At 35.8% G+C, this 211,615-nt stretch overlaps 2 protein-coding genes across 8 annotated transcripts; both read right to left on the reverse strand.

Annotated features, from left to right (window-relative positions):
• Positions 1-8,532: 8,532 nt before the first annotated feature.
• Tctp (translationally controlled tumor protein) lies at positions 8,533-38,785 on the reverse strand. Its single transcript, XM_069838840.1, has 6 exons — positions 38,629-38,785; positions 38,244-38,314; positions 22,238-22,425; positions 21,868-21,983; positions 21,639-21,786; positions 8,533-9,133 (listed from the first exon to the last, which is right to left on the reverse strand). Exons 1-5 carry the CDS (start codon positions 38,654-38,656, stop codon positions 21,671-21,673), a joined length of 519 nt encoding a protein of 172 aa, XP_069694941.1. The 5' UTR covers positions 38,657-38,785; the 3' UTR covers positions 8,533-9,133; positions 21,639-21,670.
• A 14,467-nt stretch (positions 38,786-53,252) lies between these two features.
• mei-41 (meiotic 41) lies at positions 53,253-183,663 on the reverse strand. 7 transcript variants are annotated; one of them, XM_069838864.1, is made up of 41 exons: positions 183,582-183,654; positions 178,788-178,836; positions 174,628-174,836; positions 174,333-174,503; positions 171,758-171,927; positions 166,245-166,415; positions 164,701-164,920; positions 160,574-160,689; positions 151,000-152,080; positions 147,723-148,026; positions 147,117-147,641; positions 143,773-143,944; positions 140,420-140,665; positions 138,201-138,317; positions 136,386-136,514; positions 135,657-135,907; positions 131,084-131,305; positions 127,969-128,140; positions 123,860-123,986; positions 121,131-121,258; positions 118,376-118,539; positions 114,272-114,432; positions 109,444-109,791; positions 105,029-105,168; positions 103,797-103,913; positions 97,131-97,270; positions 94,454-94,729; positions 92,976-93,269; positions 91,036-91,258; positions 85,369-85,559; positions 82,293-82,504; positions 80,757-80,929; positions 79,207-79,347; positions 78,597-78,763; positions 75,943-76,066; positions 72,308-72,415; positions 70,465-70,606; positions 67,748-67,862; positions 65,208-65,361; positions 56,426-56,701; positions 53,253-53,869 (listed from the first exon to the last, which is right to left on the reverse strand). In XM_069838864.1, the coding sequence occupies exons 1-41, from the start codon at positions 183,637-183,639 to the stop codon at positions 53,693-53,695; spliced, it is 8,481 nt and encodes a 2,826-aa protein (XP_069694965.1). In that variant the 5' UTR covers positions 183,640-183,654; the 3' UTR covers positions 53,253-53,692. The 7 variants fall into 7 exon arrangements, 6 of the variants coding, with proteins under 6 accessions (XP_069694965.1, XP_069694955.1, XP_069694979.1 ...); XM_069838854.1 differs by having other exon boundaries at positions 164,701-164,926; XM_069838878.1 differs by lacking the exon at positions 183,582-183,654 and adding an exon at positions 183,386-183,574 and having other exon boundaries at positions 164,701-164,926.
• Between the last annotated feature and the right edge of the window lie 27,952 nt (positions 183,664-211,615).

Below are 211,615 nucleotides of genomic sequence, written 5' to 3' on the forward strand. Positions count from 1 at the left end.
AACTCCGAACGAAGAGGTCACAAATATGGAGCGACTTCTATACAACAGAGGCCATGCTGTCCGACGAGTGGAAGAGACCGTACTACGAACTCAGACACACCATCACACGCTTCGCAGTGCATGGTTTTCATTTCAAGATCTGCAACACGACAGGCTACCATGAGCCCAGTGCAGAGTGCGTGTGTAAATTGTGCGAAGGTGCCTGTGAAAGATACCACGCCCTCTCATGCAGACTAAGAATCGAATCACTAACGAGTTTCTGTAGTGAATAAGCATCCATGGAACGAACACACAAAATATGCATATTTTGCGCTTTTCTACCTATTATTATAAGTTCATTACCGACGGTCGTTCAATTTTCTTCAAACATGGTGGCGCAATGACCACTCTATATCTTTCTCTTTCTAACTCGTTGCTGAAACCATGTCGCCATGTTCGTTGTTTTCCAACTAAACATGTTTTTTCTATATTCTTTAGTTTCTAAGAAACAACAATTAAATATCGGACTTTAGTTGTTTTGCACTTATGGCTTAATTACTTTATTACGACATTTACTACTGTTAATGTAGGACTTTAGTTGTTTTCACTCATGGTTTAGCTTCTTTTTGACATGAGTGTTGGCAACAGATGAAGCAGCAGATGATTTACCTATTTGAACTGTGAAAAGAGCCAGCTCCGTGTGAACAACTACCATCACCGTAGGCAACACGGGAGCCAGGCAGTCAGCACGCAGGGCACCTATCAGCGCAGCCACCTTGGAATCCATCGCAGAAACTAGCACCGTCTGAACCAGGCTTTAGGTAGTAGATAAATACAGACAAATTGAATGTGATGGGTGTCATACATGATGTTATGTTTAATTATAATGTATAATTGCGAATATAGGAATATAAGTTGAATATAGTAAACATAACCTATAATTTCCATATTACATAACATACTATTGAAACTTATGTAGTACCTATACATAATTATGTAGGTTGTGTTGTAAAATTAGGTGTTTTATTTTATGTTTTATTATTATTGTGTTAAATTGTATTGTGTATTCTTATTGTATTGTGTATAAAATTGTATATGTGTTGTAAATTTTATTATGTATTGTAAATTTTATTGTGTATTGCTTATCATTTTAACTGTGTATTGTTAATATTGTATATACCACTGCCACCGGGTGCTTGCCCACTTGCAGTGTAAATAAATACATACATACATACATACATATATAGTAGCAGGGCATTGGAGACCACTAAAATTGGACAGAAAGGGGCAATTGGTACAGTAAACATAACATATAATTTCAACATATCTAAATATTCGTGCGGTGCAACTTAAAATTATTGAATCGTGCATAAATGAATGTACAAGAATTTCGCAATATTTAATCGAAATAAAGGCAGGTATCACACATAGGAACAATGTAATTTTCACACCAAAAATAATATTGCACCTTAACTCGCAAGGAATTATGTCTGAAGTGTCTCCTAATCAATGTTTTAAATTTTATTAATGCAATTACACTACATTTTAGAGAGCATGTTACTCTTTAAGCATTCCAATTAATCAACGAGTTAGAAAGAGAAGACTATAGAGTGGCCATGTTGTCCTGTACAGCGCTCTTTGCGGTGCCACCGCGAAACACGGCAGATCTGAGCTAAGCGCCCACCTTTGTAAAAATTCGTCTGCTTACAATGTTGTATAACGGAGGTAAGAAGTACAAGAAAAACGAAGAAAAAACATGCCTGTTGTGTGTGCTGCATATAACTGCAATGTCAAAAGGAAAAAGACAACTGATATATCATATTTCATGTAAATTTTATGAAGTTAAGTCCATAGTTTTGTTAATTAGCAGCATTTTTTTTCATGCATAAATGTGTAACAACGCCCGGCATAAACAAAATAAATGGTTCACTGGTAATGTACTTACACTAAATACGGATAAAACCAATACAATTCCGTTTCAGACCCAGTGAAAAACAAATAGCAATACAATATTAAAACTGTATTTCGACACCGGCATCCTTTATTTCTGCTCTTTCTGTCCTTACTGCTTATAGAAGAAGACGATGAGGTGTAGCTTATAAGAAGTAGGCCTATTTCGAAGACAAACGATTAATCAAATAAATAGTTCACGAAGAAAAAACATGCCTGTTGTGTGTGCTGCATATAACTGCAATGTCAAAAGGAAAAAGACAACTGATATATCATATTTCATGTAAATTTTATGAAGTTAAGTCCATAGTTTTGTTAATTAGCAGCATTTTTTTTCATGCATAAATGTGTAACAACGCCCGGCATAAACAAAATAAATGGTTCACTGGTAATGTACTTACACTAAATACGGATAAAACCAATACAATTCCGTTTCAGACCCAGTGAAAAACAAATAGCAATACAATATTAAAACTGTATTTCGACACCGGCATCCTTTATTTCTGCTCTTTCTGTCCTTACTGCTTATAGAAGAAGACGATGAGCTGTAGCTTATAAGAAGTAGGCCTATTTCGAAGACAAACGATTAATCAAATAAATAGTTCACTAGTAATAAAGTTAAACTAAATACGGATAAAACCGCTATAATTCCGTTTCAAACCTAGTAATAGCAATCAAATATTAAAATTGTATTTCGACACTCGCATCCAAAATAACGCAAAACTCTGGGGTAGGTCGTATTGTTGTTAGTATTTTGACTGGAAGGACATGAAAGAACATAATTGAGCACCCACGTGCAATAATGGGGTAAGTATGAATATATTTCGTAACTACTTACCCCATTATTGTACGTGGGTGCTCAGTTATACACTAATAATTATCTGTGGTGCCACAGCCCTTGAAAGGCTCAGACAGACAAGCCGGCTGTTGGCCTCACGTTCACATTTCGATAATAATTATACTTTACTGTAACAAAAAAACTGAAAGCGTGTTTTGTCATGTTTCACCCACGTTACAAGCTTGGAGGTAAAGGTTGTTTACTACAGATAGGGCCTACTTTCATTCTATACCTTATGGTATAGTAAATAGTTTTGCAACGTGTAGAGACTGGGAAAACAATTTAATAAAATCATCCGAATCATACTCGTTCATTTTATAGGCAATGTTGCAGGTCGCATTTAAAAGAACCTAGGAATATTAACATTTTCTTCGGTATATTTGCTAGGACTTCTTGTCATACTACATGAAAATTTTGCTTAGGTTAATCTTGTAAGCATTCCTTCTAGGAATAGCTCAAGTATTTTAAATTTAGCGTACATAAGTTTAAATTAAGTTCCTAGCACGTATTTGACGAAATACTAGGTTTTTCCACTTCAGTTTAACTGATTTATGCAAACGAAATTAAGACAGCTGACGATTCTAATGTCAGTTATCACCACGCCCACTTTGTTTTGGGCGCATAAGTTCATTACCGACGGTCGTTCAATTTTCTTCAAACATGGCGGCGCAATGACCACTCTATACTTTCTCTTTTTAACTCGTTGCAATTAATTTATATGGTTGAAAACGCCGTCCTTCGTGATCAGGTTAAGCGAGTCACATGGTCTGCCTTACGGCATGTATTACATCACGATGGCAGTGATACAGTCTATTGTTCCTAGTACCAACAGCGCTCCAAGCGGCTAGCAACTACCGCAAAAAAAAAAAAAAATCCCAAGTTTCGTGCTTGTATATAGTAGACTGTGGTCACATGGTTTGCCTTACGGCCTGTATTTGATCGCGATGGCAGTGACAGTCTATTGTTCCTAGTACAGCGTTCCAAGCGGCAATCAACTATCGCGAGAAATGCAAAAAATCATTCCAAGCTTCGCAACTGTATATATTAAACTGTGGTATACACTTCTGAGCATTTCTTTAAAACTAGAGTTTTTTTTTTTTTCCGCAAAACAGAAGCAACAAATATTAGATTTATCATCAGTACTTAGAAGAAAAAAAAGTGAAAATTGTAACTGCTCCCAGTGCATAATACATTCACAAAATATATACTTAGCATTTTACTTCGTATGATTAAGTCAGACACAATGTTCAGAAATCACTTACAAAAATACAGAATTAATCAGGAAAGATTTCTCTCTCTTTCACCCGCAAGTATCGACCAGAACCATTGAAGTATTCTTCGAAAAACACTTTCTTATTAGAGTGATTACTTAGGAATATTAAGCTAATTTTGTGTTTCTAAAGAAGTTAGAAAAATCCATTTTTTTCCGGGTTTTGAGCGATTTGGCCCACTGTGCATCGGTATCGTATAGAACTGAGAATGATGGGGGGGGGGGGACTGTAAATCTAAAATTAAATGTCAAAATTTTTGGGTTGGATAAGTTAAATGAAAATAAAAGCAGCTATTAAAACAATATGAACCTTTAAATCGACATTTAAAACTAATACGAATGCTGATATAAATATCAGGTGTTTCACACCACCCATACCAGACTTTTTTCTCGAAAACTATGTGATACTGATTGTTCATTAAACAATTTTGATCAACCGAAATCTATGTAAAGAATCCATTGGTGATAGTACTATTTCCCGTATCAAGCCGGAAGTAGAGGTACGTGTGGTCAACTTCGAAATTTTTTTCATACCATTTACATTGTTTTGTGAGTGAACAATAAAAGCTGTTTCTTTTTAAAAGTCGTTTCCAATGGTGCCTTCAATGACCCATGTTCTCATTTGAAACTTCGAAGTTGACCATAGGTACATCTACTTCCGGTTTGTCATGGGAAATGGTACTACCACAGTCTAGTATATATAGTCCATCGAGCTCTATACTAAAATGTTGAGATCACTGATAGTCTCGAAGCTCGATACGTAGTAAATATGCAAACAGTTGCTCACCACTAGGATCGTTAATATCGCCTCATTACAGGCAATGCAAAATAGCACCCTCAAAACTCAAGCTTCGTGACTGTATATAGTAGACTGTGGTACTACCACCAATCGATTCTTTACATAGGTTCATGTTATCAAAATTTTTTAAAGAAACAACCAGTATCATATAGTTTTCGAGAAAAAAAAGGCTGATACGAGTGGTCTGAAACACACGGTATAACAATTTATGAGAGAAAATCCTACCTTTCCATACTGTACTTTGCTTTAGAGATTCACCCATGGGTATTAGATGGTATTAGTGTTTTCACCACCTATAGGCGAGTATGTGGTCAAAAAACAGTCCCAATTATCTGCATGCCAGTACAAGCTTTGATAAATTTCCACGAAAAAGTCGTTTTCTGATTAATATTTCCTGACCTGCTGCAATGTGGTGAGACTGTTTTTTCATTCCATTTATTAATAAAGCTGATCTTTTGTTCCGTGCATGTGCAGAGACTACTTGGACATGTTAAATATTAGCATAAAAATTCACCAACAAAGGAATATCAAACGTATCTAAAGGATTATAAACAAAATATACGAACTATTGAAGGAAAGGCAACAAAATAATAAATACCAGCCTGAAGATCATAAAATCACACTTAAGCAAGCTTCGGGGATTAACAAACTGTTGCTCATGACATTAATCAAAGATTGATATGAAATATTTCCCACATTTATGTTCTGAAGGAAAAAAAAAGTATATGTTAAAACAATATTATAAACTATTAAATAATATTTACTCATTTGATTACCCCTACTTGAAGTACATAGGTCTACAAATGCATTTAACATTCGGCATGTTTTTTGGTCAGTAACTGCACACTTTCTTTCTTTTTGGTTTTTTAAGGACAATCGAGGACAATCACATGTTCCGATGATGGTATACTCAGGCCCTCAGTGTCTAGGGTGCAAAATTCGGAATGTCCGAGGTTCGAATCCTACAGTCGCTTGGTCAATTTAATCTGCAGTTTTAGTAGTTTCCTTAATCATAAAGTAATAGTAATCTACTTATGCTGGATTGGTTCCCTTTTCCACTACAAACGATGCAGATATTGTTTTGCAAGACTGGATATTGAAGTACTGCACACTCAAACTGGCCAGCTTAAAAACGTCTTCACTGCAGCCATGCTTACTGGGTTTGTGAACTGTTTGGTAGATGGCAGCAAACTGTCGTAGTCTTTCTCTGTAGCTGATGTTACGTAACACTGGCTTCTCTTGTTAAACCAGAAGTGGTCAAGAACATCCTTCCCCAGATTTTTACTTGAGAGGGCTGATCACTCAGTGGTTCCTGCATTGTTGGTGAAGATAAGATGCGACAACTCCGGAAAAATAACTGTGACAGATAATAGTGATGTTTGTGTTTGAGTGGTTCTTGGCAATTTCGAGTCTACTGAAAACAAAACACGCTCTAACCTGCGTTATTGCTATATGCGGGTGCATATATTCGCCCAAGAATGTTTACGAATAATTAAGTGAATCATTTGTGGAATAATATAGCTTCAGTATCAAAGTGTTGCCGATAATAATCCGAGTGGGATGAAAATTAATTAAATCCCAGTTATGTAGTCCAAGTTAATTTCCTAACTTGCAATTGTCTAAACTCTGGACCTGTCACATGACACATTTACGTAGATCAGTCACATATTGGAACCAATCACATCCACCACTACTGGCTGACAAGCACAAGGCCTTGACAACAGGAAGCTTGTTCTCTAGCTAAGTCATCAACTGAGAGAACTAATCCCTAATTTCCATCATACCCTCAGGGCACTTCTGTCCCTCCTCTACCTCACTATCATTATGTTCTAACACAGACCACATCTAGATTTTTATTGTACCTTGTGTATCAGGGTTTATTAAATTGTATTATATATTTTTTTATTTCCCGATTTTGAAGGATTTAAATGATTTGTTATTGTTTTATAATTATTAATTATTATTTAGTAGTGAAATCTCAATACAAGTTTCTAAATTACTAATTCCCACCATGGCATTCCTGTTTCCCCTAACCTGAGAATGTAACATTTTCTTGCTTTCAATAAACCAATATTTATTTCATAGTAGCCTTCATGCCATTCTTCATCTTGATGCAATAGTGATCACCATACGACAAGCCAAAGCAGCTCAAGCAACTATAATAAATCTAAATTCTGCTTAATAAAGTAAAAAAGGACTACAGCCAGTACTTACAAACACTGAAAAATTGTTCAATGAACATTCAAATTTAACCTTAAGTTTAAGAAAGTAAAAGCTACGCATTTCATATAGAAATTAGGTCACTAAAACTAAACTACAACAGTATATCTTAGCAGTAATGCGTCAGAGAGGACCTGCAAGATATATTCTTAGTTATTTATGGTGCCACAATTTTTTAATTCTTCTATGAATATGGAATATGTTCCCCTGGAAGGTATAAACACCAAATTTAGAAACTTCAACATAGATATTAAAGCTTAAGAAGAGAACTTGCTGCACTTCACTAATTACATAATGACTTAAGAGAGACCAGCATCATGACAAAGCGTAAAGGGTGGTGTGACTTTCATTACATGTCTTTATTCATCATTTTAACTATTAAACATTCTAAATATGAGAAAATCTACTGAATACAAAAGATATGAAGAGATCTACTCGTAATTTCTAATTTTATTTATACCACCACACTAGGTCTTGTATTAGATCTGCTTCAGAGGAAGGGTGGAAGTGATAATTATATATGTCACAGTTCAATGAATCTGAAGCCATCTGCACCTGCATAAATTAAGTAAACTGCCAGTAATGTTATAGCTGTTGATACAGGGTGAGTAATGTCCTAGTTCCGACCCAACATAGAAATAAACTGCTGTACAGCGGTGAATTAAAAATTAAATCTTGCTGCCACTTACAATACACACAGCTGACGTTCTACTCGCTTCTAAACGTTGACACAACAAATCAGTTTCGTTTCTCGGTTCACTAAACAACTTAACTAGTCATGGATTAATAGAAAACACTGAACTATAATGGCTATATTACACATGGAAATAACCAAATCAAACAATACTTCGTGTTGCAAAAATCTTGCAGCATAACTGGCTTTTTAGAGACAAATATTGCCAAAAACCATGGTGAATAAGAAACTAAACTAATTTTCCCTAGCATTGCCTTGATTTCCCCCTAACTTCATTTGCACGTTCAAACATATTTTACACCCCTGCCTTTGAGTGTCTAAAACACGGATCTATTGGTTGGAATCAGATTAATCGGTTCATCCTCCTGTTCATGTTTGGACTTTAGTGGTTGGTTACGTTTTCATGAGATATTCCTAACTACTTCCATTTGGTTTGTAATTCAGAAGCATAAGATTTTTTAAACCCAAGTCTATTACAATAATCGAAAAGTGTAATTCTTATTTGTTTTGTAACAATGTCTATATTCTTCTTTATTTAGGTATATCATGCTATCCATCTGAAGTGCAGACTGTTTTTTAATCCGATTCTATATTTATACGTATGGTGCAATTTGTAACTTCTGAAGAGCGTCTATTAACTTTCCTGCTTGATATATCTTGCTGTCAGTCTGAATTTTTAAATCATACGTAAGAAGTTTTTTCCTGTTATTGACAATAATGGTCACTACTCAATGCCAACATAGGCTGATATGATTTTTATGCTACAAAAATATGCAACATAATCTGTATGAAAATATTTCTTTTATTCAGTATATAAAAGGCCTTTATTTCAGCCTACCCGGTCACTTGAAACACAAACAATAATATTACTATATAGATAATGTCAAAAGTTATTTTTCAGCGACAATGCACCACTGCATGTTTTAACAATGTAACCCTTCAAATAAAATTTCTCACCTTAACCGTGTCATAGAAAATACATCTTGAAGTCAGAAACTGATGAATCTAGTGACAGAGGGAAGATCTGCAGAATTCAGATTGCTAATAGCAACGTCTGTTTCTCCAAAAGGAGTAAATCATACAAATTTTTTATTTCATGAGTAACGATAATCTGACGAGATTGCCAATACTCGCCCAAAGCAGTATTTATTGCGAAATCATGAATTATTAAGTTTCAAGCCACTTCAAGGCATTCAAATTATCTTCTCACCATCTTCCAGTATAAATAAATATACAAAGCACAGACGATGTCACAGTATTTACAAACAATTTTAAGTCTTTGGAAACCTTCACATTAAAAAAAATCGTGTTACTGGAGATGAAGTAAATGTGTGTCCTGATGCCTCCCAGATCGATTTCGGTATCTTCGAGTGTGTGTTCCACCTGTAACAAGAAAATGAGAGACACCTTGAAGTAACAACATAAAGGCAATGAAAGACAAGAATGTTCCATTGCATTCAAATTTTGGATTATAGAAATCTCCTTTATCCACAGTTTTAGTTATCCATGGTTAACCTTTGTGAAATTTTTTAAAAGTATTTTAACGCCAAGCATCTTAATATCCTAATATGAAGAGTTTTATAGAAAATCTAGATTTCAGTCGCACTCTGTATTCATAGATTGTGTTGTAAACCTATTCCCTGTCCTACACGTGCTGCAGTAGGATATTTGTAGGGTTTGCTATTATCAGCAGCAGATTTCAGAACGTATATGGTGGAATTACTAAATTATCATGTCTTACTTGAAATTCTTTTACGGCAAAAAACGACATAAGGAGAAAAATATTTAGTAGAAATAGAAAGTGTTTAAAGATTATAAATTAGGCTTGTTTCTATATCAATGGTGTAAGAGAGCTTATCCCACAAAACAAAACTTTTCCAGAAACAGCTATAATTAAATTTTAACAAATTATTATTAGTTACTTTATATGAAAGAATGTAAACATAATATTCTCAAAAACATATATTCACGTTTTGTAATTAAATTTTAACTATTTACACTAATAATTACAGCAAAAAAGTCACATTTAAATGATATTTTAATTTAATTAACAGTGTGTTTGAAAAATTCGTGGCCTGACACACAGAAGGCATTGAAAACATGTCATTAATGCCACCATTGTTAGCAGCCACTTTACATTAGTTCATGCATGAATATCATAATTTTCTGTTGACTACATTTTTTTGTAGTTTAATTTTGTAGAGTGCCAACGCATTGGCAAAAAGAAAAAGCAAATATCAGCTTCATGCTGTCATTAAATACAGGGTGGACCGCTCGAATGTACTTAACTGTATGTAACTGATAAACAGCTGAACATAGAAACCTACAATAACGTTTATATGTTTGTATGAATTCTACTCCTCTCGAAATATTACACCCTTCTTTCCTAACACCCTGCATGACTACACTATCAGATTACAATATGATCACAATCTAGAAGTGTGTAGTAAAAGTCAAAGGTGTCGCCTCTGGGAAAGTGTGCACAGAGAGTTCTCAAAAAGACAACAGATTTTGTTTTTTTCCCTCTCTTTTTTTTTATATTGGCCCTACGATGATAGTGGTTGGAACAAGTTACCTAGTTGAGGTTTTCCCGCGATTTTCCCTTAATTCATTTCGCCAACATTATCACCTTCATCTCATTTAGACGCTATATAACCATAGCAGTTGAAAAATCTTTGTAAAATTACCAATTAAAAAAAATCATCGGAAGCTTTGATGATTAATATGAGTAAACTCTGCTATATGTATCAGCATGGCGATTAGCTAAGCAAAACGCGGAAACACTGTGTGGTGTCGGCGAATCGTTTGGTATGATAGAAAATATTATAACACTTGATATGAAGAACACAATGAATTACCGCAAGTAACGCCTGGGAACTCGAGTTAACAATTATTTAACTTTGTTTTTATGATTAAAGCTATCGAATTAATTTGCACAAATTGAATAGAAGTTTTCAAGAGTCTTACATTAACCAAGTGCTTTCCTAATAATTCGCCACTGACCGCCTTAGAGATTACAATAAGGTGACGCAGGTCACAGCAGTTTATATTTCCCATCCTACTCTGCAGTCTCCTCTCCTAGTAAACAAACTATTTCAAATCAAGTGCCTCACGTAACCGAAAATTGTGCCCATGTCTGATTTATATGTTTTAAATACAGACTTTTTTTTTACGAGTTACAGTAATTTTATCTACCGACTTTGATGCATTTTATTCACTGCTTTATGGTGTCCCTACAACACAAATAATACACTAATTTTAGGCTCGAATATTCACTGAACTTGAAAACGAACTTTCTAATGAGGTAATCCTGACGACCCAGGATGTAAATGCGGCAGATTTAGACATCTCCCCCTCCGCACCAAAAGTGCCACTGTTTTGGTATTACTAGTTCATTGGGTGCCGGTTACAAGGGACTTTACTATAATTCTGATGTTGAGCCAAGTTTCTCCCTATCATGAGTTAAGAGGTGAAGTTACTCAAATTAGTTTCACTACAGTTTCCAAAGAAGCAATCACAGAACCAAGAATGTGAAATGTGACCTATCTATACGAGTCATCCTTAAGATCCTTGGCACAGAGATGTAAGAGAGAAAATAATGCCCTCCAGTTCGTCAAAATGAAATGATATCTTACAATTCATTTTTTTATTTTTATTTTTTCCAGATAAATCACTTCAAGAATATATATTTATTTATAAGTTTCTCAATCATATGATTCAGAAACTTTAAAATAAATTTATATTCCTAAAATGAAATGCCTTGATTGTATTTAAAAAAAATGTTATGTGCATCAATGAAACTCCATAGATATTTTTTTTAGAAGATAAATTTAACTACTAACTTTCTTTTTTCACTTTCCTTTCAGATGAGATTCTCGCACTGGGGAAGATATAAAATAATATATATTATTTTTTTTAAGTAACTGTAGAAGTAACTGTGAGCGTCAATTATTGGTATTTGAGAGGAAGGTTTTGAGAAAGATATTTGGGCCAATAGGGATAGAAACCTTCGGAGAATACGACATAATGATGAGTTACGGAGATTGTTTAAAGAACCTGATATTTCCCAATTTATGAAGCTTGGTCGATTAACACATTCACTGCAGGGCATTTAAGGGGAGTTGGTCATTATCACATGCAAAATAATGGTAAAAATAGCCTATCTTCTAGCAGTCATAAATATAATAGTCTACTATTTATCAGTGGTTTTTCATTTTTGTTAGCTATGTGTGTATACATATTAAGCTTTAAAATGAAAAAGAATGGTGACTCTAGAGTAAATCTGTATCCTTAAATTAATTTTTTAATTAAGCACAATTTTTTTTATAAATTCATTACATGTCTGTGATTAGGTACACTCTATTCACTTATTATAACACATACAGAATTGAAAATTTGACCACTTACTGCTAAGAGATACTAAAACATACCCTACTAAAATTATTCATATATCTGTAATATTATGGGCATAGGGCTTATAGTAATCATCACCGTCAATAAATTTTAAAAAATTGAAGATTAGTATAAGCCCTATGCCCATAATATTACAGATATTTTAATAATTTCAGTAGGGTATGTTTTAGTATCTATTAGCAGTAAGTGGCCAAAATTTTAATTCAATGTGTGCTATGATAAGTGAATAGAGTGTACCTAATCACAGGTATGTAGTGAATTTATATAAAACATATGTTTAAATTCAAAAATTAATTTAAGGGTAAGATTTACACTAGACTAACCATTCTTTTTTCATTTTAAAGTTTAATGTGTATACATATATCACTAAAAAAATGAAATAGCTGTGATAAATAGTATTACATTTTTGACTGCTTGAAGATAGGCTATTTTTACCATTACTTTGCATGCGATAACGTCCAATTCCCCTTAAAGGGCTAGCCTCTTACCCGAACCGGAGTTTTAAACATGACCTAAGTTTTGCAGTGGTGTTAAATCGACTATGGTCGACACTGGCAATTTTACACATTCATACCATACTGAGGGCATTATAAGTCGACTTTGGCCGTGAATGTGTTAAGATGGGCTGGCCATATACAAAGAATGCCTGATGATATACCATTCCAAAAAGAATACGAGTAGTAGAAAAGTGGGATAACAAAAAGGAAGATGAATTGACGGAGTGGAGATGCTAAAAGTCTGGGAATTCGAAACTGGTGGACCGCATCGATGGACAGACAAGGGTGGAGGAAGATTCTTGAGAAGACCGGGCCTCAGCCATGGAAGAAGTAGAAGTAACTGTGCATTGATAGCTTCTAACTCATTCACTTTTTGTATACAGTAACTGATTAAAAGAACTTACCCATCTCTGCTGAAAAGCCATCTTTCTGTCAATTCTCTGAATACTGAAATGTTGTATAATGAAATAAGGACTATACATATAGATAAACAAACTTTCCATGATTGGTAAAACTTACTAAAACAGCACAAAGGAAATTTCATTGCACACGACAGTTTTCACTAAATGAAACCAATTGTGTGTTAATTTTCATGCCATTAAAAACTGTTATGTCTTGTCTTACGACATGCCACTCAAATCATGCTTCTAGTAAGCACACTGACATGTTGGCTGACATGTTAATCTTGCATGTGTAGCGCCACACACCTACAAACTGATGCATGGTATTAGAACATGCCAAATCATTTCATTAACCTAAAACAGCAATACATTCCACAGTGGGTATCAATATACTGTAGTGTTAGAACAGTAGATGAGGTAGGGTTATTGCACAGGTGCACACATTACACTTTGTTATGCTTGGTGTATCGGGTTTCATCTTCCCTTTGTCACATAGTATAACATTAACATTAATTTTTGCTGTGTTTTTACTGTTTGATAATCTACAGCTTATCCACTTATATTACCAAAGCAATTGCTTACTTAAATCAGCTCACCATGAAAGTAAAAATGTAATTCTGTTCATTACTATGCAATATAAAGAGCCAATTGCTGTGGCCATCTGGATAGCATGATTGTTGTCTGTTCGATTTGACATGGGCAATGGAGATTTATCTTCCATCCACAGGAATGGGTAACTGTCCCTTGTCATGCGTTGTCTCCATGGTGGACCTGCACCATGCTGTGGATATATCTCTTGCTCTAAAGATATACCTGTCCTACATTGCATTTAATTGTAAATCAGCATCGAAGACAAAGAAAGCAGAATCAGAAGAAAACGTCAATTGTGTAGCAAAGTTTCAAGATTGTGTTATGAAGATGTGTGAGTATTGTTAATAATATTAGTATGTAGAATATAAAATTCAAATTTGCAGGCTAACTATCAGAAAATTAACCAGTTTTCGCTCTTAAAGAGAAAGTAGGAAACATTCTATTACTTTTACCCTAGAAACATAGCAGCAATTACATACAGGATGCAAGTAATGAAGATCACTTCTCAATCTACCAATTCGAATTTCGCAAATAAGCAGTGTGCTGTAAATTTAAGTATTTCAATTTTTATTGCCCCCCCTCCAGAGATCCGACTGGGGAGCTAGGTTACCTCACCTCTAGAATATTTCGACCTGAAGTTTATAACCATTAAGTGTCGATAGTTCTATCACTCTCAATTTGAATGGAGGGCCATACCTGTCTTTGGTCATTGGCTACAAGCTCACTGATCTTCCCCAATTTTGTCACTGTGAGACATTTTGTTACACCATGACAGGCCAGTGTAGTTATACGAAAAGAATATGTTGTTGTTTTCTAATGCCAGGTGTTTGACAAAGTCATTTGACCTCTTGCACTCCAATATTTTTCAAAGATATTATCATGGCCAGCCACTGAAGCACAGATTTTGAGGTGTTCCGAATCCATTTCTTGGTTTGAGTTGCACAATGGGCAGTTAGGGGACTGATATATTCCAATTCTATGCAGGTGTTTGGCCAAACAATCATGGCCTGTTGCCAATCTAAATGCAGCTACAGACGATTTTCGTGGTAAATCGGGAATTAACTGTGGATTTTGATGCAGAGAGTTCCATTTTTTCCCCTAGAGATTGTGTTATCAAATTTTGTTTGTTGAAGTCTAAGTATGTAGATTTAATAAATCTCTTCACAGAGTAATACGTAGATTTAGTAACAGGTCTGTAAGTAGCAGTGCTGCCCTTCTTTGCTAAAGCATCCACATTCTCGTTTCCCAGGATTCCACAATGGGATGGTATCCATTGGAATACAATTCTTTTATTGAGTGATATTAATTGAGAGAGCATTTTAGTTATTTCTGCTGATTGAGATGAAGGTGTGTGTTTAGAGACTATTGATAGAATAGCTGCTTTGAAGTCTGACAATATAACTGCATTTTTAAATTTATTGATGTGGCATAGAAGATTCCTGAGACTTTCACTTATCGCAATGATTTCTCCATCAAAACTTGTTGTTCCATACCCAAGAGATCTATAAAGTGAGAAGAGACAGCACATAACACCTGCACCGGCACCTTGTTCTCTGGAGATCAAGGATCCGTCACTGTATAAATGAAGCCAGTTTTGTGGAGGGTACCTAATATTAATTGTCTCTAATGACAATTGTTTTAGTATTTCAGTGTTTACTTCTGATTTTAGTATTTCTCCTGTTAAATTTAGATTATATTCTATATTTAATAGAGTTAAAGGGTTTGGTTTAATTTGTAGGTTTTCTTTTAAATTCGGGATATTGATTTTCTCTTTTAATTCTTGAACAATGGATATGAAACTTTTTTTGGGTTTTCAATCTACAGAGAGGACTGTATGAATGCCAATTGTTTCCTGGTAATCTAATAAGTTTTTCATATTGAATCAGTGCTTTTTCTTCTATTGTCATTTTGATGCTGTTAATATTAGTGAGGAATCTCATAGAATCTATTGGAGTTTTGATTCCACCAGTAATGAGTCTGAGAGCTTGGTTTTGAACATATTCTATGTCGTTTATGAAAGGTGAAGTAATTAAAATTTCTCCGCAGTATGTCAGCACTGGCTGTATAAACATTTTGTATGTAGTGTTCAAAGTATTCCTAGAGCATCCCCATTTCTTTCCTGCTAGTCTTTTTAGAAGGGAGAATCTTTTACGAGCTTTTTCAGAAATGAATTTCAAATGGTTGCTCCATGTTAACTTACTATCGAAAATAACTCCAAGATATTTGGATTCATAAGTCCTAGGAAGGTGTTGGCCATTGTATTGGATATTGAATTCTCTTTCTTTTTTACCAAGTGAAAATATTTGGTAGTTAGCAGGATCTAAGAAAAATAAGAGTTGATCAAGTGAAACCAAAAACAAAAAAGGAGAGCAGACTGACGGAAGTGGAAATTATGTCAGTTCCAGCTCGAGATCCCATAAAATAAATAATGAAAATAATGTCTTCAAACTGACTGAACTGGAACTCAGAATCCAATAGCTTATCCCACCAAGCTGAATTTAGGGACTTTCATTCCACAAATGAAGTCATTCATCTCAGTTAAGAATACAAAATTATTTTAACAAAGGAGAAGACGTTTTGGCTATCTTTATAAACGTTCAGGCAGCTTATGAGTCCTTTTGGAGATATAACTACTTCTTCATCATCATCCTTCATGCATTAGGAAATTGATCCTGTAGCAGCCACTGAAATTGATCCGTCCACCTTTTGGCTGGTCTTCCAATACCTCTTCTTCCCCGAGGTTTATAATATGGTATCCTGTCCTCCTGCATCCTTGAAATGTGAGACATCCATGTATTCCTATATTCTTCTATTTTGTTGTTTAATTCATATATATCTCAAGTTCTTCTCTTATTTCTTCGTTTCTTTTATGTTCTATTTTCCTGTAACCTGCTACGCTTCTCGAAAATTTCATCTCATTTGTTTGTAATCTAGAGCCATCTTTCTTTTTCATAACCCAAGTTTCGCTTCCATATAGTAAACTGGGCACTCTCATCACCTTATAAAATTTTAACAACATATCTTTTCTAGCTTTTGATTTCTTATTGTTCCATTTATGTAATTAAATTTTTATATTTTTTTCTTTTTGATCATAGTCTCCTTTATAAGATAAGGTAACGCCCAACAATTTAAATTTATTTACCTGTTTTACGATACTCTTTCCTATTACTATTTTAGATCTTACAGGAGATTTGCCACAAAATGCCATAGTTTTAGTCTTATGTACAGATATCTCAATATTATAGATCTTATTTATTTTCCATAACTCATGTACTGCTCTCTGTAGGTTATTTTCATTATTTGCTATTACTACCTGATCGTCAGTGAATAGCATCGTCTTTATGAAATTATCTTCATTAAAATTCTGTGTATACTTCTTTATTTTTATTTTCCATTTTCTTAATATTTCGTCCATATATATATATTGAATAGACATACTGCAGCCTTGTCTCAAACCCAAGTTAACTTCCTCTACTCTTATCTATGTATCACCAGCTATTTGTATTTTAGAATTATTATGTATGTTTCTAATCACTTCAACTGGATGCAATGGAATACCTCTATTATATAATATTCTCCATAATTCATTTCTATTTATTCTATCAAACGCCTTAATATAATCAATAAATGTTAAATGCTTTTCTCTATTAAATTCTTTATGTTTTTCTATTGTTGTAATACAAATATGTTATCTATACAGCTTCTTCCTTTCCGAAAGCCTGCTTGTTCTTCCATTATTATCGCTTCACTTATAGGTTTTAGCCTTTCTGTTATTATTTTGGAGTAAATTTTATACGCTGCATTTAGTAGAGATATTCCTCTATAGTTTTCGCATTTAGATTTGTCTCCTTTTCTGAATATTGGTTGTATAATTGTCATTTTCCATTCTTCAGGTATTTGTCTCTGGGAGCATGGGAGCCTTTGATTCCGAAGCTGGAACTAATATTTTGTCGCAATTTTGCTGTGGACAAGAGTCAGTTTGAATCCAATAACCACTTTTCACGCAAAATGTTAGCGATTTAGAGGGCATTCTGAAGCCAAATCATGATAGTTGTATGAAGAGTTACATTTGAAGAATGCATGGACACGTGAAACTCATATTTTCGTTAAGAGACAATTTGAAAATGAAGTCCTCAATTTTTAATTTACAGTCTTAGAAATTGGGTAAAACTGAGGTAGTTACATCCATGGATGTGACATTTTTGCAGCATTTTAAAATTTTAACAATAAATTCTTAACATTTAAAGCCCCAGTAACACAGCCATTTAAGAACAAATATTTTTCTATTTAGTGGTGATCTAGTTTTATATGTTTTGATCCTTCTTTGAAAAATATTGGAGTGCAAGAGGTCAAATGACTTTATTGTCAAACGCCTGGCATTAGAAAACAACAACATATTTTGATCCTTAATGTTTCCTTGCAAAGAGTAAGTTTCCCAAATCGGCCCTTAATTCTAGAATGACCTAAGTACTGATTGAGCCTGCCATAACTCGATTTAACGAAATGGTAATTTGCTAGCCACTCTTACACTAAACGGAGTAATTTAAGTATTAATCCAAGGTGCTTCTACTTACTATATTTTATAGGCTCACCTATCTATAATTTCTTTTTTTGAATCATATTTTATTGTTATTCCCTCAGGGAGGTGCGAGGGGGAGCTCGAACCCCCTTGTGGAAACCCCGCACCCCCTTCCAGATAATCTATAATGCGATCTTAGTATTTAATCATATGGGTATTGACTAATAATGATTAATTTAATGTATCTATTACGAGCGATTCCTTCAAAGTTTATTTATTTTATGCTTTGTTAAAGGAGTGTTATTTAAATTGAAATTGGTATAGATATCTCATTGACACCTAATCTTTTCTGAAGTTTGTTTGTCAATCTTTCAAAATAAATTATAAATATGTACATTGTTTATTATTTAAAATGTTTTGTTAAAAATTAGATGTTAATTCCTGCAGGTCTCTTCTAAGACCACTAAAGAATAAGGTGTAAATTCTAACAAACAACTGATAGGTTTGTTACAAAAGCGTATTATAAAGCGAGAGTAGTATCTTGCATTTTGCAGACTGTCGTTTTATTAATTTCTGTTTCAAACCTTCGGTATGTGCGCCAATCACAGTTCCGAGCTGACCAGTTCAGCACATTGTTGTGAAAATCGTAAACAGAGCATTCCCGATGGTGTTGAATTAATACATATCAAATTAGACTTTAGTCTCCTCTGCTTTTTAAGTGATAATAATCCATTCTCCTTTTACACAGCCATTTCATGTTTTTGTTCCTAAATAACCTAAATGATTGTAATAGGTCGATACCCACCCCGGAACAATTTTTCCCTTGAAATTATTCAAGTCTGTTTCACAGGGAGCTTTACCTGAAAGCCAAATTTGCAAAAAATTATTCAACCTAATAGACTTTTGTTATTCCACTGTGTCTTGGAACTTAACATTTGCAACGTTATGTTGTTTGGAGTAGCCAGACATAACCCAAACAGTAGGCAACCCCCTGATGATGGAACCTGCATATATAGTTCCGAACACCCAACATATACACTTGAACATATTCATTGTGAAAGCCTAAAAGAAAGGAACTTCTGTTGCAACAGATACACATCCACACAGAATTCCAAGAGCCATTAATGTTTCATTATCATCTGCATAGGAAGAGATTCTTTGGCTATTCAAAGAGATGGGCTGAAAATTAAGCCTTGAGACCAAAATAGGTCACTGAGCCTTATACAGGAGTGGAAGATGGCGAATTTAAGTCTGGTATTTAATGAATTAGATGCGGTGATAGTGAGATAGGCCTGAGGATTCGCCTAATAGCTTGGAGGAGGGGAGGGGAGACCTATGCGGAATTTGAAGTCCTGCTACACTAGTGGTCTGCATATTTATTAATTTTTTGTAACATATTCCTCTTTCTGACCAAACTCTGCAATTATACAAACCTGATTAATTGCAGACACATTACGTAAAGATTATGTGCCAGTTCCACAACAGCAAAAATAATGATAATGGTGCAGTAATTCTGTATCTGAGATCTCACATTGCAATTCCTGTTCAAGTACACTTAGCGGCAAAAAGAATGAGCCGCTGACAATTTCTAAGTTCCAGAGACAACATTGCGCATGCTCGTCTCGTCAACGCCGTAGTTCACCAGGTAACACATAATTAAACCTTTTAAATTTGCTGTATTTTGTTTAAAAGTCTAAAATATGTAATAAAATCGAATGGCGGGTTGATTCTAGACACGTCAGGGCCCTTGAAGAGTGAAATAATAATAAAATTGATAAATACAAAAGTCAACCGGAGCGAATACCACGTATTATGCCGAACCGATATTAACAGTCACTATAGCGTAAGTCATTATGGCATTGGTCTATTGAACAAGTTGATAGTAGTAGCCCAAGGTTCGAGTCTCCCCAAATCTTCTTTTTTTAATTACAAATTTGCCATCATATGTGTCTCGCAAAGCTATAATTATGTGGCGATATCTCTTAGAATATGCCCAAACTCTAATAAATAAAAACCTCCCTCTCTATTTCAAGCAATACTGCTATCTGTTAATACAACGTTCTGTCTCCTCATTACGCTTGAAGATGGCACAGAAACAATAACTCATTGCCCTGGTTCGCATAGGTTATTCTGCGTATGCTACTCTCTGACAGGACTTCGATTGGAGAAATGTCATTTTCTCTGACCAGATAATTGTCTCCAGTAGCATTCTGCATATGGTACTCTCCGACAGGACTTCGATTGGAGAAATGTCATTTTCTCAGATGAGGTAATTGTCTCCAATAGCAACGATAGTACTGCCCTAGTTTATTGTATGAATGGCCACCTATACGATGAATGCTTTGTGAGACGAATTAACAAGTCGGGTTGCGTGAGGGTCGCGAATTGGGGGTAGATGTCATACGATGGACAGGACTACTGGAATGCATCCATGGGCGGTTTACAGCAGAAGTCTACAAACACAAATATAATTATCCCTTCTGCCCGAAAACAATATCCAGAAGGAACACTTTTCTTCCAGCAGGATAATTATTCCGATACACACTGCCAACCGGATTTGAAGATGGTTTACGAGGAGGCGTGATGTCGACCCAGTCGACTGGCCTTCAAATTCACCAGATATGAATCCGATTCAAAATTTGTGGGCTGCAGTCAAATGGATCCTACACTCTAATTGGGCAGAACAACCACCCGTTCGGACACTGAGGAATTGTGGGACACAGTTCTAGATCCATGGGAGGAGATGGCCAAGAATTCAGACCTGTTCCATAATCTTGTGGACTCCATGCCGCGCAGAATGAGGGCAGTTGTTGACGCAGGTGGTTTGTGGACGAGATACTAGTCCCCACCACAGGCCTTTTTTTGTTAATATATTAATAAATTGTTTTTAACTTAATTATTTATTTGTGTTTGATATGTGTCCGGTTTTTTAGGATGTGAAACAAGTATTTTTGTTTATACAGGCCAGGTCTTGCCTATTAATAGCCCACAGGTGATGGGCAATAATATTTTTTACAAGGCAGGCATAACGAAGTTTGTTAACAAATGCCATTTGACATTTAAACTAATAAATTAAGTAAAAATTAAAATAGAAAATAATAATTTTACCGTACTGGGAGGTAAACCCACAACCTTTGGTACGGATGTCAGACTTCTTACCACTGGGCCACACACTGCTCGTAAGGTTTACTACATTATAGATGGACGACTTTCAATGAAGAGATACCACAGCAATGCCTTCAGTGGGTTACTTTTACACGAGTGAACCATGCGATGAGTCGGCCCATTCTTTTTGCCACTAAGTGTACATTCAAGTGTGTGACCATGGTCTGCATTTTAACATTTGAAATTAGTTCACTGCAAACTGATATTCTGCGAGATTCCCAAATACCAAACATATTTTTTAAACTACACTTCATATCATTCAGAAAGAAGACAAGCCACAAAACAATCTACAAACTACTTACATTAACCACCCAACCTGTAGTGCCAACTTCCCCTAAAATTTTTCTTCTTCTAGACCGTGTTTAAAAAACATTAAAACAGGAACACTGTCTCCATCAATATCTCTGTATTCTAGCATAGCAACCATTCCATCGATGTCCATGGATTCACCTGAAAACAAACCACAGTGCACTTCTACTAGCATATGAACATTCAGAAATTTACACACTTATGTCAAGAATATTAACGAACCTGTGTAGAACTGCAAGTCCTTAAACCGACCCAAAATGTCCTTCATAACTTTGTTAGTATTGTTCTTGAAAACGCTGACTTCATCTGGGTTCTTTTCTTCTAACTTCTGAACAAGTCTGCAAAGTAATGCCGACGAGAATTATTATTACTTAACTTGAATCTCAGGTTGAAGAATTTAAACTCAGTCAACAGTGATGGAATTCTAAATGTGATAAAGTACTGTCCTTTGAAATATGAAGTCTATATGCATCACATAAAAGAATTCTGCCTTGCTTGAAAATGGCTAGAGCCAAACTCACTGACCAGCTATTTGCAGTTTAATTCTGGAACTAAATTACAAACTTATAACAGAATTGAAAGATATACTTACTTTTTCATATATTCCTTTAGGTAAGCTGTGAAACTTTTCTTGTCTCCAAAAGCGTACGTTTCACTAAGCCTGTGGTTCAGCACTACGTCCACTCCAGACTCCACACTTTCATCAGTTCCCTCAGAAGCCTCCTCGGCAGATGGATTAAACCCTTCAATTTGAACATCTCCTTGCTTTCTTGTTATAAGCTGAAATACCACAAAAAAACTTAAATTAAACACTTTGAGAAACAGAAAATATTACATAATCCATATATGAACACTAATCTGGTCACTCCAAAAGTAATGTACTATATGAAATATCACCCATTTTAAAGCTTTGTTATCTGAACAATGTTTTGGTATACTCCGTAAAAACAGTATGTCGTTTAATTTCTTTCAGTCTCAGCAACTGTATGCTTTGGACAAATGACCACTTGCTTTACTATCTGATATACCTGGTCAGTCATCTTACGAATAACCACATGCAGAACTACTGCTATAATTGCATTGTCAACCTTGCACACTGAAGTATTGAACTTTCACATCACACTTGATTTAATTTGATGGAAATAATACTAAAATGATTCTATAATGCGTTACTGACTGTATACAACTTGTCCCTCTCTTACTGATGATCAGAATCATATTTCTATCTCTTGAGTAATAAACATACTGTTCTTCAAGTTCCCTCAACGAGTGTCAAAATGCATCTCATCAAGCCTGTCTGAATTGGTTTATATTTCGTCTCCAGATGTTCGTGCAGTTGAAGTACACATAGGCAGATATTGACACTCATCTGCACCTTACAACAATGGGACATTTTTTGGCAAGTGCGTGTGTTTACTATGCTTATGTCCATCTGCGCTACCCAAATATATAACGAATAGTATTGAATTCGCACATATATTCGTATTTTGCAGTTCAAACCCCTCTCCTCAGATATCGAATTTAATTTCTCACCCATTTCTGTTCTATTCCACCCTCACTTAGGAGATAAATTCGGACAAAATAATGCAACCTGAAAAACCTCAGTTATCAAATTTTGTCGAGATTAGACAACATAAGATTTTTCATCCCCTTCTACCACCTCTCAACCTTAGGAGATATTAAATTTGAAAACTTTCAAAAGATTTTTAATTCAAACTATAAAAAGTAACCTTCATTTTAAATTTAAAGTCTCTATAACAGCTAGTTCAAAAGACATTAGTCAATTTCGAGAACTTTCAATCCCCCCCTCCATTTTTCCCCTCTTCACTGCCTTCAGGAATTAAAAAAAAACCTGTAAAGTCTAACCCAATTCTAGAAAGGAGCCTTTATTTTAAATTTCAAGACTATGTTCATGGTCCAAAACATATACCAGTGAATTTTTATAATTTCTACCTCTCCTTTCACATGTCCTTACAGGCATGTATTGGGATTTCCCAGCCTCTGATCAGGTAAAAACCCCGATAGGACTGATATTTAACCTTGCGGTAAATTTTGGTGAAGTACAGAGGGCCTAATTAATCAAATTCACTCTCGTATCTTTTTCTTGCATTAGGGTCACTTCATCTTCATAGAACACTTTAAATATCTGAGGAAGTGACGTACTGTGACTCCTCTCTAAAATAAATATTATCTTCATGAACCATTAAAAGCAGCAACTGACACTGGATACTGTACTGGTCTAAGAATGAATATTGTCAATAAAATGCTAAAGTTACCCTATAAATACAATCATTGTTGTTCCAGAAAAGAGTTGGAAAATAGTAATAATTACTGGACTTTTTCAATCTGTTTAAGCCAGCCAATCATTATAGAAACAACTTTCACTGTATTATCTTCCAGTTTATCCTGAGATAAATGAATCTGCAGGAAATAACTGAAAAATAAAATGTTATAGCACGCATTGCTTCCAACATTATATGTAATCCAAATGTTGGTTATTAGAGCATGCATGTGGCTCAGGCAATAATCACGTTTTTGAACACACGAAACATCAAAACAATTCAGTCAGCCATGACATAAAAATTCCAGGAAACTCCCTTCCAACATAAAAAATTACATTTAGACAGAAAACTTAATTATACAACTATATGAGGGATATGCTGTATGCTTTTGAAACTTGGCACTGGAGACAGTCTCTTGATTAATTGTATAGGCCTACAAACATGACCCATGAAAGGACACACACGCACTAACACATTATTCCTGAAGGATTACAAAGACCATGTGTAGGTATGATCAAATATTTGTTGCCAAATAGAATTCTGGAACAAACTGCCTTCCTATTTCATCACAGTTGATGGCAATTTGTTCTTGGAATCACAACATGAACTTGAGCGAGTTCTTTGGGTTATGCTTGCAAGATCTAAATGACCTTCTTGCATGATGGTGTTTATTCAGGAGAAAAAATTAGCAACAATTTTATCTTCACAAGAAACATGTAAAATATGTGTGGTAAATTGAGGGGTTGGGTGCAAGAAAGGCACTTCTTTCAAATGCAAGTTCTGAGAAAATTGATGTTGAAAATTCAAACCGTAATGATGTTACCTGTGCACGCCTTAACATTTTGGTTACTCCTGACTTCTATAATCACAGTATTGAACTACAACTTGGTGATCATACGCATAACAGATCGGAGAACACAATTAAGCGTTTTACTCAAAAAGGGCACATCCTCTAAAATGCCTTTCTTGCACCCAGCCCCTCAATTATGAAATAAAGTCTAGATGTCCAGTAGACGTGATGTGTCTTCACAATACAGTTGGTATAAATCATAATACTGCTGCAAAAAATGTTTTTAGTACTAAAAATATAACAAAAGTTCACAATCATAATATGCTGTTAATGTCACTCAGTATAAGTTTCTGCAAAAAAACTATAGAGGTGCTTGTTATTTCTCAGCTGCTCGAGAGTTCGGACCAATTGCTGTATTGGAAGCTACTACATGCATTAAGTGAGGTATTCGCCAAGGAGTAGGCCATCACCATCACATTTGTCTAATCAGTCTCACCGCTTGCCCAATCAGAGTCCTCTGTGTGGTTTTCGGTGCTACATGTCACCCTTCGTGGTACATGCACACGTACAATTTTCAGGATTTATATTTATAATTTTATTGAACTCTATGGATCAAACAGTGCTGAATAATTAACTGAACGAATTTAGCAGAAATTCCTGATTTACAACATAACTCACCACCCACATTATCTGAACAGAAACCTCTTACATTTTGCTTTAAATAACTCCCAGCACATCCATTCAAATGCAATAACATCTGTTACATTAAGCTCCTGCTTCATCAGAACTATTAATATTGTGCCCAAGAAATACGACTAAACACCTTTTTGCAAGGTTCAATCTTAAAATATTTCAAATTTGGAAAATTATTGTCTTCATTAATAATAATTAATTCTAGTGCTGTCGATCGATCGAAATATTTAATCGATTAACTATCTGAATTTAATCAATCGATAGATTAATAGAGTTTTCGAGTTGAAAAAATGTTTTAATATACTGTAATACACAATTATTGTCAAATTTAACTTGTGTTCAATGATAAGCATAAGTATTAATTGTTGTATATATATATATATATATATATATATATATATATATATATATATATTGTATTGTTATATTACAAAGCAACCAACTATTTTAATTAATTACTAACATATTTATTATGAGGCTTATAATTTATTGTGTCAATTTCTCTGGGAATTTTTGAGGCAAACATAAATAAGAAAAAGTATGAAGACTCATAAAGTTAATACCGGTACTGCTTCATTTATGATTTTAAACATGTGAGTGCATTCACATGCTCCGAATTAAGTGCCACTCTATGCTTAGTAACAATGTCTCCTGCATCACTAAACACGTAAAAACTTTTTTTTTTGTCAAGTCCTTCTCCACGATCGTTCAATTTAAATCCAAATGTTTCACCGAGTTTACCTCTCAAATTCTCATATGACATAATGGAGTTTACACTTTTCACAGACCACAGAAAACAGATTTTTTTTTTTCTTTATCAAACTAAACACACAACCGTCATAAACAAACTCAGTACAGAAACTGCAAGCACCTGCAAAAGTACAGCAGTCGAAACAGAAGACTGGCACCTATTGTAATCCGAATTACCAGATTTTAGAAAAAGAAGATAGTTACAGTCTCACTTGCACACAGTGTAGACATGGTTATTTTATAAGGAATGAGAGGGACGAATCCCAGAAAAGTATGCATTTCATATGCTAGGAAGATGAGCTGACAACAAGGTGGAAGTTTTCTTGGAAAACCATAAAACTTAAAAGGGTTTCGCATTGTGTTTCAACTTTCAATAGAGGTAGACTAGGTCACTGTCCTCATATCTCCATCTCTTTCTGAAGTGTTTGTGCAAAGATTTTCGCTACGCTACCTGGTTTACAGTTAGAAAATAACAGCAGCTACTATTGTGCTTTTAAGTAAGCAATTTCCGAGAGAGAAATATTGTCGGAATTTTTAGTAAGAGTTTGTATTTTTTTTTTAATTTATTGAGTATGCCCCAACGAGTGTAACTCATATACATATGTTATACAATGTAATTGAAAAAGTCATGAAACTACAGTCTGTGAAAAACAAACAATAACACAAGAATTTATTAAAGAAAGCAAGCAAAATAAGAACAAATAATAAGATAACATAAGTTTTGGGCAGAAAGAAGAAAAAGTTTGAAATCATGAAATAAATAAATCAACTGAGAATTAAAATAAATAATCTTCCCAAAAACGTATTTTTAAACAATTCTTAAGACACCGGCAATCTGGTAATATTCTATATTCTAAAGGAAGTTGGTTAAAAGTTGTTGTTAAAAAATGGTTAAGTCCTTTCGTTCCATAAGTTACTGAGCTATGCTGAGAAAAAAATATATTGTCTTTCTGTCTTGTTAAATAAGTATGTATATCTTTATTAAACTGAAATATAATATAATATTACTATGTACTAAAATTGTTAATAAAAAATAGAAGCACCTCATTGGTAATTGATTCAACTGGTAGAACGAAAGAAAATTGACATAGATATTTAACGGAGTCAAATAATGAAAATCGAATAAATTTCTTAAAGCTCTATTTTGAATGATTTGTAAAGGTCTCAAAGCAGTTTTCTTATTATATCCCCAAATAAATGAAATATACATTAAGTGAGAATGGATAAAAGCATAATATACATTCAAGAGACAAGATATAGGCAAAGATCTTTTAAGCCTTTTCAAAATACCAGACATTGGAGCAATTTTCTCACAGACAGCCAAAATATGCTTATACCATGTTAAATGTTCATCAACAATCAAACCTAAAAATTTAACTGATGCAACTTTTTGTAATACAGAATCATTAAACTTTAATTCTTTCGGAATAATATAATAAAATGAAGGTTTAGTGAAAATCGTATACAGTTTTTTTTTTCAAATTCAAAGAAAGCCTATTTGCACTTAACCAGTTTTCAAGAGTAATAATGTCTGCCTCAAACTTTTCAAACAGTTCTTCAATGGAGTCAGTAATATAAAATACACTAGTGTCATCTGCAAAAAGAGTGGCAGTTCCATATAAATGAAGAAATTTTATAACATTGACATAAATTAGAAAGAGAAGAGGTCCCAAAATTGATCCTTGTGGCACACCGCATGATAATAAGAGGGTATCACTTTCCAAGTTATTCACTGAGACATACTGATACCGTTCACTTAAATAACTCTGAAACCACTGTAAAACAACACCTCTAATACCAATAGATTCCAGTTTACACAGCAAAATTGAATAATTAACTGTATCAAATGCTTTTCTAAGATCAATAAATAAACCTGCTGGAATTTTATTTTCGTCCAGAGCTTGTTCTATACAAGTAACCATGTCAGCAGCAGCATTTAAAGTAGGTGATGATTTCCTGAAAGCATATTGATGAGTATAGAAAAATTCTATTCTTGTCAAATAATTATATAGTCTTTTTCCATACATTTTCCCAAAATTTTACAAATAACAGGCAATATTGAAATAGGACGATAGTTTGTAGGATCATTACAATCACCATTTTTAAAGACAGGAACCACTTTAGCTATTTTTAAACCTCTAGGCACAGAACCTAATTGAAATGAGTAATTAATAAATTCAGAAAGTGCCAAGCATAAGGAAGATGTACATTTCTTCATAATACAACTTGTTAATCCATCTCTTGTTTTATTATTTGTATGCTTAAGGCTATTTATAACTTCATTAGGTAAAACTGGCTCCAGAAAAAACGAACCCTTTTCTGTATGAATGTTCTGCAGGTGTGAAGATTCCTTTTTTGGTATTAAGTTCGTTAAATTAGAACCTATATTCACAAAAAAAGTCATTAAAAGCTTGAGGTATTTTGGATGGTTAACAAAATAATAATTAATATCAACTACAACCAATTAATTTTAATCGACTCGATTATTCGATTAAATATTTTTGATCGATTAAATCCCACAACACTAATAATAATGAGATGTAACTATTTCGTTCATGAAACCTGTGGGTTTTAACAAGTTTGTGTGGTCTACTAAGAACAAGCTGAAATTCTTCTCACTCCTGAACCAGGTGATATGAATATTTACAGTAGTGGAATTAAAGAAGTTGGAAGATGAAACAAGAAGGATAAAACTACATAACTGCAATTTCGATTGTCAACTGTAATGGTACTGGAAGAGAGAGAGAGAGAGAGTTACAAGAAAACGGAAAAGAACAAAGTGAACTGAAATAGAAAAGAGAAAGTAGAGAAAAAGTTGTTGTTTTCTAATGCCAGGCGTTTGACAATAAAGTCATTTGACCTCTTGCACTCCAATATTTTTCAAAGATATTATCATAACCAGCCACTGAAGCACAGATTTTGAGGTGTTCCGAATCCATTTCTTCGTTTGAGTTGCACAATGGGCAGTTAGGGGACTGATATATTCCAATTCTATGCAGGTGTTTAGCCAAACAATCATGGCCTGTTGCCAATCTAAATGCAGCTACAGACGATTTTCGTGGTAAATCGGGAATTAACTGTGGATTATGATGCAGAGAGTTCCATTTTTTCCCTTGGGATTGAGTTATCAAATTTTGTTTGTTGAAGTCTAAGTATGTAGATTTAATAAATCTTTTCACATAGTAATACGTAGATTTAGTAACAGGTCTGTAAGTAGTAGTGCTGCCCTTCTTTGCTAAAGCATCCGCATTCTCGTTTCCCAGGATTCCACAATGGGATGGTATCCATTGGAATACAATTCTTTTATTGAGTGATATTAATTGACAGAGCATTTTAGTTATTTCTGCTGTTTGAGATGAAGGTGTGTGTTTAGAGACTATTGATAGAATAGCTGCTTTGGAGTCTGACAATATAACTGCATTCCTAAATTTATTGATGTGGCATAGAAGATTCCTGAGACATTCACTTATTGCAATGATTTCACCATCAAAACTTGTTGTTCCATATCCAAGTGATCTATAAAGTGAGAAGAGACAGCACGTAACACCTGCACCGGCACCTTGGTCTCTGGAGATCAAGGATCCGTCACTGTATAAATGAAGCCAGTTTTGTGGAGGGTACCTAATATTAATTGTCTCTAAAGACAATTGTTTCAGTATTTTAGTGTTTACTTCTGATTTCAGTATTTCTTCTGTTAAATTTAGATTATATTCTATATTTAACAGAGTTAAAGGGTTTGGTTTAATTTGTAAGTTTTCTTTTAAATTCGGGATATTGATTTTCTGTTTTAATTCTTGAACAATGGATATGAAACTTTTTCGAGTTTTCAATCTACAGAGTGATATAGAAGGAGAAAAGGGCATTTATGTTCAGACCTCGAGCCATGAGTGAATCTGTCTGAAGACTCAGTTTTTGAATAGTGACTTCAGAGATCCCTTTCTGAATACAAGATGAAGACCTAGAGGAAAATGTGAAGGTCAGAAGGGGGAGGGGGAGAATTCTTTAAAACGTCTGCAACTGGTCTAAATATTGATGGCAAGAAAAAGAAAAGAAAATCCAAGGAACAAGGTGATCCCAACCAGGGTTGGAATGATTTTTCCTGGCCCAAAAAAGTCCAATGGGTTTTTGACTTAGAGGGGTTTTTTTAGAAAAAAATATATGTAAAAAAGTATCCTAATAAAGCTGAAAGTGGTATAAATCTTCCTTTATTAACAATTTCAAACATTTTTATTACTCTATACCGTGCAAATCATTAAGTAGGCATATCCTATAACAGTATACTGGTACAAAATTTAATTTATTATTGTAAGCATTCATTAAAATGCCTGAAGTAATTATTATTTGTTTAATATTAAGTTGAACAATCCACCAAAAATTATTAGAATTTACAAAGTAGTAGCCAATGTAATAATTACATCATATTAATGGAATAAGAAATATTTCAAACAAGTTTGCAAAAAAGAAAAAATGTAATTTATTTTTATTTGACATATATAGCCAAAGCCAACACTTAATTTGAATATCGACATTGTCACTAACCACTAACAAGTCACCAATCCCATCACACAGATGCTTGTCACTGTAATATCGGTATATGCTGACGGGTGTCTAGGCTTTTTCTACACCCAGTCTGTTCCTCAATTTTATCCAGACAATTCCAATTAATGCCGAGAAAAGTCTTTCAATTGAAACAAATGGCTGGACATGTATATAATGCAGAGAAAAACAAGCAAAATCCATCGGCCTGTTTCTTTCCCTCTGTCACCTCGATCTTTTCAATTTTTTGGCCCACAATTTTCCATTTACTTGGTAAAATTCATGAGACTGCATTTTCTTGGAATAAGGTAGACGGATAGACCTACTTTGGGTTTGGGTAGGCTCATAAAATTTAAAAGTGTTAAACTTTTTTAAATATTATACACATTTTAAAACTAAAAATTGGTTTTTTCTAACATTTTTACATGGATAAATGTAAATAACGATAATTTTTTCTGAAATCCGAAAAACCCAAGTTGGCAGATAGGTTGTTGAAGAAAAAACCCAGGTTCTTGCCAACTCTACTCCATTGTGGAAGGAACTGAAAAATGTCAGTTCTAGGAGAAGTCTACATTGGATTTCAAAACATTCCACTGGAAAAAACAAACAGCAATGAGAAATCCTAGAGCAATTTTGAACAGATGTGGCTGTCATCACAAAGCCGGGGAATGTCCCAGACAATTTTGGAGTTCTGAAAGAACTGAAAATCAACAACAAGAAGTCTTCACAACTCACTACATTTTGGATTTTGTCTTCGTGGGAGGTCTAAAAAAGTGTTCGTGAGAGAACATGTCCTCCAGGCTGTACAAAACAGGCGAAATACCATTCAAATAGTACTTTCACGGAAACACGTAGGATTCAGATATTTTCTGAATGTGAGTGAGAGCCCAAATAAGTGGGTGAAAAAATATTCCGAATCACCCAATAGACCTAGTCCTTATTTCTATAAGGCAACATTTTCTAAAGCTGTCTGGAGAATGGCTTGATCACTCCCGGAGTCACCCAGCAAACAGCAAGTTGTGGTAGCAGATCTTGCAGATATTCACAACTTCCTTGGTTGCTAGATTTTTCTTCTGACCAGGATGCTATTTATAGTTCATACATGCCCAGGAATGAAAGATGTTACCATCTGGGAGAATGGTACAAAATAAAAAAAGTTCAAAACAATACTTGACCAGTTTCTAAAAGAGACCTTTCACATTTTCAAAGAGAAAAACCAGGATTTTAGAACTGGATAATCAAAATGTTTCAGCCTTTTCTGAATATTTTGCTACTAGAACTCCAGCTGACCTTTGTAAATGCAAAATTCATGAGAATTTCATTTTAGAACTAAATTCACTTTCGTCTAATTGTACATTTTCCAGCGAGTTCCGGAAAAATATATTGTGTGATGACAAACTGTACTCTCTCTCTTTGCTCGAACAGTTTGTGTGGTCTGAGTTCAAATGGAAAACTAATGTGTTGCCCAAGTCAACCAGAAAATACAGTGATTTGAAAAACATGGGAAAAAACAGTGAAGAGATGTTACAACTTCCCATTAAAGAAATCTGCACTGGTGAACTTTTTGAAGATTACTGCTGAGCTATCTGCAATGTTAATACAAAACTAATACAGCAAAAGTTTGAATTGGATAAAAATAATCTGATACATGCATACTTCAAGTGGACTTCGCAATGTCATTTAGCTGCAAGTATCAGAATGAAATTCAAAGTACTCTTTGGCCATGCACAAGCGTATGAGAGTCATTCTACACAAATTGCAACTTTTCACTTCATAATTTTCAGCTATAGAATTTGACTTTTTAAAAACAAATAATTTGTAGTTTATTTTTCTGAAAAAATAAATAAAATAAAATAAAAGACTTCTCACCTCCGTGACTACTCTCACATTTTTGTATAAAGGGAAGAAATATATTTAGTTCATTCAGTAACTTCAGTAACTTGTTGACACTAGAGGAACAATTCCTGGCTTCCTAGCAAAATTTTCGAAATCTCTTTACCTCCCAACATCTATTGCTATTATTTACCTTAATTATTGAACTTTTCAGGATTTTTCACTGTTGTAAACTTTGTCTTTAACGGAACACTGTATTTAACGCATTATACAAATTTATTATTATTGTCTACGGGCAATCTCAAAATTTGAGGAAGCAAAAATAAAATAAAATAAATGTGCAATATTTGATTAATAAGTGCATGGTGTCACCTCTTTTATTTGTGATTTTCACTAACGATTAGGCAAATTAAATTAAAGTGGAAGTTTTGTTCCTTTATATCTAGCTCAACTCTGCAAATACAATTGAATTTGTAATTCCCTAAAAAAAAATCGAACTGACCAATCATCTACTCTTGGGAAAGCTTCCTAATAGTCAATTGTTAATATCTTCCTGATTAGGTGAAGAGGAATGCTTCTTTAAGGCAATAAAGTAGATTCAACAATCAAAATTCTCAACAGTGTAAATGTAGAAAAATGTAATTTATAAAAGAAATATAGTTTCATTGTGTGTTGTGCTTCTATGGATACATTATTTTCGTTAAATTCTTAGAAACATAACCACACTAATAGCCAGTCACGTGAAATTTGTTTCATTTTCTCACCTCCGATAACTACTTCGTTAACTCAGTCTGCAGCCAGATGAGCTGTGAATGTCACAAAATGGGTGGCCAGACGAGACTCAGTTTCTGAGTTAAATGTAGCTACAAGACATGCCACACTAGCGAAATCTGCAGCAATCAGCAGTAATAGACTGAAATAACTCATTCATGCGTAGTGTAGTGGAAGCTACTGCATTGTGTCTCTTCTGAGATGGATTATCAAGCCAAAGTCCCTTTATGTTTGTTAGCAGCTTGAGGGTGAACATCGTAGAATTCGTCCAATCATTAGTGAAAGAACAGCTTATGGAAAATTTGTGCTCATTCATGAGAAACTGAAACTTTATCCAAACAAATGCTTTGAATTTTACTGAATGTCTTTGAACTCATTCAACTATCTATTGTGAATGATAACCTGATGAAACGAGATACTATTATGTAACATTGTATGGGAGTCGAAGAAAAACTTGCTGTTAAATTATAAACAATACTGATTTGGGAGGTCTGTTCTGCAAAAGAATTGTACTCTTTTCAACCAAACGAAATTACTGTTAACGGTTTGCTAGAACGCTTTTGTATACATTTATTATTGAAGAATTCTTTAGGTCGAAATTAAAAGAAGAAAAAAAGTACATACTTTCGAAGAAAGATATTTTGAAAAGAGTTAAAACATGGGGCAACTTAGTTCAGACTATACATAAGTGAAGCAATTATTTATTGGCGTCATATTGTTAGCAACAAATGTTATATTTGAGTCATTCCACGTCAAATCGCACAAAATTATGCAAATTTTGACCTTCATATTTCTGATTGCGTTTATATTTTTTTTTTATCAAACTCTATGGGTCTAATAAACCAACAAGTGTATTTTTGTCGTGTAGGCTTAGTGTATTTTTATTTCCTCCCAAGTCCACATGTTTTCAAAATATTGCATGTTAAAATTCGTTAAAAATGTCGCACAATGCAACATTTAAAGAGTCATACTTCTGAGGATGTTGATAAAATTTTTTTGAAGGAAAAAAAAAAAACATTTAAAAGCTTAAAGTACTGTCTTTTGTTAAATATTTATTAACTAATTTTAATATAATTATTACAAATAATTTTTTATGATTCAATTTTTAAAAGTTAGATATCAATGTGAAATAGCCATATTAAAAATATAAAAAAAATGCCTACTAGGTGCATTGAAGTATTCTTAATAATTCCAGAAAAAATCACAATAAGTCACTGCAAATAATATAACATAAGCATGACTATACAACAGTATGTAAGTACAATGTGTACATACCCAGGGTCACGTGCATGTTCACTGCACGGGTTTCCTCAGGCTGACAACAGGTGTCATTGAGACGTTGTGACGTGTTTTTAAACATCAAGCGGGCCGTGTCCATAGTTATAATATAATACTAATGGTCGTGTCTTCCATTCAAGGTGATTAAAACATAGTGCAAAATCAAACATTCTGGGGAAACTTGATTTGTACAAAAACGATTATGTTACATATTATAAATTATAACTCAGAGTCACCGTGAAGGAAATTGCAGGGTATGTAATACATCTCCCACGTCCATGGACGCTACGCCCCTGCTTCTGTATAACTACTTTCACTCGTAAGCTTATACTGCCACAGGTCAGAGTGATAGAATATAGAACCCTGGACTTCTAGGTAGGTATAAGCTAGAGAATTAGATTAAATAGGTTTAATTTAACAGAGTTAAAGAAAGTAACCTTCAATTTCAATATGAGTACTGAATTACATATGACAACATATGCTTACATTCTTATAGCCAGATTCGTAGCTAGAATATAGAACCCTCGTATAAGTTAGGGAATTAAATTAAATAGGCTTAATTTAACAGAGAAAAACAAAATCTACAGTTTCAGTACAAGTACTGAATTATGTATGAACACATATGCTTACATTAGATTATAACCAGATTCGTAACTGGGGATTGAAATCACTTCTATTGCCCTGAACCTGACTCCAACAAGAGATTGGCAGGAAACTTTCACCTCCAAATTTTGTCAATAATCGTGGAACTTGCTTTTAAATTTTCAGAGTGTTTTTTAAGTGGAGTGAACTGTTGTCTTGTGTTATCTATAGAACAGTCCTTTTCAAATTTAGTTGAAGTTTCTCTAGTTTTGTGATTCATTTACAATTTTTTGTTTTTCTGTTAAAAAGTTACGTATAATAAAGAGTATTTACAGTCATCTGTTTCAATTCCTCCCATAAGGGTAAAAGTCCCACACGTGAACAAAAGAATTCTACAGGCCAATCAGTTAATGTTTTCTTTAATGTGATTGCGTGAGATTACAGAGTTTTCCGAAATTCAGAAAAAAAAAACGCATAATCACAGCATTAGCAGATTGGCTGAATTTCCTATCAGAACTCAATAGTTTGTTATGTTAGGGCAATGCATGTGTCCTGCATATGACCAGGTTTCTTATATTTTCTAAGTACATGAAGAAGACATAACTTTTCATAGCTCAAAAATTCAGTCATTGTTGGCACTTTCTTTCTGGCACAAAACACTTAATTACAAAATTTATTTACTAATTATACGAAAATATGTAATTAAAAAATTAGTAGGCCTACTAATGTCTCTCGTAATCGTGGAATGCCCCTTTTCTATTGCCTTAAGGTAATACCTATTGTATTATTACAAGAAACAGCATGTTCCAATGTATAACCATTTCTTACCTGCAATATGTTATATGTAATCTCAGGGTAGGCCTAATGAATAATTAAATAATATACAAACTGTATTATCAATCAAATCCGTATTAATTTGACAGTTTATATTAAAAGAACAAAATATTTTAAATCAAAGTGTTTGAAAAAAAAAAACGGTTTTTTTTAATATCTCCTGAAAACTTAAATTTTGACATACAACCTGTTGCAGTATCAACAACGGTATGCAGACTGGAAGAGGAAGACGGAAAAGACGAAATATTGGGGAATGCCGAGTTTGTAGTGAAGGACCTGCCTTTGGGCAGAAAAGTAGAACTTAAAGATATTTTATGGACATTGTCATGACAGGTAACATAATTAGGCATATCGAATTCGTAACTATAGGCCGAATTACCTTTCAGATTTTCTTAAAAAAAAAAAAAAAAAAAAAGGTCTGGTTTTCAGATAACAGTTTCAAGCCTTACTGGAATAATCTCTAAAATGGGTTAATTGTATGAGAGCACATTAGAACAGCTTTAGGCTTTTCTATAGCACGAGAGACAAACTTCCAACTTGAATCTTTCTAAGTTCTCTGGTGTGGGAATCTATGACAGGTTAGGTTAGATTACATTAGTTTAAGCTTTTTTTTTGTATGCTTTACATATACTAAGTGAAGTGAAATGTGCATTTCGCGTTCATTTTGAAGTGTTCTGCATCTTCATTTCACGTGTTAAAAGGTAATCAATCACCTTCATGTTATCTACACCGATCAATTCTTTCCAATTTTTACCCACTTTCTAATATGTTTTCAAGTCAACTGACGTCCTAATTAGGCCTATACGAATTCTTCATATTCCAAACTACCTTCTCTCTGAAAATTAGCTAGATCATTTTCCCACTTTTTTTTGTCAAAATATCTTCAGTATCGCGTGCTATATAAAATCCCAGCTTTAAAATTAAATCGCTAGAACAAAGTGAAATAAAAACCTGAAATTACTTAGGGTTAAAAGAGCGCTAAGGTAGTTCCCTTCCCACTTCGCTTATGCATCTTTAAGTATCTTACCTCTCATACCAACGTAACTTTGGTGACAATATGAAAGTTTCACGCTAGTGTACACTCATATAATGCCTTGCATATACGAATGTGACAGTTTAGGTTATGTTAGGCTTTTGTTATGCCTTGTAAATACGAATCTCTGCAGAATTTTCAAAGCTTGATGATTTTTGTTTGCTCCAAGTTTAGTGTAATAGTTTAATATAGGCCTATGTATCGTCTCCTAGCTAATTACCTAGTGATGTCAGTACCAGCTAGTGTAATGGCCGACATGGAAACGAAATTACAATTGAGAAACTTTGTGTCTATTTCATTATTTATTGTGCTTCACTATATTCCAGTTATTATTGAATGTAGCCTATAAGTTTTGAGTTCTTCATATTATATCGCATCGTGTTTTTTTTATGTCCCTACGTTCCTTCCCTTCATTAGAAACCACAACTGTTGCACCTCCATTATCACGTAACTTACCTCTTTCACACTAATTTACTACATTTCGGAAAGATTCCCTTTCCTTGAAATATTTCCCTACAAAATCCTTAACTTTTGAAATCAATCTCCGCAAGAAATCCCTTACAAATACCTACATATAGGTAGTCTTGATTATTCAATGAGGACGGCGAGGCCACATATATCTATATATAAATCCCTTATAAATTCAACCATTTTCATTTACAGAACCATCGGAACTACTTCAACGCTAGTTTCCCCTAGTTTTTCACTAAAATATACGAAATAATGACAATTTTTTCTACAACATTGAACCATTCACCTCCTAAAATGTTTAAAACTCAATCTCATCCAAATTTCATCACAGGCTAATATTACAGCAAGTTTAGAAACTCGAATATTCAAAACATTGGCCGTTTAATTAAATATGTTACCACAGCTACATAAAAAAGAACCTTCAACAATATTCCCCCCCCCCCCACCGAAGGATAAACTAGTAAATAAGTACCGTAAAGTGGGGTGACTTTGAACAGTAATTTAGCGCCTTTCTAAATTAAATGCTGTACCCAATTGCGAAAAAACTGTTTAAGTTTTCAATACACTAGTTCAATTTCATGATAGGATACAGTATTTAATTTAGAAAGAAGCTAAATTACCGTTCAAAGTCACCTCGGCGTTCAAAATCACCCCACTTTTCGGTAACATAAAATTTTCTGCTGACATGTGATTAACTACAATTAAACCTATGGCTCTCGGAGTGAATATTTCATATTTTCCTTACCTTTCCATATACTTCGTATAGAACTTCGTCAACAAGTTTCATTTTATATGAATCTGAGAACATCTCATCTCCTGTAAAATATAAAGGAAGATAAAATTGCAAACCATACATGCACTGCCACAAACAAAACACGCTAAACCCAACACTTATTACTGAATATTTGTCGTACATTTCGAAAACCAAAAGAAACACAAACATATCATTTTTCAGTTACATTCAAATAAATTATAGTCCAACACAAAACAGGATAGGAACAAAATTCATACAAGACACAAATGACACACATGAAAAATTTTCAAGTACTTTGACATAAGAAATGTCAGTAAACAAAAAAACTACAAAAATAGCATAAACCGATTTATATGCAATAGATGTAAACAATTACCTGTAAAAATATCCTTATAAATCCTCATTGTGGAAGATGATCAAAGATTTTACAACACTATCAGTGCACAGTACGGCCGTCACACTGCCCTACGCACCGGAAAAGACCTTCTTCATGAAAGATATTGCTCAAGCGCATATCAAACTTCCTGTTTAGATGATTGCATACGTCAGGTATTCCACTGCCTCCTAGACGCTCAGGTCCTCGTCATCAGAGAGAATAAGTCAATTTGGAACCGACGATCTAGAAAGAGGCTATAGAGTGGTCAACTTGGCTAGTGCAGCGCTCTGGGTGGTGCCAAGACAAAATACCACAGCTATTTAGTAATACCACAGTCTACTACATACAGTCACAAGTCTACTATATACAGTCGCGAAGCTCAATATGTAGTAAAATTGCAAATATGGGTAGTTGCCCACCACTAGGATCGCTACTCTCGCCTCATTATCGTAGATCTCTCTCCTAGCAGACGACAAAATATGTTATACTTTCGTTGTCGTGTTCTTTTGGAAAAATTAACACCTTCCTTCCATTATTGAAATATTAAACGCATAAAGTTAATTTATTATTTTAATGAAGTATATTAAATTCCACCATAAACTCGAAGATACCCGCAAGAAATAAGTAATATAATTTTTGTTTGTGCAAAACGAACTGAATTTTTCTATAATAGCTTCACTCATTCAAGATTATAGCGATAATTAACTATGAAACCAATAAATATGAATTTGCATTTCCCTTTACAACAATAATAATGGAAATATGAATTAATGGAGTAACTTACTCGTACCGGTACTTGTAGTGTAGGCTTACGTAGTTAACAAAGTGGGATGAGGTTAAGCAATAATAATCACACCAGAATTGGAAATAAAACGTGATCAATAAATTTTATTGTAACAGACTTTTTCTACATCTCTAGTAAAGCAACAAATAAAAATAACAACAAAATTAACAGCTATAATTAAAAACATATCCTTGAAAAAATAGGCCTAAGCAATAATAATCCCACCAGAATTGAAAATAAAACGTGATCAAAAATTTCATTAAAACAAACTTAATTTTTCTACGTCTTTAGTAAAATAACACATAAAAATAATAACAAAATTAATAGCTACAATTAAAAATATATCCTCTGAGAAAAAAAAGTAGACCTAACCTTTATTTCTCTAGAAATTTAGCAACCTAAGTGACAGAACTTTAACCGGTATCTAATGTCCTTTCGGTTAGACTGAAACATTTCACTGTGAAATTTAAGGATATAATGTATTCTAACAGTCACAAAGAACTTCAAAATTAAGAGTTTGTTTCTGCACAGCATTCTTGTGGAAACCCAGGAACCTTTCTGAATCTTTCGGAAATCGGACAAAGGATAACTCTGGCCTCTTTCTCTTACTGTTGCTACAATTTATAGCACTAAAAACGTCTCCTCCTTGTCCCATATTATTATTCCAATTATTATATTTTAGCCATTAACATTTTCATTACAATCAATAACGAACATTTCACGAGCATCAATATGAAATACGCAACGAGCTAGCACTCGATACAAATACGCACAGTCCAAAGTCGACCATGGACAGTCTATTGTTTCTAGTTGCTAACCGCTTGGAGCGCTTTATCACGAGATTTGCAAAAAAACACCTCAAGCTTCTCGACTGTATATAGTAGACTGTGATACAGTCACGAAGCTTGGGGTGATTTTTTGCAAATCTCGCGATAGTTGCTAGCCGCTTGGAGCGCTGTGAGTACTAGGAACAATGGACTGTGCCACAGCCATCGTGTTCTAATACAGGCCGTAAGGCAGACCATGTAACTCGCTTAACCCGATCACGAAGGGCGATGTTTCAACCATATAAATTAGTTGGGATGCATAAACAGTAACATATGTTTCTCTAGAATGTAGTGTAATTCCATTAATAAAATTTAAAACAAAGATTATGAGACACTTCAGACATAATTCACTTGCGAGTTAAGATGTAATATTATTTATGGTGTGAAAATTACTTTGTTCGTATTTGTAATACCTGCCTTTATTTCGATTAAATATTACGAAATTCTTGTACATTCATTTATGCACGATTCAATAATGTTCAATTGCACCGCACGGATTTTAGATACGTTGAAATTATAGGTTAAGTTTACTGTACCAGTTGCCCCTTTCTGTCTAAATTTAGTGATCTCCAATGCCTTGCCATTCTTATGAAAATTATAGGTTATGTTTACTATATTTAACTTATATTCCTAAATTTGTAATCATGCATTATAATTAAGCATAATGTCATGTATGATACCCGTCACATTCAATTTGTCTGTATTTTAATATTACAATTGAGTACTGAATTATTGTATTTATCTACTACTTAAGAGACGAAGTAACACAATTGTACGTACACTAATTTCATAAGAGTGGTATGGTAAATGTTTTGTCTAAAATTAAGGAAGCTAGATGTGCTAAATTGAAATCACAATATAAATTCTTTTTTATTAAACCTCAAAACAGCTTCCATTCTAAACTTGAAATGTTGACGCGAACAGATTATGTTAAGATGTAAAATTCTCTTCACATTAACATAATACAGTTTTGTACTTATTTCTGCAACATATTATCACAGTCTAGTATATACAGTCACGAAGCTTAATACTTACTAAATATGCAAATATAAACAGTTGAAATATGCATCCATAGATAGTTGCTCACCACCAGGATCGCTACTATCGCCTCATCACAGACACTTTCCCTAGCAGACCATAAAATGTATTGTACTTTCGATATCATGTTGTTTTGAAAAAATTAACACCTTCCTTCCACTATTGAAATATGAAAAATCATAAGGCTTATATATTATTTTCATAAAATATATATTATATTCTATAAACTCACCTTCCTGGCTCTTTCGGAAGAAGGATAACTCTAACCTATTTTTCTTACAATTTATAGTACTACAGACGTCTCCTTGTCCGATATTATTATTCAAATTATTGTATTTTAGCCATTTACATTTATTACAACCGATAACGAAGATTTCACAGTTTACATAGCTTTTCATAAAAATGCGAAATACGGCACAGTCAATACGTTTTCGATCTAGACCAGACCTTAATGTTTGTTCGGGGTTTCTATTTCAGTGTATGTAGCTCAGTGAAATATTATATTATAACTTTATTGCTTATCATTGCTAAGCTTTATTTAGTGTAATGTGTCCATAAGTTCCGTTTACTTCGTGTTGCATAACATGTTGCAGAAATAATTACAAAACTGTGTTATTTTAATGTGAAGAGAATTTTACATGCTAACATAATCTGTTCGCGTCAACATTTCAAGTTTAAAATGGAAGCTATTTTGAGGTTTAATAAAAAATAATTTATATTTAGCACATCTACATTCCTTAATTTTAGACAAAACATTTACCATACCACTCCTATGAAATTAGTGTACGTACAATTGTGTTACTTCGTCTCTTAAGTACCTAGTAGATAAATACAATAATTCAGTACCGGTACTCAATTGTAGTATTAAAATACAGACAAATTGAATGTCCGGGTTATCATACATGACATTGTGCTTAATTATAATGTATGATTACGAATTTAGGAATATAAGTTAAATATAGTAAACATAACCTATAATTTTCATATGAATGGCAAGGCATTGGAGATCTCTAAATTTAGACAGAAAGGGGCAACTGATACAGTAAACATAACCTATAATTTCAACATATCTAAATATCCGTGCGGTGCAAATGAAAATTATTAAATCGTGCATAAATGAATGTACAAGAATTTTGCAATATTTAATCGAAATAAAGGCAGGTATTACACATACGAACAACGTCATTTTCACACCATAAATAATATTACATCTTAACTCGCAATTAAATTATGTCTGAAGTGTCTCATAATCATTGTTTTAAATTTTATTAATGGAATTACACTACATTTTAGAAAAACATATGTTACTGTTTATGAATTCCAACTAAAGCCCGGTTCAGACGGTGCGTGTTTCTGTGATGGATTCCAAGGTGGCTGCGCGGATGGGTCCAAGCCCCTACAGTCTCGGCTGCGCGAAACGAGGAAACCGGGGCAAATTGAACGCTGCGCTTGCCGCCATATTGTTGGAGAGCAGACAAATAATAGCAGTGCGTAAATCACGCAATTTAACGCTGTGATGATCTAAAATTGACATATTATGGCCATTTTCGACGTTTAACGTAAAATTAGGACGAAATAAACATATTCAAAGTTTCATTGATATGTGTTAGAACATTAAAGAAAAGAAAATATGTATGCAGCAATTTATAGAAAACATACTGATACATCCATAAATAGGCCTACACAATACACATTATAAATTGTATAATTTTACGATAATCAGCAAATTGTTAGGTTTCAGAGAATCTAAAATTATATTAACATATTAACTCTTAGATCACAGGACATAAATATATGCACCTTGATTACACAAGTTCTTGTTATAATCAAATTCCTAAGTGAAACAAATATGCGATAATCAGTATAGACTTGTTGTTAAGTTTTAGAGAATCAAAAATAAATTATATTACCGGTACTTTTAGACCACAGGACATAGGTAATCTGGCAAAATGTAATATGCGAAGATAGCCAAATTATATTGAATTCATTCTTCAATTAATTAAGGGAATGCTATCAATTATAAAAAGTATCGGTACCTAATACATTGCAAACAATAGGTAACGTGAAGACCTAAAAACTAAACAATCACTTTATGCAAGATAAAAAAAAACAACATACTTTTTATGTGTGGATTTTTTACATATTGTATTTTTATTTTAAATAAATAAAATAGATATCTTATCATTGCTTGCGGAGTGATGGTACATAATTTTTATGCACATATGCAATATCAATAAGATGCCATTCCTTGCTTTTGTTAATAAAATATATCCGGCAAAATGTAAAAGAGTTATTTATAGGTGAACTCTGAATCATAAATTCATAAAGGAGGCTTAGCTATTATAGCTATTTATTTATTTATTATCTGTATATTTATTTATCCATATATGGATCTTGAATGAAAGTTTATTATCTTGCAGATAAATTCATTTACATAATAAAAACAAAAAGTTATCTTTCCACTAATGTTTTAACATCTGATGTGTAAGTCTAAATAATTCACTCAGTGGGATTTCTCTACAGTCTGATATACCTGTACTAACAATTAAGTATTCTTTATTGTCGTAAACTACTGATTGATTTTTAATGATATCGATATTGTAACAACAGAGATAATATTATATCGTACCTTTTGCAAATAGCTTGGAAAATTAAACAGGGATGGTATTATCGCCGCGCTCTCATGGTTAACATTCGGCAGGTCTTTGAGCGGCCTCATGCGTTCGGCAGGTCTTTGAAATTTAATTGTATTATTGTTTTCAATTTCTTGTGTCGCCACTCCAATCACTCGCCTCAATTTCAATAATGCAACGAATAAGCTGCTTCAATTATTATTAAATGACACTTACTTGTCTAAGCCACGTAGACTAAACCCGAGGTTGCAATGTCTTGTGCTGAGGACGAACATTAAGGTATGTGATTAAAAATTATTATTAAAGAGTTATTATTAAGAGTTAAGAAAGCCAACGTACTCGTATATGAAATAATAATAATAATAATAATAATAATAATAATAATAATAATAGCCATTTAACAATATAACTGGTGCTTATTCTTATCGAGAAAGTAGACTTGACAACGTGACGCTTAGAGTGAAACCTACAGAGCAACAATCGGTCGGCAAAATTATTTTTTTAAACCACACCGCACGTTATTGTATGATGCGACATGTTAAGCATGAGTCCGCGGCGATAATATATCATCTTTCAAAATTATATTGCCATTACTTTCACACTATTCACTAAAAACACCCGAGACAAAACAAAGGACAAGTATGACAATCGTGTTTACCGCTCTATTTCTACCAGTAGCATGGCGGCGTAAACATGCGCAGACTGGTTTCAATTTTGGACAGCACACCAGCGCTCTGTGTGAGTCTAGTATACTATAATAACGTCTTTGGATGGGTCGCCTGCGTGGTCACTCACCGTTAATAATGCGCTCTAGTGGCTCCGTGGATGGCTAGCTTGCTGGATTTCGAGGGTAGGTTCCTTGCTATTTTTCCTGCGTGCTTCTGTGCTGGTTCAGTGTTACCAAAATAGTTGTTCTCCAACTAAATCTTTTTTTTTATGTATTTCTTAGTTTCTAAGGATAGAATAATCAAATATAGAACTTCAGTTGTTTTAAACTTCTTGTTTAATTGCTTTGTTGCAACATTTACTATTGTTAATGTAGAATTTTAGTTGTTTTCCACTTCTGGTTAGTTTCTTATTTATCATGAGTGTTATCTAGACTGTTCTGGACCTTGGGAGCGAGAAAACAACAGTGTGGATTAACCTCGGGAAGGTTGCAGAAGCTACTATTTTAAGGGAAGAGGATGGTATTTTTGATGAAAAATTACTAAATTAAAAAAATATATATATTCTTTAAAATACTCTGTGATATGTGTGGATCGCCATTTTTAAACTTCCTGCATTATGACTTTTTAAATCACTCGCCCACTTTTATTGTTGTTTCCGGTAAATTAAATTTTCAAAAAATTGTTTTTTTTTTTTCTTTAAAATACTCTTTGATATGTGTGGAATACATTGCATAACATTTTGTGGGTATTTGTGCCCTTATCGGATGTTGAGACGTCATTTTTAAACTTCCTGCGCTATGGATGTTTAAACCACACGCCCGCTTTTATTGGTTTCCAGTAACTTAATTTTTTTGCTACATTGCCAGGCAAAATGAATATAATTATTTATGAACTATTAAAGATACATGCATGATATTTAGAACACACATTCTTTAGATTATTAGGAAACTTTTCTCTGTAACAGAATTTTGTTAATTGATTTCATTTTAAAAATACGTGCGTTTGTTTGCAAGAAAGGAAATCAGATAATTGTTATTAAATTTTAATTGTTTATTTTACCAACGTAGGGACTAATATCAAAATTCTGTTACAGACAGTTTATAGAACATACTTTTGCAAATACATTGCAAAAACTGTTTGAATCTATCTTTAAAAACGGTTTAGATATATCGGTTTTAGTACAATCCTGCATTGGGTTATTTTTTTATATTTTTATTTGGTTGAGTTGCCACAGCTATGAGCTCTCTACATACAAAAAATTAATAATTTACACCAAATAGGAAAAAAGTTTTGAAAAATACCATCCTCTCCCCTTAAGAGAGCAAGTCGAAATTTTTTATTATGAATTCCTACGGTTGGACCAGAGATCAAGTCAGAACTTTAATTGAGGCGTACAGAGAAGAGACATGTTTATATGCTATACAAACAGCATTGTTAAGACATCTTGGCCCGTATTTCTACGCAGTAACCATTTTCGGCTCCACATTCTACTCTTTTTAATTTGATCCAATTCCTCAGCGTTCAAAGCTAGCAAAACAGCAAACGCTGCTGAACGTCTTCTTCGTACAGCTTCCATATTTGATGTTTACAAATCGTACCGCGCCAGCATCTCCAACTTCCAAACTGGGATCCAGCCAAAGAGTTTGTAATACTTCAAACTCTTTGGATGCAGCATGCAAGGCAGCTCGCTCCGTGTGAACGAAAACCATCACCGCAGCCACCACGGAACCCAGCACCGTAGCCACCACGGCACCCAGCCTGCTAGCCACCTTGGAATCCATCACGGAAACACGCACCGTCTGAACCAGGCTTAATTTATGTCGTTGAAACGCCGCCCTTCGTGATCGGGTTAAGCGAGTTACATGGTCTGCCTTACGGCCTGTATTAGATCACGATGGCTGTGGCACAGGCTATTGTTCCTAGTACTCACAGCGCTCCAAGCGGCTAGCAACTATCGCGAGATTTGCAAAAAATCACCCCAAGCTTTGTGGCTGTATATAATAGATTGTGATATTTATTATGCAACAAGAAGTAAACGGAACTTATGGACACATTACACTAAAGCCTGGTTCTCTTTATTTGTCTACGGTTCGGACGGTGCTAGTTTCTGTGATGGCTGCCTTGCGTGCTCACTTGCTGGCTCCCGTGTTGCCTACGGTGATTGTAGTTGTTCACATGGAGCTGGCTCTTTTCACAGTTCAAATTGGAAAATCATCTGCTGTTTCATCTGTTGCGTCAAAAAGAAACTAAACAGTGAGTGGAAAACAACTAAAGTCCTACATTAACAGTTGTAAATGTCGCAATAAAGTAATTATGCCATAAGTGCAAAACAGTTAAATTCCGACATTTATAGTTGTTTCTTAGAAACTAAACAATATAGAAAAAAAAAACAGGTTTAGTTGGAAAACAACGAATATGGCGACATGGTTTCAATGGTGATATTATATGATCATCTTTGGATCCAGCCTGCAAACCATCACGAAAACTAGCAAGGGAAGCCCGGTTCAGACGGTGTGTGTTTCTGTGATGGATTCCAAGGTGGCTGCACGGATGGGTCGCCTGCGTGGTCACTCACCGGAAGTAATGCGCTCTGGTGGCTCCGTGGATGGCTAGCTTGCTGGATTTCGAGGGTAGGTTCCTTGCTATTTTTGGTGATGGTTTGCAGGCTGGAAACCTAAGATGATCATATAATATCACCACTGAAACCATGTCGCCATGTTCGTTGTTTTCCAACTAAACATGTTTTTTCTATATTCTTTAGTTTCTAAGAAACAACAATTAAATATCGGACTTTAGCTGTTTTGCACTTATGGCTTAATTACTTTATTACGACATTTACTACTATTAATGTAGGACTTTAGTTGTTTTCCACTCACGATTTAGTTTCTTTCTGACCATGAGTGTTGGCAACATGATTTTCCAATTTGAACTGTGAAAAGAGCCAGCTCCATGTGAACAACTACCATCACCGTAGGCAACACGGGAACCAGCCAGTCAGCACGCAGGCGAGCCATCCGCGCAGCCACCTTGGAATCCATCACAGAAACACGCACCGTCTGAACCTACCCTCGAAATCCAGCAAGCTAGTCATCAAAGGACCCACCAGAGCGCATTACTTCCGGCAAGTGAGCACGCAGGCTACCCATCAGCGGAGCCACCTTGGAATCCATCACAGAAACACGCACCGTCTGAACCGGGCTTAAATAAAGCTTAGCAATGATACGCATGTGAAATGTTCGTTATCGGTTGTAATGACTGTAAATGACTAAAATAAAATAATTTGAATAATAATATCGGACAAGGAGACGTTTGTAGTACTATAAATTGTAAGAAAGATAGGTTACAGTTATCCTTCTTCCGAAAGATCCAGGAAGGTGAGTTTACAGAAGATAATATATATTTTATGAAAATAATATATAAACCTTATGTATTTCATATTTCAATACTGGAAGGAAGGTGTTAATTTTTCTAAGAGAACACGATATCGAAAGTACAATACATTTTATCGTCTGCTAGGGAAAGTGTCTGTGATGAGGCGATAGTAGCGATCCTGGTGGTGAGCAACTATCTATGTTTGCATATTTTGTAAGTATTGAGCTTCGTGACTGTATATATATTAGAACTACGCCACAGTACTGGGTCAATCGGCATAGCTCAGTGATTTGAGCACCCAGTGCGTAGAACTGGGGGTCCTGGGTTCGATCCTCGGTGTTGGAGCGAATTTTTGTCCATTATAGCTTCAAATACTTGGGGTGTACTATAAACAGTAACATGAGCTGCTGCCAGACAATGAAAAGGAGAATAGCAATGGCCAAGGAAGCTTTTAATAGAAAAATAAGCATTTTCTGCGGACCTCTGGAAAAAGAACGAAGGAAGAGACTAGTGAAGTGCTTTGAATGGAGTGTGGCTTTGTATGGGGCAGAAACATGGACATTATGACGAAGCGAATAGAAGCATTTGAAATGTGGATATGGAGAAGAATGGAACGTGTGAAGTGGGCAGACAGAATAAGAAATGAAGCTGTGTTGGAAAGATTTGGTGAAGAAAGAATGATGCTGAAACTGATCAGGAAGAGGAAAAGGAATTGGTTGGGTCACTGGCTGAGAAGAAACTGCCTACTAAAGGATGCACTGGAAGTAATGATGAACGGGAGAAGAGTTTGGGGGCAGAAGAAGATATCAGATCATAGACAACATTAAGATACTTGGACCATATGAGGAAACGAAGAGGAAGGCAGAAAATAGAAAAGATTGGAGAAAACTGGATTTGCAGTGAAAGACCGACCTGCCCTTGGGCAGAACACTAAATGAATGAATGAATAACAAAATCATATATGGAAAAGAATATTAATGAAAATGTGCTAGGACCATAGCCAGTAACTATGAATGATAAAACTAGACCCTCCGTAATCCTACTCTGGAAAGGAAAAGAAGGTTGCGGTCTTTCAAAATTGATATAGACAGGACAAAGTGTGTTTGCCTGGGATCAGGGACAATGTTTCAAATTCTGGGACAATCTTGCTGAAAGTGACAATGTTAGTGGAGATCTAATTACACACCTCTAGAAAGTCTGTAGTACAGTATTGAGAGATTAGGCATTCTGTGTGGTGGAAGTTATGGTCGTTCTTACATGACCAATAGAGGGCACGTTACATGCAAAAATTACGATAGCAGATGCTTCTGACTATGGTCTGTTTAGAACCTAGAGTTGTCGTGAAGGCAGGTGCTGTATTAGTGTATACTAATACGTAGAGTTTACATCGTGTATTTCATGGTTCGACTGAGCCAGAATTGTGGCATTGCTGCAAAGTGGCCATACACATGAAAAGATAGTGCACATGGTTGGGGTTATGCAAAGCGCAGTTTTGAAAATTTGGAAAACTAACGATAGGCAGAGTAGAGGTCGCACTATATTAGACCGTCTATTGCTCGATATTTGAGGGCATCTGGTGTCTGTGTATGCATGCAATCTTAAGAAATCGTCTTCATAGTGGCCAAGTAAGGTCACACAATGTGTTCCACTCAATCATCAACATCAAGTGGGAGAAAAAGACGAGTCATTCAACATCTGAACTGAGATTGAGAAAATGGCGTAATGTGATGTTTGCAGATGAAAACAAGGATAAACAACGTCAAAGAGTGTGGAGATGCAAAGGACTGTAAGTCCATGCATTTGGATGTGGTTATGTAATGTTTAGGGATGGAATAACTCATAAAAGTTGCCCACATGGAATGGAACCTTCTGCCTGAAGAATACTGATCACAAACATGCCACAATGCCAATGCAGGTCATGCGCGGCACTATCGAGCAATGACAAAGAAATAAACCTTTACCAGCCACAGACACCAATAATTTAACTTTTTTCTTTATTGTTTATTAGTTTGTGATATTGAAAAAACAAATTCTTGGTTTGAAAAACTTCACATTTTCAAGTTATATGTCTGTATGATAAAATATACTCAGTAACTCATAAATTCATTCCTTTCTTATATATATATATATATATATATATATATACACACACATATATTCCTAACTTTTTGTCAGGTGTGTGTATATAGGGTAAGGATGGGGCAAACGGACAGTCTAAGCAAATTTTTCGAAATAACACGACAACATTTCACATTTCAACCTTCTTTTCAACTTGCTAATATCTTAAAATCTTTATTCGAATTAATGCTGACACTAACACTTCTTAAAAAAAATTATTCTATTCAGGAAAATTTAAACAATTGTATGATCATCATATGTCCGTTTGCCCCTATAGTGCGGGGCAAATGGACACTTTCTTGGGGCAAACGGACACTTCATTGTTTAATCACTCTCATCACTGTAGCAACTCTCACAAACGAAGTACGGATCATTTCCATTTTCCACACACACAACATGGAACCAGGAGGCACAATTGAGACATTTCACCCAGTTTTCGCCTTGCTTATATAGCTTTTTACACACTTTGCACATGTCATCACTGTCCTTAGCACGCGCATCAGATTTCGTTTTCTTTGTGTTCCTAGCTGCTGCCTTGGCCTTTTTGTTCTTGAGTTCGGCGATGAATGATGGATTTGTCAAAATTTGAGATTCTCCCACTTTACGTTTTCTTTGTCCAATTCCTGAAGTTGATGGAATTGGGCTAAGTTCCTCAAGACTTCTTCCGTTTGGAATTTCTTCTCTCGGCTGTGTCACAGTGCTCTCTCTTAACTCCTCCGCTTCATTATTTCGTGGTGATGAAGTATGGCCTACTGTTTGCACTTCTGGATTCTCTGCATTTGGAAGTGGGGAATTTGTGACTTCGTGAACAGCTGCAGGAACAAATACATGGTCAGGCAAGCGATCCGGGTTGAATGGATGAATTCCGCAAGCGTCGAAGCCATGTACAGCATTCCCGACTGTGGCTGCCCGATTCCATGCTTCGGCAAAAATAGCTCCAAATGCCACTTTGTTGATCCCTTTGCCGGGATTTCTTCTTACGTAGCTTCTGCAGCTATCATTGTAGAATGTCTTCAGAGGACCAAAGAGAGCAACATCAAGCGGTTGTAGTCTGTGGGTACTGTGTGGAGGCAAACACAGCATATGTACATTGTTGACGACAGCCTTCTCTAGAGTAGGGGGATCTGAGCAGTGAGAGCCATGTCCATCCAGAATTAGTATTACAGGTCCAAGAGGCTTCACATTAATAAAATGATCCAAGAACTGGGAAAACTGTTCCCATTTCATATACCCGCTCTCTGAGAGGACAATTTTTGTTCCGGATGGCATTCCTAATTCAAAGTTGTCATTATATCTCTGTCCTTTCATGACCACGAAAGGAGGAACATACTGTCCTGTCGCAGAAACACATGCCATCACACTAACTGTTTCTCCCTTTTCACAGTTAGTCTGGCTAACCACGTCTCTTTTCCCACGCATGGATATAACCTTCCTTGGTTTGTAAATCAACTGTAGACCCGTCTCGTCGCAGTTGTAAATATGTGAAGGTTTGTTCCATAGGCTCAGTTCATCCATCAGTTTTGACAAATTGCTGTAAAATACAGCGATTTTGTCTTTGGTCATCCCTTTGGCTCGAGAGTACGACAGACCTTCAGCAACGCGTAAACTAAGATTTTGGTGACGACTGAGAAACCCTCTAATCCAGTCTTTTCCCGCAGCTTGAAGATCGTTGTTGAAATTGTGCTTTATTCCATTGGAAAATGCATATCTGTAAGCAAGGCTACGTAGTTCCTTGTACGTTAACCCGTACCCAATGGTGTCGAGTTTGAGAAGGTGTTCTACAAACTGCAATTCAGTCTCTTTTGTAAATGTTGTGTGCTGTCCGAATTTTGGAATGTTTTCATTGCTTATGACCCTCATCCTTAGAGTATTTCGGGGAACTGAAAATGTTTTAGCCGCCGTGGATAGAGGCATTCCATCGACTTTAAACGCCCTCATCGCTAGTTGCATATTTTCTTCACTCCAAGAGCATCTGTCTGTTGTTCTTACACGATCTCGTACCATTCTGTAATTAAAATATAATCCAAAAATAAGCAATAACGATTAAAATTTATTTAATTAATTAGATATTTAAGGAGGTTTATATGAGTACAGTAGCGGATACACGTTTCACAAAAAAAAATTACAGATCTAAATAAACATTCTAATTGGCTTCATATTGAAAGTTCAGATTTTTAAATACCGGTATGTATTTAAAAAATTGCAATACGTCTGCTCTAGAAAATTGCTAATTTTTCATTCAAATTTAACCACTGAGGTCCATCGTCTATATTATGATCTCAGCTTTAAGTAAAAAAAAATAGTAATTGGCTTGCGTTTACTCAGTTTAGGTGTAATCTTGTTTTTTTTTTTGTGATTATCTTACATGAATTTTTTTAAAGAAAAATTCTATTCCAGAAACATATTCACAGTTACTACATATATTATATATCAAATTAAAGATAAACTCATGTAGAATAAGCTTGCAAAATTTGAATAAAATCCATTTAGAAACAGTAAAGTTATTAATTGCATAAGGGCTTCAAATAAAAAAAATAGAACGTGTCCGTGTGCCCCCACTGGCAGATGTCCGTCTGCCCCCAAGTGCACGGTTTGCTTTTAGTGTATGAAAAATCCAACAGATGGAAGAAGTATGTTGTTCCGGTAATCTAGCTGGCAGAGGAGGCTCTGAACTACCGCCATCTCATGCCACAACGTCCGGGACTCTATAGAAATCTCAACAATCCTTAATTCCTAAAAATGTTTTTGTATAAAACCCACTTCTGAACAAAATATATTTCTTACCTGTTCAAGTTTTTAAGCAAGATGATGACCTAAAATGGCGATTTCCAGCAGAATCTTTACACACACGTTTAAACACGTCTCACTGCAACAGCTTGACTCACAGGAAGTGGTATTGCCAACTTCAACAATATTAAAGCGCTAATTTTCTTACCGAGTGTCCGTTTGCCCCCATGTCCGTTTGCCCCATCCTTACCCTATATATATGCAGTTTAAAAGGAGTTTTCGATATGAGCTCACTAACAATTCCTTTGTAAGTATCATCCAGAAACTGAGGGCAGAAAGCAACATTTTCTTAATTATTAACATTATACATAGATATGTTACTGTCATAATGCAGGACATGAGTTGGGGTCTGAAGTTAGACACACTTTCTGATTAATATTTCGAAACAATCCAAGTCTTTATGTTATTGTCAACGATATACTGGTTTGTTTGTAATTTATTTTCTTGAACAGACATGTACAAGACATACAGAAATGAAATCATTAAATTTGTACCCAAATAAATAAATGAAACATTCATTTCCATCACTGAACACAAAAGACAAGTTCGTAATCAAACAACACAAGATATATGAATTAAACTACAAATTTTGGGATGTAACTAGATATTAATGAGATACAAATAAACATACAATGAAAGTGAGATCATGTTCATTTTTATATTATAATATCCTTCGTTATTATCGCTCAGTGTCTACCTTACACAAATTGTACTTTCATTAATGCAGTAAGCTCATAATTAAACACGAACAGGTTGTTGTACTTATTTTTTTGTATCTTAAACACAAATACATTTTTATTTATGGATATGCAGAATTCTCCGTCTTGCGTCAAGCACTCACAGGAAGGGGCCCCAGCCTATGTACATCTCACACAGGTTGTCAACATTAGATGCCTCCAGAATCAGGTTATTGGCCTGTCCCTCCACAGACAGGGCCAGGGACGAGCACTGCTTCATTTTCATGCGCACCATGCCTTGCAGACGTTTCTCAATATCTTCGAGATTTTTCACTGCCTACAGAAAACAGTTCAGATTAGCAAACAATTAAGATTAATACCTTAAAGTGAGGGGGAAGCTATTGAAAGAATATTATGCAGGTGATCCAAACAGCTATAGTGAAATTTATTAATTATGCCAATACACAAAAATATACACATTATATGGATGGTTAGTTGGTTAGGTTAGGATGGCTGAATAGTAAATCCCAGTGCTCTTCCTATACAATCCCTGGATTCTTCCACTGAGCTGGAGTACCTGCAATGCGGAACCATAGTCCTTTCTAGTCATGGCCCATATAATAAAACATGCTTTATTTGCAGTAACCCCTAACAATTCTCCATTTTTGTAGTCTACAGTTCCTTTTACTTGAATTTCATCTACTTGAAGATTCACAATTTTTCCACTCTCTGAAAGCTGCCTAACATGCTTCAAGAAATATGTATTCCCAGTTTCTGAAGAAGGGGATACTTGAAACGAGGAAGACTGTTTTCTTAAATATCAAGGGTGCGGTAGTGACAAGATGTTCAGTCTAATGCAGTGGCGGTGCGTCCTAGACATTCAATGGTTAGAGAACCCCCAGGAAAAACAATTTAATTGTTTAAATAAATTTATTTATAATTTACACTATCATTCTTTGTTTCTTGCTCATCTTTAATCAGTTTACTTGCGGCTCTGATGTATGTCGTGGTTTGTCACAGAGATCGAATACCTACATGCTTACGAGGTTAAGCTTCTCCTCTGCACCTTGCCAGCCACTTCTGGACTTGCAATGCTAAAGGGAAACATATGCATGTGTTGGTAAATAGCAGACATGCTATAGTGAAAGTGCAAGAATGGTTGTTCTTGGTGTTTTATCTTAACCCTTTGCAGCATAGTGGTTGTTCAGAAGAACCACCATTTTCTTTCTTTCTAAATTTTATGGCACGGATATTCCACCAAGGAACCACCTCTTGAGTATACATAGAGGTGCCATTTGTGTTTTGAAATTATGTGCAGAGTTAAAATGTTGACAAAACTGATCGAAGCTTTGTTCAGTACTAAAAGCGCTATTTTCAGTACTTTAGTTACGCCTAGTTTATACACTATGCAGCAACAAGATTCGTTTTTAAATAGTGACCAGTCTTTTTTATATAGTTTCTTTGATACAATGTCCAAAAATTAGGAAAATATACTGCACATGGTGTTTGTCTTCCTTTTGGTTTCAATTTCTTCTCTTCTCTGTTGTGGATTTTTCCATTTGGTTCCACTCGAACTCTTAGATATGAAGGAGAATTTAGAAACACATTCAGAATTGCACCTTCACACAAAACTGGATGATCACATTTACAAAAACTCGTCTTTCCATCCACGTCGACTATTTGTCAACAAAGCTAAAGTCATTTTCCTGAAAATGTCCCATTCATGCCACAAATCCGCTGGTTGGTGACCAGTCTGCCCGTGGAGCGTAGTTCGGGATCTTTAGGAAACCGCCTTCTACTTTTATTGTCTTATTGTAGTTCCTTACGCAGCCCGGCACGACACATCTATCTGGCATGGTTATGAAAAGTTTATGTTACCACAGACACCATAACGATGGAAATATTGGCGCAAATGCACATGCAAGGAGAGCGTCTTACACAGAAAGACATGGCACATCGTTCAGCTGACAGAATGGGCTGCGGCATTGCAACATTAACCACGGCTGGGTCATGACTACAGAGAGCTATGGTGAAACTCATCATCCCCATTAAAAATGGTGACAGGCAAAAATAATAAGCAGAGTTTAATTATTGTGATGGTAAATTTTGCCTGGCGCCCTGTCACCCAATGATACGATAATTTTATGTGCCTTAAATTTAAGCTGATGAAAGTCATGATAAATATTTTTATAACCCTTAGAAATGCACCATTCTTGGGCAGCTATTTTATGAAGCAACCTCAGTTTGAGTGACCAACTGTAGTATTATCTGGTATGTATGTCTCTGCTGAAAAGTTTACCACAAAAGTTTGGCTTCATAAAAATGTACCTAATCTTCATTCCATTCAAGAAGACTTAGCATGTCAAATAAACATAATGTAAAATCCTTCTGTGCTTCGATTGCTGACTTGTCATTATGTTCACGCCAGAAAATGTTGCCACATGTGGAGCAGTGACAGATAGTTATTTTAAACTAAGAACCTAACATAAAGTAGACTTTTACAAGAATGTACTTATACTGTATTATTAAATGTTCACATCAGGTAATGGACTGCTTCTGAAGGGTTTCAGCCCTGAATTACTGGCAACTGGCTGATTCCCATCTCCATATTGTGAGTGGTTATGCAGCCACAGATAAATTACACACCTCCTTGTCATCTCATCACTCCTCATTGTGTCCCTGTCTATAAATCACATTCATTCTCGAGAGTCTTCATTGGTTTTCCATCTGCTTCACGTATGTTGTATTTGCTTCTCATGTTTAGAAAAAAAACAGCGCACTTCCCATTAAGACACTGAGAATATGTATCAGTTTGTGCTTTCATTAACATTGTGTTCTATGTGGCATAAAGAGGTTCTTTGTCTTACATCTAATAGGAAAGGCTCATACTCACACATGTGTTGGTAATCTCTGTGCTGCTGTAGTCCTTTCGCCCTGCAGACCGACTGTCTTGGTTCCCTTCACTTGACTGGTTTGGCCACACCACCATAGGGTCATACACAAATGGCCGCAAGACTGACATCAGTGTTTCTATTTGAGTGCGAAGTATGCGCAGTGTTATCTCACACGACTTCCTGAAAATGCCTTCCACACCCATTGGTCCCATTCCAGCAACCATATTATGAGTCAGTCGAAAAGGAACTCTTTCTGGACAAGTGAATTGCTCTCCCTGTGGGGAAAAAATAAACAAGTATTATACAATATTATATTTTTTATAGTCAACAATTTAAGGAACTACGAATTTTGTGAACACCATGACACTGATCTCCCTCAGTGCTGGTAAAATTGCTGGAAACAACCATGAAATAATGAGAGATTTAAATTACAGTTGCGATGAAAACAAAAACCTACTGCAACAAAACTGGACATTTATATTGGAAAGGAAGTAAAGACCACAAGTTGCTACGTAACGAGAGTATGGAGGATATGGCAACTAGGTCCCTGTACTGGAAAAATGTCACGTATAAGAAGCTAATTTTTGTTCACTTGAAGTCAGAACTTTTCTGATGAATTTACTGACATAGAGGGTGTAGGATATCCACACATTTTCCCTTCTTCATGGTACCACCAATAGGAATGCATTACATGGTTACAATGACAAGCCACTTCCAAAATGGCTTTACTTTTCGACATGTTCTGAAAGAATCCTTTTTCTGTAATAGAAGCGAGGAAGATTTCTACACAAGATTGGTGCTTTAATTACGGACAAAAAAGAAAGCATGTAATGACGTCTTTATCGACAATCCGAATTTTCGATGGGATTACCACAAATAGTTATTCGGTTTCGATCTTTATTCCCAATCAGATATTGCACAGTGAAATGCTGTGACAACTAAATGGGTTACCTCAATAATGTTAGAATGTTCAGAATGTTGAAAAAAGTATTTTTTAACGAAACATCCACACTCTACAAGGTTTAGTTGTGTATTGTGTTGTATTGTATTTATTAACATTCCATGGTATTCATACATTGCTTCACAGCTAGAATATGGAACAAGTCAAAAAATCTTAATAGTACTACAAAGTCTTAATTTATAGTCACAGTCTAGTTGAAATATATACAGAAAAATTTCACAGTATACTAGTACAGCACAAGGGGTTAGTATCGATACTTAATACAAGACAAATATCCATACAGCATTGTTGAATGTCGTAATTTCATCTACAGAATAGGGCATGAAATATTCTTCTTCTTCTTCTTTGGCACTACGGCCCTTGTAGTCTAGCCTTGGCCTCCCTTAGGATCTTGGTCCATTCCTGTCCAACCAGAGCCTTCTGCCTCCATCTTCTCATGCCTAGAGTCCTTAAATCTTCCTCCACTCCATCCAACCATCTTAGTTTCTGTCTGCCAATATTGCGCCTGCCTTCTGGTTTTGTGTTTAGAATCTTTTTTGGTATTCTCTGATCATTCATCCTGATTACATGTCCTAACCATTCCAACCTACGGGCTTTGATCATGAAATATTAGGTACTTCTTTAATATTATTTGGCCCTAAATTAAAAAATCACATTCTAGTTCATGGAATTGCTTGTTGAACACCTGTCACATTGCGCAACTTCACCTTAACCCATGACATATAGTAAATATTGTAACTATGCTGTTGTAAAATTGACAATTAATATGTAATGTATTTATTATTATTATTATTATTATTATTATTTTTATTCCAGCCAGTACAAAGTTTTTTGACGAACGACGTCAGAGAACTGCAGAAATTGACCCAGCATTTTTCCGCACCCCAGCGATGAACGAGGAATGGAAAGCAGCCAACTTCGAGCTAAGTCACCATTACACAAGGGGAGCAATCCATGGTTTTCACTACCGCATCTGTACTAGAAAAGGTTTTCACCAGATGACCAGTGACTGTGCGTGTGTAATCTGTGCACTGCATTGCCCGCTATATCATCTCTTTGAGTGCTCACTAAGAACATTGCCGCTGTCGCATTACGCTAAAGATAAGTGACAAAGAACTGTGTACAATATACTCACAATACCCAATATACACAATGTGTTTATTAAATCTATTATATTTATTATTATTATTATCAGTTATCACTATCATCATTGCTATCTCTGTTTTCTTTCTTTTTTCTTGTATTAGCTCGATGACAGCTCTATAGTGTTCTTTTGACTGTTGACCCTCTACAGGGCTTTAACTTAATTTGTATTATTTTCATCAGTGTTTGTATTTCTTTTTTGTATTTATATGTGCTATCTGGTAGGATGGAAGAGAAGGCCTTATGGCCTTAATCCTGTCAGATTAAATAAATAAATAATTTTATGTTTTAATTTCAAAGGCATATTGGTACGTTAAGTTCAATGTTAATTGAAAAATGAGTTCTATTCAGTCAATACTTAACATAACACAAATCAATGGCTTTAATAAGAATTTAATTAACAATTTGATAAGAAAACGCTTAAATAAATTTAAAGCAGAAACCAAAACTAATAGCACTTTAATAAGTTCTGTCAAAAATACTAAAACCACCCACTGGAAACCCATGACATTTTTCGGTAATGTGTCATACAAATTAGGTAACCTTTTTAGAAAAGAACAAATTAACGTAGCATTCTGTACCAACAACAAACTTAATAATATAATTCCCAATAACATTCAAAATTACAATAAATTTGCCAGTAGCAGTATCTATCTATTACAATGTAAAAACTGTCCCAGTAAATACGTTGGCCAAACAAAAAGGAATTTTCGCACGCGTTACAAAGAGCACGTCTCTGACTTCAAATTCAATAGGAATAAATCAAAGTTTGCCACGCATCTCATTTCCCTTAATCACGAACTTATTGGCATAGAAGAAGCCCTTCAGGTCTTAAAGACTATTAACAATCATAATTATATGAATGCTGCGGAGGAACTATATATTACCGCCTTTTCTAATAATAATGATAGCCCGCTCCTTAACGAACAATACCCAAACTCAAATAACCCGCTGTTTAAAATCACACGCAAGTAACGGTCATTCATCCACTAGTCGTGCAACGTATACAGTTTTCGTCATACGCTACCACTTAATGTAAAGATCAGTCGTGTCGCCGTCCTCATGGATTTCAAGACGTTCTTCCATTTTTTGTAAGTATTGTTTTAGAAGATTTAAATAATACTTAAATGCTTCTAAATATTCTTTCATTCTATCCTTACAATTTACAGGATTTTTCCTGCTCTCCATAACGGCCACACGGCCGACCTGTTCGTAGCATCTTCAAATCTATCTTGAAAACTGTATCTGCAATGACAGAAGACTTTTGCTGTTTCCTTGGTTCACACACGCCTCTTTCAACACAGTGATTCTACACACATCGTGGAGGCTTTTTGCTATATTCTATTCTCTGTTTTTAAGTGATATTACAGTTGTAACTTTGGTTTTTAACGTCATATACCAAGTGTTCACTTTTTATAACATGTCCCATTCGACCTACACGACCTGAAGATGCCAATCAAAATTGGCGAAAACGTTTGTTTTTAAAATCTGTGTCAATGTTATTATAACATGTTTTATTGTGTTTATGTTAAGTATTGACTGAATAGAACTCATTTTTCAATTTATGTTTTAAGTTTCATTTTTTATATCCATAGGGAGGCTAATAAAAATTTTTACTGCCATATAACGCACTCCTTTCTGATGGCACGATAACCTTGCTGATTGAGTGTAAAAGTCATTTTTGACGAGTATTTATACTAATAACTGTTGAATTAGTTACAAACTTTTCACAATTACATACAAGGAAGTTTATTAATGAAAAAATGTACCGACAAGCCATGGGCATTATTTAAATTCACATAATACCAGGTGATTCAAAAGTTTCCAAACATTGCCAATAAATTTCTTTTATATGATTTGAAATGATGCTAAACATAGAAGGAAGAACAGCAGTCATTCGCGTGGAAAGACCCATGAACAGGTCCAAGCAGATTTCACTCGAAAATTCAGGAAACCAGGTCCTAGCAGGCAAGTTATCAGAGATCTGGCTACCACATTTGAAAGAACTGGCAATGTTGCAGATGACAAGCGTTTGGGGAGGCCAGCTACAACACCAAAAACAGTGCAACCATTGAACAGCACATTGACCATCACACAAGTCAGAACACAGCTTGTTGATCACATGGCATGACACACTTTGCACTATAAATTGAAGAAACACCCTTACCACATTCAGACAATGCTCAAGCTTGAACCTGAGGACTTGGAAGCTCAGCACGCTGTGTTCTGACTTGTGAGATGCAACTGATGGACATGTGCTGTTCAGAGATAAACCAGCATTTCACACATGTGGCCATGTGAACAAGCAAACGTAGTCCAAGAGTGGCAATGGACTCACCCGAGGTAAATGTGTGAGTGAGGATTACTAAGACGAAAATGTACTGGTCTGTTATGTTTTTGGAGCCAACAATTACTGAGATATGCTAAAAAAATATTTGAAACCTCAGCTGGAACAGGATGGGATAAAAGACACTGTTTTTTCCAGCAAGATGGTGCGCCAGAATTGTTAGGGACTATCTCAATAGAACCTTTCCCTATAGGTGGATCTGTTGAGACTTCGGGCAACCCGCTCTCCAGACCTGACATCCCTAGGTTTTTTGCCTAGGGTTGCATTAAGTCTAAGGTGTGCCAAGGATGGATGAACACCACAGAGCAATTGAATCAGGGATTGCAGAAACAGCACATGTCCTGAAGACTAAATTTTTCAGTAGACACAAAAACGATACTACTGGTGGTAGACCACATCAGTGGCTATAGTACTGGCTTCTTCAGACAGAAGTCTAATAGATGTGCAGTTTTATACCAGATTTATTGGAATCTAATTCACTGTTATTGAATTAAATCAATATATATTAGCTTGACATGTGCTGTTTCTGCAAGGAATCAAAATTGTAGTATAATAATTTTAGTTCAACTAAAGTTTATTTGTCAAATTAAGGATATAATATATGCATAGACCTACTGTGTACTTAATATACAAGTTCAGCACATAAATAAACGTACTTTTCCACAATATTATCAACAATAGGCCACTGAAGAGTAAGTGTAAAATTTTTTATATTCATGTGGTATCTTATGCATTAGTTTGCATATATCGTCAAGCTTCTGTCTCTGAATTGGCATGATTTTGTCTGACTATGCCAAAGAAGAAGGTAATATGATGTTCTCCTTTGCACTTAGTTTGAAGATGTCTGCGACTAAACTATCGATAAATTCACATGCTACAACAATATCAGGTTTGTTCACTTCATAACAAAAAGTGTGAAAACGGTGGACTGGAAGACTTTCAATTGTCTTCTTGGCACACCACGCTCAGATAAGTTTTTTAAGCATGTCGGCCACCACTGCTTAAAATCTAAGATATCACTGGAGTCTACTAACTTCACTGTAAAATGTTTCTGTTTACTGGAATTCATAATAAGCTCAACATATTGCATTAGTGAATGAAGTCGATCTTGCCTCTGCAAACTTCGCTTCACTAGTCCAAAATGCCTATCATTCGTCAGGAAAGAATGCCCTCTTTGGAGGCAGTACTGAAACTGATGAATGGTCACCAGCCCTGAAAAATCGCAATATTGGCAGTGTCTGAAAGTGACACTCCCCGTGTGACAGACTAAAGCACAACGAAACAGCACATGTCTTGACTTAAGTTGTTTCTGCGTGCTTCCAGGATTTCACAGGTCTCCAAATGTGAGACGGCTATACTGACATGTGGTTTCTGCATGGAATAACAGCCCTATACCAACAGTCCATGAAACTCGAATGAACTCGATTCGCCACAAATAGTGACATGTGCAGTTTCTGCAATCCCCGATTCAATTGTATGCAGGAGCAACAGCAGTAGCAGGCGAAATCACACCAGTTATGAAGAAGAAAGTTTTCTGGTCTACGCAAGAAAGATGGGAACTATGCCTAGACTTAAATGTACTAAGTTTACTAAGAGTTCTTATCAGAAGTAATGGAAATGTTGGAATTAATTTTGTTTTTTATGTAAAGAGACTTCAATCATGCTGTATTTGTTACTTATTTACTTACAATGGCTTTTAAAGAGCCTGGAGGTTCATTGTTGCCCACGCAGTATGTTGTATTATGCAAGTTCTACACTTAGGAACCAAAAGAGAGACTACTTGAAAGAAAAACTGAATGAAGTAGAAACAAATAGTAAGAATAAAAACATTAGAGATTTATGTAAGGTCATAAAGGAATTTAAGAAAGGATATCAGGCAAGGATAATGTGATCAAAGATGAGAATGATGACTTGCTTGCATACTCTCATTCCGTCTCTATCCTGAACAGATAGAAAAACTATTTTGGGCAACTACTAAATGTACACATGCCAAAGAGAATAATTGGGATGATATTCAAATACAAATTGCTGAGCTATTTATACCCAAACCGACACTTTCTGAAGTCGAAATTCCGAAAGAAAAGCTGAAAAAGTACAAATTTCCAGGAATCAATCAAATTTGAGCAGAATTAATACAAAAGGGTGGAAACGCATTATCTAGTTTGTACTTGCTATTTGGGAAAAGGAAACTGTGCCAGAACAATGTAATTGTACCTATCTTTAAGGAGGGGAAAAGACTATTCTCCACGGCAAATCTCCTACAGCTTCATGGCTCCTGTGAGTGAATCAGAGGTGTGGTGCATTGGCTAATAAAGGGGACATTGGTGATCTGGCATTAAAAAAAAAAACAAACATATAAACGAGAAACGTATAACAGAAATAAATTAACATGGAAGGTATAGGAATTTTGCTGGCACTTCAGAATCGAACCGAATTAAATCAAAAGGAAACGTCTGTCTCTGCTCACATCTAATAGAATCGAACCGAAGCGCGTTGCAGGTTAAAACAGATCACATAATAGCTTTAGCACAATTGTGATAAGGCAGAAAAAAGAATAAATATTCAAAACAAGAAAAGAAAATACTGGATTCATGATATTTTAAATTAGGAATATGCTTGGGTCTGCTCTCAAAAAGCTAAAAGTTAGATTTTATAAAACAGTTATATTACCATTTGTCCTATATGGTTGTAAAACTTGGACTCTCACTTTGAGAGAGGAGCAGAGATTAAGGGTATTCGAGAATAAGGTGCTTAGGAAAATATTTGGCGCTAAGAGGAATGAAATTACAGGAAAATGGAAAAAGTTACACAATGCACAACTGCACGCATTGTATTCTTCACCTGACATAATTAGGAACATTAAATCCAGACGTTTGAGATGGGCAGGGCATTTAACATGTATGAGAAAATCTAGAAATGCATATAGAGTGTTAGTTGGGAGGCCAGAGGGAAAAAGACCTCTGGGGAGGCTGAGACGTAGATGGGAGGATAATATTAAAACGGATTTGAGGGAGGTGGGATCTGAAGGTAGAGACTGGATTAATTTTGCTCAGGATAGGGACCGATCGAGGGCAGCAATGAACTTCCGAGTTCCTTAAAAGTCATAAGTAAGTAAATAAGAGATACACCTGGAGAATTTTCCACTTTATTTGACCAAGTATCTTCTGAGAGATGAAAAAAAAAAAATCTTTCTTTTCCGTTTCTTTGAACTTCAATTTTTAATTGATGTTTTCGTTAATTTACTTACATTGCACCAAGGCATTATTAAATACAGCGGTACTTTTATGTTTTGTAGCACTATAGAGGATAATTCTAAAAAGATTTATTATCTATTCTTCGTTCACATTCAGGGCTGCAAGATACCCTGGATTTCCCAGGATTGTTCTGGATTTTAACGGTGTGTCCTGTGTCCTGGAATGTAAAATAATGGGAAAAATACAATTTTTTCCTCATTTCCATAAAATTATTTTTAAAATTCCTTATTAATTTTTTCAAGATCCTGTTCAACCTATGTTTAACGTCGTCAATGCCGCCTGGCATTTCCTACCAGGCTGTACTGAAATAAAAATGATAATACTGCAGTATGTATTATGCAGTATCTTTATTATTTATTCTCTTTGGAAGTTGATTTATTATCGATATGATTTAAATACTGTATAATGTATTTTTTCTGTACAGATCAGGCTGTAATAGGCAATATTTTTCGAGAGACTGTCAATAATTCAGAGGAAATTTCATAAACTAGCAAAAATGTAACATAATTAAAAATTTAGTCCCTATGTAATCAGTTCAAATACATAAAACGAATAAAATCAATTATATTGCAAATTGAATTAATTCAAATGCGTAGTCACATTAAGGTAGAAATGCAGTATTATCACCTGTCCTGGATTCCTGATGAGAGAATATGCCAACCCTGCTCACATTATTAAATTGTAATTTTCTGTATACATACTATTTTAGCAATAAATTTCCATAAACAAATTACGTTACCAAAAATGTATACTGCTCATTTGTTTTTTCACGAGAACATACGATCATATCCGAAACAGAAGTTCTGTGCCGGCAGTGGTCTAGCTCATCAATTCTATTCCATTCAATTCAGTTCGATGCGATGCTTTCCGTTATCATCCATTCAAATACATTGTGAAGAGAAATTCTGTTTGATTCAATTCCACTAAGTGGGAGTGGGTCTTTAATGTAAGAAATGTATAAATTAAGTTTTACTGTATTGCCTAAGTCAACTACTTTTCAATACTGCCTTTGTACGACAAAAGTTTCACATGCACTTGCTCGAATTTTAAATCAGATTTCTGGAGAGGATACATACCTTGTTAAAAATACAGTTGAAATCCACATGTACTGCCTCGCCACTAACTGTGTCCAGGAGGATGTTTTCACCATGCCTGTCTCCCAACCCCAGTATGTAGCCAACCATCGACATCACAGCTGTTGTGCGGGTGTAGGATGTACGGGCTCGGTACCTGAGTGCATATTCAGTAGTCATCTACACAGATTCTTTTGAAAAGCAAACAAGGCGTAATATTTTATAACATTTCATAGCACAAGCTATATTCCACTGGTCCCCTGCTCACATAATGGTAACAAAACTTTTCCAGACTCCGCAACTTCTGTTTCTTTGAAATGCCTTGCAGCTTCAACTATCGTCATTAATATAAACACCTTTCTCTTAGGTTGTGACTTTAAACACAAAAAAGTAACAGCTTAACGCAATCAGAAATTTTTGACCTTCCTTCAGAGGATATTGTGATCAAACTTTCCCATTTTCTCAAAGAAAAGGTTCAAGTCTAAGGGGCACTAAGAAATATGTTTTCAAAATGTTATTTGAAGGATACGCTCTTGGATAATAAGAAATTCATTTAATTGGAAAGCCTAATATTATTTTCTGTCAAGTAAATTGGCAATTAATTTAAAACTTTAAACTCAGCAACATTATCACTATTAATATTTCAGGAGAAAAATTCGCTCCGGCGCCGGGGATCGAACCCAGGTTCTTGGTTCTACGTACCAAGTGCTCTGACCACTGAGGTACGCCGAATTCAATCCACGCACCGGATCGAACTTTCCTCCTTCAGTGTTTCCCTTTGTGGCCTCACTCCAAGTCAGGCATAATGTTGACCTATATGTCTAGCGTCAACTGCCATTATACTAGGAGCGCACTCAGTTCCTCCCGAGTATCATTTATATTTGGATAGCCTGGAGATAGGGATCGACAATAGTCTGGGAATAATTCTTGAGAGGACATTAAATATGTATGTAATATTATGATGAAGGATGATTCGTCGATCTTGAGAAACGACTAATTTGAAGTCGAATTGGTTATGGACAGAAACAGGGACATTAAACACTAAGATTATTGTAAAAACTGTAAAAAAAGGGACTACGAAATTTCGAGGCAGGATCTTTTTTGTAGTATAAAGGTCCTGGAATCATTAAGGCATTATAGGGAAATGAAAACGAATTGGGAATGCGAAAATTATACACAAGGAAAGAAAGAAAAGTACTAGCATGATGGAGACTAGGCATACTGTGTATGTCCTCTTGCAGTCAAGTTGAAGACGCACTCCATATACTTCTAAACTGCACAGTGACTAATGACTTGAGAGTTGTCTGGGTAAAGAAAAAACTTTTGAATATGAATGATAAGTTAGCACATAAAAAGCTAAGTGATCCTTTAAACGGCAGCAATCAATTCAGAGTGAAAATCGTATGATGGAAAAAGAAGATAGAAGATGGATGTGTAGTGTGATTATGTTATCAAATGCTTGGCTCTGGCAATGAAGTCATTAGCTCCAGTATCTCTCTGTGATGGATCCAGTAGGTACTGCTTCACAGGTTTGAAGATGTCCTTTAGCCATTTCCTCTTCTTTGTTGCACAGGAGACAATTTGGATTTGTACAGATATCTAATTTATTTAGATGTTTTGCTAAATAATCATGTTCTATAATTAGTCTAAATTTTGCTACTGCCATTTTATGGGGTGTTTGTGGAATGATTTCTGGTTTATTGATTAAAAGATTCCATTTATTATCCTTAGCTTGTTTGCATATGAATTCTGTATATTTGTCTTCATATTTATTTTCAATTAATCTTTTTATAGATATGAAAGGTAAATTCTTAATTTTACTTGGAATTAATTTGGAGCCTTTTTTGCAAGGAGATCAGCAGTTTCGTTGCCAGCAATTCCACAATGTGCAGGTATGCATTGCAAGTGGACTTTTTTCTGTAACTTGTGAATTGTTGCATCATTTTCTGACATTCCTGAATTTGGATTGACATAATTTTATGTGATTTAAGTACACATATTGCTGTCTTAGAAACTGTACGACAGTTTTTTTAATTTGTCTATTCTATATAAGAGCTGTTGTCTTTCTGAAGTGTGATTATAGATAATGAGAATTCTTCACTCTGCATAAAGCTGTTTTAGAGTAAATCATGAGATTAGCTGCATTAATAGAATAATGTTATATGATTATGTAAGCAGTGAATGTTCAAACAGAGTAGTAGCAGGGGAATTAATAATAATGTAAAAGTGAACGATCATCAAACTAGAATGGAGATATTGTGTGGTTAGCACGATAATCCCTCCAGTTGTTATAGCGAGGGAATGTAATTGTAGAAGAAATAGTTGCATGAAAGATAAAGGTAGAGTAAGCTTATTATTGTATGTAATTTTTATTGTTATAATATTTGAAAGAGCAGGCATATGAAAATGTTACTGTGTAAATTGTTTTGTGTTTTTATTTACTGAGAATGGCAGATTTAGAATTCGATTGCATCTAATCTGCCAGGAATGGGTATATGAATAAAATGAAATAGGTTTAGTACAATTTTATATAGAATTCTTACCACTCATAGGGTTCTGCAAATGTGTTTCTGAACCACTCATCAAATACTGGAGGATGTTTAGGGAGGAAGACATTCAAGAATTTTGTTTTCTTCATATTATGTGGTGTTGATGGATCTGTAGAAAAAACAAACGACATGCCAAAGTAGAATATAAATTATATAATTTAATCTTGTATACTATGAACTAAAAATTTGTTCATTGAAATGCATTTACATAGAGAGAAACTAAGGAGAAATACATAGTACTCTCTTCTATAATAAGGTGACAAGCTGATAACGTGGTGTTCAATACTTCTGTAATGCGAAAGTATTAAAGTTTAATCAGTGCTATGATAAAAAACATAACTATAAGGGAAATGCTTAACATGGGGAAGCTACTACAGCACTTTCAGAATTAAAAGGCATATAAGCAGTTTATGTCAACTGGCCAATGATAGTGAAGCAGAATTGCCTAGTTAAATCATCATGAAGCTCGCGGATGTGTCTGCACGCACAATATTTATAGCTCTGTCATTCGAAAGAGCTAAAAAATCTGAAGCCGACTGTACAGGAAGAGAATTCGTAAGTCAATTGGCTAGTGTGTTAAGACGAAACACGTAACATATTTTGCTCAGAATTCCGTTGCTGTAAACGGGAATAGAGTGGCTCTAGTGTTTCGTGTATTATACACAAAAGGAAAGGAAAGTTCTATACTCACAGGCGAGGAATATGGAATGACTTTCAATTTTCATCGTAATATTATACAGAATGTAGGAAGAAATATCGTAAAAACATATGAGATATTTGGTTGATACTGTAAACATCAATATTCTTGCTCCTTTTTCGATAAATTATAACAAAATGCAATGTCTCCTTAAAAACACTATGAAAGTTTATAAGATGAAACAATTTAATTGCATTTCACTTTTAAAATAAATATTGGCATGCCAGAAACGAGGAGATTTTATAATTACAATAATTCATTTTGCATTTCAAAAACCTTTAGTTGTCTCTATTATAATCTGTACACTTTCTTAATATAAAATTTTTACCTTCAATATTTCATTATGTTATCTTCTGGCTTAGTTGCCTCATAAGTAGTGCCATGTTGGTATTACTTGTGAGGTTCAGACCTTCTTCCGACAGTTGACTAAACGACAACTATTGGGCTGCAGTTTATATTCGCAAAAATAGAAGTATATATTGCAACAATGACAAGAAATATTACGTGAACACCACTTTTAGCACTTGGCTGCTGTAAAAGCTCAATACTTACTTACTTACTTACTCATGGTGTTTAAGGAACCTGGAGATTAATTACCGTCCTCACATAAGGCCGCCATCTGTCCCTATCCTGAGCAAGATTAATTCAGTCTCTACCATCATATCCCACCTCCCACAAATCCATTTTAATATACTGTAGGTAATCCTCCCAACTACGTCTCGGCCTCCCCAAGGTCTTTTTCCCCTCCAGCCTCCCAACTAATGTCCTGCATCCAATTAAACCGGCCTCGAGCAAAGTGAAAAGTAGCTAACTTTAATTGTTCATATTTTCTACACAATCTTAAGAATTCTGGCATTGACTTATTACACAACAAATGGGATTTTTGCATCACCATGACGAGTTGTTTGTTTCTAATATTGATCTGTTATAATTGTATATTTTTAATGAATTAATTTATTAATCTGTATTCCTTTGCAGTCATCAACGTATTTCCACGCTCCCTGTACAGTTTTAAAATAATGTTGCGGTCTGCTACCAACATTGGCACCCACTCAACAATACCACATTTCTCATTAAGTGCAACTAAAATACATACAGATACATATACAGTAAGTATTAATACTACTAACACAGAAGTAAAGTGTGGGAAATTATGACTAAAAATGACTTACCACCATTATTCAATTCAGGTATTAAATAATATCAGTTACTTACATACAAATGGCTTTTAAAGAGCCCGGAGGTTTAATACTGCCCTCACATAAGCCCCCATTGGTCCCTATCCTGAGCAAGATTATTAAATTTTATTCGTGGAAAGAAATGGTATTACGTCTACAAACTCGTGTCAATGTTATTATGACTGTGGACACAGTTTTTAGAAGGAGGTTGAAAATAGGCTGATAAAAACTGTTATAGTAAATGGTGAATGTTATTTGAATATGCTTCAAAATTATGCTATATAGATTTTAAGAAATACAAATACTGAAAATACCATATTCACGCAGAATGGTGCACCCCCTCACATCTTTAACCTGGTAAAAGTATTTTTATATCAACAGATAGTTTTCTGTAACTTGACCTGCAAGATTGGCAGATTATTGGTTGTGGGGCTATCTGAAGACTCCAGTGCAGATATTGCAGAAGACGGAACTCAGAGCTGCTGTATACAGCACTGAAGAGAGGCTGTTACTTGTACAAGAACTAAGTGGTGTGGTGTGTAATATGCCATTGGAAGAAGACAGCCGGAATGATGAAGACAACATTACTGATTGAATTATAAATATAAAATAAGCCCCAAATTTGTTATGCAAAACAAATAAGAAACAAACTACGTTCTATACATGTTTAGGTCATTCTTTAGCGAAATAACAATGACAATCAGAAAAAAAAGTTACAGTTTTAGAGGAACAAATATATGTGGAAGCAATGGAAAGCAGAGCATTTCCTTTCTCGTACACCAGACCTTACTGTACCTTCTCTTTATTTTATTCTATTTGTTAGAAGATGAACTTACCGCATATATGTTCTCTGTATTCCTTTGCAGTCATCAACGTATTTCCACGTTCCCTGTACAGCTTTAAAATTATGTTGCGGTATGCTACCAACATTGGCACCCACTCAACAATACCACATTCCTCATTAAGTGGAACAACATGCTGCAATTAAACGAAATAAAGTGTGAGAAATTATGACTGAAAATGACTTAACATCATTATTCAATTCAGGTATTAAAATATTCTATTCTATCTTCGTAGTGTATCCAGCTATTTGCTGACAACACGTGTTCCACTATGTATTTCCTCTTCTTACAAATGATGGGCATGGTTGTATAGGTATTAAAATATCACTTACTTACTTACAAATGGCTTTTAGAGAACCCGAAGGTTTAATACCATCCTTACATAAGCCTGCCATCGGTCCCTATCCTGAGCAAGATTAATCCAGTCCTTAGCATCACATCCTACCTCCCTCAATGATGATCCCAGGTGATGACAGGAATTTCTCATTACCAAACTTCCAGAACAGCCTCGAGGTCCACTCAGCCTTCTATCAGACTGAGTACTGAGTCCTTCCCGAGGGTGAAAGGTGGTTGGAGTGTGGTGCTGAGGTCAAGAGAACTTAGGGCTCTACCTCCATGCTCTCCCCCCCCTTCCCAAGTGCTTCATGACATGTATAGGGGCTACGTCTTCCTTTTTAATGGATATACATATTTATTAAATTAATTTTAATGCAATTCAAGGGTAGGGTATGCGACCCACATTGAGCAGAAATGGAGATATTCAGGTAGAACACTCCATTCGATAATATGGGATTTCATAGAAGCAAGTCAACATTTTCTGTTAAGCATTATGCTGAATTATTTGTAGCATTATGTTTAGTGCATGTTTTTCAATGTATTTATTCACCTTTCTACATATGTATGCATTGCCCATTGTGCAACTCAAACCAAGAAATGGATTCGGAACATCTCAAAATCTGTGCTTCAGTAGCTGGTCATGATAATATTTTTGAAAAATATTGGAGTGCAAGAGGTCAAATGACTTTATTGTCAAACGCCTGGCATTAGAAAACAACAAGAACATATGTATAAAAATGTTACATTATATCCCCCCTTACCCTTCAAATATAAAAAAAATTGAGAACAAATCTAATCTCAATGCACAGTACACCAACCAAAAAAGCATGCACTTCTTAATGACTATTTTGGAGAAATTTAATGCTTTGAGTTACTATGACTGTGACGAAATTCGAAACCATACATCTCCTCCTACTACCGAATTCATGTTCTTACAGGTATCCAGTGCTTTTCTTCTGGAGAGAACTCTATGTAGAATACATTATAATGTATAGGGAGATGATTACTGACCACTGCATGGGAAATTTGTCGTTTCTAACCTCCTTTTCCTCCAACTTTAAGATTTTCAATGCCTAAGCAGAGTTCAAAGAAAAATTATGTTAAAAACATAATTATTAACACATTTCTCAGTTCTGTGATGAAAAATAAAGCAAAAAGGTGCCGAAACAGCATTCCGCCAGAAAAAAAAGCACTGTAGGTACCCATAGTAACATTAGAAATATGCTACAATTCAGATAGAAGATCTCAAACTTTGTCAGCTCATGACAATCTTTGTGTCTCAGAAATTTTTCACTATGGCGCCAGACCAAAAGAAATATCTAGCAGTTCTCCTTGTTAAGCAGTAAGGTCCTAACAACTTCAATATATTGCGTTCGAAAATTAGTTTTTAGATAAAACGTCAATTGGAAAAAAGGAAACGATATTTTATTTCATTCCTAATAATACAAAAATATAAACATCTCTCTCATGGACGCACATCAGTACTCATCACAATACTCACGTAAGTTCGAATGTGTAGGCCTCGTTGTCTTGATTCAGGATCATTTCTCAAATATCGATTTACCACATTATTAAATTCCATGAATCGGAAGTCCTTACGTAGATCATCCTGAAATATTAGTATTAACATAATGAATACAAGTATACTGACATTATTACAACTTTCAATAATTACAACAGCTTTTGTTTACAGAAACTTATCTTGGAGTATACTGGTGAAATTACACAGATCAAATTTCAAATTTTTCTCTAGGTGAGAAGGGGGAGGGGACAGGAGAGAGGTTAGCTTGAGACAGAGCAAAAACCCTTGTGGTTTTGTAATATTCATAACGGTTACAATTATTCACGAATTGGATTCTTACTTATGCATTACAAGAGAGCTGTTGTTCTGAATCCCTGTATCATCTAGACAGAGGAACAGTAAATTAAGAGATTGTTACTCTATGATGCTGTGATCACAAGCATTTAAAACGCGGATAAGCACCGGGAATGGAACCCAGGACCTCTCAACTCTGTGCACTGAGAGGTCCTGGGTTCGATTCCCGGTGCCGGTACGAATTTTTCTCGTATTAAATAGTAATAATACATATTGGCTATTTCATAATAGCTGTGTAGTATTTAATGAGGTGGGCGAGACATCATACAAAATGAATATGTGATGCGGACAAGCAATTATTGCTCTCCATTAACAATAATCTAATGGTGTAAGGTTGGGTGACATTGGTGGCCACCGGAATCGCTCTAACAACCAGGATAGGTTCCACTGAACTGGCCTGCTGGAATGTGCCATCTTTCTCCACCCCCTTGCACACATGATAAAGGCAATAGTACAACCTAATGTCAATTATGTGGGGGAAGGGAAGAGACTCATGTCTGTATTTTCAAATAACTGTTTCTTGGAAACCATTGATTATAAAATATATGTTTATATAATGCTTTCCTTTAGAATCGGCCGTACTATGACTCTCTTCCTCCTGAACCACCCTGTATGTGTACCTTCATAGAAGATGAAGCCAGCGTCCGCAGAACATGTACAGAGTAACAGTGGTTCCCAACCTTTCTGACTCGCAGAGCCTTTTTAGAATCAATTTCTATGGCGAAGTCCCTATGTCTTACAAGTTAATGGTGCTTAGAAGTAGTGTTGGGGGGAGGGATAGATAGTAAGGGAATGTAGAGTAAAGTGCTATCTAAACAATTACGCAATGTCCATGCAATGAAATTATATTTTTAAAACTTTTGAAATTTACCATATCTCAAATTATTCTCAATGGTACACATGATACTGTCTAAGCTTGGCCACACAAAAATTCTTCCAAAGTCCAATAAACCAAACCATTTGCGCTAAAAAGACTTTACATTATTGGTGAGAGCGACAATGTTTAATGAGAACCTGTGGTTGCATTTCTGTGCACAGTTTTCTTATTACAGATTCAATAGATGATAATTGTAGGTTCTGCATTTTGTATAGGCGGAGAATCCCGCTTCACAGAGATATGTAGCTGAGAAAGACAGCAATACTGGTTCTGCTATCTCAGACAAGATTATGAATTCATTTTGTAAATGCAGCCGAAACTCTGGTAGACTTTCGTTTTGAAACGCAATTTTTAGTTGTAAAATCTATGAGGACCTCGTATTCCACTGAGTTTAAGCTTTTCACATTGAACACATTCAGTACTGTACCCATTTAAAATCATCAAGAACTTTTTATTGGGCTGTCGGAAAATAATGTTCGAGATGTGCCTGAATATTTTTCTTGAATCTTGATGTTATTTTTTTAATTCAAGAAGCTTTTTTTTAAGGAGGAAAACAATCGATATCTCCCTTTTCCACGCACTCCAACCAAAATATAAGTTTCCTCTTAAAGGAAGACACTTCGTCATTTGCATAAAAAACTGTAGCAGTTTTCCTTGCAATGATAGATTCATTTCGTTCATTTTGCTGAAAATGTCAGCCAATACGCCATTTGCAAAGACAGTCTTCATCATTTAAACCACTGTCAATAGAATGTTATGGTCCATAAAAAATGCTGCTACCTCTGCATCAAACATGTCAACGAGACAACCACCTTACTTCAGTGTGGAGCAGGCTTCCCATATCTTGACACATTACTTTGAAGAGCCTGCTTTTAAGAGGTGGCGATTATATATAGCATACTATTTTTATGGCAACATCCAACACTATCAAAAGGCATTTTTCTCGATGCTAGCACATGTCTATGATAAATGCAACAGCTCCAGAATTGTGTCCCATCAATGCATATATCTGCAGTTTTCATACGGCATTTCATTTGATGAGAAGATTAAATATTTCATCCCCTGATGTGTCAGTGTTGGTAGTGGTTTGCAAAGAAGAAGGTTCTGATAGCTTGTAAGTAAACAAAACAAACAAATGCCATTAAAACTGCCAACCTGGCAACGTCAGTCAATTCATTCATTTGTAGTACGAATTTGGTAAATAAGTGTCTCCTTCAAGTCATCAGCTACATCACTGATTCGTGTAGCAAAGGAATATCGGAGACTAACTTAACAGCTTTTTTATCAAACAAACACTTGAGAATATGGCAGACAGTATAAGGTTTAATAAGAGTCTCTGCTTCACCAGTCCAAGCTGCATGGAACTTACAAGGTACGAAGCTTGCAGTCTTTTTTATTATTGGTGTTAGCAAGTGTCATAGTTTTCTGTGAAGCTACAATTCGTTGCACTTCTCTTGAAAAAATCAGACGGTTTATCTTTGAACTCGGTATGGTTTCGCTGGAGTTGAATTGGAAACGAACTGTTGGACAACACATTTCAGCAAATCACGTAGAGAGGCCGACCATAATTTGTTTCTGTGAATCCCAAATTCAAGTAACTTTCTTCGTATTTTCATTTTTTTCCCCCACTGCCCCACTTCTATCGCGTTTTCCAAACAATGATTGAGGTGGCACCGAAAACTCAGGAATGAGTTCTTTTGTGGAAAGCACAACTAAACACTCACAAAGAGGTCAAACACACTGGAAACTTGCGGAAGAATCGCAATGTTATTGCTATGAAAATTCACTGTGAAGTGACTTCAAATCAACCAGCCAGCCTCTATTTCTATGGGGCTAAATTTCAAGAAGCTTCGAATGAATTCAGGAATTCCCGAAGGGTTCGAAGAAATCGCTTGGATATTCCGTTCTACGCAGCATGCAGTGCCCGCAGCCTCGTCATCTATCCGTCTTGCTGCAATAACTCTGGAGCTAGAGGAGGCACGAAATTCAATTTTGAATGTAATTTCTACTTTTTAAATTTTTACTCTACTTGTTTCTTATTCTTTAATTCCATTCAATTTGTATTTATTTTATTTTCCTGGCGCAAGGGAGCACATGCTGCACAGTGAGGAATGTGCGCTATTTTCTAGAATAATGCTTCTACTGACTTGGTTAAGTTGGTCTATTATTACTCTTGTGAATTCTCTGGAAGAAAAGTAAAAGCTGAGAATCCCATATTATCAATCTATGCCACGTGATGAGAGGTCTTCCTAACACTGCCAGTTTGGATACAGGTACAAGTGAGTGCATAGGAACCTAACTATTGCTTTTTAAGCTGCCCAGAAGAAGACTTGCCATTGACATGAACTGTAATAAGTAGTTTCTCTTAAAGTATAGTGAATACCTTTGCTTTGCACATCATCATATACTTTTCACCATCTGTGCCTATGAATGTAACTCGCCGTGGTTTCTGCAATGATGCCAAAACGAAGAGGTCGTCAGTCATCTCCTTTATGTACACTGGATCCCTGTAACCAAGTCAGTATTAATGTCACACTGAAACATACAACAGAACATCATTTTATTAAACATTCCAGTATTTAAAAATCCGTAGCAGAATTGGTACCATAAGAAATAATGTCATTGATTCCCGTTTTTAAGGAACCCTACTTAAGAAAGATCCTACTTTTAAGGAATACATCTCAATGGATTTGTGAATGCCCAGTTCCAAATATCTGTGATCGATTTCTGTCCAAGGTATGGCAAAGCCTTAGTACATGGCAATTGATATCTCAATTCAAAGTAAGTTTGTAGAAATATTATCGTAATTTTGTGAAAATATCATCTATATATATATATAAATTGAACTGGTATTGGAAATTACGGGAAAATGGCTGAACGGATTTTAATGAATGACCCGTCATTTTGAAGCTTGGCATCCAAGGATTTTGAGAAAAATATTAACTTTCATAATTTTCCTATTTTCCAAAATCCATCTTTCGTCAGTTTTGAGAATCAGTTATTGCATTTCAGAATAAAACAAAACACAATACAATAAACCATAGGCTATTACACGAAGGCCATGACCTGTAGGATTCCTGACATATTTAGAGTTCAAATTCAATTGGTTATTATAAACTTCAAGACTTGCTAAAAATAATTTACAGGTCTGATTCTGCAGTGTGTAATTTTCTGACTACAGTTGTGTATTGGATATCAAAATCTACAAAACTTGAGATGATTTGATGACATTATCACCATTAGAAATGAAATATTATAGTTAATGCCATGATGTGACTATTTTTAATTAATTATACATATTAATGCTACATTGATGACATGAAGGGAAACGTTTTGGGGTTATATAAGTAGATGTAGAGAATATCTTAAATTAGTTCTTCATTTCTATAATTTATTGAGTATAGAATATAGTATATATATATATATATATATATATATATATATATATATATATATATATATATATATGTTACTGAAAACTACGAAACTTTAAGATAATAATAATGTTATTAAAAATCAAATATTTTTATAGTGTTACTAATCAAGTGGGGTTGGGTCTTTTTCATGTACTGTATTTAATGGCGGTGTGGTGTAGATAATTATATGCGTGATTCTCTTCAGTATTGGCTCGAGAGAGCGCAAAAATTACAGCTCCTAAGGAAAGACCAGAAGTTATTACTTACTGATAAAGTAAGAGGCCTACAAAATTGTATAGTCTCCCGATCATTTCAGCAAGATCTCTTAGCAGGATATAATGATTTTACCCTCTATATTTCAAGCTTTTTACCAATATGGTATTACACTTTTTTGTTACATACAACATGAGCTATTAGCTCCGAAAATATGCAGGGTTATTTCACTTCCACCCTGTATATTCATCCCCATGAAGTTGTGATTTTTTTTTATTTGCAGTGAGTGCCGTCTACTACTCCTATAGAGTGAGGGAAAGTGTAGAGCTCCTACCATTCAGCTTACGCAAAGCAGTGTTTGCAAGAAAGTGGATATAGAGGTTCTTCTTTCTAATTATAATTTTGTTAGTACATATGAAAATGTTTTGACACGTTATTGTGATGAATGCCAGTGTCTTCACCCACTCTCTCTGAAAACCCGAATTGCTGACGTTGTGTAGGAAGATTCTCTTTTTGTTCATATATAAGAGCAACACCTCTTCTTTCTTCAACATTACAACAAAATGCTCAGCCAACCACTGCACATTTTTTTTTTTTTTTTTCGAAAATCGATATAAAGTTTCGTGGTCAACTATGGCTGAGTCTCTACGCACTTCGTCCACACCTGTGGAGTAACGGTCAGCACGTCTGGCTGCGAAACCAGGTGGCCCGGGTTCGATTCCCGGTCGGGGCAAGTTACCTGGTTGAGGTTTTTTCCGGGATTTTCCCTCAACCCAATATGAGCAAATGCTGGGTAACTTTCGGTGCTGGACCCCGGACTCATTTCACCGGCATTATCACCTTCATCTCATTCAGATGCTAAATAACCTAAGCTGTTGATAAAGCGTCGTAAAACAACCTACTAAAAAAAAAAAAAATCTACGAACTTCCTGTTCTCTTCTTGGACGTACTATCACCATATACTGTGTCACTTCACTTCACAAAGCAAGCGGAGTCACCTACAGAGGAAACTCAGGAAAACATGAGAGATCTCTCTGAGTGAAAAGTGATTGCTTTTGTTTTATTACACCAAATTGCAGCAGATAAGTGTTCATTCACCACCACACAAGGGATAAAGGTCAATCCAGTGTAGACTCTCTTCTCGGGGACTTTTATCACCTGAAGGCGAGTGTCCTCTCGCAATTCGCGAGTGAAAAGAAAATGCTCATCTTTTACACATCACCCAATGCTTCTCTGATATCTTGTTTGGAATCTTCATATAGCCATTAATGAACATTTTGTGCATCAATAGGACCCACACGAAATTACAAACTCTAACAACTTTCAAACAATCCAGAGATACATTTTTATATTAATGATTATATGAAATTCTGAGAAATTATTCTAATGCTATGTATATACAACTTACTTTGGAAAAGGACAGTGTCCATATAAATTCACTTCATCTGTTGGCAGCTGAATGATGGTAAATTGTTGACACGGTACCATAATTTCACTGAAATCTGGAGACCTCAGCAAGCGAGGAAGTGAGGCAAGTACAGTGCTCAATGAAAATGTATATTGCTTTGCAGTAACCTGTCAACAAGACATTGATGAAAATGATGAAACTCTTCTCCAATAAGGCTGTCGAAAATGCCTTATTTTTAGGACTTTATTTTCTTAAAATAAAGGTCATCAAAATTCTAGCCCTACTGATTATATATCATACCTGATTTTGTAACATATGCATGAATTATTTAAATTTGTTTCAGCTAAAATAGTACACTTCATCTGAACTACTTATATGTTAAAAATAACACAAAACTGTAAGAGCATGAAAATGAAACATTTCAAATATTACTCAATGAATTAGTTAGGCCTATTTCAGCTCGATTATATTGCTTAGTATTACATGGACAATTTCAATCGAACATTTACAACAGATTAACACTTCAGAATTCTAAAATTAACTTTGAGATATAGAATCCTATACAATTATTAGCAACTCTAAGTGCGGAACATAGATCCCTTATACTTACAGTTATAGGTTTTTCAGATAAATCAATCAACTTTTCTGTAAGATGTACAAAGTCCTGCAACAGCTTGGTAATATTTGATTTCCTTATTGAAGAATCATTGAGAACTTCCTCACATCTCTTGACTCGGAGTGGTGATGATGACTGCAAATCAAATTAAAACCACTGATTACAGCATTATTAGCTGGTGTGGCACATGTACGTGTTTTATTCTCCACACGTTTAATTTTAGTCTATTGGCAACTTTCTTTTCAATCTTCTTCCTGCTATTCTAGCATACATGTTTACATTCTAAATAAAGCTTAACATTTGCTTTTGAAAATGTTAATAAACATTTTCTCAAAACGAGTAGTAACAATTACTTAAGAATAATTTGTACTTTTCAACCCTGTCTTTCATCTCAACTACTTGGAGCTAAAGATGCCATCACTACAGTTGTGTTGTATTTATTTACATTCCATGGTATTCGTACATCGCTTTACAGCTAGAATATGGAACATGTCAAAAAACCTTAATAGTGCTACAAAGTCTTAATTCATAGTCACAGTCTAGTTGAATTGTATACAGAAGGGCTTAGTATTGATACTTAGTACAAGACAGAAATATTCATGAAGTGTTGCTGAATGCCACAAATTCACCTAAAGAATAGAAGGTGTGAGAAATTTGTTACTTCTTCAATTTGGCCCTAAATAATCTTATGTTTTGAGTGTGATTTTTATATCAATAGGGAGAGAATTTAAAAATTTTTACTGCCATACAACATACTGCTTTTTGATGGCACGACAGACTTATCGATGGAGTATGAAAGTCATTTTTTTGACTAGTATTTATGCTATGACTTGTTGAATTATGAGGGGCAGTCTAATAAAAATGGGTCATCCTGCGTAAATCTTACAGCGAGCAAGTTGGTACAACTGGAATTTGATTGCTGAACTGACATCTAGTGGTGACTCGCGGAACCACAGTTACAACTTTTGCTTACACACTAGTCATTCGTTTATTGTGCTGGAAGTGAGGTTAGAGATATGTGTGTTCGTCCACCATCACTAATGGAGGCAGGTAAAGAAGAACAGCGAAGTGTAGTGCGATTTTTGACTGCTGAAGGAGTAGGAGGACGAGAAATCCATCATCGCATGTCTGCTGTTTACGGTGAACACAGCATGTCATGTTCGCGTGTACAGGACATTCCGAGAGGGATGCGTGTCACTGCAAGTCGATGCTTGCCCAGAACAGGCTCATCGTACCATCACTCCTGCTGTTATTGCTGAGGTTGATGGTACGGATCACTGTAGCCATGCATAGCACAACCTGGCATTCTACTTCATATTCCTTTCGCACAGATAAGAAAAATATCTGTGCAATCTTAGCAACAGGTGACTGTGGTGTGACATTCATAATCAATGTCGTAACTGTGATTGTCATGATCTCCAATAATAACAGTACAACTGTTACATTAACAATGCCACTGACAGCAGCAGGTTGTCCGAGTCATCTGATTTTTGTGAGACTTAAGATTAATTTATTTACAATACAATATTTTATTCAACATTTACCTTGTAAACTGACATCAACATCCACAATGACTGCTGTGGGTATGACACAATCACGTGTGCTATTATGGTTTTAAGGTACCTGAAAACATCTGGATGTGGATGGCAAATACGTGAAACCAACTGTGAAAAGGCTGTGAGAAACATGTATGGGGGAAGCTCCTTCACTAACTGACCTAAAAGGGGGAGAAAATAAAACATACATTATTATTACTCAAACAGTTTTAGATACAGATTCTATCAACGAAACAAAAAACTACAGATCTTTCACTTACCAGCAACACATCTCAAGTCATGCAAAAAGACTAAACTAGTTTTCAGAATCACATAATCATCTATCTACAAACCAATGATTCTTTGGACAATGTCATTCTATAAATTTAATGAGTAAGTCATTCAATTAAGGCAAGATATTAAACATTTTCCTTCTTTCTTTCTAACTCAGCTCAAACTCCCCTTTTGTCCGACTTACACACGCTAGACATCTCACAAATGCAGGCCTTGCTGGTCATGGGATTTGCATGATGCACGACAATAGACAAACACCTAGTTCCATAAATTTTGACCTTCGCCCACACTGGGAATCGAATCTCGAACTGCTTGGCTGGGAAGCATACACACACCAATCCCATACCCATGGCTGATATTACAGATATGTCAGTTATATTTGAATTGCGTGTTTTAATTAACACAGATTTCAGTCTGGAGATAAAATAATTACAAAACAGACAAAACATGAAAATTCAAAGCAGCATGTTCATATATTTCGGATTTTATTTTACAATAGTTTATGGATTTTTATTTTACAATAGTTTATCTCATAAGTAGTGTACAAAAACTCGCCCAGACATGTTCAAACATTTTTAACAAGAACCAGAACAAGTCACATTGTCACACAATTGTACCTACACCGATTTCACCTTTCTGATACTCCTACTTGTCTGTGGTGTAATAATCATGATGAAGATCTGAAACACATTCTTCTATACTCTCCATCCATAAACCACAAAAGGAATAAATTAAAATGATCAGTACCAGTTGCAGAAGACACAGCCCTGCAGTATGTTTTGACTACACCCCAACTTTGGCTACTAGCAACAGGCATCTATAATGAACACCGATCAAAATACTCCTCATTTCTCATGAAAAACAAGAACTGAATAGACTACAGTGGGCTATAGTGGGCTTTATGTTGTCAGCAAACAGCTGGATGCATTAAGAAGATTGACTGATCTCATAAGTAGTAGTAACAACTCATTTTTTACAAATACATTGTGGTCGTTCTCAGACAGCACATTTATATTCGTTGTTTTATGTCTTCAATTACAGTAAAATTTTGTGCTGCACAATAAAATGTCTTTACACTCATCAAAATATCAGAAGCAGCTTCATGAGAAAATCCTTATTATCAAATGTTCTGGAAAACTGAATCTTAAAACTTTTCTCTGTAAAACATTCAATGTTCATGAATCCCTTAACTTGGGATGTTAGAAACTCTCCTTAAAATTGTAAGAAAATTCAATTGCTTGATGTACTTACTTATGAACCTAGTCATCGTATCCAAATTTGATCTCATCTCACGCAGGGCTGCCATCTTCTTTTTTGTTCTATCTTTATCCTTCTCCTTCTCTGACACCTGTGTTCCGAAGTCAAACCAGATGCTCAACACACGTGGCATGGACTGATAGATGTAGTTGCAACCGTACAGTAATGACTTGCCATAGTAATTCACAATATTCACTTGGATCTCTCTGAAAGCATTCCACAGTTCTCATCAACAATGTTCGAATATGACTCAAATTAATACAAGATAACACCTATTGCTATAACCCAATTTTTCTTCATTTCTAGCCTTGGCCATTGGCTGTATGTGAAATTCGAGAGGTGATAATGTTCACATTATTATTTCGTCTTTGTCTTTTAATGGTCATTCATTGCATCAGCCGCTAAAAACCACATGGAAATCGCTGTCTTTGTAAATTTGTGAAGTATAAAGACTAGGGCAAAAAAAAATTATGAAGACATTAATTAGAGGTCATTAGTGTGCAGCTGGTTATCACTATGCTGAAGGGACAAGATTCAAACCCATGACACATGACATGATGTTAATACTGCAATGGCAAGTGTAAACACAATTCCATAAGAAATACTCATGGCCTAGTCGAATTCTCATCTAGAATCAGGTAACATCAGATATAATGGAGCTATATTTGCATCACATCATTCATTAAGTTGCACTGCAAGGAAGTCTTGCCATAGCCTGTATCTTGTATTAACCCAAAAGTATCAGTCTACACAATTATATGCAATCAATCACAGCTGTCATTATATACAAGGTATAGAGGTTCAAGTCAGCCTACATGCATGCTTAAATTTAATATGTTGTAATTTTATTGTGATTATCACAGCTGTCATTATATACAAGGTATAGGGGTTCAAGTCAGCCTACATGCATGCTTAAATTTAATATGTTGTAATTTTATTGTGATTATCACAGCCGTCACTACATACAAGGTTATGGGTTCAAATCTAAGCTAGGTCAATCTACATCTACATTATCATCATTAAACATCAGGAACTAGACTTGGGTCATTCGAAATTGGTGGCAACTTTTTATTTAAGAACAAAAACTTATTTAATCTCAATTTACATACATACAGCTTTTAAAAGTAATCTCCAACATCATGTATGCGTTGTTCCACCTCTGGAAGGTAACAGATGTCATCCACAGCATCACTTTGCTCTAAGATTCTCATTGACTGCTCTACAGCTGTTATAATGGCCTGTCTATTTATAAAGTGTACTCTCTCATCTTAGGGAAAAAGTCGAAGTCGCAAGACTCATATGGAGGATTTCATACTAGAATTACGCAGTTCCACCTGTTAATTAAATTAATCACTTGAGCAGCCACGTGAAAACCAGCACCATTGTCAAGCACAATGGGATGGCATTCACGAGATTTCAGTGTTTCCAGTGCATTACTTACTTACTGGCTTTTAAGGAACCCGGAGGTTCATTGCCGCCCTCACATAAGCCTGCCATCGGTCCCTATCCTGAGCAAGATTAAGCCAGTCTCTACCGTCATATCCCACCTCCCTCAAATCCATTTTAATATTATCTTCCCATCTACATCTCGGCCTTCCCGAAGGTCTTTTTCCCTCCGCCCTCCCAACTAACACTCTATATGCATTTCTGGATTCGCCCATACTGCTACATGCCCTGCCCATCTCAAACGTCTGGATTTAATGTTGCTAATTTTGTCAGGTTACAGAAAATCAGCCCCATTCCGAGGCTTATTTTGAGGTTTCGTAACAAGCTGTTTTTTTACGGCGATGGTTTGTTAGCCCTCATCGGCTGTCCGCGACTGCTTTTTCAATATATTCACAGCTACCCTCCATATCTGGAGGCCATCTCCTCGATCCGCAACCTGAGGACGTGCCATGCCGTGGTGATAGGGACCCACAATACATGGGTTTCCAGCTGCATTGCTGATCATAAATGGTGTTCCAAAAAGTGACTAATATGGAGCATTCACAAGCATCCAATTGAGTGATTAATACATCTTTATTATCATAAACAACAATAAATATTCGTCCACCGTTGGACTTCAGACTCAATTTGCCATCATTTATTCCATATGGTCATCATTACCACAGTCCAGGTCACGTTCGCTGTGCAGCAGGTCAACAAACATCATTCATGGAACAGAAGCACAATAAGCCTCAGAATACGGTGCAAACCTTCGGGCCCCTCCTTTGCTAAAAAATTCTTTGAAACTTTTTGAGTGGGTTCTGCTCTTGTTTATATTCTTAGGACGCTGTAGATAGCAGTCTTATTATTACAATGTCTTCATATAGAGTATTACTTTAGTTAACATGTACCAGGCACCATTCCATCTCATACTACCACCTAGGGCAGCAGAATACTAGCAGTGTTGCCACTAATTTGAATGACCTATGTAGATCCGTGTCGGCCCCATTTAGCAGTCTCTTATTGGTCTTTAGGGACGTATCCAATCAGTAGGATTATAATTTATCATTAATTTGATAAATATGTTGTAAGCAATTGTGTTTGTAGTTCTGAATTCTACAATACTGACTTCCTGAACCAGAGGACTCAAAGCAAAATTTACCAGCATTTCTCGCACACATAAAAATTAAACTATGCCAATTATTAACCTCATCTTTCATCAATGAATTCCATTTTACAGGCGAGCCGGATCTAGGATAGTATTAACTGACCACCAGCATTACCACGGGGTTCGTAGTCACTAGCCCACAAACTGCAGACTTACTTACAAATGACTTTTAAAGAATCCAGAGGTTCATTGCCGCCCTCACATAAGCCTGCCATCGGTCCCTATCCTGAGCAAAATGAATCCAGTCCCTAGCATCATATCTCACCTCCCTCAAATCCATTTTAATATTATCCTCCCATCTACGTCTCGGCCTTCCCAAAGATCTTCCAACTAACACTCCATATGCATTTCTGGATTCACCCATACATGCCCCGCCCATCTCGAAGTCTGGATTTAATGTTCCTAATGGTGTTATGCGAAGAATGCAGTGCACATATCCCATTAGCTCCAGCAATTACCAAACAATGTAATATTTACCCAACTTTGGATTTGTCTTCATCCTCCTCACTTGACAGTGCAGCCAACACACGATCATAATACTGTGCTAGGCACACTGAACTTTTCTCCCACTGTTGGCATGCCTCAACAGCATTTTTGTAGTTGCTGATGTTGGTATCCATGTCAACATTCACAGTCTCATCATTGTAAGTAGCCAGAAGCAACCTAGCCTGTAAAGTAATAATCAGTGATAAATGGTTTCAAAGCCCACACAAAATATTTTGTTTGAGTAGTTTAAACTGCCACAGTTTGTTATTATGAATGACAGGCACAAATTTAATGTACATACGGAAATCATGCAGGGAGACTCATTAGAACGCATTCATTCATTGTTTTCTGTCCAAGGGCAGATCTTCTACTGCAAACTCAGCATCCTCCAATCTTCGCTCTTTTTCGCCTTGAGCTTGATTCTGCATATGATGCATATATCTTAATGTTGTCTATCATCTGACATCTTCTTCTGCCCCGAACCTTTCTTCCATTCACTATTCCTTCCAGTGCAGCCTTCAGTAGGCAGTTTCTTCTTAACCAATGGTCCAGCCAATTCCTTTTGCTCTTCCTCATCAGTTTCAGCATCATTCTTTCTTCACCCACACTTTCCAGCACAGCTTCATTTGTTATTCTGTCTGCCCATTTCACACTCTTTTGTTCTCCCTATCCACATTTCGTCGTTTATTAGGACACAATAAAATGAAGCAACATCTAGCTGGTTCAGACAGTTTCAAATTTTGGGAGCTTCAATGGTTATTTAAAATTTAATTTAATTGCTTTACTTCCTCCCACACTCCCAGTACTCCATGTCTCTTGAATTTCTTGATTGCGCCAAATATTTTAATGCCTCACAATCATGTCAAGGACACAAGTGCATTCAGTAATCAGGAACATATTGTTGGTTTGGACATAATGAGACAGCAGAACGATATGATGTATTATCAGTAGTAAAAATAGAAAACAGTTTTGATGTAAACAATTCGGTGTGTCTTTCTTAATTAAATATATCCTCGCAAATACTAATTAGAGTCGGGCAGACTGCCTCATATTATCGCCCGTTCTCGCTTGCGTAATCACCGCAGTCTCGCCCAGTGCGCGAGTACCTAACGTAGCCAAATGACTCATTGATAGAGAACACGAGATTCTCTTGCTCCCGAGATTACCGATACTAGATCACTCCCGACAGTCTCGGACGCCTATGCGGGACTGTTGTACTGATAAGCAAGCAATATCGCTCGGGCCGTGCTCCTTATAGGAAGCATTGGCTTATGCATTTCCCGGTTCTTTAAATATATATCATGTCGTAGCTCCTATAATACTTAATCAATCGCGCTGTAATTTTTTGGATTGATAGCTCAATGTCTAAGGAAAACATAGGAAAAAAATCGAACTGAAAATATTTTTTGGAAAGTGAGAAAAAAAATATTAACTTCGATGGAGATTGATGTGTTCAGAATAGACATTTGCAACTTCACCTTTCACCTTTGAAAACTTTTTTGTTTTTCACGTTAGATGGGGGGTCAAAGCGAGAGAAATGTTGAGAAAGGATGGAAATTACTTTTAAAAGTGATGGCCACTCAAAATTTTTACTGGTTCTCGAATAACTGCGAGTTAACCTGTTAGCGCAGGACTCATGACTCAAACGTTTGTTCCGTAAAATTTGTTCCGTTTCAACGCATGAAAACTCGTTATTGGACGGATAGTATTAATTGATATTTTAATAAAGATAGTTGAAAATGAGGCTATATAGTCCAAGATGGTTTACACTTTATAGTAATTAGGCTATCTTTTATAGCAACTAAATAAAAAAATTGTTTGTAACACAATGATATGAAACATGAAAATATTAAAAGCTGGTTCACAATAAACCGAGAACGGAAACGGCAACGAGAACTAGAACGGAAATATTTTTAAAATAAATGTATTTAAAGGTAAGCATTCACAATTAACTATTCTGAATGCTCACATTTAATACTGTACATTTATTTTAACATTATTTCCGTTCTCGTTTCCGTTCCCGGTTTATTCTGAACCAGCCTATACTATAGAAAACTACACTTTCTATTGGTGTGCACGTTATAAATTATTGTTACAGAACAATCATTATCGTATTCTAGCCATGTTACAATATAAAATTATATAGGCCTATATGATTTACAATAATTATCCTATGTTATAGGAACGAGAATAACAAATTAAGAATTAATCAGATTTCTAATACTTTTACCTAATGATAACTTACAAGACAGTAATAAATAATAACCATCATAATAATCCTGATAATCATAATCTTAATCATCCTAATGATTACGATAATGATGATAACGGTAATACTACTAATAATAATGATATAATGATAATAAGAATAATAATAATAATAATAATAATAATAATAATAATAATAATAATCGCTGTAGAGTAAACGGTTAGCACACCTGACTGTGAAACGATCTGCTTCCGGTTCGAATCTTGGTTGGGACAAGTTAAGACTGGTTCACAATAAACCGAGAATGGAAACGACAACGATAACGGAAATATTGTTAAAATAAATACATTTGAATGTGAGCATTCACAATTAACTTTCACGTTCCCGTTAATCTTCTCGTTAATTGTGAATGTTCACATTTAAATACATTTATTTTAACACTAGCTGTACCCGTGCGCTCCGCTGCACTTATTAGAAATAAATATAAAGTAATTACATAATTAAAATAGAACACTGGGTCCAGGGAACATTCGTGTTTGATAGAAGAATAAATCGTTTAATATGTTACTTAATTTAAATTGTATTTAAATAATTAAAATGCTATCATTTTGATCCAGAGACCACTCATTTGGTGCAAATATAACTCGTTTAACATTTTTCTAAATTAGTCTTGAATGCATCCTTTAATAAATCACTCCAAATTAATAGAGTTGATTGTGTAAAAATGTAAAAATTCACGATCTTCTATGCACTACTGCCATAGAACGAATAAATTTGTTTTTCTTCCTACTAAAAAATTTAATAGTTTGCACATAGCAGTTACGGAACAACGACGCTACAATCTGAGGCGGCGGTGGAAATGTATTGTTATTTTAAAACTCTTTTATATCCTTAAATATCAGAGCTATCAAAATTTTGCCTGGAATAAAACTTATCGAAAATCATTTTTGAATAACCTTCTGTTATGTAACATTTTTCACAAAAATCAATAATAAGCGAGATATTTTGGTTTATTTAATTCAGGCCCCCTTACAACCGCCCTTTTAAATAAAGTATTTTGAATGCTACATAGCCTAAAATCTAAGTTACAACGAACTTAATTTATATTCAAATTTTCACTGAAATCCGTTCAGCCATTATCGCCTGAAAAGGTAACTAACATCCAGACAGACAGACAGACAGACAGACTTAAATATCAGTCCTATCAAAATTTTGCCTGGAATAAAACTTATCGGAAATCATTTTTAAAGAAATTTTTGTTATGTAACATTTTTCACAAAAATCAATAATAAGCGAGATATTTCGGTTTATTTACTTCAGGCCCCCTTATAACCCCCCTTTTAAATAAAGTATTTTGAATGCCATATAGCCTAAAATCTAAGTTACAACGAACTTAATTTATGTTCCAATTTTCATCGAAATCCGTTCAGCCATTATCGCGTGAAAAGGTAACAAACATCCAGACAGACAGACAGACATACAAACAAAAATTTCAAAAAAGCGATTTTCGGTTTCAGGATAATTAATTAATTATATATGTTAGGACCAATTATTTTTGGAAAAGCGAAAATTACCAGAAAAATTTCGCTTACAGATTTATTATTAGTATAGATTATTTCTCGTTGTCGTTTCCGTTCCCGGTTTATTGTGCACCAGCCTTTACCTGGCTGAGGTTCCTCGCCTCAACCCATTGAGAGCAAATTCTGGGTAACTTTCGGCACTGGACCCTGGACTCATTTCGCTGGCATTATCATCTCATTCAGACGCTAGATAGCTATAGCAGTTGATAAAGTGTCGTAAAGCAACTAATTTAATAATAATAATAATAACCCTCATTTATTCTCTGTTGTTATGATAAAGCAAATATAAATTACACTCAGGAGGAAACGCAGAATAAATATGGGGGGAAATGCCTGTTATTATTCGGTTGAGAAGCTTTTGTCACCCAGCCTGCTCTCAAAAAACTTGAAAGTTAGAATTTATAAAACAGTTACATTACCGGTTGTTCTGTATGGTGGTGAAATTTGGACTCTCACTTTGAGGAACAGAGGTTAAGGGTGTTCGAGAATAAGATTCTTAGGAAGATATTTGGGGCTAAGAGGGATGGTGAATGGAGGAAGTTGCACAACGTAGAACTGCACGCATTGTACTACACCTGACATAATTAGGAATATTAAATTCAGAGGTTTGAAATGGGCAGAACATCTAGCATGTATGGGCGAATCCAGAAATGGATATAGAGTGTTAGTTGGATGGCCGGAGGGAAAGGACGTTTGGAGAGGCAGAGACGTAGATGGGAAGATAATATAAAAATGGATATGATGGTAGAGACTGAATTAATCTTGCTCAGGTTAGAGACCGATGGGGGGCTTATGTGAGAGCGGCAATGAACCTCCGGGTTCCTTAAAATGCATTTGTAAGTAATTATGATCAATTTGTGAAAGGATCTACTCTATTTCGTAATTCTGTCCTTCCTCTTGCAAAAGTGTTTCCATTTCACATGCAGCATTTTATCAGTTGGGAAACAAAAATATCTTTTGTCAGAGTCTTTGGTCCTTTATAATATAAATAAGTATTAATTATTTTATTTCGTCCTTACACAGCACAATAATTACCCATGCTGATGAAGATGCCGTTGCATAACAACGAAACATCCAGATGTGAACGCGCAATATAATAATACAGTCGTGTGTTATCCATTACTATAGCGTATACAAAACACTATCGAATGATTAAATATGCAATGTCAACGAAATGCTGATAGCGAGAAAGTATATCATAGCTCCAACCATAACGTGTTATTGTTTTAGACTAGCTTAGGATTAGGTAACGACTGAAAGTGCTGCATTATTTTGCTTCTCCAGAAAGGCAATAAGTAGTTCATTAAAATAGTGTGACTTCTGTAAGAATGTCGACAATCATAATGTGCTGTATTATTGCATACCACACTGCTGTGCCTTCTTAAATTACTTTATGAACATTAATATTTCAGAAAGAGTCACGAATTTCAGTGATGAGCGGCAATTAAGCCGGCAGTCAGTGTACGCATTTCGTAACGATAAATCGGCCGTGCGATAACAGGCCGGGACCCGGTATTCCTCGTTCCCGAGAGTGCCAATCTCGAGATTACGATTCTCGGAACTGGCGTTATCGGCCAGCCAGTCTCGCCTACGAGACGAGCGGGAGTAAGAGGCTGTTTGCCCGACTCTAATACTAATATGCTATGATTAGCTAGCCAAATAAGTTAACAAGAATGAAAGCAGCAATTGCAGGCCATATTAGACAAGAGGTCCACTTGTATGTAGCTTAGGCTGAAATCATATTAATTATCTTGTATAAATTAGAAGCTAAAGTCTTCAGGGAAGGAGAAAAGTTAGTATTTATCACTTAAACATGGACACTAAATGCATATAAAAAACTTCTACATATTTGGAAAATATGGCACATACCTCAGCACGGATCCTCTCATTCATTTCGTCTGAATTTGATACTGGAGGGCTACATTCATTGCCATCAGAGAAGTACTCTTCCAGACCTCGGCGCAGTGTCAGAAATGCTGGATCTTGTTCACCTTTTTCCCAGTACAGCTTTGCTTTTTCAACAAAGAGTTCCTTCAGTCTGAACTTCTCTGCATTCAGTATGTATGTATATGCTTGCTGATGAAGGCCATCACTGCAAAATAATATTCAATGTTCGTGTAAAGGTGACACCTTCGCATGGCTCCCATTCTTAAAGTACTTTTTATCCCTGGCAACAGACTAATTTCCGAAATGATTTTCAGCATGTTAAAGGAAAAATATAAAAATATTAACAAAAAATTTAACTCACTTTCATTTTAAAGCAGCAACTGGAAATGGTATACACATAAATTACAGTGACGAAAGAGTTCTGGAACAATTCCTGCAGTTTTATTTGCAATATTCTATGGACCTCACTTCTAACTATTACAAATTTCGTGGACTGTTATAGTACACATTTTGTTTCACACAAGCAGATCACAAGAACAAGATGACCGTAACCCTTGACTAACACTTCACGATGCATATCCACTGAATAATGTCATATATGAGTGTCGCATCATCCAATATCTGTGGCTCGAGAACTGGTCTGCTGGTCTTTCGTCCAGGTGGCCCAGATTCGACTCTTGGCTGGAGACGAGAAGTAGTGTGCTGATCTTTTGTCCAGGTGGCCCAGATTCGACTCTTCGCTTGGTCGTGATGGAATTTGTGGAGGACAAAGCAGACGAGAAGTAGTTGCTGATCTATCGTTCAGGTGGTCCAGATTCGACTCCTGGCTTGGTCATGTTGGAAATTGTGGAGTCTTGAGGGTAATATGGATTTCTGATGCTGATAAATAAATGGCTTGAGGTATTTGCCTGAGGATGAACCTGGCTCTGTCAGAGCTGAGGCACCTGTCAACATTAGATTCACTAACACCGTCTAGCCACCTGTCAGTCTTGGACAATCATTTATTTATTTGTCTGTAACAAGGCACAGCCCCAGTTACAGTCATATTAATTATATCGCACAAAGTGCCAGTGTAAGCCTGAGAAAGTAAAACTTCTGTTATACATTGTGGTAAGCAGAAATGAGAGAGCTGACATTCTAGCAAACAAAGGCACTAAAACTGAACAAAATCAGAACTATAATTTTTCATATTATACAATAAAACAAGTTACTGAAAATAAAATTAAAAATAATTATAATGTCCAAATATAAATATTACAGAAAATTCCCATTGGAAAAGTTTACTAGAAAGACTTCATTTAATTCCTGACCTTCATGTAAATCTGCTATGGCCATGTTCAGACTCGTTACTGGTCATGATTTACATAGGATTGGCATCCTATCTACGCCAATTGTGTATTGTGTTCTCAAGAAGAAGAAATGGATATGAATCCTATGTGAAGCACTTCAACAAAATAAAAGTCTTACATCTAAGTACTGGGAAGCAGGACAGAAAATAACCTGATTGTTAAACCAAAAGCAATAAATATCTATCTATATTTCACATTTATGCAGTCTCTTTCTGAAGGCCTAGCAAAGTTCCTGTATCTTCCATGTTAAAGGCTGGTCCACAATAAACTGGAACAAGAACAGGAAGCAGTACACGTGAATGTGGAGATTTTTGATTCACAATAAACCAAGACCGGAAATGGCTATGCATATCGATATGCATGTCAGTTAGTGATGGGTCACTCATGAGCGATTCGACTCGAGTGAATGATTCCTACTCTTGAGTGGCTCTCTGCTGGCTCCTTACAAAGCAGCGGGTCGTTCATAATCTCACTCCTTCTCTTTGCAGTACTCATTTGCTACGTAAGTAAAAGTATCGAAGTTATAGCCACAACATACCTACTGACTCAATATATTACCACACTTGTACTTACTTTCGAGCAGTTTTCGCACTTTCAAGCCAGTACTTTCCCAACTCCTCATCCAGAAAGGAGGCAACAGCAGGAAGTTTCTCCTCAATCCTGGCCTTCATCAGTGCCAGCAAGATCCTACGCATTCTGAGGATGGGTTCCCGAGTACGTGAGAACCGCTGCACATACTTCAGTCGGTCTCCCCACTCAACAATCATATCTTGTGCCACAAATAAACAGTAATCCAAATTGTATTCATTTTTCTCCATTGTCTTAACTGCAAGTTCAGCCCTTTCTATCTCGTTCAGTATATGTAACCTGCAATCAACATAACAATAAACCAAATTATACAATTAAATTGAACCTACAAAAAAGAGGACTTGAGATAAAACCCGACCCTCTAAAATTAAGCTATGCAAAAGGTTGGTAGCATATTCAGACGAATTCCGATATTGGTTGGGAAAATGCCACTGCCTTGTCTAGTACTTCATTCGAAGGACGACGACATACAAATCATAATCATAATCATCCGCTATGTCTACACCCAACATTTCGAACTCCAAGTCTTTAAAATTTTCAGTGCTCTGCAGGCACTCTTTTACACATATAAAAAGCCCTCACCCTGTTCCTACACAGTCGCGTCTGTATGTTACATACAGTCAATTCCAAACTGGCCGCGGAAAGAAGCTGTTGCCAGATACTATTTGACAACTGGACATGACAACACACTCAACACTTACCTACTTGTCCAGCTTTATCAGGAGGTAGTCTTATCTTGTAGTCAGATAAAGGAAAGCAAGAGAAAAGATTCATCTGATTTGAGTCTCTCATTTTTATTGTTAATTTGTTTGTTTGTTTGATTGTTAATCTTTGTATAATTTTGCTCTATTCTTAAATGTGTCATTTTCAGACTAATATAACTATGAACAGACTCTGTACGGTATTTAATAAATAAATAATAAATATGCACACACAAAATATTCATTGAAAAAGTATGTACGCATTTCCAACACCTCAAAATTGCATGCAAATGTAACACAATGTTGACAGTGATTACTTATATTGCACAAACATCAGCAGTCCGGCAGCATATCATGCTGCCTTGATGACTTACTGTTAAGTAACTCGCATAACAATTGCTTTCCTAAGAACTTCAAATATTTTATTAGATTTCGTGTAAATGTAAAAATGAAAAAATTTCATGCATTTAACTTCTTTACATAAATACTTTTTCAATAATAAAACGATAGCATATAAGAATATTTTTTACACAATAAGGATTATTGAAAATTCACAATTGCAAAACAATATCCCCCCCACTCTTTCGACTTCTTTTTTTCTGTGCAGTAACGCAATATAGATTGCATAATGAGAGTGTTTCAATATTTCAAACAATGTGTTTTACTTACCAATAAATTATACTCATTCAAAATTGTGGTGGATTATGAAGTGATAAAATTGTACTCTATTTTGAAAATGTGGTTAAGTTCAGAGCGATTTACCTGATAATCTTCTGGTACTCTTCTTGATAGGAGCCCTTCTCTAGAGAGATTATTCCCAATCCGTCTAACAACTCTTTCCTCATATGTCTGAGAAGCTGAAGGAGGACTACCCTTTTGCCAGTCTGAAAATGGAACAATGTTTTGCCCATTTCCAATCCCCATGATTTGTTCTCAACTGCTTCTTGTGAAAATAGCATATTACTCAGCTCATCGAATTTTTGCAATCGCCAAAATGCCTCTGCTTCGAACTCTTTCATTACAGCTGACATGCGGGGTCTGGAAACGAAAAATAGTAATACAGTAGAATCCTTTTTTGACGAATCTCTCAGATATTACTTTTCTTTTTCCTTAAAATGGAAAGGAAAGGTTAAAATAACTAGTACTAATATGTGTGTTAAGTACCAAACATTATAATTATTTAAATAGGCCTACAATAAATTTCATTATAATATTTTCTAACTCTTCAAATGGTGAGGCACTAATGTTTTTCCATTTGATTGAACCGAACCACACTGAAACTTGGCATTGAAAATTTCTCCTTTCTTCTTCATTATTCCTCATAATGAAGTAGTTGGCAAACCATGCCATTGTGCCATATGTTTTTTTATTATTATTCAATGCAATGGCACTTGACCAGAGTCATTGGCTGTACAATGGCGATAGAAACTAAGATGAAAGAAAACGAAATAAAGTGAACAATGTGCAAGTGAAACTACGAAGGAGAGGATGTCAGCACTGCTGAAAGTGCTGGACAAGTCTTAATGTGGATTCTGCTATATATAAGTTGAAATGCGCACACACCGTGCATGGGGTAAGAAACATTACTTGTCTTTACTATAAGCTGCGATGGATTTCTGTCTCTTCTTACACTTGATAATATGATATCTGTCACATAGTTCTGAGCATAAAACACACACACTTATCATTTGGTTCGTGGTAAGTCTTGTTGCCGCACACTTTGTGGTGGAAGCCATGGGTTGCCAATCTTGTCGTCACGTGTCTCATTTCATGATTAGCTTCCGTCCATGTCCTCTCTTGCATCGCACACGTTGTGTACAATTCCTCCGGTATGCTGGTTTTCTTCTCGTGCAAATCTTGTAGGAGCCGTTTGTAGGCATCGTTCGCTGGGAGCATTATTTCGCACCTTAGGTCCTCTATCAAAAACATCTCTCTGGTTAGTTCGTACACTAGTCTCGATCTTGCGTTCTGTGGCAGTCCTAGAGCTCTCTTCAAATACCTAGCTTTCACCCGCTCTAGTTCTGCCATCTGTTTGTATGTGAGGTATTCTCACACTGATTCTAGGCCATACGTCAGGACGGGTAATATCTTTATCCGGAACAGGTCCATAGCTGTGCTGATCGATAATTGTGTGATGTTCCTAATTTCATTCATGGATTCTGCTATATGTGATACGAGTTATTTGAGGATTAACTCCCACATCCCATATTATTTTTACTTTCTGTCTGACAGTTAATTTCTCCTGTTTAATCGCCATTATAACTATGCATAAACTAACAAAAGAAACTTGGAAACAGGACCCACACAACTCGTGAGGACAAAGCAAGCAAAGCAACCACTCTGTGAAAGCAACACAAAGAAAGACTATAAAGAATAATGGCGCTGCATTACTATAAATTGAGATGCACTATTGATTATTGAAAGTTGATTCAATATTTCGGGTATCATTACCACAAAATCCACTTGAAAAGTATTCCTTGAGAGTGGGATTTTCCTAAATCTGTTTTTCTAAAAGTGGGAATTAATTGCATTATTCTTATGGCAATTTGGCTGGGACTTAACAGATTATTCCTTAAAAGCGGCAATTTCTTAAAAACGGGAATACTAAAATGGGGTTTTATTGTATTAATGTTAAACCATTAAAAGAAAGAGATATATGAATATTTTCTTTCTCTTCCTACAGTTATTACTTATTTTCAAATGCACTGGTTAGTTAACTTCAATTACATGACAATGCATACCACCGAAATACCACTATGTTGTGCATGGCAGACAAGGGTCCTCACTGTGATCTGATGATATATCCTCTCCTCCTTCCTTCTGGCTCACAGTGTCCCAAGCCAGCACAACAAGCGCACTAGAATGACTTCAGTTTATCTTATTTCGGATTGCTGTTCATAGCCATTTCTCACACACTTAAGTTAGTCCAGCAATAAGAAGCTCAAAGATTACAAAAAGACATTACTTACTGATAAAATAAGAGGCCTATACGATTTTGTAGTTTCCTAATAACTTCAGCAAGATCTCTTAGCAGAAAAAGTAGTAATTTTGCCTTCTACATTTGAAGGTAGTGCACGAAACATGCAGCAGCTATACCAAGATGCTATATCTGTTGTTTGAAAGCATGGCAAACCTGACATTTTCTCAACTCTCACCTGCAATAGCTATTCCTTTCACTCCCACATGAAAAACCTGCTGATCGTTCTGACTTCGTTACTTGCGTTTTTGCATTGAAACTCAAAGAACTGAAGAAAAAGCATCTGGCATAAAACTATTCAGAGGGAAGCTTTTTAAGAGAGATATTTTTGACAGCATTACATTTCATTGAGTTATTACGTTGCTTTCAATGTTACATGTTGCAGCATTTGCTGAACAAGCCGTGAATTTTTGCCATATCAATGTCCATCTCACATTTCTCATCATTTGTAAGCTTGCATACCTTTCTGAAACAATTCCTTGTGCAATTCTGAGTGCAGTAATAGGCTGATCTAGCCAAAGATAACATTGCACCATTCCTTTGCTGAACTCTCGCGACATCTTCCCTTCCTGTGCCATGCGTTCATAGCAGGCTGCAGCCTCCTGACAACAAACATCACACAAACATGTCTGAATTTGAATAGCTCTGAATTTTGTAACTGACCATGAATTAAATGGAAACATGATATGCTGAATATAGTTAATGCAGTAAAACATGATAAAACTAAGGATATATCGATGGGCAGTTCAAGATGGAAACAACTCAAAATTTAAAGTTCCGAGAAACCTGAATTTTAAAGTTTCATATTGCTGTGAAAAATCTAAGGATCACTGAGATTACTTCAAATTCTGTTAATGATGTTTTATAAAGTAACTATAAGTTTCCAATGTATGACTTGAAGCTTTCCCGGCGTTTGATGTAGAATAACTTTTCTCGGGTTCTCAGCCAGGTGAGTTGGAGATTTGCTTCCAAGCTTTCGATGGCTAGCTCTGCCATCTTCTTCAGGGAATGAAGTGATGTTTGACCATGTCTAGCCAGTATATATGCAATAGTAGTGCTTCCCGCTGTGGGCCAATCAGGAGCTAGTTCCGACCACCAGGTGCATTCTGGTTGGTGGAAGCGATAGCCAATCAGGAGCTAGTTGCTGGTCCAACTGTCTACCGTGTGCTCGTGGTCTAAGCATATTGATGGCAGGTTTCCATGCTATACTCAGCTGTAGACCCCCGTCTCTGTTGAAATTATTGCCGTCTAGCTGGATTTCGATGGCTTCCTTGATAACCAAGTCCCAGTAACCTGATGTCTTGTCCAAGATGGTGGTGGCGCCGAAATCTATCTTGTGACCAGTTTCTAGGCTGTGTTGGGCTACTGCAGACCTATTGGGGTAATATAGTCTTATGCTGTGTTGATGCTCCTTGCAGCGTTCCATAATGGTGCGTCCTGTCTGCCCAATGTAGCATTTCCCACACTCACAAGGTATTTTGTAGACATCAGGTGTCCTAAGACCAAGATCATCCTTAACTGGTCTCAACAAGTTCTGAATCTTTGTGGGCGGCTTATGGATGGACCATCAATGCTGAATTACAGCAACCTAATACACATGCACACTACTCTTACTATTCTTCTATTATTATATATATTCAGGGCCTGTGTATTACATGACTACATGTGATACTGAATATTATTGTATCTGTAGCTGACCAGGCACTTGATTCAGAGTATACATGTTACAGGAGTACAAGTGATACTGAATATTATTGTATCTGTAGCTGACCAGTCACTTCATTCAGAGTATACATGTTACAGGACTACATATGATACTGTATAATGTAACTGTAGCTGACCAGTCACTTCATTCAGAGTATACATGTTACAGGACTACATGTGATACTGAATATTGTACCTGTAGCTGACCAGTCACTTCATTCAGAGTATACATGTTACAGGACTACATGTGATACTGAATATTATTGTATCTGTAGCTGACCGGTCACTTCATTCAGAGTATACATGTTACAGGACTACATGTGATACTGAATATTATTGTATCTGTAGCTGACCAGTCACTTCATTCAGAGTATACATGTTACAGGACTACATATGATACTGTATAATGTACCTGTAGCTGACCAGTCACTTCATTCAGAGTATACATGTTACAGGACTACATGTGATACTGAATATTGTACCTGTAGCTGACCAGTCACTTCATTCAGAGTATACATGTTACAGGACTACATGTGATACTGAATATTATTGTATCTGTAGCTGACCGGTCACTTCATTCAGAGTATACATGTTACAGGACTACATGTGATACTGAATATTATTGTATCTGTAGCTGACCAGTCACTTCATTCAGAGTATACATGTTACAGGACTACATATGATACTGTATAATGTACCTGTAGCTGACCAGTCACTTCATTCAGAGTATACATGTTACAGGACTACATGTGATACTGAATATTGTACCTGTAGCTGACCAGTCACTTCATTCAGAGTATACATGTTACAGGACTACATGTGATACTGAATATTATTGTATCTGTAGCTGACCGGTCACTTCATTCAGAGTATACATGTTACAGGACTACATGTGATACTGAATATTATTGTATCTGTAGCTGACCAGTCACTTCATTGAGAGTATACATGTTACAGGACTACATGTGATACTGAATATTATTGTATCTGTAGCTGACCAGTCACTTCATTGAGAGTATACATGTTACAGGACTACATGTGATACTGAATATTATTGTATCAGTAGCTGACCAGTCACTTGATTCAGAGTATACACGTTACAGGACTACATGTGATACTGAATATTATTGTATCTGTAGCTGACCAGTCACTTCATTCAGAGTATACATGTTACAGGACTACATGTGATACTGAATATTATTGTATCTGTAGCTGACCAGTCACTTCATTCAGAGTATACATGTTACAGGACTACATGTGATACTGAATATTATTGTATCTGTAGCTGACCAGTCACTTCATTCAGAGTATACATGTTACAGGACTACATGTGATACTGAATATTATTGTATCTGTAGCTGACCAGTCACTTCATTCATGTTACAGGACTACATGTGATACTGTATATCGTACCTGTAGCTGAACAGTCACTTCATTCAGAGTATACATGTTACAGGACTACATGTGATACTGAATATTACTGTATCTGTAGCTGACCAGTCACTTCATTCAGAGTATACATGTTACAGGACTACATGTGACACTGAATATTATTGTAACTGTAGCTGACCAGTCACTTCATTCTGAGTATACATGTTACAGGACTACATGTGATACTGAATATTATTGTATCTGTAGCTGACCAGTCACTTCATTCAGAGTATACATGTTACAGGACTACATGTGATACTGAATATTATTGTATCTCTAGCTGACCAGTCACTTCATTCAGAGTATACATGTTACAGGACTACATGTGATACTGAATATTATTGTATCTGTAGCTGACCAGTCACTTCATTCATGTTACAGGACTACATGTGATACTGTATATCGTACCTGTAGCTGAACAGTCACTTCATTCAGAGTATACATGTTACAGGACTACATGTGATACTGAATATTGTACCTGTAGCTGACCAGTCACTTCATTCAGAGTATACATGTTACAGGACTACATGTGATACTGAATATTATTGTATCTGTAGCTGACCAGTGACTTCATTCAGAGTATACATGTTACAGGACTACATGTGATACTGAATATTACTGTATCTGTAGCTGACCAGTCACTTCATTCAGAGTATACATGTTACAGGACTACATGTGATACTGAATATTGTACCTGTAGCTGACTAGTCACTTCATTCAGAGTATACATGTTACAGGACTACATGTGATACTGAATATTATTGTATCTGTAGCTGACCAGTCACTTCATTCAGAGTATACATGTTACAGGACTACATGTGATACTGTATATCGTACCTGTAGCTGACCAGTCACTTCATTCAGAGTATACATGTTACAGGACTACATGTGATACTGAATATTGTACCTGTAGCTGACCAGTCACTTCATTCAGAGTATACATGTTACAGGACTACATGTGATACTGAATATTATTGTATCTGTAGCTGACCAGTCACTTCATTCAGAGTATACATGTTACAGGACTACATGTGAAACTGTATATCGTACCTGTAGCTGTCCAGTCACTTCATTCAGAGTATACATGTTACAGGACTACATGTGATACTGAATATTGTACCTGTAGCTGACCAGTCACTTCATTCAGAGTATACATGTTACAGGACTACATGTGATACTGAATATTATTGTATCTGTAGCTGACCAGTCACTTCATTCAGAGTATACATGTTACAGGACTACATTTGATACTGAATATTACTGTATCTGTAGCTGACCAGTCACTTCATTCAGAGTATACATGTTACAGGAGTACATGTGATACTGAATATTGTACCTGTAGCTCACCAGTCACTTCATTCACAGTATACATGTTACAGGACTACATGTGATACTGAATATTATTGTATCTGTAGCTGACCAGTCACTTCATTCAGAGTATACATGTTACAGGACTACATGTGATACTGTATATTATTGTATCTGTAGCTGACCAGTCACTTCATTCAGAGTATACATGTTACAGGACTACATGTGATACTGTATATCGTACCTGTAGCTGACCAGTCACTTCATTCAGAGTATACATGTTACAGGACTACATGTGATACTGAATATTGTACCTGTAGCTGACCAGTCACTTCATTCAGAGTATACATGTTACAGGACTACATGTGATACTGAATATTATTGTATCTGTAGCTGACCAGTCACTTCATTCAGAGTATACATGTTACAGGACTACATGTGAAACTGTATATCGTACCTGTAGCTGTCCAGTCACTTCATTCAGAGTATACATGTTACAGGACTACATGTGATACTGAATATTGTACCTGTAGCTGACCAGTCACTTCATTCAGAGTATACATGTTACAGGACTACATGTGATACTGAATATTTATCTGTAGCTGACCAGTCACTTCATTCAGAGTATACATGTTACAGGACTACATTTGATACTGAATATTACTGTATCTGTAGCTGACCAGTCACTTCATTCAGAGTATACATGTTACAGGACTACATGTGATACTGAATATTGTACCTGTAGCTCACCAGTCACTTCATTCACAGTATACATGTTACAGGACTACATGTGATACTGAATATTATTGTATCTGTAGCTGACCAGTCACTTCATTCAGAGTATACATGTTACAGGACTACATGTGATACTGTATATTATTGTATCTGTAGCTGACCAGTCACTTCATTCAGAGTATACATGTTACAGGACTACATGTGATACTGAATATTATTGTATCTGTAGCTGACCAGTCACTTGATTCAGAGTATACATATTACAGGACTACATGTGATACTGAATATTATTGTATCTGTAACTGACCAGTTACTTGATTCAGAGTATACATGTTACAGGACTACATGTGATACTGAATATTATTGTATCTGTAGCTGACCAGTCACTTCATTCAGAGTATACATGTTACAGGACTACATGTGATACTGTATATCGTACCTGTAGCTGACCAGTCACTTCATTCAGAGTATACATGTTACAGGACTACATGTGATACTGAATATTGTACCTGTAGCTGACCAGTCACTTCATTCAGAGTATACATGTTACAGGACTACATGTGATACTGAATATTATTGTATCTGTAGCTGACCAGTCACTTCATTCAGAGTATACATGTTACAGGACTACATGTGAAACTGTATATCGTACCTGTAGCTGTCCAGTCACTTCATTCAGAGTATACATGTTACAGGACTACATGTGATACTGAATATTGTACCTGTAGCTGACCAGTCACTTCATTCAGAGTATACATGTTACAGGACTACATGTGATACTGAATATTATTGTATCTGTAGCTGACCAGTCACTTCATTCAGAGTATACATGTTACAGGACTACATTTGATACTGAATATTACTGTATCTGTAGCTGACCAGTCACTTCATTCAGAGTATACATGTTACAGGACTACATGTGATACTGAATATTGTACCTGTAGCTCACCAGTCACTTCATTCACAGTATACATGTTACAGGACTACATGTGATACTGAATATTATTGTATCTGTAGCTGACCAGTCACTTCATTCAGAGTATACATGTTACAGGACTACATGTGATACTGTATATTATTGTATCTGTAGCTGACCAGTCACTTCATTCAGAGTATACATGTTACAGGACTACATGTGATACTGAATATTATTGTATCTGTAGCTGACCAGTCACTTGATTCAGAGTATACATATTACAGGACTACATGTGATACTGAATATTATTGTATCTGTAACTGACCAGTTACTTGATTCAGAGTATACATGTTACAGGACTACATGTGATACTGAATATTATTGTATCTGTAGCTGACCAGTCACTTCATTCAGAGTATACATGTTACAGGACTACATGTGAAACTGTATATCGTACCTGTAGCTGTCCAGTCACTTCATTCAGAGTATACATGTTACAGGACTACATGTGATACTGAATATTATTGTATCTGTAGCTGACCAGTCACTTCATTCAGAGTATACATGTTACAGGACTACATTTGATACTGAATATTACTGTATCTGTAGCTGACCAGTCACTTCATTCAGAGTATACATGTTACAGGACTACATGTGATACTGAATATTGTACCTGTAGCTGACCAGTCACTTCATTCAGAGTATACATGTTACAGGACTACATGTGATACTGAATATTATTGTATCTGTAGCTGACCAGTCACTTCATTCAGAGTATACATGTTACAGGACTACATGTGATACTGTATATCGTACCTGTAGCTGACCAGTCACTTCATTCAGAGTATACATGTTACAGGACTACATGTGAAACTGTATATCGTACCTGTAGCTGACCAGTCACTTCATTCAGAGTATACATGTTACAGGACTACATGTGATACTGAATATCGTACCTGTAGCTGACCAACTGACCAGTTACTTCATTCAGAGTATACATGTTACAGGACTACATCTGATACTGTATATCGTACCTGTAGCTGTCCAGTCACTTGATGAGCAATGATCAGTTCCTCAATAGATGGTTCTCTTTCTCTCAAAGCCATTATCCCATGGACAGCATCTGGCTCATTCATATTAGCGTAAATTTTCTGAAATAACCAGAATTACTTACTTTAGAGATTGTAACAGGTCATATGGCCTAATACTTTGAAGGAAAGAAGGAAGAGAAGAAGACTTAATTTAGATGTTAGTATGACATTTGAAGTCTAGTTACTTAATTATCCCTTCATCTCTGAACATGCAACCAATAATGCATTACTTAATATTACCTCCTGTGGACACCCTAAACCTTCACCATGGCCTTACAATGGGGGAGGGTAACCTGTCATTAATGTGTCTGGTATCGAAACACGGACACAATCAGAACTGACGATATGTTTCAGTATGATTTCTGATTAATAATTTTCTTGAACCTCCCACAGGTTAATACTTTCAAGGTCAGTAAGATTTAAGGACGACTTATAACGACATAGTCTTTTCCATATTGGCACATAGTAATAATACTAGCAGAATAAGAACCAAATGAGGTCGAAATCAGAAGGCGAAAACGGACGTGAATTGGTCACAAGTTACGAAAACCTGCAGAAGCCATTGAAAGACAGCACTGGATTGGAATCTTCAACGAGCTCAGTACGAGGAGATTTTTAAATGGTGTTGGAGAATTCTGGGAGAACATGCAGGAATATTAAGCCAATGGCAGTCAGCTGTGTCAGATGGAGGTCTTGCATTGATGTCCTATGCTCCTGTAACGAGTGAAAGGAGCTGCTACGAACACTGCCACTCCTGCCCCCCCTTACCACCAACACCACCACCACCCCCACCACCCCCACTATTGCTACTATCATATGACCAACTCTGGAATTAGATCTTTAAGATCAGAGTGCAAAGTGTCGGTTTGAACCACTCTCTACAATAGAAAGAGGTGGGATAGAATGAAGACCACATGATTTCTGGAAATATATGAACAAATGACAAAGAGTGTACGAAATGAGAAAGCTTGAGCAATGAACAATGTGTTGAACTGTGTTTAATGGAGAGAATTATTGTACACAAATTTCCTGCAAAATATTTTCCTAAACTTTTGCCAAGTCATAGGCCTACCACATTATTTTATATATTACACCCTACAACCAAACATTAATGGAAATGTAAGTACAAAAATTAATAACAAAACAAATTTAACAAATTAAATCTTGAGACATACCATAAAAAGCCAGAGCTGTGCTTGAAATTCTTCTGGTTTTAACTTGATATATTTTTCCAAGTACTTCAATGCACGAGGATATTCTCCTTGGTTCATGTTGCTCATGGCAACAGTAAGATATGGAATTTTACTGAGGAATGCTGAAACAATGTAAAATACATGACAATAACTGAGAGGTGCTGCACACGAGAATTAAAAGCAAGCTAATATAGTTTGAAACAACAGTATGTATGAAAAAACTTCAACACCAAAATAAAATACCAGATGTGGTTATTTGAAAACATTTCTCTTCTTATACTGAGGGCAGAACGAGAATGAGGGGTGTGGAACAACGTGAAAGTTGTTAACCCTGGAGGTCCTGGAATCCAGCAGGGGTAGGTCAATTTGAAGTGAATGCTGTGTTGTCAACTTGCTGCCTAGTGTGAAGACTGGGCAGTATGTTAATCTCAACATAGTGCATGAAAATATTAAAGAAGGTATATAGGGATAACTGAATGTCACGTTCAGGCATCTTTAGATCCCAAAAACTGATGAAAATATTCAGAAAATCATAAAATTGTTCATAAAGATCGAGTTCGGGCATCAGAATGATAGGAATTGTCAGAGAGGCCATACAACAAATCTTGCACGATCAACTGAACATGAGAAATATTTGTGTTGTCAAATTGGTTCTGAATAATCTCATCAAGCAATGAAAAGACATCTGCTAGCATGTCAGGGCTTGAATATTCTCTGTATACTGTATACAAGTTCGTCTCCTTATGTCATAAAAATCCAGATTTCAAATTAAAGATCGAAAATAACATGCTTCAGAAGAGCACCATCACTAGGCATCGAGGTGTCACACCAGACAAGTCAAATTTGCAGACCATATACAGGGAACTAAATAAAATGTATGAAAAGGCTAGCTGGAGCCAAATGGGAATGTGTTCAAAACAGGACATATGAAATGTATGTGAAATCTTGATCTCTACCACGCGAAGAAACTTGGATATCCTTGAAAGAACTCAGAACAAAGCCTACAGTAAAAACTACACCAACAATTACATACAAAGAACACCTCCATCTCAACAGAGATATAGAACAAGCTGCAGCTATTTACATCAAAATGACAGCATTGTAGAGAACGAAATAGATTCGAAACTACCCACCAAGTTCCCAGAAAACACAAATACACTTACAGAAGCATGTCAGAAAATGATGACTGACCTTGATGCAAATATTGCTGTAAGTAACACTAAGCTAATAGTCGATTCTCTTGACTACACTGACATAACAAACCAGCTAACAATAGATGGCTCGAAAAGAAAGAAATCCCAGATATGGTTTTGAAGGCAACATAATAAACGAAAAATACTCACTCAGAGCCAGACTGGATTAGAATATATACAGATGGATGATAATGCTGGGGCTGGGGTACATTGCAAACTATTCCATGTTGGGCAGCATATGATGCTGAAATACATGCAATCCTGCTAGCAGTTAACAATCTCAACTATGGAATCTATTCCTTTACAAAAGCAATAATACTGGTCGACTTGAGAGCTGCCGTCCAAAGTCTTGTCAAACCATCCTATAGAAACAATCATCACAACAGAAATAAACCAAACCCTAAATACCTCATGAGAAGAAATAAGGACGTTGTGTGGTCTTCTGTAATGATAGACTTTTAAGCCGCTTTTGATAATACTCCACACAGATCCATTTTATTACAATCTATGAAACTTGGAATCAAAGGCAGAATGCTAAGATTTCTACATTTGTTTCTTAATAAACGAACAATTCAAACCTCAGTAAATAATCATCTATCTTTATCCAAAAAAATTACAGGTGATATACCTCAAGGTTCTGTTTTAAGCCCAAATTTATTTAATATAATGTTACATGACTTATATGATGTTGTTCCACCTGAGGTAAAAATAAGTATTTATGCAGATGATGTTACAATATGGGCTACGAACAAAGATCCAAACGAATCATTAAGAGTTATACAAACAGCTGTAAATAATATCAATAATTGGGCATCCAAATGGAATCTACCTATCTCGCAATCAAAAACTGAATATACTGTCTTCACAAGAAGATATAGCTTAAAAAACTATAAACCTCACATTTATTTGAATAATCAAGAAATTCAGTACAATCCAACTCCTAACTCCTAAGATCCTAGGATTAATTTTTGATGAAACACTTTTATAAAAAACACATTTAACCAATGTTGCTTCACAGTGTCTACCACGATTAAATCTCTTGAAGATCATAGCTAATGGGAAATGGGGATCAGATATCACGACAATGCGTCTGTTTTATAATGCTTATATACGATCAAAATTGACCTATGGATGTGAAATATGGGGAGGAGCATCAGCAACTCATCTACAAAAAATTTCTGTTCTTCAAAACTCAGCCTTAAGATTATGCCTAGAAGTACCAAAAACCATATCAACAGTTGCCCTAGAAATTGAATGTAATATTCAACCAATCAGACACTATATATTACAAAAGGATCTAAAAATACATTTAAAATTGCAAGCCTCATCCAGATCTCAGATGTTCTTCAAACTGTCAGATGATATCCTGTGTAATTTCTATAAAATAAAAAAAAGAAGAAATACCAATCTATATCACAGAAACACTCATTGCTAAAACTTCAGTTGTGAACGAAATTCCTCCATGGAAATGGGTGATTCCAGAACATAGCACACAAATTCCAGGAAATCATTCCAAAAATGATCATACATTCTTAACTTAGATGCCATGGAACTACTCTACAGTACATATAAGGATCACCTTCAAGTTTATACAGATGGATCTCTAAATCCTAATAATGGGACATCAGGAGCAGGGTATTATATTCCAAAATATCAAAAAAGTTATTTCATACCATGTTCATCCTCCTCCAGTCTTGACACTGAATTGCCAGCTATTGATGCTGCTCTTCAGTGTGTTACTCAAATTTCTGAAAAATCTATTTGCATACTTACCGACTCCAAGGGGGCTATATTTAGTATAATTAAATATGTACCAAACTTATATGCACATAGAATTATTCCAATTCAGAAACAACTAAGTAAACTAAAAGAACTCCAAAAGGAAATAACATTTCAATGGATACCTAGTCACTGTGGTATACCTGGAAACGAGAAAGTTGATAATATTGCAAAACAGGCAACATATTTGCAACCAAGACCTCTTCAAGTGATATCCCTATCCAGTGCTTTTGCTTCAGTAAAGTCTCATTTTACAAACCTATGGATCAACAATTGGCTCTCTTCTGACAAAATTTTACAGTCTGGACAAATGAAACCAAATGACTCGGAAATGTACAAAAACTTGCCCAGACATGTTCAAACATTTTTAACAAGAGCCAGAACAGGTCACATTGTCACTCAATTGTACCTACACCGATTTCACATTTCTGATAATCCTACTTGTCTGTGGTGTAATAATCATGATGAAGATCTGGAACACATTTTTCTATACTGTCCATCCATAAACCACAAAAGAAGTAAATTAAAATCATCAGTTACAGTTGCAGAAGACGCACCCCTACAGTATATATTGACTACACCCCAACCTTGGCTACTAGCAACAGGCATCTACAATGAATACCGATCAAAATACCCCTCATTTCTCGTGAAAAACAACAACTGAATAGCCTACAGTGGACTTTATGCACACATGTAACATTTACAATAATTTATATTCACTCAAAATAAAAATAATCACCAGCACGATAAAAACAATAGCATGGGTCTGACAGACCCATTGTGACTAATGGCGTTCTGAGTGCCTAATGGAGAGTTAATTTCTGTTACTTTTTGTAGATTATCCGGAGGTAAAATAGTCCCCCAATCGGATCTCCAGGCGGGGACTACTTTAATGGTACAGAATCACAAGAAATGGATTCGGAACACCTCAAAATCTGTGCTTCAGTGGCTGGCCATGATAATATCTTTGAAAAATATTGGAGTGCAAGAGGTCAAATGACTTTATTGTCAAACGCCTGGCATTAGAAAACAACAACAACAACAACTTTTTGTAGATTCTTTTATATTACATAGAGCTATAATTGTTGTATTTTTATATTAGACCTTTGTAAAGTTGTAATAAATTTTCAAGTTGTCTATATCACTTTGTCCCTGTGGCAGTCCTCTAATGAGGGAAATTAAATTAAATTATACATACAGAAAATTATGGAAAAGAATTATTAACATGATTTCAGCAATTTAGTTTCATGTATTATTATATGTACAAACTCAGATATAAATTAGTTTCACTCATCTACCATGTTGAAAAACACTCCTGAAACAGTAAATTTAAATATATTGAAGCTTTATGTGGTCCAAGAGGACATTTAAGCAAGAGATGTAAACAAAATAATATTGTAAACTAGGCGAGAGAATGCATCATACCTTCAACAGTAAAGTAAACAGGATCGTCACTTGGATTACGACACTTGTCAACATTGGCAGATCTCCAGTCTTGTAACCAACACCATAAGAAGTCAATCAGAGTGAATACAGTCTTCGCACACAACATATTGTGGTCCACATTCGGGCTCTTTTTTGTCTCTAGTTCTCTCTCACTTAAAGTGACAGGGAAATTTGGTTTTTCATCAGGGCGAATTTCAAATTCCTGAGCTAGTTTACCAACATCACTGCCACTACTGCTACTTGTATTACTGCTAGCATTTAAGACGGCTAAGATCTCTTCCAAAAAAGTTTCCGTTTCTGCAGGTGTAGCTGTCACAAGTCCATGCACTGAAACAAGACCACTATTATTAATATAAAACATGTATAACTATTATTAATATAAAACAAAATTCTTATTCATTAGCAGAAACACAATAAAGTAGTTTTTTCATTTTGTATGATTCTCCGATAAGCACGTTGTAATATAATAATATTGAATTGGGCGAACCGTCTATACTTATCTAGTTTATATTTGGATTAAACATTAACGTTTTCGGCACTTATGTGCCATTTTCAAATGCATGCAATTGCCTTATTACACGTGCGTGTGAAATATATGGTGTGTACCCTTCATGATCTACCATCGTTTACAAAATAATATATAAATTAAATTAAAAACACTTGCTAATAATTAAAATCTATACTAATTTACATCTACAATAAAAGTCCCATTGTTTTATGTGACAATATGGTTATCTTGAATGGAACAATGGGACTTTTATTGTAGATGTAAATTAGTATAGATTTTAATTATTAGCAAGTGTTTTTAATTTAATTTATATATTATTTTGTAAATGGTGGTAGATCATCAAGGGTACACACCATATATTTCACACACATAAGGTGTATCTATTTGAACATGTAATAAGGCAATTGCATGCATTTGAAAATGGCACATAAGTGCCGAAAACGTTAATGTTTAATCCAAATATAAACTAGATAAGTATAGACGGTTCGCCCAATTCAATATTATTATATTACAATAAAGTAGGTTTGATAGGTGGTAAAGAAAAGTGTCAATAAAATGATGTATGTATGAGAAATACTTTCTTCGAATCTATATTTTATTGCGTCGCCATTGCTTCACCTCACAAAAGTAGCAGATGCAGTGAATAAAGCACTGCCGAAAGTTTCACAAGAATATGGGTTGGTTCTTGTAAACAAAACTTGAGGGAAAAAAAACGCGCGCACGCACTCCTGAGTTCAGTGAGCACGGTGCTTGTGACAGGGTACCAATAGTGATGTCGTTCAAAGGAAACACACAACTTGTTGGCATTCCTGAAATTGAAAATAATTTGGGAAAAAGCCAAGCAGATGAAGTGGATGCATTGTGTTGGCAGTTCCTGTAGAGACTTGCTGTATTAGCTTGCTGACAGCACATATTGGAAATACAGTCGAACTTCTGTATCTTGAATTTTCATATCTTGAGGTAATTTTAATTTCCTGGCAGCATCACATATAATGTGTGTGTAAAATTTTTTCCATAACTCGAATTTTTCAATATCTCGAAGGATATTTTATTCCCCAGCCTTAAAACATTTATCTTTAACTGGAAGTTCGTATGAAAATGTTCAATACTGTACAATAAAGCGAAAGGGATGAAGTACTGTTACTTCAGCGAGTGCTGCAAGTAGGCCTGACTTCAATACAAACGTCCTCAAGAAGTGAACAATATCATTGTACGCTGGCGCAGAACTAAATGACTTTCTTTTCCAGGAATTCTATTTCTGTATTTTAATACAGTTAGGTACGAGTACAATAACTGCAGTATACATAATGGAATTCACTATTGTGGTGGGCGTGGAAGGACGTTAAGATATTGTCAAATGGTCTATAGACAATGTTGAAGTTCCACTTTTCGAAAAACATGCTACAACAGATCATAAATTCATATGTAAACTTTGCTGTACAATTTCAAACTTTAAGGGAAATGTTGGTTACTATAGGACTATCTGCAACGGTAGTATTGTGGGTATGGTAATATGAAGTCATAGTCAAAACATTTTAGATCAGTCCAGTGCATTTGTAGTAGAGAAGAAAATGTGCACGAAAACATTACATTTATGAATGTGAAACTGATCGAAAACTGACTTTTACGTTTTCCATTCGTACAGTACAGTGGTGTGCGCATAGGCTCTTCATAATATACATCTTACAATATCAAGAACACACTGATTATTTGATACAGCTATTTTAGTGAGTTCTGGCATCAAACCAGGAGGGCGAACACAACCGTTACAAGAAATGTTCAATGGTATTTGTAGCTTCAACCTAATCACAGTAACATAACCCACAAATACCTAACCAAAAGGGAACATCAGGATCCTCTCAGTACTGAATAGGGTTGTCCTTGATGGAAGAAGTCGCTTAACCTAATATGAGCGTGTGAATCAAAGAGCCTTTTTGTTATGTGTAAGTGACAAGCATTGGTTTATGCGAGATTTTTTAAGGTTTGTCAGTTTAACAAAAGACTTTTAATTCACTTTTAAGGATTAAAGTCATTGTTTAGCTTACCAAGTACGACGAAATAATCACAGTAACAACAATTGAGGTTGCCAGGCAACGATATAAAACAAAAGATGTGAAATAAATGAATGAGGTGTACAAACAATCGAATGCTCTTTCATATTTAAGTATAAAAATATAGGGGTGCCATTTGAAATTTCTAAAGGGGGGATAGCTGGGGGATGAAATCTAAAATGCAATTAAGCCTGGTTTCAGACTTACCCCCTCCCCCCCCACAATATCTAAATTGACGTATTTTTTGTTTCAATTGAATTCAATTTAAATAATTAGTTGTGATCTGGTAGGTAACAACAATGTATCACTAAGCCTCAAGGCATTTACTCTATTGCATCATGGTACTCTGTAGTGGTTACAGGGAGAAATAAATAAATAAATAATAGTTGTAATAATCATTGTGTCCATCACGTTATTTAACAGAAACAAGCATAGGTCAGTCCGAAGGCAGATTTTAAAATATTCCTCCTGCTGATGAATGTAGCAATGTTCACAAAATGGGCAAGTTTGTAATTTTGTCTGATACATTAGGTCTTTATCCAAACCCCAATGCAAAAATCTAAAGGGGTTGGATCTGGTGACCTGGAGATTTATTTCATGGATCAATGGCCAATCCAACACCCAAGAAAATATTCTTGTGGTCTGTAAAGAGACATCTTCCAATATAAGATTGCAAAATGCAGGTCTTGGGCCTGCTTACCAGACCTGACCTGTCCTACCCTTCTCCCCGTACTTCACGTCACAGCAGCATCACTCCCCTTAGTGCAACTTCCACTGTTTCTATTAAGAAACAAACAAATTACGCCTGCTTCACATACGACATATGGATTTTTACAATTGAACAAATGTTCATACAGTATGATAGAACTCATTCCCAAAGTGCGGGTCATATTTCGTGCGTGTGTGCGCATAACAGCAATCTGTTCTTATTGTATGGTGACAGTAACATTAAAAGTACGGCCTATATGTACTGCCACTGCCATCCCCAAGGCTAAGACCCGTATGGCTATCCTGCATCACCTCTTCCTTACAGGATATGGTCGTATGCAATTTTCGAAAGTAAGCTGTAATTTCACAACAGGGGCTAACATTCAGGATCATAAGAAAATGATCTATTACCTAATTAAACTGCAGTAAAAATTAATTTACAATGCATTTCCTCCCACTGTGATATAAAAGGATATAAAACAGTAGAGTTTTTAGTTAGAAGGGCAGTGAAATTTTACAACCATCTAATAATGCACTTCCATTTTATTCTGAAAAAGGTAATCAAAAGTAAATTCAGATCTACCCATAAGCAACAAAATTCAAATGGATCAAAAGATAAAACCTGGCAAATCTGGAAATCTGCTGTTGCAATGTTCAGGTTGATGAAAGGTCATGACTGCTTGGCAAGCCACCTGAACAAGGCAGGAACTTCCCACACATCCACAAATGAAGACATGAACACGGGACACATCAAGATGCACAGTTTGCTACACGATGATATCCTACAAAAATAATGGATTGCAAGATGGCAAATGACTTCATTGTCAAAGGTCTAGGCATTGGACCAAAAATAACATATTTTATGGGCCTTTTTAATCACAATTGTTTACTTTTATGAAAAATTATAATGAATAATTTTGTTTGTAATGAATTTGCACTGAGAGTTTGTGTGACAATGATTTTTCTGTAGCTTCACTTATGCTGGTATTAAATTGTGTGTGCAAGAGTCTTCAATCATAGTCGCAGATGTTGATGCACCCTTATAAACATCACTATCACTTTGACAATCATCTTTCAAATGTTACAATTTACAAAAGATCTTCGAGTTTTATTCCATAAACTTGAAGAAGTATGAATTTTTAGACCATTAAAGTGAAATGTTTAATGTATAAATATATTTTTAAATTACTTCTTTGTCATTTATCTTAAAGCTATATCAGTAACTCAATATCAAAGCGTAACAAAATAAGAGAGCATAAAATGCAAAGGATGAAAAGAAAACATACAAAATACTTTGACATTAGTTTTTGAACTTGAAAGCTTCATCTTTAAAGTATTAAGCTTCTGACATTTAACAAATATTGTTTCACATAAGGTAAGAGAGTCAGTTTTAACGTGGCAGGGATATAAATTCTACACTGAAATACTATACCATATTAAAATTAGTTATTTCAACCTTTCACCTTGCCTATGTAACGTAGATAAAAATGTCTACATCTCGAAAATTATTGCAATAATATGTAATACTCGAAATACTTACTCAAAATAAATGGCAGGAAGAAAAGCAATGTTTGTAAATCCCGTTTTAGGCTTATTGTACAAGCTTCAAAAACTGCTTTAATATTTGGCAGTTTAATAGTTTTCAGTATTGTGAACGCCCAATTGCAGGCCCAATCATTCAGTGTTTTACCATGTGATGACCTGTGAACAAAACAGTACAAGATAACGCTCTCTCTCTTATTCTCAAGCCCACGAGAATTTTCAACAGCTGCCACACCATCAGACATGCACAGATCACAGTGACACAGCAACTTTGCAGATTGTAATGAATGCAGAAATTGTGGAATTATGTGAGGGACAACAAAGTTTCCCAGGAAAATCTCTCTCTTAATCTACCTCAACTTGTGCTCGAACTCACTAAATCTGAACTTTGGTCTCCACCATGGAAACCTGATGCTTCAGCCATCTGATTATTGGTCGGGATACCAGACGATGACATTATCATTATTAATGGAAGAAGGAAAAAAAAAAGTGGAATAATGGCATGGCATGAAAACTTATATTGAAAAAAATTCCATTTCAGCACACTGGGATTTGAATCTTGGCCGAATGGAACTGCATCACAAAAGTTAGCTAAGGCAGGATACTTGGTTCGAAAACATTCTGACTTCTCCTCTCGCAATGGAAATGACTGGTGTCCAAAGAGCATTTTTTGTGCAAAGTGGTCGAGACGAATTGCCATGGCTCAACCAAAGGTCTAGTGATCTCCGCATGCTATAGGAATGGCCTGAGATCATAATTTCCAGCAGGATAAATTCAAATAAAAAACTTACCTGAGTTGTGAGCACCTGCATTCATGCATGTTTCACGTCTGTCCTGCACTTTCTGTAGTTAATTCTGACATGTTCCTTATTTCCTGTCGGGTGTTTTACTTTAACCTAGTTGCGCCATCTGGGAGCACTAATGCACTACATGGGTTCTGTACGGTTTTAACATCAACAATTTAGCGGTATGTTCAACAGAGGTTTTAGACAACTCTACCTGCTGAGCTAATCAGCACAGAGATATTCAAGGGCTTTGTTCAAATCGAAAATTATCCATATAAAATGTAAAATATCTCAAAACCCTTACATGATACAGCAATTTCGAATGCCGTTTAAGATTCTACAACCAAAAATTGATATCACACACCAGATGCAAAATGGCTGTGCATAAAAAACATACTTAATTACATATTGGACTTATGGTTGGTACTCTTAATGATATTATCAACTATCATGGGTCTCAAAAATGCAAATTATGAGAAGTGTAATAAACATAACTTCAAAAAATTAAGCACAAAGTATAATCCAAAAAAAAAATATATATATATATCATTCTTGCACCTAGTTGAGGGTTTATCTATTCTATCTTCGTAGTGTATCCAGCTATTTGTTGACAACACGTGTTCCACTATGAATTTCCTCTTCTCACAAATGATGGGTAAAAAGCACGATGCTGGTTGTATATTTCAGCAGCCACATTCCAAAGATGAGGTGTATTCAATATGTATTGGAGAGAATTGTCAAGGTTACAGGGATTGCAGATTTTAGATTAGTTCTATGGATGTTTGTGGCAGGGCAGTTTAAGAGGATATGTTCCAAATCTTCTTCATTATTGTTGCACAAGCAACAACTATTGGAGTCAAAAAGATTAAAGCGGTGAAGATACTTCTGAGTGATAATATGGCCTGTCCTGGCTCTTGCTAAGAAAGTTTGTATGTGTCTGGGAATGTTGTGGAACATTTTTAAATCATTAGGTTTCTTTTTAATGTTTTGTAGTACTTGGCCTTTATCAGAAGAAAGCCATAATTCGACCCATAAATTTGTTAAATGAGAATTAACTGCAGAATATGCAGAAGTTGTTTGCATAGGTTTGGGCCCCAAAGATGTTGCCTGTTTGGCAATATTATCAACAATCTCAATTCCAGTAATGCCGCAATGACTAGGTATCCATTGGAATACTATTCCTTTTTGAAGATTTAGTTTAGTTAATATTTTCTGTATAGAGATTGTAATTTGTGCATAGGAAGTTGGAGTACATTTCATGATATTTAGAATAGCCCCCATCGAGTCACTAAAAATGCATACAAGTATATCAGATAAGGAAGAGATATGTAAAAGAGCTGCCTCTATGGCCAGTAGAGGCTAGAGGGAGATGAACATGATATATAATATTTCTCGTTACATTTTGGGATATAATACCCTGTCCATCATCAGGATTCCGTGACCCATCAGTATAGATATGAAGAAAACTTTCATATTTGCTACAGATTAGTTCCATGGCACTAGATTTTAAAACATGTGGTGCATCATTCCTAGTATAATCGCCAGGGATACTAATATAACACTTTGGCCTTTTCAACATCCATGGTGGAGTTTCACTGACAAGTGAATTTTGTTCCATCTTTAAACAAGTTACATTTAAAGGAACATCTTCAATTTGTGTATTATAAAACTTGCTGAAGTTGTGATCCATTATTTGAAAAAACATACGTCTTGATGAAGACTGAAACTTAAGGTGAATTTTAAGAATTTTCTCACGTATATATAACCAAACAGGTTGGACATTACATTGAATTTATATTGCACATGTTGAGGTGGTTCTAGGCACTCCCAAACACAGTATTAATGCAGCGTTTTGGAATGTAGTAATTTTCTTCAGGTGAATTTGGATCTTATATAAGCTATATAAATTGTTCTCATTGTTATGATATCAGATCCCCATTTTTTATTTGCAACAATTTTTAAAAGATTAAGTCTAGGCATACATCGTGTAATAATATGAGTACTTTCTTCCGAGAACTTCTGCACCTATGGAAAGAATGTTTTTCTTGATGAAAATCGTTTGGAGACTTGAAAGAAAGGAACTTCAACTAAATAGGATAAAAGCACTGCTTAAAATTAAAGACAATTCAGAGTTTTCATGTATGAATTCCTATGACTTCAACAAAGAAAACACATCTTTTCTACTGCAAGAACATTCTTCTCAGAAGTATGAGAATAACTGATATTATGTATGTGTTTGTAATTATCAGGATATTCATATTGTTAGAGTAGAATTATAATATATTCAGTTCCACCGTTAATTGTTTAATGTACTGGTAGTAGGTATTCTCCTTTAATGCAAGTAATATCTGCAATTTTTTGGAAAACAAAAGTCCTTTCTTGTATCTAGGTAACCCCATGTCCAGTGCAAAACACATTATAAATATCTGAATGGAGGACATATGAATCCTACTAGAACCAGTTCTGCTTCACTTGTCTTGGGTATACCATTCAACTGAAAAGTTCTCAAACAATAATGTACAGTTAGAAGATATTTCTATGTATCAATCAGCTCATTTTGAACAATGAAGAAATAGAGTCTTTGTCAGTATTCTCTTTTAGGAAGATGCCAATCTTAAGTCAAACCAATGACTATGTAGAAAGGAGTTTCTCAACCTCAGCTGGATTTTGAGCTCTTGTACAACTTCTATGACGAAAAAGAATTTAGATGCTCACATGTGACTTCCCTACAATCAACATTTCAACAATGAAGATGAACATTAGCAACAATGCACAGGAAATTGTGTTTAAAAATTTTATTACTGGTTCAGAACATTTTACATAAATTCGGTATGTGTTTACTTTTATATTTCATACTTTTCCATTAGAGTGGTGTAAATTATTACTATTGAATTAGCACGTTATGTACTACTTTGTTGTAACTTTTGTCTATTTTAGTATCACTTTTAAGCACAAACTATAAGAAAAAATATTTGTTGTTTTCATATTAAAAATCTTATATTTTATTTTTGTATACAATTAACAGGTGAAAGCACAATAAAGCAAACATATTTAAACTTAAAGCATAATTTTCCGTAAAATAAAACATAAAGGTGGTTGTCCTAGTAATCAATATTTTTCAGATCAGAGTATAGAAATATACTAGAACAAAAGGAAATATTTAAAATGTCAGTCAATCATACAAAATAACGATAATATTCTGTTATGGCAGTAATAAACTTGTAAAATATTACAAGCAACTGCTACTTCAGCAACAACATAGTTTAATATAGTATAATATACTTCATTCACTTGATGAAAACACAAAGTATACTAACCCAATTATTGGATGAGGCACTTCTGCAATTGGACACACAGAGTTTTTGTAATATGACGTCAGGAAAGGAGTCATTATTTCTTGAACTTCCTTTGAAAATTTGTCCCAAATATTTTCCTTATTTGATTTACCATGTGGTGAAATATCGAATATTTTTAATAATTCCTGTAAATAAAAAAGTAAAATTCAAATTTAAATTTAAAAATCACATTCTAGTTCGTGGAATTGCTTGTTGAACACATGTCAGGTTGCACAACTTCACCTTAACCCATGACATATAGTAAATATTGTAACTATGCTGTTGTAAAATTGAAAATTAATATGTAATGTATTTATTATTATTATTATTATTATTATTATTACTACTATTATTATTATTACTATCTCTGTTTTCTTTCTTTTTGTTGTATTAGCTCGATAAGAGCACTATAATGTACTTTTGACTCTGTTGACCCTCTATAGGGCTTTAACTTAATTTGTACCATTTGTGTTTGTATTTCTTTTTTGTATTTATATGTGCTATCTGGTAGGATGGAAGAGAAGGCCTTATGGCCTTAATCCTGTCAGATTAAATAAATTATTATTATTATTATTATTATTAAATATAAAGATGTTTAGCAAACACAAATAACACTGAAGTTACAATTTAAGACTCATAATTAAGGTACCAGTTATGAATAAAGACAGAAAACATTAAAACAAAGAAATACGTAATAAATAAAATTAAATAAATGAATCTCTATTTCACCTATATATCAATCAATACTATAAACAGTAACCGAGTGATTAGGTGCACTCTATTCATAGGAATGCAGTGAATTTATAAATTAACCTTACTCACAGAATAATAATATCGAAACTAACAACAATATATAACTGCACAACACTTACAAAATCAAATTAAACTTACTCACAGAAAATATTATCGAAACTAACAACTATATGTAACTGTATAATACTTACGAAATCAAATTAAACTTACTCACAGAAAATATTATCGAAACTAACAACTATATGTAACTGTATAATACTTACGAAATCAAATTAAACTTACATAATAATATCTAAACTAACAACTACATGTAACTGTATAATACTTACGAAATCAACTTAAACTTACAGAATAATATCGAAACTAACAACTATATGTAACTGTATAATACTTACGAAATCAAATTAAACTTATTCACATAATAATATCTAAATTAACAACTATATGTAACTGTATAATACTTATGAAATCAACTTGAACTTACTCACAGAATAATATCGAAACTAACAACTATATGTAACTGTATAATACTTACGAAATCAACTTAAACTTACAGAATAATATCGAAACTAACAACTATATGTAACTACACTTGGTCAAAATGAAAGTGGCCAGCCAGGCTTTGTTTAAAAGATTGCATATATTCTTCTAGTAGTTATAATAGGGAACACAACTATTAATCACTAAAATCTTCCGAGAAAATAATTCATATACGAGATTTAAAACAGAGAGATCGTTCAGTGTTTTTAGACAATGAATATTTAACACAAACACTATATACTGTATAACAGGTTCTCAAGTGGGGTATGACCATTGCTTGTTACAAAGCCATTCTGACTGCAGTAAAACTCTAAGCATTTCTTTATTCAATAATCCTACACATCGTGATATCGAATCTCAGCAAGGTCGTCTACAATTGAGGACCGTTTTTGCAAAACTTGCTAACTGAAAAAACTAAATTTTATAGGAGAGACAAAACACTATAGTAAGCAAATTTTGCTGTATGTCTCACTTATAGCAGAAAGCAAGTTTTGAAAAAACGATCACACTTTGACACACTACAATGAAGAGAAATAACCCAATTTTACTAAGACGCTTTGAACATCATGTAGAGGCCTGCCTTATATTAACGAATCCATCAAAATCTCAATTTTGCAAATTTTGCAGTTAGCAAGTTTTGCAAAAATGGTCCTCAATTAGAGCTTTGTGAACTTCAATGTGATCCATATGTAAACCATCTCAGGTTACTGGAATTGACTTTTGGAAACTATTTTCACCAGAACGTTACCCATTGCTACGAAATTCAGGTCTCAAACTTTGCTTGGTTTTTGCAATTACCTACATATGCGAAACAGCTTTTTCTTCACTGAAGCATGTAAAGTCTAAGAACAGAAACAGACTTTCAGATGTCGTGATATCACACATTCTTCGAGTGGCAACCTCACAATTAGAATTGGATTTTATATTACTGGTTTTCGATTTTAAGAAACCACAGTGCTCTCATTAAAACAGTATGTAAGTAAGGATTTAGGTTTAGATTGGACCATATGATTCGAAGTTTTTTGTGCTCGAATATGGTAAGTAATTGCAGATTTCAAGACATTTCATTTTTCTTGTTTAAATTATAATATTTATAATTGAATTTTCCCCCCGCATGTATAAAAATAAACATAAGGCATGCTCTGGCCAATGTTTCTTTCAGTAAAATTGTTCTGGAAGTAGGAGTGATAGAAAGAAATAAAATCGATTGGTGAACATTTCAATATCGGTTTAATATTGTTTGTGCAACGTAAAAAGTAAATACATAGATTTAAATGCAGTTCTTTTTTTTCTCAGTTTGGGTGGGAGAATACCTTCTGGCCACTCTTTTGAAAGAAACAAGATGTATTAAGTTGCCCAACCCTGTCTTAGAATGCAAATCATAAAATAATGAACGAAGGGTATTCTGTTTGTAAAATTATCCAACTTAAAAAAATATGTTTACCTGCATAGCCAGCGAGAAAGCATCCACAGTTAATGTGTCCCTGCAATGCTGGAATGACCGTGCAAGATGGTTGAGAGCAAGAACTGAGAATGATTCTGTATCAACTCCGAGTGGGAGTCGTTCTCTTGCTGGAACATTCAAGAAATATTAATTTGTCACAGTCTTCTTTCAATAACAGAGCTTTTAACTTTCTCAACACCTCTAGGAATAAGCACATTTTCTATACTACTTCCTCCATGAAACTTTCAGATTTGGATAACATAAGGATGCTATCATGGAGAGATAATGTAATGCAGTAGAATAGCAAAATTAGAAGTGTGATAATTCTTTTCACAATGAATTGAACTTTTGTGTAAGAAGCAAAAATAAATATTGAATGAAATTATTTTAATTACTTTTACGAACAATAAAGTCTTAGAAGTTTCGTGGCACACCTGTTGAGAACCACTGCAGTAGGCTATGTTTTCTTCCATGAAATGTGAAAATATTTCTCTCCATCTGTCCACAATTTTGCACTCTGTTCTGTGGCATACATTTTATACGAACATGTTCATTAAACAGTTCTTCTTCATTGATAACAATGCTTCCCAATATCATTTTCTGTTATTTTCTCCCAACTACTAGAAAAACTCAGGGAAATCCACTGCATTGTGGAAAATAGTGTGAATGATTGACAGGTCCATTTCTTAATGTACTGAACTGTAGTGCTATAGAATACATAGGTTCTGAATGTATCTTTTACCATCAAACCCTCAATACAAAGATTATCAAGTTTCTGTTTCACGTAATTGTTCAGGAACATTTCACTCTGGCGCATATCAAGTTTTGCTAGAAGGTCTATTTCTTTTTTCACTTCACACTCAGTTCTTCGAATGCACTGAAAAAGACTGCAGAAATAGCAAGAATAGGAAACATTCCTTATTACTGAGAAAGTCATGTAATCTTCTTGCACACCTCTATTGTGTTACTTCAGTCCATCATTGATTTCAACGAACGTTTCAAGTGACAACCATCATGACCTGCTGTGTCCCAATACAGTTTTATAATCAGTATCCACAAATTGACGAAAAGACTTGAGGTTTTCGACTCTCACAGTAAACTGATGGAAATACTGATAAATCTCCTTCAGAATCATTTGAACATCCAAGCAGTTTGAACACCACTGTTAATCATGTGGGCTGCACAGCCAATACCCACTATGTTTCTGCCTAGCTTGTAGTTTATTGTATACATTGTTCTTCCCTTTTCTCACCAACCCGCCAAAGTTTGTATTAGTTTTGTCTGTTGAAAAATCTATTACCTCATCAGCAATGTTATGTTTCTCGATTGTCTCATAAACGTGACCAACAAGAAGATCACAGGTTTCCCAGGCAGATTAGCGAACTCTAGTATTTGAACAACATTTTCTGGAGAAAAGTATCGTACAACAATCGGCACAACTTTGACATCAATATGGTTCGAAGAATCTACTGACAAACAGCAATACTTCGCACTTTTCAAACCATCAAGAATTTTGTCTGTTGCAAAAGGAGGCAAAACATTAACAATAATGGCCTTGCATTTTGTTTGTGCACACGTGAATTTTTTATCCACAAACTTTTTTCATTATTGCCGATGTGCAGTCCATAGACTGAAAGCTATGATTATGTTTCACAGTGTGAAATACCATTGTTGCTTCCTATGCTGCAAGTTCTCCTTCTTGATCACAAAATCCTTCTGTTTAAAAAAAAATGAGGTTAATTATTGACTTGAACTTCTTGCTCCTAAGTAGCTTCACGCTTCATTGAGTTAATGTGATCCATGATACCAGCTTTCCCTCCATGGCCAATGTTAGACACAGCGCGACAGAAACTGCACTCTACTTTCGACCTCCTATTATCAACGCTACTTTCTTTCAAAAATAGAAATTGCTCTTTAGAAGAATCAGTGAAAACACGCTTTCGTTTCGGCATCTTAATACATTTCACAATCAGAAACAAATGAAATTGATTTGTTAACTTTGCTTAGTAACCATGCCTACTGATATTTACCTGATTGTGTCGAACAGCAACTTTTTTCCCTCCATGCCATAGAATGCAGGTGCAATTAGTGATGTTTTGCTTATTTAAGATGCAAATAATTTCGATAGTATCAAATACCGGGATTAACCTTTCGGGACACTGGGGCAACTTAACAAACATACCTAAAAACCAGAACTTTTCCAGGACGTTTGGGATCCCTAACAATGAGGAGGACACTGTTTCTACAGAAGTCTTGTGTCATTCACAAACTGATTGTATGGTTCAACTTGGTTTCGTTTCTTTAAACCAACATATGCAACAAGTTCACTCTGCTCTTATGAAGTATGTCACTTCGTTTTCTCGACTATAAGGAACACTACTGCAGCAAAATTTGATGCAAAGAAACTTTAAGACATTCAAGGCATTCTGACATTGATATTATCCCAAAATATACCTATTAAATAAGGAATAACACACTTACTCAAATTAGTAAATCTACTTTTATTACAACGTGCGTTACCCAAAAATAATGTATAGAGAACCTGGAACTGGAAACAAGTTCCAATCTTTCAAGATACTGCGAAAATGTTATAGATATACATGAAATGTATTAGATTATTAAATCATAATTAAAGCAGAAAAACTCAAGTTAAAACCTTAGTCAGAAATACAGACTTAAAGATCCTGATGTATTGACTTGCACACCAATATGATTTGTAAGTAACAAACCTTTTTGTAATTCTCTCCACGACAAAAGCCCAGGGTCCACAGCACCTACTGCTCCAATGCAATCAGCAGCAGCTACTCTAAGATTCTGATCTTCATCTTGACAGATCAACAGCAATGAATCCATTATCTGTAATTAAATCGTTTCATCTTAATTTGGAAACAAGTTTGCAACAATTCCCATAAAATCTATTGCTCCTCTTCAAAGCAAGGAAACCCTGTGCCAGAAACAAACATTATTATAACATTTTAAATGAAATTCTATGTGAGACAATTTAGTAGAATAACTATTCCCCACTGTAAATCTGAAGTGTTTTGGTCTTGAGAAGTTTCTTCACATCTGCCACTCATTGTACACCAGTTTGACCCACAGTTGCCAAGAACAAATATAACAATGAAGTTCTGACAAAATAGTGAGTTCTGACATAGAACAACCTGTTAGTTTCAAGAAATAACTTCATGATGTGTCTGCAAAAGAAATTAACACCTTTTATTTTAAATATTGTAGCGTGTTTTAATAGCAGTTAATCCTACAAATCCTCAGATGCATATAACATGTTCTGAAAATAAGCACCATTTGTGAATATTGCTGGTGCAATGCTGACTTCAGAGATGTCATTCGAGAACATCAGCTCATGTTAATGTCTACATCAAATGGCTTGTCAACTATGACATGAATGCAAGAAAAGTGGAACCGAATGATATTAATCATCATCACATTTGTGAGTTTACAGTCAAAATGCCGTGAGTGAGAAAACAGTCACATAGTTCGACGAAGGACATGCAAGAACAGGAAAGGAATTGTTGGCTATCAGTGGTCAATGATGATCTGCAACACATGGTTAACGTAAAAGTTTGTCATGAGAGATAGTTCACAGTTTCAGTGCTTTTGCAGATTTTGAAGAAGTGTTTTCTACGAAACTGTGACAAATTGTATTGTATTTATTTATTTACATTCCATGCTATTTGTACATAGCTTCACAGCTAGAATATGGAACATAAAAAAAATTAATAGTACTATAAAGCTTTTAAGTTTCATTTTTTACATCCATAGAGAGGCTATTAAACATTTTTACTGCCATATGATGCACTCATTTTTGATAGCATGATAGACTTGCTGATGGAGTATGAAAGTCATTTTTAACACGTATTTGTGCTATGAACTGTTAATTTAGTTACAAAGTTTTCACGATTACGTACGAGGAAGTTTATCACTGAAAAAATATACTGACAAGCCATGGGCATCATTTGTAGTTTTTTTAAATGGTCCTACATGATTCCCTAGATTTAGCACCCACTATTATTCTAATTAATTACTCTTTTTTGTGGTAGGAACATACTGTTACTATCTGTAGAATTTCCCCAGAATATTATTCCAAAACTCATTACTGAGTGGAAGTATGCAAAGTAGTGAGGTACTGACATTTACTATCTCTTGTATATATCTAACAGTAAAACATGCTGAATTTAGTTTGGTGGTAATTTCTTTAATATTGTGACAGCCACGTCGAGAGTCGATCACGCGTCCCATACAAGTGGGGCGCGCGAGAAGATATGAGGCCCGATAGACGAGGCGAGCTCCGCGGAGCGCTGAGGGGAAACAAAACGCTGGTCGCTGCGGTGTGGCACGGAGCAAGGGGGACGCAAAGCTGCTGGTGCTTCGCTGTGCGAGGTGAAGAGGGGGACGAAACCTCCGGAACAGAATCGTCCGGGAAGAAGCAGCGAGAACAGAAGTCTGTAAAAGGTAAAGGCATCCCCGTAACATGCCATGAAGGCACTTGGGGGGCATGGAGGTAGAGCCCCATGCTTTCCATGACCTCGGCACTAGAATGAGGTGGTGTGGTCGGCACCACGCTCTGACCGCCTTTTACCCCCAGGAAAGACCCAATACTCAATTCTATAGGAGGCTGAGTGAACCTCGGGGCCGTTCTGAAAGTTTGGAAACGAGAAAAAATCCTGTCACCACCTGGGATCGAACCCCGGACCTTCCAGTCCTTAGCAAGCTGCTCTACCAACTGAGCTACCCGGCCGCAGAAGTAGAAATTTCGAGCATCGTACTTTCTGGAAATTATGGTTTGGTAATAAATACAGGACGCGAGGAGAACAGAAAAGAGTTCAGTTTTTGGTCAGCAAGCCAGTCAGTCCTGTGTAGCAGTGAAGCCAGCTTCGAAACCGGAGTTTGACTTGAATGTGTCCGCAACTGTGGGAGCATCCTGGCCAATGCAGCATATCCAGAGCCTTTGGTTCGAGTGCAGTGGACCGCAGTTGGGGGCCTGAGTTCGAAGTTCAAAGAACTGAATCTTGCAAGTCCTGGGTTCGATATTCTGTGAACTTGATTGACTGAGCTAGAAGAACTAGCCAAGGCAAACGAACTGTGAACTGAGAACTGACAGTTTTGTGTTGTAAATAGTGCTTTGTGAACATTAGTTTCGATTAGCAGTACATTGTTGTTCCCAATAAACCAAGTGAATTGTCATTGTCGTTTGTGGAGTGCAATAGCGAATAATGTGTAGCTGTGTGGAGTGGAAATCCCATTGTTGACGGGAGTGTTTAAATTAAATTATAGAAAGTGATTATTGTTGTGACAATAAAAGTTACATTATTGTTTGAAGTAAAAGTTACAATATTATTTTTCCAATTTAACACATTATTGATCTCTAAGCCAAGAAATTTGGTTGTTGTTGTTTCTATTAAGGACCTATTGTTAATTATTACGCTTGAAATTTGCGAGGTTGAATTTGGACAGGATTTGATTTGAATTATATTAGTTTCGTTACAATTTAATACTAATTTATTGGCTGAGAACAAATCACATATTTTGAGAACTGCCTCTGTTGACTGGAATGTATTGGAGTTATTGTTTGTAATTGCTATACTTATGTCTTCTGCAAATAATATGGGATGACCTTCAGCTTTCATTAGGGGGCAATATCATTTATGAACACTAGAAAAAGTAGGGGACCTAATATTGATGATATAATCTTTCATACATTACATTGTTTCTTTTTAAAAGTAGTTTCCAATGGTACCTTCAATGACCCATGTTCTCATATGAAATCGAAGCTGACCACAGGTACCTCTACTTTCAGTTTGTTACGGGAAAAGGTACTACCACCAATCGATTCTTTATATAGGTTTTGGTCATCAAATTTTGTTTATGAACAACCAGTACCATATAGTTTTTGAGAAAAAAGGCTGGTACGGGTGGTCTGAAATGAAGGCAACGCAATCTAAGAGTGCTTTCAAGTTTGACACAGTCTACGGAGCGCATCTTCTGCATCCTCTTACTTCAAAGATAATAATGGAGGGCAAAAAGTTCGTCCTTCAAAGTATAAGAAAACTACCCATGCGGGAAAATATGATGTCGGGACTGTGATTTCTCAACGATTGATGTGATAAAACAATAGTTCGAGGAACGATGGAACCGGGAAGAAATAACGTTCTTTATATGGGACTATTTCCGGGACCAAAAAAAGTGGGCGAAAAAGGCGAGAAAATGACGATAACGGGAACGATGCATCGAGGTTCCACTGTATTTGCATAAATTTTATATCCTGTGTTCATTAGACTTATTCCTCTATAATTATCCGTAATCTATCTAATTTTTATTGCTTTCAGTAATTTAATGTCCATCTGCCCAATTTTAATGTAGCTTATGTTCTTCTCCTGGTTATGAAGGTTAAATGTGCAAATTTTGGCAAATATCAGTCAAAGCATGTAGATTTGTATAGAGTACATACATACATAACCACATTAACTTTTATATAATAGATACCCTGAAAATGAAGGCAATGAAATTTAAGTTTGTATATTATTTTATTTCATATACTCTATAAATGAAGGCAATGCAATTAGTTTGAATACTATTTCGTTTCATTTCACTTTATTCTTCATATTAATAAACGAAAATGAAATAAAATATAACAAGAACTTATTGCACTGTCTTCAATTACAGAGTATATTACACACTGCACAAGACATTCATTCATGTGAATGGAGTTCATGTTGAGTTTACACAGAGACTTAAATAAAATCTCTGATGCATATAGGAACTACCCCTTTCTGAAGAGCATGACAATTTAATAGACAATATACAGTTAAAGAGTCTGCACCTCTCTTATAATAGGATCCACATGATCAGCTCCAACAATACAAGCAAGGATGGACTCTTTATTTTCTTCCAGAAAAAATCTCAGATGCTCCAAACCGGATAGTTGAACATCAACGTTGTCATGCTTAATGGAGGACGTGATCACTGACAGCATGTCCATGAATGAAGGAGGCCTGAAACAAGATTTGTACAACTTCAATGAATTAAGAGAGGAAATTCTACACTTCCTTGTCCAACTCCTTTAAATGTTTCAAAACAGTCTGATTTTATATCTATCAAGCTTCACTAAGGTTTTAATGATTCATTAATTTATTTACTGATTCATTAAATCATTTTTATATCTCACCAAGCACCTTTAGCCTAACGAACCAGTAAGCTATCATTAAATTTAGTGATAGAAATTTCCGCCTTTAAATTTTTAATGGTTCATTAGTTGCAATATAAAATGGCGGAACATTTCGACGCAGAATTGTTATATCTAGAACTGCTCGAAAATTAAGAGTCAGATGGAGGTAATGTTAACCATTTAAGAAGCGATCATTTTGAAAATTTTAATGACACATAAATTCACGAAAGATACCGCATCACGAAGATTGTGGTACTCAAAATTTTCGAAGAAACTGATCATAGGTTAGAATATCATAAAAACGGCTGAGACAAATCTGAAACTAGTAAAGCAGGTAACATACAACTGAGTTTTTATTTTAACACATGAAAGTGGTATTATAACTACATACCTAAGAAATATTAGTAAATGAATACATAATGTGCATTCAAACATAACAAACTTAATTGGTATATTAATTTTCATTTATTAGAATTAAATTTACGCCCACATTGAACACCTACCTTGAAAATAGTTATTTAACACAGCATATTTCCTATGAAGCTTATACTTTCTTTCAGTTCTGCAACTATACTTCACAGCACACTAAATTCATAAATATTTAATTTTTTTCATTCTGGTTCACAGGTTTCAAGAATATTATCTATACCTAAATTGCAGTTATTGTATATAAAATATCATACTCCCTCAAATGAGGGCACCACTGTTATCAGGAATGCAATAATTACAAAGCTATAATTATGGTAGTAGTAATAATAATAATAATAATAATAATAATAATACTTTTTCTCCATTTACTATTATTTTGTAACTGCTTTGCTTCATTGTTGGCTTGCATGCAAATAATGCAGCAGGTACCGTCTTAGAAAAAAGTTTTGTCGCAGTCCCAGAAAGGAGGCAGTGCACATGAGCAGAGGACGAGCGATCTGACTCACAAGAAAACAACTAGTTGAGGTAATATAATTGGATTCGTTTCGTTGTATGTCACCCCTTAGTAGTTAGAACAAGTTCCAGGGAAAAGAATTCAACTTAAATAAGCAGTGCGGTAAAGACTGTTAACAAATAAAGAAGTAAATTAATTTAACAAATATATATTAAAAAAGGAATGCATAATAATGAACTGTAAATTTAAAAAATGTCTGAAATTGTTTCCTTCTTTGAAGATCGTGTCATTTCTAAGGAACTGTAACCACCATGATCACCTGCATTAACACACCGGATTTCTTCCGATGGTGAAAATGTATCATAACAAGCTAAGCATTCTTATGGAACTGTAAGAAAACATTAATTGATGGTAAATTGAAACTTTGGCTCCCGATGTGTTGGTGAATGTCTTCTGTAACATGGAGAGGCATGTGCAGGCATACCTTGATGTTAATGGCGACCACTTTCAACACTGGCTATGAAATCATCACACTTCTCACACACAAAGGTTTGTCTATGTCAAATTTCAGTCAATTATTTTCATTACTTATAAAGTTATAAGGAAAAATCAGGGTCAGAGAGCAAGTGAAACACTCTGGTTAAAGAAAAAATGTGACACCTTTGCGACATCAATTACTTTCCATTGAAAACTGTCCAGCAGTTTACCGTAACAACACTGAAGAGGCCACAGAGTTCCAGCAATACCTAGACTCTGCACTTCGAGTTTTTGAAGTAGGAGAGTCATTTCTTTTGTCTTCTGGTGATATTCCGATGATTCCACTTTTTACAATAATAATAATTAGGGTACGGATTTTTAGGTCGTTAAAATGTAATTTTAGGTGCCTAAAATAGACGTAAAAGTGTAAGAAATAGTCTCTAAAGAACTGAAAATAGGCTCAAACAAAAAAATAATGTTTTCTTTAAAAATATGTTCCACATCATCAGGAATTCACTTCTAGAATTTAATAATTTTAAATGCTTATTCAGTGTTACCACCACTACTACTAAAAGTACAAGAACAACAAATATCTAACTAGTTATGCATAAACTAAACAATTAAATGTGAAAAATAAGTTTTAGACATAAATTCAGTACACAAACAAGTCAATATAATAAATTTTTACCAAGTCTTGTCTGTTAATGTCCATAATTAGCTCCACAATAAATTACTAGTACTTTTTCTAAATTTTCAACTAAAAAGCAATGCCGTCTGTCACTCCACACAAATTTGTATGCTGAAAATGAACGCTCCACATCCACTGAAGTAACAGGAGTGTATTTCAACTTTGACACTAGTTGGACAGAAATGTTACATTGTAAATCCGTGTTCTTCCCTGCTAGGTCCTTCAGTCCTACATTTCTCTGCAGAACTTGCTCCAGTTTATCCCGTACTTTATTTCCAACAGAAGCAGGACACATTTCGAATTTAAAATACAAATTTTCGAAATAAGTATGGGTGTTTTGACTTATTAGAGATAAAACATACTTAATAGGTCAAAATAGACTTTGTCGTCAAAATAGGCATTTTTAGGTGTTACTAAAATACCAATTTTAGGCATAGTTTTATATGAAACGTGTACTTGCATGTTTTTATGAACTGATCTTTTAAAGATTAAAATAGGTTTTTACCTAAACTCCGAAGTCTAATAATAATAATCCATACTGAGAGCTTATTTTTCAAGTACTGTTACAAAGTAACTAGGATGTGATAGTAGCAGTCCTTCAGCTTATGTACTTAGTAACTTCACAAATCTTACGCAATTTCAAAGTGATGTTTCTGAGACTGTTAAACACAGCTTGCTTAATTACGAACTATAAAAAAGTAAAATAAGATAAGAAAACTTACCCATTTGTATTTATGACTGATTGAATTTCTTGACACACTTCAATAATGCCTTCAATAGGTTGAACAAAATAGAGTTCCTTGAAGTAATCTTGTAGGGTTTCAGAATTCCTCAATATTAGGAACGAAAAAATGCTTCCAATTTCATCCGTGAAATCATGAAGAAAAGGCAAAAGGGAGACGAATATTGTACTAAGAAGAGGTCCAAGGTAAGCCACATCCACACTGAAAAGATACAACATGTTCATTAAAACAATACCTAATGAAATAAGTTAGAGTTAAGGAAAAAAAAAAGAACAGAAGTGAAAATATAATAACTCCATTCACTTATTCAGTCACATATTTTATTTATTTATCTATCAGATTTAGGATTGGCAGAAATTAAATGGGGCAGTATATGTAAAACATTAAATGTAATTAAACACACATGAAAAACAATATGGAAATAACGTGGTGAAATATTAATAAAAACATCTACAACAAATCAACAAAATGAAGCATTCCATTATAATAACTGGTGCAGTTAAAACAACTCTTACACAAGTACCTGCAATAAATCAATTATATTAAACATCTGTCGCAGTATGGGAGAATGAAACGACATCCAAATTCTGATAATTGGGACATATATAGAGAAACTACAAATAACCTGAAACACAAAATGGACTTATCCCAGAAATTATTACATTAAAAGGTAAGGCAGTTGTACCAGACAAGGAACAAAAATTTATGATAACTACTAAACCAACATAAAACATTCAAAATAAAATTCTTGCATTTAACTGAAAAATTTAGTAACAAAAATACTCCTAAAGTGGTTAGTCTACACATTAAAAACATTAATATAAAATACCCAGCAAACGACCCTACACACCTATACATACTTACAGTACATACCATTACAAACTTTCCTCATTAGAGGATTGCCACGAGGACAAAATATACTCTAGCAATTTGTTTGATTGTATAAAAGAAAATTAATATTACTTCATACAAGTCTGATAACAAGAGCGTGACAAGGATTTATACAAATACAGAAATATAGACATTTAGGGTGCTATTCATAGACATTTCGCAGCATGCGCTACGAGCGTACTAAGCTAGCCCCGGCTATCCACTGGTTACTAGTACAGAATTCAAATTATATCCTATTGCTAACACTGGTTTATGAATACGAAAAATGCTGATCATCCACCGGAAGCCCGCGCTAAAAATGTCTATGAATCCCTTACAGCTGTAAGTCATAACAATGGTTTCTTAGAAGAGCTGTGGAACTAACAATACAATTAATTTCAGTGTATGGATTTTTAGATTATGTGCTTGCCAAAATAATTTTACAAAATGAGGAATAGTTCCTCTGGCTCCTATCATAAGGCCTTTCACTTTGATTTCTCCGAGTTTTTTTTCTAAATAATAGGGAATGGTAGGCTTATAAATACTTTTCATTTCTTTGTCAACATCATCAAGTTGGCCGCAGTATCTTTCAAAGCGAACAGTTGGGGTCGATCACTAAGTCAATATCAGAATTGCTTTTATAGGCCAATGTATCAATTCTTCTATTGCTTCCACTTTCTGCCAAACCAAATAGTTCCTCATGTACTGTGAATCCTATGTGTTTAAATGCACTGGCAATTTCAGATCTAATTTTATGATTCTATTGTTACGCAGAACCTCTTCATATGGACAGGATTCCAGGATGTGCGCAAGAGTTTCGATCTCTCAATGACATCGTCTACAGAGGTTACTGTTCTGGGATCTGCCCAAAATTGAGCAGACTGCACATACATTAGCCGTAATTTTGATGGTCTCACTACATTTGTTAATCGATAAACCTTCATGAAGTAATCAACATGTATTTGTAAGTTGTAGATATAATTTCCAACTGCCATAGAAAAGACCCAGGCCTTTAACCTTAGTAGAAGAATAAAACATCGCATTTGGTAGATCGGTGAAGAACTGAATAAATTCTCTTGTTGCTTTTCTGATGAGTTTGTCGACATCACTGAGACAATTTGCTGGAACCATTTCTGGACAGTTTGTCTGGAAAGAATATATTAAAGATAGTGAAATACAAGTGTTCAAAACTTGAAATTTCTGGCCGAACTGCAACAAAGTGTTGAAGTAAGAATTTCTAATTTGGGGCTTAGCTATTTATTATAAAAGTCTAGTTGAATTTTAGTTCAGAGCAAAAAGAGACTCGAGGATAACGAACTTCATTTTTCTTGAGAGCAGGAATAGTAAAATCATCTGACACACAAACATCTTCTTCCATGAGTTTGCCTTCTTCAATGTGTATCGCATTTGATTTATTAGGATTAACATATAAACCTAACTCTTGATATCGCTGTAACACCACTTTTGTCAATCCGATGGCTGCTTTCTTGCAATTTTACATAATAACGATATCGTCTGCAAAGCCCATTATTGATAGGTTTGGTTGATCTTGTATCAGAGTATAACTGTAACAGTGTGCTCCATCAGTTCACTGAGGATATAATCTGCTGCAAGATACATAAGATGGAAGACAATGGTGGTCCTTGCATCAAACTTCTCCAAAGTAAAATGTCCTTAGTTGTTGAACTGGTTATTTGAATTTATTCTTGTAAAGACATGGTAACATTGGTAAGTTTCGATGGAATTCTGTGACTTTGAAGAGTCTTCGTTAAGTGGCTGTGTCCAATGTAATATCTAAAAATATGACACACACGTTGTTCCTTTTACTTGAACATCATTCAGGACAGAAGAAAGAATAACAGTGTTCACTTGAGTTCCTGGTGATAATGTGAAACCTCAATGATGTTCATTCAGAGCAATATAACCTCGCAATTGGGAATCCGATATATTTTCTGTAACACGTCGCACAATAGAACAAATAGTGATCAGGCACAAATTTCTTATATGAGGATCACCTTGCTTATAATATATAAAAACAGTTTGTACGAGTTTCAAAGACTGTGGAACCTCACCCGTATTAAGCATCCTTGACGCTATGCTAGCAATGACTTCATATACGGTCTCATCCGTAAGTGCCCTGACCAACATATGATCAGGTCCAAGGGCTGTTTCAACTGCTATCTTTTGCACAGCTCTGCTCGCCTCATCTTTACTGATGTTGCATTCAAAGCCATCATCGATTACAATTTCATCAATATCTGTTACTCGCGAAGGATATTCGTCTCTTTCTAAATCATTTGGCTTAGAAAACAGCTGGGAGAAGTGATGATATAGGTCAGTTGAACTAACATTGTAACAGATATCCTTGGAATCCATGACCGTACATAAGGGTTTCCAACCTCTAATGTATAGTAAATGCTTCTTCATAACAATGGTAGTTGTTTGTAAGCCTCTTTACCTTTCCCCTCACTCCATGTAAGCATCCATATGCAGTTAACAATGTGCCTGGAGGTTATGGTTGCCAAATACTCGTATATAAAATTGACCTCCATCTGAGAGGAAATGAAATTGTTTAATATTTCTCTATTATTTTTAACTGAAGGTCTGTGATAATTTTTTTCAGTGAATTATATACTTATTAAAAAATAATACATCGATTTTAATGCAAGCACGATTAGATGGTAACTTACTGTTTAGTTTAGTTCAACTTTGTATTTCGTAACGGTATTTGTCTCGTCTCTACTCTGTCATAGACACAGAGCAATGACTATTTGTTTTACCTGGGAGATTACTCTTTCTCATGCTCCTAGTGGAGTGATAATAATCTGTCGCTGCTGTTCCTGACTCCTGTGGCCTCTGCTTTATCTGCTAGTCTGCTGACAGTATTAAGTTCATTTTGTTTCTATGTCTACTGTTTCGATTATGTACTTCTCAGTGTCTGTGTATATCCTACATACCAGCAGACCTCTTCCCTTTATGCACGGCCAGTCACATTTCTTATCAGTTGGTGGTAACGTGAGTTGTACTGCTGGTAATTAATAATACAGACAAAAATGAACATTGAAGAAAGTAGGTCTAGACTACAGAAAGGAAAGTTCATTTTAGTGAAGAATGCATGTGGAGAAAGTGATATTTGGAAGAAATTTCGAGAAAAATTTAAAAAATGTGATAGTGGTGAAAAAATGAGTGCTGTCCAGTGCATTAAGTGGCATGTTACCTTAGGGTGCTCTGCTTCAATTACTGGGGGTTCCCATTTAAGTAGGCATTCTTGTAAAATTGTGATGGAGTAAAGTATAATTTCGAATTTTTACGTTCTTCTCTCTCAAAGAGCAAAATATAGACTAAAGCATATGTGTCTCTTTGTTGCAAAATTACAATACCATTTGTATTGGCATTGCGATCTCTTCATGCACGGAGAATACCTGTTGCCAGCTGTCTTCTATATCCTTTTTGTATCACATAATGAACTGAATTTATGTTTTATTTAGTGTTGTATTTCTCATACCAGTCAATGTATTTACAATAATGTTCCTCCAATGGAAGGAATAATAACAGTTACCAAGCACGAGACAATTAATTTAACACTCCTTAATCTGGAGTTGAACATCAAGCTATTTTTAGTTTTTCATTTGTTTCTACTCGTAAAAACAAAATAATTCAACTTACAAGCTACAGTAGGTACCTGTGAACAAATGCATCCCAAGCTGCAACATTGAGATCAGGGAAGTTACTGTAGTTCAACTTGAGAGCTGTGCGAAGTGTGGCCAAGACTTTGAATCTCACAGGAGTTATGTGTTTCTTGCCCATGAGTCTAATAATTTCTGGCAAAGATGACAAGGCTTTCTTCTTCACAGAGTCAGAGACTTTTCTCGTAACCAGTTTACTGTCGAAGAATATTAGAATACCCAGAAATCTCGGTTTAAGGTAGTCTGCCTGAAAAGTTAATTATACAAGACTACAGTTAGACATAGTAACAGTCTCAGCATCTGCTTAAAACAATAACGTAGTCAAACTTGGAACAACGTAATTAAGTCAATACAGGATAAAACTTCAAAGACCAATTCTTCTTCTTGTATGCTGACCACAACTTACTGTTTAATGCATCACAAACAGTGACCTTGTTTGTCACTAGACAATGAAAAATTGGGAAACCAAAAATATAAGTGAGTAATGAAGAAATCAAATTGACATATCCTACCCCGGAATTGTTATAGACAAGAAATTAACGTTTAGACCTCAACTCTTGGAATTTTATTCTGGGTTTCGAACTTGAAAAACAAAACACATTAAAATGAGAACAGAAACAACTATGTCCGTGTAATTACAGCAAACCAGCCAAGAGATGGATGTGAATAAATGTATAGAAATTAGTAGTAATAGTAACAAATGAGGTTTATTTAAGACTACTCACTATTTCTTCTAAGCCCATGTGTTCGTGACTGAGCTTATAATCTGGGTCTTCTGTGGCCAAATCACGCAATGCAGTCAGAACTCTCTCTTTCTTGCATTCATAATGTAACAGGAGTTCATTATGGATGACCTGTTACAATGCAAATTAAAATTGGGTTCTTTTACATTTCATTCTTACTATATATCAAAAATGAGAAAATATTACGAGTATGAATTTATTTATTATGAAACCTTTCATATAATTTTAGTTTTCATATCAAGATAACAAATTTTAATTTTAAAGTACAGAATGCCAGAATTTTCTTAAAGGATAGTACCTAAACCAAGTAATTTCATTAACACTATTAATGAAAAATGTAGAAATAATCGTAAAAAATTAGTTCATAATTATTTAGAACAAATTATATTTCTCATATGATTGAACGGTTATACAGAGTGAGTCAGAACTTTCTCTGCACTAGTGGAATAAGTGGGAGCACGCTAGATATTATGAAATGACGAATCCTAAATATGGCAATAATATTGAAATTCCAAAACACTTTTGTATCCTACAGAAGATGTTAAAAATGTCATCCATTTTTCTTGAAGACATAACCCGCTTCACCTTATTTTCAAACACCTTGTTCAAAGTTTTCACTGAATAGAAAAAGTTTGCTATTGCATATTTTCATTCATCGATCATAGTAGGATTGGTCTGGTACACTTTAGATTTAGCTGCTCCACAGAAGAAATGATCAGGAGGCATTAATCTCAACTGGCACAATCCTTGTGAAATTATTATTCTGCCGAAAATCTCTTCTAACAATTGCATAGATGTATGAGCTGTGGCACCATCTTGTTCAAAGAAACAGCTGTTTAATTTAATTGGAAACAATATGTCAGAGCAATAAACTTGTCATTAAAAAAACTGGTCCTATAAAGCGTGCTCATGATATGGCACACCATACCCCAATTTTCTGGAAGTGGAATGGTGTTTCATGTATTGCATAATGGTTTCCGCAGAACCAGACCCGTATATTCTGGGAATTTACGTAACCTGAAAGGTGAAACCAAGCTTCGTCTGTACAGAATTTCCTGTCTAACACACACCATGACGACGAACAAATCTTCGTAACCAAACACAATAATATAGTCTTTTCTCACTATCTGGGGGTTTTAGTTCATGCACGACTGATACCTTGCACAGCCATAATCGTAGTTCATCCTTCAATACTCTATGTGCACTAGAATAAGATAAGTCAGTTTGCTGTGCCAATTTTCTAACCAGTTTGTTAGAGCTTTTTAGCATTCGATCAGAAATGTCTAACAGTCTTTCTTCTGCTAAACTGTGGGTCTCCCACACCGTGGAGCATCTTGCACGGAGCCTGTCTGGTGAAATTTATTTACCAGATCGCGCACTGTATCCCGGTGAGGTAAATTAGAGTTTGGGAAACATTACCTAAATTTCTCTTTCACTTATTAGTGTATTTGCCACCTTCTCGAAACACACATTCCACTAAAAAGCTCATTCTTCAAACGAAAATATTTCACGGAATGTATGCACTTGCTGGCTGCAGGGATATGTGTGGCCTATAATCTTGCCGAGGACGAGCCGGTATTGTCTGCGTAGCTACCCCCTAAGGCAAGGGAGAAAAACCAACCTACACCAGGATATAAATGTGTCTGTCACTGCAGAGAAAGTTCTGACTCTCCATTTATACATTTTTTGGGCAAGTATTGTTTCAATACAGTGCACACCCAATCTATATTGTAACTGGGATGGATGGCTACAGTACCTTTTTACCTCTCTATACAAACAAAATACCTATGAACTCACCTTAAATGAGCGCCTCTTTAAATCCTTTATTTTGATACCAGTGAAACGTTCCATGTACTCCAGGCAAGAGACAAGTATTTCTTCGGTTTCGTAGAGGTAAACATGAGGATATATATACTGCAAACAAAACAAATAGAACAGCCATTACAATGTTGTCAGTATCCAGAGCTCAAATGTGGTCGATTTGTTTTGCAGAACTAGCATAGACAAATAGCACTAAATCAGAGTAGATGTAACTGTGTAACAATGCCACCTGTTTGAATATGTCTTGGCAAGTTCTTGTACAGTTTCAAGTCAGTTTCTTTTCCGCTGTCTGTACAATTTTGGCTGTCGGAAGAGAATCAATTGCTGATCACTAAGTTTGTAATGAGAGTCGACTGAAGCAAGGGCAATGAATAAAAATATCACTTGCAATGGTTTTGATTGCAAATGGATTGCCTATTTTACAGATAAACAACAATGGCTGGGTATCAACTGAAATATTACTTTCTTCTGGAAATTCTTTAGTACAGCCAGCTGCTTTTGTACAGAAACAGTTCTACGTGTAATGAAGTTGTTGTGCATTTGATTACATTAAATTTAGACCCATGGAAACAGTAAATACGCAAATAGATTTACCAGAAATTAAAGAAACACGCTGAAGGTTGCAGAAAGTTAAATATTGTGAAGAATGGCGCCTTCTGGATTGCGTCGGGGACTGTGTGAGCGCGTCTAGCTACGGAGAGGCATGGGGAAACAGGAACTCGAACTTCGGTAGAAGCTGTAGCACGGTACTGAGTGAGGGGAGAAGGCTACAGTGACTGTGCGGAGCAAGGAAACGTCTAGAAGCGGGCAGTCCCCTGAAAGTTCTGGACCCAGCACAGCATCGAAAATTCTCGTATGTTTAGTGTATAAATAACGCCGTGAGTTGTCGACGTGCAGTCAGTCTTCGAGAGCAAGCGAGCGAAGGAAGTGAGTCCACAACTGTAACAGTGCACTTCGGAGGCCTGGGTTCGACATGCAGTGAACCGCAGTTCGGGAGACTTGGGTTCGACGTGCAGTGAACAGCAGTTGGGAGACCTGGGTTCGGCGTGCAGTGAACCGCAGTTGCGAGACCTGGGTTCGACGTGCAGTGAACCGCAGTTGCGAGACCTGGGTTCGACGTGCAGTGAACCGCAGTTGCGAGACCTGGGTTCGACGTGCAGTGAACCGCAGTTTGGAGACCTGGGTTCGACGTGCAGTGAACTTAAACGGTGAGCTAGAAGAACTAACCAAGACAAGCGAACTGTGAACTGAGAACTGACAGATTCATTCTGCACATAGTGCATTGTGGACATTACTTGTAATTAGAATTACATTGTTGTTCTACTCAATTCTACATGTCGTGTATTGTCAGTGTTGCTGTGTTGAGTGTGATACCCATTGTTGTCGGTTGTATATATAAAAAAAAGTCAGAATATATGTTCTTGATATTTTGGAATGTAATGTGTTGAGGGTCTTAAACTGAGAAAAAGCTACGAGATGCCTACAGAAGCTGCAATCCCACTATTTTTCGCTGTTTCCTCGAAATTTATGGACCAAAAGTACCAGAGAAGCTACAATTTCTTCAGCGCCATCATTTTTAATTTCTCTTTGTACACCATTCACAGTAGTTTGAGCAATTTCGTCTTCATCACTCGAAATAACATAGAGGATATTACTTTCATTTATTTCAAACCAAACTTATTATACCAATACCATCATTTCCCATAACCATGGTCCTGGAACACAACTATGGTCCATTCAAATTTTGTACTCCATAACATAATGCCTTGTTGATCTATATTTTTGCTGTACTGTAGTTTGAAGTCAAGTCACTGCAGCTATCTATGAACGATCTATGTTATTTCTACATTGTTCTTTGAATAGTTGTATCATGGACGATAGTTGTGTTCCAGGACCATAATTATGAGAAATGACGGTACCTATTATTCAATATTTCCTGAATCATCCACAACTGAATACATTTACAACATCTGTGTATTATCACTAAAGCCATGTTCAATGGGACCACACTTTATGCTAACATCTCTTTTTATCATTGCAGGTATTATAAGTAACATCCTTAGTTGTGCACTTCTCCCACAAGTACCAGACATCAGGCAGCCATCAAGAAGACTATGCATTAAAAGACAAGTGCGACTTTGTCTCTTATTTTTATCTTGAGCATCTCTTGATATTAGAATATAGAATAGACTAACCTGAAATGATTCCTCTATTAGAACTTTAGGTTCAATCATCATGAATTTTCCAATATCATCAAGCAATTTTACTGCTCCAGGTAATTTCAGCATAGCAGGTACAAGAAATGGTAACAAATGATGAGAATCCTTCTGGAGGAAATCTGAGCAACTAGAAAACCCCAGAGCTCGAACAACATGCTGCAAGGATGTTCCAAACTGTAAACCACCGAGGCTATGGTTCAGCAATGCAATATTTACCAACACCTGTTGAACAAAGGCACCATGAAAACATTCAGAAACACTCACACACGCAGTACATCATGCATAACATCACAGCCAACATTGCAAAGGTCTTCAATCATATGAGGTAGAATTCTTCAGTAATAAACAGACCAAGATTCTCTGTTTCCTTACTTTCTGCTGGGACAAAGGCATAGTAACTAATTTCTAAAAATAAGAATTTCCTGTATCTATCACATGATGCAAAACCAAAAAGTCTCGAATCTTGTTGAGCACTGTTCAGTCACACTCCATATATATTTACATGGAAAAAAGGACAAACATAATGTTACTTAATAAAGAACAGTTCATTGGGAGGCGGACAAGTATAATTTGAGAAGGTTGTTATATGTTCTGCAAAACTATAAATGTTTCCATTTTAAGTTCTTAGAAATTGGTCTAAAGTGTGTGGAAATCCAACATTATTTTATACAGCTTACAATTATTCATCATGTGTTGGATATATCTGAATGCCTACTAACATCACACAGTAGTATAAGATCTCTGATGGTATTTAGATATACATCCACCACAGATATTAAATTATATCAATTGTCACTACGAGTTTCTTTCCTGTTGTACACCATGCATAATGAAATGCTTAGTGCACAGGTTGTCAAAACAATCCTACAGATTCAGCTTAGCATAAGACATGGCAGAGACTGTTATGAAGACCAGATGACAGTATCCCATCCCTGTACAAGAATCAGAAACAACTGATTTGGTAAGAGAAATTTAAAATCATCATCATTAACAACAACAATTCACAGGTTAAGCCATTAAGACTCGTTCAGTTGAAGAGTTGTGCCCACTGCATTCTTGGCCAGCTAATACTTCGCTTACCCAATGGTTTATAATCTAATATTATTTTTGGTATGCGGTATTCAGTCCTCCTTCCAACACATTCCTTCCAGTTGTCCCTATGTAACTTTATTTTGTCTGTTAATTTTAAAATGTTACATTTATTCCTACATATATAACAAAATTTGTTAATTTTATTAAAGATGTAAGAAATATTACAGCCAAGATAGTTAATGGTCTCGCCTTCTGAAATAATTTAGCTTTTTCAGTATTAGTTCCTTGAAAAGTGAAAACTTTGGTTTTATCTCCTGATATATTCAGACTATACTATTTAATTATAGCATTTAAATTAAACAGAACCTTCTGTAAACTGTCTTCTGAGCTAGGTATTAGGACCTGATCATTTGCAAAGAGCAATGTGTCTAAAAATCTATTTTTAATTTTAGAATGTGAGTTTAATGTTGTCTGCCAGTTAGTTGTAGCATCGGTGAAAGGGGACACCGTTGTCTTACTCCTTTATTCATAATTGCCATTGCATTTTTCTTATTCCTTGATCCAGTTTCTACTACTACTTTATTATCTACATACTAACTTTTTATTGCAGTTACTCCTTTTTGTTTCATAATACTCCATAATTTGTTCTATTAATGTTGTCGAATGCTTTTTCAGTCTACAAATGTCATAAAAATTCGTATATTGTAATATCCATGTTTTTCAATTATTTCATTAATTGTAAATATAGTCTGAACAGGATCTACCTTTTCTGAATCTGTTTTGATCTTCTGAAATTATATTCTCCATTACATTAAATCGGGTTTTCAACATAGCTGCATAGTAGAGCCAGTACAATAAGGGGCTCCTCCCCTGTGCTGTTCCTAAAGTAGGCCTACATTTTCTTAGTGATGAAAATACCTTTCAGAAGTACGAGTAGTTACAGGGAGAGTTGACATTATTTTGAACAGGTTGTGTATTACTGTTATAATATTGCAGAGCTTCAACAGCATTTCGTTTTCTTTTTTTCTGGGGCTCTGAGAGGAGAGGTTTACCCCCAAACCCTCCTCGTTGTGCAAGTGCCACAAGTTAATTCATAAACATACTGTGGCATGTCCAGATTAATGCATATGCATTTCCCAAACTACATTCCTTAATTACTGTTCTAAACAATTACTATTATTATTATTATTATTATTATTATTATTATTATTACAGACATTATATTTATTTACCAGAGCTTCCTCAAATTAGAGGCTGCCATTAGACAAAGCATACAAAACAAAACAAAACAAGAACAAATAGATGAATAACAGAGTAAGAAAAATGGTAAATATGTACACAAACAAACAAACAAACAAACAAACAATGGCAGTTTACAGAATAAAAAAAAATTACAAACAAGTAAAGAAGCAATGAAAGCTAATAAGAAAAAGAAAAAAGATAATGGTGCGTCACTTTTTTCAGTACACTGAATTAGAGTCCATATAGGTGGTTCCGTAAGAATTTGACTGACTCTCTAATTACGAAGAGGGCTAGTCCATTTAAAAAAGATTTGTGCAGTCCTAGGGTCTTACAGAATTGAGAAGAGAAGTTAGGCTTCTATAGCTGGCTTATTAATGTTACAACACTAGTTTAAAGTAATATACCTTAAGTTAAAAAAAAAAAAAAAAAGTGACCGCTGTAGTTTGTACTTCCCCTTTACAACTTCTTAAATTTCTTCGGTTAATTCTGAAACATCCTGTATATCATTAAATATAGAATCAATTTTTACTAATGATATGTGGCTATATTTATATCAGGGTATGTATTAGTAGACACCCACAACAATTATTGTTAATGGACTTCTGAAGAACCTAGTCAGGTTCGTGAGAGCTGACATTCGTAACTGAGTCTAGTTTCAACAATTTATTGAATCTTGTTCACAAGCAGATCGACATCGTTTGGAATATTTGTTGTAATTTAAGGTGAGATTAAACATTGTGGCAGGCAAAAGACTAGCAACAGGCAGCAAGATAGATTGTGCACCCTGCACATTCATGGTAATACAGCAGATATGCATTCCAAGTGTGTTTTAAAACCTAAATTCATTCTGCATCTCAGTATTCAGTCTTCTTCCTTCAAGTTACGAGTAAGCAGAGGTATCCAGTTAAAAATAATACAGTAAGGAATGGTGTTATTTAACAGATTACAGACACAAAGAAAGCAATAACAGCCAATATCGAATTTCCAGAGGAAGCTTAAATCCTTTTTTAACTCGAAATTTTGACTGAAAATTCAGTAACTGAAATAAAACCTACCTCACACATTTCCTTTTTGAAACGTATGTAAATGTCATAAGGGCTAACATTATGAGCCTCTGCAATTTCACCAACACTCATCATGCCAACATGGAGTACTAGTGATGCTGGATGTGCGATGAGAAGTAAAAGATTTGTAAATGTTGGCATTAAAACACAATCCAGTGGAACCCTGCAAAAATCAACTTTGCTTGAACACACAACATGACAAAAATTAGCTTTCACATAGAGCGTAGTACGAAAACAAGCCCAACGACATAAAGTCTTCAAATGGGTATATAGGGCAACAAATAATTATGACATGTCAACAAACAAACCAATAAACTTGACGCTCATTACACAATAATAGCTCAAGGAAAGAAGACGAAAACATTTATATTGCTATCAGGGATTACTCTGAAATTCAGATGTAACAGAACTTCCATGACATGGGCGTGGCACAACAAAATCACTACGCAAGTTATGAGAAACGTAAAGTAAAACATTATGATTATGCATTCAACTCCACGAAATGAATAAGAAAACTCATCAACAGAGAAATCCTAAATACACGCCTATACACTACATTATTCGTTTAGAAGTTAGTCAGTGGCACTTGTGCTCCAAGTTGATTATCCAACTGTAAGGTGAATGTCAGGTAAACCTCGACTCATCTCATTCCTGTAACTGTGCAGTTGATACAGCATTATTAAATAGCAGATTGAACAAACAGAAAAGAGGAACACATCGTTATCATCATCACTACAAGGTTTAGGCTTGTTCCATCTTCAACATTTGAAACGGGAACACATAATTTTTTTAATTATTTCTTACACGAATCTATTGAAATAAGTACACAACGCACGTAATCAATACAGATACAATCACACACCTATAATAAATAAACAGATTATTCTCAATTATGAAATTTATGTATTAAGAGCTGGTGCCCTCTTTTATTTTCGACTGTGCAGTAACTTTCTAATTAAGAACAGCACAATAGCAGTACTATCTTAATACTAATGCAAAGTTAATGTAGTAATTATGTTTTCCTTACAGTTTTTAATTGCTTGTGTGTCAAATATAGCCTGCTGCACTTCAAAGCAAAGAACTTCCCTGAGAGGAATGTGATGCTGCAATAACTCTACTACCCACACTACACTACAGATGAAGAGTCCTTCTGATGTCTATTTAAAGCTATGCCTTCATGCTTCGCTATCATTCTCCGAATGGCATAGTTTTTGCAACATTTCACAGCATCGCTGTATCATTAACTCACAAATTACGTATGAAGTATTAACACTATGTAACACAGCACATATCAGAAGCAGCTGATAGAAAACGCTGACTTTGAACCCTCTAACCTTCGAAATGATTCTATAATAGATCAGCATATTCCTATCAATTACAATGCGGAGGTAATAATTACAGCAAATAATTTTAACCTGAATCGATTAGAAGTATGCCAAAATCAGGCCCTGCGACTAATAACTGGTGCAGCAAAATCAACTCCAATCACGGCAATGCAAGCCCTAACCCAGAACCCTCCAATATGTCTAACTCTAGAGGAGCAGGCACTAACACACCATGAAAAAATGATACGGTTAACAACAACGAAATGGGGAAAAAGACTGTTACAACCAACCAAGTTGAAAACAAACAAGTTTCCTGTCCAAATTCACGGAAATAAAAACAGAATTGAATCTGATGAAAGAGTGATGGAACGGAGAAAAATTCTCTCCGGCGCTGGGATTTGAACCCGGGTTTTCAGCTCTATGTGCTGATGCTTTATCCACTAAGCCACGCCGGATACAACCCCGACGCCGGTCAGAATCGTCTCAGATTAAGCTCCATCTCTTGGGTTCCCTCTAATCTGAGACGATTCTGACCGGCGTCGGGGTTGTATCCGGCGTGGCTTAGTGGATAAAGCATCAGCACGTAGAGCTGAAAACCCGGGTTCAAATCCCGGCGCCGGAGAGAATTTTTCTCCGTTCCATCACTCTTTCATCATATGATGACGCAGAATATCTGCATGGAAATATCATATGTACTTCGGTACATCAAAATATATAGAATTGAATCTTCCTAAATCTAAAGAAAACATTTTAAGCACAGAAAACTCTCTAACCTTCGAACTAATTAACATTCAACTAGATTTAAAAGAACCAGTTACAAAATCTGAAACTTCCAAACCTGTACTAAAAGCGCTGGCATTAGAAGCTGTGAACAATAGATACCCACCAGAAGAATGGTTACATATCTACACAGATGGGTCTGCTATCGATAACAACTCAGGATCAGGAATTATGTATGCATTATTCTAATTTTATCAACCAGCAGGACATCATACAACAAATTTTGATGTGGAAATAACGGCTATTCATATTTCACTCCAACACCTACCATACAGAATAGATAAATTTCAAAATGCTGTCATACTCTCTGATTCTAAAGCAGCATTATACACAATAAATTCATATAAAATGATATCAATCCAAATTAAAGAATGTCACAAAATGATTCAACAACTTCAAAAACTACAGAAAAGAATTCAATTGCAATGGATACCTGCAAATTGCGGAATTGCTGGAAATGAAACTGCTGATTTTCTTGCCAAAAAAGGCTCCAATTTAATTCTGAATACAAATAAAAGCCTACCTTTTCAATCCATGAAAAGACTAAAAACAATTAATATAAAATCAAGCAAAACCATGCACTATGTAACAAAGCCGAAAATAAAAAATGGAACATTTTAATAATAAAAAAAAAAAAATTCCAGAAATCCCACGTAAAACTGCAGTAGCAAAATTCAGACTGCTTACGGAACATGATTTGGCCAAACACTTGCATAAAATAGGAATTTACACGAATCCTAATTGTCCTCTATGCCACAAAGAAGAAATGACTGCAGATCATCTACAAACCTGTGAAGTTCTAGCTGTTGGATCCACCACAGAGAAATAATGGAGAGCAAGAGTGCTAATGGCTTCGTTGCCAAAGGCCAGCATTGGATAACAACAACATGTGTTAAAATGAACACAAAAACAATGGACCTATACAGCTTCGTGAACTATTTGATTTTGAATAATGGTGATACTGCAGCTAGCCTTGGTTCTTAACATAAGTAACACATTGTGTCATCACAGCATGCATGTGCTATAATAGAGCAAACCACGTTCAATATTTCAGCAGAGTAATATGTAAACCTGTACTGTAATGTTTGTAGACATTAAGTTTTTTCTTGGGTGATCTTTGGTTTTTATTTACTTAATAATAATAAAAAAAAGAAATAGTTAATCGGAAAAATGGATAACTGGGGGACAGGTTCTACTGTAGTTCTATTTTGGGCTGAATAATCATCTTACCTGCCAAGCGATCTCAGAGCAAGGATTATGGTGTGCTGCAGTTCTCTGTTTCTTTTCATCAGGCTCTCATAAACTACAGTTGTTATTTTCTCAACACAAAGCAACATCAGTGGGATCGAGTGGGACAGCTGTAGTTTGTCTTTTTGGCTCAGAGGAATGTGCTCCTCCAACAGAGTTTCAGATTCCGACTGTTTTTCTTCTACCCATTTTGGATTGAATACAAGGTACTTGGCACAAGAGGCGAAATGAAGCCTTACAGACGAATCGTCATCACTGAAGAGTTGAATCCAACGTGGTGGCATATCAGATTGATGAAATGATGGCAGATGTGTAGACAGCTGCCGTAATGCATTAATCATTAAAATACGTACTTCGGAATATTCAGAATTCACCAAGTCCAGACACTTCAAAATCCTTGCCTCAAATGTTTCCATGTAATCCAATTCCGATGCACAATACAGTTTCCTATCTGGATGACATTCCACACAAACCATCTTGTAAGTGATCTGGGATGCATCCATCTTCCTGCAAATTTTAAAATTACTTCTCAGAAATCAACTAATATGAAACACAAAATAATGTCCAACTAAAATCAATCTATCTCACCTCAGGTACAAACAACTGCCTGAGATAACACAACTAATATCGCCGACGACCGAGGCCAAAGCTTTCTGGAGATGAACATTTTTTTTGCTGATTTCCAAGCTACGCTGGAGAATCTCAACTGAAGTCTTATTGGGACTGAACATCTTAATGTGAAGGACGTACGGAAGACTGTGGACAACGGCAATAGCATACTCATGCCGTTTACATTTGATACAGAACTTCATTAATTCAAATCTCCATTCCCATACCTCAGTAAATGGAATATATAGAAGGTATTCCAAACACATCAATTTGATTCTGAGACCTGCAAACAAAATGAACAATTTAACAATCAACAACAATATACTCATACAGTAATATGTCAGATTCTTGTTTATCGACATTATTATCACTGATCTTGCTGTCAGCACATCACTGCTATTGTTGAACTACTATTATTGCAGCATCATAATCATACTTATGAGTCATTATTTGGTTGAAAATGACTTACCTCATCTCCAGCATGTCGAAATTTGCATTGATTACCAGGTCATTCCACATAAAACTTTCCAGTTTAAATTTAAATTATCTTACCACCTTTCACTCTGATTCACTGCAAACAGATTCACTCCAAGACAGTATCTTGAATTTTATACAAATACCCAATTTTATCGGGTTTTTAAAACTTATTACAATTTTCTTGTCAATTTAGGCATGCGAGCTTTTCCCTCTTTGGATCTGTACAATCAAAGAAAATAAAATAATACTGAACCATATAGTGAAACATGCAGGCTGAAAAACCTGATCTCTGTTTATTGCCTTCTATTAACTCAACAATGTCGACTTCCTCAATGAAATCTTCAGAAACAGGGTTTTCATCTTTGAAGACATCAATGCTGAAACATTTAAACATTCAAGTTTCTTCCCCATCCTTTACAAATGTTTTCGTTTGTCAGTTTCAAGATTTTATAAAAGTTCTCCTCGAACTAAGACAGACTTATTGCTTTTGCATCTATCGAATACAAATTTAATTCTTTTTAATATTGAAAATGTCTCTGAATACGTTTTTCAATCTGTCTTCTTCTAGATATGTTAATATTCATAACTTCCAAATTATTCTGGATTTTCAATGACGCTGATAATATTAGACTCTCTCTCTCCTTTTCTTTAGGTTTCCAAATATCCGGTAAGGAGCCAATAAATATCTCCTTACAGGGAACTCTGCTTCAATCTTTTCAAGTATATTGTTAACCATGACAGTATGTACATACATTCACACCAATATGCTCACAATAATAAATTTCGGGAAAAATTGACGTGTTGGTGAAATAAATGGAACCGAAATGTTCAGTCGAGTTTTTAAATTGGACAGTACAGCCAACCTGACTACCAATGATAGATTTACTCATTTACTCATATATATCAAACAAATAATTTTTCTCATACTATTCTTATGGAGTTGAATACAGCAGATTTTGCAAATGTAACTCACCATTGGTCTGTGAAATTAGCAGATTTTGTATCTGTACGAACAATGCATAATGAGTGAAGATTTTGCAATGATGCAGATATTCATATTTTAATTTTAAAAGGCTTTAACATATTTTGGAATATACATCCTGATTACACACTTTTAACACTTAAGATCTGTTACAAAAATAACTTTCCTGTGTTAATATGAAACCAAGTTGGTAATTTACTTTCTTCATGTTAGCCATCTTCTGAACTAGTGAGGTCCTTGCTTGCTTCGTGTTTCTTCTGAAGTTGTTTTAGTGGTGGGTGCGGTTATGTTCAGTAGTGTGATATTAGAAGGCAATGTTACAAAAAATCCAGGCATATCAATATCTCATTTTCGAAATATTATGCATACAGCATGTTTTGCATATGGACTACTCAATTCAAAACTGGATCAGGTGATATGCAATAACCCATTTTTTAATTTGTTTATTTTATTATGCTTTATCGACTGTGATGGTTATCTAGCATCTGAGTGAGATGGTGATAATGCAGTGAAATGAGTCCAAAACTTACCCAGCATTTCCAGGAAAAACCTCAACCAGGTAACTTGTTCCAACCAGGATTTGAACCCAAGCTCACTCGTTTCATGCTGTTACTCCACAGTGGACGTACATTACACAAAGATTTTACAGTACCAGTACTTTGGGAATATGACACATTGCTCTTTCCCTCTACTGTATGGTGATATAAGTAATTCTGAAAAATTCCAAGAATGCAGCAAGAGAAATGTTTTTTCATGAAAACCTCCCCATACACCAATTTTCTTCGTGAACAATTTTTTCTTGGACACACAATTTCACGAACTGAAATTCATCCCGGCCATGAAGCTAGTGGTGCAGTTTGATGTGCTCAGTTCTATTTGTTTACAGTCGAACCCCACTTTTATTAAATTCCCGCAATTAACTTTTCCCGTCACTTACAATTTTTTTTCTTGGTGCCGTCAATTTTTCCTATTATTATAATATATTTTTGCCCCTGTATTAACGTGATTTAAAATTTCCTGCAATTTACATTGTTTCTACTAAAGGGAGAAAAAAAGGATAGCGTTCATACAAAAAACTGAACATAAAATTGCGACTACCAACTTAAATTTTGCTATAAATAGAGTCAACTTATGTAGATTCAAGTACAAAAACTTTTGTGACGAGATTTTTTCATGAAAGGAAATGTGATCACAGGTGAGAAACAATTGTGGAGGACATTCTGCAGGATGACAGTGCTGGTACTAGTGGTGGTGGTGAGAGTAGTGGTACTAGTGGTGGTGATGACAGTGGTGGTACTAGTGGTGGTGATGACAGTGGTGGTGTTCACACAAGCGCAGATGTAACTGTTCTGTAGGTATTTTTCTGCTAGAGATCATTCAATTTTTGACAAACTATACAAACTAGGAAAGAAAATAAAAAACTTGAGACATAAGAGATGTAAACAGTAAAAAATATCAGATTTCTTTTGTAAAAACAACCAGTGTCGTGTTTCACTTTGAAATGTGTGTGTAGGCCTTATATTTTCAGATTTTAAAGCCATTCAAATAATGTGCATGAAAATTTGCCTTTTCTAAATTAAATATTTAATAATATTGTAATATTTAATATAGTCCTGTGTTATAAAAGTTCCAAACACTGATTAAAAGTCATTCTATGTACTGAACACTGTATGTTTAATTTTCTTGTTATGAGTAAACTACTTCCCATAATTTACACTTTCCCTCAATTTACACATTTTTTCAGAGTCCTCTGAAAGATGTTCGACTATATATTAAAAATAAAACTTATAAACTCACCTGATACTTCAGGTAACTTGGGTGCAAGGCCAAGTATATCACGGTCCATATCACCAAGTGGACTGACATATTTGTGCCATGGCACTGATAATAGAGTAATGGCCGTTTTGATTTGTTCTCGGGGAGCATGAACTGACTCAGGCATGTGCAGCAGAATGCCGACTATCTCCACGCAAATAACAAACACTTCTTCAAAGTCTTCTATTCTTGTAAACGACACTGTCGACAGCACTTTTGTCAAACACTCCACCACGTCACCAATACTGCCATCAAAGAATACAAAGAGATAAGGTGATGCGGCAGGAGGACAGCGGCAATTGTTCTCCAACAAGACGACAGCCTCCATCGCACACCTTACTATGCTATGCACAGGCTGCAATATTCGTACCACTTCCAATGCTTCAGTCTTATCCTTCACACATTTTATAAGTGATTTCAATTGCTTTCGTAACTTATACCATGTATAGCTACCTTCAATACAGTAAATTTTAACTCCTACAGATTCAGAATAATTGGAATCATCCAGTTTCACATCGTCGTCGTCATCATCATCATCAGGACTAGTGCTGCTGCTACTGGAGCTGGTTGATGGGCCACCGCACTCTTCGATACGATCACTACCAGTACGTGTTGATGTGACAAGACTGTCACCAGCTTCTGTAGAATTCACTTTCCTACATTTTGTCCTCTTTTCCCTGGATTCTGGATTTGTGACTGGCCATGGAACCTCGACCAAATATCTGCCTTCGACTGATATCGCTTCTGTTGCCTCGTCCTCGTAGGCACTTTCCATTTGAATCTCATCACTTATACATTCTTCTTCTCTCTTTTCACCCTCATCAATATTTACTATAAGAATGTCTTCGTTCTCTTCATCAATATACTTATTTTCAGATATTTTATCTTCCACTAATTCTTCAGAACTAGAATCTCCATCAGTTCTTTCTTTAGTTTCATTTTCGCCCCTAGTATCTGCAAACTTGTCTCCTTTCGGTTCTTGTTCCTGTGCCTCTGTAGCCAAAGTCGATATGAATGATATCAAGTCTTCATACACACGCCACTGCAGTAGAGGAATGACATTCTGAAACCCACACAAGGAAAGCAGCGTGTAAATATAAGATATCCATGTTAGTGTAATTCAAGTACTCTGGGAAAACTATCCAGGGTTCACCAACATTTTGCAAACATGGAGTTTCATTGTGAACTACCAAAACACATCAAAATCAAACAGCTTAATCTAAATAATACTATTTCATAAACTGAGAACACATTTCACTGAACAAAAATCTAACGAAACTAACATTTCCAGGTTTGAATGTTTGTTTCTCCTTTATCTATAACATTGCAACATTGCATATTTGTTTATCTCTTAATTGGCTAGTGGTACTAACAAGTACCTTGTGTTCTCAGTTCAATTTGCTTAATCAAAGTATAATATGCATCATATTTTGAAGTGAGAAAAATTTTAACTTGTGCTGTTGGCAGTTCTTCAGACTTCCATACAGCGTTGTTGACATCAGTGAGTACAAATGGGAATGTATTATGTTTTTGTTTATGTTTATTTGACGTCTGTTCTGAACTGATTTTCTTGATAATATCATAGAGATAAGTTCTACTATAATTTTAAAGTAATCATAAAATGAACTGACACTATACACCTACGAATCATCGTAACCAAGGAGGATTCACAAGAGTGATTTTCATATACGAGGTTTGATTGGACAGTTTTAAGACTGAGCCGCCATTACTTATTGGTTTGGGGTTGTTTTTGTTGCGGGATAGAAAGACAAAGTTTGTTTTGTCCTTGAATGATTCCATGAAGGTCTTTGCTCTATCTTTGTTCAGTGGAGGGTGGCATCCTGTGAAAGGACGTCGTAAGTGCTGTTGGCGTATTTTACGTGTGCAACTGTGGATGGAAAATCAGAGCAATGTATTTGCATAAAATGTTATTTTAGAACTGGAAAATTGGCATCAGAGGCCTATGATCTTTTAAAAACAGCTTTTGGGAATAAATATATTAGCAGGTCCAATATTTTTGTTTGGTGTAGCAAGTTTAGAAATGGCCAAGAATCAGTTGAAGATGACCCTCGATCTGGACACCCCTCCACTTCAAAAACGGACAACAACATTGTTAGAATTCGTGATGTAGTTCATTCTGACCACTGACTGACAATTAAAGAGATGGCTGCTGAGTTAACCATCACAAAGTTTCTGACCAAATTCCAAATTTTTGTGCTTCTCCAATCCCCATACTCTCCTGATACTTCTATCTTTTTCATCAACTAAAATTGCCCCTCATACGCAAGTGATTTGACATCATAGAAGAAATTCAAGCAAATTTGGAGAAAATTCTTAACACCCTAATGAAGGACTTTCGGTATGCTTCCAAAAGTGGAAACAATGTTGGAATTGGTGTATGTAGTCATAAGGGGATACATCGCAATAGCGTGCATTTATTGTCATTTTCAAATTACAAGCCTAGTCTTAAACCCAGAGGCGATTCTAGCCTAGGGCCAGAAGGGCCCGGGTCCCTCCAGTTTTAATGAAATAATTATTTTGAAATTTCGTAATTATTGCTGAATAAATTGTTCATTTACTTGATTTAAAGCAAACTAAAGAATTTAATGAACTTAATTGCACATTAATTTTAAAGCTTTATTTATTCTATATATCGTTATCTTAACTCCAAAACCTCATCACTCGATCATATGTTGATTTTCACTTTTTGCGCGTTTTGAAAGTGAGAAAGAAATTAAGTGGTTTCGAAGTAGCCCAATATTGTCGTTAGTATTTTAAATTAAGCTTCACTGCTTTGACAGTAGATGGATCTGTGGATATACTTTCAAAAACGCGCAACAAATGAAAATCGACATCCGAGTGAGTTACGAGGTTTTGGAATTAAGTTAACGATATGCTATTTTTAAGATACAGTTTATTTATCCTGTTTAAAAAATATAACAAATGAAATAAATTTAAAACATAATATTTTAACATGCATAGTATATCCAGTACATGCACACCACAATCAACATTTTCAGATAGTTCTATTCAACCAACAATGGTGTCTGCATTCACAATAATAGTAGTGTTCTTATATTAGTTGCGTTTTGTCTAAACAATGTAATATTTTGAATATTTTCTTCCCCATGATAAGCGTAAGTGCAATGAAAGTGTATGTGAACCCAGTGAACTGAAAAAAAATGTCTTAAACTCTCCCCCCCCCCAACTTTGTGACTTAAATCCAAGTTCAAATGTTTCTAATGTTAATTAGCCTGTGAAGTTCTACCTGATGGATCCACCACAGAGAAATATTGGAGAGCAAGAACGCTAATGGCTTCGTTGCCAAAGCCCAGCATTAGATAACAACAACATGTTTCTAATGTATACAAACCTCCATGTGATATAAATGCATCGATATCTCCCCAACTCCGTAATGTAAAGGTGAGTGCAAATGTTTCTAATATAGATGAACCATTTGATATCAGTGCATCGATCCAAGATGGTCCATACAAATCACGTAAGTCAGTTTACAAACAAACGTTATTGTATAATAAGAACAGAAGTTTGAACAGTAAACGATTTGATAGGTATAAATTCATTGAATACTCTGAGCAGAAATATGCAGTTTTCTGTTTTCCTTGCTGCCATTTCGCTCAATCTGATTCAAGCAATGTTGAACATGTATTCACTAAATCTGAATTTTGCAATTGGAAAAAATAGGAGAAAAACTTGCAAAGCATGTTGATAGTGAATGTCATAAATCTTCAATAGTAAAATGGAATAGTTTTCTGGAAAGTGAATGTAGCGGCACAGTGATTTCAAAACTAAGCGAGAAACACAAAGATGACATATTGTGTAACCGTTTAGCTGTAGCAACTATGGCCCGGGCCGCGTTACTTTGTGCTCAGCAGGCTTAGAGGTCACTGCGAAATTGTTTCAGATGACGATAATAATAGATAGTAAGAAAGCGAATTTCGCTGAAATTTTACAACTTAATAACCCTCACAACTTAGCTGTTCTAGAATTTCGTGCTACTTATCTGGGGTCTTTTGACCCCAAGAATATTTGTTGTTAATTATTAGAGATGGTAGATTTTCGTAGTCGCGATAAATGCGAAAAGTTTCCAAACGCTATGTAATCACGTAATTGTGCCTTAGAGAGGGAACTTCAAATCTTACGGTGGTTTTTATAATGCGCGATAAAATGTGAAATTGAGTAAAAATTGCGAAATATAGGAGTTTCTGCGAATAAGTGCGAAATTATTTCATGATTTTTTTATTTTACATGAACTTTGACCAGCCCTTAAATTTTTTTTGCACATGGACATCCTTTGCTTTCTGTTCCAATCCGGGCCCCCCAGTTTTAAGCATCTAGAACCACACTGCTTAAACCTTTCCAATTATACCTTGTATATATAATTTTTTGTTTCTTATGTAAGGTAAAGTTATAAATTAAATTATATACACAGATATTTCCGGAGTTCCGTTGCAAGAAAATTAGTTATTTTCAAAATTATACCTCCAATCAAAACCTTTTTCATACAAAAATAATACTTCTAAACAATGAAATACAAAATACAGTATAACTTCATTTACATGTTTCTCACTTACACGTTTTTTTTCTGAAGTCTGGCAAAATTCCTATACTTTCCATGTTACTTTATTTCAGTTATGCATTTTTCGTTTATATGTTTTTCTCACTTATACGATCATATTTGAAACCTGAAGAGGTACAAACCTCATTTATATGTTCTAATTAAATTTTTCTCGGAATTAGATTTGCCGCCAAAATATAAAAATGCGAAAATATCGTATTTACACCATCGAATATTATATGTACACCAATTTTTTTATCCTAAAATCCAGAAAAAAATTGGCGAACATAATACACATTGTGCTAAAAACCACTCACGATTGAAGTTGTTATCAAAATAGGTTACAAAGGCACTTCTTTACCTCTAGCTATACATCACATTCATCCTCACTTGCAGTATCAGAGGTTTGAGTTGGTGTCACAACATTGATTGACAATGACTAACGTCACGCTACTCTTTTGTCAATAATTATGGGTAAATTCTTTTGGTTTAATTAAAGACGCGCAATTTTTAAGAATTGTATTTATGAAATCTCATAATGAAATAAAAATGTTATTAAGTCATTTTAGTAGCTATTTACTTACTTATGGCTTTTAGAGAACCTAGAGGTTCATTGCCGCCCTCATATAAGACTGCCATCAGTCCCTATCCTGAGCAAGATTAATTCAGTCTCTACCATCATATCCCACCTCCCTCAAATCCATTTTGATATTATCATCTATCTACATCTCGGCCTCCCCAAACGTCTTCCTCCCAACTAACACTCTACATGCATTTCTGGATTAGCCCATATATACTACATGCCCTGCCCATCTCAAATGTCTGGATTTAATGTTCCTAATTATTTCAGGTGAAGAATACAATATGTGCAGTTCTGCATTGTGTAACTTTCTCCATTCTCCTGTAACTTCATCCCTCTTAGCCCCAATTCCTAAGCACCTTATTCTCAAACACAGTTAACATCTGTTCCTATCTCAAAGTGAGAGTACAAGTTTCACAATCATACAAAACAACAGGCAGTGTAACAGTTTCATAAATTCTAATTTTCAGCTTTTTGAGAGCAGACTGGATTATAAAAGCTTCTCAGCCGAATAATAACAGGCATTTTCCATATTTATTCTGAATTTAATTTTCTCCTGAGTGTCGTTTATATTTGTTACTGTTGCTTCAAGATATTTGAATTTTTCCACCTCTTCAAAGGGTAAGTTTCCAATTTTTGTATTTGCATTTCGTACTATGTTCTGGTCACGAGACATAATCATATACTGTGTCTTTTCGCGATTTACTTCCAAACCCATATTATCTTTCCTTGCTTCAAGTAAAATTCCCGTGTTTTTCCTACTAGTTTGTGGATTTTCTCCTAATACATTCACATCATCTGCATAGACAAGCAAAACCTCTGTATTATCCTGAACTTTCTTAATGGCATATTCTAGAGCGAAGTTAAAAAGTAAAGGTGATAGTGCATCTCCTTGCTTTAGCCCACAGTGAACTGAAAGAGCATCAGATAGAAACTGGCCTATACGGACTCTGCTGTAAGTTTCATTGAGACATATTTTAATTAAATGAACTAGTTTCTTGGGAATATAAAATTCAATAAGAATGTTATATAAAACTTCTCTCTTAACCGAGTCGTATGCCTTTTGAAATCTATGAATAACTGATGTACTGTACCCTTATACTCCCATTTTTCTCCAATATCTGTCGAACATACAAAAAAATCTGATCAATAGTCGATCTATAACGCCTAAAACCACACTGATAATCTCCAATAATTTCATCTATATATGGAGTTAATCTTCTCAAAAGAATATTGGACAAAATTTGTACGACTTCAACAAAAGTGATATTCCTCTAAAGTTACTACAGTTAGTCTTGTCCCCCTTCTTAAAGATAGGTACAATTATGGACTCCTTCCATTTTTCTGGCAAATTTTCTTTTCCCAAAAAGCAAGTACAAACTTATAAATTTCGCCAGATAATGCGCTTCCACCTTCTTGTATTAATTCTGCTGGAATTTGATCGATACCTGGAGATCTGTACTTTTTCAGCTTTCCTATCGAAATTTCGACTTCAGAAAGTGTCGGTTCAGGTATAAATGGCTCAGCAGTTTGTATTTTAATTTCGTCCTGATCATTTCTATTTGGCTTATGCAGTTAAAATTATTATTCTTATTAGTGATTGTTGTCAGCAAATATAAATGACACTCGGGAGGAAATTAAACGCAGAGTAAATATGGGAAATGGCTGTTATTATTCGGTTGAAAAGCTTTAGTTGTCTAGTCTGCTGTCAAAAAATCTGAAAGTTAGAATTTATAAAACAGTTATATTATCAGTTGTTCTGTATGGCTGTGAAACTTGGACTCTCACTTTGAGAGGGGAACAGAGATTAAGGGTGTTTGAGAACAAGGTTCTTAGGAAAATATTTGGGGTTAAGAGGGATGAAGTTACAGGAGAATGGAGAAAGTTATACAACTCAGAACTGCATGAATTGTATTCTTCACCTGACATAATTAGGAATATTAAATCCAGACGTTTGAGGTGGGCAGGGCATGTAGTTCGTATGGGCGAATCCAGAAATGCATATAGAGTGTTAGTTGGGAGGCCAGAGGGAAAAGACCTTTGTGGAGGCCAAGACGTAGATGGGAGGATAATATTAAAATGGATTTGAGGAAGGTGGGATATGATGATGGAGAATGGATTAATCTTACACAGGATAGAAACCAATGGCAGGCTTATGTGAGGGCAGCAATCAACCTCCAGGTTCCTTAAAAGCTATAAGTAAGTAAGTAAATGATTGCTGTCAAAAATGGACAAGAAATTACGGATGAGAAGTGCGCAAAAGACGAGAAAACACGAATTCGCAGTGGCCGTTTTGTCAGTTGTTTCCCCATCACATCCTGTAACATAAATAGAGCATAAATTTTAATTTGAGTCTAAGTGTTTGAATGTGAATATAAGACGCGCTCCAGTTTTCAAGACAACATTTTGTTAAAGTGTACTGTAGTCACGTAAATATTGTGTTCATTGTTAAGATGTGGTTGGGCTTTGAAATTTCTGGAAATTCGAAGCTGCACATTCTCGTCTCCACATGTGCTAGCTTCAGTAACTCAGTTATGCACCAGTGGCAGAATCAATTCAGAGAGCGAAGAGAAGTATGTGCAGAGAGAAGAAAGGGAACATTTTAAACAATGAGAATCCAGGTCCAAAGCTGTGACCACACTAAATACAACTATCCTTCCACACTGAAGAAAACTATCCATGCAGGAAAATAGTGTGTCAGGATCGTGATTTCTCAGTGATCAATGTGATAAAACAGCAGTTCGAGGAACGATGGAACCGGGGAAAAAACAGCGTTAAATATGAGACTATTTCTGCAACCCCCAAAAAAAGCAGACAAAAAAGACAGGAAAACGACATTAACGGAAATGATGCAACGAGATTCCACTGTACCCGAAATTCGAAACAAAGTCGATTAAAAGAAATTCAACCTAACAACAAGAAAGTCACTATAATCCACTAGCATATCGCACTCCCAGTAAAATACTGTCGTATGACGGATATCACATATTACTTTCGTAAATTTTTTCCAGCATGTTCTACAGTATGCATCAAAACAAACAATACTGAAATGATTGCTCATCTGCTGTCCATGTTTCCCTAGCAACCAAATATTTATTTATGTTATATGATAGTTTAACATATTGTATATTCAGTGTTGAGGTAAGTGCTGCAATTATGGTTGTCACAACAGAGGCAAAGGTGCTTATCATCAAGTATTATTTCCGGTCATACAGAGTGGGACGTCAGAATAGGCCAAGCTTGCGCTACGTTAAAGAGCAGTACCAATGCAATGATTCAACAATGCAGCACCAAATAACACAACAATGTTAGCTGTCGTCGAGAAGTTCTATCGTACGGGATCAGTCTTATGTCATCTTGCATGTTATAACGATGTATCTTGGTTTTCAGAGATGTTTGTAATTTCAGTATTCCGTATGACTGGAAATAATGCTCGAAAATGAACATCTTCTCCTCTGATGTGAGAACCATAATTACAAAAATGAACACAACACTGAATTCAAAATTTGTCAAACTATTGTATACAATAAATTAATACTTCATTGCTAGGGAAATGTGAACAGCAGATGAGCGATAATTTCAGTACTGTTTGAAATAACTACTGAAGCTGTTTGTTTTGGCACATACTGTGTACTAGTTGGAGGTACGAAATTCTAATAATAATAAAATAGTAGATTAACAAAGGTTTCAGTACCTACTTATTAAAATACTTTTACAGCACTATTTTAGTAGGAAATAGCATATCTTTACAAATCACGATTTTCGAGTTGCGACACTATTTTACTGGGAGTACGCTATGTAGTAATAGGGAAAAAATGGTTAGGATTCACTCTTAGGATATTAAGTAAGCTGATCCAGGCTATTGTAAAGTCCATGCTTCAGTCCAAGGTAAGTTAAATGCGTCATTAATTAATTAATATGCTTCAAATCATCCTAGTGTGATGTGACAATGCAAGGAGTATTCTAGAAAAATTATGTCGAGAGCTGAAATACCCCATGCTGGTATTTGTCCATTCATTAATACTAGCTGAGGATTAGTCATAGCAATAATGTCAAGGAGTGTGGTGGGTGGGCTACGGAAGGAAGAATAATCTATATTCAGGTAATTAAGTCGCATAATTTCCTATATTTTGTTTAGATAAGCAATTTCACTACTGTACTTAAAAAAAAACCATCTTTCCCAGCCCTCAGCGTCAAAAGCAGTGGAAGGATACAAAGAAAAAAATAAGAACAGTAAACACTGAGAGAGGAAGGAAGTAAGATAAACATTTTCCATACAGGAAGAAACATTTAAATTCGAATGATTAACTCTTGCTATCTGAAAAGAATACTCTGCAAATTATTAATGATAATTGTGCAGATCATATTTCATACTATTGTCAGGTAAGATGGGCTCTTACCATATTTATCTTGACATCTTTCACCAGTTGCTTAATGATGTCACCTTCTATAGAGATATCTGGTAACTTCTTCAACAACAGCACAAGAAGACTGGCTGCAGACTGTACAGTTTCATCTGTAAAAATAGTTCATCAATATTATTCAGTATGCTTTGAATGGCCACAGTGCATCGTGGGTCAAAACGCGAATCTAGCGGAACAAAATTAAATTTGGTCATTCTCGTCAGAGTGTATTTTATTGATGTAAACGTAATGAATCTGCATAAACTATAATCTAAACTTCAATAAACAGCAGTATATCAGCTGAAGTTGAACCTTCAGTCAGCTGGCCTTGTATGTAGTGCGAGACAATTATTCAGAATGAAAGAAAGGATTTCTACTGCAAGTTTTAGCTTAAGATATGTAGCATGTTTTAACATAATATTAGACAGAATATGATTTCTTACTTCTCATTTGGTCCTCAAATTTATTAAACATTATTACATAGCCTACTCAGTTTTGTCCTTATATGTATTATCAGTGGCACCAACTTATATGGGCCCGTGGGGCCTGAGGCCACCCAATAATGTCGTGTTATTATTATTATTTGTCGTGTTATTATTATTATTATTATTATTAACATTGTCATCATTATCACACTGTCGTCTCATTTTAGGTGAATGATTTATTAAAATCAGTGAAGACAGATTTTTAAATACGTAAGTTAAAGTAAGGAAACATTTTTGGGCCTTGTACACAAAGAGTTGGCTAATTAATAATAACAGTCAACTCATGTTTTTAAATTTTAAATCAAACGGAATACATCTTAAGAGAAAAGCAACAAAGAACAGTTTAATTTTTCTTCGACGAGTAGTGGTGCTTAGTAAATAAAAAACGAAAGAATCAGTAGACTTTAATTTTAGTTTGCAAGAATGTCGCTGTGCGATTAACTACGGTACTTAGTGTGATTGTGATGTGATTTTCTTGTGCTGTTAATCAAGACCATGGATAAATTTTTAATAAAAAGACCGTAGATAGATCCTATCCAACGTGAGCGGGAACTCAGCGATCGACAACCATCCTGTTCCGATACAATGGATTTGAATCCCGTTCAAAAATCAGCTGATGTACAAAGTTCGTCTTCACATATTTCAGAACTATGTGATTCTGTTTTGCCGTTGCCTACGCTATTATACACGGCCTCTGTATCATCATCTAATAGTTCCACTCCACCGCTAGTTGTCAGTCAATTACACCATTATTTACATTGGCTGTATAGGGGAATTGGCGCATTAATTGTGATATTGGTTTAGATAAATAGTGAATTTTTTGTTAATATAAGGCAATGTAATTGTGATTTATAAAAGGTAAGCATATATGATAGCACAGTTTTATCCAGGGTGCGAATAAAGATTTCTGATGAGGAGGGGATAGAATCCTAGATAGAGAATTCCATACATATTATTATTATTATTATTATTATTATTATTATTGCTCTTGTTGACATTACTGTGAAGAAATGTAAACATTGGAAGTAACAATAATAAATTAATGAATAACACCTCTGTATCACGATTGGATCAAATGTGAATGAGTTAAGGTAAGATGTGTAACTCCTAGGTTATTGATTGTTGTCAGCTTACGGGTGATGTTAATACATCAATATTATTTCTTTCCTTACTTTATATTTTATAAAATATACTCGTATTAAAACAAATATATTTTTTGTAGATTGATAGAAGTTATCCCTGGCAGGGATGTTAATATGAATTTATGAGGGAAATCCCCCATCCCCCCCGTTAATTTGTACCCTGGTTTTATCTGAAACTTAAAGATAACGTCGCATCATTTTACTTTAGCAACCTACTCAGTATCGTAGCGTCACCATTATGCTTGGATGTGCTGTTCCTGAATATGGGAAAAAGGTGGACATCAGTTCGTTACTTGTTGCCCATTAACATGTACAGCATGCCCAAATGACTGATCTTAATCCTACTGTAGGCCCACAGAGTGTCTTATTGTTTTCAGGTTATGGCATTGATATTCTGATCTACACTTCGATTCATAATGGTTTGCGTACCCTTTTGTAAAAGTGGAGATAAAAATGGAACTGACATCACTTTCCATCAAATGTTCACTTGCGTGAAAAATGGGTTAAATCAATATTGCGGCAGGACTTGAACAAAAGTAGTTTGTGGCAACTTTCAAAAAGATCTGTAGTGTGCAGTTCACATTTTGACATACCTTGTTTTAGTATTTCTGCTAAAAACAGGCGACAGGCAGATTTGCATAATATATGCGTCACTGTAGGTACATTAACAGAAAACCACAATTTAAGTCACACAGAGTTTGTGTGCACTCTAAGCTGGGTTTTTGGAGTCTTGTCAGCCCACTTCAGGTGTGTGGATATAAAGGCAAAAACTGAGACAGTGTCGGGTGTAGTTCCTGGGTAGCTCAGTTGGTAGAACATTGATGTACTAAGCCAGAGGTCCCAGGACCGATACCCGGCCCCGAAACAATTTTTCCCTTTAAATTATCCCAGTCTATGACTTTTCTCCGAAGCTGAAAAGCCATTTTGGATCAGAGCAATTAGTTGAAGCCTCTGTTCTCTCCAGTCCGCCATTGTAAAGTGAACGTGGCTCTACCACTTGGATCGACATAACAACTATTAATGTTTATACATGTCTATAGTCCAGTCGCTCTAATTTCCGGCAGCCAATCGCGTTGCAGGTCGGCTACATTTAAACGTGTGCGTCTTGTGATTCGCTTATGAAGATGTTATTCATTTATTAAGGCTCAATAAATACTTAATACAATCGCCCACCATTTTGGCTCTTTCGTTGGCGTTCGCAGAAAGCACACGAAGACGTTATTTGCCGCTCAATTATTTTCTAAATTACAGTGCGTTTGATTTATTATCATAGGAGCTACGACATGATAATGTTTAACGATGTGGCAAATAGATTCCTCGTATGGTAGCTCGGCAACAAAAGAACAAAAATGGAGAACAATACTACCTACCTATACTTTATAGAGCCTTCATTTCCTAAGACATAAGCAAAAAGGAGGTGTCACGCTGGGAATAACAGTGTCGTGACTATAATAATGATGATAGTAATGATAATAATAACAACAACAACACTATTTAACAACATTTTCAACCCAGTATTATTTTAACAGTTTTACAGCAAGGTATGTATATTTTCACAACTAATGCACAATGCACAAAATTAATCTGAAAGTAAGGTCAAATTAATGACGAAAAGATATTCAGTAAACGAACGCGAGCAGTATAATATGATACTTCTAATGAATCGTTTCGATAGCTCTATACTATTGTGCCTATTCACAGACCAAAAGGTTGAGGGTTTGAATCCTGGTGCGGAAGATTTTTTTTTTTCATTATGCAGGTTACATTTCGTTTACCATCGTTAAATTTTACTGCAAGATTTACAAATGTTCATCTACTATTAGAAATAGACTACTTTTCTTCACATCTTTTAAAATGCCTTGCGGCTCGCGACAACAATCAAAGTAAAATGGTTTTCAAGAGCTGCCAAAGCGATCGTGTGTGTACCACCACTTTGAAGCACAGTATGTTATAACTGGAACTTGAAAAATTCAGGTGGGTCTGTTCATGTGTTAAATGTGAAATTTGTCTCCTTCAAGTACATAATTATACACATCTCTGTGAATAGTTAATAGACCTACTTCCATTGTGTGTATTTTGTGACAAGTGATTCAGATCAGAATCATCTTCAGCGAAGATCGGCCCTTTCCTGCAAACCCACTGTGTGTAAGAAATATTGGAGACTAAGAGAAATAATGACCAAGAACTCAGCATTGGTTAACAACAACAATATTTATGTACCATATATAGATATCAAATAATTTAAAATGTAATGAAGTAAATGAATATGGAAAATGCTGAACTTTATTCTCAATAGAATGCAAAGTTTTCTCCTGTAAATTACATTTCCAACACTCAAAATTAAATCAATTGAGCATATAAACGTTCAGATCAGTAAATGGAATAACTGCATCAATGATGAATTTGGTATAACGTGAGCAAACTGGATAAAGTCCGTAACTACACAGAAAAGTAATGGAACTTCCCAACTATTTGTTAATAGGGTTCATAAAATTACCTGTTAATTTCATCGGTTTCCATTCCAAAACAACAAACTTCATTGTAGAAAACAGCAACGCATCAAGTTTTTCTGACTCAGTGCCATTTAGCTCAATTATGACGTCTATAAAGTCCTTCAGCGAATGAGCAAGTTTCGATTTTTCATCATCTGCAAATTCTTCGGAAGTAAATGTCCCAAACCTTGACAGAATTGCTTGCAATGCCTCATAAAATTTAGTCTGTACCTTAAAAAATAAGGAGATTAAATGTAAATATGTTGTGTACTAAAAACAGAATTGAGTAATTTAAAAACACGGGACTCTTTTTGTAACAGAATATAAATTTAACATAAGTAAAAAAAAAAAAAAGTATTAAATGCTTTCGAAAGTGATACGAAAATATTATTTCTGTACATTACCCTTAAAGTTTTTGCGACCTTCATTTTGGTCAAAATATTCCTGCAGCGCGCGCGCACGCACACACACACACATGATTGTAAATTAATAGAGCAGGAAAGAGAAACTTTGAAAGCAAAACTTCTGTGGTTAGAAAATTGGCCAGTCAACAAAAATAAACTGATCTCAGAATATACCACAAACTTCATTAAATTTGCTAATAGTATAGATTTTAACAAGTTACAATGAAAGGAATAATTTGTATATCCATCATCTTGTAAGAAAGTAACTGTGATATTTAGTTAACATAGCATGTATACCAAGATAATATCATTGCATGTAATATTACTCCATATTAATGAAGCATGCAGGGTGAGTTAAAAACACACACACACACGGCCAAGGCGGCAGTTCCTTCTGTGTTCGGAGATCCGAGTCTTGAAACTCTGCTGTGTTGTCCCTATGTAGACTACCCCACATGAACACGGGCTCCTGTAAACCCCAGTAGATGACAATCTGTCACGTTTGTCCTTGGCTGAGTGTAGGCTGATGTGTATCTGCTTGGTGGGCAGGAAGAGAGTGTCCACCTTGTGCCGGTTGAGGATCTTGCTTATCTGGTCCGTGACTTGCTTGTAGTAGGGCAAGAACACCGTGCCTCTCATCCTATTATCTTCCTCTTCCTCAGTTTCAAGACTCTTTTTATCTCTGCCACAGCGTAGCCATTAGTGGTTTGGGCTGATTGTAGGCGGTCGATTTCTTCAATGACAAGCTCACTAACTAATCGAAGGATCTAATGTCAAGTACAGAAGTAAAACTTCTGTTTGTCAACAAAAGTCAAATCAGGGATTGAGCAGTGTAACACGATAAACAGATGTGATGAGTTAGGAATGTTAAATCATCCAAGTACTGGATGAGTTACAGACAGCTCTCTTAAATGTGGCAGAAGAGGCTTAAGTGCGATGAAGACTCATAACCAGTCAGTAGTTATTTATTAAAGTCTAATCAGAACCGATAATGTTAATGGAAAAACAGTATAATGAAAAGGCATGGAAAATGCAAATACTCTGAGAAAACCTCCTCACAAATATTACAACATTATTCAAGAACTTAGTCCTAGTTAATATGATGGAAAGGCAACAGAAACATCAGAAGGAAAGAGAAAGCTTACCGCCACATCCAAACTGAAGCCTCTCTCCTGTAACATCTGAGCTGCCAATGCAATCGCCTGAGCCTTGACAGTGAATGAGGAATGGGTCAGTGCAGAGCACAATAGATTCCAAAGCCGCTCACAGACTGAACGATCTTTATTTACAATGCTGCTCACAAAGGTAGTGAAAATCTGAAACATATTCATTATTAACATTACTAATAACATAAGAATTTTGAAAAGAAAGATATATATATAAACAAAAGAAAAAAAATAGGAGCCAAAAGTTTTATGCGTGAATACGTTGCTGTTAAGGTTAACGTCAGCAGTGACGATTAACATCTCTTCTTTCCAGATACTCTGAAAACATGGTATTCCTTCTGGGACTCCTAGTAGTAGCCATCTTATATGCACACAGAGTAAACATGTCGGTTGCTACAGTAACCATCATACTCTGTTGTTTGTCACCCAACACTGTAAATTTTCTCTCTTCACTCAATTTCACTCACGAATTTATCCAATTTAATTTGTCGACTGCAGATTTTTACTCAACTGAGACTGTAGTTTGGTTAGTTACAAATCGTTTGACACCACTGCGAACGTTCTATCTATTCGCGCTCTCGAGTCACACTGCCTCGGCTGCCGCGCAACCCGCAAATTCGTGCAACTTGCCCCTCCCACACATCTCTAGATGACATCACCTGCTCTAATTCAAGGTCATTTTGGATACACTGATCACTTGTCTGTCAATCGCCATTTACTTCATTGAAATATGTCGTGTAGTTTAGAAATTATAGGCGCGACAAAACTGCCGTGAAAATGTGTCAGTCAACTTTTAGGGATGGCATCCTATTACTGGACAGGGGCGGCTCGTCCTAATGTGCTATAGTACATTCGTAATTTTGTTAAAATAAATGTTGCTGATGATGTAACCACGAGTAATATTATCCTGTAAAAACATTAAGAATTGGCTCATTTTTCAGATGGCGTTAGGTTGCAAACAATTATGCAGCACGCATTGAATGTTAACAGAAGTTAAAATCCCCTCAGGCAAATGATGTATTCTCCCAGCATTAGCACGAGAAACCAGCCAGCAACGCGCTATTTTCCCAGTAGAATCCCGAACCTGGGGTTGATTGGAAGCATCAGTTTTAGTGAGTGAAATATTCTTTATCTGCCAGAAATTCTACAAGCTGATGCCGAACTTACAATTAAGTTTAATAATAAAGGATGTCTGGCACGACCACAGCAAAGGAATAAGGTTATGAGATTTGGTAGGTGGAATGTAACTATTCTTTACAGAACAGGAGGGGTAACATTAGTAGCAAAAGAACTAGCTAGATATAGAATAGACTTCGTGGAAGTACAAGAGATTAGGTTAGATTGGGAATGATATATCACAAATAGGAGATTACTTGTTGTATTATGGGGAAGGAAACAATAATCACCAATTAGGAACAAAATAATAAAATCAGCAATAAAAAAGGTCGAATTTATCAGTGATAGGTTATCGTATTTAGTACTTAAGGGCAGATGGTGCGATATCATAGTTATAAATGCTCACGCCCCTACAGAAGAGAAAGACGACAATATAAAGGACAGCTTCTATGAGGAATTGGAACATACTTTTGATCAGTTATCTAGATATCACATGAAAATTTTATTGGGGAATTTCAACGCTAAAGTAGGACGGGAGGATATTTTTAAACCAAATATTGGAAAAGAGAGCCTACACGTAACTAGTAATGACAATGGAGTTAGGTTAGTCAACTTTGCGACATCAAAAAGTTTAATTGTCAAAAGTACAACATTCCCCCATAAGGATATATCACTATTCGTTCAAAATAATACAGGAGGTAGAGAACATCAAAACAAATATATTTTGTAATGGTACATATGGTCCCTAAAGGCAATTTCTGAAGGCATGCTAATGACATCAGTGGCATTCACAGGAACTGCTCGAATGCGCGACCATTAGCCTGTATGCACGCAGTACATTGACTGTCGTGTCCGCTCGAAGATACCTGGCATGTCCGCAATGGCATCAGCAGCGACAGTAATTCTAGCGACGAGGTTTTCTTCTGTTTCCACAACGGTTTCATACACCAGCTGCTTCATATGCCCCCAGAGGAAGAAATCCAGACACGCGAGGTCAGGTGACCTGGATGGCCAGGCCACGGGGCCACCTCGGCCGATCCATCGATTCCCAAAGGTGGCTCTCAGATGATTCCTCACAGCAATGCTGAAATGGGCTGGCGCCCCATCATGCTGGAAGTACATCCTTTGTCTAACATTCAAAGATACATCCTCCAGCAGTTCCGGCAACACATGTTCCAGGAAGTAGCGATATGTCCGTCGGTTGAGGCGAAATGGAAGAATGTATGGTCCAATCAACCTATCACCGAGAATGCCGGCCCACACATTAAGACCGAATCGCTGTTGATGAGCACGAGGTCGAGTACTTCGTGGATTCACATGGGTCCAAACATGCGAATTGTGGATATTGAAACAGCCTTCACGAGTAAACAAAGCCTCGTCAGTGTACAGGGCCTCAGCCGGAAATAAGGGGTCGAGGGCAGTCTGTTGTAAAAACCATTGTGCAAACTGCACGCGTGGGGGAAAATCTTGCGGTACTAGTGCTGAACATGGAAAGGATGAAGCTGCTGATCATGTACCACATTCCACACAAGGCTATGTCTGATGTGTGCAATACATCGTGTGCTTGTAGATGGAGTGTCTTCAACATGTCGCATAATCTCCTCTTCCATTTCGGGAGTTCGCACTGTTCGATTCCGACCTGTATCATGCATACGTACATGGAAAGTGCCTGTTTCACATAGCAGGCGATGCAGACATCTGAATGTTTGGTGCTGCGGAATCCGTCGGTTGGGAAAGCGCTCTCGATACTCTCTCACTGCAGCTCGTCCATTTCCATTAACAAACCCATATACCAGATGGATGTCAGCCATTTCAGCATGAGTAAACCGCTCCATGTGCACTGCTGTTGTCACAAGGAGTTCATGATTGCGACTGAATCGGTGTGTTTACAAGGAAGTCACCGTTGTTGTCACTAGGCGGTGCTGCTTTCGAATGAATCGGTATGTTTCCAAGCAGACCTCAGAGCCAACCAAGTGTACACAGAGCAGTTGTGAATGTCAGTACACATTCCCAGTCAGCGACACCGACACAACAGCTTACGTCAGCACCACTAACATAATGTTCCATAACATTACAAGTTGACTTCAGAGGCCATATATTCCTTATCGAAATATATTTGTTTTCATGTTCTCTACCTTCTGTATTAATTTGAACGAATAGTTTCGGAACACCCTGTATACTTGGACCTCTCCAGATGGATTGACACACAACCAAATAGCTCACATCTTGATAGATAAATGGAGACATACTACTATAGTAGACATTCGAACTTTCAGGGGGGCAGACTGTAATTCTGACCTCTATTTGGTAATTGGAGAATTAAGAGAAAGACTACCAGTAGCCAAATGAGTAGAGCAACAAGTTAATATTAGTAAATTCAATATTCTGAAATTAAAGGACGAGGAAACTAAGCAACATTATGAGGTCGAAATCTCGAATAGGTTTGCCACCTTAGGAAGTTCCGACGTAGTTGAGAAAGAGTTAGATGTTAGTAGCGTGTGGGAAAATATCAGAAATAGTAACAAAATTACAGCTGAGCAGAGCATAGGTTATTATGAAACTAAGAAAAAGAAACCGTGGTTTGATGAAGATTGTTGCATGGTAGTAGAAAGAAGGAAACAGGAAAAACTAAAATTCTTACAGGATCCAGTTGAGGAGAATAGAGATAATTATTTCAATAAAAGACGAGAAGCAAGTCGTACACTTGGGAATAAAAAGAGAGGTTGCTTGAAGGAAAAACTGAATGAGGTAGAAACAAATAGTAGGAATAAAAACATTCGAGATTTATATAATGGTATAAAGGAATTTAAGAATGCATATCAGGCAAGAGTAAACGTGATCAAGGATGAGAATGGTGACTTGCTTGCAGACTCTTATTCAATCTTGAACAGATGGAAAAACTATTTTGGGCAACTACTAAATGTATATGGGCCAAATAGAAATGATCGGGACGAAAATCAAATACAAACTGCTGAGCCATTTATATCCGAACCCACACTTTCAGAAGTCGAAATTGCAATAGAAAATCTGAAAAAGTACAAGTCTCTAGATATCAATCAAATTCTAGCAGAATTAATACAAGATGGAAGCGCATTATTTGGCGAAATTTATAAACTTGTACTTACTATCTGGGAAAAGGAAATTGTACCAGAACAATGGAAGGAGCCCATAATTGTACCTATCTTTAAGAAGGGGGACAAGACTAACTGTAGTAACTTTCGAGGAATATCATTTTTGTTGAAGTTGTACAAATTTTGTTCAATATTCTTTTGAGAAGATTAACTCCGTACGTAGATGAAATTACTGGGGATCATCAGTGTGGTTTTAGGCGTAATAGATCGACTATTGATCAGAATTTTTGTATCCGATAGATATTGGAGAAAAAACGGGAGTATAAGGGTACAGTACATCAGTTATTCATAGATTTCAAAACGGCATATGACACGGTTAAGAGAGAAGTTTTGTATAATATTCTTATTGAATTTGGTACTCCCAAGAAACTAGTTCGATTAATTAAAATGTGTCTCAGTGAAACTTACAGCAGAATTCATAAAGGCCAGTTTGTATCTGATGCTTTTCCAATTCACTGTGGGCTAAAGCAAGGAGATGCACTATCACCTTTAATTTTTAACTTTGCTCTAGAATATACCATTAGGAAAGTTCAGGATAACAAACAGTTTGGAATTGAACGGGTTATATCAGGTTCTTGTCTATGCGGATGACGTAAATATGTAAGGAGAAAATCCACAAACGATTAGGGAAAATACAGAAATTTTACTTGAAGCAAGTAAAGAGATAGGTTTGGAAGTAAATCCCGAAAAGACAAAGTATATGATTATGTTTCGTGACCAGAATATTGTACGAAATGGAAACATAAAAATTGGAGATTTTCCTTCAAAGAGGTGGAAAAATTCAAATATCTCGGAGCAACAGTAACAAATATAAATGACACTCAGGAGAGTCGTAATGTTGAGAAGAATGGAAGAATATCAGCTATAAATATAATAAATCAAGCAACATTCACAAAGAGGAAGCTACACAAGAAAAGAGGATTAAGAAACTGAAATGAAAACATAAAAAATATTATTGACGACAAACGAGCAAATAACTTCGAAAAAGGCCGTATAGTGTATTTAAGATATATTCCCTTTTTAACAGTATTTTAACATTATGCAGTTTTCAGGTTTTTAAATTTTTAAAAGTTTATCATATTTTTTCAAATATCGAAAGTGTTATAAAAGGAATCAATATCAAGAGAAATGAATTCTTTATAATAAATAAATAAAACGACATTAAAAATCCACATTATGGTGGCAAAATAACAATGGAGACAGGTTCATATAGCATGTCTTCTTAGTAAAGATAAATTTACTCACCTGATGTATAACAGTCTGCAACCTGACACACACATCCGAATTTGCTGTAATCTCAACTTCAAACTGGGTTAGGTCCAGCTCTTTATTCAAAATGTAGCTGCAATTAGGTTTAAATCTCTTCAAAACCAAAGTCTGTTCCATCTCTCGTCCACTTTGGACATCAATGATATCTGATAAATACACATGAAAGCAAGAAGTCACAAATTTCATAAAAAAAATACAAGGAATAGAAAACTTCAAGAGAGATCACAATTTTCACATAAAAGGCAATTATTGTTTAAAGATCAACAGGAACCCATGATGATTAAGGAACAGAAAATATTGTGTACTGTTAACTGGATATCATGGGTACTAAAGCTTAAGCACTGAACGAATATCTGAGCAGTTTAAGTTTGTCACACTGCCCATCAAATACTCAGCAGCTTTTCAATGACTGTCTACAAATATGTTATCTTTTTCAAAATCGTCTGTTATTGCACATGAATACAGAAATAAAAATCAAGTACCCACTGAAATATATATCGAAGTATTATAATTTATAACTGATTCCCAATAAAATTTCACATTCCATACTGTGTCATAAAGTGAGTGTAATGTAAGAAAGGATTTAAGTGCAATGAATTTCATTACTTTTATATAACCATATTCGAATAACAGTATATGAGTTCATTGGAATTCGCCAGGTCATTAACTTTTTTTTTTTTTAAATTCTCGAGAAAGTTATCTTCAAAACTGCTCCTGTTCATACATAGTTATTTTCTTTCTTGCTTCCCAATATTTTCAAATGAGATCATGATCTGTCTTAGGAATATCACAGATTTCTAAGTAATACACATCCATGATCGAGTGGATGGATGCGAAAGGCATAGGATACAGGACGGACGAACTGATAGAACAGATAAAGACAGCTAACGTTGACAACAAGTTCCACACATATGTTGTGGATTCTATGGCAGAATAGGCAGGTCACACAGTGTTAAGACTCCCTCCTTATCACTGTGTATTAAATCCTATAGAAGCCATTTGGAGCAAAGTGAAAGGGTGTGTTGCCCTAAATAATAAATCTTTTAAACTTAATGAAGTCAGGACCTTACTAACAAAGGCTTAAAGTTGGTAACACCAGATATATGGTGGTCGTTCATATGCCATGTAGAAGAGAGGAAGAGAAATTCTGGAAATCGGATGGCCTGTGCGACACCATTATTGACAGGTTCGTTATCAACCCAGCCGAGTGCAGCAGCGGTGAAGAGGAAGAGGGGAGTTTCCTGGAAGGAGTCCGTGCCTTGGCTCAGTCTGATTGGGTAGGCAATTAAACTAGTTATGTCTTGCATACATATTAGTAGGCCTCTGACGCTCTTAACAGGCTGTTCACGACATCGGACCTGGATTACATTCATATTTACTTACTTTAGTCGTCATTTTTCCGATTTTCTCGTAAGAACGTGACCTCGACCGAGGGGTGACAGTTAAAAGTAACAGCCACATGGCGGATAAAGTATTCTGCGCAATTCTGCCCAATCACAGCACCTCGCGGATGGATATCTTTTGCAGCTTTGTTTACAGTACAACATATTCTTAGCCTGGAAATCGTATAGTACGCTACGTGCCGACACTGAGTTTCCCTTTCTCATGTTTTTTTTTTTTTATTTTTGTAGGTTATTTTACGAGGCTTTATCAACATCTTAGGTTATTTAGCATCTGAATGAGATGATGATAATGCTTGTGAAATGAGTCCGGGGTCCAGCACCGAAAGTTACCCAGCATTCGCTCTTATTGGGTTGAGGAAAAACCCCGAAAAAACCTCCACCAGGTAACTTGCTCCGACCGGGAATCGAACCCGGGCCGCCTGGTTTCGCGGCTAGATGTGCTAACGGTTACTCCACAGGTGTGGATTTCGCATCTTAATCATCATCCTCACCCATTCACTATACTACACTTACACATTCACTCAATCTAGTACACGACTTAACACTCCACAGATACACATCATGCACAGCATGGCCTGTCGAAATAGTGTGCAACTTGAAAATGAGCGTGCATGCACGCGCCCACGCACACACACACACACACAGAGAAATGCATATAGCTGTTAGTCGGCAGACCTGAGGAAAAAAGACCTTTGGGGAGCCTGAGACATAGATAGGAGGATGATATTAAAATGGATTTCAGAGAGGTGGGCTATGATGCTACGGACTGAATTAATCTTGCTCAGGATAGGAACCAATGGAGGGCTTATGTGAGGGCAGCAATGAACTTCCGTGTTCAGTAAAAGCCATTTTTAAATAAGTACCATATGTACCTAAGTAATGGAAGCCCCCGCATAATGAATGCACCGCAACTTTTCGCGTTAACATAAAAAAATAAGATTCCCTGCGTAATACACACACAGAGGAATGTGAATCTGTGACAAATGATAGCAGCAATGCTGAACCTGAATGACGGACGGCTACAGACAAGAGAAAGCACAATCCACACTCTCTCTCTCTCTTTGTGAATCCATCTAAAAGCATAATAAAACAAACGACATATCTACAATAACTAGCCTATAGATTGGTACTGATACAAGTTTACTTACCTTCCAAGCAATACAGGTACTCAGTAATGACACTAACGAACACTTTGGAACGGTGGGTCTCTAACAATTTCAGTACTGAAATCTGAGCAGCAGCGCTTGGTTCCAGCAGAGATGACAGAGCAGACGAGGACATCAGGTACAAGAGGCGGCCCAGCAGCCATGTTGTGAAGGCTAAAAACCAAGTCTGAATGTATATCCAGCACGTGAAAATGCATTGAGTGAATAAAACTAAGATACAAATTAATACATTTCAAGACAGAAAGCTAAATATATCAGCCATGGATATACATCATACCTGTATAATGTTCTGCAGTTTCTTTTTCTCTCCTGTTTGGTAGGTACACACTCTTGCATCCTTTGCAAGTATTGACAACAGAGTCGATTAAAATACTCAGATTTTTAAGTGAATTGTCTAGATCTTTATACATTGAGGTCAATGGCATATTTATCAATTTCCATATCTTCACTGATTTTGGCATTGAAGGCTGCGGGACCCAGTCACTCCTGTTTAAAAATAAAAGCCAACAATTGAATACCTGCCTAGAAGAATGTTGTATGTAGCAATATGCCATCTTTTTAGGAAACAAAAAGAAAGACAATAACTACTGAAGCTTTTCTGGCGACATGATGACTCCAATCTTTTTCAGACTTTCAGCCAGATAAAGAGTTGGTGATACACCGACGTGCTTATGTCTTAGGAAGTCAAGGCTCTATAAAGTCTAGGTAGGTAGTATTGTTCGCCATTTTTGTTCTTTCGTTGCTATGCTACCAGACGAGGGATCTATTTGCCACACCGTTAAACATTATCATATCGTAGCTCCTATGATAATAAATCAAACGCACTGTAATTCAGCAAATAATTGAGCGGAAAATAATAAATAATGTCCGTGTGCTTTCTGGGAATGCCAACGAAAGAGCCAAAATGGCGGGCGATTATAACGTCTTCATCAGCGAATCACAAAACGCACACATTTAAATGTAACTGACCTACAATGTGACTGGCTGCCGGAAATTAGAGCGACGGGACTATAGGGAGTATTGTGCTCGGTATTTATAGTGCTGGGGGGGGGGAGGGGGGCAACTGAGGAGCTAGGCGCTGATTGGCTTGTCATGTTTCCGGCTTTGTCGACTGCAGCGTGAACACGGCCGACGTTTTCCCTTCTGCTGTATAGGGCAGATTTATCACAGACCTCTCAGAAAGCCCGGCTGACATGTTCTCCTGTGCCCTTCGTTGATGACGGGCTGCCATTTGGGTGTTGAGACTTTTTATCGCCGGGTCCAGGCAGCGCTGAGTTGGAGACCCGAGTCCGATTAAGTTTACTGCTTTCAGATGCAATGACCAGGGTTTCTTTAACTCTCCTATTCCACTAGCCCGAACACTTTGAAATTAGTCCTATGACCTTTTACAATGCAGTGTTCGGCCAATCTGGATTTTTTTTGGCTGCATTAACCTGATGCTTCTTTGTTGTTCAGAAAGGTGAGTAGCTACTGTACGTCCTATCTGGCCAATGTAAGCTGCCCCACATTCACAAGGAATGTGGTAGATTCCCGGTACTCTGAGGCTTAGACATTCTTTTGCTGGTCTGACCCTGTTCCTAATTTCAGGCTGAGGTTTATGGATGATTTTTATGCCGTGCTTATAGAGTAGACTGCTTGTCTTTCCCAACAACTTCCATAGGGCTAATTTCAATGGAACCGAAGCCCTAGCAAAGTGTTCACACTACTGAAATAAGAAAGTTAGATGCATTGCATCTGAAAGCAGTGATCATAATTGGGACTCGGGTCTCCAACTCAGCGCTGCCAGCAATAAAAAGTCTCAATACCCAAATGGCGGCCCATCATCAACAAAGGGGACAGGAGAACATGACTGTCGTGATCAGTCAGCCCACACAGCACAAGGGAACATGTTGGCCATGCGGTATGCAATGCCTGGAAGCCAACCAGCACCTAGTTCCTCCTCTGGCGCTATAAATATGAAGCACGATACCCTCTAGTCATCAGTTCACCCTGAAGACCAGGATGTTGAACATCCTTGAAACATCGGTGTATCACCACTCTTACCTGGCTGGAAGCCCGAGAAAGATTCAACTCATAAAGAAATTGACAAATGTGTTATTTTTATTAACAGATAGCCTAGTTATTGATTACAGAATGTAATTCCGAAACTTACTACACAGCAATATTTGAGAACAAATTTTGCTTTACAAACAAATAATGCAGAAAACACTCTTCATTTACAGTTACATTCTAGTCGTACATTCTTCCAGGCAGGGATTCAATTATTCAACTTAAGTCAAGTCAAATCAAATTATTTGTTCTTTCATCCAATCAATCGAATGACGATTTTAAATTGTATATATCATTCGGATTCTGATATTATTGCTCTTCATTAATTTTAATTACTATAAAAATTATTAAATTTTGTAAGAAACACCAGACTTGGGGAATTGTACCACTTGTGTCAGCAGCTTAAGACATAAATTGTACGAATATTTAATGTCGTCTCAGTCAAATTTCAATTATATCTCGACCCTAGCAGAATCTAAAAATAGCTTAAGCAACGAATTACTTCTGAAGAGAGATTAGTAGTATCTCTCAGGTAACAATTATACCTAAAAGGGATAATGTGCTATAAACAATTGTAATATTTATTATTAGCAAAAATATTTCATTTTTCATTTTCATAGTTTCCTGTCCAAGGGCAGGTCTTTCACTACAAACCCAGCCCTCCTCGTGGTCTCCATATACAACCCAAAAATCTTAAAGTTGTTTATCTGATATCTTCCTCTGCCCCAAACTTTTCTCCTGTTCACCATTCCTTCCAATGCATGCATTAGTAGGCAGTTTCTTCTTAACTACTGACTCAGACAATTTTCTTTTTTGCGTCCTGATCAGTTTCAGCATTATTCTTTCTTCACCTCTCTTTCTAGCACAGTTCATTTATTATTTTGTCTGTCCATTTCACATGCTTCAATCTTCATCATGTCCACATTTAAAATGTTTCAGATTGTTTATCTTCACTTCCTCAATGTCCCTGTTTCCGTTTTTTTTTAATAAAGACATAATCCCCATGAAAACAACAAAGCATTTTGACAATATGTAAAAAAACTAATTAAAACAACGTCATATTTTCCGTCTTTTAATAAAGAATGGGAAAAAAAGGGGATAAAGAGCCTTGAACACTTCACACGTTTATTTTATGCTATTACATTGGTCTTCTAACCACTTGCGTCATGAGAACAGATGTCAAATTGCTGTCACGAGTAGATATGTACACCACTTCTCATATCAGAAACATTACATATAGGCCTACTGGTAAGGTAAGAAGCAGGATACTAGTGGGAATCATGCTTGTCTAGCCAAGATAGAAGATAGAATATTTCTAACAGCAAGTTTTTCTGCTGTAAGCTGTATCATCAACCTTTGAGCTTTACAATAATAAATTTTCTTTAACTTGATATTAAACGTCGATTTATTCAATGATATCCACTATTCACAGGCTTAACTATAAATCCAAAATGATTAAAAGCACAATTTCTAATTATATTTGTAGGACTGAACATAACATTCTTCCCACAACACTTCCTTGGGTTAGCTGGCTTACCCCAACGTTGTATCAATTACTAGGTTAGTCAGTGTTCATTAAATTTGCGACAGCAAGATGATACTTGGCGAGATGAGGCCGAGAATTCGCCAAAGATTACATGACATTCGCCTTACAATTGGGGAAAACTTCGAAAAAAAAATCCAACCAGATCAGACAAAGCGGAAATCGAGCCCATGCTCAAGCGCAACTCCAGAGTAGTAGACAAAAGCGCTACCACCTGAGCCATGCCGGTGGCTTATAATAATGATATAGATGTTAACATTCCTGTATTATTTTACCATTGGTCTCGCGAAAAAAAAACTCTCTGTACACTTCCATGACACTTGAACTGTCACTGCAACTTTCTTATTTGAAATGAACTGCAGTTAAAGCAGATGAAACACATGATGTGAGAGAAGCTGTTCTGCAACAGGAGTTTGCAGAAAATTTTTCAATTAAGCAGCATAATGAAATTATTTCTGCACATTGAAATACTGAGAGATAATCACGTATATCAGAACCACATGTTATGCAGTTATTAGTGGTAACTTGCATTATGCTGTGTACATGTACAAGTTTCTCTCGGATCATCAAGCCAAAAATGTTCAACCTGTTACAGATGTCCATATCTTTTCAGATTGATCTAGTGAGCAATTTAAGAATTTTCCATTTTGTCTTTCTTTGTTCTATCTCTGCAGAAGTCACCTAGATACTGAGAAACTTGACTGGAACTTCTTTGTGACATCTCAAGGGAAGGATCCCGTGAACAGTAAAGAGAGGTAGTCTATCTGGAAGAGAATTGTACAAGGAATACGTGCATGTGTTCTGGGTGATGTAACATGAGTCACGTTTGTTTATTTTAAACTTACGATTCCAAATGATTGATGTATTCTTCATCACTTTCCTGAACATCCATTTCTGGAAAGAGAGAAAAGAAAAATTACTGAACCCTTCAAATTGTATTGCTTCATTTCATGCAAATCACTTTTAGGGGATGGAAAAAAGTAAGCAGTGAAGCAAGTTCTTTGTAATAATGCATATTTGTTCTAACTATCCCATCGATAGTTAGAACAAATATCACAGAATTGATTAACCAGTTCTTCACATTGTCCTGAACCAGACAAAAAGTTCAATAAGCAGCAGGTCTGTCACCTTCAATCATTATGTAACCTACTGTTGTGGTTCACTTTGCATTATTGCATATTATATTTTTAATTATATGCCATTATGCAGAAAGCATCCAAGCCACAAAAGCAAGATTCTATGAAAAACGACTTTAAAGTTTCTTCACCATCCGAGCAAAATACTGTGAAGAAAGTCTCTCTCTTCCAACTTGCATTTTTTCTAATTGCTACAGTGCAGGAATCTGTGACAGGTTAGTTAGGTCAAGTTTGTTTAAGCTTCCCGTATGCTTTGCATATACAAGTTAGATTAGTTTAGGCTTTTCGTATGCCTCGCATATACTAAGAGAAGTAAATTGTGTATCACATTCATTTTGAAGCATTGTACCTCATTATTTCACGTGTTAAATAATCACTTTTAGATTACCTATACCTATCAATTCCTTCCAATTCTTAGCTATTTTCTATCATGTTTTCAAGTGAACTGACATCCTATATGAATTCTTCACATTCAAAACTACAATGACCTTCCTGCTGAAAATTGCACAACTTTTTCACTTTTTTTTTTATCAAAGAAATCTTCAGTGTCGTGTACCCTGAAAACCCTCAGACACTTGTGCTACAAGTCAATATTTATCTACCGGTATCTAGTTAATCTTTCGGTTAAAGAATGTGTGTCCTAAAAGAAATAATAATAATACCCATACAACTTTACTAGAGGACAACCATCATAGGAACTCCCAAGATAATGTAGGCTATGTGTATATAAGATATGATATATATTTCTCAAAATCTTCGGCCCTGCTGGCCCTTCACATTACTGTATTCAGGCCAGCATTCCCTTACTTGCACTATTTACAATTTTAAACATGACGTATTTTGACACTTGAAGCCTTTTCTTGCTATGTCTTTCATGTCCTTTCACTTTCACTTGACCATCCTTTTACTTTATCCACTACTATTTTACTTCCCTTCTCTTATTCTCAGTTCCCTTAAAAATCATTCCTACCTTCATAACTAACTTAATACTTTAAATAACAATACATATAACTTATTTAATATATAAGACCTAACCCTTGTTGACTATTTCACTAAAAACTTGAACTATTATTATATTCACTGTCTAAACTCTTCTCACACAACACATTAGCGCTCGTATCCTAGCAACATTGCTTTACTTTATTTATAACACTATTTAACATTGAAAAAAGTACAACAGCTCACTTCCATTTATCCATTACCTAGCTAACCTACTATTTTTTCAGCCCCACTCAGTTTATACAGGGTTTTTAAAAAATACGGGGCATAATTTCAGGTATGTATTTCCCACATGCAGACAATCAAAATAGTTCATTACAACATGTGTCCGGAAATGCTTTATTTCCGAGTTATGGCCTTCACAACATTGAAATTCACCGGAACGTTTTTCTTTCCGCAGGTCGTTGCCGTCAAAGGAGACATTAAGAGGGCACTGTGACAGTTCATTCCGAGGTGAAGGTTACATTCAGTGTTGTGTAGGCGTTAGACTGTGCGACATGTATTCAAATCAAGAGCTGGCAGAGATACACTTCATGTACGGTAAGGCGGACGGCAATGCTGCGCTGGCTCGTCGTTTGTACCAGGAGAGGTACCCACAGAGACAATGTCCAGATCGGAAGACATTTGTACGTCTCCATTACCATCTGTGCGAGTATGAAAAATTTAACTCTCCTGGTTTGGGAAGGGGACGACCAAGATCTACAACTCCAGAAGTACAGGAGGAGATTCTGGAGGCTGTGAACATGACTCCTTCTATCAGCACACGAAGGGTAGCGTTGCAAGTCAATGTTCCTCATACGACTGTCTGGAGACTGTTGAAAGAGTATCAATTGTATCCTTATCATTTGCAACGTGTACAGGCCCTGTCACCAGCAGATTACCCTGCACGAGTTAGGTTCTGTCAGTGGTTCTTGCAGCAGTGTAGTGTAAATCCGAACTTTCCTGCCTTAGTATTATTTACAGATGAAGCACAGTTCACACGAGATGGCATAACAAATTTCCACAATCAGCATGTATGGGCATATGAAAACCCACATGCAACTGTTCCATCTCATCACCAGGTGCGGTTCTCCCTCAACATGTGGGCCGGTATCATTGGTGATCGATTAGTTGGACCCCATGTACTTGTAAACAGACTTACGGGGCAGGCGTACACAAACTTCCTGGAAAACACCATACCTCATATTTTAGAAGACACTCCACTGATCAATCGTCAACACATTCACTTCTTGCATGATGGTGCTCCTGCACACTTCAGTCGTACGGCTCGCCGGTACTTGGATCGAAGGTTTCCTGATCGATGGATAGGTAGAGGTGGCCCAATTGCTTGGCCTCCATGCTCACCTGATCTGAACCCTCTCAATTTCTACTTGTGGGGCCATTTAAAATCACTGGTTTATTCATCTCCGGTGCCTGATTTGGAATCCCCTCAGAATCGAATTGTGGCATGTTCTGAGGACATACGCAATACTCCTGGAGTTTGGAATCGTGTTCGCAGGTCGATGAGACATCGATGTGAGGTCTGTATTCAAGCAGGAGGTGGACATATTGAACATCTTCTGTAATGACGACCCGCGGAAAGAAAAACATTCCGGTGAATTTCAATGTTGTGAAGGCCATAACTCGGAAATAAAGCATTTCCGGACACATGTTGTAATGAACTATTTTGATTGTCTACATGTGGGAAATACATACCTGAAATTATGCCCCGTATTTTTTAAACACCCTGTAGACAGGTTTTTCTCCACTACTGCCCCCTCTTTTCTCACTCCTGGCACGCTTTACACACTCACTACTTCCCCTTCTATTCCCTTCACTAATTTCGCTTCCTCGTTCACCAGTCTCTTCTTTCGTCGGTTCAGCATTCCTCTCTCTCCACTTCTGTTGCCATCTGATACTATGCTTGTTCCGCTGGCTTGGCCTTGGGGTGACGTCACTGCTGGTCGTCTACTAGCAGGTGCAGCCGCTGCCTTAGAGTTCATAGCCTGAGTGGAATTTGCTGACGCTGGGTTCTTTCGATATTCTTCCCTCGCAATAACCTGAGTCACTGCCCTCATGTCTTCCGCAACTTTACCGTTTCTATTTCTTCCACTATTATTAATTATCTTTCTAACTCTCTCCTTTATCTCTAATCTTTTACTTTCGTCAATATTCTCTCCATTGCCGACGCATTCAAGTTTTTCAAACAAAATTCAACATCAAATAACTCCCCGTTAATTTTCAATTTGTCCTTAATTAATTTTGCATAATGTCCATTATTCCTAGCTGCTTTCATAAACGGCACTAACACCTTCCTTCTACACCTCACCTCGTATTCAAAATCTTCATCTATACTAATGCTCGAGTCTTTCAATGCTTTCTTGCAATCCATGATTTTCTCTTCAAACATCCGGTTTGCTAGTCGGACCAATATGGGCCTATTTTCCCCATGCCCCATTCTATACACCTCTTTCACTTGACCATTCCCCATGTCAATGCCTAACCATTCCCAGCACACATTTACTATCACTTCATACGTGTCCATAGACTGTTCTTTCACCTGTTCTTCAATACCAAAGAAAATCAAGTTGTTCCCCCTTTTCTCTTCTTCTAAGTATCTCACCTTCTTTTTTAATATATTGTTTTCCTTTTGTAATTTTCCAATTTTTTGTTAATACTGTCGATGGTCGCCTTTAGACTTGTGATATCCATTCTCCACAGATCTTTCACCTCACTTATTATTCACTATGAATATTTGTATATATATGGATATAAAAGAAAACTGAACATTGTTGGACGATCATTCACGTCAGGTCAGATCACGTTAGGTTAGGTTTGGCTCCTTTCACTAAATTCCAGGTTTTTCATCCCTGTCCATCAGATATCAATTTTATTAATATAACGAACCTGGTATATGAAAGTTTCCTTGCAAATACGGTGAAGTAAGATTACATTTCTGTACTACATGTCACTAAGCAATTCGTTAATGTCATGTATTTGATGTTGTTTTCTATATGACGAAGCTGTTGAATATACGAATGTGACAAGTTAGATTTGGTTTGGTTAGTTTAGATTTTCGTTGTGCCTTGCATATGCGATCAACAGCATCTTCTCAAAAAAAAAAAAAAAAACTTCTAAATTCAACTAATATCACTTCCGAAATCACCAGAACTACCTCAGCGCTAGTTTCACCTAGTTCAAACCAACGCCACATACATAAAATTTACATTTTCATTACCGGTACTGCTAAATGAAAATTCAGTATACATAATTAAAATATCTTAACCCTTCTGAAAAAGGGCTACTACAAATCACACACAAATACATACCGTACTTAAACTGGCAATGGTAAACTTTATAGTGGTCCCTGCTTAGATCATAATAATTATGCACATGCCGCCAAAAGTAGAGTAGTAGAGCAGTGTTGCCAACAACTCAACATCAAAAACATTTGGATAAACCTGAGAGGATAAAAAGAAGGATAAACTCCAGAACATGGACTGCACCTGCCATCTTTCCCTCTACCTTGCAAGTAGCTACTTTCCTTGCAGACTCCTCCCTCTCTCGCGGTCTCACGCTTCATCTCGCTCCATTCGAGACACACCTTGGGGAGGAATTTTCCCCAATGAATTTCGTATTGGCAGACAAAGTATTTGGCCTGTTGATCCCTTTCTCGTATAGTTTGCCTACGAAAATATGCCAACATTGATTACGTGAATATGCTGTTGGTTATCATTTAAGTATATAGGCTTTTTTAAAAGCTTTATAGTAAAAATAATGCCAATTTCTGAATACTACTTAGGACAGAAAAGCAAATAAGAGATAAGTAAGCTTTCGCATGAGTTTATTAATAATGCGAACATTACCACAAAATGTATATTGAGAAGTCAACACGGAGATGGGAACCTGCAACAAGACTGCGGCCGCAAAACTAGCGCCTTGTGTGTGAACAGCAACGAGTTACATGAGTTATAGTATATAACTCGTTGTAAGATATAGTAAACATAACCTATAATATTTCCATTTGAATGGCAGGGATTTGGAGACGACTAAAATTAGACAGAAAGGGACAACTGGGACAGTAAACATAACCTATAATTTCAACATTGCTAAATATCCGTGCGGTGCATAAATGAATGTACAAGAATTTCGCAATAATTAATCGAAATAAAGGCAGGTATTACACATACGAACAATATAATTTTCGCACAAAAAATATTACACCATAACTCGCAAGTGAATTATGTCTGAAGTGTCTCATAATCATTGTTTTAAATTTTATTAATGCAATTACGCTACATTTTAGAGAAATATAAGTTACTCTTTATGCATTGCAACTAATTTATATGGTTCAAACGCCGCCCTTCGTGATCAGGTTAAGCGAGTTACATTGTCTTGTATTAGATCACAATAGCAGTGACACAGTCCTAGTAGTCACAGCGCTCCAAGCGTCTAGCAACTATCGTGAGAAATGCAAAAAATCATCCCAAGCTTCGTGATTATATATTAGACTGTAGTTATATTCTATACCTATATATGATTTAAATGTAATCAATATAGCTCTTCAATTAAAGCAATAAGAATAAAGTGTACACAATAGGCCTACTGTTTTCTACCTGTCCTGTAAAGTTGTGATTTTGGAGTTAGTGTTCTTTGCACAAGCCGGGGCATGGGTAGGTTTGGCAACGCAGAGTGGAGGCGGGAGATTTTAGAGTGATATCGTGTTTGCTCATTGCTTTCGTTATATCCTAGATCATATACGTAACGCGTATTTTTTCAATATTACTTCATGCACAAAGGTAAGATCAAAATTCAGATAGTGATGTAAATTATTACGGGTTCGAAAATAGTGTTTTATTGCAATCAATTAGCTATACTTCAGAATACGGCGTAAGTAGGCTACTTACATACAAAGGCTGCCACTTAAAATAATTACAAAAAAAACATGTTTTTATTGATAGTACGAAGGTAAATAAATAAATAAAAAAGATATTCCTTGCACCGAAAATAATAAAATCAATAATGCAATAAAGACGTAAGTTCCTACAGAGTATTCATAAGTTCCATTCAGTTAACAAATTTGTGGCTAGCAAATTGACAATGTTTTGCGACTTAATGGTGTTTCATCTGTGAAAGGTTTAGGATATATTTTAATATTATCTTATGCGATTATCTATCGTGTTTTTCTACAAATATTTCAGATGCCTAGAAAGTGCTGTGTGCCTATGTGTCGTAGCAACTACACTTATAATTAAAAAAAATTAAAACATACTTGTTTTTTTATTGATGGTACAAGGGAAAATAAATAAATACTTAAAGAAATGTTACTTGTACCAAAAATAAATAAAATAATGACGTACTTTCGCAATACCCTATTCCAATCAATTAACCATTATGTGGCTAGTAAATTGACAATGTTTTGCCGCTTAATGTTGTTTCACCTCTGACATGAAAGGTGTAGGATATCATATGCATTTTTAATTTCATGTGATTATGTCGTGCTTTTCTATAAATATTTCAGATGTCCAGGAAGCCTGTTTTAATTTGAACCTGGCCAGTCACCATAACAATACTGTTATCGTAACTTATTTGTTATAAACTTCTTAAAATATAATTATAAATAAATATAACTACAGAAAACAAGCTAAGAATGTGAATTATGCAAATAGGCCTAAAATAAAATGTAGGCCTAAACAGAAGAAACTATTGACATTCCTATTATAATAAAAGTATGAGGATGTAAATACAGTTCAGCCAAGTACAACAATCTATGAAAAAATGAAAACACATGCCTTCAACATAATACGTAACAAAACGCGGTGAATGTAGATATATCGAACGCCCACTGAACGAATATTTCACTTTTATCACTGCCAATGTTGCGCTATAATCGTATATGCAAGGTAGGCTATAACAAAAACCTAAACTAACCAAACCTAACCTGTCAAAGAAGCAACAAGTTATACTAAATATGCGTAAAATTGGCCTATGTTTCTATAGTGGGCGGGACATAAGTAACATTGACCAAACCAACAAAGTGATTATATGCATCTACCAATTATAGATAGTTCTGACGTATAGGAGGCATTCCGAATCTTCAACAAAACTGCAACATTTATGGGATCATAAAACAGCTGTTTACAATGACTTTGAAAACCAAAGGCGTAACTTTATTGATATAGCAGGCGAGACCCAACAATTTGACTAGAATTCTGATACACACAAACCACAAATAAGAATATAAAAATGTGGTTATACAATATTTAATATTTAATAGAATAGTCAATTACTTTGTCATCCATAACCGTAAAAATTGCCAAAGACTGCAACCATTTTATTTTCATTTATTGTCTTGTTTTTTTTTTATCACCAACACGCATTTAGTTTATAATACATCAACAATTAACGTTTGGTACGACCGCAAACATAATTCCATCGACACACACTTATATTGTAACATTAATTTACATTGAAAAACGGCATTAGCACAAACACGTGTACTGTACGGTCAGCCTCCGGGTGACAGATAATTACAGTGTTGCCGACGTATGGCCCCGGCATGTAACTAAAGAAGGCTCTGGTTCTTTGACATCAAGCCCTCGCTTATCAGATTGAGATGTATCGGTCAACTTTAGAACACGCCCAAATTACGTAATTATAGAAGACGATCGTTTTAGATTACAGACGTTACCGGATACAGGCGGCACTCCGTCATTTGAAATTTAGCGTCGCATGAGTTGGACGTGTTCTAGAGACGCATCAAGACCTGGTGAACGTAAGTTGATATAATTGTAACTTCTGATTTCCGTTAATTTTTCTTAATTTTGTGCTATACAAATACTGACAAACACTTTTCTTTAATAGTATACCTTCACGAGTTAGTTTCCACGGGGAGTTTTGTCTCTGGCGTGTGAAAGAATAATGGCGTGCTTAGAATTAAATAATTTAAATCTGACTTAATCTAATACATCTTTTGAAAAAATGGGAATTGGAATAAAGATAATGTTAATAAGAAAGAAGTCTCCACACATACCCCTGAAATTAACTACACTGAAATTATCTCACAATGCAACAAATAAACTTTAATATAGACGCATATTCCCTCAAAATAAATTGCACATTTAATGGCCAGTTACTGAAATGCAGGAAACATTCGGAAGGCACTATCTCTATTTAATCAACATGTAGTCTATATAACAGATCAGAGCTTCGGGATCTTAGCGCAAACTGATGGATTCCATGTACGCCTACCGGAGTTTGCTACATAGATTCCGTAAGTATGTTGTATTGTGCTATTCGTAAACATACTGTAGTCGAGCCTTAGATCGTTAAACTATGAAACTTCTTTGGATCGCACTGACGTTAAACCCGACATTTGCGAGACTGACAAGAGATCTAGAAAATTGTAGACCTGAATTATCAGTGTATTTATAGTACCGGTAGTTCTGTTTTCGGCGTGCACAACATCGGAGCGGGGGTATGGTAATTGCGCAGAAGACGCCAGCTGTTCATATTGTCACTTTTTAAGTACTCCCCTTACATCTCGTAGGCATTACTATTAACTCTGATACTGTTATCATGTTTGTTATACATACATTATGCTGGTTTTTGACGGTTCAGGAATAATATAGAAAGGTTATGGCGAAGGTATTTTGGGGAGGCAGCGGAGGGCTTGCCTCCCGCTATAAGCCCCCGGCCATGTCAATGGATATCGTCTCTGCAGGTAGAGAAAGCATTAATACGCAAATATAGGTTAAGTTTAGTACTCTTCTTATATCTGATTTGCTGTCTTCATTGAATTGCCAATGTGCTGTTTTGAAGTAATAAAACTCTATTAACATTAACCTATACGGATATTGTTCGTCAAATTGAAATTCAAATCATTTACAAATTAGCCTACATGAAACGATGAATTTATATCGACAGTTTAAATTTGTTGAATATTATCGAAGGACCAAACCTTGAGACGGTTCCTCGTATAGGATAAGGAGATTTTCATTAGATTAGTATTTCGTGTTAATATTCTTATATGGATAGGATGCGCGGACGTGTAAGTTAGTTTCAAAATCTGAGACGGAAGTAACAGGTGGACAGGAAGACCGAACCCAAGCTAGGCGGACAGGAAACATGTGTCCAGGCGTGGAGTTGACTGATGAGGGAATGTATGGACTTTGCCTGCGGGTGGTCAGTAAGATGACGCCAAGCCAGGTTCCTAAAGAGATGATCTGGTATATGTCAGAGGATTGTCAGGACGCCGGAAGTAGGGGGATGTTCTAGTTAACGAACAATTTTTGAAGAACGCGTCTTAAGTGACGTAAGTGTAATCATGGCCAATCAGGATTCTTAATAGAGACACGTGATATATAGATAGGAGGGCGAAATTCTATGTTTGGTGGTTGAAAGTAGAGGATAGATTTGGCAGATAGACAGAAGGCATATACAACTCGTACGGAGAAGTTGCACTCCACATATTCTCGGCAAACCTAACTCGGAAGTATAACAATTTACGGACTTAGAATTTTTTAGTGGGTGTAGTAAGAAGTCGTGTGTTGCATTATTATTATAAGTCTGAATTCTTTCCTCTCATCACGTTATCAACTGTCCGTTATATTACTGGTGTTTTATAGTACAAATTATATAATTACGTGAAGTCAGAAAATTAGTATACCAACTTGCGGGAAGTGAGAGCGAGATATTATACACTTGGACGCGCATTTCTGCTGATCTGAAACGAACACTTAATAGTAATAATAAACGCTTTCATAGTTCTTACCAACAACTTCTGGTGTGCGCCTACATCATTTCAACCTACGAGCACGTCTCCCAAACCCCATGTCCCGACCGTTTTGCAGCTGACCTGGGAATCTCATACCTCTACCGGAGTAATCTCGAGGAGGCTGGCGCCCAAATTAATCAGTGTATATAATTAATTATCGACATCGACGTGCCATCCTCGAGATACTTTCCATATTTCGGAGCTGGCAGCCGAGGACGACGACGACTGTTACAAAATATGGCGTCCCAACGTCGGGCGCGAGATGGCAACAATGACCACGGCGGGGATCGACGCGAGAGCCGACAGCCGACGCAGGGTTAATGCGGCTCGAGATGGCAACAATGACCACGGCGGAGATCGACGCGAGAGCCGACAGCCGACGCAGTGTTAGTAGAGCAGCTTGCAGTATCATGCAGTGTCAACGACCGACAGCCACAACACCATGCAGACCCCAAACAGCTGAGAACAATGATGGACGGTGGGGGAGACGATCAACCAGGCGTAACCTAGAAGACGTCGATACGTAAGCATAAAGGGTTTCATTTCAATTGTTGTATCCATATATATATGTACATGTGTGTAATTCATTTTGGTAGGGTTTATTTTGTTTTTGAGTTTAAGGGGAATTGTTGAAGATATATTATATATTACATGTTGCTAAGGAGCCAGACTAGAAGTAAAAAAAAAAAAAAAAAAATGGAGACTACAGCAGGGACGAGTACTAGCCAAGATAAAGAAAGTTCGCAAGGTTCGGACAATGTCATGTCGAATAGTGTGTTAGAGCGGATATTGGAACAGATGAATCAGATGAGGAACGAAATGATAGAAACTAGTAATAAATTGAAGAGTGATTTGAAGAGTGAGATGGGTAATTTGAAGAGTGAGATGGCTGAGTATAGTAGCAGGCTAGAGAGCCATAGTAGCAGGCTAGAGAGCCAGTTCGGTAATTTGAAGAGTGAGATGGGTAATTTGAAGAATGAGATGGCTGAGTATAGTAGCAGGCTAGAGAGCCATAGTAGCAGGCTAGAGAGCCAGTTCGGTAATTTGAAGAGTGAGATGGCTGAGAATAGTAGCAGGCTAGAGAGCCAGTTCGGTAATTTGAAGAGTGGGATGGCTGAGAATAGTAGTAGGCTAGAGAGCCAGTTAATGGAAAGTTCTGACGTATATCAAGAGCAAATTGGTCAATTAAGAAATATAATGAACGAGAGATCTAATAGATTGGGAAATATGATAGAAGAGAGCTATAATAGATTGGGAAATGTACTAGCCGAGAACAATAATGAAGTGGAAAGTAAATTAATTGAGGATATTAGTGAATTGAATAATAAGGTAGCCGAGAATAGTAATGAAGTGGAAAGTAAATTAATTGAGGATACTAGTGAATTGGATAATAAGATAGCCGAGAATAGTAATGAAGTGGAAAGTAAATTAATTGTGGATATTAGTGAATTGGATAATAAGATAGCCGAGAATAGTAATGAAGTGGAAAGTAAATTAATTAAGGATACTAGTGAATTGGATAATAAGATAGCCGAGAATAGTAATGAAGTGGAAAGTAAATTGATTGAGGATATTAGTGAATTGAATAATAAGGTAGCCGAGAATAGTAATGAAGTGGAAAGTAAATTAATTGAGAATATTAGTGAATTGAATAATAAGGTAGCCGAGAATAGTAATGGAGTGGAACGTAAATTAATTGTGGATATTAGTGAATTGAATAGTAAGATAGCAGGGAATAATAATGAAGTGGAAAGTAAATTAATTGTGGATATTAGTGAATTGGATAATAAGATAGCCGAGAATAGTAATGAAGTGGAAAGTAAATTAATTGTGGATACTAGTGAATTGGATAATAAGATAGCCGAGAATAGTAATGAAGTGGAAAGTAAATTAATTGTGGATACTAGTGAATTGGATAATAGGATAGCCGAGAATAGTAATGAAGTGGAAATTGAATTAGCTGTGAATATTAAGGAGTTGAAAGAGAAACTAGTTGAAAATAGTACTGAACAGAAAGATAAGTTAGCTAAGAATATCAATGAATTGAGTAATAAACGAGCTGAGAATTGTAATGAAGTGGAAATTAAACTAGCTGTGAATATTAATGAGTTGAAAGAGAAACTAGTTGAAAATAGTACTGAACAGAAAGATAAGTTAGCTAAGAATATCAATGAATTGAGTAATAAACTAGCTGAGAATTGTAATGAAGTGGAAATTAAACTAGCTGTGAATATTAATGAGTTGAAAGAGAAACTAGATGAAAATAGTACTGAACTGAAAGATAAGTTAGCTGAGAATATTAATGGAGTGAATAATAAGAAAGCAGGAAATAGTAATGAAGTGGAGAGTAAATTAGCTGAGGATATTAATGAGAATATTGGGGAATTGAATATTAAGGTAGCCGGAAATAATAATGAGGTGGAAAGTAAAATAAATATGGATATTAATGGATTGGACGATAATCTCGATGAGAATAGTAATGAATTGGAGTATAGGTTAACCGAGGATAGTATCAGGCTGGAGAGCCAGGTGTTAGAAAGTTATAGAGCATTCAAGGAGCAAGTAAATAGAGTAATCGAAAAGTTTTATGAGTTTGGGAGCGAGAAAGAGAATGCGAAAACTATCACAAACATGGGGCGGAGGGCAGAAGAAGCCTTCCCACCCCACAGAGGGTACAATAGCAATGACCATAATGACGGTTGGAGTAGGGATCGGCCACACAGTGCTGGCGGTCATGGTTTACAACCCTACAATAATGACACGCGGTATTTTGTGAACCGATTTTCTAACAATAGGAAGCGGTACTGCAACGATCAAAGAAGTGAATATAGGAAGGGCTATTGGAGGCCTCATTTTTCTGCAGGAGGAGAAAAAGTTAAGTGGAAGCATGCTGGTAGATTTAATGTGAGGAGAAGTGTGTCTCCACGTGTAAACTGTCAATTTAAGAATGGCACAATGACATATGAGGAAGGCCGCAGACGATCCCATTCGGAGAATGACGATCCGATTCATGATAGACATCCAGGCGACGTACCAGGTTAATAAACGAGAATTTGTGTAAAGTTGAAAATAATATGATTTTAATTATAGGACAAATAAGAATGTGTTTGTTTTGTGCATGTAGTATTTGAGTGGTATAAGCAACTAGAACCAAGAACTAATGTCAGTGCTGAAAATTTTAACCTTGTGAAAATTTTGTTACTTTTGTTTTCTTTTTGCCACCTTCAGAATTAGTTGTTTTTGTGTGTTTTCTTATAAGATCATGCGATAAGTAGTATTCCCTGTGGCAGTAATTTAAAGATGATATTAATAAGAATTAATAATGATTAATAATAATGATAGAATATTTTTTAATTAACTTCATTTATGTTCATTCATTTGTAGAGGTTGAATGATTCGATTTGAATATGTATCCATTTTTTTTAGAATCAATATTAAGTGCCAGACCATCATTTTAGTTCGAGACATAAAGTTGTCCTCTATATTGAGGGGACGTTATTCGAGATGTGTATTCAAGGTTGCAGCTCATGTATGAGATATGATAAATAGAGTCAGTTAGTATTTCAGAAGTATTATGTATCGTTTGGTATAATTTTGATTCTGGTTAATAATTATTTCGGTTTTATGGACGTAAATGTGTTTTCAAGGTTTCAGATAATGTATGAAGTATGATATAAAGGGTTAATTGGTATTTTAAAATGTATTGTGTATTGTTTAGTGTATTTTTTATTGTGGTTCATAATTCTTATTTCTATGTTATGAGTTTAAGTATGTATCAAGGAACCGATCATGAATGTGAGTGAGAGAGCGCCATTGTATTCGGATGTGCCCTGAATGTTACGATTGGATGCTGTATATATGTCAGGTAGAAGTCAGTTAAACTGGCGTGTGAGATGTAAGCAGGCGTGAGGTGTGCATATAGATTCGTACATGTAAATAGTTGTAAATATGTAATAATTGTAAGTGTAAATTTGTACATTGTTTACGAGCTTAGCAAAAGGTGTATCCAAGTGTGACTAATTAGGGGACACCGGAGACTAGTAGCGAAGGTATTATTTTGGGGCGTCTCATAACAACAAATATTCCCTTGGGAATATTCTTTGTTATGAGAGGGCATTTGAGACGGTTCCTCGTATAGGATAAGGAGATTTTCATTAGATTAGTATTTCGTGTTAATATTCTTATATGGATAGGATGCGCGGACGTGTAAGTTAGTTTCAAAATCTGAGACGGAAGTAACAGGTGGACAGGAAGACCGAACCCAAGCTAGGCGGACAGGAAACATGTGTCCAGGCGTGGAGTTGACTGATGAGGGAATGTATGGACTTTGCCTGCGGGTGGTCAGTAAGATGACGCCAAGCCAGGTTCCTAAAGAGATGATCTGGTATATGTCAGAGGATTGTCAGGACGCCGGAAGTAGGGGGATGTTCTAGTTAACGAACAATTTTTGAAGAACGCGTCTTAAGTGACGTAAGTGTAATCATGGCCAATCAGGATTCTTAATAGAGACACGTGATATATAGATAGGAGGGCGAAATTCTATGTTTGGTGGTTGAAAGTAGAGGATAGATTTGGCAGATAGACAGAAGGCATATACAACTCGTACGGAGAAGTTGCACTCCACATATTCTCGGCAAACCTAACTCGGAAGTATAACAATTTACGGACTTAGAATTTTTTAGTGGGTGTAGTAAGAAGTCGTGTGTTGCATTATTATTATAAGTCTGAATTCTTTCCTCTCATCACGTTATCAACTGTCCGTTATATTACTGGTGTTTTATAGTACAAATTATATAATTACGTGAAGTCAGAAAATTAGTATACCAACTTGCGGGAAGTGAGAGCGAGATATTATACACTTGGACGCGCATTTCTGCTGATCTGAAACGAACACTTAATAGTAATAATAAACGCTTTCATAGTTCTTACCAACAACTTCTGGTGTGCGCCTACATCATTTCAACCTACGAGCACGTCTCCCAAACCCCATGTCCCGACCGTTTTGCAGCTGACCTGGGAATCTCATACCTCTACCGGAGTAATCTCGAGGAGGCTGGCGCCCAAATTAATCAGTGTATATAATTAATTATCGACATCGACGTGCCATCCTCGAGATACTTTCCATATTTCGGAGCTGGCAGCCGAGGACGACGACGACTGTTACAACCTATATGCCCATAGTTATTCCACTTCAGAAACAACTAATTAAACTAAAAGAACTCCAAAAGGAAATAACATTCTTCGATAGTCACTTTGTAATGCTTAAAACGAATTTAGACGAGTTAATTTTTTTATTTTATTGGGTTATTTTACGACGCTGTATCAACATCTAGGTTATTTAGCGTCTGAATGATATGAAGGTGATAATGCCGGTGAAATGAGTCCGGGGTCCAGCACCGAAAGTTACCCAGCATTTGCTCGGATTGGGTTGAGGGAAAACCCCGGAAAAAATCTCAACCAGGTAACTTGCCCCGACCGGGATTCGAACCCGGGCCACCTGGTTTCGCAGCCAGGCGCTCTGACCGTTACTCCACAGGTGTGGACTAGACGAGTTAAAAGAGCCCTTTTGGGTTCCCAGCCTACAATGTTCTGTAAAACTGTTTGATATATTCTTCGGCACCTAGACTCTTATTGAGTGAGTACCTGTATCTGCTTGCCTCGCAGGACGAACAGGAGTGCTCCATCATGTTCAGTCTGCCCAAGCAAGCTTCAGAGCATCTATCTGGGCTTGATGAGGTGCATCCGTCTAAGTGGAAGCTGCGCTGGCCTCCGCATCGAACCCTCGTGCTCTGCTCTGACCTGTCTGAAGAGTCCTGCCTCCATCACAGAGGACTTGCATGCTGCAGCTGCAAACTTTCTTCTGGAGCATAGAGCCCTTCAACAAGTTCAGGTATATAAAGTTACAGACTAGTCAGTGGCGGTTCCTTGGGGGAGGGAAGGGAGGAACGTCCTCACATTTTCTTCTTTTGAAAGTAAATACCAAATAAAATATGTGCTTTGAAATTCAAGGAAGATTCGATCATTTTTAAGTTCACAGCTATAAGAAAACCTTGGTTGATAGAGTTTTAAACGATGCGCGCTCATGTGCTGCTAGAAAACCGTGAGAAAGATGCGAGATTGTTTGTGTAGAGGAAAGTCAATCCATTCCTCCTTTACTGCAGTTAACACACATAGACAACAGCGCACTAGCGGCCAGAGAAAGAAGCAGAGTTTTAAAGTGAGTAAATGAACGGAGAGGGAGGAGATTCTCCTCTGAATCAGCACATGGGCGAGAAATAGAAACAGACTGGTCGTGCAGCAAGCTCACTACCGCTGCCATCTAACGATCTTGCATTCAATGAGACTCTAACACAACTAGGAGGAGGCACAGTAAAACAGTTTTAACGCAACTCTATGAAAGACACCATGTAAACATTTTGTGAAAATGATAAATAAACAGTTTTATTCATTGCACTTTATGGCTACTATTCATGTTTTGAAACTTTCAAGGATATTTGAAAGTTAGTCGTGTTTATATAAAACAAAGAGGAAGTAGTTCTACGTTAGTATTGCAGATCTTTTTGGCCCCTGAAATTCACTTCCATTCATTGTGTATTAGACAGGGCAACAGCCAAGTTGTCAGTTTTGTACAAATATATTTGAAATTGAAAGTAAGTAGGTACTCCAAACTACATTATTTTTAACATTAAAAATTGGGCACCGGCAACTTGAACAATAAGGGTAGTATAACTTTACAAGAACTGATATTCTTCAAAAGCATGTGATACTGAACTTGTAAAATGTACATGTGGCAACACAGACCACGTGGGTGGGTGCAGTGTTCTCGCTTTCCTCAGATTATTTCCCATTCCCATTTCCGTAAAACGGTTCTCGTTACGAATTAGCTAGTCTCTTCCAACACGTGTGATGCTGTAGTGTGGTCGAAAAATGCTACGAGGTTGTGAATTTCCTTGTAATTGTTAATTTGTGCAATTATTCAACAATGAATGGAAGTGAAAACATTATATTTTATGGAACATTTAGGAAACTCATTTAACAAGAACAGATTACTGCTATACAGAAGGGAAGGCCAACCTCAACACTACCTGGTCTTACATGTATGCATGTAGGCTAATTTGTAGCATGTTTCATTCAAGAAGGTGTCATTTCGTCCTGTTACCTTCTATTGTCCTCTTAAGAAATGTGCAGGAGCCGCTACTGAGACTAGTATTAGAATTCTTATATTTGATGTCTATCATTCTGTGGTAAATTGACTCAGTGATAGTGTATATGAAGAGAATCGGACCAATAGCTTAGTAGAAATCGCTGTACACAGACTGACTAGTATTCATGTCTATTATTCTGTGTTAAATTGACTCGTAGATACTAAATATCAAGAAAATTAGTCCAATAGTGTAATAGAAATCTCTATACAGATTGGTACTAGTACTAAAATTGTTATATTTCATGTCTATGATTGTCAGATAAATTAAGTCGTAGCTACTGAATATGAACTAAATCCACCCAATAGTTTAGTATAAATCGCTGTACACATACAGACTAGTTCTAAAATTCTTATATTTGATGTCTATCATTCTGTGGTAAATTGACTCAATTATACCCAATATGAAGTGAAGCCGACTTATAGTTTAATAGACGTTATATTGCACAATTTTATCACTTCCCTAGCATTTGTTTAATTTATCACTGACCTAGCCTTGTTTTTCTTTTGCCAAAATTTTAAACTGCAAATTCCTTACTGTACTATAAAACATGCTTTGCAATCGTTATTTGTTTAGAGCATAGACTGCCAACTGAATATGGCGGCTCCGTTGAAACGTTTTTGGTGAAGGTACTCTTTATGCCAGCATACTGTCTTCTAATCGTGTAATAGTCAATTAAATCGCAGTGGAGTTCTAATATTCTCTGGATTGATTTGTTTAACTTGATTATTGTACTAACTATTGTGTAGAAATGTTTTAATTATTGCATGTTTTATTCTTAACTTTTTTTTTTCTATTAGAACGATTGATTGTATGAACTGATATGTTGGTTTAACTGTAACGGAATATCTAGAGGCGGGCATAGAGACATACGATATTGGTATGACATGTATTTCTTTTTAATGTATTCTATATTTATTTAGCGTCTAATTTCTTCTCGAGTGTCATTTATATGTTATTGTTGATATTTGAATTTTTCCACTCTTAAGAACGAAAAATTTCCAGTTCTTATTATGTTAAACAGTGAAATAATTAATTGGGTGTTAACTGTACAACCTTAATAGTGAAGGAAGCATTCGTGTGAGGGGCAAACTTTGAAAACCTGTCAATTTTTATAGAATTTGTAGAATCTTCTGAAAATGTACAAATCAGGTTTTGAAAGTTTGCTTCTAAAATAGAATCATACCGTCTACGCTTCCTTCTCATTTTTTATGCATGAAGAGAGTATGTCTGAGTTCGGTTGACGTAAAAATTGCGATACTCTCCCTTATATGATTTGTTTACCCCCCATACCCCGCACCGCATAAACCCTCTTTACATAATTTGCCCTTGGGCTTTCTTTATTCAATTTTTTCAACTACTACAATTGTTGTACATTTACATTTATTTAATTAATTTTAATACCTTCTCTGGGCGAGATTCGAACCTGCAAAGTTGGGATTAGTAGTACAGCGCCGCAACCAATTGAGCCAACCTGCGAGTCACTGGAATTTGCTCAAAAGACGTATATGGAATGTAGTGATGTAACCAATTTCACCTCACGAATAATTGTAACGTTTAAAAATTATTCGCAAGACTTCAAAAGGAAGAAACTAATTATTGAAATGGAAAAATATATTCTTGTGAGATAGTTTTCTTGAGCATAAATTACCTGGCCAAGTTCGGAATAGGATGGACTGGCGGTGCTACTATAGCGAGCGTAATGATGTCTAAAGACTCTGCTAGGTGGAGCCATTGTTTGGATCGGAGCAGTGATCTCAACATTAGCTCAATGGATCAGAGTTGTTCTGAAGTTTCACAAGGTATTCTGGATTGCGATGTTTGCTTTTTTTTTTTTTTCTTAAAGGATACGAAATATATTAGTCCTAATGCAGAAGTGGAATAGTTTTTGTGCATCAATTTGAATGTGTATAATCGCATGCACATTTGAGTGCCATCTAGAATGTAATAAAGTAAATTTGAGACAAAATTGTTGCTTTCATAAAACACGTTCATTTTGCGTGTAATGTATTGGAAACTTGTAATATTTATGCAACATGCTATTGGCAACACTGGATTTGAAAAAGCTGTCTTGGAGTGTACTGCGAATTTGATCGCTTTCTGAACGTCCTCAGATTAGAGTCAACTGTTTCATGTGTGCTAGAGGAACTAATGCATCTGTTTATTGAAATAGACAATAACGATGGATGTCAGAATTGCCGAAGTTCAATTGTGTGAAGCAAAAAGGTTAGTTTTTAATATGTAAGTAATGGTAGAGGTTGGGGCTAAAGTAAAATCTTCGGTTAAACGAGCATTGAGCGACTTCCGATTTTGGAATAGACACCGACGCACTTAGGTTAGGTTAGTTTAGGCTTTTATTAGCCCGTCAAGATGAAGGTGAAAGCGATTGAGTGTGACTTTTTGTTTTCTATGTTGGGAGTTCAAGTGCGTTGGTGTCTGTTCCAAAATCGGCGGAAGTTGGAAGTCGCTAAACGCTAGTTTGACCAAATCTTGAAATAGTAAAGTGATACAATTATAAATTAGTGAATTGAAATAATAAATACCAATTAAGGATACGAATCAAAATGAAATAGACATAATATTGAAATCATAGACAATTCGGACTAAGAAACATAACCATTACAGCTGTCGGTTCAGAATCTGAACTATCATCGCTTAACTCATTTTTCAAAATTTATAGATGTACCTAATGTACACTTCTTTATGCAAAGACTCTTCCATGTTTGAAACGTATGGATTAGATGCAATTAACAGTATTAAAGACATCTCGCAGGACATTAATATTCTAGTCACTTTGTTGAAAGATCCCTTATGAACTTGCAGCCCACTATGTTCAGTTAAACAGGAGTCTTTAGATGGCTTTCTTCCGTTTATTTATTAGAGCCCATTGACTCCTACATTGGCTTTAGTATATAATCTGGTGCCTAGACCCTTATGTATATCTGTTGCCCTAGCAGGAGGAACACGACTGCTGCAAGCCATCCAGATTGCCCAAGCAAGCTTCAGAGCTCTACCTGGGGAACATGAGGTGCATCTGTCTGAAGTGGTTGCTGCGTGAATGGTGGCTGGCCTCCGCATCAAACCTGCAAGCTGTGCTCTGCGTAAATAGCCATGCCTCTATCACGGAAGATTGCATGCTGTAGCTGCACACCTATCCCTGGACCACACAGCCTTTCAACAAGTTCAGGTACGGAGGAGTCCACAATTGACCAGAGAGATGTAATTGTTCAAGCGTGACATGGCAGTTATATGAGTTTTAACCGATTGCATTTATCATTGTTGTGAATAAGAATTACCTCTAGTAATAATCAAGTATCAGCATGTATTTGGAAAATGCGTTATCTACATGTCTTATTCGTTTTTGCAAACTTAAGTTAAAAACTCTATGTTCAAAAATTATATTCTGCCAGATAAGAGACAACGAAATAGAGTTGTAATGTCAATATTTTTGTTCCTTAATTTAATTTTTTGGGTAGTTAATTTTTTTCAATTTTGGGTCCATAAAAAATATTTTTCTTCAGTTATTACAGATTTTTTCACATTTCGTTTTCTAGCAGTCTTACATACAAATAATGGTTTGTGCTTTTACAGTGCAAAATATTTTTTATTCGCTAAGGTTAACAGATCTCGACAGGATGGTGATAGCAGGACCTTCTAAATAGTACAGGAACTGCTACTGGAAGTGGAAGTGATTAGACATGTTTGACAGTGTAGCAGGTATCGCAATAATTGTGGAGGCATGTTTACTTGATGTAACTGCTTCTTGTATCATTGGCTTCTAGTGTAATTGTCGAGAGGTTTTTAAGTTAGAATATAATAACAGAATTGCAACCTTATATTTGGTATTATTGTTTTTGGTAGTGAAGAAAGCGTTATGTTATTACTAGACTGAACGTTAAAATGCTTCGGACGTGTAATGTTCCAGATTGTAAATGGAATTATCAATAAGAAAGTCTGTTGGTACAGTTGTCAAAAGAAAAAGTGGCCACTCTCTAGACACAAAGTTCCCTTCGGGTATCTCTGCTACAATTCGGAGACAGGTGATGTTACATGTTATTGGACCACGTGGCCTGATATCTACAGTCAGAATGAAAGATTTTGCGTTTTAATCTGTAGCGTAATGGTAGCGTTTTCGGCAAGTGTTCGTAAGGTCGTGCGTTCGAACACAACCTAATGCTCTTTTTGTTTAGGAGAGAGAAAAAATATAATTGTTTCTGTTTCTTTTATGACTGTTTTAGTAATTAACATCAGGTTCATGAATGTATTATGCCATGACTGTGTCATTATTTATTATGACATTATGGCTGCAAAAGGAAAGAAAGCAGTGGCGGTTCCTCGGGGGAGGGAAGGGAGGAACGTCCTCCTCACATTTTCTTCTTTTGAAAGTAAATACCAAATAAAATATGCCTTGAAATTCGAGGAAGATTCGATAATTTTTAAGTTCACAGCTATGAGAAAAACTCTGTTGATTGAGTTTTAAACGACGCGCACTCATGTGCTGTAGAAAACTTTGAGAAAGATGAGAGATTGTCTGTGTGGAGGAAAGGCACTCCATTTCTCCTCTACTGCAGTTAACACACACAGACAACAGCGCACTAGCGGCCAGAGGAGGAAGCTGAGTTTTAAAGCAAGTAAATGAACGGAGAGGGAGGAGATCCTCCTCTGAATCAGTCATGGGCGGGAAATAGAAACTGACTGGTTGTGCAGCAAGCTCGCTATCGCTGCCACCTAACGATGTTGCATTCAACCGGACTATAACACATCTAGGAGGAGACACAATAAAAACAGTTTTAACGCAACGCTATGAAAGACACCATGTAAACTTTTTTTAAATTATAAATAAAAAATATTATTCATTGCACTTTATATAGGCTACTATTCATGGTTTGAAACTTTCGTGGATATTTGAAAGTTAGTCGGGTTTATGTAAAACAAAGAGGAAGTGGTTTTACATAGTAGGCCCCTGAAATTCACTTATATTCATTGTTTACTAGACAGGGCAACAGCCAAGTTGTCAGTTTTGTACAAGTATATTTGAAACTGAAAGTAGGTACTCCAAACTACATTATTTTTAACATAAAAAATTAATCGGCCACCGGCAGCTTTGAACAATAATGATAGTATGACTTTACAAGAACTGACATTCTTCAAAAGTATGTGATACTGACATTCTTCAAAAGTATGTGATACTGAACTTGTAAAATGTATATGTGGCAACACAGGCCACGTGGGTGGGTGCTTTCCTCAGATTATTTCCCATTCCCATTTCCGTAAAACGGTTCCGGTTAAGAGTTAGTAGCTAGTCTCTTCCAACACGTGTGATGCTGTAGTGTTCTCGAAAAATGCTAGGAGTTGTGAATTTCCTTGTAATTGTTAATTTGTGCAATTATTCAACAATGAATGGAAGTGAAATAATATATTTTGAACAATTTAGGAAACTCAGTTTACAAGAACAGATTATTGCTATACAGAAGGGAAGGCCAACCCCAACACTACCTGGTTTTACATGTATGCGTGTAGATTAATTTGTAGCATGTTTTATTCAAGAAGGTGTCATTTAGTGCTGTTAATTTCTTTCCTCCTCTTAAGAAATATGCAGGAGCCGCCACTGAAAGAAAGATTATATTCTCAACAAAAATATCTTTCTTGGCATAAACAAAACAAACTAACAGGCATCTGCCTTAAAAAAAAAAGGCCATGATTCAGTATTTAGTCCATCTTCCTCCCATGTCGATCACATCTTGCAGTTGAGTGGGCATGGAATCGACTAGCGTTTTCAAATACCGACTGTTGTCTGTCACGGCATCCCAGGGACCATGGACGAGTTTTCACAAATCATCAGGGATTCTTGGAGGGGGATTGGGCCAAATTTTTCCGCATATGCTTCTTTACTTGACCCCACATATTCAGGGCCGCCGACAGGATTTATGGGCAACATTGTGCTTGGGCCCCATTGAAAAAAAAAGTTAAAAGTGACAAGTTACCAATTATTCTGACCATAATAATTATTTGCAAAATAAATAAAAGATAACCCCATACACAGATACGAATATAAAAATATAAATTTTTGTTACATTGAAAACTTTTAGCAAAACTTCACATTAGCACAATATATTGTATTCATCACGCTTCTTTTTCAGTAGGGCCTACATAGTATGTTTCGTTACGAAACTTTCGTCTTTTCGTTGTCGTTTGTTTCGTTTTCATAAAACACTATTCTTAAACAGCTGTAATCTGACTTGCAGACCAACATCAACAAACAACTCTCCTTGACTTCATTCATGCAAAATCATCAATTATATCATCAAAATTTAAAGACCTAGCAAGATTGCTCTCCAGACTAAGTAGGCCAAGGTTACACAGTCTTCCTTGACACATTGTTACTATGAATACATTTTTATTTCCTTCATTTTTTTTTTTAAGTTGATGTGAAATTGAGCGTTGATAGTGTGAAGGTGCAGAAAATAAACCAATCTCAAGCCTGTCTGTTCAGGTTGACAAAAATGAATACAGTTCATACTTAAAAGTGAATATTGATGGTTGTGGCTGTCTAGAAAAAAATTCTGATAACGTAGTATTGAATCAGAACAAGCAAACAATAGTGAAAATGATGTGTTAATATGTGCAAGTGAAACAAATTTACCCACCCCAGTTCCTATCTCTGAGTCATGGCAAGTAACATGCGACCTTGGAAAACAAAAAGTGACAGACAAATTGTGTCACTGAATGTGTTGTTCGAAAAAGTACCCCCACCCTGCTTAATAACCTTCTAAGTGACTGAACAAGAGCCTTTCCAGTATTATTTTCAAAACTAAAGAATGGAGATGTCTCTGGGAACACATTCTCCAAGTTTGAGTTTTGAAAATAGCCTACTATAATATTGCTTTTGGAAAGGCTCTTGTTTTGGAACAACACATTCAAAGACACAATTTGTCTGCTGCTTTTGAGTTTTCCAAGGTCGCTCAATTTCACACCAACTTCAAACAAAGTTCTACTTACTTTCTTAATCTCTTCCAATTTTTCTGTCTCTCCTTGCACTTCTCAGCTCCCGACTTATGCTTCTACTTGTCTGTTGTCCGCTGGTAACACAGAATTTACTAGAAAAATAACGAAAAGACGAAAGTTTCGTCACGAAACATACTATATAGGCCCTACTGAAAAGGAAACTTAATCCTCCGGCTTGGATTTGGAAAATCCCACTAGCATATTGCGCTGGGCTGACAGGAGTTGTTGGTTAAGAGGACAAGCCAATTGAACGTGTTTGGTACAAGCAACGGGAACAAATTTCAGGCAAATCCAGGAGCCCTCAAATTTTATAGTACCGGTACTGGTATGTATCTGTGAATAATTATTCGTGATAATAAAAAGTAATCAGACTCACTTAATCTGACGGGCCCTTACTTCTCATGGGCCCATATGCACCTGCCCCCTTTGCACCCCCTTCTCGGCGGCCCTGCACATATTCTCTAAAGGGTTCAAGTTCTCTATCAATTTAATATCCTGTCACCTCGCAAACCAGTCCTGAATCAATTGAGATGTGTGGACTGGATGATTATCCTGCTGAAACTGAAGAATTCCAACATGACACAGATACTGTACCACTGCGGGCACGCATAGCAGCGTATCTGTGGTCGAATCGGGTACCAGGAGTACGATATACAAGAGTGGGTCCTGCCTTTGCAGTAGAAAAGGTGACTTCATCAGATAAGATTACTCTTTTCCAATCACGATCACATTTCCCACTGCAAAGACTAAACGCTCCTGTATATGCTCTTCCTTATGAACATCCCTAGGAATGGCATGTCGAGATCTCAAACTGGCGGCCCTTAAACGATTTCTCACGGTCTGGTCATGGCCAGGGAAATTAACAACTGCCTTCAAAATAGCGGTATGACAGGGATTCCTTTAAAGTTCTGTCACTAATCAGGTGTCCTGTTGTGGTGTTGAAATTTTCCTTCTACCACTCCCAGCTTTTCGGCCAAAAATTGCCGAGTGTTGATAATTTTGCTCCCATCTCTGGGCTGTCCTTTCTGAAACGTTGAAATGCCTACCTGCCTTGGATGGTGAAAAACCAAGATGAACCACAGCATGTATTATACTTTCATTCGTTCCTGCACCTCTTTGTGGAGTCATGTCAGTCAAAGTCGCAGGCAGAAATGGCGTCGTGGTTTCCTCAGAGAATTAGCGTCTACCTAGGTCTTAAAATAACAGCAAAACATTCATTATACTAAAAATATATATATATACTTCAATTAGGAAATAATAATATAAATACTTGTTATAGTCTTGATAATAACTGTATCATTTTCAAACATGAAGTCCACAGAGTTAAGAAGAATATAATAATTTTATAATCTCTACCTCAGTGTCGTAATTTGTTTTCGAAAAATCTGTATTGAACTGTATCCACGCAATACGTCCTTAATCATTGCAGCTGTTAACACTGCTGCTGTTGCAGTTGGTATTACAACTACAAATATTATTGTCACAAACGTAATCTTTTTATATCATAAAATATTCAGAATAGAATTGAAATGAATGTCCACTTGTAGTGTTTCTGACAATGCGCTGAATTACGTTAATACCAGGTAAATGACATAGCTCAGTCGGAAGAATGTAGGAATGTCGAACGTCGCGAAATTCGGAATTGAAATGTCAATGTATCAGGCTCGTGACACCTTTCCAATTTATTATGTTACAGGATAGTATAATGTAATAATATAACACTATAAGAAGAAAAAACCAACACTCGTATTAGGCAGCTGTATTGTTCTAAACCTAACATTAAATTTATATTATATTGCTAACGAACGATAACAGAATACAAATGATAACTTGAATATTATTTATATCGCTAACAAACGATAAGAGAATGCAAATGATAATTTGAATATTATTCACGTCGCTAAAGAACGATAACAATATAACAAATTATAACTTGAATATTATATATATCGCTAAAGGAAGGAAAAAATATAAATAACTTGAATATTATTCATATCGATAAAGAACGATAACAGAATATAAATAATTTGAATAATGCAGTATTTATACCTATTGCTAAAGAACAATTAAAAATAAAATGAAAACTTGAACAAGGCCCGAACTCACAACCTTCAAATCATTAAGCGAACTCTCTACCGCTGGTCTACAAGGCGCAGATATGGAATGATTTCATAGTTCCGGAACTGCTTCTACAAGCACATGCATCGTGTAACATCGCCGTGACCCGAAGTGGACTTGGAAAATATTCGCTGTTCACGAGTGTGGCCACTTTTTTTTTACAACTGTACAAGTATAGTTTTTTTCCTGAAAGATAAAGATTTAAGATATACAGTGGACAAGAAGCACCCACCGTGAACATTTTACCCCACCAAACAAATTTGTTGTTTTGTATAAAATATTTTGATCTTTATTTCGTTATCAGAGAAGATAGTCTAAATTTCCATTTTCATTTCCACATTCATTTATAAGTCTTCCTAGGAAAGTTGAAACTTTAATAAGGAGTATGGGTTATTAGCAATGAAGTGCAGCAAGGTATTGGCCAACATATTCATTAATAATTACTAAAGGTCCAAAATGAAAAGCAGGCACTGAAAGATAAGAGTGAAACCCATTGCAAGTGTTCCAAGTTAAAAAATGTAGGCTGCTGTGCTCTCCAAGCTGTAAAATCCTCATCGTTTCTAGTTTTGGAGCCTATCTAATTTGTTGTTAATGTATCGGTAGATTCTACATAAGCAACAGTGGTACAGAGAGAAGTTATGGTGAATATTGCTATTTGATTGTAAATAAGCATCAGTGGATGCAGTGAGAAACTATAGCGAATAGTGCTATTTGATTGTAAATAAGCATCAGTGGATACAGTGAGAAACTATAGTGAATAGTGCTATGTGATTGTAAATAAGCATCAGTGGATACAGTGAGAAACTATAGTGAATAGTGCTATTTGATTGTAAATAAGCATTAGTGGATACAGTGAGAAACTATAGTGAATAGTGCTATGTGATTGCAAATAAGCATTAGTGGATACAGTGAGAAACTATAGTGAATAGTGCTATTTGATTGTAAATAAGCATTAATGGATACAGTGAGAAACACCAGTGAATAGTGCTGTTTGATTGTAAATAAGCATTAGTGGATACAGTGAGAAACACCAGTGAATAGTGCTATTTGATTGTAAATAAGCATTAGTGGATACAGTGAGAAACACTAGTGAATAGTGCTATTTGATTGTAAATAAGCATTAGTGGATACAGTGAGAAACACCAGTGAATAGTGCTATTTGATTGTAAATAAGCATTAGTGGATACAGTGAGAAACACCAGTGAATAGTGCTATTTGATTGTAAATAAGCATTAGTGGATACAGTGAGAAACACTAGTGAATAGTGCTATTTGATTGTAAATAAGCATTAGTGGATATAGTGAGAAACACCAGTGAATAGTGCTATTTGATTGTAAATAAGCATTAGTGGATACAGTGAGAAACACCAGTGAATAGTGCTATTTGATTGTAAATAAGCATCAGTGGATACAGTGAGAAACTATAGTGAATAGTGCTATGTGATTGTAAATAAGCATCAGTGGATACAGTGAGAAACTATAGTGAATAGTGCTATTTGATTGTAAATAAGCATTAGTGGATACAGTGAGAAACTATAGTGAATAGTGCTATGTGATTGCAAATAAGCATTAGTGGATACAGTGAGAAACACCAGTGAATAGTGCTAATTGATTGTAAATAAGCATTAGTTGATACAGTGAGAAACACCAGTGAATAGTGCTATTTGATTGTAAATAAGCATTAGTGGATATAGTGAGATGATATTGTGAATAGTGTCATTTCATTCTAAATAAGCATCAGTGGATACAGTGAGAAACACCAGTCTATAGAGCTATTTTATTGTAAATAAGCATTAGTGGATACAGTGAGAAACACCAGTGAATAGTGCTAATTGATTGTAAATAAGCATTAGTTGATACAGTGAGAAACACCAGTGAATAGTGCTATTTGATTGTAAATAAGCATTAGTGGATATAGTGAGATGATATTGTGAATAGTGCCATTTCATTCTAAATAAGCATCAGTGGATACAGTGAGAAACACCAGTCTATAGAGCTATTTGATTGTAAATAAGCATTAGTGGATACAGTGAGAAACACCAGTGAATAGTGCTATTTGATTGTAAATAAGCATTAGTGGATACAGTGAGAAACACCAGTGAATAGTGCTATTTGATTGTAAATAAGCATTAGTGGATATAGTGAGAAACACCAGTGAATAGTGCTATTTGATTGTAAATAAGCATTAGTGGATACAGTGAGAAACACCAGTGAATAGTGCTATTTGATTGTAAATAAGCATTAGTGGATACAGTGAGAAACACCAGTGAATAGTGCTATTTGATTGTAAATAAGCATTAGTGGATACAGTGAGAAACACCAGTGAATAGTGCTATTTGATTGTAAATAAGCATTAGTGGATACAGTGAGAAACACCAGTGAATAGTGCTATTTGATTGTAAATAAGCATTAGTGGATATAGTGAGAAACACCAGTGAATAGCGCTATCTGATTGTAAATAAACATTATTGGGTACAGTGAGAAACACCAGTAAATAGTGCTATTTGATTGTAAGTATTGCAAAATATTTACATGCCAAAATTATGCAATGGAACAGGAATTGGTGTGAGAAAAAAAAAGTAATATGTGACAATATTAACTGGTAAAAACAAAGAAGAAGATGTTTTTACTTCACATATTCCTATGATACCTACTAACTTGCCTTTCGAATTTAAGGAACTGCAATTTTATATCAGTGGGACTAGCATTTGTAATGGCTGTATTAAAATAAAGTTTAGGGACAGTAGCTCAACTCAGTGTTTTTCACATTCCCAACTATGCAGCTTGCTCATATTTTATATACATATATTTATGCAAAGGAGGGGAAAACAAACCATTTTACACATACCAAAAAGCAACTCAATGATATTTTTTTATGTTACTAATGGTAGTATGTGAATGTACAGTTACCCTGAAAAAGAATGAGACGATTCTTGGTCGTCGGAAGTTAAAGTTCTACAGCGCAGTTCACTGATATCGACGTAACGGTACATAACATGAGAAATAGTACAAGAATTGATACAAGGACCACAACAAGGACAAGGACCAGAATAAGGATCACGAAGAAGACTGCCATTTAAGGCCAGGATTTCACAACATAGCTCGAGTCACAAAATATCATTGCTTCACTGTACCGAATGGCAAATGCCTGCTAAGGGAACTACATTCTGGACTGCTGCTGTCACTGTCTTGTCTCGTTAGCTCATATAGTAGCGTGTCGGTTCCACTGTATGACCGAAACATCTCGAGTTCGATCCTGGGTAAAACTTTTTTTTTTATTGAGGTGTAATTAATTTGTTCAGAGTTCCTCGACTGTCTAATTTGTCGAAAAATATGGAATAATTTATGCCCAATTTCTGGGTCTTACAAGTGGGCTGAACCTCGTGAAAAAATAAATAAATCTTACTTGGAAGTTAAAAGTATTCTTCCTCAAACAAAACTCATAAGAAACAAAAAGAGACAAGTTAACTTAAAATCTTGTCCACATGCCATCAGCTTCTATTACAGCTCTAAGTCGATCCGGCATGGATGTCACGAGATTGTGGAATAAGTTCTGATCCTGGGCGAGATGATCCCAGGTGTCAACAACTTGATCCCACAATCCGTCTCGATTTCGAGGGCGTCGGTGGGCATAGGTGGCTATCCCTCTCTTTTTCAATTCCGCCCATAAGTTTTCGATGACATTCAAATCAGGTGACTTCTGAGGCCAAATAATGATTTCGACCTCGGGCCTCCTTTGAAACCATATTTGAATGCTTGCAGCATAGTGCACGGGATGGTTATCTTGCTGGAACAGCAATGTTCCTTCGGGAAAACGTTCTCGGGCGGAGGGAAGGAATATATTTTCCAGAATGTGCTCGTAAGTTCCCACATTAAACCGGCCATCGATGCGTTCTATAACGCCAGGTCCATCGTAAGACATCCACCCCTAACACGATATGCTAAAGCGCCCCGATCTTTAACGTCGGTGCACATAGCGCTGGTCAGGTCGGAGACCATCCTCACGATAGACACGGACAGGACCTTCGTAATCACTCGAGATGGTTGTTTCGTCGGAGAAAATTACATTTCTCCAATCGAAATCCACTCGATTGGTAGCGAAGGCAAGATGATCGACAGCTTGTGTTTCCCCTAATATATCCATTTGCGCAGCCCACCGGCTCCTAATACCATGGTTCCTCAACCTGCTGATCACAGTCTGTGAAGAGCCGGGAAAGTTAGATGCTGCTCTTATTTCGTTAGCAGTCATAAAGGGGTCCTGTCGAACTGTCTCGAATAAGAGAGCATCCTCTTCCAATGAAGATATCCGCGAACGCCCAGGAATAGGGCGATTTTCGACCTCCTCTAAATTTTGGTAACGATGAACCCACCTCGGGGCTGTACTTCCAGGAACACTGACCAAACGGCCAGCATATCTAGCCCCATATCCAGCCTCAACTAGAGCTATAACTTGCTGTCTCATGTCACGTCGGTTCGCCATTACGATGAGAAATGAGGGAGGACGATAATACTTTAGTGTAGACAATGACTATTTAACGTGATATAGAATTATTGAAATAAGAGGCATCTTGCATAGTAAGAGTTAATAAATCAACCCTAAATTAAATAACAAAATAAGTCCAAATTTTGCGAAACTAATCAAATTAAATCTAATTACATTAAGTAAACAAACCCCAAGTTATGACACCACATTGTTACAGCTGTTAATAAAATATTGTAATAATTACTTAACAAATGACTTAACCTAAGGAGTCTAAACCTTTGTAAAAGTTTGTCCATTATTACATAAATTTTTAATTTTCATTTTAATTGTTTTTAATATATATGCAATTACATTGTATGTGTGTATAAGTGCAGTCATTAGATTAACGTTTATAATATTATAACTTGTAATTTTGTATTGTTTGCGATCATTAACACCTAATCTCAGGACTTTGTAAAACTCTATTTCAACGTTACTTAGCTATTTCAACGTTATTTAGACCAAAAAAAATCGTGTAGACTAAGGATCGAACTCGCACTCTTCTACACAACACGCAGGTCTTACCGTCTGAGCTATTGAAACGACTTGAAAGCGTTCCTTTCTGTGCGGTGTGTCGATCTAGTCATCAAGGTCCATTAACTACACGATATATGTATATATATATATATATATATATATATATATATATATCTTTTATTTACGTAATATCATATTTATTTGCACTTTTTGAAGTGAATTTCGGAACGATGTTAGTAACAAACCAAATAGCCTGAATTTAAGTAACTCAATATTCGTTATCTTGTGTATCAGTGCTCTGATCTCCGATCATGCGCAGTGTCTTACATCTGAGACTTAGGAATATTCAATCGTCTCATCCTTTTCCAGGGAAACTGTAGGTAAGCCCAGTGAAAATAAAATTGTATTAATTCTAAATTATAGGTCTCCCTAAATATTATTGTTCGTGTCCGAAAATGTATTACTGCGAGATACTAACTATATAATCACGTTGCCAATCAGTTAAGCATTGAGGTAAGAACAATGTCTTAATTTATAAAATATACGTATCCCACAAAATTATTATTTGTAAAAAAAGTGACTTATTGCGAATTTATATAGTGTATCTTCATTTTTTATCCAAAATAAGATATATAATTAATAAGTTCTTAATCTCTGAGATACAATTTCTCAAGTCATATTTAAAAAAACGTATTGTGATAAAAAGTGGCGTACAGGGGTCAAGGGGAAAAAAATGTTCGAATATAAATTAAATTACATGATTTACAGTTACCCTAAAAAGAATGAGACGATTATTGGTCGTTGGAAGTTAAAGTTCTACAGTGTGGTACACTTGATATCGATGTAACAATACAAACCATGACAAATAGTACAGCAATTGTTACGAGGACAGCAACAAGGACAAGGACCAGAATAAGGATCACGAAGAATACTGCCATTCAAGGTGTAATTAATTAGTTCAAAGTTCCTAGACAGTCTAATTTGTCGAAGAATATGGAATAATTTATGCCCAATTTCTGGGTCTTATGAGTGGGCTAAACCTCGTGAAAAAATAAATAAATCTTACTAGGAAGTTAAAAGTATTAAGCCTCAAACAAAATTCATAAGAAACAAAAAAGAGACCTGTTACCTTAAAGTCTTGTCCACATGCCATCAGCTTCTATTACAGCTCTAAGTCGATCCGCCAAGGACGTCACGAGATTGTGGAATAAGTTCTGATCCTGGGCGAGATGTTCCCAGGTGACAACTTGATCCTACAAATCGTCTAAATATTAATTTAAAAACTAAGAAAGGATCATAAATGCTGTATCTAGTGATTATTTACATTTATCTACAAAATGAATCATGGAGAAACATAAGATACTGGTACTACAGATATTAAGATTAAATGTATTGAGTTTTTCAGTTAATTTCATAATCACTTCAGTGGATGTACTCCACTCAATGTTTTGGAAAAATTC

This window comes from Periplaneta americana, chromosome 1 (genome assembly GCF_040183065.1).
Source record: "Periplaneta americana isolate PAMFEO1 chromosome 1, P.americana_PAMFEO1_priV1, whole genome shotgun sequence".
Taxonomy (NCBI): domain Eukaryota; kingdom Metazoa; phylum Arthropoda; class Insecta; order Blattodea; family Blattidae; genus Periplaneta; species Periplaneta americana.

Bases quoted from the DNA above. Each gene is read 5' to 3' on its own strand.
- Tctp (XM_069838840.1), bottom strand. From the start codon at position 38,656: ATGAGGATTTATAAGGATATTTTTACAG. The intron at 21,984-22,237 runs GTAAGTATATCT...ATTACTTTGCAG, and splicing joins CTAAAGGAATATATGAAAAA to ACTTGTTCAGAAGTTAGAAG. The intron at 21,787-21,867 runs GTTCGTTAATAT...GTTTGTTTTCAG, and splicing joins GGACTTGCAGTTCTACACAG to GTGAATCCATGGACATCGAT.
- mei-41 (XM_069838854.1), bottom strand. From the start codon at position 183,639: ATGAAGCGTGAGACCGCGAGAGAGGGAGGAGTCTGCAAGGAAAGTAGC. The intron at 171,928-174,332 runs GTAAGTAAACTT...TGTATTTATCAG, and splicing joins GTACCTGTATTGCTTGGAAG to ATATCATTGATGTCCAAAGT. The intron at 166,416-171,757 runs GTGAGTAAATTT...AATATGTTTCAG, and splicing joins TGCAGACTGTTATACATCAG to ATTTTCACTACCTTTGTGAG.